At 43.6% G+C, this 288,358-nt stretch overlaps 1 protein-coding gene across 1 annotated transcript; it reads left to right on the top strand.

Annotated features, from left to right (window-relative positions):
• Positions 1–69,760: 69,760 nt before the first annotated feature.
• Positions 69,761–259,050, top strand: LOC132403375 (seizure 6-like protein). Its single transcript, XM_059986792.1, has 18 exons — positions 69,761–69,765; positions 73,717–73,802; positions 75,844–76,614; positions 82,100–82,233; positions 111,054–111,246; positions 118,131–118,316; positions 125,278–125,446; positions 137,816–138,000; positions 140,309–140,503; positions 141,679–141,817; positions 167,984–168,180; positions 184,386–184,580; positions 199,149–199,340; positions 237,514–237,708; positions 250,358–250,390; positions 254,406–254,517; positions 257,353–257,455; positions 258,982–259,050. The coding sequence occupies exons 1-18, from the start codon at positions 69,761–69,763 to the stop codon at positions 259,048–259,050; spliced, it is 3,159 nt and encodes a 1,052-aa protein (XP_059842775.1).
• The last annotated feature ends 29,308 nt before the right edge of the window (positions 259,051–288,358 follow it).

Raw genomic sequence — 288,358 nt, 5'->3', positions numbered from 1 at the left:
ACAGTGTGACTATTATAATCAAAGCAGGAACTTTTGACAGATTCATGGCCCAGGGAAGGACCCAGCAGAAGTTTAAACAATAAGCAGAGGTTTAGAAACCTAGAAAAACTACAGCACAATACCGAACATATACTTTCTTTAGAATTTACCTAGAGTTACCCATAGCCCTCTATTTTTCTAAGCTCCATGTACCAATACAGGAGTCTCTTAAAAGACCCTATTGTATCCGCCTCCACCACCATTGCCGGCAGCCACTCTGACCACTCTCTGAGTAAAAAGCTTACCCCTGACATCTCCTCTGTACCTAGTTCCAAGCACCTTAAAACTGTACCCTCTCATGTTAGCCATTTCAGCCCTGGGAAAAAGCCGGTAGCCCATTCCACACACCCACCACTCTCTGCGTAAAAAACTTACCCCTGATATCTCCTCTGTACCTACTCCCCAACACCTTAAACCTGCGTCCTCTTGTGGCCACCTCTCATTCTCCGTCGCACCAAGAAGAAAAGGTCGAGTTCGCTCAACCCTTATTCTCATAAGGTATGCTCTCCAATCCAGGCAACAGCCTTGTAAATCTCCTCTGCACCCTTTCTATGGCTTCCACATTCTTCCTGTAGTGAGGCGACCAGAACTGAGCACAGTATTTCAAGTGGGGTCTGACCAGGGTCCTATATAGCTGTAATATTACCTCCTGGCTCTTAAATTCAATCCCACAGTTGATGAAGACCAATGTACCGTTTGCCTTTTTAACCACAGAGTCAACCTATGTAGCAATTTTGAGTGTCCAGTGGACATGGACCCCAAGATCCCTCTGATCCTCCACACTGCCAAGTGTCTCACCATTAATACTATACTCTGCCCTCATATTTGACCGACCAAAATGAACCACCTCACACTTATCTGGGTTGAACTCCATCTGCCACTTCTCAGCCCGGTTTTCCATCCAATCAATCTCCCACTGTAACCTCTGACAGCTCTCCACACTATCCACAACACTCCCAACCTTTGTGTCATCAGCAAATTTACTAACCCATCCCTCCACTTCCTCATCCAGGTCATTTATAAAAATCACAAAGAGAGTAGGTCCCAGAATAGATCCCTGAGGTACATTACTGGTCACCGACCTCCATGCAGAGTATGACCCATCTACAACCACGCTTTGCCTTCTGTAGGCAAGCCAGTCCTGGATCCCCTTGGATCCCATGCCTCCTTACTTTCTCAATAAGACTTGCAATGAGGTACCTTATCAAATGCCTTGCTGAAATCCATATACACTCCATCTACTGCTCTGCCTTCATCAATGTTTTGTCACATCCTCAAAAAATTCAATCAGACTCCTAAGGCACAACTTGCCTTTGACAAAGCCATGCTGACAGACAGACAGACAGACATACTTTATTGATCCCGAGGGAAATAGGGTTTCATTACAGCCGCACCAAGAATAGTGAAGAAATATAGCAATATAAAACCATAAATAATTAAATAATAATAAGTTAATCATGCCAAGTGGAAATAAGTCCAGGACCAGCCTATTGGCTCAGGGTGTCTGACACTCCGAGGGAGGAGTTGTAAAGTTTGATGGCCACAGGTAGGAATGACTTCCTATGCCGCTCAGTGTTACATCTCGGTGGAATGAGTCTCTGGCTGAATGTACTCCTGTGCCTAACCAGTACATTATGGAGTGGATGGGAGTCATTGTCCAAGATGGCATGCAACTTGGACAGCATCCTCTTTTCAGCCACCACCATCAGAGAGTCCAGTTCCACCCCCACAACATCACTGGCCTTACGAATGAGTTTGTTGATTCTGTTGGTGTCTGCTACCTTCAGCCTGCTGCCCCATCACGCAATAGCAAACATGATAGCACTGGCCACCACAGACTCATAGAACATCCTCAGCATTGTCCGGCAGATGTTAAAGGACCTCAGTCTCCTCAGGAAATAGAGACGGCTTTGCCCCTTCTTGTAGACAGCCTCACTGTTCTTTGACCAGTCCAGTTTATCATCAATTCATATCCCCAGTTATTTGTAATCCTCCACAATGTCCACACTGACCCCTTGAATGGAAACAGGGGTCACCAGTGCCTTAGCCCTCCTCAGGCCCACCACCAGCTCCTTAGTCTTTTTCACATTAAGCTGCAGATGATTCTTCTCTCACCATGTGACAAAGTTTCCCACCGTAGCCCTGTACTCAGCCTCATCTCCCTTGCTGATGCATCCAACTATGGCAGAGTCATCAGAAAACTTCTGAAGATGCCAAGACTCTGTGCAGTAGTTGGTCTGAGGTGTAGATGTTGAAGAGAAAGGGAGACAGGACAGTCTCCTGTGGAGCCCCAGTGCTGCTGACCACTCTGTCTGACACACAGTGTTGCAAGCACAGGTACTGAGGTCTGCCAGTCAGGTAATCAATAATCCATAACACCAGGGAAGCATCCACCTGCATCACTGTCAGCTTCTCACCCAGCAGAGCAGGGCGGATGGTGTTGAATGCACTGGAGAAGTCAAAAAACATGACCCTCACAGTGCTCGCCAGCTTGTCCAGTTGGGCGTAGACACGGTTCAACAGGTAGACGATGGCATCCTCAACTCCTAGTCGGGGACTATTCCTTATCATATTATGCCTCTCCAAATGTTCATAAATCCTGCCTCTCAGGGTCTTCTCCATAAACTTACCAACCACTGAAGTAAGACTCACTGGTCTATAATTTCCTGGGCTATCTCTACACCCTTTCTTGAATAAAGGAACAACATCCGCAACCCTCCAATCCTCTGGAACCTCTCCCATCCCCCTTGATGATGCAACAATCATTGCCAGAGGATCAGCAATCTCCTCCCTCGCCTCCTACAGTAGCCTGGGGTACATTTCATCCGGTTCTGGTGACTTACTCAAATTGACGCTTTCCAAAAGCTCCAGCATATCATCTTTCTTAATGTCTATATGTTCAAGCTTTTCAGTCCACTGTAAGTCATCCCTACAGTCGCCAAGATCTTTTTCCATAGTGAATAGTGAAGTAAAGTACTTATTAAATACTTCTGCTATCTCCTCCAGTTCCATGCACACTTTTCCACTGTCACACTTGATTGGTCCTATTCTGTCACCTCTTTTGCTCTTCACATACTTGTAGAATGCCTCGGGCTTTTCCTTAATCCTGCTCACCAAGGCCTTCTCACGGCCCTTTCTGGCTCTCCTAATTTCATTCTTAAACTCCTTTCTGCTAGCCTTATAATCTTCTAGATCTCAATCATTACCTTGTTTTTTGAGCCTTTTGTAAGCTTTTCTTTTCTTCTTGACTAGATTTTCAGCAGCCTTTATACATTATAGTTCCTGTACCCTACCAGTCTTTCCCTGTCTCATTGGAACGTACCTATGCAGAACTCCACGCAAATATCCCCTGAACATTTGCCACATTTCTGCCGTACATTTCCCTGAGAACATCTGTTCCCAATTTATGCTTCCAAGTTCCTGCCTGATAGCTTCATATTTCCCCTTACCCTATTTAAATGCTTTCCTAACTTGTCTATTCCTATCCCTCTCCAATGCTATGTGGTTTAAAATCTTAAAGGATCTGATTAATACTGGGTCTATCTTCCAAAGCTTTGTTTCTTTGTATTCTTCTTAAGCTTACACTGAATAGTTTACTCTCTATTATATCAATGATAAATCACTATATAGCTTTCTTCTGTTTGGTAAAGCATATAACTTTTACATTTTATAATTTGAACTATAATGTTTTTATAATCAACTTGCACAACACACTCTGGGGCAGCCAAATCTACAGTAAACTCACACTATGCAAACAAAACAATTACATTTACACTATCAATCATTACCATGTTCAAGGCAATAAAAAAGCAAAGCCAGGCACACAACAGGTGAATCGGACTGTCTTATATCACATGCTCTTATATAAGAGCATATAAGAGCATTTATATCTTTCAGTTCAATTTTCATATGTATTATTTTACATATAACATTAATTTTTAATTGTCACTTGACTCTGACACCTATTTCTGAATTGTCCCAAAACGTAATTAATTCCTCCTTATATCATTAATTATGCATTAGTTTTAGGCTGCAAGGATGTCTATTGACCCCCAGAAATCTTTTCAACTCGAGCCTAATGATGCACAACGTTCTGGATCCCCAAAGCAAGGTCCCCTTGGATCTCATGCCTCTGTGTTATACTGTGCTCTAAATAAAGGCTTATGATAAATTTTAAAAGATGCAGTGTTGTAAAGCAAATTCTTCTCAATAAATCAAATATGTTGCTGGTCCTGGCAGACACTGCCTTTATGTTTCCCCCTGCTTCTTCCTCTAATCACCACCTATCATAAGCTTATCTCTTTTCTCTCAATAAACCTGGAGCAGCAGGTGGCTACTTGACCCCTCAAGCCTCTCCTGTCATTAAATATACCAGCATTTTGCCATCTCTTCATTCTCTTGGCAAGAAAGAGGAGCAGAGTTAGGCCATTCAGCCCATTGTCTTCTCTGTGATGTTAAGGTAGTTACATAGTGGCAGTGCAGATGCAATGGGCCAAATGGCGTAATTCTGCTCCAATATCTTATGGTCTTATTAGTCTTATATAAGAATACATATGTAAGTCTTATATAAGAGCATGTGATATAAGACAGTCCGATTCACCTACTGTGTGCCTGGCTTTGCTTTTATATTGCCTTGAACATGGTAATGATTGATAGTGTAAATGTAATTGTTTTGTTTGCATAGTGTGAGTTTACTGTAGATTTGGCTGCCCCAGAGTGTGTTGTGCAAGTTGGGTCATTAGAAGTGAAGATATATACTTTTTTTTGAAAGATCAGGGGACTGAGTGTTACAGGGGTTGGCACAGATAAGGAGCTGTGGCCTGGGGCAGAACAGCCATGAACATATTGAATGCCAGATGCGCTCGAGGGGCTGAGGGGCTTCCTGTTGTCAATGAGACTTGGGAGATGTATTCTTCTACAGATGTGGTCAGCATTCTAACTGGTTGCATTACTGTCCGTGTGGATAAGCCACTGAACAAGATCTGAAAAAGCTACAGAGCCAGCTCCCTCATGGGCACTAGCTTCCTCAGCATCCATGACACCTTCAAAAGGTGATGCCACAAAAAGGCAGCATGTGAAGAGGACGTTTACCATAGTAGAGGAGGTTATGACTGGAGGGCACAGCCGCTGAATAGAGTAACTGAGATTGGGGAGAATTTATTTAGCCACAGCTTGGTGAATCTATGGAACTCATTGCCAAATATGGCTGTAGAAGCTGAGACATTGGGTAAATTTAAATTGGAGGTTGATAAGCTCTTAATTAATCAGGGTGAAAAAAGGTTACAGGGTGAAGGCAGGAGAAGGGATTAAGAGGGGTAATGAATCAGCCATGATGGAATAGTAGGGCAGGCTCAATAGGCTGAATAGCCTAATCCTGTTGCTATGATTTATGAGCTTATGGAGTGTGGTTATGAGTTTATGAGTGTGCAGTCTGGTGCTCTGACAGCAGAGCAATCCCTCTGCCTTTCTGTAGCCTTGACAGGGGTAGTTTGCTCCACTGGTTATTATAATGAATGTTGACGCAGATAAGTCTGTCAGTGTGATTCAATCAGAAATGAGACAGCACGAAAAACAAACAAGTACATGAAGAGACAGAATGAGGGGGCAGGGAAGAGAGAAGGAAAGAAATGTTGACAGACATGAGAAACAACATCCTGTATATCCAAAGATGTATTTGGTAGTTGATTGACAAGATAGCACATTGACTATTTACACTGAAATTCTTGGTGTAAGCTAAATGTCTGTGAAGTTGCTACGCTTTTTTTTCAAGCAGGTGCACAACTCAATTTTGCTTCATAATATGGGAATCTAAAGGCATGCATTCCTGCAAAGATAACTAACTACATGTCTTGTGCCGAAAGGTACTCAGTAATTATTACAAAAAAAACCTGCCATTTATTTTTGTTTCAGCAATTCAAAATTTTGAATACCTTCCAGAATCATTTTTTCACTACAGAGACAATGAGCCATTTAAACAAGGGAGTTGACACCTGTGTTAAAATAATGAATCACACAATGTCATATCAACATTTTAATTAAACACTCAATATTGGTATCTGCATTAACCATAATATTTAAGCTAAATAGCAGGCAGTGAGAAGGTGCTTTCTAATGAAAGGGTTTCATTTGAAATAAATTGGCTTGTAGCTGAAGAATCCGGATGAAGGAACTGTCAGAACACTTTGACATTATTGAAGAGATACACATATTAATGAATACAAACCATTTTTCACTCATTACTTTGGGACTCTGGATAGTGCCAGTAAGACCAGCATTGATTGCTGGCACTATTGTCCTTAAGAAAGTGGGAGAGAGTCGCCAGTTTGAACTGCTGCACCTTCTGGTGAAGGTGCTCTCACAGTATGGTTGGGAAGGAAGCTCTTGGCTTTAGATTCATTGTTGAAGGATTGGTGATGTATTTCCAAGTCAGGATGGTAGGTGGGTTGGTGGAAAACTGCAGGTCATGGTGTTTGAGAGATGCAGCACCAACATAGAAAAGTAACTGTAGTGCATTTTGTCAAACGTTATCTGTGGGAATTAACGTTTAGCATTGTTGGTGGTGTGCTAATCCAAAAGGTATTGTCCTCGATGCTGCTCTCACTCAGGGAAGTAGAGAGTATTCATTGTACTTATGTTTGGTCTTGTATGTAAAGAGACAAATAAAAATTAGCTTTATTTGTCATATGTACATCAAAATGTATAAAAAAATGCGTTGTTTACATCAATCACCAACATAGTCCGAGATGTGCTGGGGTCAGCTGACAAGTATCGCCATGTTTCCTGTGCCAACATCGCATACCCACAATTTAGCAATCCTAACCCACAATTTGAACCCCACCACTGTTTCCAGCATTTTTTGTTTTGGATTTCTCACATCTGTGGTGTTTTAGTTCACAATCCAAGAAACATCGGAGGGGAGGATAAAGGTTAGTGTTTCCATCCAGAATTTGAACTCACTGCAGAAAGCAGCAGACGCTGGCCCACTCATCACAGCTAAGGCACACTTGGCGTGCCATAATCTTCAGGTTATGGAACAAAAGTTGGCACATGGAATAAGACCGGAGTCCACTTGAACCTGGCTCATGACACATCCAAAAATGAGTTAGTCTGAATGTTATGATGAACTAGAAGCACACATCATATACAAAAGCAGAAGATTAAAGTAGAAGATTTATTTTATTTATCACACGTACATCAAAACATACAGTGCATTGTGTTGTTTGTATCAATGCCCAACGTGGTTCGAGATGTGCTGGCGGCAGCCCACATGTGTCACCACGTTCCCCGTGCCAGCATAGCATGCCCACAACTTACAAACATGAATCTGTACTTCTTTGGAATGTGGGAGAAAACCAGAGCCCCCAGAGGAAACCCACATAGTCACCGGGAGAATGTCCAAACTCAGTACAATCAATGGTGGGAATTGAACCCAGACTACATGATCACAGGGAAAACATACAAACTCCTTATAAGTCACAGTGGGAATTGAACCCTGACTGCTGGAACTGTAAAGCATTATGCTAACCGTTATGCTACAGTCCCGACCTCTAAGACTGAATCATACATATGGGTATCACATAGGAATGCAAATAAGATTAGGAATATTAAAAAATGAAGAATATTAGACTACGTCCACACTACGCCGGATAAATCCGTAACCAAAGCTTTTCCTCTTCATTTTTACCTTCTGTCCACACTAAAACGGCGTTTTCGTCCCCCAAAGCCGGAGCTTTTCAGAAACGCTTTCCAGGGTGGGTATTTTTGAAAACGCTGCTCAGGCAGATCAGTGTGGACGGGGTAACCGGAGACTTCTGAAAACACTATCAGACGGCAGCGCGCCATTTCATTGTTTTCTTGAACACAACCTAACAATTTCAAAACAGACAACAATGAGACTGTAGCCAGAAGTGTTAGAAATGTACTCACCAAATACTTTGACCCATAACTTACTGAATAAATAAGTGTACTGTACTCACTTTACCCTATTTTCCGTCCTTGCTCGTTGAAGGTGGTTTACCTATTTATGCAAGTACTTCTCTGACAATAGATGTGTAACAGCCTACTGTAACATTGTATGGAAATACAAGATAACACTGATGCAGACATGTTTTACACATTTAACAAGGTGCTTTATTAATGCAACAGAATTAGTTAGTTTTTCAATGTTCATCTTCAGTCAGGTCATACTGTCTGTGAACTCCCTGTCCAGTACGCTCCAGTATTTGTTTTTTTTACTTTTAAATCTTCCTGCGCAAGAGCCAACAGCTGCCCATCGTTTAAGTTTTTTCTAGTCTGTAACTGAACAAACACAGTTTGTTTAACTGTCTTTCACAGCGAGATTCAACACCAAACATGTCGCTTGTTTTCGGTAGATGTGTCCTGCGCATGCGCAGTAGGAGGAGATTCAACAAGATCTCTGTTTCAATGTGGACGGAGATATTTTTTAAAACGCATAGTGTGGACGCCTATTGTTTTTATGCGAAATCAGCGTTTTCAAAATTATCCGGTCTAGTGTGGATGTAGCCTTAGTAAATGGACGTCAGGGAAGTAATGTCATGCCAAATTACCACTTGCTTTGGCAGCAAAGAGAACACAGAAAAGGGGGGTTACATCTATACAGGAGAAAACAAATAAAATGCAGCAAGAAAGGTTCACCCTTCCCATCTGTCAACCAGTGACAGTGTGCCTGGCTCTATCATTACTCTCTCCCAGATCAATTAGGGCTGAGGCAATGCTGGTTCTAAACACAACAGATGCTGCAAATCTTGAGCAACACACACAAAATGCTAGAGGAACTCAGCAGGTCAGAAAGCATTAATGGAAATGAACAAACAGTCGATGTTTTGGGCTGAGACCCTTCCTCAGGACTGGAAAGGAAGGGGGAGGAGGCCAGCATAAGGTGGGGGAAAGCGGAGAAGTACAAGCAGGCAAGTATTAGATGAGACCTGGTGATGGGGGAATATGCAGGTAGATTGGGAAAATCTGGTTGGTGCTGGATTACAGGAGGAGGAATTTTTAGAGTGCCTACGAGATTGCTTTTAAGAGCAACTTGTGGTTGAGCCCAGTAGAGGATCAGCTGTTCTGGATTTGGTGTTGTGCAATGAACCAGAATTGATTAGAAAGCTTAAGGTAAAAGAACCCTGAGGGGTAAGTGATCATAATATGATTGAATTCACCTTGCAATTTGAGAAGGAGAAGGCAAACTCAGATGTATCAGTATTACAGTGAAGTAAAAGTAATTAAAGATGCATGAGGAAGGAGCTGGTCAGAATTGATTGGAAAAGAACACTGGCAGGGATGATGGCGGAGCAGCAATGGATAGAATTTCTGGAAGCAATTCGGAAGGTACAGGATATATACATCCCAAAGAGGAAGAAGTATTCTAAAGGGAAGATAACACAACCGTGGCTAATAAGAGAAGTCAAAGCCAACATAAGAGCCAAAGAGAGTGTATATAATTGAGCAAATATTAGAGGGAGGTTAGACGATTAGGAAGTTTTTAAAAACCAACAAGAGGCAACTAAAAAAGTCATTAAGAACATAAAGGTGGAATACAAAAGTAAGCTAGCCAATAATATCAAAGAAGATACTAAAGGTTTCTTCAGATACATAAAGTGTAAAAGAGAGTCAAGACTGGATACTGAATCACTGGAAAATGATGCTGGAGAGGTAGTAATGGAGGACAACAAAATGATGGATAAACTTAAGTGTAAAGAGGGTTTCTTCTTTTTTGTTAACTAGCAGGAATGCTAATTTACTGATAACGAGAATGGTATTCCTTTGTAAACCAAATGGGGATTAATGTTCTTTCTTCTGAGTCTGTAAGCTTTTGTTGACGGGCTTTTGGGCAGATCGGCGCGAGGGGGTCGAGAGAGAGGACGCAATGCTCTAAGCTGGGCGAGGATCGGACCCCAAAGGGGGGTCCGAGGCCGGGAGATTCTCCGGGGGGGGGGGGAATGAAGCTAGATGTGCTTGGTTGACCACTCGGAGGGTCCTGAGCTGTTTGGAGAGTCAAGGAGTTCGGAGGGTCCTGAGCTGCGAGTCGAGGAGTTCGGAGGGGATCGAATGGTGGCCAGAAGACTTCAGTAATTGAGCTCCAATGGTTGTGCACGAAGTGGTTTGGACTTTGATAAATTTGGCGCCTTTTCTTTAATTTTCTCTTCATATATACTGTATCGTTATTAATCACTTAGTTATAGTAACCTTTATAAATTGTACTCATTTAATCGCATATGGTGTACTGTCTGTTTTTGGGCGAGGCGGGGACATCACACAGCATCCACACCAGCTGATTACCCAGTTTGGCGGGGCCGAAGGCTGCTCCCCCTAGACGAGAACGAGCTGAGCGAGCCTGAGGTGACCCAGGGAGTTACATAAGTATTTTGCATCAGTCTTCACAGTGGAAGACATTAGCAGTATGGTGGAAGCTCTAGGTGTCTGGGATCATGAAGGTGGATAATTCTCCTGGACCAGACGGTGTACACCACTGGTTACAGAAAGAGATGGCTGAAGTGACTGTAGAGATTATAGAATTACTCGATTCTGGCATGGTTCTGGAAGACTAGAAAGTTGCTAATGTCACTCCACTCTTCAAGAAGGAGAGAGGCAGAAGAAAGGAAATTCTAGGCCAATTAGTCTGACCTCAGTTGTTGGGAAGACATTGGAGTCAATTGTTAAGGATGTGGTTTTGGGTGCTTGGAGGTACATGATAAAATAGACCATTGTCAGCATGGTTTCTCAAGGGAAAATCTTGCTTGGCAAATCTGTTGGAATTCTTTGAAGAAGTGACAAGCAAGATAGACAAATGAGATTTGGTTGATGTTATGTACTTGGATTTTCAGAAGGCCTTTGACAAGGTGCCACACATGAGACTGTTTAACAACCTACAAGCCTATGGTATTACAAGTAAGGTTCTAGAATGGATAGAGGATTGGCTGATTGGCAGAAGGCAAAAAGTGGGAATAAAGAGAATCTTTTCTGGTTGGCTGTTGATGACTCCTGGCGTTCAACTAGGGTCTGTGTTGGGACCAATTCTTTTGATAGAATCATATGTCAGTGATTTGGATGATGGAATTGATGGCTTTGTTGCAAAGTTTGGAGACAGGATGTATTGTTGAATCTTTATAAAGCAGTGCTGAGGCCTCACTTGGAGGTTTGAGCAGGTTTGGACCCCTTATCGTCGATAGGATATGCTGAAACTGGAGAGGGTTCAAAGGAGGTTCACAAAAATGATTCTAGGATTGAACAGCTTGTCATATGAAGAGCGTCTGATGGTTTTAGGGCTGTATTCATTAGAATTCAGAGGAAAGAGGGATGACCTGGTTGAAATCAATCAAATGGTGAAAGGCCTTGATAGAGTGGATGTGGAGAGGATGTTTCCTATGACGGGAGAGTTAAAGACCAGAGGACACAGACTCAGATTATGGGGATGTCCTTTTAGAAGGGAGATGAGGAGGAATTTCTCTGAGAATACAGATGCATAATTCCCTAAAAGTGGTGTCACAGGTAGATAGGGTCATAAAGAGAGCTTTTGGTACATTGGCCCTTATAAATCAAAGTATTGAGTATAAGAGTTGGAATGTTATGATGAGGTTGTATAAGTGTATTGGTGAGGACAAATTTGGAGTATTATGAGCAGTTTTGGTCACCTAATTACAGGAAGGATATTAATAAGGTTGAAAGAGTGTAGAGAAGGTTTACAAGGATGTTGCCAGGACTTGAGAAACTGAGTTACAGAGAAAGGTTGAATAGGTTAGGACTTTATTCCCTGGAGCATAGAAGAATGAGGGGAAATTTGATAGAGGTATATAAAATTATGATGGGTATAGATAGAGTGAATACAAGTAGGCTTTTTCCACTGAGGCTAGGGGAGAAAAATACCAGAGGACATAGGTTAAGGGTTAAGGGGGAAAAGATTAAAGGGAAACATTAGGCAGGGCTTCTTCACACAGAGAATGGTGGGAGTGTGGAATGAGCTGCCAGATGAAGTGATAAATGCGGGCTCACTTTTGACATTTAAGAAAAACTTGGACAGGTATATGGATGAGAGGGGTTTGGAGGGATATGGGCCAGGTTGAGGTCAGTGGGACTAGGCAGAAAAATGGTTCAGCACAGCCAAGAAGGGCCAAAAGGCCTGCTTCTGTGCTGTAATGTTCTATGGTTCTTGATTGGTCAGGCCATGAAGGGATATGTGTTGAAGGCAGGAGATTGGAGCTGAGAAGAAAATTGGATAAACCATGATGAAATGGTGGAGCAGACTTGATGGGCCAAATGGCTTAATTCTGCTCCTGTATCTTATGATCTTATGGTTTTATGGGAGTAGGTGGGTAGGAGAGAGGAGATGAAGTAAAAGGCACAGGCGAGTTCCCAGTAAGGATACTTGGCTGTGGTAGTGTGTCTGGGTGAGTACTTGGTCAAAGAGTCAGAGGGCAGTGGAAATCAAAGAGAGGGAACAGTGAGAAAGGGTCTCACTGAATTCCCATCAAAGAGTAGATTGAACTTGTTCAGTGCAGAAGAATACTGGTTTTCTGGATGACCCAATTTTTTATTTCTCTCATTCACACACACATCTGTTTATTACACATATCCTGTATAATATACATGCTTGCTCACTACTGTGTAGCAAACGTGCCTTATATGGTCGACACAGCCCTGTGTAAAGTTTGTGGCTGATATCAGAATCAGGTTTATTACCACTGACAGATATTGTAAAATTGGCTGTTTGTGACAGCAGGGCAGTGCAATGTATAAATATATTATGATAAATTGCAATAAGATATGTACAATATTGTGGCAAGCATTCAGTCCACGATGACAGATGAGAGAAACTCATTTAGCTCAACTGCTGGTTTTATCGCAACAAGCACAAAAACAGACCAGGCACTATAACCCAGGGAGAGAACCCAGTCAGTCACATACAGACAGGGGAGGTGATTATTACACACCCCAGTTACAGTCAAGGTGATCCACAAACACACATGCAAGTAACTGTATGTAACGCCCTGGTTAAGGTTTCACTGCTAATAGTGTAGGGTATTTCATTTAATGGCAGTGTGCTTTGCAGATAGTGTTTGAGTTACCATTAAAGATAAGGGGTTTGTGATGAGCAGCTGAGGAATGTCAGGTCAGCCAGCTAGGGTGGTGAAATTGAGAGAAGATTCTAGAGAATGCAGGATGGAGAGATTTTGTGATGGAGACTGGAGTTGGTCACGGGCACTGGGTGAAGACGGGAGGGAAGATGTCTGAGGATGCCATCTTGTTGCAGAAGGTTCAAGGAGAGAGGGTAAATGCTCCCATTGTTCCAGATGGATCTCGAGTGACATTTGGAAGATGCTGCGTGCTGTCATGCAGACCATGGGTCCATCGTGCGAATTGAATTGAATTGACTTTATTACTTACATCCTTCACATTCATGAGGAGTAAAGATCTTTACATTTCGTCTCCATCTAAATGTGCAATTTATAGTAATTTATAATAAATAGTACATACAACAGGACAGTCAATATAACACAGAAATACAATTGTACCAGCATGAATTAATCAGTCTGATGGCCTGGTGGAAGAAGCTGTCTCGGAGCCTGTTGATCCTGGCTTTTATGCTGCGGTACTGTTTCCCAGGTAGTAGCAGCTGGAATAGATTGCAGTTGGGGTGACTTGGGCCCCCAATGATCCTTCAGGCCCTTTTTACACACCCGTCCTTGTAAATGTCTTGAATCATGGTAAGTTCACATCTACAGATGCACTGGGCTGTCCGCACCACTCTTTGCAGAGTTCTGCAATTAAGAGAAATACAGTTCCCATACCAGGAAATGATACAGCCAGTCAGGATGCTGTCAGTTGTGTCCCTGTAGAAAGCTCTTTGGATATGGGGGGCCGTACAAAACTTCTTCAACTGGCTGAGGTGAAAGAGATGCTGTTGTGCCTTTTTCATCACACATCCGGTATGTACAGGACATGTGAGGTCCTCAGTGATGTTTATGCGAAGGATCTTAAAATTGTTCACCCTCTCAACCCTAGATCCATTGATGTTAATAGGGGTTAAAGACAAGTTTAAAATGAGCTTGTCAGGAACAGGGACAGGAATGGACCCAAATGCAGGACACAGGACACTGAAGTACTAGGGGTAGGACAGGATAGGGATGCCATGGCATTTAAGGGGAAATGCAGGCAGGGCTGGATCCCGGAGGTCAAGCAGGCAGGAGGATTCCCCCTGGGACGGGTGCATAATTCCTGGGCAGGGCCACCTCCCAGGCAGGAACACGAAGGCCCGGTCACGACACGGATCACCTGGGCAGGTGTGGGCACAACCCGTAGGGAACAATGGGTGGAAAGGGTCGGAGTCCTCAGGGCAGGCCGCATGGATCCCAGGCAGGGCCACCTCCCAGGCAGAAACACGGAGGCCTGGGCAAGGTGCAGACACCTGGGCAGGTGCAGGGCACAACCCATCAGAGGTGAGGGAATGGAGTCCCTCCGCCAGGCAACAGCGGGCTTCCCCAACGGAGGCAAGGAACAGGAAGGGGCAGAACCACCCGAGGAGTAACAGCAATGGGCTGGCTTACCCGATGGAGGCAAGGGACAGGAAGGGGCAGAATCACCCAAGAGGTAACGGTCACAGCCTGGCTTACCCGACAGATACAAGGGAACCGAAGGGAGCTGGGTCCAGGGTGAGCAGGAGGACAACCGGTAAATAGGGAGAAGCAAGCAGACAGTGACTCAGCACAGGCAAGGTGAATACGGCAGAACAGCAGGACCAGCGCACCTGAGAGAAGCAGGAAAACAAGCCGAACCGGGCAGAACAGGTATAGAGCGGGTTACAGAGCAGAATGCAGAGCCAGTAGCAGAGCAGGATTCAGAGCAAACAAACCAGGTACTGAACCAGATAAACCAGCTTAGGAGCAAAACAACCACCCCAACTAGGCTCAGTCCCCGAGCCCCTTATAAACACCTGCCCCCCAATAGGCGACAGGTGTACCTTCTTAAGCCAAGATGATCCAATGGCTCCGGGTGACAGGAGGGCTGGCTGCAAGGCCCGGAATCCACGGACCGGAGCAAGACCCGGAAGGCGGGCTCCGGACCAGACCTCAGCAGAGCTCAACTTATGTGCACGTTTAGACTGGGTTAACTGGAATGGGCCTTTTTTTCTTTTTTGTACTAACTGTTTAATAAACTTGACGTTTGTAAATATACTTCCTTTATAATTGTATGCAGTGTATGATCTATTTTTTTTACATGGGGTGAGTATTTGCACAGATTGGGGTTTGGGTGGTCGGAACATCCCAACTTTCTGATTTTGGTGGAACCCAGGTCATATCAATTCTAGCCACATGGAGTTTGAGAAAGGTGGGTTTCTCACCACTGAGTCCAGTGGCTGTTAGAGAGGGGCTAGGTACTCATGTTTCTGTTGACCCCATGCCGGTAAAAAGAGGTTTTGTGGCGACCCACTTTCTGCGCAGGCAAACTGGCTCACAAATAGCCAGCACGTGGGGAGAGACTTTGCTAATGCGTCATTTCCGCCCGGAGAGGGCGGGCACTAGGGATTTAAATACCAGCACCAGGAAGTTTGAATAAACTAGTCTCGAAAAGACTTATCAACTGTGTGTAGCACATCGCTACATTGGTGACCCCGACGGTCCAAATGGGATTTGGACCAAAGATTTGGACTCTTCATCTGTTCACGCAGTTTCGCCACAACTGCCGACTTTCTGGACGCTGCGACCACGTGTGTGGTTTAGCCAAGCAGAAGCCCAGTTCCAGATTTGGCAGATATCCTCGGATTCCACGCGTTACTACCATGTGGTGAGCGCCCTTGACCAGGAGACGGCCGCCCAGGTTGCGGATTTCATACAGTCGCCCCTGGAAGAACGCAAATATGAAGCATTCAAGGCGCTGCTCATTGGGACCTTTGGCCTCTCACGGTGTGAGCAGGGTGCCCACCTGCTTCACCTGGGCGATTTGAGAGACAGACTGCCATCAGCATTGATGAACGAGATGCTGTCCCTGGCTGACAGACACAAGCCCTGCCTCATGTTCGAGCAAGCATTCCTAGAGCAACTGGCGGAGGACATACATCTGCTGCTGGCTGACGCAGATTTCAGTGACCCCCCGGAAGGTGGCGGCCCGGGCAGACGTGCTGTGGAAGGCCAAGAGGGAGAGCTCACCGTCAGTCCGTCAGTCAGATTACCAGGCCACACGCCCAACAGCAGACCAGACCAGACCCGGCAGGGGTGCGCACACAACACAGAGGCAAGAGTGAGGAGGCCAGTGGACAGTGGTGCTTCTACCAGCAGCGGTGGGGCACAAAAGCCCGCCATTGTCGCCCGCCCTACCAGGGCCAGGGCCACTGCCGCTAATGACTATGGCGGCTGGCCACCAGGACAGCCTCTTGTACATCTGGGACAAACAGTCGGGATGCCACTTCTTGGTCGACAAATAGCGGAGATCAGCGTCTTGCCCCCGACGGGGCACGACACCCACAACAGGAAGCCAGGACCCACCCTGAGGGCTGCAAACGGAAGCACGATACGGACCTACGGCACCCGCACAGTGTAGCTGCAGTTTGGTGCCAGCCGGTTCACGTGGGACTTCACACTGGCCGCGGTGGCCCAACCACTCCAGGGGGCAGACGTCTTGTGAGCTCACAGCCTGCTGGTCAACTTGCCGAGACTTTCCAGACGTTTTCCCTGGGTGAAGCCAAGTTGCCGGCCCCACAACTGGACTCCATCACGCTGTCGGACAACGAATTCACCAGACTCATGGCGGGCTTCCCATCGATTCTGACACCACAGTTCATGGCAGCCATGCCCAGACACAGGGTACAGCACCACATTCCGACCCAGGGACCACCCGTCCATGCCCGCGCATGAAGGCTCCCCCCAGAAAAGCTCCGCCTGGCGAAGGAGGAATTCAAGCGGATGGAGGAATTGGGGATCGTACGGAGGTCCAACAGCCCATGGGCCTCCCCCCTGCACATGGTGCCCAAAGCAACAGGGGGCTGGAGACCATGCGGCAACTACCGCAGGCTGAACGAGGCTACGACACTGGACTGCTACCCTGTGCCGCACATTCAGGATTTTGCAGCAAACCTGCACGGCGCACGAATCTTCTCCAAGGTGGACCTCATCCGGGGATACCATCAAATCCCGATGCATCCAGACGACGTCCCCAAAACGGCTCTCATCACCCCGTTTGGCCTTTTCGAGTTCCTCCGCATGCCGTTCGGCCTAAAGAATGCCGCACAGACGTTCCAGCGGTTAATGGACGTGGTGGGACGCGACCCAGACTTCGCATTCATCTATTTGGACGACATCCTCATAGCCAGCAGCAGTCATCAGGAGCATCTGTTCCACCTCCGTCAACTCTATGCCCGACTGAGTGAATACGGCCTGACAATCAACCTGGCCAAATGCCAGTTCGGGCTCGACACCATCGACTTCCTGGGCCACAGGATTACTAAAGACGGGGCAACCCCTCTGCCCGCTAAGGTAGACGCGGTCCGCCACGTCCCCGACCCAACACAATCAAAGGCCTGCAGGAATTCGTGGATATGGTAAATTTCTACCACCGTTTCCTCCCTTCAGCTGCCCAAATCATGCCTTGATGTTGGGTAAGGGCAAGGACATTACCTGGGACGAGGAGTCTGCCACCGCTTTCATTAAAATGAAAGAAGTCTCGGCAAACGCCGCGATGCTAGTGCACCCCAGAATGGACGTCCCTACTGCCCTCACAGTGGACACATCTAACACGGCAGTCGGTGGGGTGCTGGAACAACTCATCGAGGGTCGCTGGCAACCCCTGGCGTTTTTCAGCAAGGACCTACGACCACCCGATCTCAAGTACAATGCTTTCGACCGGGAGCTGTTGGCACTGTGTCTGGCAATCCGGCATTTCAGGTACTTCTTAGAAGGCAGGCCGTTCGCTGCGTTCACGGACCACAAACCGTTGACCTTCACGTTCACGAAGGAGTCCGATCCCTGGTCGGCTCACCAGCAGCGACACCTGTCCTACATCTCGGAGTACACGACGGACATCCAGCGTGTCTCGGGAAAGGACAACGTCGTGGCGGACGCACTCTTCAGACCAGCTATCCAGGCCCTGTCCCTGGGGGTGGACTGTGCAGCACTGGCAGAGGCGCAGCAGGCAGACGATGAGATGCCCAGCTACAGGACCACAGTCTCGGGTTTGCAGCTGCAGGACTTTCTCATAGGCCCAGGTGATAGGACCCTCCTGTGCAACGTGGCTACCGGCCAACCTCGCCCCATCGTCCCGGCAGCATGGAGGCAGCGAATTTTCGACTCCATACATGGTTTGGCGCACCCATCTATCAGGACAACAGACCAGCTGGACTCCAGCAAATTCGCATGGCACGGACTTTACAAGCAGGTCAGTGAATGGGCCAGAACGTGCACGCAGTGCCAAACAGCCAAGGTACAGCGGCACACTAAAGCCCCGCCGCAGCAGTTCGAACCCACCCACCGGAGGTTCGACCACATTCATGTGGATATCGTGGGCTTCCTACCAGTGGTCCAAGGAGCGCGGTACCTCCTAACGGTGGTAGACCAGTTCACGAGGTGGCCAGAGGCGGTCCCGCTCACTGACACATCTGCCGATTCCTGCGCCTGAGCACTGATCGCAACCTAGGTAGCACGTTTCGGGGTACCGACCCACATTACCTCCGACAGAGGCGCCCAATTCACCTCCAGCCTGTTGGGAACGCAGCTACACCACACTACTGCCTACCACCCACAGTCAAACGGACTGGTGGAATGCTTCCACTATCACTTGAAGTCGGTTCTCATGGCCCGCCTGAGAGGACCTAACTGGGTGGACGAGCTTCCCTGGGTCCTGCTTGGAATTCGTACAGCGCCCAACGAGGATCTGCACGCTTCGTCGGCCAAGTTGGTGTACGGTGCGCCCCTGGCCAACCCAGGAGAGTTCATACCAGCCCCAAGGGGGCAAGAGGCAGAACCTGCAGCAGTCCTGGACAGGCTACGCGAAAGGCTTGGCAACCTGGCCCCCGTAGCGACTTCACAGCACAGACAGACCCCGACCTATGTACCCAAAGACCTGCAAAACTGTAAGTTTGTGTTCGTACGAAGGGGCAGACACCAGGCGCCGCATGAGGGGCCATTCAGGGTGATCAACAACAATGGGTCCAGGTACGTTCTGGACATTGGGGGGAAAGAGGAGGTTTTCACGGTGGAGCGACTCAAACCAGCCCACGTGGACTTGGCGCAGCCGGTCGAGGTTCAGGCACCGCGGCGCAGAGGCAGACCTCCCAAACAGAGTCCAACCCAGACTGAGGACATTGGGGGGTGTATCGCCGGTTCTGGGGGGGGGGGGGGGGGTTATGTGGCAGTTTCTGCGCAGGCAAACCGGCTCACAAATAGCCAGTGTGCAGGGAGAGACTTTGGTCATGTACCTCTGATGTCATTTCCACCCGGAGAGGGCGGGTGCTGGGGATTTAAATACCAGCACCAGGAAGTTTGAATAAACTAGTCTCGAAACGACTTACCGACTGTGTGTCGTTATTTCAGCGCTGTGTGTAGCACGTCGCTACAGTTTCATGTATAACCCAAGCTAAAATGTAACAGCAAATTAACTGGATCATCCCACCATAATCCCACAAAAGCATTTTAACCAGAACAATAGATCATGAGTTCATTGTTTCTTTAGATCTCCTATTGCAGATGCATTTCCTGAAACACTGAGTCTGTGTTTTCAGGCTCCTGTAACCCCACCCTGATGTTAGCCATGAGAAGAAAGCATATCCTGGGTGGTGAGAGATGTTGCCTTTGTGGGACATTGCCTTTTGAAGATGTCCTCAATGTTGGGGAGGCTGGTGCTCATGATGGAGCTGGCTGAGTTTGTATCTTTCTGCTGCTTTTTCCACTAATATTTTTTTTCAATTCACAGCAAGTAGGCAGCGGAGTAAGTCACCATTTTTCAGGGAAAAAAATTCAGATTTTTTTTAACTACTTGGGGTAAAAGAGGCATGACTGCGCAGACGTGTGACCTCAGAGCGCAGAAGGATTAAAAAGAACACCGCCATACCCAGCGGGCAGTGTCGGAGAGGGTAGCGGATTGAGAGGGTGCAGAGTGATAGGGCTTAGGCAGAAACAGGAAGAGGCTTCCTGCGACTGTTGATTCTTTTAGTAAAGGGGTTACAGGTTTATTTATTTAGTAATAACTGTTGCATTAGGGGTATGCATCTGGGATTAGTGTTGTGTTTGGAGTGCCAGATGTGAGGACCCTGGGAGACTCCCAGCCTCCCCGAGGATTACATCTGCACCAGGTGCATTGAGATGAGGCTCCTTAAGGACTGAGTTCAGGATCTGGAGCTGCAATTTGATGAACTTCAGCTAATTAGGGAAAGTGATTGATAATACCTATAGAGAGATAGTGGACAGTAGCTCTGTGACAGTACCCCTCAGAAATCAATATATTGTTTAAGATACTATTGGAGACGTTGACCTGACAGAGGAAGACCACAACGAACGGTACTCTGGCACTCTGCACAGTGCTGTGATCAAGAGAGCAAGGAGAAATGCCGTCGTTATAGGAGATTCCATAGTGAGGGGAACAGACAAGAGATTCTGCGAGCCAGACAAGGATATCCGGATGGGGTGTTGCATCCCTGGTGCCAGGGTACAGGATGTCTCAGATCAGGTCCAGAGTATTCTGAGGAGAGAGGGCGAGCAGCCAGAATTCTTGGTACATGTTAGTACCAATGATATAGACAGAGAAAGAGAGGAGGTCTTGAAGGAAGATTACTGGGAGCTAGGAAGAAAATTGAAAAACCAGACCTCCAGTGTAATAATCTCAGGATTGCAGCCTGAGCCGCATGCTAATGAAGGTAAGAATAGCAGAATTAAGCAGATGAATGTGTGGCTAAGTAATTGGTGCGGGGGGCAGGGCTTCAAATTTCTGGATCATTGGGATCTATTTTGGGGGAGGTATGACTTGTACAAAAACAATGGGTTACACCTGAACTCAAAGGATACTAATATCCTGGCAGGATTATTTAATATAGCTGTTAGGGAGGGTTTAAACTAAGTTGGCGGGGGAAGGAAACCAGGATGTTAGGGTCAAGGAAGAAGAAAATAGAAGTAAGTCAAAGATACTGTGCAGCAAAGATGGCAAGAAGGACAGGTAGGTGAATAGACAGGATAATTTGCTGTGCGATAGAAATATAGCAAAATCGGTAACAGATACTGATCTAAATGTACAGTATTTAAATGCACGCAGGATTAGAAATAAAGTGGATGCCCTCGTTGTACAGCTACAGGTTAAATATATATGACATTGTGGCCATCACTGAGTCATGGCTAAATGATGGATATGATTGAGAGCTGAATGTCCAGGGATACACAGTGTATAGGAAAGATAGGAAGGTAGGTAAAGGGGGTGGCGTGGCCCTGATGGTAAGCAACAATATCAAATCACTAGAAAGAAGGGACATAGGACCGGTAGAGGTAGAATCCCTATGGGTCAAGTTAAGAAATGGCAAGGGTAAAAAGACACTAATAGCAGTTATATACAGGCCTCAAAATAGCAGCCAGGAGATGGACTACAAGTTACAGCTGGAAATAGAAAAAGCGTGTTAGAGGGAAAATATCAAGATAGTGTAATTATTGGGGATTTTAATATGAAAGTGTATTGGGAAAGTCAGGAAGGTACTGGATCTCAGGAGAAGGAGTTTGTAGAATGCCTACGGGATGGCTTTTAGGAGCAGCTTGTCCATAAGCCCACCAGGGGATCAGCTGTTTTGGATTGGGCGCTGTGTAATGAACCTGAGGCGATTAGGGAGCTAGAGGTAATGGAACCCATTGGAAGTAGTGATCATAATATGATTTTCAGTTTCAAATCTGAAAAGGAGAAGCTGGTATCAGGTGTATTGATATTTCAGTGGAACAAAGGGAATTACAGTGGTATGAGAGAGGAACTGGCCCAAGTTGATTGGAAAAGTAAGCTAGATGGAGGGATGGTAGAGCAGGATTGGATGACATTCCTACAAGAAATAAGGAAAGTGCAGAAAAAATATATTCCAAGAAAAAAGAAAATCATGAATGGAAAAATGGCACAAATGTGGCTAACGAGAGAGGTTAAGGCTAAAATAAAAGCAAAAGAGACAGCGTACAAGGAAGCAAAAATTAATGGGAAAACTGAGGACTGGACGACCTTTTAAAAACTTACAGAAGGAAACTAAGAAAGTCATTAGGAAAGAAAAGAAGAAATTTGAAAGGAAGTTGGCAATTAACATAAAAAAAGAATACTTAGAGTTTTTTTAAATATATGAAGAGTAAAAGAGTGACACAGGTAGATATAGGACCGATTGAAAATTATGCTGGAGAAATTATAATGGGTAACAAAGAGATGGCAGAGGAACTAAATGAGTATGTTGCATCAGTTTTCATAGTGGAAGACATTAGCAACATACCTGATAGCCAGTGGTCTCATGGAGTAGAATTAGGTACAGTGAAGATTATGAGTGAGTAAGTGCTTGGGAAGCTAAATGGACTAAGGATAGATAAGTCTCCCAGACCCGATGAGGTGCACCCATGGGTTTTGAAGGAGGTGGCTTTGGAGATTGTGGAGGAATTGGAAATGATCTTCCAGGAGTCAATAGACTCTGGCATGGTTCTGGAGGACTGGAAGGTCGCAAATGTAGTTCCACTGTTTAAGAAAGGGGGGAGGCAGCAAAAAGAAAATTACAGACCTATTAGTCTGACGTCAGTAGTTGGAAAGCTATTGGAGTTGATCCTCAAGGACAAGGTTACGAAATACCTCGAGATGCATGACAAGATAGGTCCAAGCCAGCATGGTTTCATGAAGGGAAGATCCTGCCTCACCAACCTATTGGAATTTTTTGAGGTAATCTCATATAAGATTGACAAGGGAGAGACTGTGGATGTTGTGTATTTGGGTTTTCAAAAGGCCTTCGATTAGGTGCCACACAAGAGGCTGCTTAATAAGATGAGAGCCCATGGAATTACAGGAAAGATATTGGAATGGGTGGAGCATTGGCTGATAGGTAGAAGCGAAAGGTGGGAATAAAGGATCCTATTCTGGTTAGTTGCTGGTTACTAGTGGTGTTCAGCAGGGGTCGGTGTTGGGGCCGCTTCTTTTTACATTGTGCATCGATAATTTAGATTATGGATTAAATGGTTTTGTGGCTAAGTTTGCGGATGACACCAAGATAGGTGGAGGAGCAGGAAGTGTTGAAGAAACGGAAAGGTTGCAGAGAGACTTGGTCAGTTTAGGAGAGTGGGCAAAGAAATGGCAGATGAAATACAATGTTGAGAAATGTACGGTCATACATTTTGGAAGAAGAAATAATCGGGCAGATTATTATTTAGATGGGGAGAAAATTCAAAAATCGGAAGTGCAAAGAGACTTGGGGGTCCTCGTGGACCCTAAAGGTTAACCACCAGGTTGGATCGGCAGTAAGGAAAGCAAATGCTATGTTGGCATTTATTTCAAGAGGAATAGTGTATAAGAGTAAGGAGGTGTTGATGAGGCTCTATGGGGCACTGGTGAGACCTCATTTGGAATACTGTGTGCAGTTTTAGCCCCCCTATGTATTATGAAGGTATGTACTGATGTTGGAGAGAGTTCAGAAAAGATTTACAAGGATGATTCCTGGAATACAGCGACTAACGTATGAGGAATGTTTGTCAGTCCTTGGACTGTATTCAGTAGAGTATAGAAGAATGAGAGGGGATCTCATAGAAACATTTTGAATATTGAAAGGGTTGGACAGAGTAGATGTGGAAAGGCTGTTTCCCTTGGTGGGTGAGTCCAGGACAAAAGGTCACAGTCTTAGAATTAGAGGGTACCCATTTAAAACAGAGATGAGGAGAATTTTTTTAGCCAGAGCGTCATGGATCTATGGAATTCGTTGCCACATACAGTTGTGGAGGCCCAATCACTGAGGGTGTTTAAGGAGGAGATTGATAGGTATCTAATTAGTCAGGGTATCAAGGGATATGGGGAAAAAGGCAGAAATTCGAACTAGATGGGAGAATAGTTTAGCTCGTGGTGGAGTGGCGGAGCAGACTCAATGGGCCAATCGGCCTACTTCTGCTCCTTTGTCTTGTGATCTTGTGAAGTGATTTGGATGATTGAGCCAGAGATTTTGGGTTCAAATCCCAAAGCAAAATGGGGATTGTAAATTAAGTCTGTTTTAAAGGTCAAATAGGTAAGAAGCTATCAGATGTGCAAGTTTCCTCAGATGTACCGTGGAGAGCATTCTAACTGGCTGCATCACCTTCTGGTATGGAGGAGCTATTACACAGGATCACAAAAAGCTGCATAAAATTGTGAAATCTGTTAGCTCCATCATGGGCACTAGCCTCCCCAGCATCCCAGACATCTTCAATGAGCGATACCTCAAAAAGGTGGCATCCATCATTAAGGACCCCCATCACCCAGGACATGCCCACTTCTCAGTGTTACCATCAAGGAGGAAGTACAGGAGACTAAAGGCACACACTCAATGATTCAGAAACAGCTTCTTCCCCTCTGCCATCAGATTTCAGAATGGGCATTGAACATGAACACTATCTCTCTACTTTTTTTTCTCTTTTTGCACCACTTATTTAATTTAACATTTTAATATTTGTACATTTTAAAAAAAATAATATATATATATATATATATATATATATATTTACAGTTTTTAAAGTTATGTATTGCAATGTACTGCTGCCGTATAACAGCAAATGCCATGGCATATGTTGGTGATATTTAACCTGATTCTGATTCTGATGTACTCATGAGAAACCTACTTCTTGTACCTGTACCTGATCTGATCTACCAGATCCCAGCAATAGTCTGAAATGAATGGGAAGGCCACACAACCTGAGAAAATGGTTTCAAATGCCAAATGCATGAATCAATTATTGAGCAAAGTTCCACTGAGCGATGATCCAGAGAGCAACCTTGGTGCTCCTCAGAGTGCTGCTGTGGAGGAAATTCAATGTCACACAGTGACCAAGCCACGGTGAAAGAAGTCAAGCTGATGTGTGAGCCTGCAGGGGATTTCTCTTGGGTACTGACTACCAATTCTAATAGATATTCACTCTTGGGTTTTTTTTTTGCTAACCTTGCTTTCTAAACACAGCATGTTGTGGTGTGTGATTAAACTAACAGTTTGCTTAACTTTTGGTCATAAATCGAAGTCAAGTCCTCAGTTCTTAAAATATGAATTGAAAGCACTCTTTCTACAACAGCTTTGCAACCTGCCTTACTGCCTTATCATCCAGTAGCACTTGCATCCACAGTGATGAAGTGCTTTGAGAGGTTGTTGATGAAAGGTAGTGACTACTGCCTGAGAAGTGACTTGGATCTGCTCCAACTTGCCTACCAGCACAACTGGTCCACAACAGATGCCATTTCATTGGCTCTTCACTCAACCCTGGAGCATTCAGACAGCAATATAGATGCATCAAGATGCTCTTTATCAATACAGCTTGGCAAACCCTCAAAACAAATCAATAAGCTTCAAGACTTTGGCATCAATATCTCCTTGTGCAATTGGATCCTTAATTTCCTCACTAATAGATCCAGTCAATTAGGATTGGTAACAACATCTCCTTCACAATCTCCATCAGCACAGGTGTATCACAAGGCTGTGTGCTTAATCCAGTGCCCACCACTTTACAGAAATGACTATATGGCTAAGCACAGCTCCAATGCCATATTTATGTTTGCTGATGACACCACTGTCGTAGGCTGAAACAAAGGTGGTGTCAAGTCAGCATGTAGGAGATAGATTGAAAATCTGGTTGAATGGTGCCACAACAACAACCTCTCTCTCAATGTCAGCAAGACCATGGAGCTAATTATTTACTTCAGGATGGAGAAACCAGGGATCCGTGAGTTAGTCCTCATCAGGTTATGAGAAGTGGAGAGGGTCAGAAACTTTAAATTCCTTGGTGTTATCATTTCAGAGGACCTGTTCTGGGCCTAACACGTAAGTGTAATTATGAAGAAATCAAGGCAATGCCTCTTCTTCCTTAGGAGTTTGCAAAATTTCAGCATGACATCTAAAACTTTGTCAAACTACTAAAATGTGTGCTGAAGAGTATATTGACTGGCAACATCACAGCCTGATGTGGAAACATCAATGCTCTTGAATGGAAAGTCATACAAAAAGTAGTGGATATGGCCCAGATCATTAGAGGTAAAGGCCTCCCCACCATTTAGTACATCTACATGAAGTGTAGTCACATGAAAGCAGCATCTATCATGAGGGACCCACACCACCCAGATCATGCTCTCTTCTCGCTGCTACCATCAGGAAGAAGGTACAGGAGCTTCAGGACCCACATCACCAGGTTCAGGAACAGTTATTTTCCCTCAGACATCAGGCTTTTAAATGGAGGGGATTATTTCACTCAGCTTCTCTTGCCCCATCTCTGAACTTTTCCCATGACCTATTGATTCACTTTCATCTCATTCTCAATATTTATTGCTTATTTATTTATTTACTATTATTATTTATTTTATCTTTCTTTTTGTCTTTATTGATACTATTATGCTTATTAGATTTATTGAGTATGCCCACAAGAAAATGAATCTCAGGGTTGTATATGTACTTTGATAATAAATTCACTTTGAACTTTTGAACTTTGAAATAGACTTTATATATCTTAATAGACTGTAAAGAGTTACAGCACCTGCTGTATTATTTCTCAAGGGTGGAATATAAGACAAAGGATTCTTTCAAACAGACAAGCTGACTCTTAGGTTGCTTGGTTCAAGGAAGCTCATAGAACAGTTGGATAATATCATTTAGCAAATCAATAACTGATATATTTATAGTTTGAAAGCTTTATGTATGCAAAGAAGTTAACTTTACAGCATTAATGGTAGCTAGCTGAGATCTACGTTTCTCTCCAAAAATGTTTTTAAACCATTTATGTTAAAAGGATATCTGATGAAATATCATGTTTGTGAAGTTACTCAAGTGCCTGGAAAGGGTATAAGTTTAGAGAATAGTTCAGTCTTATCAGGAATGGGTTAAGTAACTTCAAGAAACATGAAAGAATGAGTGTCCATTTCTCCAGCTTCAGTTTCTATGACAGTCCAATCTTTGATACAAAAGCTTATAGGAATTGTACCTGTGTTTGGGAAATCCTTTATCATTTTTGCTTTCTGTTTTATACTTTGTGCTTAAGAAATGCACAATGCTTCAGGCTTTAGAAATTATTTGTAATTTGTAAATGTTTTATATTGTTTCAAGATTCAATGATACAAGCTCTGCCTGAATTGGGAAATGTTTAAGATAGAAATCCTCTGAGTTTAAAATGCATTTAAAGAATGTAGTTTGGATTCAAATGTGTATCACTGAAAATAAATGTTTTAAACTACTTTGTTAGCTGGATGATCTCCTTGGTAGTGAGAGAGATCCACTTCTTGAATAATGGGTTTTGGCAGCTAAGCTCACGGTGGGGAATAAACAGGGAAGTGAACTAATCTTTGAAGATTGGGTAGTTGGAGTATAATCTCTCTTTAGTTGGGGTACTCATGGCTATTTATATCCAATAGGGTTTAAAGTCTTGATTTGAGTTTAGAACCTTCGTGGTCAGCAAAAACTGGTAAATTTTATGACATATGAGAGTGATGATAAACCTGATTCTGATATGGGTCTCTATTGGGGACTGAGAGTGGAAAGGGGGCAGGGAGAGGGGAATCATGGTTGGGAAAAGCAGAAGGAAGAGGACCACACCAGAGAAACATTCTGTAATGATCAATAAGCCAATTGTTTGGAATCAGATAACCTTTCCTAATGTTTTAGAGCTGTGTGTATCTGCATCTGCGCCAACCATCGCACTTGCCATTCCTTCTCTGCCACCTGTCCCACACTCTACCCACGGCGCTCCACCCTTGCTATTTCAAACATCCTTTTCTCTGCCAGATTTACAAACTCACTCTCCACCCCACATTGACAAATACATGTGTGCCAAATACAGTAATTGTCCAATAACTTCTTAATGATGCTTCTTTTTATATTCTATTTCTTTAAAATTCACCAGTGAAGTGGGATTTGAAATCTAAGTCTCTGACTCATACCTGAATCACTAATCTAGTAATTTACCAATGCTACCATTATGTGAACTGTTGCTACATTCTGCCATTCTCTTGTTCATAATCATTCCTTGCAATTTGGAAAGGAAAATTTTGTCAAAAATTGTGACTGGTGTGAAGATAAGGAGGTTGGTTGTACATGAGGTAACTAGATCTGGAACTGCCAATGGCGGTTCATTCCTTCTACCTGGTATTGTGTTATTATTGGATCATTATAGTTACATATATGAGGTATTCTATCCATAAGCATGCCAACGCCACGCTGTCCGTGGGTACGGCAACCCAGCACTGTCCGCAGGTACACCAATGCCACGCTGTCTGTAGGTGCACCAGCCCCGTGCTGTCCGTGGGTGCTGTCTGCAGGTACAACAAGATAGTAAAAAGAAACCGAACGCTAAATAGTATTGATTTACAGAAAAGGCGTGGCACAGGTGGACAAATAAAATACAGGAACTGAGAGATCAAGATCTCATCTATAGTGTATGAGAAATGAATTGAAATCTTCTAAAGTGAGGAAGCAGCTGTCCTTGAGTCTGGTGGAACTTGCTTTCAGATTTTCTATCTGCTGCCCAATGAGCAGGGGGAGAAGGGAGAATGACTGGGCAGGAAGAGGTTCTTGATTCTGTTGTCTGCTTTCCTGAGGCTGTAGGAAATGTGGATGAAATCAATGAAGGGAAGGCTGAACTGTGTGATGAATTCTACAGACAAACTGAACAGACCATCACATTTTCTCTGTAGTGCACTCCTCATCCTGTCTGTAATGTATCAATGGATATGTTCACTGGCCTTACAAGCATGATAAAGTCAGTTCTTGGAGCAACAGACTCCAAGAACTTGTTCCCCTCTCACCCTCTCTAATTTCTTCCAACCCATCTGGATGTGCCCAACCTATTCTGGCCCCTTGAATTATTCTGGGCTTCATTGCAACACAATGTGTGTTACTCTGGATTTCCAGCATCTGCAGAATCTCTTATTGACAACATTGTCAATTATGCCTTGAACTACCTACCCAAAGCATCAGAACTCCCTTCCTAATCCTTGCTGTCCTCTCCTCTTTCCTAATCCTCTCTGTCTCTGCCTCATCTTTCCTAATCCTCGCTGTCTCTGTCTCCTCCTTTAAGAGCTACACATCTGATCAAAATTTTATCCATCTTTTGTAATAATTCTTCAGATGTTGCTGTGCCAGATTTTGTCTGCAAATGTTACAGTGAACTAATTCAGGTCATGTAATCATTTTGAAGGTGTGCAAATTGCTTTGATGTTGTAGCTGTATTTTTAAATTGCAATTCACAAAGTTCTTGAAATCAAATGGAAATGAACTTCTGAGATGCTAAAGTGAAGCAGTTTCTAGAATTTCTTAAGATACCATGGCAGCAGCCAATTTTGAATCAGTGGTTATCAATAGATTGACAAAATATATTTGGCATCAATTAAAACTTTCACCCTTTGGTGAAGTGGACAGAAATCCTGCATTGCAAGACTGAAGTTCACTTCTTAGAAGTTAGTCAGTAATAGGCTCTGCTCTGAACCACATGTCCATATTTCACAATGAACCTTCTCTCTGTCTGAATTGATTGCAGAGTTGCTTGCAGTCACAATATCTAATGTGTCTTTATCAGGATACATCTTTACTGTCCGACTGGTATACTTGTTGTACTTAGAGTCATCCAAGGCTTCTAAAGAATCAGGTGAAAAGGAGTGTGGGGCAACTCAGCAGGTCAGGCAGCATCTATGAAGAAGAGTAAAGAGACAACATTTCTGCCTGAGGCCCATCATCAGGACAGGGAAGGAAGGGGAAAGAAGCTGTAATAAGAAAGTGGGGTCAATGGGAAGTAGGGCAGGCTGGCAGGTGATAAATGATGGGAAAGGTTGTTGTGTGGGGGAGGGGGGTAAATGAAGGAGCTGAGAGGCGATAGGATGGGGAAGGGGGTGAAGTAAGGAGCTGAGAGGTGATAGGATGGGGAAGGGGGATTAAGGAGCTGAGAGGTGATAGGATGAGGAAGGGGGATTAAGGAGCTGAGAGGTGATAGGATGAGGAAGGGGGATTAAGGAGCTGAGAGGTGATAGGATGGGGAAGGGGGATTAAGGAGCTGAGAAGCGATAGGATGGGGAAGGGGGATTAAGGAGCTGAGAGGTGATAGGATGAGGAAGGGGGATTAAGGATCAGAGGTGATAGGATGGGGAAGGGGGATTAAGGAGCTGAGAGGTGATAGGATGAGGAAGGGGGATTAAGGAGCTGAGTGGTGATAGGATGGGGAAGGAGGGATTAAGGAGCTGAGAGGTGAGGATGGGGAAGGGGGATTAAGGAGCTGAGAGGTGATAGGGTGGGGAAGAGGGATTTAAGGAGCTGAGAGGTGATAGGATGGGGAAGGGGAATTGAGGAGCTGAGAGGATGAGGATGGGGATTAAGGAGCTGAGAGGTGATAGGATGGGGAAGGAGGGATTAAGGAGCTGAGAGGTGATAGGATGGGGAAGGGGGGTGAAGTAAGGAGCTGAGAGGTGATAAGTTCAAAAGGTAAAGGACCAAAGGAGGAATCTGATAGGGGAGGGGATGGACTAAGGGAGAAGGGGCTCCAGAGGGAGGTGATGGGCAGGTGAGCAGTAGAGAATGCTGGAAGAGGAGCTAAAATGGGAATGGAAAAAGAGGGAGGAGAAGGGCGGAGAAATTGCTAGATGTTAGAGAAATCAACATTCATTCCATCAGGGTGGAGGCTACCCAGACAGAATATGAAGTATCGCTCCTCCACACAGAGGGTGGCCTCATCATGCCAATAGAGAAGGGCAGGGACTGACGTGAAGTAAAATTAAAATGGGTGGCCACTGGGAAATTGCACCTTTTGTGGTGGAAGGAGCAAAGGTGCTCAACAAAGCTGTCTTCCAATCTAGAGGAGCACCGGACACAGTAGATAGCCCTGACAGACTTGCAAAGGACCATGAATAGTGGTGAGGGAGGAAGTATAGGGGCAAGTGTAGCACTTGTTCCACTTGCCCTTCAGACTGATGGAGAGCTTCGTCAGTATAATCTATCACCAACGTTCTGCCAACTCAGGCCTTGGCAAATTTTGCATTATTTTTGCAGTATTGTTACTGTAGGCAGAGGCACAAGAGGTTGCAGATGCTGGAATCTGGAGCAGCAGACAATCACAAGGTACTTTGGTAATAAATTTTCTTTGGAGGAACTCAATGAGTTGAGCGGTGTGTGTGGGGAAAGGAATTGGATAATCCCACAGGTGCTGCTCAACCCACTGACTTACTCCAGCAGGTTGCTTGTTGCTTGATGTTACAAGAGCTCTGTGTTCATCAGAAATACTCTCCAAATCATAGATAGTACTATTACCCCATGACACTGACATTCTTGTCTTTCTGTACGTTTCCATCTGTATTTCTCTCTATAAACAAATCTGGCTGCAGCCAGAATGCATCACCTAAATGGATAGCCTTTTGCTAAGACCTCTGATAAAAGGTGCAGGGCAAACAGTTTGTTGAATAGTTATAGTTTGGCCCAGCCTTGGGTCATTTCATCAAACTGTCTGTGATGTATATTTCCAGTTTACTTGTACAGTCTTAAGATTGTAGATACGGGCTCTTGGCACACTGGGCTGCCGATTCTGTGGTTATTTAGCACGATGGCAGAATGTGTGACCATGAAGGATCAATCTGACCCTCTATCCCTAAGTTGTCTCAGCCAGCCTCTTTTCAATGCCTAATGCATTTGACCCAACTTCTCCCAGCAGTAATGAGTTCCACATTCTCACACACATTCTCCACAAGGAAAAGAGATTCTTCTGAAGCCCCTGTTTGGTTTCTTTGCTAACTGACTCGGTGTTCACTTGTTCATCATGAAGGTGTATCTTCCTCCATTTACAATCAAGGTCTTGTGTGATAGTTTATTGGCCCTCAGTCTACCCTGAGACAAGGCTCGTGTCGTCTGTTGTTGGGGTTCAGCTTTGGTTACTCACTCCTTCTGCTATTCAACTCTGATGTTATTCCATTGAATTGTTTGTGAGAGAGAAGTCCAAGAGCTCTCCACTTGGAAGCACAGGAAACTGCAGATGCTGCAGTCTGGAGCAAACCCTTGACACAGGAGACACAGGAGCAGAATTAGGCCATTCGGCCCATCGAGTCTGCTCCGCCATCCATCGTGGCTGATTTATTATCCCTCTCAACCCCATTTTCCTGCCTTCTCCTTATAACCTTTGACATCCTTACTAATCAAGAACCAATCAACCTCTGCTTTAAATGTACTCAGTGACATGGGCTCCACAGCTGTCTGTGGCAATGAATTCCACCGATTCATTACCCCGGCTAAAAAAAAAGAAATATCTTTATTCATTGCATAGTACGACTTGTCATGCACCAATACAGTGAAAATGAGTTTGCAACTCTCGTACTCAATGCTATAATAACAAATAAAATAAATAAACAATAAATAAAATTAAGTAACCAGCCAGTACAAGCAATATCCAGCAGTACAAAAGTGCAACTCAGATGCATAAAATCAGTATTAAAAGTAGCAATATAACAAATTTATGGATGGTGCTTGATTGATTGGTTCAGAGCAATTATAGCTCTGGAGAAAAAGCTATTTTCCTTTTCTTCCTCACCCTATGAAGAAAGCTTCCTCATCTCTGTTCTAAATCAACCTCCCTCTACTTGGTGGCTTTGACCTCTGCTTCTAGACTCATGCTAAACAGGAAACATTCTCTCCACATTTATTCTATCTAGGCCTTTCAATATTCAATAGGTTTCAGTGAGACCCCCCTTCATTCTTGTAAACCTTAGCAAGTCCTGATGCAGGGTTTTGGCCTGAAACATCAAAAATGTCTTTCCTCCCACAAATGCTGCTTGATTGTTAAGTTCCTCCAGTGGGTTGTGTGTGGCTTTTCATTTACTTCCCTGGCATCATCTTAAGGTTGGTATCTTTTCTGGGAGTTCACTCCTATTATGATGAAGGGCTTCACTCCGAAACATCCAATGCTTATTCCCCGCCAGAGATACTGCCTGACTTGCTACCAGCATTTTGTGTGTGCTACCATAAGACACCGGAGCAGAATCAGGCCATTTGGCCCATCGATTCTGCTCCACTATACCTGTGTGAGTCTCGCTTGCTTTGAACTGCACTTTGAGAGAGTGGGAGTGGAAATTGGGAAGTGATAATCAGATGCCAACTCAACTCTTTTCAATTCTGAGGCTGGTAACCATGATTTGTATTTGCTTCTCAGTAGTCTTCATGATATAATGTGACTCTGCCATTTATCAATTGTACTGAGACAAATACGCATGGCTTTCTATCAATACCACAGATAGATCACAACATTAACACCAGTCTCATTCAGGGGGAATGGGTCACCATGATGAATGGTTTAATTGTGTATGAGGAATGGTAAATACTGAAGTCAGATTGTACTTCATCTTGGCTTTTAATTCCCACAGACTGAGTGAGCTTGGGCTTTTCACCCTGGAGAGAAGGAAGATGAGAGGTGATTTGATAGAGGTGTACAAGATGATGGGGTATTGAGAGAGCAGCCAAGGTGGAAATGCCTATACAAGGGGCATAATTCTAAGATGACTGGAGGAAAGTATAGGAGAGATGTCAGCAGTAGATTATTTTACACAGAGAGTGGTGGGTGCGTGGAATGGTTTGCCAAGGGTGATAATAGAGGCTGATACATTAGGAACTCACTATCAAGGACTCTTCATCTCATGTTCTCAATATTTATTGTTTATTTATTTATTATTATTTGTTTCTTTTGTATTTGCCCATTGGTTGTTTGTCCATCCCGTTGAGTGCAGTCTTTCATTGATTCTGTTGTGTTTCTTGTATTTACTGTGAATGTCCACAAGAAAACAGATCTCAGGGTTGTACTGTATATTGTGGCATATATGTAGTTTGATAATAACTTTATTTGAACTCAGAACATTGATCATTTAAGAAACTCTTGGATAGGCACATGGATGATTGAACAATGGAGGCCGTGTAGGAAGGAGTGTTAGATTGATCTTAGAGTAGGCTAAAGTTCAGCACAACATCAGAGGCCAAAGGCACTGGGCTGTACTGTGAAGTAATTTTCTATGTTCTAGATGTCAAAAGTAAAACACAGTTGACTAGTCTTTTCTTAATAACCCTTCTTAAGCTTTCAGAATACTTTTAGATAATTCACCTCACTGGGGAGTGGATCACTCATCACCAGAGATGTAGGTGGAAGCCAGGCTGTTCTCTTCACGTGCCTCAGTTATCTCCTCACCTCCAGCACCCTGCTTCGGTATTAGAGTGTCGGTGACTAGTCATGTCTCCAAGCCAAGGAGGTGGCAGCACTGTGGGACGGATACCAGGCATAACTGAATGGCATTTCAGAGTTAGAGTCATGTTAGGCAGCTGACGAATTACCTGATAGGATGGTTAAAAAAGCTGTAAAGAGCATTGACTTTCATTAGACAGGGGATTGGCTTCAAGAGCTGCAAGGTAACTTTGCAATTCTACAAAACCTTAGTTAGACCACAAATAAAATATTGTGATCAGTTCTCGTCACCTCATTATAGGAAGGATATGGAAGCTTTAGAGAGGGTGCAGGGGAGATTTACCAGGATGCTGCCTGGATTAGAGGCATGTCTTATGAAGAAAGGTTGAGTGAGCTAGGAGGAGGTGAGTTTTTCCAGGCCAGCAATGGCTAATGCCAGAGGATATCAATTTAAGCTAAGAGAAGAAACGTTTAAGGGAGATGTTAGAGATCGCTGGGTACTTGGATCGTACTGCCGGGGGCTGTGCCTAGAGGCTGATGCATCAGGGACTGTGGGCAATGTAAACTGATGAATGTTTAGCCAAGCTTGAAGTGTTTCCAACAGTTTCTGCTTTAATTTCAAATTAATACACATGTGGGTATTATACACAGAAGTAATGTTGCTTTGCAGTAAAATCTGAAGTTAGAGTTTGGCTGCAAAGAGAATTGCAAAGAGAACTATATTCTTGAAGTTACTTTCTGAGGAATTTCACCCAGTAGACTAAACAGTTTAGGAATATAGAACAGAACAGGACAGCACAGTATAGGCCCTTCAGCCCATCGATATAAATCTGTTCCTTGTCAACCTGACCCTTCCCTACTGCACAGCCCATAACCTTCCTATCTACAAGCCTGTCAAAGTGTCTTTTAAATGTCCATATTATATCAACCTCTGCCACCCCCACTCACTCTAGTGTAAGCCAGACACCCCCACCCTCACCAGTGTAATCCGGACGCTCCACCCTCACCAATATATTCCAGACACCCCCACCCCCACCAGTGTAATCGAGGCATTCACCAGCCCCACCAGTGAGAGACGGTATAAGATCTAAGGAACAGAATATTGAATCCAGGAATAGTAACGAGAAAAAAATCACTGGTGGGAGTTGTCTATCGGCCACTGAATAATAACATTACAGTGGCACAGGCAATAAACAGAGAAACATCTGAGGCATGTAAGAATGGAACATCCATTATCATGGGGGACATTAGCTTGCACATAGATTGGGTGAATCAAGTTAGTCGAGGCAGTCTTGAGGACTTCATAGAATGCATCCATGATGGCTTTCTAGGACAACATCTTACTGAACGAACAAGGGAACATGCTATCTTACATCTGGTCCTGTGAGATGAGACGGCTAATATTAGTGATCTTGTAGTTAGTGATCACAGTACAATTGAATTTCTCGTACAAATGGAGGGTGCAATAGTTTAATCTAAAACCAGTGTTTTATGCCTAAACAATGGAGATTACAATGGGATGAGGGAGGATTTGGCTAGTGTAGACTGGAAACACAAGCTATATGGTGGGAAAGTTGAGGAACAGTGGAAGACTTTCAAAGAGATTTTTCACGGTGCTCAGTAAAAATATATTCCGGTTAAAAGCAAGGACAGTAAAGGTGAAGAGATCCAGCCTTGGATAACTAAGGAAGTAAAAGAAGGCATCAAACTAAAAGCTTGTGCGTACAAAGTCACCAAGGGTAGTGGAAAACTGGAAGATTGAGAAAACTTTAAAAAGCAACAAACAGCCACTAAGCGAGCAATAAAGAAAGGGTAGACAGATTATGAAAGTAAACTAGCTCAAAATATAACCACAGATAGTAAAGGTTTTTATAATTATATGAAGTGGAAAAGGGTGGCCAAAGTGAATGTAGGTCATTTGGAGGACAAGAAGGGGAAATTGATATTGGGTAATGAGGAAATGGCCGAGACTTTGAATAACTATTTTGTGTTAATCTTCACAGTGGAGGACACATCTTAACTTGCCAAATGAGATATTATGGATGCAATGGGAGGTGTGGACCTCAGTACAAATGCTATCACTAAAGAGGTAGTGCTAAGCAAACTTGTGGGCCTAAAGATAGACAAGTCCCCTGGTCCTGATAGAATGCATCCCAGGGTACTAAAAGAAATGGCAGAAGTTATAGTGGAGGCTTTGGTGATAATTCACCAAAATTCTCTGGACTCTGGGCAGGTACCGGCAGATTGGAAGATGGCGAATGTCACGCAATTGTTCCAAAAAAGGATGTAACTAAAAAGCAGATAACTATAGGCCAGTTAATATCATTAAAGAAGAAATAGCGAGGCATCTGGAAAGAAATGGATCCATCAGGCAGATGAAGCATGAATTCAACAAAGGTAGGTCCTGTTTGGCAAACTTACTGGAGTTCTTTGATATAACAAGGGCAGTGGATAGAGGGAAACAGATGGATGTTAGTTACTTCAATTTCCAGAAGGCATTCGAAAATGTGCCACGTAAAAGCCTTATCCATAAGAGGAGGATGCATAGACCTAGTGCAGCTCCCTGATCACTTCCAGCCATTTCCAACATCAGTTTTTGGTACTGGAGAGCTCCCTGCTCAGCCTCAGATTAACATACTCCCCACATCTACCTTCGCACTTGCCCCACCCGGGCCTCAGAACAAAACAAAACTTCTCCTCAACTTTATCACTTTCACATTGGAACCAGAAAACAAGGAGCAGGAAAAACCAGGATCCAGAAGGCAAACCTTGTGCCAGAAAGCATAAGCGGAAATAACATCTTTGAAGAAAACTATGAGAGCATGAAGTGTCGATGCACTGAAAGCTCAACTCTGCTGACGACAGCCCAAAAAAGCAAGCACAGCACACACAGGGGCTGTTGCAAGAACGTGGCAGTGGAATGAACCCAAGTGCTGAACACCGGCATGGAGGCCAAGTCAGGAGGCGTCCGGTCGTAGCGAGCGTGGAATGGGTGCCAAGGGAGTCTTTACTCAGAGTCTTGATTTTAGTAGAGAATTCAGGGACGATGCTAGACTTACAACTGATAGTCCTAAGAACCATGGAACAAGGTTACTCTTACACAAGTTGACCAACGAACTGGCAGCTCCTTGTTGTGATCACAGGGTCTTTATCCTGCAGTTTCTAATGGGACGCAGGTGTGTGTAGTTTAGTGGAACCTGAGAATAATTGGAAATTAAATGAGATGATTGAGACCCAATTCCTGAGATAAATAACAAGGTGCCAGAAAGAACCATAACAGTATCCTCCCCCACCACCACCCCCCCCCCCACCAATGGGAGCCTCCCAGCGATCCTCCAGGCCTGTCTGGATGGTCCTGATACAAGTCCTGGATGAGGGAAGGGTTTAAGATGAAGGAGCGGGTCACCCAGGAACACTCTTCTGGACCATACCCTTCCCAGTCTACCAGGTATTGGAGATCCCTACCCCGACAGTGCACATCAAGTAGTCGCTAGATGGTGTATGCCAGATGGTTGTCAATGATATGTGCAGGTGTATTGAAGTAATAAAATGGATTTAACAGTGTCTGGATGGGAGATGCCAGAGAGTAGTGGTGGATAACTGTTTGTCAGGTTGGAGGCCGGTGACTAGTGGTGTGCCTCAGGCATCTGTACTGAGTCCAATGTTGTTTGTCATTTACATTAATGATCTGGATGATGGTAAATTGGATTAATAAGTATGCAGATGATACTAAGACAGGTGGCACTGTGGATAATGAAGTAGGTTTTCAAAGCTTGCAGAGAGATTTAGGCCAGTTAGAAGAGTGGGCTGAACGATGGCAGATGGAGTTTAATGCTGATAAGTGTGAGGTGCTACATTTTGGAAGGAATAATCCACATAGGACATATATGGTAAATGGTAGGGCATTGAAGAATGCAGTAGAACAGAGTGATCTAGGAATAATGGTGCATAGTTCCCTGAAGGTGGAATCTTATGTGGATAGGGTGGTGAAGAAAGCTTTTGGTATGCTGGCCTTTATAAATCAGAGCATTGAGGATAGGAGCTGGAATGTAATGTCAAAATTGTACACGGCATTGGTAAGGCCAAATTTGGAGTATTGTGTACAGTTCTGATCACCGAATTATAGGAAAGATGTCAACCAAATAGACAGAGTACAGAGGAGATTTACTGGAATGTTACCTGGGTTTCAGCACCTAAGTTACAGGGAAAGGTTGAACAAGTTGGGTCTTTATTCTTTGGAGTATAGAAGGTTGAGGGGGGACTTGATAGAGGTATTTAAAATTATGAGGGGGATAGATTGAGTTGACGTGGATAGGCTTTTTCCATTGAGAGTAGGGGAGATTCAAACAAGAGGCCATGAGTTGAGAGTTAGGGGGCAAAAGTTTAAGGGTAACACGAGGGGGAATTTCTTTACTCAGAGAGTGGTAGCTGTGTGGAACAAGCTTCCAGTAGAAGTGGTAGAGGCAGGTTTGGTATTGTCATTTAAAGTAAAATTGGATAGGTATATGGACAGGAAAGGAATGGAGGGTTATGGGCTGAGTGCGGGCCAGTGGGTCTAGGTGAGAGTAAGCTTTCGGCATGGACTAGAAGGGCCGAGATGGCCTGTTTCTGTGCTGTAATTGTTATATGGTTATAAGTGGGGGAGTGTCCGCTGGGGGACACAAGGGACTGACAGAAACTGGCTTTAACTGAGACACATGAAAAGTTGGGTGGATGCGCATGGACCAGGGCAGCTTTAGGCGGACCGTTGTGGGATTGATAACCCTTTCAACCTTGAATGGTCCCAGGAAGCGAGGGGCGAGTTTCCTACATTCATTTTTGAGTGGGATGCCCTTGGGGGAAAGCCACACCATCTGCCCAGATTGGCACTCCGGTGCCGGAGTCCAGTGTTGGTCAGCTGTCTTCTTATTTCGATTTGTTGATCTGAGTAGGGCCGTGTGTGTTTCCTCCCAAATCTTAAGGCACCGATCAATATGATCCCGAACTGACGGTACCTCAATCTCCTCTACTTGCTCGGGGAACAGCGGGGGTTGGTACCCAAGGGAGCACTCGAATGGAGACCTCCCAATGGCAGAGCTGACCAGAGAGTTGTGGGCATACTCAACTCGGGGGAGGTGATCGCTCCAGGTCGACGGGTTGTTTGTTGTTACACAACGTAGCGTCACCTCCAGGACTTGGTTGACCCGTTCCGTCTGCCCACTCGTCTGAGGGTGGAAGCTGGATGACAGGCTGACCGATGCACCTAAGGCTTGACAGAAGGCCTTCCATACCTGTGAGACAAACTGGGGACCACGATCGGAGACGATGTTTGCGGGGATTCTGTGGAGGCGGAAGACGTGGCGGACGAGAAGATCTGCGGTTTCTTGAGAGGAAGGGAGTTTAGGGAGGGCCATCAAGTGCATCGCCTTGGAGAATCGGTCTACCATGGTGAGGGCAGTAGTGTTTCCATGGGAAGAGGGTAGACCGGTGACAAAGACTAGAGCGATGTGTGACCTGGGACGACCAGGGACAGGTAGAGGACGAAGAAGACCCGCAGGTGATCAATGAGAGACCTTTCCCCAGGCACAGATGGAACAAGCCGAGACATAAGAGCGGGTGTCCTCCTCCATGGACGGCCACCAAAAGAGCTTCCTCAGGAGAGCCAGGATCTGATTAATCCTGGGGTGGCAGGCGATCTGGGATGTGTGCCCCCATTGGAGAACCTGAGACCTGACCGAGATGGACACATACAGGCGATCGCCAGGTCCATTGCCAGGGTCGGGGTCGTCCCGCTGGGCTTCCTTTACTTTAGCCTCGATCTCCCAAGTGAGGGTGGCCACCACACAGGATGGAGGGAGGATCGTCTCGGGACTGGAGGTGTCATCCTTGGAGTCATGCTGGCGGGAGAGCGCATCCCGCTTCCCATTCTTGGATCCTGGACGGTACATGAGGGTAAACTTGAACCATCCAAAAATCAATGCCCAACGGGCCTGGCGGGAGTTCAATCGCTTGGTGGTCTGAATATAACCCAGGTTCTTATGATTAGTCCACACCAAAAACAGGTGTTCTGCCCCCTCCAACCAGTGCCTCCATTCTTCCAGCGCTAGTTTGACTGCCAGCAGTTCCCGATTCCCCACGTCGTAATCACAGTCGGCGAGACTAGAATGCGCATGGGTGAAGCTTTTCGTCTGAACTTGCCCGTTGGGTTAGGACTGCTCCTACCCCGGAGTCAGAGGTGTCCACCTCAATGATGAATTGATGGTATGGGTCCGGATGGACCAGGATAAGAGCGGTGGTGAAGTGCCTGTTCATGTCGGTGAACGCTGAGTCCGCTTCAGAGTCCCAGCAAAACTGTGTGGTAGGCGAGGTAAGCCGGGTAAGGGGGGCTGCCACTCGACTGTAGTCCCTGACGAATCTACGGTAGAAGTTTGCAAACACCAGGAATCGGTGAAGTTGTTTGCATGTCGTGGGTCTAGGCCATTCCTCCACTGCCCGGATCTTCTTGGTGTGTGCTTTTACCTGCCTATGATATGGCCTAGGAAGCTGACCGAAGGGACGTGGAACTCACATTTTTCCACCTTTGCAAATATCTGGTTTTCCCACAGTCTCTGGAGACTGTGTTTTTGTGGGCTATGTGTTTTTGGGGGCTGCTAGAAAATATCAGGATATCGTCAAGGTTAACAAATATGAACTGATTGATAAAGTCCCTCAGTATGTCATACAGTGGGTCACACAAGCCAGCAGTTTTTTGTCCAGGGCCCGGGCCTCCAAGGGGGTGGTTAGCAGCTCGTGAGGTATTCTGAACTGGGTGGCTATCTCTTCGTCCAGCAGATTGCCGTCAGCACCGGAATCCACCAAAGTTGATAGGGACAGGGACTGTTGTTGGTAATTCACGGTTGCTGGGATCTGCATCCGAGTCTGGGGTGCTGAAGGGAGCATCATTCCGCTCACCAGAGCTCCCTATCTCACTGGTGAGCCCTCCCTTTTGGCCGTTGAGGGCAGATATCCCGGAAATGTCCTGGCTGGCCACAATAGTAGCAATCCCCAGCTCTCCGAGTTCATTCGGCTGGGGAGAGACGGTTTCTCCCCCAGGGGGGTGGGAACGGTCGTAGCAGGAGCCACACTGAGAGCAGCTGGGGAAGGGGGGCTGGTTGAGACTGGTAAGGTGGACTGTGGGCTTCCCCGAGGAGCAGAGCGACTGGTTCTCTCTGATGCTCCTGAAGTTGATAATCTAATCGAATGACTAGCGAGATCAGAGAGTCCAGACAGTCTGTGTCGTGCCTCACAGCCAACTCATCCTTTATCTTGTCCAAAAGGCCCCATTGAAACACCTCCCAAAGGGCTTCATCATTCCACCCTGTGCCTGCAGCTAAGGTCGGGAATTCAGTGGAATACCTGGCCACACTTCGCGAAGCCTGACGAAGAGTAAGCAGCCATTTCACGGCGTCCTTAATGCGAATGGATTGTTCAAAGACTTTCCTCATTTCAGCGACAAAGGAGTGGGAGGAGGAACAAACCTCTGGTCGGTTATCCCATATCACGGTTGCCCAAGCCAAGGCATCTCCTCGTAGCAGCCCCATGATGTACGCAATCTTCGATTTATCGGAAGTGTAGGTACGTGGCTACAGCTCAAAGACTAGGGAGCATTGTAACAGGAAAACCTGGAACCTACCTAGGTTCCCAGTGTAGGGTTCAGGCTTGAGTACATACTGCTCTCGAGGGGATTGTGTTGCTGATTCCAGGGGCAAAGCCATCCTGAACGGTGCAGTTTGGGTAGCCGAGGTTCTTGGAGGGGAAGGAGAAACAGAAGCAGAGACTCGGTCGGCTTGTTCATTGACCTTCTGCACATTCGTGCTTAGTGTCCGAAGGTTTTCTGTGATCACCCGAAGTAGTTGGTCATGGGCGCCCAATAAGTAACCCTGGCTAGCCAGGGCCTGTTGTACGGGATCCGTGTCTACTGGGTTCGTCATGGCCAGTTCATTCTGTTGCAAGGATGTGGTGGTGGAATGAACCCCAGTGTTGAACACAGGCACGGAGGCCGAGTCGGGAGGCATTACGGTCGTAGCGAGCGTGGAACGGGTGCCAAGGGAGTCTTCGCCCGGAGTCTTGGTTTTAGTAGAGAATTCAGGAATGATGCTAGGCTTAGAACTGATAAACCTAAGAACCATGGAACAAGGTTACTCATACACGAGTCGACCAACGACTGGCAGCTCCGTGTTGTGATCACAGGGTCTTTATCCTGCAGTTTCTAATGGGGAGCAGGTGTGTGTAGTTTAGTGGAACCTGAGAATAATTGGAAATTAAATGGGATGATTGAGACCCAATTCCTGAGGTAAATATCAAGGTGCCAGAAGATCAGGAAGTATCCACTGGCTGTTAAAGAACAAGCTATGTCCAACCTCAAACCAGTACATGGCATTGCAAGCTCATACAGGCACACGACTGGAATTCAGCTCAGTTTGCATAAAATGACTACACTGATTTAACGATTAGTTTTATTTTTATAAATGACCTGGATGAGGAAGTGGAGGGATGGGTTAGTAAATTTGCTGATGACACAAAGGTTGGGGGTGTTGTGGATAGTGTGGAGGGCTGTCAGAGGTTACAGCGGAACATTGATAGGATGCAAAACTGAGATGAAAAGTGGCAGATGGAGTTCAACCCAGATAAGTGTGAGGTGGTTCATTTTGGTATGTCGAATGTGATGACAGAATATAATATTAATGGTAAGACTCTTGTCAGTGTGGAGGATCAGAGGGATCTTGGGGTCCGAGTCTGTAGGATACTCAACACTGCTGCGCAGGTTAACTCTGTGGTTAAGAAGGCATATGGTGTATTGGCCTTCTACAACCATGTGACTGAGTTCAAGAGCGGAGAGGTAATATAGGACCCTGGTCAGACCCCACCTGGAGTACTGTGCTTAGTTCTGGTCGCCTCACTACAGGAAGGATGTGGAAGCCATAGAAAGGGTGCAGAGGAGATTTACAAGGATTTTGCCTGGATTGGAGAGCATGCCTTATGAGAGTAAGTTAAGTAAACTTGGCCTTTTTTCCTTGGAGCAAAAGAGGATGACAGGTGACCTGATAGAGGTATATAAGATGATGAGAGGCATTGATTGTGTGGATAATCAGAGGCTTTTCCCTCTGGCTAGCACAAGAGGGCACAGGTTTAAGGTGCTTGTAAGTAGGTACAGAAGAGATGTCAGGGGTAAGTTTTTTATGCAGAGAGTGATGAGTATATGGAATGGACTGCCGGCAATGGTGGTGGAGGTGGATACAATAAGGTCTTTTAAGAGACCCCTGGACAGGTACATGGAGCTTAGAAAAATAGAGGGCTATGGGTAACCCAAGGTAATTCCTAAGATAAGGACTGTTCGGCACAGCTTTGTGGGCCAAAGGGCCTGTATTGTGCTGTAGGTTTTCTGTGTTTCTATGTCATATGTAACGACATTCACAGAAACACAGAATTAGGCACTTTGCCATCATGATGTAAAACCTGGCTTTTAATCCTGTACCTACATTTTGGTGTGCTTATTTTTCTAATGTGTGTATGTGAATCCCTGAGCACCTTGTACTCTACCTTGTCTGCCTGCACTGCAGTTTCCCTGAACTTCACACTTTATTCTGCATTCTGTTATTGTTTTACCTCAGTGTAACGATCTGATCTGTATGAACATTGTGCCAGACGAACTTTTCACTATATCTTAGTTGATGTGCCAATATTAAATCAATTACAGTTCCCAAAAGATCACCACTCCTGCCACTATTCCTTATGGCAGTTGACTGTTTGTTTATTTTTTGGAAGGTTATAGAGTTTGTGAAAGATTATAAAGTATAATGCGTAAAACTTTGTATACATACAAGCCATTATTTTTCTTTCAAAGCCTTCCATGCTCCGAATCAGAATCAGGTTTGTTATCACTGGCATGTGTCATAAAATTTATTAACTTAGCAGCAGCAGTTCAATGCAATACATAATATAGAAGAAAAAAATAAATAAATAAATCAGTTGGATAAGTATATGGACAGGAAAGGAATGGAGGGTTATGGGCTGAGTGCAGGTCGATGGGACTAGGTGAGAGTAAGCGTTTGGCATGGACTAGAAGGGCTGAGATGGCCTGCTTCCGTGCTGTAATTGTTATATGGTTATAACGTATATTGAATAGATTAAAAATCCTGCAAAAAACAGAAATAATATATATTTAAAAAGTGAGGTAGTGTTCGTGGGATCAATGTCCACTTGGGAATCAGATGGCAGCGGGGAAGAAGATGTTGCTGAATCACTGAGTGTGTGCCTTCACGCTTCTGTACTGGCTACCTTCTCTTTATGATTTTTATAAATGACCCGGATGAGAAAGTGGAGGGATGGGTTAGTAGATTTGCTGATGACACAAAGGTTGGGAGTATTGTGGATAGTGTGAAGGGCTGTCAGAGGGATATTGATAGGATGCAAAACTGGGCTGAGAAGTGGCAGATCGAGTTCAACCTAGATGAGTGTGAAGTCGTTCATTTTGGTAGGTCAAATATGATGGCAGAAAATAAAAACACAAAATGCTGGCAGAACTCAGCAGGCCAGACAGCATCTATGGGAGGAGGTAGAGATGACGCTTCGGGCCGAAACCCTTCATCAGGAGTGTTGAAGGATTTCGGCCTGAAACGTCGTCACTACCTCCTCCCATAGATGCTGTCTGGCCTGCTGAGTTCTGCCAGCATTTTGTGTTTTATTTATTTCCAGCATCTGCAGATTCACGCGTGTTGCCTATGATGGTAGAATATAGTATTAATGGTAAAACTCTTGGCAGTGTGGGGGATCAGAGGGATCTTGGGGTCCGAGTCCACAGGGCACTCAAAGCTGCTACGCACGTTGACTCTGTGGTTAAGAATGCGTACAGTGCATTGGCCTTCATCAATTGTAGGATTGAATTTAGGAGCTGAGAGGTAATGTCGCAACTATATAAGCCCCTGGTCAGACCCCACTTGGAGTACTGTGCTCAGTTCTGGTCACCTCACTACAAGAAGGATGTGGAAACCGTAGAAAGGGTGCAGAGGAGATTTACAAGGATGTTGCCTGGATTGGGGAGCATGTGTTATGAGATTAGATTGAGTGAACTCAGCCTTCTCTCCTTGGAGCAACGGAGGATGAGAGGTGTATAGGATGATGAGAGGCATTGATTGTGTAGATAGTCAGAGGCTTTTTTCCAGGGCTGAAATGGCTAGCACGAGAGGGCACAGGTTTATGTGTTTGGAAGCAGATAAAGAGGCGATGTCGAGGGTAGTTTTTTTTACACAGAGAGTGGTGAGTGTATGGAATGGGCTGCTGGCGACAGTGATGGAGGCAGATACGATAGGGTCTTTAAAGAGACTCCTGGACAGGTATATGGAGCTTAGAAAAACAGAGGGCTATGGATAACCCTAGGTAATTTCTAAGGTAAGGGCATATTTGGCACAGCTTTGTGGGCCGAAGGGCCTGCATTGTGCTGTAGATTTTCTATGCTTTTATGTTTGTACCTGATGAAAACAGTGAGAAAAGGGCATTCCCTGGGTCCTGGAGGTCCTTAATAGTGGGTGCTGCCTTTCTGAGACACCACTCATTAAAGATGGCCTGGGTACTTTGTAGGCTAGTACCCAAGATGGAGCCAATTAAATTTACAACCCTCTGCAGCTTCCTTCAGTGCAGTGCAGTAACCTCTCCATACCAGAGAGTGATGCAGCCTGACAGAATGTTGTCCACAGTACATCTATAGAAGTTTTTGAGTGTATTTGTTGATAATCAAATTTCTTTAACCTCCTAATGAAATATAGTCACTGCCTTGCCTTCTTTATAACTGCATTGAGATGTTGGGACCAGGTTAGATCCTCAGAGATGTTGACACCCGGGAACTTGAAACTGCTCACTCTCTCCACTTCTGATCTCTCTCTGAGGATTTGTACGTGTTCCTTTGTCTTACCCTTCCTGAAGTCCAAAATCAGCTCTTCTGTTTTACTAATGCTGAGTGCCAGTTTGTTGCTATGACACCACTCCACTAGTTGGCATATCTTACTCCTGTACACCCTCTCGTCACCACCTGAGATTCTACCAACAATGGTTGTATCATCAGCAAATTTATAGATGGTATTTGAGCTATGCCTAGTCACACTATCATGTGTATAGAGAGAGTTGAGCAGTGGGCTAAGCACACAACCCTGAGGTGCGCCAGTGTTGATAGTCAGCAAGGAGAACATGTTAAAACCAATCCACACTGATGTGGTCTTCCTGCGCCCCTCTACAGAAAATAGAGACTCGTGTTCCTGTGGCTCTCTGCATAATTTAGGGCCTTGTGTTCCTGCAGCCTTCTGCATGAAGGAGGGCCTCATGTTCCTGTTCTTCAGAATAAACCTCCTACTTCTGGAAACAAACATAGGGAGTAGCTGTGCAAGTAGCTGGTTTATAGTCTGATCGACCTTTCTTTATGATCATGAGTGATCAGTCATTCCAATGCCACGTTCTTATGCTCTCTACGTGATGTCTGTTGTGTCGAAAAGTCTAGTTGTGTCCTTCTTAAATATACTCAGTGGCCAACTTATTAAGTACCCCCATACCTAATGAAGTGGCCACTGAGTGTATGTTCATGGTCTTCTGCTGTTGTAGCCCATCCACTTCAATGTTCAACATGTTGTGCACTCTGAGGTGCTCTTCTGCACACCACTGTTGTAAGGTGTGGTTATTTGAGTTACTGTCGCTTTCCTGTCAGCTTGAACCAGTCCAGCCATTATCCTCTGACCTCTCGCATTAACAAGACCTTTTCACCCACAAAAAGGCCACTCACTAATGTTGGTTTGTTTCTCGCACTATTGTAAATTCAGTGACTTGGTTACCAAAGATAGCTCTGGCCCAGAATTCCACAGGTTCAGCACCTCTGAGTGAAGAAATTCCTCCCTATCTCAGTTTTAACCATACTGCCTATTATCCTAAAATTATACCTTGTGGATCACCTGCCAGGAAAAAAAACATTGTTCCTCGTATCCAACCGGCAGACCTGTTTGAATGTGGTTCATATCAATGACCCTTCTCTTGTTCTAGCTAGTGCTGAAATTAATTAAACTTCAATTAATGAATTAAAGTGATCCACTCTAGTGAAAAGACATACAGTTGCCCCAATTATATAAAGATTCTGGCATCCCAAGAAGCAGTCTCGTGAATCTTGGCTGCAGTCTCTTTGGCAAGCACAATGTTTCTTAGACAAGGAGAGCATTTTGCTGTAGGGATGGACTTATGAAGGCATTTTATAGTTAAAGCAAGAGATACTTTGCTCCTGTAATAAAGACTAATTTACCTTTGTGACACCCACGCTGACTTGTGTATGGTGTCACCCGAGTCCCTCCTGTCAACATTTCCCAATCTTTCACCCTTTAAATAATACCTTGCCTCCCTGATTTTCCTGCCAAAAGGGACCTTTTCACATCCATCCATCCATCGGTCACTCCCTAACCATTGGAAAAAATTTTGAAGATGCTGGAAATGCTCAGCAGGTCAGGCAACATAAATAGAGAGAGAGAAAAAGGTCAATGTTTTAACTTTGACCTTTGATCATAATCAGGAAAATCTAGGAGAGGCCTAATATGTGGTCTCAACCCAAAACATTGGCTCACACTTTGCCTCCACAGAAGCTGTTTGACCTATTTTTCATTCAAGGCATTGTGGATTCTGAAATATGAAATCAGAAATCCTCATTCACTGAGTTCAGTGGGTTAAAATATGTTCAGAAATAGTCTCTTCCTCTCATCTTATGAAAACAAGGCCCAATTTAAAAGGTGTCTAATTCACTATTTAGCTTCATGTCTCAATCCTGACAAAAGGTCTTGGCCCGAAACGTTGACCGCTTGTTTCCATGGATGCTGTCCGACCTGCTGAGTTCATCCAGCTTGTTTGTACGTGTAGTTTTTTGTCTGTCTGGTCAGGCCTATAATGTTTATAACATATTACCTGATCTCTGTTGAAGTCTATAATCATATTATAGTCATTTTTTATCTTTCAGTCTTATTGTTTTACATATTACACCAAACATCAGCGCAGGTGCATCACAAGGCTGTGTGCTTAGCCCCCTGCTCTACTCACTTTGCATCTATGACTCTGTGGCTGAGTACAGTTCCAAGGCCATATTTAATTTTGCTGATGCCACCACTGTCACTAGCCACATCAAAGCTGGTGATGAATCCGCATATATGAGGGAGATTGAAAATCTGGCTGAGTGGTGTGATAACAATAACCTCTCACTCAATGGCAATAAGACCAACAAGCTGAATGTAGATTTCAGGACAGGGAAACCAAAGGTCCAAAATCATCAGAGAATTTAAAGTCAGCAACTATAAATTCCTGGCTGTTAACATTTCAGTGAACCTGTTCTGGACCCAGCACATAAGTGCAATTGCAAAGAAAGCACAGCTGCACCTCTACTTTCTTAGGAGTCTGTGGAGACTTGGCATGACATCTAAAACCTTGACAAACTTCCATAGATGTGTAGTGGAGACTGGCTGCATTGTGGCCTGGTATGGAAACACCAATGCCTTTGAATAGACAATCCAACAAAAGATAGCGGATTTGGCACAGTACATCATAGTAAAGTCTTCCCAACCATTGAGCTTGTTTACATGAAACACTGTCATAGGAAAGAAGCATCTATCATCAGAGATCTCCACCACCCAGGTCAGGCTCTCTTCTAGCTGCTGCCATCAGGTAGAAGATACAAGAGGCTCAGGACTCGTACCACCAGGTTCAAGAACAGTTACTACCTTTAGGCTATTAAACAAAAGGGGGATAACCACACTCATTTGCCCATCTATTGTGATGTTCCCACAACCAATTATCTCAACTTAAGGACTCTATTTATAAATGAATTTGCACAGTTTGTTGCCTTCTGCGCTCTGGTTGATCTTTCAATGATCCTGTTATAGATACTATTCTATAGATATGCTTTAATTCATTAATTATAAGAACATAAAAAATAGGAACAGGTGTAGGCCATCTGGCCCATCGAACCTGCTCTGCCAAACAATAAGATTATGGCTGATCTGGCCATGGACTCATCTCCAACTACCTGGCTTTTCCCCATAACCCTTAATTCCCCTACTAAGCAAAAATCTATCCAACCTTGTCTTAAATATATTTACTGAGGTAGCCTCCATTTCTTCTTTGGGCAGAGAACTCCACAGATCCACCACTCTCTGTAGAAAAACATTTCCTCCTCATCTCCATCCTAAATCTACTCCCCCAAATCTTGAGGCTCTGTCCCCGAGTTCTAGTCTCACCTACCAGTGGAAGTAACTTTCCTGCCTCTATCCTATCTATCCCTTTCTTAATCTTAAATGTTTCTATAAGAACTCCTCTCATTCTTCTGAATTCCAGAGAGTACAGTCCTTTCTCAAGTAAGGAGACCAGAACTGTATGCAGTAATCCAGGGGCATCCTCACCAGTACCCTGTACAATTGCAGCATAACCTCCCTACTCTTAAATTCAATCCCTCTCTCAATGAATGCCAACATTCCATTTGCCTTCTTGATAGCCTGCTGCACCTGCAAACCAACCTTTTGTGATTCATGCACAAGCACTCCCAAGTTTCTACCATTTAAATAACAATCTGATATTCTATTTTCCTTCCAAAGTGGATAACCTCATATTTACCAACATTCTACTCCATCTGCCAGACCCTTGCCCACTCACTTAACCTATCTATATCTCTCTGCAGACTCTCCATATCCTTTGCACAATTTGCTTTTCCACTCAATTTAGTGTCATCAGCAAACTTAGTCCCCTCATGGTCCCCTCTTCCAGATTGTTAATGTATATCGTGAATAGTTGCAGGCCCAGCACTGATCCCTGCAGCACACTGCTCACCACTGATTGCCAACTAAATTAACACCATTTATCCCAACTCTCTGCTTTCCATTAGTTAACCAATCCTCTATCCATGCTAATACATCACCCCTAACTCTGTGCATCCTTATCTTATGGATAACTCTTTTATGTGGCACCTTATCAAACCTCTTCTGGAAATCCAGGTAAAAAAAACCCCATATCTTCCTCTTTATCTTCTGTGCTCATTATATCCTCAAAGAACTCCAGTAAGTTTGTCAAACAGGACCTGCCTTTGCTGAATCCATGCTGCATCTGCCTGATGGATTCATTTCTTTCCAGATGCCTCACTATTTCTTCTCTAATAATAGCTTCAAGTATTTTCCCAACTACAGATGTTAGATTAACTGGCCTATAGTTACTTGCCTTTTGCCCACATCCTTTTTTGAACAGTGGTGTGACATTCACCATCTTCTCATCTGCCGGGACCTACCCAGAGTCCAGAGAATTCTGGTAAATTATCACCAAAGCCTCTACTATAACTTCTGCCATTTCTTTCAGTACCCTGGGATGCATTCCATCAGCGCCAAGGGACTTGTCTATCTTCAGGCCCACACTACCTCTTAACTGATAGCTATTGTGTCAAGGTCCTCACCTCCCATCGCATCCATAACATCTCTCTTTGGCATGTTAGATGTGTCCTCCACCATGAAGACTGACACAAAATAGTCATTCATATCCTCGGCCATTTCCTCATTACCCAATATCAGTTCACCCTTCTTGTTTTCCAGGAGACCTACGTTCACTTTAGCCACCTTTTTATGCTTAATATAGTTATAAAAACTTTTACAATCCATTTTTATATTTTGCACTAGCTTATTTTCATAATCTGTCTACCCTTTCTTTATTGCTCACTTAGTGGTTCTTTGTTGCTTTTTTAAGTTTTCCCTATCTTCCAGTTTCCCACTATTGGCAACTTTATATGCACAAGCTTTTAGTTTGATACCTTCTTTTATTTCCTTAGTTATCCAAGGCTGGCTCTCCCCACTCTTACTGTCCTTGCTTTTTACTGGAATATACTTTTGTTGAGCACCGTGAGAAACCTCTTTGAAAGTCTTCCACTGTTCCTCAACTGTCCCACCATATAGTCTGTGTTCCCAGTTCTACACTAGCCATATCCTCCCTCATCCCATTGTAATCTCCATAGTTTGGGCATAAAACACTGGTTTTAGATTGAACTATTGCACCCTCCATTTGTATGAGAAATGCAACCGTACTATGATCACTCTTTCCAAGAGGATCCCTAACTACAAGGTCACTAATTTTACTTGTCTCATTGCACAGGACCAGATCTAAGATAGCAAATTTCCTTGTAGGTCCAGTAACATGCTGTTTAAGAAAGCCATCATGGATGCATTCTATGAAGTCCTCCTCAAGACTACCTCGACCAACTTGATTCACCCAATCTATGTACAAGTTAAAGTCCCCCGTGGTAACTGCTGTTCCATTCTTACTTGCCTCAGATATTTCTCAGTTTATTGCCTGTGCCACTCTAATGTTATTCTTCATTGGCCGATAGACAACTCCCATCAGTGATTTTTTTTCCCTTTACTATTGCTAACCTCTACCCAAATGGATTCAACATACTACTCCTTAGATCTTGTATTGTCTCTCACTATTGCCCTGATCTCATCTTTAATTAAGGATGCTACCCCACCTCCCTTACCTTCCTGCCTATCCTTGGATATTTAATTCCCAATCCTCTCCACCCTGCAACCACATTCCTGTAGTGGCCACTAAATAATATTGATTTGTGCCATAAGTTCACAGACCTTTATGAGTCTGTCCAGAGGGTTCAGAGGGGGTTAATGAAAATGATCCCAGGAAAGAAAGGTTTCATGTGTGGGAGCATCTGATGGCTCTGGGTCTATACTCACTACAGTTTAGAAGTATAAGCTGTGATCTTATTGAAGCCTATCAAATATTGAAAGTCCTAGTGTCAGGCCTGCTTTCACAGACACCTCCCAGTCTCCACCCAGGTAATAGATTTCACCTGCTGCTCATTCCAGACTCATCACCTGCAGCCCATTTAATCCCAGTTCTCATCTACAGCCTTTGTTCACTCACCTGCGACCTACTTAACCCTAGTTTTCATCTACAGTCTTTGTTCACTCACCTGCAGCCTACCTATTTAACCCCAGTTCTCATCATCAGTCTTTATTCACTTATCGAACAATCTGGCCTCAGCTATTTGCTTCTAGCTTTTGCACTCCCTGCCTAAAGTTTTCCTTGTTGCCTCTGTGATTAGTTTCTATTCTCTCTTGTTCTGTGGCCCCTGTGGCTTGTTATTTTGTGTTCTACAATTGAAGTTATCACTTAATGCTAAATCATCTCCACTGCTCTACTTTTGGGTCAAGCCTTCTTTACGCTTTCTGACAGGATGAGTGAACTACCATTTGACCCAGCAGAGTGTGCTCAATTAAAGGAAGTCATCTACTGCCATGAGCACACAAGTCAGAAGCAGCAGTCCACCACTCTCAACCAACTCCCTGGCCCTGTGCAGCAACTCTGCATTACCCAGCCTTCTCCCTCTGAGCCTCATCACTCTTGCTCTCCATATTGACCAGCATCTTATGGAATCACCCTCCAGATCATAAGCCAGATGCCCATTTCCATTCCAAGAACCATTTCAGAATGCATCACCAATGCCTCCAGAATCCATGCAGTTAGAGAGAGTTCCTTAGCCCCTGTGAGCACAAGCATAGGTGGAGAAACAACTTGTGCATCTACTGCAGAGCAGCTGACCACCATATGCCTACTGCAATCAGGAAACAGATGGCTCCAGGTAGATGAGGGGCCAGTAATCAGACAGAGATGTGTTACATGGAGTGACTGGGGGTGAACCCAAGGGCTGGACACAGACACAGAGAGAGGGTTGAGAGGTACTTGCACAGTCACGACTGTGGAACAAATGACCAGGAGGAATCTTGACACGGAGCTCTGATATGGAGTCTTGACACGGAGATGGGGTTTTCATGCAATGACTTGAAACTAGAGCTGAACTTAGAACTAACGGTTCTAATCGGTTACAAAACGAGTTATCACACGAGAATAGACCAACGAACTGGCGACACAAGTCATTGCAAATTGGGGTCGAAGGAATGTCCAAAGGAATTCCGTAAATGTGGAAGACGTGATGGACGAGAAGGTCTGCGGTCTCCTGAGCAGAAGGGAGTTCAGGGAGGGCAGCAAAGTGCACAATCTTGATAAAAGGGTCCACCACGGTGAGTACAGCGGTGTTCACATGTGAAAGGGGTAATCCCGTGACAAAATCCAGTGTTATGTGAGTCCAAGGACAACTAGGGACAGGTAGGAGATGAAATAATCCAGCAAGTGGCCAGTGGGAGGCGTTTCCATGGGCACAGACGGAACATGCAGAGGCAAAGGAACGGGTATCAGCATCCATGGAAGGCCACCTAAAGTGTCTTTTCAGAAGAGACAGTGTCCGATCACTCCCGGGATGTAAGGCGAAACGAGACATGTGTCCCCACTGGAGAACCTGAGATCGAACGGAATCGGGCACAAAAAGGCAATTGGCAGGTCCGTTGTCAAGGTCAGGTTCAGCCCTTTGGGCCTCTTTTACTGTGGCCTCAATTTCCCAGCTGGTCTCCAGACTGCAAAGGTCTTCCTCGGAACTGTATTGACAGGAGAGCGCGTCAGGTTTCCCATTCTTGGACCCCAGATGATAAGTGAGTGTAAATCTGAACTGACCAAAAAAATGAAGCCCAATGGGCCTGGCAGGAATTCAGGCAGTTTGGATATATGCAAGGTTCTTGTGATCGGTCCAGATGATAAACGGGTGTTCCGCCCCCTCCAATCAGTTCTCCACTTTGTAATTTTGTTCAGCAGGAGACAGCCGGGGAAAAAGAAGGCACAGGGATGAAGTTTCTGATCAAAACTTGAACATTGGGACAGGACCACTCCCACCCCGGAGTCGGAGGCATCAACCTCCACAATGAATTGACAGGAGGGGTCCGGTTGGACCAGGATGGGAGAGGATGTGAAACACCTCTTCAGTTCAGCGAATGCTGAGTCAGCTTTGGAGTCCCAAAGAAAAGGTGTTGAAGGTGAGGTAAGTCAGGTAAGGAGCGCCACCACCCGACTGTAATCCCTGATAAACCAGCGATGGAAGTTTGCAAACCCCAGAAATCGCTGGAGTTGCTTGCGGTTCGTGGGTCTGCGCCATGCCATGATCTTCTTGGGATCCGCTCTCACTTGCCCACTCTTGATGATGTAACCTAAGAAGCTGACCGAGGGGACGTGGAATTCACACTTCTCAGTCTTCACGAATAATTTGTCCTCCCACAGCCTCTGTAGGATTTGACGGACATGATAAATGTGTTTCTGGAGACTGCGAGAGAAGATTAGGATGTCATCCAGATAGACAAACACAAAGCGGTTAATAAAATCTCTCAGCACTAGCCTCTGGTGAGGCCAAATGGCATGACCAAGTATTTGAAGTGGCCTAGAGGGGTATTAAATGCTGACTTCCACTTGTCCCCCTCCCTTATTCTGACCAGATGGTAGGCGCTTCGAAGGTCCAACTTCAAGAAGTGGTTCAATCACCTAATTTATGAGGGGCAGTGGGTACTTGTTTCTAATGGCTATGTTGTTAAGTCCTCAGTAATCGATGCAGGGACATAGTGACCCATCCTTCTTCCCCACAAAGAAGAACCCAGCGCCTACCGTGGAGGATGAGGGCTGAATAATGCCCGTCACGAGAGACTCACTGATGTACTTCTCCATTAACTCTCTCTCAGGCCTGGACAAGTTGTACAACTGACTGGTGGGTGATGAGGCCCCGGAGAGTAGGTCAATTGCACAATCATATGGTCAGTGTGGAGGCAGGGAAAGAGCCAGTTGTTTACCAAATACCTGTCCCAGGTCGTGGTACTCTGCTGGAAACCTGGACAAGTCGGGGGGGGGGGTTTCCACGAAAGGCGAGCTCGTGGTGACCTCCCCATGGGATAGGGCCGACTGAAGACAGGTGGAGTGAATGGGCTCCAGCTGCCTATCCTCCCAGTAGACCAGTCAATGACCAGTCAGGGGATTATGGTGGCTCAACCCGGGGTACCCCAGAACAATAGAGGCTTTAGGAGAATGGATTAGATTAAATTGTACCTGCTGTCAATAGTTTCTAGGCAGAATCAAAGTCAGGGGTGGCGTACAGTGGGTGACCTGGGCCAGAAGTCTCCCATCCAGTGCCCAGGCTTCCAGAGGGGTACTCAACAGTTCCCAAGGAATTCCAGCTTGGGAGGCAATGTCCTCATCCCTCAGCACTGAAGTCCACCAAGGCAGATAGAGACAGGGACTTGTTGGTGATAGTTCACAGTAGCGTGGATCTGCATCTGGGTTTGGGGGACTGAAGGGAGTGTGGTCTGGCTCACCAGCGTCATGGGAACAGTCAGAGCGGGAGCTATGCTAGGAGTGGAAGGGGGAGAGAGGTTAGGGCTGGTCGAAGATGGTAAAATGGGCCGTGGGGTGACCCGAGGAGTTGGGTGGCCGGTTTTCTCTCTCTGATGTTCTTGGAATCGGTTATCTAGCCTGGTGGCTAGAGAGACCAAAGAGTCCAAGCTGTTTGTGTCATCCCTCACTGCCAATTCATCTTTTATCCTGTCACAGAGGCCTTGTCGAAACACTTCCTGGAGTGACTCGTCATTCTACCCCGAGTTGGCCACTATTATCTGGAACTCTAGGGACTGTTCGGCTACACTTCGTGAGCCCTGACGGAGAATCAGTAGGCGCTTAGCGGCGGCCTTACCGCGAATGGGATGTTCAAAAATCTTCCTCATTTCAGAGACAAAGGTGGAAAAGAAGAGCGGGTCTCTGACTGATTATCCCACATCGCTGTGGCCCATGCTAAGGCGTTCCCTCATAATCCCATGATGTACGCTATCTTTGATCTGTTCATGGCGTACGTACATGGCTACTGCTCAAAAACCAAGGAGCATTGCAGTAAGAAAGCCCAACACTTCCCTAGGTCCCCAGCGTAGGATTCCGGTTCAGGTACGTACAGCTCTCTTGGTGATTGTGTGGCCAGCCCTTCGGGCGTTGCCATCCCAGGCTGTGCGGGTTGGTCAGACCGGGTTCTCGGAAGGGACGGAGTAAAATGAGCAGATACTCGGTCGACCTGCTCACAGACCTTTACATTCTCGGACAGGGCTTGGAGATTCTCCATGACGTCTCTGAGTAGTTGATCGTGTAGGCCCAGTAGGGTACCCTGGCTGACGAGGGCCTGTTGCAGGGGGTTCGTGTCCGCTGGGTTCATTCTTGGCCAGTTTGTTCTGTTACATGGAGCGACTGGGGGCAAACCCATGTGCTGGACACAGACACGGAGACAGGGTTGAGAGGTCACAGTCGTGAACATGGAACAAATAACCAGGAGGAATCTTGACATGGAGCTCTGATATAGAGTCTTGACATAGAGATGGGGTTTTCATGGAATAACTTGAAACTAGAGCAGGCGTGAGATGTCAGCCAGTAGAGCGCAAAAGGTTTAAAAAGGCAAGGAATCTTCAACAGTTTTTAATTTGGAGCAAGAAGCTGCGAGTGAATGGCTGATTTTTCGGAGCGAAAGGAGTTTTTTACTACTCGGGTTAAAGAGAGGCAAGACTGCGCTGGTGCGTGATGTCAACCAGTAGAGCGCGAAAGGTTTGAAAAGAAGACCACCGTATCCAGCGGGCAGCGTCGGAGTGGGCAGCAGAGTGATAGGGCTTTGGCTCAACGGGTTTAGGTAGTAACAGGACAAGGTGAGTTAGGAAGTATATGTGTGAGGCCAGTTTTCTGTGCTCAGTGTCAAATGGGAGGAGGGTGTCCTGGAGTCTCCCAGCCTCCTGGACTGCCATATCTGCACCAGGTGTGTCGAGCTGCAGCTCCTGAGGGACTGAGTAAGGGAACTGGAAATGTAGCTCGATGACCTTCGCCTAGTCAGGGAGAGAGAGGAGGGGATAGAGAGGAGTTACAGGCAGGTGGTCACACTGGGGCCACAGGAGGCAGACAAGTGGATCACAGTCAGGAAGGGGAAGAGTCAGGTGCTAGCGAGTACCCCTGTGGCTGTACCCCTTGACAATAAGTACTCCTGTTTGAGTACTGTTGGGGGGGACAGCCTACCTGGGGGAAGCGGCAGTGGCCTCTGGCATAGAGTCTGGCCCTGTGACTCAGAAGGGTAGGGAAGGGAAGAGGAGGGCAGTAGTGATAGGGGACTCTATAGTTAGGGGGTCAGACAGGCGATTCTGTGGACGCAGGAAAGAAACTCGGATGGTAGTTTGCCTCCCAGATGCCAGGGTCCGGGATGTTTTGGAACATGTCCAAGATATCCTGCGGTGGGAGAGAGAACAGCCAAAGGTTGTGATACATATTGGTACGAATGACATAGGTAGGAAAAGGGAAGAGGTCCTGAAAAAAGACAACAGGGACTTAGGAAGGAAGTTGAGAAGCAGGACCGTAAAGGTAGTAATCTCAGGATTACTGCCTGTGCCGCGCAACAGTGAGAATAAGAATAGATTGAGGTGGAGGATAAATGCGTGGCTGAGGGATTAGAGCAGGGGGTAAGGATTCAGATTTCTGGATCTTTGGGACTTCTTTTGGGGCAGGTGTGACCTGTACAAAAAGGACAGGTTGCACTTGAATCCTAGGGGGACCAATATCCTGGTGGGGAGGTTTGCAAAGGCTACTGAGAGTTTAAACTGAACTGGAGACTGGGGAAGAGGAGGTTAGCTCACAAATAGAGAAAGCTTGTAGACAGTGTGAGAGAGATGATAGGCAGGTGATAGAGAAGGGACGCACTCAGACCAAAGACCTGAGATGTGTCTATTTTAATGCAAGGAGTGTTGTGAACAAAGCAGATGTGCTTAGAGCATGGATCATTACTTGGAGCTATGATGTGGTGGCCATTACAGAGGCTTGGATGGTTCAGGGACAGGATTGGTTACTTCAAGTGCCGGGTTTTAGATGTTACAGGAAGAACAGGGAGGGAGGCAAAAGAGGTGGGGTCGTGGCACTGTTGATGAGAGATAGTGTTACAGCTGCAGAAAAGGAGGAAGCCATGCAGGGTTTGTCTATGGAGTCTCTGTGGGTGGAGGTTAGGAAAAGGAAGGGGTCAATACACACACAAAATGCTGGTGGAAACCAGCGGGCCAGGCAGCACCTATAAGGAGAAGCAATGTCAACATTTCGGGCCGAGACCCTTCATCAGGACTAACTGAAAGGAGAGATACTAAGAGATTTGAAAGTAGTGGGGGGAGGAGGAAATACGAAATGATAGGAGAAGACCGGAGGGGGTGGGATGAAGCTAAGAGCTGGAAAGGTGATTGGCGAAAGTGATACAGAGCTGGAGAAGGGAAAGGATCATGGGATGGGAGAAAGAAAGAAAGAAAGAAAGGGAGAGGGGGAGCACCAGAGGGAGATGGAGAACAGGCAGGGTGATGGGCAGAGAGAGAGAAAAAAAACAACACACAACTAAGTATGTCAGGGATGGGGTAAGAAGGGGAGGAGGGGCATTAATTAGAGAAGTCAATGTTCATGCCATCAGGTTGGAGGCTACCCAGCCAGTATATAAGGTGTTCCTCCAACCTGAGTGTGGCTTCATCTTGACAGTAGAGGAGGCCATGGATAGACATATCAGAATTAGAATGGGACGTGGAATTAAAATGCGTGGCCACTGGGAGATCCTGCTTTCTCTGGTGGAACGAGTGTAGGTGTTCAGTAAAACGGTCTCCCAGTCTGTGTTGGGTCTCACCAATATATAAAAGGCCACACCGGGAGCACCGGACGCACACCAGCGGACTCACAGGTGAAGTGTCACCTCACCTGGAATGACTGTCTGGGTCCCTGAATGGTGGTGAGGGAGGAAGTGTAAGGGCAGATGTAGCACTTGTTCCGTTTACAAGGATAAGTGCCAGGAGGGAGATCGGTGGGAAGGGATGGGGGTGGGGGGGAACGAGTGGACAAGGGAGTCACGTAGGGAGCAATCCCTGCAGAAAACAGAAGGAAGGGGGAGGGAAAGATGTGCTTGGTAGTGGGATCCTGTTGGAGGTGGTGGAAGTTACGGAGAATTATACGTTGGACCTGGAGGCTGGTGGGGTGGTAGGTGAGGACAAGGGGAACCCTATCCCGAGTGGGGTGGTGGGCGAATGGGCTGAGGGCAGATGCGCGGAAAATGGAAGAGATGCGTTTGAGAGCAGAGTTAATGGTAGAAGAAGGGAAGCCCCGTTGTTTAAAAAAGGAAGGCATCTCCTTCGTCCTGGAATGAAAAACCTCATCCTGAGAGCAGATGGAGGAATTGTGAGAAGGGGATAGCATTTTTGCAAGAGACAGGGTGGGAAGAGGAATAGTCCAGTTAGCTGTGAGAGTCTGTAGGCTTATTCGGGGTCAATAACTCCACTGGGTGTTTTTTATAGGCCGCCTAATAGTAACAGGGATATCGAGGAGCAGATAGGGAAACAGATCTTGGAAAGGTGTAATAATAACAGAGTTGCCATGATGGGAGATTTTAATTTCCCAAAGATCAATTTGCATCTCCCGAGAGCAAGGGGTTTAGATGGGGTGGAGTTTGTTAGGTGTGTTCAGGAAGGGTTCTTAACATAGTATGTAGATAAGACTACAAGAGGAGAGGCTGTACTTGATTTGGTATTGGGAAATGAACCTGGTCAGGTGTCAGATCTCTCAGTGGGAAAGAATTTTGGAGATAGTGATCATAATTCTATCTGCTTTACAATAGCATTGGAGAGAGATAGGAACAGACAAGTTAGAAAAACATTTAATTGGTGTAAGGGGAAATATGAAGCTATCAGGTAGGAAATTGGAGGCTTAAATTGGAAACATATGTTCGCAGGGAAAAGTACGGAAGAAATATTCAGGGGATATTTGTGTAGAGTTCTGTATAGGTACATTCCAATGAGACAGGGAAGTTGTGGTAGGGTACAGGAACCGTGGTGTACAAAGGCTGTAATAAATCTCGTCAAGAAGAAAAGAAAAGCTTACAAAAGGTTCAGAGAGCTAGGTAATGTTAGAGAGCTAGAACATTATAAGGCTACTAGGAAGAAGCTTAAGAAAGAAATTAGGAGAGCCAGAAGGGGGCATGAGAAGGCCTTGGTGGGCAGAATAAAGGAAAACCCCAAGGCATTCTACAAGTATGTGAAGAGCAAGAGGACAAGACGTGAAAGAATAGGACCTATCAAGTGTGACAGTGGGAAGTGTGTATGGAACCAGAGGAAATAGCAGAGGTACTTAATGAATACTTTACTTCAGTATTTACTATGGAAAAGGATCTTAGTGATTGTAGTGTTGACATGCAGCAGACTGAAAAGCTTGAGCATGTAGATATTAAGAAAGTGGATGTGTTGGAGCTTTTGGAAAGCATCAAGTTGGATAAGTCACCAGGACCGGATGAGATATACCCCAGGCTACTGTGGGAGGTGAGGGAGGAGATTGCTGAGACTCTGGCAATGATCTTTGCATCATCAGTGGGGATGGGAGAGTTTCTGGAGAATTGGAGGGTTGCAGATATTGTTCCCTTTCTCAAGAAAGGAAGTAGAGATAGCCCAGGAAATTATAGACCAGTGAGTCTTAACTCAGTGGTTGGTAAGTTAATGGAGAAGATCCTGAGAGGCAGGATTTATGAACATTTAGAGAGGTATAATGTGATTAGGAGTAGTCAGCATGGCTTTGTTAAGGACAGGGCGAGCCTGATTGAATTTTTTGATGAATACATTGATGAAGGTAGAGCAGTAGATGGGGTGTATATGAATTTCAGCAAGACATTTGATAAGGTACCCTATGCAAGACTTATTGAGAAAGTAAGGAGGCATGGGATCCAAGGGGACATTGCTTTATGGATCCAGAACTGGCTTGCCCACAGAAGGCAAAGAGTGGTTGTAGACAGGTCATACTCTGCATGGAGGTCGGTGACCAGTGGAGTGCCTCAGGGATCTGTTCTGGGACCCTTACTCATTGTGATTTTTATAAATGACCTGGATGAGTAAGTGGAGGGATGGGTTAGTAAGTTTGCTGATGACAGAAAGGTTGGAGGTGTTGTGGATAGTGTGGAGGGCTGTCAGAGGTTACAGTGGGACATTGATAGGATGCAAAACTGGGCTGAGAAGTGGCAGATAGAGTTCAACCCAGGTAAGTGTGAAGTGGTTCATTTTGGTAGATCAAGTGTGATGGCAGAATATAGTATTAATGGTACGACTTTTGGCAGTGTGGAGGATCAGAGGAATCTTGGGGTCCGAGTCCATAGGACGCTCAAAGAAGCTGCACAGGTTGACTCTGTGGTTAAGAAGGCATACGGTGCATTGGCCTTCATCAATCATGGAATTGAATTTAGGAGCCAGGAGATAATGTTGCATCTATATAGGACCCTGATCAGACCCCACTTGGAGTACTGTGCTCAGTTCTGGTCGCCTCACTACAGGAAGGATGTGGAAGCCATAGAAAGGGTGCAGAGGAGACTTACAAGGATGTTGCCTGGATTGGGCAGCATGTCTTTTGAGAATAGGTTGAGTGAGCTTAGCCTTTTCTCCTTGGAGCGAAGGAGGATGAGAGGTGACCTGATAGAGGTGTACAAGATGATGAGAGGCGTTGATCGTGTGGATAGTCAGGGGCTTTTTCCCAGAGCTGAAATGGTTGCCACAAGAGAACACAGGTTTAAGGTGCTGGGGTGTAGGTACAGAGGAGATGTCAGGAGTATATTTTTTACTCTGAGAGTGGTGAGTGCGTGGAATGGGCTGCCGGCAACGGTGGTGGAGTCAGATACGATAGGATCTTATAAGAGACTTTTAGATAGGTACATGGAGCATTGTAAAACAGAGGTCTATAGGTAAGCCTAGTAATTTCTAAGGTAGGGACATGTTTAGCACAACTTTGTGGGCTGAAGGGCCTATATTGTGCTGTAGGTTTTCTATGTTTCTAACTTAGAACTAATGGTTCCAAGTGGTTGGGAAGCGAAGTTATCACACGGGAATAGACCAATGAACTGGCAGCCATTAGTTGTGATGCCAGGGTTCTTATCCTGCAGTCTGATGGAAACCAGGTGTGCTGTAATTAAGTGAACTAGCAGCAATTGGGAATCTAATGACTGGAATTATGCCATAATTAAGGAGTTATGAGCGAGATGGGGGACAGCCAGACGGGACCAGGACAAGATGAGGTGAATAGAAACATGGAAGCAGAGAAAACCTGAGAGGCTGCATCACTGTCTGGTATTGGGGGTAGGGGTGCGCAACTGCACTGGACTGAAGGAAGCTGCAGAGGGTTGTAAGTTTAATTGGCTCCATCTTGGGTACTAGCCTATAAAGTACCCAGGACACCTTTAAGGAGTGATGTCTCAGAAAGGCAGCTTCCATTATTAAGGACCTCCAGCACCCAGGGAATGCCCTTTTCTCATTGTTAACATCAGGTACAAACATAAAAGCATAAAAAACCTACAGCACAATACAAGCCTTTCACGTGTCGAAAAAGCTGTGCCGAACATGTCCGTACCTTAGAAATTACCTAGGGTTTCCCATAGCCCCCTATTTTTCTGAGCTCCATTTAGCTATTCAGGAGTCTCTTAAAAGACCCTATCGTATCCATCTCCACCACCATCGCCAGTAGCCCATTCCACGCATTCACCACTCACTCCATAATAAACTTACCCCTGATATCTCCTCTGTACCTACTTCCAAGCACCTTTAACCTGCGCCCTCTCGTGCTAGCCAGTACAGCCCTGGGAAACAGCCTTTAACTGTCCACACAATCAATGCCTCTCATCATCTTATACACCTTTATTAGGTTACCTTTCATCCTCCATTGCTCCAAGGAGAAGAGGCTGAGTTCACTCAACCTATTCTGATAAGGTCTGCTCCCCAATCCAGGCAACATCCTTGTAAATCTCTGCACCCTTTCTATAGTTTCCACATCATTCCTGTAGTGAGCTGACCAGAGCTGAGCACAGTACTCCAAGTGGGGTCTGTCTTATATAGCTGTAACATTACCTCTTAAATTCAATCCTACAGTTGAAGAAGGCCAATACATCGTGTGCCTTCTTAACCACAGAATCAACCTGTACAGCAGCTTTAAGTGTCTTATGGACTCAGAACCCAAGATCCCTCTGATCCTCCACACTGCCAAGAGTCTTACCATTAACACATTGATGAAGGAAGAGCAGTAGATGTAGTGTATATGGATTTCAGCAAGGCATTTGATAAGGTACCCTATGCACCTTATTGAGGTGCATTTGAGAAATGCTTATTGAGAAAGTAAAGAGGTATGAGATCCAAGGGGACATTGCTTTGTGGATCCAGAACTGGCTTGCCCACAGAAGGCGGTGTGGTTATAGACGGGTCATATTCTGCATGGAAGTTGTTCAACAGTGGAGTGCCTCAGTGATTTGTCCTGGGACCCTGACTCTTCGTGATTTTTATAAATGACCTGGATGAGGAAGTGGAGGGATGGGGCAGTAAGTCTGCTGATGACACAAAGGTTGGAGGTGTTGTGGATAGTGTGGAGGGTTGTTAGAGGTTATAGCGACAGGATGCAAAACTGGGCTGAGAAATGGCAGATGGAGTTCAACCCAGGTAAGTGTGAAATGGTTCATTTTGGTAAGTTAAATATGATGGCAGAATATAGTATTAATGGTAAGACTCTTGGCAGTGTGGAGGATCAGAGGGATCTTGGTGTCTGTGTCCATAGGACGCTCAAAGCAGCTGCACAGGTTGACTCTGTGGTTAAGAAAGTGTATGGTGTATCAGCCTTCATCAATCGTGGAATTGCATTTAAGAGCTGAGAGGTAATGTTGCAGCTATATAGGACCCTGATCAGAAGCAACTTGGAGTACTATGCTCAGTTCTGGTCACCTCACTACAGGAAAGATGTGGAAGCTATAGAAAGGGTGCAAAAGAGATTTACAAGGATGTTGCCTAGATTGGGGAGCATGCCTTATGAGAATAGATTGAGTGAACTCGGCCTTTTCTCCTTGGGTCGAAGGAAGATGAGAGGTGACATGATAGAGGTGTATAAGATGATGAGATGCATTGATCGTGTGGATATTCAGAGGCTTTTTTCCAGAGCTGAAATGGTTGCCACAAAAGGACACAGGTTTAATGTGCTGGAGAGTAGGCACAGAGGAGATGTCAGGGGTAAGTTTTTTACTCAGAGAGTGTTGAGTGTGTGGAATGGGCTGCCGGCAACGGTGATGGAGTCTGATATGATAGGATCATTTAAGATACTTTTAGATAGGTACATGGAGCATAGTAAAACAGAGGGCTATAGGTAAGCCTAGTAATTTCTAAGGTAGGGACATGTTCAGCACAAATTTGTGGGCTGAAGGGCCTATATTGTGCCGTAGGTTTTCTATGTTTCTATTAATACTATATTCTGCCATCATTTTGACCTGCCAAAATAAACCACATCACACTTACCTGGGTTGAGCTCCATTTGCCACTTCTCAGCCTAGTTCTGCATCCTATCAATGTCCTGCTGTAACCTTTGACTGCCCTCCACACCACCCACACCATCCCCAATCTTTGTGTCATCAGCAAACTTACTAACCCATCCCTCCACTTCCTTATCCAGGTCATTTATAAAAATCACGAAGAAAAGGGTCCCAGAACAGATCCTTGAGGCTCTCCACTGGTCACTGGCCTCCATGCAGAATATGACCCGTCTACAACCACACTTTGCCTACTGTGGGCAATCCAGTTCTGGATCCACAAAGCAAGATCCCCTTGGATCCAATGCCTCCTCACTTTCTCAATAAGTCTTGCATGGGGTACCTTATCAAATGCCTAATCAGATGAAGATGAACAGAAGCCTTCTATATGGTAATCAGACAGAGATGAGGTAAATAGGGGCCCTCTATCTGGTCTCAAAGACACTGCAATCAGGAAACAGGTGGCTCCAGGTAGATGAAGGGCCTTCTATCTGGTAATCATCACCCAGCTACTTGCTCCAGTAGCCCGACCGCGTTCTCTGTCCTCCTCTACACCCTGATGCCTCCATGTTCACACAGGAGGCTCTGGTGGATTCTGGTGCAGCAGAAAACTTCCTGGATCAGGCTGTCTATGTACAACCTGGACTCCCTACCAAACCTGCCCCTCACCCCTTCATCATCATGGCCCTTGATGAACCTCCCTTGGGACTGGGACAGCCAGGCTGCACGCAAGGCTTGGGCACATGAGCTTCAGAGAGCATCCAGTTGCTCCGGAAAAAACCCTCAACCTCACTGAACTCTAAGCAGGAATACCACAATTTAGTCGTTGCCTTCAGTAAATGGGAAACCAGCAGCGTGCTGCCTCACCTGACTCTGTGATCGATCTCCTTCGAATCACCACCCCTCCCCGAGGTCCCCTGTTCTCATTCTCCCCTCTCATCGCCAGCTGCCAGTGCCCCTCAGGATCACACCTACCTTTCATATGTCCTGCGTTGTCCATGAACTACTCAGCCCCTGAGCCTGGACATCTGGAACCTCGGGTGGTACAAGGTGACCCAGTCTACTCAGTTCATCATTTGCTGGGTTCAGGTCACCATGGATACCTGGTCGACTGGGTCTGGGGGAGGTCTTGGATGTTGTCCAGCTACAGCTTGGATCCACTGTTTATGGATGAGTTCCACTGGACCGATTCAGATCATCCTTGACATTCAGGAGCTGGCTGTACATACCCAGTCTAGCCTGCTCTCACTGACACCTCAGATTGCACCCAGCTATCAGGATTCACCTGCAGCCTCCTTAGACCCAGTTCTCAGCCACAGTCCTTGTTCAGCAGCCGGCCTCAACTTGCTTTTGTTCTCCCTGCCAACAGTGTACCTCAATGCCTGCTGGGCTTTGTGTTTCTGTTCTCTTTGTTTAGTGGCCCCTTCTTTGTCATCTATAATTAAACTTGTTTGCTGCTAAACTGTCTCTGCTGCTGTGCTTTTAGGTCAACCCTCTGCACTTCCAGACACCTAGATAGAGTGCACATAGAGGGGATGTTTCCTATAGTGGGGGAGGACACAACCTTGGAAAAGAGGGACATCAAATGCTTACTTAGAACAGAAATGAGGAATTTCTTTAGCCAAAGGGTGGTGAATCTGTGGAATTCATTGCCACGAATAGTTGTGGAGGCAAAGCCACTGGGTATATTTAACGCGAAGGCAGTTGATTAGTAAGGATGTGAAAGGCAGGAGAATGGAGTTGAGAGGAATAGTAAATATGCCATGATGAAATGGCTGAGCAGTGTGGATGGGTTGAATGGCTTGATTCTGCTCCTATGTTTAATGGCTGTGTGTTTGTTTTGGGCTGAAATGAAGTCTGTTTGCCCCCAAAAAATAATTGAATTTCCTCTTACCCTTTCGGAACGGTTTGAGCCCCAACTTCTAAATGATTTTCCATCTCTTAACTCTATTCTCTCAATATTCCTCCGATGATCAATGTAAAATCACTTCACCCAATAAACATTGTTACATTAACTACAAACGTTTGTAGTTAGGTCATGCAACACTGAAGAGCAAATCTTTGTTCCCCTAATAATAACAATGTGAGCAAAAACATTTTCAATAAAAGAGTTCATAGCTCAAGATGCTGCTCTTGGGAGAATTATGATGTCAGTAATTTTGGGACCTATCACAAAACCTTTCCTAACATATAAGTAACATTGCTAACATTGCATTTTAAGCTGGAGGAGATGTATAAGTTCTTCATTCTGCAAAAAGTACACTCAGTGGCCACGTTATTCTGTACAGGAGTGGGACCCAGTGTGGTCTTATGTCGCTGTAACCCAATCACTTTAAAATTTAACATGTGTGTCCAGAGGTGCTCTCCTGCTCACCACTGTTGTAATGTGTGAATTACACCTTCCTGTCAGCTTGAACCAGTCTGACCTTTCTCCTCTGACCTCTCTCATTAACAAGATGTTTTTGCTCACAGAATCAGAACTGGAATCTCGTTTATGAACACTGACAGACTGTATGTCATGAAATCTGTTGTTTTCTGGCTTCTGGCAGCAGTACAGTACCATACATAAAAGGTACTAGAAATCACGGCAAGAAATGTATTAGAAATATATAGTGCAAAACGAGATCAAAAATACTGAGGGAGTGTTCATGGGTTCATTGTCTGTTCAGATATGCGTGTGTCTTCAGGCTCCTGTATCTCTTCCCTGATGGTAGTAATGAGAAGAAAGCATGTCCTGGGTGATGAGGGCCCTCATTTCTGGGGCATCACTTTTTGAAGATATCCTCAGTGGAGGGCACAATAGACAGTGCAATACCCTCTCAGGCCTGCCAAATCTGTGCTCAAGTCTCTGGAGTAGAACTTAAAACCCAAATCTTATAACTTAGAGGCTGCAAACAGTGGATGATGGGACATTAGATCAGACACAACCCAGCATCACCTGGCCTGCAGAACATCAGTCCGAGCCGCAAGCAGGCACAGAGTTACTGATGAATGAAAGAAAAATCAAAGACAGATCTTCAAATTAATCTGAACCCTGCCTGTTACCTTGTGGAGTGAAGCTTTAACAACAGGTTAAGTGGAACTGAACAGAAGCAGGTTACATACTCAATGGGAGATAATATGCCTGAGAATTAACCAATGGCAGCTTTAATAGAAAAAGACTTACAGATTTGTTTTGATTATTTCATTTCTATCACGTTAGGAAACTGTGAGATTACAGCATTCTCACAGCAAGGTCTTTTAGAAGCCACACAACTGTTGGCTGTAATTGGAAAAAGGACGATCGAGCCTAATGCCGCAACTTTCTGTCGGTCACCCTGTAGACCAGGTACAGAGTCAGAACCACGTCTAACTTGAATAACATGAAATTTGTGGTATTTTAGAGACATAAAATATAAAATAAATAAATAGTTCAAAACAAAGAAATAAGAAGATAGTGTTCATGGATCATTCAGAAATCTGGTGGTAGAGGGGACGAAGCTGTTCCTGAATAATTAAGTGAGGGTCTTCAGGCTCCTGTACTCCTCCGTGATGAGAGTAGTGAGATGCAGCATAGTGGTTGGTGTGAAACCTTACAGCTCGAGGCGTTTTGGAGTTCAGAGTCCAATTCCGGCACAGTTCCGTAAGGAGTCTCTGTACATGTGAGTTTTCTCTGGGTCCTCTAGTTTCCTCCCACGGCCTAAGGACATACTGGGTAGGTTAATTGGTCATTGTAAATTGTTCCATGATTAGGTTAGGGTTACTCAGATTTGTTGGGGGGCTGCTGGGGGTGGGGAGGTGTTCAAAGTGTCGGAAGGGCCGACTTCATCATTGGGGGTTGACTGGAAGAGCCTACTCCACAATGGGAGGGAGGGGGTGACTGGAAGGGCCTAGCCACAATAAGGGTGGTGACTGGAAGGGCTTACACCACACTGTATCACTCAATAGATATATAGGAGGATATGTTGCGAAAGATGAGAGTCCTTAATGATGGATGCCACCTTCTTGAGGCATCACTTCACAAAGGTCTCTTCAGAGGGGAGAGTTGTGCCCTGGATGGAGCTGGCTGAGTCTACAATTGTCTACAGCCTTTGTTGGTCCATTCCAGTGGTGATGAAACCAGTCAGAATAGTTAATGTCCCCGTGCTTATGGGCTTCTCCCATGCACTCCCTCCAAGGCTTTTTGCTTACCTTTGCACATAGTCTACCAGCCCACGTCCTGGTATGAGTCAGCATGGGTCACATTGGTCTGTTTGTTTAGCTGAGGCTAATCACAGTTCTCATGGATTCTCACACAAAACACTGAAGGACAGAGGGTCGGGCAGATCTATTGGAGGACAGTGGCCTGTCAACACTTCAGTTCGAGACCCTTCACGTGATTAATTTCATCTGGATTGTCCATTCCCCTCAATAGGCCTGCCTGACCTGCTGAGTTCCTCTCATTGCTCAAATCTAGCATTCAGTGTGTGACTGCAAATCCCTACACTGCAGTATCTGGTACCTGCAGCCTTCATGAGTTTAGGCCATACACACCTGGGTGACAGACCAGCAATGACTCAATCCTGCTCCCCGGCATGTAACAGTGACTGAGGCTAGATTGATCCTGTGGATCACTGGCTCAGTATGATGGGCCATAGTCTCAAGCTACTGTAAGGGGGCAGCAAAGATGAGAAGGAATCTCTACAACCACAGGGTAGTCGATCTTTAGGAATCTCTGTCCAAATGGGTTGTGGAGGCTCAGTCAGTGAATATATTAAAGTTAGGTTTGTAAGTAAGGGCATGAAAGATAAAGATTAGCTTTATTTGTCACATGTACATTGGAACATTGAAATATACAGTGAAGTGTGTTGATTGCATCAGGTGAGATCAGGAAGGGTGGTGATTGGGGCAGCCGGCAAGTATCAGCACGCTCCCAGCACCAGCAGAGCATGTACACAGCTCACTAACTGTACACTAGCCGTACATGTTTGGACTCTGGGACGAAACCGAAGCACCCAAAGGAAACCCACACAGTCACAGGGAGAACATGCAAACTCGTTACAGACAGCGATGGGAAATGAACCCGGGTTGGGGACAGCCTCCGCTGCAAAGCATTACACTAACAGCTATGCTAAGGTGATATCGTTATGGTGGACAAATGGGGTGAGTGTCAATCAGTGTTAATGTAAAAGTGGTGTTGGATACGTGATTACAAAAGATTTATTTTAATTTCATTTAGAAATAGTGCACGATAACAAGTCCTTCTGGCCTAATGTGTCCACAACACCCAATTACACCCATTAATCCCTCAATGTGTCCACAACACACAATTACACCCATTAACCCCTCAACGTGTCCACGACACCCACTTACACCCATTAGCCCCTCAATGTGTCCATGACACCCAATTACACCCATTAACCCCTCAATGTCCACAACACCCAATTACACCCATTAACCCCCTCAACGTGTCCACAACACCCAATTACACCCATTAAACCTCTCGATGTGTCCACAACACCCAATTACACCCATTAACCTCCTCAATGTGTCCACAACACCCAATTACACCCATTAACCCCTCAACGTGTCCACAACATCCAATTACACACATTACCCTTTGTATGTCTTTGGAGCATGGGATGAAACTGGAGCACCCAGAGGAAACCCATGTAGTTACAAAGGGATGTACAAACTCTTAACAAACAGTGACATAATTGAACCCAGGTCATTGACACTGTAATAACATTCTACTAACAGCTACATTACAGTGCCACGCAAAGGGGCAAATTTAGACATATGGGTGAGATAAGGGCAAATGGAGCATGTGGAATAGCATGGAGCAAATGGGCTGAAAGGTCTGTTTCTGTGCTGCATGACTCTCTGATAAGTGCAGCAATATAGGATTGAGGTGAACGATCATCTGTCACAGCAAATATAGGGCAATTACATGGCTCTTCCAGTGCATGAGCCACAGATTTCCTTGACTCAAGGGAAGGGATTTGTCTAAGTTAGTCACAGTTAATACTCTGGAGCACATGTTAAACATGATCCTGATCAATAAAGAGCACCCTCACAGGAGCAGATGGCCTTATTCTGCCATTTCTCATGGTCATATGCCTAGATAATACTCTGGCACTGAATTTGGACCTACTCCTCCTTCTACTCCAGATGTACTTAGATGACTATCATGGGAAATTAAATTAACATTCACTGAACCGGTGCAGACTGCAACTAATTTCTCTCTTATTGTGATCAACTGCAGCCTGATGATAGCTATTGTAGACTGCAAGCATGCAGTGACTGTCTGTGGATAATTCCTGCCCAATGACAGAGTTATGACTGTCTATGGAAAATTCCTGCCCGGTGTGCAGAGTTATGACTGTCTGTGAAAAATTCTGCCTGGTGACAGAGTTATGAATGTCCGTGGAAAATTCCTGCCCGGTGTGTAGAGTTCTGACTGTCTATAGAAAATTCCTGGCCAGTGACAGGGTTATGACTGTCCGTGGAAACTTCTTGGCCAGTGACGAGTTATGACTGTCCGTGGAAAATTCCTGCCTGGTGTGCAGAGTTATGACAGGCTCTCACTGGTTGTTAACACTTCCCCATGAAAAGATTCAACCTGGCTTGGAGAGAATGGCTAAAAATATTAATGAAATCTAACCTTAATTTAACCTGTCAGATGTGATCATATGACTCTGAGACCATAAGACATAGGAGCAGAATTGGACCATTTGGCCCATTGTCTGCTTTCCCATTCCATCATGGCTCTATCCCTCTTCCATCCCTCTAAACCCAATTTTCCTGCCTTATTCCCATAACCTTTGACATCCAGACTAATTCAGAACTATTAACCGCCACTCTAAATACATTCAATGACTTTGCCTCCACAAACAAATGTGGCAATGAATTCCACAGATTGACCACCCTCTGACTAGAGAAATTCTTCCTCATCTCTATTCTAATTGGACATCCTTGTATTGTGAGGCTGTGCCTTCTGCTGTTAGAGTCCCCACTATAGGAAGCATCCCCTCCATAAGCCCCTCTCATTCTTTCAAATTCTGGTGTGATGGTCTGGCCTTTACAAGATACCTTTATATTTGAATAAATTCAGATAAAAGCTTTGAGTGGCTACAGAACTAACAAGTTCAAGTTGAAGTTTAATTGTCATTCAAACATACATGAATACTCATAAATACATCAAACAAAACAGTGATACTCCAGGGCCCAGGTGCGAAACACAGTACCAACAGTCACAAACAGCATGAGGTACACAATCCACATATAAGATGACAGTAAACATACAGTCACACAAAAGCATATTTAGCCCAAGTTTCTAAGTGACATGTCCTGTAGGTTGATGGAGCATGAATGTTGTCAGCAAGACAAGCTCTCAGTGGTCCATAGACAAACCTGTGCATGCACGTAATCTAGCTTATTTTCCACTGATCGAACACTAAAGGGTAACACCAACTCTGGCTTCTCCCCTCCTGCGCTTGAGGCCCAGTCTTCACTACAACCCAGGCCACGAGCTCCCCCACTGTTGTTCTCTCCAATAAACACATGAACCAGACTATAGAGTTCAACAGTGCAATATAGATCAAAGCGTATGAAAAGGCAGATGTCAAATTCTTTGAGCCTGCTATATGCTATTGATCAAGATCACACTTATCAATTGCTTTTGAACCATTGGGGATAACTCAAACATCCCTCTTCTGTGGAGTCAAGAATGCCAATGTCCCAGTTGCAGAACTGCAAAGCTGAAACTTGTCTACAGGAATCAGAATCAGGTTTATTCTCACTGGCATGTGATGTGAAATTTGTTAACTTAGCAGCAGCAGTTCAACGTAATACATAATCTAGCAGAAAGTGGAAAAAAAAATAAAATAACACATAATAATAAATAAACAAGTAAATCAATTACATATATTGAATAGATTTTTAAAAATGTGCAAAATACAGAAATACTGTATATTAAAAAATGTGAGGTAATGTCCAAAGCTTCAAAGTTCATTCAGGAATCAGATGGCAGAGGGGAAGAAGCAGTTCCTGAATCGCTGAGTGGGTGCCTTCAGGCTTCTGTATCTCCTACCTAATGGTAACAGTGAGTAAAGGGCCCGCCCTGGGTGCTGGAGGCCCTGAATAATGGACGTTGCCTTTCTGAGACACTGCTCCCTAAAGATACCCTGGGTACTTTGTAAGCTAGTGCCCAAGATGGAGCTGACTAGATTTACAACGTTCTGCAGCTTCTTTCAGTCCTGTGCAGTAGACCCTCCATACCAGACATTGATGCAGCCTGTCAGAATGCTCTCCACGGTACATCCACAGAAGTTTTTGAGTGTATTTGTTGACATGCCAAATCTCTTCAAATTCCTAATAAAGTATAGCCGCTCTCTTGCATTCTTTATGATTACATTAATATGTTGGGACCAGGTTAGTCCTCAGAGATCTTGACACCGAGGAACTTGAAGCTGCTATCTCTCTCCACTTCTGATCCCTCTATGAGGATTGGTGTTTGTTCCTTCCTCATACCCTCCCTGAAGTCTACAATCAGCTCTTTCATCTTACTGACACTGAGTGCCAGGTTGTTGCTGTGGCACCATTCTACTAGTTGGCATATGTCACTCCTGTACGCCCTCTAGTCACCACCTGAAATTCTACCAACAATGGTTGTATCGCCAGCAAATTTATAGATGGTATTTGAACTATGCCTAGCCATACAGTCATGTGTATACAGAGAGTAGAGCAGTGGGCTAAGCACACACCCTTGAGGTGTGCCAGTGTTGATCAACAGCAAGGAGGATATGTTATCACCAATCCGCACAGATTGTGGTCTTCCGGTTAGGAAGTCGAGGATCCAATTGCAGAGAGAGGTACAGAGGCCCAGGTTCTGCAACTTCTGAATCAGGATTGTGGGTATTAAATGTCATTGAGTTATTGTCATATCAAGTTATTGTCAAATTATTGTTAATGGAGTTATTGTCACATCAAGTTATAGTTAATTGGGTTATTGTTGAGATATTGTCAAGTTATTGTTAATCAAGTTATTGCCAAGTTATTGTTAATCAAGTTATTGCCAAGTTATTGTTAATTGAGTTGTTGTTATATCCACAGGTACAAGAATGCCCAGGTACAATGTAAAACCTGCTTACAGAACCAGCGAAGGCTCACTTTAGTACAATATGATCAAAGTGGCCATAGTGAGGTAATGATTAGGGCAGTGCAGGCCGGTTCAGGAAATGAATGGTTGAAGGGAAGTACCTGTTCCTGAACCTGATGGGGTAAGAATTCAAGCTTCTGTAACTGCTCCCTGATGGTAACTGCAAGAAGATGGCATGGTCCAGGTAGTAGGGATGTTGCCTTCTTGAGACAGTGCCTCCTGTAGATATTGCTAATGGTGGGATGGGATTGTGTCCATGATGTATTGGGTGGGATACACTACCAGTGGTAGGAGGGGGTATGCCCATGATGTATTGAGTGGATACACTACCAGTGATGGAAGGGGGGCTGTGCCTATGATGTATTGGGTGGGGTACACTACCAGTGGTGGGAGGGGGGCTGTGCCTGTGATGTATTGGGTGGGGTATACTACCAGTGGTGGGAGGGGGTATGCCCATGATGTATTGGGTGGGGTACACTACCAGTGGTGGGAGGGGGTATGCCCGTGATGTATTGGGTGGGGTACACTACCAGTGGTGGGAGGGGGTATGCCCGTGATGTATTGGGTGGGGTACACTACCAGTGGTGGGAGGGGGTATGCCCATGATGTATTGAGTGGATACACTACCAGTGATGGGAGGGGGGTTGTGCCTATGATGTATTGGGTGGGGTACACTACCAGTGGTGGGAGGGGGGCTGTGCCTGTGATGTATTGGGTGGGGTATACTACCAGTGGTGGGAGGGGGTATGCCCATGATGTATTGGGTGGGGTACACTACCAGTGGTGGGAGGGGGTATGCCCATGATGTATTGGGTGGTGTACACTACCAGTGGTGGGAGGGGGTATGCCCATGATGTATTGGGTGGGGTACACTACCAGTGGTGGGAGAGGGTATGCCCGTGATGTATTGGCTGGGGTACACTTCCAGTGGTGGGAGGGGGTATGCCCGTGATGTATTGGGTGGGGTACACTACCAGTGGTGGGAGGGGGTATGCCCATGATGTATTGAGTGGATACACTACCAGTGATGGGAGGGGGGTTGTGCCTATGATGTATTGGGTGGGGTACACTACCAGTGGTGGGAGGGGGGCTGTGCCTGTGATGTATTGGGTGGGGTATACTACCAGTGGTGGGAGGGGGTATGCCCATGATGTATTGGGTGGGGTACACTACCAGTGGTGGGAGGGGGTATGCCCATGATGTATTGGGTGGGGTACACTACCAGTGGTGGGAGGGGGTATGCCCATGATGTATTGGGTGGGGTACACTACCAGTGGTGGGAGAGGGTATGCCCGTGATGTATTGGGTGGGGTACACTACCAGTAGTGGGAGGGTTGTGTCCATGATGTATTGGGTTGGGTCCACTATTTTCTGCAGTTTCCTATGTTCCTGGGTGTTTGAATTGCCATACCACTCCATAATGCAGCCAGGCTGACACTTTGAAACAGTACATCTACAGGAGATTGGTAGAGCGTTCAGTGACAAAACAAACCTCCTAAGAAGGTTTTTGCACACTTTCCTTATTATTGCATCTGTGTGGTGGGCCCAGGACAGATCATCTGATATGTCACCCAGGAAATTAAATCTGCTGCCTCACTAATTTATATTTAATGTATGTCCATAAGACACAGGAGTAAAGTTGGGCCATTCAGCCCATTGAGTCTGCTCTGCCATTCCATCATGGCTGAGGTATTATCGCTTTCAACCCCATTCTCCTGACTTCCCCTCATAAACTTTGACTCTTACTAATCCAGAATATATCAACCACTTTAAATGTACTCAAACTTGATTTTCACATGCACAGACAGCAATGAATTCCACAGATTCACCACCCCTAGCTAAATGTATCAATGTTTTTACACATAAATGCTATGATGCATCTAACTGCAGTGTTTGAGTTTATCTCAATGTTAAATTTCAGGAGAAACAAGTAAATGTGCCAATTCAGCTTTATTGTACGATGAGGCAGAGATACAGTGAAAATCTTGTTTGATGAAACCTCATAAATTTGTCTAACTTATCTGTTTGTTATGGAGTGGTATGATTCATTTTGACTGTTTCTCTGGTTTGCCTTACCCCAGATGTTGGTCCACGGGAAGGCCTCGACCCCACCACCTTGACCCACCCGCTGGAGCTCGATCGAGCAGCTCAGGACGCTGAGGAGCGTCAGGCAAAGCAGGAGCCCGCAGACCCTGTAAGCGACAGCCCCCCTGAGCGCAGCCTGCAGAAGAAAAGCCAGCTGCGCCACCGGTTCCTGCTCCTTCCTTCTGCTATTCCTGGTGGACTTTCAGTGCAGCCACTCCCGCAGAGGCGGCAGCTGCCTTCCCCAAGGCAGGTGGAGGTCTTCCACAAGCACCTGAGCACCAGGGGCTTGCCGTCAGGAGTGCTCGGTGCTGAGCTGGGAATTCCACTTCCCTCATCACTGAAGGTTCTACCTCCTGATCCGACCCTTCATTCCTCCCCGGGGGCCCTTCAGGCAGTGAAAGGAAGGCCAAGAAGTGAGGGGGTTCTGCCAACCATCACAGAGAGAGCCAGTCACACCTCATCAGCGGTGCCAACTTCACAGACAGGCGAGAGCCAGGTGACCGCCCAACTCAGGCCCCCTACCACGGTTACAACCAAGCCAGACAGCAGTCAGCCTAGGACCCAGGCAAACCCTGGCCCCGGCAAGGACATCCCACTGGAGGACACGGCCACTCCCCTCGCTGACCAGCCGACAGCAACCCCAGCCATGGCTCTTCCTGGGAAGAGCTCCAAAGCAGCTGGGGTGGTGTCGACAATGGAAGGAAGCACAGAAGCAAGTACCAGCACAATGGTCACCACCACCGTGACCACCTCTCTGCCAACCACAGGTATCACCAGCATTTACATAGCATCTTTGATTTGGTAATGTGCACGAGACCTTCACTAGAGCCTATTGCAGGCAAAAAACAATTATAATTCCCAGTGGACATACCATAAGACCACATAAGGTATAGGAGCAGGATTGGGCCATTTGTCCCATTGATTCTGCTCTGCCATTTCATCATGGTTGATCCAATTTTCCTCTCAGCCCCAGTCTCCTGCCTTCTCCACATATCCCTTCATGCCCTGACCAATCAAGAATCTATCAACCTCTGCCTTAAACATACATAAAGACTTGGCCTCCACAGCTGCCTGTGGCAAAGAAATCCACAGATTCACCACTCTCTGGCTAAAGAAATTCCTCCTCATCTCGGTTTAAAAAGGACATTCCTCTATTCTGAGGCTGTGTCCTCTGATCTTAGACTCTCCCTCCCGAGGAATCATCCTCTTCACATCCACTCTATCAAGGCCTTCCGCCATTTTATAGGTTTCAATGAGGTCACACACCACCCCACCCCACACTCTTCTGAATTCCAGTGAATACAGGCCCAGAGCCTTCAAACTCTCTTTATATAACAAGACATTCAATCCTGGAATCACTTCATGAACCTCCTTTGAACCCTGTCCAGTTTCAGCACAAAGGGCCCAAACCTGCTCACAATACAAGTGAGGCCTCACCAATGTTTTATAAAGTTTCAGCGTTACATCCTTGCTTTTATATTTGAAATGAATGTAAACATTGCATTTGCCTTCCTCACCACAGACACAACCTGCCTTTGGGGAAACCTGCACAATAACTTCCAATTCACTTTGCACCCCAGTTTTTTGTATGTTCTCTCCATTTAGAAAATTGTCAACCTTTTTATTTCTCTGACCAAGATGCATGACCATACACTTCCTGACAATATTCCATCTTCCATTTCTTTGCCCAGTGTCCAAGTCTGTCTAAGTCTTTCTATTTCCTCGAAACTACCTGCCCCTCCACCTATCTTCATATTGTTTGCAAACTTTACAACAAAGCCATTAATTCCATCATACAAATCATTAACAAGTAATGTAAAAAGAATTGGTCCCAACACAGACCCCTGTGAAACACCATTAGTCACCAGCAGCCAGTCAGAAAAGGCTCCTGTTATTCCCACTCTTTGCCTCCTGTTAATTAGCCACTGCTTTATCCATGCTAGAATCTTTTCTGTAATACCATGTGCTCATAGTTAGTAGCACCTTGTCAAAGGCCTCTGAAAATCCAAGTACACAACATCAACTGATTCCCCTTTGTCTATCCTGTTTGTTATTTCTTCAAAGAATTCCAACAGATTTGTCAGGCAAGAGTTTTCCTTGAGGAAACCTTGTTAACTCTGGTCTATTTTATCGTATGCCTTCAAGTAACCTGAGTTCTCATCCTTAACAATCGACTCAACATCTTTCCAACCACTGAGGTCAGACTAGTGAATTGAGGACTGTATAAAAGCTAAGGAAAGGGTATATAAGGTAACAAAAGTGAGTGGGAAATTGGATGATTGGGAAGCTTTTAAAATCCAATAAAAGGCAACTAAAAAGCTATAAGAAGGGAAAAGATGAAAAATGAGGGCAAACTACCCAACAATATAAAGCAGGATACTAAAAGCTTTTTCAATTATCTAAAGAGTGACAGGGAGGTGGGAGTTGATATTGGACCACTGGAAAATGATGCTGATGAGGTAGTAATGGGGGACAAAGAAATGGCAGATGAACTTAATGGGTATTTTGCATCTGCCTTTACTGTGGAAGACACTAGTAGTGTGCCAGAGGTCCATGAGTGTTAGGGAGCAGCAGTGAATATCATTGCTATTACAAGATAAAATCTCATGGTGATACAGGAAAGATACTAGCATGGCAGTGAGTGGGAACAAAAGGGGCCTTTTCTGTTGGGATGCCGGTGACTAGTGGTGTCCCTCAGTGGAGAGTATTGGGACTGCTACTTTTCAAATTGTTTGTCAATGATTTGGATAGTAGAATTGATACAAAGATATGTAGAAGGGTAGGTAGTGCTGAGGAAGCAATACGATTGCAGCAGGACTTAAGAGTCGAAGAATGGGCAAAAATGTCAGAGATGGAATACTGTGGTGGAAAATGTATGGTAACTCATTTTGGTAAAAGAAACAATAGTATGGACTATTATGTAAATGGGGAGAAGGGTCAAACATCAAAGGTGCAGAGAGATTTGCGAGACCTCATGCAAGACTCCCATACGGTTAATTTACAGGTTGTCTGTGGTAAAGAAGGCAAATGTAATGCTGATGTTTATTTCAAAGGGGAATAGAATACAACAACATGGAGATAATGATGAGGCTTTATAAGACGCTAGTCAGGCTGCACTTGGAGTATTGTCAACTTCAATATTAAAATTGAAGGAACAAGTTGGTTAAGACTATGTCTTGACAGTATGACAAATACAACAAATGTCTGGTTAAGATTAGTGCATTATAATTTTTTACATCAATTATATGTTACACCACAAAAAGTAAATAAATTAAACCTAAATTTATCTGATCAATGTTTCCGATGTAATCAAGAAATTGGTACTTTTTTACACTCTACTTGGTCTTGTTTTAAAATTCAACCTTTTTCGACAAATTTAAGAATTTTATTGGAACAAATTATTGGAACACAACTTCCACATAATCCAACATTATTTTCACTAGGCGATATTGAAGGGATAAAACCAAAATCCAAACTGAATAAATATCAGAAAGAATTCATAAAAATTGCATTGGCAGTAGCCAAAAAGGCTATTGCAGTTACTTGGAAATCGGATTCATACTTAAGTATAGATCGTTGGAGGAATGAAATTTTTAGCTGCATTCCACTTGAAAAAATTACTTATAATTTAAGAGATAAATATGAAATATTTCTGAAAATTTGGTGCCCTTATTTACAAAAGATAGGATTAAGTATATAGGTGCTCCAAAGATAAAATTATTGGTTATCTGGGGAAAGAAATAAATATATATACTAAAGCTATTATGAACTCCATGGAGCATGTGGGGATCTTCCGATATCCAGGCATTCTTTCTTTCTTTCTTTTTTCTTCTCTCTTTTTTTTCTCTTTCTATAGGGATATGTTAGGGGGGAGGGGTTAAGGGGAGGGGGGAAAGGTTGATAATTTTTTTTTATAATTTTTTTCCTTCTGTAACCTATTTGAAAATTCAATAAAGAAAACTTATGAAAAAAACAGTTTTGGGCCCCATATCTCAGAAAGAATGTATTGTCATTGGAGAGAGTCCAGAGGAGGTTCACAAGGATAATTCTGGGAATGAATGGGGTTAACATATGAAGAGCATTTTGCAGCTGTGGGCCTGTACTGCCTGAAAAGAATTCAGGGGATCTCATTGAAACCTACTGAATGTTGAAAGGACTAGGTAGCGTGGATGTGGAGAGGATGTTTCCTGTGGTGGGGTATTCAGAACTACAGGGCACAGCCTCAGAATTGAGGGGTGACCTTTTAGAACAGAGGTAAGAGGGATTTTTTTTTTGCCAGAGAGTAGTGTATCTGTGGAGCGGTCTGCCACAGACTGCAGTGGAGGCCAAGTCCATGGGTATATTTAAGGCAGAAGTTGAAAGTTTTCTGATTGAAGGATATGGTGAGAAGACAGGTGTATGTGATTGAGTGGGATTCAGGATCAGCCATGATGGAATAGTGTAACAACTCGATGGGCTGAATGGCCTAATTCTGCTCTGATGTCCTGTCATCTTATGAACTAACTGGTCTATAGTTTCCTTTCTTATGCCTCTCTCTCTTCTTGAAGTATGGAGTGACATTTGCAATTTTCCAGTCTTTTGCAACCATTCCAGAATCTAGTGATTCTTGAAAGATCATTACTAATGCCTTCACAATCTCTTCAGTCACCTCTCTCAGAACCCTGGGATGTACACCATAAGACTGCAACATAAAGGACTTATGTCTGTCTTCTTGAAATTCTTCCTAACCTCCATTTTAAAAGGTTGCCCCTCAGTCTTGAGGCTATTCCCTCTAATTCTGGATACCCCCGACATTGAAAACATTCTCTCCATATCCACCCTATCTAGTCCTTTCAACATTCGGTAGGAATACCGTCAGGTCTCAGTGACCTATCTACCTTCAGACCTTTCAGGTTCCCAGGACCATTCTGCCTCACTACATTGCAGCCACTCCTGCAGAGAGAGCGGCTTCCTTCCCCAAGGCAGGTGGATGTCTTCTGCAAGCACCTGATCCCCAGGGGAGTGCTCGGTGACAAGCTGGTTCTCTCATTGCAAAGGGCTCCCCCCTAGACCTGACCCTTCATTCATCCTCAGTGGCTCTTCGGGCCATGAAAGGGAGGCCAGAGCACAATCTATTACAAGAGGTGGCCAAAGTCTAGCCATAGAGGTGGATCTCAATTGTAGCAGATCACACAGATGAGTACAAGGCTACAGTAACCATCCAATACGAACCCTTTGTCAGTCCTATTCTCCACTTTGATTAATAGACGTGCTTTGGGAATTCTATTGATCGAAGCATCGCTCAGATCTATTCCCATCATCAACGTTCTATTGTTCTACATGAGCTGTTAGATGTGACAGGACAGTTTCCAGTTGACTAAAATAAAGCAGACGCTGATGTATTCACTTACAGACCAATCATGGTATAATCTAATCCCAATATATTAATTCAATCAAGTTGATGAATAGCAAAGAAACAAACTGCTGGTGAAACTCCATGGGTCAAACAGCGTCTATGAAGCAAAGTGGAGGGTGGTCAATATTTCAGGTCAGGATACCAAACCAGGACTTGGTGTGATGAATGCAGAGGCTGGTAGGGTAGTAGGTGAGGACCATGAGACCATAAGACTGAGGAGCAGAATTAGGCCTTTTGGCCCACAGGGTACGAGGGGTGACTGATAAGTTCGTGGCCTAAGGTAGAAGGAATCAATTTTAGAAAACCTAGCACATTTAATTTCAACATAGTCCCCTCCTACATTTACACACTTAGTCCAGCGGTTGTGAAGCTTACGGATCTTGGACCTCCAGAAAGTGTCCACAGATGGGTGATTGATAAGTTTGTGGCCTAAGGTAGAAGGAGATGAGTTATACAGCTCTTGTTACATGCACATGCAGTTCAACTCTTTGAGTGATTATGCAGAAAGTTTGAAGTTAATAACTCATCTCCTTCAAACCAGCATCAAGCCGCTTTTAGGGAGGAAGCCCCTGTGGCCACATGGAGAACATGTAAACTCCACACAGATAGTGCTGGAGGAAAGGATTGTGACACTGGAGCAGGGATTCCCAACCTGGGGTCCACAGACACCTTGATTAATGGTAGGGGTCCATGGAATAGAAAAGGTTGGGAACCCCCTGCTCTGGAACTTCGAGGCAGAAGCACTACTCTCTGTGACACGAACCTCATGTTACTGAAAGTAGAAATGCTTTGGTTGTTCAAACTTTTGATCAGAAAGGATTTTGAGATATGCTTATGAAGGAATTTTCCAATTACAGCTCCATGCAGCATAACATTCTCAAGCTCTGAAGGATATATCGATTCCAGTGACTATCTTCCGCTGTCTGCCTACGGCTCTCTGCAGTGTACCGTTAATGTCACTGTCTTCATGGGATATGGAGTGGAACTGCAGGTAAGACTGGCCAGCACCCCTATTCTCTTTTATTTCTGCTGTTTATACACACACTGTGATTACCCTCCACTAGTGTGTGCAGAAACATTCCATAAGATTTGGATTTTCATTCTTTGTATTATAGACGTACAAAATTCAAATTCAGATTCATATATTTGCCAAATGTATATGTAGTCCCCTGGTAAGCTTTAGGCTCGCTCAGTTCGCTTCTGTCTAGGGGGAGCAGCCTTTGGCCCTGCCAAACTGGGTAATCAGCTTGTGTAGATGCTGTGTGATGTCCCCACCACGCCAAATAACAGGCAGTACACCATATGCGATTAAATGATTACTGTTATGAATGTACCACAGCTCTGAGGGGCCGAAGGGTGCGGGGTAGCCCCCTCCTTTGTGAGAATCGCAAGATCACTATTGAGTCAGTCCAGGAGACCCAGGAAATGAGAGAAAGACATGCAGAATTCACAAAGATTGGAATGTGACCTGGCCTCCGAGAGGCGGACCCATTGATACCGGCTATTGTCTCTTGGAGCCGGACTTGTGTATTCTGTATCCTGTACCCTGTAGGACGCATCGAAGCCCCAGGCAATGAACCAAGGGGGAGGTTGGTGGAGAGATTGCATCATCCAAACCTGATTGACATCTGAGACCCTTTGAGTCAGGATAAAAGAGGGTCTGTGGGAACAGCCCCTCAGACGCACCAGAAGAAATGCTAGTGATCCCGTAATAGCAAAAGCCGATGGGAAGGCCATGTGCGTCTGGTTCCATTTGCCCCGGAATCGGTGTGGCTTTACCACGGAAGAACGGTTTTTAGCTAACAACGGGGAAACCAACTCCCAACAACTCTCGAAGGATTGACATCATAAAAGGACTGGGCAAGTTTTAACCCGTCTTTCTCTCAAACCAAAACGCTGCACCTTGAATGACCTAAAGTGACTTTCATATTTCCATCGGACAATCCATTATCCCCTAGACAACGATAGGGCTATTTCTTATTGATTATCATTATACCCGCGCTTTTAGATTTAGTATTGACGACGTATATTATCTGCATGTTTGCATTGATATTATTTTGTGTATTTTTTATCAATAAATACTGTTAAAAATAGTACCATCAGACTTCAACGGACCTCTCTATCTTTGCTGGTAAGTGACCCAGTTACAGGGTACGTAACAACTTGGGATTCTCGTCTCGGGATTTGATACCAAATTGGAGGGCCAGTGAATCGGGCTTGTAAGTCCAAACTTGGATCTAATTATGCGGGTAGCCAGACGGGAAACCAGCAAAGATGGACATGGGTGAATTTATAGAAAACCCGACTCTGGAGGCACTAGAGGCAACCACCAAATCAGACTTGATAAATTTGGCGAAGGGGTTAAAACTCGCAGAGGTGAGGTTGTCAATGAAAAAACGGGAGGTGCGAAGGGCAATAACTCAGTATTATATTGGAAAGAATGTGTTTGCAGCTGAAGTATTGGAAAATATCCCTGAAAAGGTACCAGCTAGTGGGACGGCTCAGTTAGAGTTGGAGAAATTAAGGTTGGAACATGCAATTAAGGTAAAGCAGCTGGAAACAGCTGAGAAGGAGAATGAAAGAGCTGAGAGAGAGAGAGAGCATGCACTCCAGCTAAAGGAGTTAGAGGTGAAATGGGAGCAGGAAAGAGCTGAGAAACAAAGAGAGCATGAAATTCAGTTAAAACAGCTGGAAGCAGCTGAGAAAGAGAAAGAGAGAACCGAGAAGGAGAGAGTATGGGGAGGCAGAGAAACAAAGGAAACATGACTTGGAGATGGAGAAGTTAAGGCAAGGGCGAAGAGATCAAGGGTCAGACCGAGAGGAGTGGTTTAATGTTAGTCGAGAGTTGAGGTTTGTACCTCCGTTCAAGGAGACAGATGTTGATAGTTATTTCTTGCTTTTTGAAAAGGTGGCAGTGAATCAGAAGTGGCCCAGAGATCAGTGGGTGGCGCTGTTACAAAGTGTGTTAAAAGGAAAGGCACAGCGGGCATATATGGCGTTGTCCATGGAGGAGGAAGAGGAGTAGAGTTATGACAAAGTAAAGGCGGCCATTCTCCGGAGTTATGAGTTAGTACCTGAAGCGTATAGACAAAAGTTCAGAAATTTAAAGAAAGGGTGGAATCAGACGTATACTGAGTTTGCCTATGAGAAGGGTGTGCTCTTAGACCGTTGGTGCACAGCAGAGATAGTGGAAGAGGATTATTGGCGTCTCAGGGAGTTAATTCTGATTGAGGAATTTAAAGGTTGTGTTTCGGAGGATATCCGGATGTATTTGAATGAGAAGCCGAATAAGTCCATCTCAGAATTTGCTAGGTTCGCAGATGAATATGCCCTAACCCACAAGTCAAAGTTTTCCTGGAATAAAAGTTCCCAGAGAGACCGTGGGAATGAATGAGAAAGCCCGCCGGCTGAGGCAGAGGTCCCGCCGGGAGCTGGTCGTAAGGTTGAGGGGGAAAGGCCAGACGGCCAGAGATTTCTGGGCTTGACCTGTTTTAATTGTGGAAAGGGGGGGCATATTGCATCTAGGTGCTTTGCTCCGAGGAAAGAGACAGGAAAAGGGAAAGCAGCAGTCCCTATCGGATGTGCCGTGGTAATCAGTAAATTGACAAGAGAGCCCCGGGTAGACAGAGTACGAGAAGGGTCTGAGACTTGTATGTCAAACGGAACCGTGTCTGTGAGGGAGGGAGACACACCAGTTCCAATACGGATCTGGAGAGATACGGGGGCTGAGCTATCGTTGATCAGCAGTAAGGTACTAGATTTTGGTCACAAGACGGGAATGGTAGCTGTGAAAGGAATAGGAAAAGGGACGGAAATGGTGTCCTTGCGTAGGATCATTATGGATTGTGAGCTGGTGTCTGGACCACTTGAAATAGGGGTGTGATCAGAATTCCCGAGAACTGATGCAGACGTCCTTCTTGGCAACGATTTAGCAGGTGGTAAGGTCTGGACAGCAATGACACTGACAAGCCGGTCGGTGAGCGTTGTGGTCCCGCCCCTAGATTCCAAGATCTATCCCACATGCGCGGTCACTCGCAGCATGTCGAGAAAGGCAGCTGAGAAAGGGAGCAGTTTAAATCTGGCCAGTTTCGATTTGGCCGAGACGTTTTTACCGACCCTGTACCACGAGGGTTTAGAGGGTGGTAAAAGGAAGAGTAGTAAAGTGAAAAAGAGTAAGGGAGAGGAGGTAGACCTGCCCTTAGCGAGGAGAAAAGTTCAAGAGGCAGAAAATAAAGATGAGGAACAGACAGAGCTGTTAAAAGGTCCAGAGTTGGACATGGATGATCTGTCTGGTTAGGCAGAACTGTTTGAAGAAGTTGAAACTTCTAAAGGTGTTCCCGATAATGAAATGAGGGCAGCCCTAGCTGAAAGGGGTGCCCTTACCTTGAAGAAGTCTGCTGGGTTGGCAGATGAGGTTGTTTCAGCTCATGGGGTTGAGTTTACTCCGGAAGGGAGTTGCCCAGAGAGTAGCTGGGAGAATCAGGGGGATGTAGAATTTGGACCGGGTACGGGTATTGAAAGCCTGGAAGAGGCAAATATCCCGTTTGAGTGTGTCCAAGATGTGGATGCACGTGGTACTGAACCTAGTAATGGAACTCAGAAAAAGTCTGAGGTGTTTGATTCAGTTGAAAAAGGCCGTCCTTGTGGGTCAGGTAGACTTGGTTCAGTGAAGAAAGGGTTAACCTTGGTAATAGTGGGAAGTGAGAGTTCCCAGGTGATTGTGCTCGAAGGTGTGTTAAAAGTTAATGTGGAGATCAAAAGTGGGGAGATGAATATTATTATTGAAGGAAACGAGAAATATGTAGTTCTCAAATCGAATGAAAAAAATTTAAAGCCTGCGGATCGCTTACAGGTTGAGTTGGAAGATGACGGGGGCCCCCCGTGCTATTGTTATTCCAGAGTGTGGTGTGAAAAGGCAGAATTTGAAATGCTGCTTGAACAAAGAGTTCAAACTGAAAACTAATAGCCTGAAGGGTCCTGAAGAGAAAGTTCGCAACTTACGTAAAATTTAAGAATTGGGTGGAAATTCAGAAGATGGTCTAAGTTTGGGACACAATGTTGATAAAATAACTCCTATGAAAGAAGCGGGCGAAAGCCCATTTCACCAGGGTACCCAAGCTCCCCACATGGGAACTAACCGGAAAAGAGGCGAGGGTTAATGGGGACGCCACTTTTAAATAGCAAAAGCCGGTTTTACGGGATTTCGACAAAGCATGTGAATAATAAAGACAACCCCATGGAAGCCTGCCTGTTTGAAAGGAACAGAAAGATTAGTATGTGCATGAACTTTTGTAGTATACACATAAGCTAAGATCACAACTCCTTGGTTTTTGTTTGCTGAAGGAAAAAAATAAAAATAGGTGGTTATTAAATTGAAGTCTGATGCTACAAGACTTTAGTAAGGTACAAGATGTTAAGATATTAAAGGAAGTGACACTGTAATCGGTAACCATCTAGATACTAAATTGAATGTATAACTGTATTACTCTGTAGTGAAAAGAAAAACTTTTGTATTGTGTTAGATTCTAAAATCCTGTAAGACTCTGTACTACTTTGTTTTCACCGCTGGTGAAAACACTTTGAAGAAAGGGGGTGTTATGAATGTACCACATCTCTGAGGGGCCGAAGGGTGCGGGGTAGCCCCCTCCTTTGTGAGAATCGCAAGATCACTATTGAGTCAGTCCAGGAGACCCAGGAAATGAGAGAAAGACATGCAGAATTCACAAAGATTGGAATGTGACCTGGCCTCCGAGAGGCGGACCCATTGATACCGGCTATTGTCTCTTGGAGCCGGACTTGTGTATTGCATCCTGTACCCTGTAGGACGCATCGAAGCCCCAGGCAATGAACCAAGGGGGAGGTTGGTGGAGAGATTGCATCATCTCAACCTGATTGACATCTGAGACCCTGTGAGTCAGGATAAAAGAGGGTCTGTGGGAACAGCCCCTCAGACACACCAGAAGAAACGCTAGCGATCCCGTAATAGCAAAAGCCGACGGGAAGGCCACGTGCGTCCGTTTCCATTTGCCCCGGGATCGGTGTGTCTTTACCACGGAAGAATGGTTTTTAGCTAACAACGGGAAAACCAACTCCCAACGACTCTCGAAGGATTGACATCGTAAAAGGACTGGGCAAGTTTTAACCCGTCTTTCTCTCAAACCAAAACGCTGCAGCTTGAATGACCTAAAGTGACTTTCATATTTCCATCGGACAATCCATTATCCCCTAGACAATGATAGAGCTATTTCTTATTGATTATCATTATACCTGCACTTTTAGATTTAGTATTGACGACATATATTATCTGTATGTTTGCATTGATATTATTTTGTGTATTTTTATCAATAAATACTGTTAAAAATAGTACCATCAGACTTCAACGGACCTCTCTATCTTTGCTGGTAAGTGACCCAGTTACGGGGTATGTAATATTACACTTTATAGATCTTACTGGAACAATGTACTTAATAGAGATACAATATAAAAGGAAAAGTAAAAGGCGCCAAACTTATCAAAGTCCAACCACTTCGTGCACAAGCGTTGGAGCTCAGTTAACGAAGTTCTCTTGTCACCATTCGATCCCCTCAGACCTCCTCAACCCGCCGCCTGGGACCAACAACGGTGGTTGACGAGACGCTCCACACGAATCTGTCCTCGTCTCCTCTCTTCGTCAAAGACCCTTGGCGTCGGACTCCCGCTCAGGGTCCATTCCGTCGCCCAGCTTACAGCATTGCGTCTCCTCTCTCTATCCCCATCGCGCCTTCTCCCCAAAGCCTGTGAAACAATAGCTTACAGAGCCACAGGAAAGAAAAACATCTATCCCAATTGGTTAACAAATGAATACAATTCTCATTATCAGTAATTATAACCCAAACAAGCTGCAAGAGAAAAGCACTTTCTCAGCAGTTACCATAACAAATAAGCATTTTTATTTTTAACATAACAAAGAAGCCATTTTATTAGTCTTAGCAGTAACATAAAAGAAGAAATCCCTTACACTCTCCCCCCACCAAATTTAGTCTTGTCCTCATGACTTCCAAAGAGCTCCTGCAGACACAAAACCCAATCCAGGTACAAACAGTGACATTGCTCCTCAGCAGTTGACCTCAAGCCCTGTTCCTCAGGCGCTACATAGCCCAACCTATCTGGGAGTTTGCTAACCCTCCAAGACCTCTGTACCCCCTAACCTAAACCCTTCAGGCTCGGACTCAACTGGGGATACCTCGGGTCTGCTTGCCAACTTCTCTCTCATTCTCTCACTTATGCCCTCACTGCAACTGGGAGCCTCCTGTCCCGTGACCAGGGCCCCGCTTCTTTTCCTTCAGGGTCCTGCAGTAACCCAGGTTGTCCACAGCTAGCCCTCCCCACTACACCTGACTCAGTGGGAGAAAGGCCAAAGGTCTCTTCCTCAATCAAGGGGAAATTAACAAAAGGCAGCATGTACTACACATCCAGCACATCATCCTTCAAATCCGTATTCTTCCTCATTTCTGCGATCAGTAGCTGCTGTTTGATTTTCTCCAAACTGAAGCACTTGGTCTGGGCTGCCTCTGCAGCCTCTTCAGCCTCCTGCAATCGAGACGTCAGCTTCTTCTCTGACTCCTCCAACTCTCACCACAATCTCAGCAGTTCTGACTCACGCTTCATGTTCATCTCCATCTGGGACACAGTTACTCCACCAGCTTCTTGCACCCTGACCTGAAAAGCAGCAGTTAAAGATTGGTCAGCCTCCAGTTTAGTGTTCAGTAAACTTATCTCCAGCTTTTTCTTCCTAATGACTTCTTCCAGGTCAACTTTCAGGTTTTCCACTTCATTAATTCTTTGTCACCTGGGCTCCGGCACTCGCCTCACATCATAGTCACCCAAGGCGAATCCAAACCGTAGACGATCATCCACATACGCCAAAACTTCAAACACCTCCACATCCCCCATGGTCTTCCCCATGCCCCACAGGAAGGTTGCAAGGGCTCCAGATATGCCCTGTGGCATCTTCTTGGACCGGAAGAATCCTAGGGGACCTATAACGGCAGCCTTCTCCTTGTCGGCCTCACTCATTGGGATCTGGCAACATCCACTCCTCAGATCCAGCACCTTAAATCACTTTGCACCACTCAGACAGGCCATCACCTCTTCGGCCCTCAGGACCGTATTCTGGTCAATGACAGTGTGCCTGTTCAGAGTCCTATAATCCACACACACGCTGCTTACATCTTCCACGGCTGCAGGGGCCAGTTGCTACGACCTCTCTCTCTCACAGAGGTGTCTTCAGCAGTCAACTTCCCTCACTTGTGGTATTTCGGAGCGTCCACTACGAGGGTCTCACCCTCAGATACTTTGTCCAGGCTGTACCACCACCGGCTCTCGTTTAAATTCGGTACCGGCCCCATGCTACTACACCCGTCCTCACAAGCAGCTCGAAACACTGGGTGAACAGTCAATGCCTCCAAACAGCTCTCACCCGCCTCCTCCTTGCAGGCCCCCATGTGCCTCCTCACCAGTGGGGTGTTAGTCCCCTCCAGAATCAAAACGCTGCCCATCTCAACAGTGTCCGGACACATCAGCATTAACAATTCACGAACCTCAGTCGCCCCCACATTGGCCTCCAAGAATTCCAGTTTCACTGACCAATTACCATTGTCTGGATAATCATCGGCACTAGTACCCCAAATCTCCAGTGCCCTCAACGTTGTCAAGGGTAAATGCTTCAAATACCAGTTGTAAAACAAACTGAACAGCAACTTGGCCAGCTTTAGCGTGGCTTCAATCCATCCGTAACGACACCCGAGCGTGTGGTCCCTCTACGCCTTCAGGAATAGGGTCTGTTCCTTTTGGGAGTTCTGTGGTACATTGCTGGGAACATGCTCCCCCAGAGACCCCAAGCCGTTCCCCCACTGGGCCTCCTCTAATTTTCCTGACACCTCTCGGATCAGCTGAACAACTGAGGGAGGGGCTGATCCCCTTGACTGATCCCCCTGGCACCACAAACAATTTATGTGCCCCCCTAGCCAAAGAAGATACCCTGAAAACTTTCCACCAATCTCCTGCCACAGATATGGTAAGCCCTCCAGCTGTGGCATTTGACTTCCAGTCAAACCAAACGCATTTTCCACCGCTTTCCGATAATGGCAGCTGTCACTTTGAGGTAATTGGACCAGACAGTTCTAACAATGTCACCAACCCGCCTACTCAAACTTCCAACCAATCCCTGTCACTTTCCCTCAGCCAAGCACTGCCACTCACCCAACAACTGAGAGGTCCGCCCCTTTAGGGCTGGACATTATTCCAACAACCGGGCAGAGCCCACTGTAGCTGGAGCATTCCGACCAGTCTTTCCTCTCTCTCCTAACCGTATGGACAGCCCATAGTCCCACCACCATTTCGTCAGCGCTAGTCTAAACTCGAACAACGACCTCCGGGGTACCAACAGCCACCCCACCCAACACGCATGCAGTGATAACCAGCAATCCCACAGAGGCACACCAGCTTTCTGTCCCTGCAGATCTTACTGGAACTATGTACTTAATAGAGATACAATATAAAAGGAAAAGTAAAGGCGCCAAACTTATCAAAGTTCAAATACTTCACGCACAACCGTTGGAGCTCAGTTAACGAAGTCTTCTTGCCACCATTCGATCCCCTCAGACCTCCTCGATCCGCCACCTGGGACCAGCAATGGTGGTCGACCAGACGCTCCACACGATCTGTCCTTGTCTCCTCACCTCGCCAAAGACCCTGGGCCTCGGGGTCTGTTCTGTCATCCAGCTTACAGCATTGCATCTCCTCTCTCTATCCCCATCACGCCTTCTCCCCAAAGTCCATGAAACAATAGCTTACAGACCCACAAGAAAGAATAACATTTATCCCAATTGTTTAACAAATCAATACAATTCTCATTATCAGTAATTATAACCCAAACAAGCTGCGAGAGAAAAGCAAAGAAGCATTTTTTTAATGTAACAAAGAAGCTATTTTATTAGCCTTAGCGGTAACATAAAAGAGGAAACCCCTTACGTGTATTTAAGCAAACAATGAAATGTATTTGAGTTAACAACCAGCCGAATCTAAGGATGTGCTGGGGGCAGCCCACAAGTGTCGCCATACAATCCGACATCAGCACAGCATGTCCACAATCTTCAGCAGGACAATACAAACAAGAAATCAGCAGCAAACTGAACCAAAGGTAGCACAAGATGCCTTCCTCCCTCCCACACACCAGTAACATTTGAAAACCTCCTCACCCAATACCTCCCTCCCTCCCACACAGCAGTAACATTCAAAAGCCTCCTCACCCAATGCCCACAATCTTCGAAGGCAACCTTTCCCAATCCCTCCAATGTACCAATAACCTTCCAAAGCCAAATTTAGTGGGTACTTTGCATTTGCCTTTACTATGGAAGACACTAGCAGTGTGCCAGAGGTCCATGAGTGTCAGGGAGCAGGAGTGAGTGCAATTGCAATTGTTATTGCTATTACAAAGGAAAAGGTACTAGGTAAACTCAAAGGTCTTAAGGTGGATAAGTCACCTGGACCAGATGGACTACATCCCAGAGTTCTGAAGGAGGTTGCTGAATAGATAACTGAAGCATTGGTCATGACCTTTCAAGGGTCACTTGATTCTAGCATGGTCCTGGAGGACTAAAAAAATTGCAAATGTCATTCCACTCTAAGAAGAGAGGAAGGCAAAAGAAAGGAAATTTCAGGTCATTTAGTCAAACCTCAGTAGTTGGTAAAGTGTTTCAGCCAATGATTGAGGATGAGGATTTGAAGTACTTTAGAAGGTTATTGGTGTGTAGGAAGGAGGCAGGGACCGGGTAAGAGGCTTTAGAAGGTTATTGGTGTGTAGGTGTGAGGGAAGGGGTCAGGAGGCTATTGTAGGTTGAAGGTGTTTAGGAGGGAGGGAGAGACTGGGTAACCTGCCCATCATCCATTCCTCTATCCATGCCACTATCTTTCCTGTAATGTCATGTGAATTTATCTTGTTAAAGAGCCAAAATAAGCCAAAATAATGATAAAATAAGTCAAAGTCAGCATAATTTCTGTGACAAATCTTCATGGAAGTAATAGGCAGGGTGGACAAAGTAGAGCAGTGGATGTCATTTATTTAAATTTTCAGAAGGCATTTGATAAGGTGCCACACATGAGGCTCTTTAACAAGATAAATTCACATGACATTACAGGAAAGATAGTGGCATGGATAGAGGAATGGATGACAGGCAGGTTACCCAGTCTCTCCCTCCCTCCTAAACACCTTCAACCTACAATAGCCTCCTGACCCCATCCTTCCCTCACACCTACACACCAATAACCTTCTAAAGCCTCTTACCCAGTCCCTTATCCCTCCTACACAATAACCTTCTTACCCGACGTACCTATCCAAATCTCTTGTAAAAGTTGTCATGCCGTCTGCCTCAAATACTTTCTCTGGCAGCTCATTCCATGTATGTACCAACTTTCGTGTAAAAATAAGTTGCCTCTAAAGTTCCTATTAAATCTTTCTCCTCCCACCTTACACCTAAAACCACCCATTCTTGATTCACCAACTCTTGGAAAGAGAGCATTCATCCTATCTAGCCCCTCCTGATTTTATCCAGCTCTGTATGCAGCCCGGAGCCTGTTACACTCCAAGAAATGAAGTCTTCATCTGTCCAACCTCTCCTTGTAAGTCCTCAAGTCCTGGTAACATCCTTGTAATTCTTTTCTGCCCTCTTTTCAGCTTCATAATGTCTTCCCTATTGTTGTGTGACTAAAACTAACAACAATGCTCCAAGCGAGTCCTTGCCAGTTTCTTGTACAGCCTCAGCATTTACACTGAATGGTCTGACAGTGTGCCAGAAGCTGTCTTCACCAACTTGTCCACCTGTGATTCACATTCAGGGAACCAGTTGCCTGAACTTCAAGGTCCCTCTGTTCTACAACACTCGCAAGGTGCTGCCATTCATATAACCATATAACAATTACAGCATGAAAACAGGCCATTTCGGTCCTTCTAGTCCATGCTGACTGCCTACTCTCACCTAGTCCCACCAACCTGCTCTCAGCCCATAACCTTCCATTCCTTTCCTGTCCATATACCTATCCAAATTTACTTTAAATGACAATACCGAACTTGCCTCTACCACTTCTACTAGAAGCTCATTCCACACAGCTACCACTCTCTGAGTAAATAAATTCCTCCTCATCTTCCTAAACTTTTGCCCCCTAACTCTCAACTCGTGTCCTCCTGTTTGAATCTCCTCTACTCTCAATGGAAAAAGCCTATCCACGTCAATTCAACTGTAATTGAACTGTAACTATATTCACTGTAATTCAACTTTTCAAAATGCAAAGGTATGGTTTAGTTGATTTGAATTAGCGTCAGCGTAATGCTCTTCAGTGCCAGCAATCGGGATTCAATCCCTGCCAGTGAGTCTGTATGATATCTGCATGGGTTTCCTATGTGTGCTCTGGTTTCCTTCCACATTCCCAGATGTGTATGCATCAGTAAAAAGGTTAGTAATTTGTGGGCATACCATAGTGATGTGCTACACACAGCGCTGAAATAACAACACACAGTCAGTAAGTTGTTTCAAGACTAGTTTATTCAAACTTCGCAGCGCTGGCATTTAATCCCTAGCGCCCGCCCTCTCTGGGCGGAAATGACGTCAGAGGTGCATTACCAAAGTCTCCCCCCGCGCGCTGGCTATTTGTGAGCTGGTTCGCTTGTGCAGAAAGTGGGTTGCCACGTAACCCCCCCTCCCCCCCAGAACCGGCGATACACCCCCCAATGTCCACAGTCTGGATCAGCCTCTGTTTGGGAGGTCTGCCTCTGCGCCGCAGTGCCTGAACCTCAACCGGCTGCGCCAAGTCCCCATGGGCTGGTTTGAGTCGGTCCACCATGAAAACTTCCTCTCTCCCCCCAATGTCCAGAATGTACGTGGACCCGTTGTTGCTGATCACCTTGAATGGCCCCTCGTACGGCCGCTGTAGCGGTGCCCGGTGTCCGCCCCTTAGTACAAACACAAACTTACAGTTCTGCAGGTCTTTGGGTACATGGGTCGAGGTCCGTCCGTGCTGTGAAGTCGGGACGGGGGCCAGGTTGCTGAGCCTTTCGCGTAGCCTGTCCAGGACTGCTGCGGGTTCTTCCTCTTGTCCCCTTGGGGCTGGTATGAACTCTCCCGGGACGGCCAGGGTCACACCGTACACTAACTCAGCCGACGAGGCATGCAGATCCTCTTTGGGCGCTGTACGAATTCCAAGCAGGACCCAGGGAAGCTCGTCTACCCAGTTAGGTCCTCTCTGGCGGGCCATGAGAGCCAACTTCAAGTGACAGTGGAAGCGTTCCACTAGTCCATTCGACTGTGGGTGGTAGGTAGTTGTGTGTTGTAGCTGTGTTCCCAACAGGCTGGCCACAGCCGACCACAGGCTGGAGGTGAACTGGGCGCCTCTGCTGGAGGTAATGTGGCCCGGTACCCCGAAACGTGCTATCCAGGTTGCGATCAGTGCTCAGGCGCAGGAATCGGCAGATGTGTCAGTGAGCGGGACCGCCTCTGGCCACCTCGTGAACCAGTCTACCACTGTTAGGAGGTACCGAGCTCCTCGGGACACTGGTAGGAAGCCCACGATATCCACATGAATGTGGTCGAACCTCCGGTGGGTGGGTTCGAACTGCTGCGGCGGGGCTTTAGTGTGCCGCTGCACCTTGGCTGTTTGGCACTGCGCACACGTTCTGGCCCATTCACTGACCTGCTTGCGAAGTCCGTGCCACGCGAACTTGCTGGAGACCAGCCAGACGGTCGTCCTGATAGATGGGTGCGCCAAACCGTGTATGGAGTCAAAAACTCACTGCCTCCAGGCTGCCGGGACGATGGGGCGAGGTTGGCCGGTAGCCACATCGCACAGGAGGGTCCTATCACCTGGGCCTACGAGAAAGTCCTGCAGCTGCAAACCTGAGACTGTGGTCCTGTAGCTGGGCATCTCGTCGTCTGCCTGCTGCACCTCTGCCAGTGCTGCATAGCCCACCCCCAGGGACAGGGCCTGGATAGCTGGTCTGGAGAGTGCGTCCGCCACGACGTTGTCCTTTCCCGAGACATGCTGGATGTCCGTCGTGTACTCGGAGATGTAGGACAGATGTCACTGCTGGCGAGCCGACCAGGGATCGGACACCTTCGTGAACATGAAGGTCAACGGTTTGTGGTCCATGAACGCGGTGAAGTACTTTCTAAGAAGTACCTGAAATGCCGGATTGCCAGGTAGAGCGCCAACAGCTCCCGGTCAAAAGCACTGTACTTGAGTTCGGGTGGTCGTAGGTTCTTGCTGAAGAACGCCAGGGGTTGCCAGCACCCCTCGATGAGCTGCTCCAGCACCCCACCGACTGCTGTGTCGGATGCGTCCACCGTGAGGGTGGTTGGAACGTCCGTTCTGGGGTGCACCAGCATCGCGGCATCTGCCAAGGCTTCCTTGGCTTTAATGAAAGCGGCCGCGGCCTCCTCGTCCCAAGTAATGTCCTTGCCTTTACCCGACATCAGGATGTACAAAGGGCACATGATACGGGCTGCTGACGGGAGGAAACAGTGGTAGAAGTTCACCATACCAACGAACTCCTGCAGGCCTTTGACCGTGTTGGGCCGGGCAAAGAAGCAGATCGCGTCTACCTTGGTGGGCAGAGGTGTTGCCCCATCTTTGGTAATCCTGTGGCCCGGGAAGTTGATGGTATCGAGACCGAACTGGCATTTGGCCGGGTTGATAGTGAGGCCAAAATCATGCAGGCAGGAGTAGAGCTGGCGGAGGTGGGACAGATGTTCCTGGCGACTACTGCTGGCTATAAGGATGTCGTCCAAATAGATGAAAGCAAAGTCCAGGTCGCGTCCCACCGCGTCCATTAGCCGCTGGGACATCTGTGCGGCATTCTTCAGGCCGAACGGCATTCGGAGGAACTCGAACAGGCCGAACGGGGTGATGTGCTGTTTTGGGGATGTCTTCAGGGTGCACTGGGATTTGATGGTATCCCTGGATGAGGTCTACTTTGGAAAAGATTCTTGCCCCGTGCAGGCTTGCTGCAAAGTCCTGTATGTGCGGCACAGGTTAGCGGTCCAGTGTTGTAGCCTCGTTCAGTCTGTGGTAGTCACCGCATGATCTCCAACTCCCGGCTGCTTTGGGCACCGTGTGTAGGGGGGAGGCCCATGGGCTGTCGGACCACTGTACGATCCCCAATTCCTTCATCCTCTTGAACTCCTCCTTCACCAGGCGGAGTTTGTCCAAGGGGAGCCTTCGTGCACGGGCGTGGACGGGTGGTCCCTGGGTCAGAATGTGGTGCTGTACCCCATGTCTGGGCATGGCTGCCGTGAACTGCGGTGATAGAATCGATGGAAAGTCCGCCAGGATTCTGGTGAATTCGTTGTCTGACAGCGTGATGGAGTCCAGGTGTGGGGCTGACAACTTGGCTTCACCCAGGGAGAACGTCTGGAAAGTCTCGGCATGTACCAGTCTTTTCCCTTGCAAGTCGACCAGCAGGCTGTGAGCTCACAAGAAGTCCGCCCCCGGAGTGGTTGGGCCACCGCGGCCAGTGTGAAGTCCCACGTGAACCGGCTGGCGCCAAACTGCAGCTGCACTGTGCGGGTGCCGTAGGTCCGTATCGTGCTGCCGTTTGTGGCCCTCAGGGTGGGTCCTGGCTTCCTGTTGTGGGTGTTGTACCCTGTCAGCAGCAAGACGCTGATTTCCGCTCCGGTGTCGACCAAGAAGTGGCATCCCGACTGTTTGTCCCAGATGTACAAGAGGCTGTCCTGGTGGCCAGCTGCCATAGTCATTAGCGGCAGCTGGCCCTGGCCCTTGCAGGGCGGGCGACAACAGCGGGCTTTTGTGCCCCACCGCTGGCGGTAGAAACACCACTGTTCACTGGCCTCCTCACTCCTGCCTCTGTGTTGTGTGTGACCCCCCCCGCCGGGCTTAGTCTGGTCCGCTATTGGACACGTGGCCCGGTAATCTGACCGACGGACGCCACGCTCTCCCTCTTGGCTTTCCACAGCACGAATGCCCAGGCCGCCACCTTCCGGGGGTTGCTGAAATCTGCGTTGACCAGCAGCAGATGTATATCCTTGGGCAGTTGCTCTAGGAACGCTTGCTCGAACATGAGGCAGGGCTTGTATCCGTCAGCCAGGGACAGCATCTCATTCATCAAAGCTGACGGCAGTCTGTCTCCCAAACCGTCCAGGTGAAGGAGGTGGGCACCTCGCTCATGCCATGAGAGGCCAAAGGTCTCAATGAGCAGCACTTTGAATGCTTCATATTTGCCTTCCTCCGGGGGCGACTGTATGAAATCCACAACCTGGGCGGCCGTCTCCTGGTCAAGGGTGCTCACCACGTGGTAGTAACACGCGGAATCAGAGGATATCTGCCGAATCTGGAACTGGGCTTCTGCTTGGCTAAACCACACGCGTGGTCGCAGCATCCAGAAAGTCAGCAGTTTTGGCGAAACTGCGTGAACAGATGAAGAGTCGTTTGGACCGTCGGGGTCACCAATGTAGCGATGTGCTACACAGAGCGCTGAAATAATTTCACGCAGTCGGTAAGTCGTTTCAAGACTAGTTTATTCAAACTTCGCGGCGCTGGCATTTAATCCCTAGTGCCCACCCTCTCTGGGCGGAAATGACGTCAGAGGTGCATTACCAAAGTCTGCCCCCGCACGCTGGCTATTTGTGAGCTGGTTCACCCACGTAGAAAGTGGGACGCCACAATACTATGTTAGTGCCAGAAGCATAGCTACACTTGTGGGCTGCCCCCATGACAATCTTGGACACATTTCACTGTATGTTTCGATATACTTGTAACAAATAAAGGTAATGTTTAATCTGTCTGTGTTACAAAGCTACTACAGATCCCTATGATGGTATCAAGTGTCCCCTTATATTAAATTGGGGCACCAAGGTAAGGAACCTCATCCTTCATTCCCTCTAACACAAGGGTTCCCAACCTTTTTTATGCCATGGACACCTACCTTTAGCTGAGGGATCTGTTAACCCCAGACTGGAAACCATTGCTTTAACACCTCAGTATTTCTTAAAGCATCTTACAGTAATGCGTTGATCCTGAAGTGCCGCCACTCTTCAAATGTCAGAAATAAGGCATCCTTTTTTCCTGTAAATGCCAGCAAGAAAATCAGCCTCAAGTAGTGTATGGTAACATACAATGTACGTATTTTGATAATAAATTTACTTTGAATTTTGATCTAATTTACACACATCAAACTCCAACTAGCACCCATGTGATAAACAGTGAGGTCCCCTGCCTGACTGAAGCTGACGGATTGATTGAATTCCCTGCTCTTAAAAGCAACATACTGAAAGTAGTGGACATTTGCAATAAGATGGAAGGTTGTTAAAATATCCTACAAATCAGGCAGCATTTATGGAGAGAGAAAAATAAAGAAAGGCATTCATCAGAACTGGGAGAAGCTGGAGATGAAATTTGGGTGCATGTGGGACGGGATGGAGAGTGGTCGGTGATATGATGGAGGTGAGGAGAGACGAAATGAACTATGCTGCAGTGGTGTTTGTGGAATAAGCATTGGCTGGGACACTGACCTTGCCTTTAAAACAATGGATCCAACAGTATGGGAACGGAGACTGATTTTCCCCCTGTTCCAGTCGTTGCAAACAGGCCATCACTGGGCTGATGGAGCTTGTCAGCCCTGCTTGGCAGCTCATCTAGGAGAAGGAAAACTATGATCTCAAATCTCCGCTGCTTTGTAGCTGCACCCACTAATGGGGAAGGCTTCAGGAGTAAACCTCAAGGGAGAATGCTGGAATCAGTCCTGCGTTAGGTTCAGTGCTGAATGGCAGCTCCTGGGAAGTCGCTGGTGCCAAACTGTATCTGTCTCTGTCATTCCTTTGAATTCATCAGCTGCATGGAGAGGGGAGGCCTGCTGCATGGGCAACAGCTTGCTCTCTGTATCGTACTTGGATGCAACTGCCACGGTCAACCCCTGTCAACGGAGGCCTCAAAAGGGTCCATTGACCTTGGTGTGTCCATTACAGCACCTGAATGCACAGTGGCTTTTCAAGTAAAATTTGTTTGTTTATAAAGGAAGTAGGAAGAAAATTGAGAATAAAACCAGCAAAACATTTCCAGTTAGGCACCAAAGATCAGACTGTCCTTGCTAAGATTGTAAGAAGGTTTGACAATAGCTTTCTCCAGCCTGATTTCTGTATTCTTTCTTTGTTGAGGTTGTTTACACTAGAAGATGGATTTATTTGTTTTTTGCGAACACTGGTTGAGTGTTTGTCACTTCCATTGTTTAGTTTTAAACAGTCTAGGATTAGTTTTCATAAGTCAAGATTACTGTGTCAACTTTCATCTGTATCTCAATTAGTGAAAATGCTCTCTATGTGGAAAACGAGTTTGCGATATCCCTCAGCATCCTTTTCTCTGCCACATTAAAGGGATCGACAGTGTGAACAAGCTAGTCACTGCCTGTATTCTGCCTCTGTTAGTCAGACGTGGGGTAGGAATAGACATTTTGAAAACAAAATTCTTATGCCATATCCAGGAGCTAATGCAGTGTGGATAATTTTCAGTGTGTTTGAGAGAATAGTGTTGTGACATATCCTATACAAACAGGTCTTCAGTTGAGCCTAGTATGTTGCTGTTTATAAAATATAAACAGAGACAACAAGGAACAGGAAAAGGTCATTCCACAGATTCACCACACTCTGGCTAAAGAAATTCCTCTAAAGGGATGTTCCTCTGCTCTTCTCTTCTGAGGCTGTTGCTTCAGTTCATAGCCTCTCCCACTGCTGGAAACATCCTCTCCAGATAAACTTTAAGTAGGCCTTTCAATATTCAATGTTTCGATGCGACCCTCCTAGTTCTTCTAAATTCCAGGTAGTACAAGCTCCACAGCCTCAAATAACCTCATATGTTAACCCAGACTCATTCCCATGATCTTCCTGTGGACCAGTTCCAATGCTAGCATATGCACGTGTCCCAAAACTGCACATAGTACTCCAAGAGACCAAATCTGATTCTTTTTCTATTCCCCTTTAACCAGTAGTCTATTCACTTGTCCCACCAACGTGGCTAGCTTCATATTTTCACAAGTAATACTCCATCTGCCATGCATTTGACACTCGCAGTCTTTGGTGACATACTAATTTCCTAAACTCCTAATGAAGTAGAACTACTGCATTGATGTGTTGGGCCAGAATGGATCCTCTGAGATGTGTGAATTGGAAAATGTCTGGAAATACTTCAAACGCAATATCCAAAAGGAATCGAAAGACAAGCAAAGAATGGCAAATACTGTAAACATGAAGTAAAACAACATAGAGCAAGTACCCAGCAGCTGTGGAGAGACACCCTGTTGAATCTGCCTGATTTGCTGAGCATTCCCAATATTTTCTGTTTCCTTATTAAATAAAAATATTGCTCGAAATTCGGTGAGTTAGGTTTCTTCAACATGCATTATCCAAGCGCCTGGTCTGTCAGATTAAGAGGCAATGCCATATAAGCACTGGGAGAATGTATGAAACGATATTGCACACGCTGTCAAGGTGATGAATGGAGAGCAGCTGACTGCCATCTACCCTAGGAGCCAGCCTAGTTAAGTTTCATTCAGGAATGATTTGCCAGGCGTCTCAGTGAGGTGAGGATGCAATAAAATTGCAATATTGAAGCTGTTTCAATTTCAATGCAATATATTTTTGTAACAGAATTACCACCCACAACTAGTCAGGGATTAAATGAATGCTTTTTCTGGTATATTAGTTCATTGTTGTTCAGGCTTGTGCCCATAGATCCAACAGCATCTAACATCAATAAAATAGTTACCTTTCTTCTTATTTCATTCTTTATGTATTTGCAGTTTGTTGTCTTTTGCACACTGATTGGTGTAGTCTTCCATTGATTCCATTATGGATTTACTGAGTATGCCCACAACAAAATGAATCTCAGGGTTGTACGTGGTGACACGTATGTACTTTGATAATATAACCATATAACAATTACAGCATGGAAACAGGCCATCTCGGCCCTTCTAGTCCGTGCCAAAAGCTTACTCTCACCTAGTCCCACCTACCTGCGCTCAGCCCATAACCCTCCATTCCTTTCTTGTCCATATACCTATCCAATTTTACTTTAAATGACAATATCGTACCTGCCTCTACCACTTCTACTGGAAGCTCATTCCACACAGCTACCACTCTCTGAGTAAAGAAATTCCCCCTCATGTTACCCTTAAACTTTTGCCCCCTAACTCTCAACTCATGTCCTCTTGTTTGAATCTCCCCTACTCTCAATGGAAAAAGCCTATCCACGTCAACTCTATCCCCCTCATAATTTTAAATACCCCTATCAAGTCCCCCTCAACTTTCTACATGCCAAAGAATAATTCACTTTGAACCTTCCTCAATGCCCATTGGACTTTATTATTGTGTCTTATCACATACTGTATGCAGAGCAGGAAGAATATTTCAATTATTTTGCGTGACAAAGTAGCGTAGCAGTTGCAGAGTTGCCAGCACTAGTGATCTCAGATTGGGATTTGATTCCCAATGGTGCCTGTCAGGAGTTTGCATGTCCTCCCTGAGTTTCCTATGGATGCTCCAGTTTCCTCCCAAGTTCCAAAGAACTTAGGTTAGGGTTAGTGAGTTGTGCACATGCTAATCTGGTGCTAGAGGTGTGGCAACATTGGGAGGCTGCCCTGCATATTCCTCACTGATTTGTTTTGATCAAATGGAGCATTTCACTGTATGCTTCAATGTACATGTGAAAAAGCAAGCTAATCTTATCTTACCTCATTTTGTGTATCAGAAATAACAAATCAATGACCTGGTCACAAGAGGGCCAGCAGTATTACTCTGAGGCAAATTATTTAGTCAGTGTTGCATTGCGAATCAGAAGTACATTATTACATAGCAGATTTCCAAGAATAAATTTGCCTGAATTTCCAGCATCTGCGGATCTCCTTGTGTTTACAAGAATACAACTGAGCTTTGCAACTGGTATCAGAACTAGCACCAGGCGGTGGTTGTGAATGGTGTAAAGAGAATTTAAAGAGAAGTTAGATAGACCATAAGACCATAAGACATAGAAACAGAATTAGGCGACTTGGTCCATCAAGTTCACTCCGCCATTCCATCATGGCTGATATATTTTCCTGCTCAACCCCTTTCTCCTGCCTGCACCCCATAAATTGTGATGCCCTGACTAAGTGAGAACCTACCCAATGACTTGGCCTCCACAGCCGTCTGTGGAAATGATTTCCACAGATTCACTACTCTCTGGCTAAAGAAATTCCTTCTCATTTCCATTCTAAATGGACGTCTCTATTCTGAGGCTGTGCCCTTTGTTCCTAGATTCTCCCACTGTAGGAAACATCCTCTCCACATCCACTCTGTCTGGACCTTTCAATATTTGACAGATTTTAATGAGATTCCCCTCATCTTTTAAACTCCAGAGATTTCAAGCCCAGGGCTATCAAATGTTCCTTATATGTTAACCCTGGGATTATTCTCATAAACCTCCTCTGGATACTAGCACCTCTTTTCTTGGGGAAGGAGCCAAAAACTACTCAGAATATTCCATATGTGGTCTGACCAATGCCTTATAAAGCCTTAGCATCACATCCTTTCTCTTATATATTAGTCCTCTTGAAATGATTGCTAACATTGCATTTGCCTTCCTCACTGTCAACTCAACCTGCAAGTTAACCTTTAGGGTATCCTGCACAAGAACTCCCAGATCCCTTTGTACATCTGATTTTAGAATGCTCTTTCAGTTTAGAAAATAGTCTTTGCCTTTATTCCTTCTGCCAAATTGCATGATCGTACACTTCCCGACACTATATACCAGCTGCCACTTTTTTGCCCATTCAAGCAATCTGTCTAAGACCTTCTGTAGTCTCCCTGCTTCCTCAACACTACCTGCCCCTCCCAAAAACTTGGCCACAAAGCCATCAATTTCATCATCCAGATCATTAACATATAACGTGTAAAGAAATGGTCCTGATTCTGACCCCTGCAGAACATCACGTCACCAGCAACCAACCAGAATAGGTCCCATTTATTCTCACTCTTTGCTTCCTGCCGGTTAGCCAATCAGAGACCATAAGACCTTCAGACATAGGAGCAGAATTAGGCCATTCAGCCCATCGAGTCTGCTCTGCCATTTCATCATGGCTAATCCCAGACCCCGTTCAACCCCATACACCTGCCCTCTCACCATATCCCTTGATGCCCCAACCAATCAGGAATCTTATCAACTTCCACTTTAAAAATACGCACAGACTTGGCCTCCACCACAGTCTGTGACAGAACATTCCACAGATTCACTACCCTTTGGCTAAAAAGTTTCCTCCTTATCTCTGTTCTAAAAAGTCACCTCTCAATTCTGAGGCTGTGCCCTCTAGTTCTGGATACCCCCACCATAGGAAACATCCCCTCCACATCCACCCTATCTGGACCTTTTAACATTTGGTTGATTTCAATGAGATCCCCTTGCATTCTTTTAAATTCCAGTGAGTACAGGCTCAAAGCTGCCAGATGAAGCTTTATCTTCTATCTTCTTTAGCCAAATATGCTATCCATGAAAGCCAGGGGCTCGAATCTTATTAAGCAGCCTCATGTGGCACCTGGTCAAAGGCCTTCTGAAAATCCAAACGAATAATATCCACTGATTCTCCTTTTTCTATCCTGTCTGTTATTTCCTCAAAAAATTCCAAAAGATCTGTCAGGCAAGATTTTCACTTAAGAAAACCATGCTGACTGTGGCCTATTTTATCATATATCTCCAAGAACCCTGATACCTCATCCTTAACAATTAACTCCAAACTCTTCCCAACCACTGAGGTCAGACTAACTGGCCTATAATTTTCTTTCTTCTGCCTCTCTCCCTTCTTGAAGAGTGGAGTGACATTTGCAATTTTCCAGTCTTCTGAAACCATTCCAGAACCTAGTGATTCTTGAAAGATCATTACTTATGCCTCTACAATCTCTACAGCCACCTCTTTCAGAACCCTGGGGTGTACACCATCTGGGCCAGGTGACTTATCTACCTTCCGACCTTTCAGCTTCACAAGAATCTTGTCTCCAGTTATGGTAACTTCACACACTTCATGACCCCCGACACCTGGAACTTCCACCACTCTACCAGTTTCTTCCACAGTCAAGACTGATGCAAAATACTTATTAAGTTTATCCCCCATTGCTACCTCTCCAGCATCATTTTCCAGCAGTCCAATATCTAGACTCGCCTCTCTTTTACTCTTTATATATCTGAAAAAACTTATGTTATCCTCTTTGATATTATTAGATAGCTTATTTAATCTTTTTCCTTCTTATGATTTTTAGTTGCTTTTGTTAGTTTTTAAAAGTTTACCAATCCTTTACCTTCTCAGTATTTTTCGCTCACTTATATGCTCTTTGTCTTTAATGTTGCCCATTTCAGTCACGATTGCCTCATCCTCTCTTTAGAATATTTCTTCATCCTTGGAATGTATCTTTCCCGTGCCATTGCTCTTCTACTTTTGTGCCTGTTAGTATCCCCTTCCAATCAATTTTGGCCAGCTCCTCTCTCATGCCTCTATAATGCCCTTTACTCCACATAATACTGATACACCTGACTTCAGCTTCTCTTTCTGAAACTTCAGGGTGGATTCTATCATATTATGATCACTGCCTCCCAAGGGTTACTTTACCTGGAGCTCTCTAATTAAATCTGATTTATTGTACAACACCCAATTTGTCATTCCCCTAGTGGGCTCAATCACAAGCTGCTCTAAAAAGCCATTTTATAGGCATTCTTCAAATTCTCATACTTGGGGTCCAGCACCAACCTGATTTTCCCAATCCACTTGCATATTGAAATCTTCCATGTCTATTGTAACATTGCCCTTTTTACATGCTGCATCCATCATCTTGGACCCCACCATCCAGGCCATGCTCTCCTCTCACTGTTGCCATTGGGAAGTAGGTACAGGAGCCTCGGGTCCCACACCAACAAGTTCAGGAACAGTCAATTCCCTATAACAATCAACTCCTGAATTAGCATAGGTAACTTCACTCACCTTAACACTGAAAGGATTCCACAGCCTATGGACTCTACAGTTCATGCTCTCAGTATTTTTTTTAAATACTGAGAGCCATAGAAAGGGTGCAAAGGAGACTTACAAGGATGTTGCCTGGATTGGGCAGCATGTCTTTTGAGAATAGGTCAAGCCTTTTCTCAGAGCGACAAAAGATAAGAGGTGACCTGATAAAGGTGTATAAGATGATGAGAGGCATTGATGGTGTGGATAGTCAGAGGCTTTTTCCTAGGGCTGAAATGGTTGCCACAAGAGGACACAGGTTTAAGGTGCTGGGGAGTAGGTACAGAGGAGATGTTAGGGGCAAGTTTTTTACTCAGAGAGTGGTGAGTACATGGAATGGGCTGCCAGCAACGGTGGTGGAGGCGGATGGGATAGGGTCTTTTAAGAGACTTTTGGATAAGTACATGGAGCTTAGGAAAATAGAGTGCTATGGGTAAGCCTAGTAATTTCTAAGGTAGGGACATGTTCGGCACAGCTTTGTGGGTCGAAGGGCCTGTATTGTGCTGTAGGTTTTCTATGTTTCTATATGTTCTATGGTAAGTTTGTACCCTTATTTCCATAAAGGCTCATCATCATCAGATGCCATGCCCAGCTTGAGCTTTGACTGCCATGGCCCACACACTCCTGTTTCAGGTCAAGTGGATCAATTCATTGGTATTCATTTCCAGTTCTGTGGCTGAGGTCTCCATCATCATTTGTCTTTGCCTTCCACTTGCTTTCTTCCCTTCAAACTTTCCCATAATTACCATGCATTCTAACTCCTCTTTCCTAATCACATGTCCAATGAAGTTACATCGCCTTTTCATGATCACATACATTATTTCTCTTTTTATGCTTGCTCTGTTCATGACATCCTCATTAGATATTTTTTCGTCCATGATATTCTTTGCATCCTCCTCAAAAACCACATTTCTGCTGCTTCAATTCGTTTCCTCATGTTACTAGATATTGTCCAACATTCTGAACCATATAACATAACTGGATAAACGTTTCAGTACTCTGAGGCGGGTTGTCATGCCTAGTTTAGTGTTGGTCAGTATATTCTTCATTCTTGTAAAGGTATTGCCATAAAGGCTATTGAATCCAATTCTGATCATTAGATCTATTTGTCTTTTTAACCACTTTCCTTGCTCTGTCTCCTTTTGCAGGTATGTTATTATAATGTCAATATGAAACCTTGATATGAAACCAATTATTCCCACTTTAACCTCTGACCCAGCCATATAACTCACTGATTTTATCCTCTTCTCCCAGTATTCACATGGTTATGCAGTCATCCAGAGAATATTACCTTTCTGGTCTGCTTTTTTCTGATGTAGTCTTTGGGATGCATTCCTTTCTCAAGTAAACAAAAAAAAATGGCTCCTTTTTTGCCATCCCTTTACTTCCATCTGAACTAACAGTGAGGGTGGGGTACATGATGGCCTCTCCCCGGACATAATGAATTCCCTCTGCTGCCCACACTATCCTGGCGCTCAACGACCAGAGGTCACAGAGGAGATGAAAGTGTGTGATTGGTGGATTGGTGAAGGTGAGCTGGGCTGAGTCATGAGCCTGCGGAAGGGAGTGTATTTCAGTGAATGACAGCGAGCAGACGGGAGGTCGGCATGGAGTGGGAAGGTTGGAACCTGTAGGCTGTTGGGAGAGTGAGGCTGGGGATGGAGGGGGCTTGAGGGAAAGCGCGTTAAAAAAAACTTCATGTAATTAAGTCATCACGGCAGTCCAGCCGCTTAAAGAGAACCCCAAATTCATATCTGCGGTTGTAAATTATGTACGTTTCCTCCCATTACATTTCTCTACAAAGCCCCCTCCCCAGAATTCACTAAAACTGGTGTAGTGAGCCTTTCCAGAGCTCGGACAAGGAGCCCAGATGGATCCTATATTCTATGTGTAGAGGAACTGCGGGGGCCTCTGGCTCCTCCAGAGGTGTGTTGACATGCTCATGGTCATGTCTCCATGCCAGGGGCACGGCAGCAGAATCCTCCAAATCTTGGTGGGTCAGCTTAAGGCAATTCACCAAAATATGGTCAGGTTTACCCCCCACCCCCGCCCCGCCCATCTATAGTAAAAGTCTTTTCTCTCCGTTCTGAGACACGGAATAGGCCATTGTAAGGAAGCTTAAGGAGATTTTGGTGTGTGTCTTGGTGGACGAAAACAAACAAGATGGAATGTCGGTCAATAGGAACCCAAGAGTGCTGTACACCACAATGGGAGGTAGGAATAGGTGAAGAGGAATTGAATTTACTGAGGAGGGTGGAAAGCTCTTAAGAGACCAGCCAGGCAGTTGTGATGTCAGGAATAAAACCACCTGGCATTCATAATGGCTGCCTGTACACCAACTCAGCCACGGATATCACCAATGCTGGCTGGTAACCTCTAGCCATATGGTAGTATGGTCCACCACGGTAAGGAAGTGTGTGAAACCACAGGGGTGGGAGAGGACCAAGTCCATATTGACATGGTCAAACTGTCACTCCGAGAACTCAGAAGTGTCAATGGCACCCGAACATGACAGCTGATTTTCGCTTACTGGCACGCACCACAGGCTGTGCTGCTATTATGCACACCCTTCCTAAGGACTTTAGAAACATAAAAAACCTACAGCACAATACAGGCCCTTTGGCCCAAAAAGCTGTGCTGAGCATGTCCCTACCTTAGAAAGTACTTAAAGTTACCCATAACCCTCTACTTGTCCAAGCTCCTTTTTTCTAAACTATTATTTACTTATTTATTATTATTTTTATCTTTTTTTCTTTTGTATTTGTAGAGTTTGTTTTTTTTGCATATTGGTTGTTTGTCGGTATTTGAGTACAGTTTTTCATTGATTCTATTACATTTCTTTGTTCTACTGTGTATGCCTGCAAGAAAATGAATTTTGTGATAGTCTATTTGGAATGTACTTTGATACTGAACTTACTTTGAACTTTGACTCTGGACATGGAATCCTGATTTCTACAGCAGAGCAAAACTTTGACTCCCCATTAGTAAGAAAGGAGGTAGTAGTCTTACAGCTTTGGGTGAAGCATTTTACACGGTTGAAAAATTGTAGAATAACAGTCGTGGTATTTCTGTTGAAGCTTGTTTCTGGCTCCCTGTCACTTGGAAAGATTGAGTTCCAGGAACCTAAATAATTTTTTTTGTGCAATTAAAATAGTCTGTTTGCTTTGATTGGCCTTGACAATTACTGCAGGAGATAAATGGCACGGTGCAGAATTAAATTAAATTAGATTGCATGGAAATTGAATTTCCCTGCTCTAGGATGACAATTAATGAAATGACTTTTCTTGGATCATTGGGCATGACTTTGAGCTGTTTGCTAGACTATTGTGACTCAGAAGAAGCTCACGAGGTCTAGCAAAAGATTTCAAGGTGCAATGCACCGAGTTCACAGAAATAACTGGCTTCTTTCCTCATTAAACCGAAGTGTGACATTGACAGGGGATGGTTTATTTGTGCTGCCATCCACTGAAACATCAGGTCCTCCCAGTGCAGAAGGGTGGCACTTTAGTTAGTGGTTAACAGTGCCAGGAGTCACCAATTGGGTTTCAATTCTTGCCTCTGTCAATTATTTGCCACATGGGTTTTCTCTTGGTGTTCCAGCTTCCTCCCGCATTCCAATGATGTACAGGTCAGGGTTAGTAAGATGTGGGTACGCATGAAGACACTGCAAGCTGCCCACCACAACCTTCACGGATTTGATCTGACACAAACAACGCATTGCACTGAAGGTGTACTGTACTCTACTGTACATACACATGACAAATTTAATCTTTACAAAACTAACAAGGGAGCAGGATTCCAACAAGTACCTCATGTTATATCAGCAGAGACATTCCAATCTGCTAATTAAATTTGCTGACGATACTACACTGATTGGCGGAATCTCAAACAATAACGAGGCAGCCTACAGAGAAGTCATCACCCTGACACAGTGGTGTCAAGAAAACAACCTCTCCCTCAATGTTGCAAAAACAAAGGAGCTGGTTGTGGATTACAGGAGGAATGGAGATGGACTAACTTCTATAGACAAAAATGCATCTTGGACTGAGAGGGTAAACAGCTTCAAGTTCCTCAGCATAAACATCACCAAGGACCTCATGTGGTCTGTACCTACTAGCTGTGTGGTGAAAAAGGCACAACAGTGCCTCTTTCACCTCAGACTGTTGAAGAAATTTGGTATGGCCCCCACATCCTAAGTACAGGGGCACAGGTGAGAGCATCTTGACAGGCTGCATCACCGTCTGGTATGAGAACTGTATTTAGCTCAATTGCAGGACTCTGCAGAGTGATGCCTAACGCATCTGTAGATGTGAACTTCCCACTATTCAGGACACTTACTAAGACAGGTGTGTCAAAAAGGCCCGAAGGATCATTGGGGACCTGAGTCACCCCAACCACAAACTGTTTCAGCTGTTACCATCCAGGAAACAGTACCACAGCATAAAAGCCAGGACCAACAGGCTCCGAGACAGCTTCTTCCACCAGGCCATCAGGCTGATTAATTCACACTGACACAATTGTATTTCTATGTTATATTTGACTGTCCTGTTGTACATACTATTTATTATAAATTACTATAAATTGCACATTGCAGATTTTTACTTCTCATGTGTATGAAGGATGTAAGTAATAAAGTCAATTCAATTCAGTTCAAAGGTGTATCTTTAGATGTAAACTCCTTTGGGATATCAAGGTAAAGATGATATAACCATGCACATCTTGGCTTCCTTAAAAAAGTGCCCAGATATTCAAGTTCAAAATATTCACCTAACCACTTCTCTCTGTGTAAAAAAAAACTACCTCTGACATCTGCCCTAAATGTTCTTCCATTCACCTTAAAAGGATGACCTGGTTTAAGCCTGGTTCTCAGCACCCTGAGAAAAAGGTGCTGGCTGCCTACTCTATCTAAGCTTCTTAAAATCTTATACACCTATTAAGTCATCGCCCTTTTGTTCTAAAGAGAAAAGCTCCAGAACACTTAAAAGTGTTCTCTAATCCAGGTGTATTACCTAGTTCTAAATCCAGTGTGGCTTCTCCTCTGCTCAGCCTGTCCACACACAGTGCTCTGCAACAGTCTAAGGCACATATACAATACAGTATATAGCTAGGGTGCCTAAGACTCTGCATAGTACTGTATTTATCAATGTGGAGCGGAGAGCCAGTTAGTAAACCTGGAGCAGGATCAGGTGAGGATGAAGTGCCTGTCATGGGAGGGGTGTGGGACGGGTGGCAGAGAAACAGTGCAAGATGCTGGGCAGAGTTGGTTCAGGGGCAGACACACCCAGCCCTGAGAGTGCAAAGTCATTTGTTTTATTGATTAGTGTAGAAAGGACCTCTGGTCCTTGCCGCTCCCTACCCTCCTTCTTCCCCTTTTCCCAACCATGATTCACCTCTCTCTGCCCCCTTCCCATTCTCAGTCTACAACAGTATCAGAATCAGGTTTATCATCACTCACATATGTCATAATTGTTTCTTTTTGTGACAACAGTACAATACAATATATAAAATTACTACAGTGCTGTGCAAAAGTCTTAGGCTCCCTTGTTGTATATATGTGCCTCAGACTCTTGCGCAGTACTGTACGTGTGAGAAATTCTTCCTGGACACACTTAATAAATTCTGCCCCATCTAAACCTTTTGAATTAAGGAGGTGCCAATCAATATTAGGGAATATAAAACATGTTTTCTAACCTTGTATGTTTAATTGCTCCTGTAGGACGATCACTGCTGAGTCGTTGTGCTGTGCTTGATTTCAGGTTAAAACTCTGAACCTGTCTGAAGGAGAGCAGCTCTCCATCCTTGGGCTGGAAGGTGGCAGCTGGATCGTTCTGGCCAACCAGGTGCTGCTAGTTGAAGGTCAGGTGATCCGAAGCCCGACCAATACCATTTCAGTGCATTTCCGTTCATTCCAGTATGGAGGCATTGGATCGTTTCGGCTTCACTATCAGAGTAAGCAGTGGGCATGGCATTGGAAAACTGGGAACAAAGACAGTGGTGTTCATATTTGTAGTTCCTGTGAAGTGACTATAAGAGGGAGACAAGTAGGACTGTATTTTAATTATCAGACACATCAGGGATGCAGGTATCTAACTAGTGCATAAGCACCCTTTAAAAGCTGGATCATATACTGTGTGAGGTGTCTTCACAATCTTACAGCCAAACTAATATCACTCCAGGTTGAATTTCATCTGCCCTCTGACTGCAGAGTTTACTTTGCTACTTCACGTCCCAGCTATTTCTCTCTGAGCTTACTGCATATTAAAGTTCGTGTGATTTGCATACTGTGAAGGTGTATACTTTTTTTTCAATTGTGAGTAGCGAGAATGGACCAAAACCTGTGGTGGGTCCAGACTTGGCACATAACAGCACCTTCTTCTATTCCAAAGTGCAAACATTCAACACAACACTCTGTGCATTGAAAGGAACTTCAATTCCACAAATGAACTGAGGAGCTAAACCCATCGAGAGTCGTGGAGACAGAGACTGCAGCTGCTGCAGTCTGGAGCAACGCTGTCAGGCAGGATCTGTGGAGAGAAATAGGCAGTCAGCATTTCAGGCCAAAACCCTTCAGCATTATGGAAAGCAATGGAGGTGAAATAAATCCAAAGTCCAAAAGGAGAAATATTGAAGATGTTGGAAATCTGAAATAAACTGTAGAATCTGGAATCTGTGGAGAATGGAACTGTGTTAATATTTCAGGCCAATGATAAAGTCAAGAGTGAGAAAAGACGTTCAGGTGCAAAACACATACAAAATGCTGAAGCAGCTCATCAAGTCAGGCAGCATCCATGGAGGGAAATTAACAGGACTGATGAAGGGCCTTAGCTATTTATTCCCCTGCATAGACTCTGCCTGACTTACTGAGTTTCACCAGCATTCTGTCTGTGTGCTGATCAAGATTTCCAGCATCTGCAGAATCTCTTGTAGAGATAAGTAATAATTAAACAATCCACGTGTTGGTGCATGGCCAAGTGGTTAAGGCATTGGTCTAGTGATCTGAAGGTCGCTAGTTCGAGCCTCAGCTAAGGTAGTGTGTTGTGTCCTTGAGCAAGGCACTTAACCACACATTGCTCTGCGATGATACTGGTGCCATGCTGTATTGGCCCTTGCCCTTCCCTTGGACAACATCAGTGGCGTGGAGAGGGGAAACTTGCAGCATGGGCAACTGCTGGTCTCCCATACAACCTTGCCCTGGCCTGCACCCTGGAACCTTTCCAAGGTGCAAATCCGTGGACTCTCAACACTTATGGATGGCTATAAATAATCTGGAGTCAGTTTAGTCGTCTTCTCATCTCTTCGTCCTTTCAAATCTGCCTGCATTCCATGAATAAGTGAGAAAATACAGATGCGAGAAACTTGAAATCCAGTAGTTGTTGGAAAAGCTCAGCAGGTCAGTCAGCAATCGTCGGGGGTGGGGGGTGGGGGGAGATCTGGCCATTGACGCTGCCTGACCTACTGTATATCTGCATCAATTTCTGTTGTTACGTCTGAGTAATCTATTGTCTGAGAGCAGCACTCACAAAATCCTCATGGAATGCAGCAGGTCAGGCAACATCTATGGAGAGGAATAAAAAAGATTTTTTAAATGTTATTATGTTAGAATGCACACCTGTACAGCACGTGTTTAAATATAATTCTGTTGAGCATGGTGGATCGGTTTTGATAAGATGAGTTCTCCTCTACAACACAATAAGGTAACAATGAGTCATAGGAAAATGCAGCAGAAAGAGACAGACCCTTCACCTTACTGACTATCAGTCACACAGGTTGTCTTTGAAATGAACAGTAATTCAATATTCTGGATTGAAAATTGAAAATTTATTGCAGTTCTTAGCCGCTTTTACTTTTATGTCAGACACTAACATTTAAAATAGAAAGGTGCAAATCTGCATCTAGTTCATATGTCTCCATTTTTTTAGGGATCTTTAAAAATAAATTCTCAGAACTTTTGGTTGACTGAATGTACATGACTGCTTAGGGAATGATACATGGATGAACACACTTTCAATCCTATTATAAATTCCATTATCTGCTTACAGCCTCTCACTGCTTTATATACAGAATTCTTGACACAAGTATAATCCTGATGCAGGCTGGATATTTCTTCAGATTCCAGTCATACAAGCTTAGGGTCAATCCTCTGAACCACTCCAAATACTATAGGAATGTATTGAAAATAATATATAGATCAGTTACAGCTATGTGCAGAAAAGGCAGATGGAGTTTAATTCGAGCTCCTGTAAGCTGTTGCACTTAAGGAGGTCTAATGTTAAGACGTTGGTGGAGATATGTCTATCAAAAGAGTTGCAAAGCACTCCTTTCTGCTAGCCTGTAGGTCACCGTTGGGCGAAGTCAGGGTCATATGAAGCCATGGGAGCAGGTGGTGGATGGTCGTATGAGCATATCACAAGTCCAGGTTATATGACCAGTGGCATCAGGCAGACAATCTCTGGAGAGTATTTATAATGGGTGGAGTCACCTATCTTGTAAAGACACTGCCCAAAAGGTGGCAAACCACCTCTGTAGAAAAATTTGCCAAGAAAAATCAAGGCCGTGGAATGATCACCCATGTCATATGACATAGCGCAAAATTATGTCACATAACACAGCACATAATGATGATGTCGTATGACACAGCACAAAATGATGATGTCATATGGCACAGCATAAAGCGATGATATCATATAACAGCACATAATGATGATATCATACGACACAGTACAAAAAGAGTATGTCATACAACATGGCATAAAATAATGATGTCATATGACACAGCACATAATGGTGATGATGAATGTCAGGAGGATATATATAGTTAAAGGCTTGGGACCTTAACAACATTAATGTAAAGAAGGATCTTGTGATCCAAGTCCATAACATTTGAAAGTAACTATGCATGTAGACAGGGTAGTCATGGCCTGCCTGCTTACTTTCATTGATCAACATGATAGTGTCATGTTGACACTATCTAAAACTTTGGTTAAGCTGAACCAGAAGTATCGTATGAAATTCTGGTTGCCCATTACAGGAAGACTGTGGAGGATTTGGAAAAGCTGTATTTGAGGCTTTCCCGTGTGCTCTCTGGATTACAGTATGTGTGTAATAAGAATTGTTTTCTCTGGTGTCTGAGGTTGAGGGGAGACCTGATAGAAATTAATAAAATTATAAGTGGCATCGATAGGGTAGACAGTCTCTGGATAGGAATGTCAGATAGCAGAGTTCATGCATTAAGTTGAGAGAGGGATAGTTTAAAAGAGATGTGCGGGTGAGTGACTGGAACAAACTGCCAGAGTTAGCGGTGGAAGCTGATACGACATGGTGTTTAAGAAGCCACTAGACAGACATGTGAATCTGCGAGGAATGGAGGAATATGCATCATGTACAGGTAGAAGAATTTGGATTGTGGTTAATGCAGACATCATGGGCCAAAGGCCTGCTCCCTGCTGCACTGTTCTGTGTTCTATTTGTAAGGCTTCCAATCATGGAAATAAGGAAGCAAAAGTTGTACTTTGATGTTTTAATCAGTTACCATCTACATCAAACAATGAAAATGGTATGACAGGCATCAAACAGTAAAGAAGGCTCTGAGAACCTTCCATTTAAAGCATGTGGGAAAGTTTAAACCAGGCAAATAAATCTCCCCGGACAATGCAGTAGCTGGAGGATAGTTTATCCATTAATATTGTGTATAAGATAAAGTGATTTTCAGCAGGGTGGTCTCTAAGCTGGACTGACGAGCAAATTACCAAATTGTCCTCATTCTAGCTGGCTATAGTAGTGATAGCACAGTTGTGTAGAGATTAGATGATGCTCCTTCAGTGCCAGTCACTTACACTGTCCTCTGTAAGGAGTTTGTAAGTTCTCCCTGTGACCATGTGCCTTTCCTTCAGTTTCCACCCACATTCCAAAAGCCATACAGGGTTAGTAGGTTAATTGGTCACATGGTGCAACTGGGTCGCACAGGCTCTTGGGTGGAAGGACCCGTTACCGTACTGTATCTCTGTCTTTAAAAAGGTGACTACATTATTCAGACTAATTCTACTTCAATGCAAAAGAAAAACAAAATGCCAGAGGACTCAGTGGTCAGGCAGTGGTGAGAAATGGACAGTTGATGCTCAAGTCAAGACCTTTCATCTAGATTCCTCCAGTGTTTTTCAGCATCTGCAGTCTCTTGTGTCTCTCTCTTAATTCTACTCCAAGCAGACTGAAAGTATTTGAAGGCATATTGGACTATATTATTTTTCACCTGGGTGGTTGGTTGAGTCATGAATTAAGAGAAAATGCCTTTCATAACCTCAGGAAATCCCAAATTGCTCTGCAAATGAAGTGTTGTTCATGTATAGACACTGCTGTAATGCAGACTATACTACTAGCAATTTGCAATCTGTTTACTCCCAGACACTGCAATGTGATCATGAATCATCCTGACAGAAAGACAAATATTAGCTGGGATGTTAAAGGAATTCTCCAGCCCTTCTCTCCTTGGGGTTGTGCCATGGAAACTTTGGCAGCCATCTGGGAGATTAGATCTCACAGTTGCTGTTTGGGAATGTATGGAAAAATGTGCAACCCCTGATTTAGGGAAAATGAGAGACCCGGCTTTCTGGGCAGGGATGTGGCCCACATATGAGGCTTAAACAAAATGAATCATGCAGATGCTGGAAACCATGAGCAATACACACTCAAAATTCAGCAAGTCAGGTGAGTAAACAGTCAATGTTTCGACCCTTCAATAGGACAGCAAAGGAAGGGGGCAGAAGCCAGAATATGAAGGTGAGGGAGGGGAAGGAGTGCAAGCTGGCAAGTGACGGGTGGAACTAGGTGAGAGGGAAGAGGGGTGAGTGGGAAAGGGATGGATGGGTGAAATAAGAAACTGAGAGGGTATAGCTGGAAAATGTAAAGGGCTGAAGAAGAAGAAGGCCTCTGATAGAAGAGAACAGTGGGCCATGGTGCAGGGGGAACTAGATAGAGGTGATGGGCTGGTGCTGGTGATAGAGTAGCCAGAGAGCAAAGAGAAAAAGTAGTGGGGGATGGGGAGAGAATTACCAGAAATTTAAGAAATAGATGTTCCTACCATCAATTTGGAGGCTACTAAGATGGAATATGAGGTGCTGCTCTTTCAGCCTGAGTTTGGCCTTGGACTGACATGTCAGAATGGGAAATTAAATTGAAATACGTAACTATGAGAGATCCTGCCACTTGCCATGAACAGAGTGCAGGCTCTCAATGAAGTGGCTCCCCAAAGGCCAGCTTTGTTTTTTATCTGTATTGAGAAGCCCTTGGGTCCCAACTACAACATCAGGCCGTTGACTGTCAGCAAGATGAGAAAAGGTAACGTTAGTCCATCTGAAGAGGGTAGATCTCTGCAGCTAAAGTTATTGGAGGATTTTTAGAACACTACAGCACTGGAACAGAGAATTTGGTCCACAAGTTTGTGTCAAACTGATTAAATTAGGAATCGGATTAACCGACTGCATGGTAGTACTCCAACACTGCTAGGCAGATTCAATGTGCAGCTGTCACTCTCTATTAATGACAGATGAAATAGTCCCAACTTAGAAAGGCTGAATGCTTCTATCAGGGCTGGGAATGACTGGCTCATTGGCCTTTAGCTATCATCACCATCATCATGTGCTGTATCTATGCCACCATCATTATGTGCCTGTCTATGAGATCATCATCATCTGCAAAGTCTATGACATCATCATTATGTGCCATGTCCATGATGTGAGCAATCATGGTCTTTCCATGACCATGATTGTTTTTGGCAAATTTTCTACAGAGGTAATTTGGCCATTGCCTTCTTCTGGGCAGTGTCTTCACAAGGTAGGTGACCCCAGCCATTATCAATACTCTTCAAATATTGTCTGCCTGGTGTCTCAGTGGTCACATGACCAGAACTTGTGATTTGCACCTGCTTCTCTACGACCATCAGCCATGGCTTCATGTGACCCTGATTGGGGGAGGGGGGTCTACACCTTGCCCACGGTGACCTGCAGGCCAGCGGAGGGAAGGAGCACCTTATACCTACTTTAATAAAGGCATACCTCCACTTCACCACCCAACTTATAAACCAGTAAAATTCTTACTAATAAGGAAGGCTCATTTGGACCAATATTTGGAGCTTTGTTTGAATGTAGCCTTTAACTCTACAGCAGATTCAGCTTGGTCTAAGATGCAGTGTGTAACCCTATATTAAAACATTTCTTTAATGTTCATAATTGACACTTGTTCACCAAGGAAAGCATCCAAACTGGATGCATCATGTCTTGGTAGAGCAATTTCTCTGCACCTGACCCACAGAGAGTTTCAAACCTATCTCAGCACATCACAGAAGTCAGCCTCCCCTCATCTCCAATGACTCTGTCTATACCTCTCACTGCCTCAGTAAAGCAGCCAGCGTAATCAAAGCCCCCATCCATCCCATTCTGCCTTCTCCCCTCTCCCATCCAGCAGAAGATACAAAAGCCTGAAAGCACGTACCACCACGTTGAAGGACAGCTGTTATCAAACTCTTGGATGATAAGATGGACATGGCCTCAGAATCTACCTCATTATGATTTTACACTTTCTTGTCTACCTGCATTGTGCTCTCTCTGTAGCTATTACACTTTATTCTACATTGTTATTGGTTGACCTTGCTCTACCTCAGTGCTCTGTGTAATGATCTGATCTGTATGAACACTATGAAAAGCAAGCTTTTCATTGTATCTTGGCACACGTGACAATGATGAACCAACATCAATACTCTCTGGGCACCAACCTCCTCCTTCGTTTATTCATAGAGAATAGATATAAGATTTTGCTGTAACTCCTATCATTTTCTCCCACAGTTTTCATGCTGAGTTGTAACTTTCCACGGCGACCCAATTATGGAGATGTGTCCGTGTTGGATTTGCATGCCGATGGTACTGCACACTTCCGCTGTAACCCTGGTTACCAGCTCCAGGGGCCAGACACACTGACCTGTATGAATGCGTCACAGCCACACTGGAACACCAAGGAGCCAAGCTGTCAAGGTAAACTTCAGAAAGCAATGCATTTTACCAAAGGGAGAAACTGTATTAAACTATGTCTCCTAGAAACCATAGCAATCTTAAGTACAAGAGATTCTGCAGATGCTGGAAATCCAGAGAGATGCTGTAGGAACACTACAGATCAGTCAGCATCTATGGAGAGGAATAAAGAGTCAATGTTTCAGCCCAAGACCCTGTCCTGCAGATGGGTCTCAGCCCAAAACATTCACCCAATTCCTTCAGCATTTTGGGTGTGACTCACAATCTGAATATCTCATTTACAGCTTCCCATCTAACTTGAGAATCCATAAAATATAGTTCCAAATATTTCAATATATAGACTTCCTAACGATTGGGAGAAACCAATCAAGTGCTTACCAAACTAAGTAATAATGAATGGAGAAAGTGATAACCCATTCTCAGCCTGTGACCAATTATCAAACTGACTACCCGTTCTCGGCCTGTTTCACTGTGACCAACTACCATTTCGCTGAACACCTATGCTCTGTCCACCAGAGAAAGCAGTATCTCCGAGTGGCCACACGTCCCATTCCCATTCTGATATGTCTATCCATGACTTCCTCTACTGTCAAGATGAAGCCACACTCAGATTGGAGGAACAACACCTTATATTCCGTCTGGGTAGCCTCCAACCTGATGGCATGAACATTGATTTCTCTAACTTCCGTTAATGCCCCTCCTCCCCTTCTTACCCCATCCCTTATTTATTTATTCATTCATTCATTTATTTTATTTATTATTTTCCCCCTTTTTTCTTTCTCTCTCTATTCCTCTCACAATCACTCCTTGCCTGCTCACCATCTCCCTCTGGTGCTCCCCTCCCCCTTTCTTTCTCCCTAGGTCTCCCATCCCATGATCCACTCCCTTCTCCAGCTCTGTATCCCTTTTGCCAATCACCTTTCCGGCTCTCAGCTTCATCCCACCTATCATCATCTTCATCTTCTCTTATCATTTTGCATTTCCCCCTCCCCCTCCCCCTCCCACTTTCAAATCTCTTACTATCTCTTCTTTCAGTTGGTCTTGACAAAAGGTCTCAGCCTGAAACGTCGACTGTACTTCTTCCTATAGATGCTGCCTGGCCTGCTGCGTTCCACCAGCGTTTTGTGTGTGTTACCAAACTGTTAGCCCATTCTCAGCCTGTGACCAAGTATCAAACTAACAACCTGTTCTCGGCCTGTTTCACTGTAACCAAGTACCAAGCTGTCAGTCCGTTCTTGGCCTGTTTCACTGTGACCAAGTACCAAACTGTCAGCCTGTTCTTGGTCTGTGCCCAATTAGCAAACTGTCAGCCCGTTCTCGGCCCGTGCCCAATTATCAGACTGTCAGCCCATTCTTGGCCTGTGATGAAGTACAAAACTGACAGCCCGTTCTTGGCCTGTTTCACTGTGACCAGGTATCAAACTGTCAGACCGTTCTTGGCCTGTTTCACTGTGACCAACTACCAAACTGCCAGCCCATTCTCGGCCTGTGACCAAGTGCCAAACTGTCAGCCCATTCTCAGCCTGTGCCCAATTAGCAAACTGTCAGCCCGTTCTCGGCCTGTGCCCAATTATCAGACTGTCAGCCCATTCTCGGCCTGTGCCCAAGTATCAGACTATCAGCCCATTCTCAGCCTTTGAGGAAGTACAAAACTGTCAGACCGTTCTCGGTCTGTTTCACTGTGACCAATTACCAAACTGCCAGCCCATTCTCAGCCTGTGACCAAGTATCAAACTGACAGCCCATTCTCGGCCTGTGACCAAGTATCAAACTGACAGCCCATTCTCGGCCTGTGACCAAGTATCAAACTGACAGCCCGTTCTTGGCCTGTTTCACTGTGACCAATTACCAAACTGCCAGCCCATTCTCGGCTTGTGACCAAGTATCAAACTGACAGCCCATTCTCAGCCTGTTTCACTGTGACTAAGTACCAAACTTTCTGTGATATAGCGCAGAATAAGCAGTTGAGGCCCTATGAGCCGTGTTGACCAGCAACCCCTGATGTAATCCTAATGGAGGCCTTCCCATCCTCCTTTAGCCATGGAATTATTTCATTTACCAAGGAGTCCATGGACCCCAGGTTGAGAAATCCTGCCCTTACCTAATAATAGGACAATTTACAATGACCGATTAACCTACTAACCAGTATATTTTTGGAGTGTGGGGAGCAGTTGGGGAAAACCCATGCAATCCACAGGAAGGTGTACAGACTGCTGACAGATGATGTCAGATTTGAGCTTTGAATTCCACTTTCTGAGCTGTAATGGTGCTGTGCTAACTGCTGTGTTACTTTGGTGCACTGTACTCTGTGAAGGAAGATCACCTTGTTGACAGGAGTGGAGCTCCAAGAGTGAGCTCCTTGGGGACTTCAAGAGAAAACCTTAGATTCTGTGTTACTTTAGGAAAGTGCAGATTTAGGAAAGGAAAGGTACGTTGCATCCGGAATTCTTCCAGTTAGCAGATGACTTACTCCCACGACGCTCGGTCATAGGCAAGTTACATCAGTGGTTTGCCATTGCCTTCTGCCAGATGAGTTTTTCAAAGAGATTACCAGCTCTTAACCCAGCACAGAAAGTGTGCAGGGGAGCCGGCTGGATCCGAACTCCCGCCCCGCAGTCCAGTGCTGATGCCACTACCCCACCAGCTGGGTCTGCAGATTTAGATGAGTGATTGAAAATGTGGATTCAGCTCACCTGAGGCACTAGTGTGAGAGTTCTACTTCTATGGTAGACCATGAGACCAAGGAGCAGAATTAGGCCATTCACCCCATCGAGCCTACTCTGCCATTCCTGGATTCATACTCTGCCATTCATCATGGCTGATCCTGGATCCCACTCACCCCCATACACCTGCCTTCTCACTATATCCTTTGATGCCCTGATTGATCAGGAACCAATCAACTTCCGCTTTAAATATACTCGCAAACTTGGCCTCCACTGCTGTCTGTGGCAGACCATTCCACAGGTTTACTACTCTCTGGCTAAAAAAAATTCATCCTTACCTCTGTTCTAAAGGACCACCCCTCGAGTTTGAGGCTGTGCCCTCTAGGATTGGATACACCCACCATAGGAAACATCCCCTCCACAACCACCCTACTTAGTCCTGTCTACATTCGGCAGTTTTCAATGAGATCCCCACCCCCACATTCTTCTAGATTCCAGTGAGTACAGGCCCAAAGCTGACAAACATTCTTCATATGTTAACCCCTTCATTCCTGGAATCGTCTTTGTGAACCCCCTCTGGACTCTCCCCAATGACAACACATTTTTTCTGAGAGATAGGGCGCCAAACTGTTGACAATGCTCAAGTGCAACCTGACTAGTGTCTTATAAAGCCTCGGCATTATCTCCTTGTTTTTAAATTCTATTCCCCTTGAAGTAAATGCCAACATTGCGTTTGCCTTCTTTACCACAGACTCAACCTGTAAATTAACCTTCTGGGAGTCTTGCATGAGGACCTCTAAGTCCCTCTACACCTCTGATGTTTGAATTTTCTCCCCATTTAATCTGCACTATTGTTCCTTTTACCAAAATGCGTTATCATACATCTCCCAACACTGTATTCCATCTGCCACTTTTTTGCGCATTCTTGCAATTTGTCTGTCCTGCTGCAATCACATTGCTTCCTCAGCACTACCAACCCCTCCACCTATCTTCATATCATCCGCAAACTTTGCCACAAAGCCATCAATTCTATTGACAAACAATGTGAAAAGTAGCGGTCCCAATATGGACCCCTGAGGAACGCCACGAGTCACTGGTAGCCAGCCAGAAAAGGCCCATTTTATTCCCACGTGCTGCCTCCTGTCTGTTAGCCATTCCTCTATCCATGTCAGTATCTTTCCTGTAACGCCATAGGATTTTATCTTGTTAAGCAGCCTCATGTATGGCCTTCTGAAAATCCAGGTGAGTAACATCCACTAATTCTCCTTTGTCCACCCTGCTTGTGATTTCCTTGAAGAACTCCAACAGATTTGTCAGGCATGACTCCCCTTCACAAAAACCATGCTGAGTTTGACTTATTAGTCTCCTTGTACCCTGAAACCTCATCCTTAATAATAGACTCCGACACTTTCCCAACCATTGAGGTTAGGCTAATTGGCCTATAATTTCTTTTTTTTGCCTCCCTCCCTTCTTAAAGAGTAGAGTGACATTTGAAATCTTCCAGTCCTCTAGGACCATGCCAGAATCAAGTGATTCTTGAAAGATCATGACCAATGCATCTTTTATCTCTTCAGCAACCTCTTTCAGGTCTCTGGAATGTAAACCAACTGGTCCACGTGGCTTATCCACCCTGAGATCTTTGAGTTGGCCTAGCACTTTTTCCTTTGTAATAGCAATGGCACTCATTCCTGCTCCCCAACACACACAAACATCTGGCACACTGCTCGTGTCTTCCACAGTGAAGACAGATGTAAGGTAACCATTCAGTTCATATGCCATTTCTCTGTCCCACCAGTATTACTTTCCAGTGGTCCAGTATCAACTCTCACCTCTCTTTTACTCTTTATATAACTGAGAAAACTTATAATATCCTGCTTTAAATTAATGGCTAATCCGCCCTCATATTGGCTAGTTTGCACTGATGTTTCATCTTTTCCCATCTTGTGACTTTTTTAGTTGTGTTTTGTTGCATTTTAAAAGATTCCCATCATCCAATTTCCAAGTGAGCCAGGCAGCATCTAGGAAAATAATGCAGTTTCAGGCTAAAACCCTTCGGCAGGACTGGAGTAGATTTAAAAAGCGGAGGTAGAAGAGGGCAAAACACAAGGTGATAGGTGAAACCTGGAGGGGGAGGGATGAACTAAAGAGTTGGAAAGTTGATTGGTGAAAGAGGCAGAAGGCCATGGAAGAAAGAAAAGCAGGAAGGAGCACTGGGGGAGGCAATGGCAGGCAAGGAGATAAGGTGAGAGAGGGTAAAGGGGATGGGAAATGGTGAAGTGGAGGAGGTGGGGGGCATTACCGGAAATTGATATTTATGCCACTGGGAGATCCGCTTTTTCCAGTGGACAGAGCGCAGGAGCTCGATGAAGCCGTCTCCCAATCTATGTCATTTCTCACCGATATACAGGAGGCCACATCAGGAGCACAGAAAAGTGGCCACCCATTTTAATTCCACTTCCCATTCCCATTCTGATATCCATGACCTCCTCCTCTGTTGGAATGCGGGACGAGGCCATACTTGGGTTGGAGGAACAAGACCTCATATTCCGTTTGGGTAGCCTCTAACCTGATGGCATAAACATTGATTTCTCAAACTTCTGGTAATGCCCCCACCCCAGCCTCTTCACCATTTGCCATCTCCTTATCCTTCTCTCACCTCATCTCCTTGCCCACCGATCACCTCCCTCTGGTGCTCCTTCCCCCTTTTATTTCTTCTATGGCCTTCTGTCTCTTTCACCAATCAGCTTCCCAGCTCTTTACTTCATCCTTCCTCCCCAAGGTTTCATCTATCAGTTTGTGCTTCTCTCTCCCTGCCCCCCACCTTTTAAATCTACTCCCCAGCTTTTTTTCCCCATTCCTGCCAAAGGGTTTCAGCCTGAAATGTCGGCTGTACTTTTTTCCATAGATGCTGCCTGGCCTGCTGAGTTCCTCCAGCACTTTGTTTGTGTTGCTTAAATTTCCAGCATCTGCAGACTTTCCATTATTTGTCATCCATCTTCCCACTTACTTTTGCTACCTTATATGCTCTTTTCTTCGCTTTTATGGAGTCCTTAACTTCCTTTGTTGGCCACAGTTGTCTACCCCTTGCCATTTGAGAATGTATTCTTCTGTGGGACATATCTATCCTGTACATTATGAACTATTCCCAGAAATTTCAGCCATCTCTGGTCTGCCACCATCCCAGCCGGTATCCTCCTCCAATTCACCTGGGCAAGCTCCCCTCTCATACCTCTGTAATTCCCTTTATTCCATTGGGAGCACTTTATTTGGAAGGGTTAATAAATCAGCTCTGGTCACTGGATTGTTTCACCACATTGCAAAATATTATAGGCTGTGAATGTGCAGAAGTAATATTCGCTTTGTTTGATTTTGTAAAATAAGCAATAGAGAACTGGAAGTGCTGTATACTTCCTCCCCATGTTTAAATCTGGCGACTTCAACATCCTGCTCACTGTCACATGCCTTATACCTTCATTAAAAGTGCATCAATCTTTATAGAGTCATAGAGAATTGTGCCCAGAAAGAGGTCCTTTGGCCCATCTCATTCTCGCCAACCCAATCCCATCTGAACGGGCAATTAATCCATTTACACTACTGCACTATCTTTTGCTCTCTTTTCCTCTACTTATTTTACACAAAGACTATACCCCTCCAAGCCCCCATCCATGTCTTATCCAAACTTCTCTTAAATGTTACAAATGAACTATTTCCACTGGCATCTTGTCCACACTCACACCACCCTCCAAGTGAAGGAGTTTCCCCCTCAGATTCCCCTTAAGTATTTCACCTAAACCTATGACCTCTAGGTCTCATCCAACCTAAAGGGAAAAGCCTGCTTGCATTTATCCTCTCTTTAATTGAGATACAGTGTGGATTAGGTGGGGAGGGGAGATGGACAGGGGGGAGGAGAGATGGAGAGTGGAGAGGTGGGAGGAGAGATGGAGAGTGGAGAGGAGGGATGGAGAAGTGGGGAGGAGAGATAGAGAGGTGAGAGGAAAGATGGAGAGGTGGGGAGGGGAAATGGAGAGATGGAAAGGTGAGGAGGAGAGATGGAGAGGTGGGGAGGAAAGGTGGAAAGGTAGGGAGGTGAGATGGAGAAATGGAGAGGTGGCGAGGAGAGATGGAGAGTGGAGAGGAGAGATGGAGAAGTTAGGAGGTGAGATGGAGAAATGGAAAGGTGGGGAGGAGAGATGGAGTAGTGGAGGAAGCTATTGAAGTGAGAAACAAGATGGAGAGGCGGAGGTAGGTGAGAATGTTAACGGACTCCCTAAATAACATGCACTTTCCTGTTCCTTCTTTAGCCCTCTGTGGTGGTACAATATCAAATGCTACCATTGGAAGAGTATTGTCTCCCAATTATCCCGCAAACTACAGCAACAACTTAACCTGCACTTGGATAATCGAAGGCACCAAGGGGCAGAAATTCCATATGCACTTTGAAAAGATCTCCCTTGCTGGAAAAGAAGACAGGTAAGAGTGAGTGTAAGACCATTGTTCATTATCAATCTTGTTCAAGTTGTTGTTGCTGTGATCATTATCAACTTGCACACATTGCCCAACATTCCACTGAGTGTTGACACCATCAGTGGTCAGGCATTTTAAAGGAGACATCCTCTCAAATAGATAAAATTCCCAATATTTACATCAATGCTAAGACCAAGGGTGTGGCCGTTATCTCCTTGCTGTACACAAAGTCCACTCTGTGACCTAGGCCGAGACCCTTCGTCATGAAACATTGATTGTTTATTCCTTTCCGTAGATGCTGCCTAACCTGCTGAATTTCTCCAGCAATCTGTGTTACTCTGGAATTCAGGAAATCTGCATTCCTCTCTTGTCTTTATCATGTTACAAAGGTGCCTACTTATCATGAATGCTAAATGGCCTTGAGAATAATTTTCTTGGAGGCATTAACACAAAAATAAAGAAATACAATAGAATTTATGAAAAACTATTCGTAAATAAAGACAAATAGTGCAAATACTGTAAAAAATTCTGATAACATCAGTGCTGTAAGGGGAATTACAGATGCATGCGAGAGGAGCTGGCCAAAGTTGATTGGAAGGGAACACTAGTAGGGATGACGGCACAGCAGCAACGGCTGGAGTTTCTGGGAGCAATTCGAAAGACTCAGGATGGATACATCCCAAAGAAGAAGAGATATTCTAAAGTCAGGATGACACATCCATGGCTGAAAAGGGAAGTCAAAGCCAACATAAGAGCCAAAGAAAGGGCATATAATAAAGCAAAAATTAGGGGATTGGAATCTTATAAAAACCAACAGAAGGCAACTAAAAATACCATAAGGAGCGAAAAGATGAAATATGAAGTTAAGTTAACCAATAATATCAAATAGGATACTAAGTTTTTTTCCAGATATATTCAGAATAAAAGAGGGGTGAGAATAGATTTTGGACCACTGGAAAATGACGCTGGAGAGGTAGCAATCGGGGACAAGGAAATAGCGGATGTACTGAATAAGTATGTTAGACCGTAAGACATAGGAGCAGAATTGGCCCATCAAGTCTGCTCCACCATTCAATTATGGCTGATTCTTTCTCCCCGCCTTAGCCCCACTCCCCAGCCTTCTCCCCGTAACCTCTGACGCAGTGTCCAATCAGGAACCTATCAAGCTCTGCCTTAAGTACACTCAATGACCTGGCCTCCACAGCTGCTCATGGTAACAAATTCCACAAATTCACCACCCTCTGGCTGAAGAAATTTCTCTGCATCTCTGCTTTAAATGGATACCGCTCTATCCTGAGGCTATGCCCTCTTGACCTAGACTCCCCCACCATGGGAAACATACTTTCTACATCTACACTGTCCAAGCCTATCAACATTCAAAAGATTTCAATGAGATCCCCCCTCATTCTTCTAAATTCCAGCGAGTACAGACCCAGAGCTATCAAATGCTCCTTGTATGATAACCCTTTCATTCCCACAATCATCTTTGTTAACCTCCTCCTTGTGAAAACCAGAATTCTGCATCAGTCTTCATTGTATAAGACACTAGCAATACATTGGAAGTTTGAGAGTGTCAGGAGACAGAAATCAGTGTAGTTGCTATAACTAGGGAGAAGGTGCTTGGGAAACTGAAAGGTCTGAAGGTAGATAAGTCTCCTGGACCAGATGAATTGTGGATGCATTAGTAACAATCTTTCAAGACTCACTAGATTCTGGAATGGTTCCAGAAGACTGGAAAATTGCAAATGTCACTCCAGTCTTCAAGATGGGAGAGAGGCAGAAGAAAGGAAACTATAGGCCAGTTACTCTGACCTCAGTGGTTGGGAAGATGTTGAAGTCAATTGTTAAGGATGATGTTTTGGAGTACCTGCAGGCATATGATAAAATAGCTCAAAGTCAGCATGATTTTCTGAAGGGAAAATCTTGACTGATGAGCCTGTTGGAATTCTTTGAAGAAATAACAAGCAGCATAAACAAAGATATTTGACTTTCTGACTGGGAGACCTCAGTCAGTCCGGATCAGAGGCAGCATCTCCAACACCATCACACTGAACACGGGGGCCTCCCAGGGCTGTGTGCTCAGTTCACTGCAGTTTACTCTGCTGCAATACATCATCAAGTTTGCCGATGATATGACCATGGTGGGTCTCATCAGCAAGAACGACGAGTCAGCATACAGAGAGCAGGTGCAGTGGCTAATGGACTGGTGCAGAGCCAACAACCTGTCTCTGAATGTGAGCAAAACAAAAGAGATGCTTGTTGTCTTCAGGAAGGCACTGAGCGACCACTCCCCGCTGAACATCGATGGCTCCTCGGTAGAGATCGTTAAGAGCACCAAATTTTTTGGTGTTCACCTGGCAGAGAATCTCAGCTAGTCCCTCAACACCAGCTCCATAGCAAAGAAAGCCCAGCAGCATCTCTACTTTCCGCAAAGCCTGAGGAAAGTCCATCTCCCACCCCCCACCCCCCCCACCATTCTCATCACATTCTACAGGGGTTGTATTGAGAGCATCCTTGTTCTTGGATTTTAAGAATGCCTTTGATAAGATGCCACAAACGAAGAAGCTTAACAAGCTAAGAGGCCATGGCATTACAGGAAAGATACTAGCGTGGATAAAGCAGAGGCTGATTGGCAGAATTGGAATGAAGGGAGCCTTTTCTGGTTGGCTACCAGTAACCAGTGGTGTTCAACAGGGATCATTGTTGGGACTGCTTCTTTTTACATTATATGTTAATGCTTTGGATGATGGAACTGATGGCTTTGTTGCAAAGTTTGCAGATGGTACAAAGATGGGTAGAGGGGCAGATAGTTTTGAGGAAGTAGGGATACTGCAGAGGGACTTACACAAATAAGAAGAATAGACAAAGACATGGCAGATGGAATATCGGGTCGGGAAATGCATGTACTTTGGTAGGAGGAATAAAAGTGTAGACTATTTTCTAAATGGAAAGAAAGTTCAAAAATCCAAAGTGCAAGGGGATTTTGGAGTGCTTGTGCAAGATTCCCTGAAGGTTAACTTGCAGGTTGAGTCAGTGGTCAGGAAAGCAAATGCAATGTTAGCAATCATTTTGAGAGGACTAGAATATAAAAGCAAGAATATAATATTGAAGCTTTTTATTGAAGCACTGGTAAGGCCTCATTTGGAATAATGTGAGCTGTTCTGGGCTCCTTATCTAACGTTGCTGACATTGGAGAGAGCTCGGAGGAGGTTCACAAGAATGATTCCAGGAATGACAAAGTAATCATATATTGTTATTGAAGACTCTGGGCCAGTACTCACTGGAATTCAGAAGAATATTCGGGGGTGGGGGTAGGGTGGGATCTCATTGAAACCTATTGAATGTTGAAAGGCCTCAAAAGAGTGGATGTGGAGGAGATGTTTTCTAGGGATGTCTATTTTGAAAGGAGATGAGGAAGAATTACTTTAGCCAGAGAGTGGTGAATCTGTGGAATTTATTGCCACAGCCAGCTGTGGAGACCAAGTCATTGGGTATATTTAAGGCAGAAATTGATAGATTCTTGATTAGTCAAGGCATGAAGGGATAGGGGGAGAAAGCCTGATGGTAGCAGCCCTCTGCCCAATGTTAAACATTTATTGAAATAGCAGAGTTTGATCCTCCTTGTAACAAAGAAGGTTTGGAGGAGAGTTCAAGTCTCGTCATGAATAGTTTAGATCATCTAAGTAGAAAGAAGCTGTTCCCATTGGTTTGAGGACCAAGTTTAAAATGATGACCAAAAGGATACAAGGGGAGCTCACTGCCCATAAGTACTGTGGAAATATTAAGTACACCTCTATCAAATCTCTTCTTCCAGGGAAACCAATCCCAGCTTGTTTAGACTAACTTCCTGGCTGAAATCTCTCATACCCTGAACCACTCTTGCAAATTGCTCCTGCGCCTTCTGCAGTACTCTGACATTGTTCCTAAAGTGTAATGACCAGAACTTGTCCACCTTGGTCCCCATGGTCTTGTCTACGATGCCCCTGATCTTCTAATCTGATCGCAATTACCCAAGAGGTATCTTCACTCAGACAAGGCTTGCTCCTTCCAGCAAACGCTTGTACTGTTATAAATAACAAAACTAAGTAAGCAATGCCTGATTAATAGTCAGTGCAAGTAACCCAATGTCAAAAATTAGTATTCAATTTACTGTACCTCAGTGATTTCCTTGGCTGGTATCTGCCACTAAAGCACATACATACTGTTCTATATGCTAAGAGACAGAGTATGAAGTGTAACAGAGCATAATTACTTGTTAATATACCTACCAGTCAGAGAGATTTTCCTTCTGAAAATCCTTCTATCTAAGTAATATATTGTAGTTAAGTAGTTGTGAAATGATGCATATGACAAATGTAAAATTAGTCAAGGGGATATGAATATTTTATAGCAAAGGGGATTATCTGCCCCACTGTGCATTCCTGTTTCATTCTATACAACTTTCCCTCAGACCAAACTAAATGGGATAACAAACTCTGGATAACAAAAGAAGGCTTTCTCAGAAAAGTAACATTTGTCTACAATCCCAGACATTAAGAAGATGAAATACTTCAAATAATTAAAATAAATTTAAATAATTTTGAAATTATGCATTCATTTAAAATCACACTCAACTTTTCGGAGTTAAGTAAGAACATAATTATGGACTAAAATAAAGTATTAAAAAACACAAACCACCTTCCTTATATGAAATTTGGGAACCCTTTACAAATGAGTAGGGTCATGTAAGATGTTAGTCAAGTCAAGTCACTTTTTATTGTTATTTCGACCATAACTGCTGGTACAGTATACAGTAAAAATGAGACAATGTTTTTCAGGACCATGGTGCTACATGAAACAGTACAAAAACTACACTGAACTATGTAAAAACAACACAGAAAAAAAAACATTACACTAGACTGCAAACCTACCCAGGACTGCATAAAGTGCACAAAAGTGTAGGCATTACAATGAATAATAAACAATAAACAAGACAATAGGCATGGTAGAGGGCAGTAAGTTGGTGTTAGTCCAGTCTCTGGGTATTGAGGAGTCTGGTGGCTTGGGGGAAGAAACTGTTACATAGTCTGGTCATGAGAACCGGAATGCTTCAATGCCTTTTCCCAGATGGCAGGAAGGAGAAGAGTTTGTATGAGGGGTGCGTGGGTCCTTCATAATGCTGTTCGCTTTGCTGATGCAGTGTGTAGTGTAAATGTCTGTAATGGTGGGAAGAGAGACACCAATGATCTTCTCAGCTGACCTCACTATCCGCTGCAGGGTTTTGCGATCCAAAATGGTGCAATTTCCGAACCAGGCAGTGATGCAGCTCTCAATTTAACCCCTGTAGAATGTGATGAGAATGGGGGGTGGGAGATGGACTTTCCTCAGGCTTTGCAAAAAGTAAAGATGCTGCTGGGCTTTCATTGCTATGGAGCTGGTGTTGAGGGACCAGTTCAGAACCTCTGCCAGGTGAACACCAAAAAATTTGGTGCTCTTAACGATTTCTACCGAGGAGCCATCGATGTTCAGCGGGGAGCAGTCACTCTGTGCCTTCCTGAAGACAACAAGCATCTCTTTTGTTTCGTTCACGTTCAGAGACAGGTTGTTGGCTCTGCACCAGTAAATTAGCCTCTGCACCTCCTCTCTGTATGCTGACTTGTTGTTCTTGCTGATGAGACCCACCATGGTCGTGTCATCGGCGAACTTGATGATGTATTGCAGCAGAGTAAATAGCAGTGAACTGAGCACACAGCCCTGGGAGGCCCCCGTGCTCAGTGTGATGGTGTTGAAGATGCTGCCTCTGATCCGGACTGACTGAGGTCTCCCAGTCAGAAAGTCAAGTATCCAGTTGCAGAGGGAGGTGTTCTGGCCCAGTAGGCTCAGCTTTCCAGTCAGTTTCTGAGGTATGATTGTGTTGAACACTGAACTGAAGTCTATGAACAGCATTTGAACGTACGTGTCTTTTTAGTCCAGGTGGGTTAGGGCCAGGTGGAGAGTGTTGGCTATGGCATCGTCTGTTGACTCCGCAAACTGCAAAGGGTCCAGTGAGGTGGGCAGCAGGCTCTTGATGTGCCTCATGACGAGCCTCTCGAAACATTTCATGATGATGGATGTGAGTGCAGCGGGTCGGTAGTCATTGAGGCAGGACACTGAAGACTTCTTCGGCACGGGAACGATGGTGTCAACCTTGAAGGCACGTTGTAATGATGGCACTGCTCAGGGAGATGTTGAAGATGTCAGTGAGAACATCTGCTAGCTGGTCTGCACATCCTCTAGGCACTCTACCAAGAATATTGTCTGTTCCAGACATGTCAGATATGACATGTGTCAGCTTAGTTTTTTATTATTTGATTTATTTATTTGTATTTGGAGATAATGCATGGTAACAGGAGGTTCTAGACTAATGATCCCAGGCCACCCCATTACACCCATGTGACCAACTAACCTGTACATCTTTGGAATATGGAATGCCTCACTAAAGTCTAGAGCTGGAACATAAGGCCAGATGCTGGTATCAGGTCTCCAGTGTGTTCTGTACAACTGTGTTGCCACAGACAGAAGGCAGAGGACAAGACATGTTGCCACAGACAGAAGGCAGAGGACAAAACGTGTTGCCACAGACAGAAGGCAGAGGACAAAACATGTTGCCACACACAGGAGACAGAGGACAAAACGTGTTGCCACAGACAGGAGACAGAGGACAAAACGTGTTGCCACACACAGCAGACAGAGGACAAAACATGTTGCCACAGACAGGAGACAGAGGACAAAACATGTTGCCACAGACAGAAGGCAGAGGACAAAACGTGTTGCCACAGACAGAAGACAGAGGACAAAACATGTTGCCACACACAGGAGACAGAGGACAAAACGTGTTGCCACACACAGCAGACAGAGGACAAAACATGTTGCCACAGACAGAAGGCAGAGGACAAAACGTGTTGCCACAGACAGAAGACAGAGGACAAAACATGTTGCCACACACAGCAGACAGAGGACAAAACATGTTGCCACACACAGGAGACAGAGGACAAAACGTGTTGCCACAGACAGGAGACAGAGGACAAAACATGTTGCCACACACAGCAGACAGAGGACAAAACGTGTTGCCACAGACAGGAGACAGAGGACAAAACATGTTGCCACACACAGGAGACAGAGGACAAAACGTGTTGCCACACACAGCAGACAGAGGACAAAACATGTTGCCACACACAGGAGACAGAGGACAAAACGTGTTGCCACACACAGCAGACAGAGGACAAAACATGTTGCCACAGACAGGAGACAGAGGACAAAACATGTTGCCACACACAGCAGACAGAGGACAAAACGTGTTGCCACAGACAGGAGACAGAGGACAAAACATGTTGCCACACACAGGAGACAGAGGACAAAACGTGTTGCCACAGACAGGAGACAGAGGACAAAACATGTTGCCACACACAGGAGACAGAGGACAAAACGTGTTGCCACACACAGCAGACAGAGGACAAAACATGTTGCCACACACAGCAGACAGAGGACAAAACGTGTTGCCACACACAGCAGACAGAGGACAAAACATGTTGCCACACACAGGAGACAGAGGACAAAACGTGTTGCCACAGACAGGAGACAGAGGACAAAACGTGTTGCCACACACAGCAGACAGAGGACAAAACATGTTGCCACACACAGCAGACAGAGGACAAAACATGTTGCCACACACAGAGGACAAAACGTGTTGCCACAGACAGGAGACAGAGGACAAAACGTGTTGCCACACACAGCAGACAGAGGACAAAACATGTTGCCACACACAGGAGACAGAGGACAAAACGTGTTGCCACACACAGGAGACAGAGGACAAAACGTGTTGCCACACACAGCAGACAGAGGACAAAACGTGTTGCCACAGACAGGAGACAGAGGACAAAACGTGTTGCCACACACAGCAGACAGAGGACAAAACATGTTGCCACACACAGCAGACAGAGGACAAAACATGTTGCCACACACAGGAGACAGAGGACAAAACGTGTTGCCACAGACAGGAGACAGAGGACAAAACATGTTGCCACACACAGCAGAGGACAAAACATGTTGCCACACACAGGAGACAGAGGACAAAACGTGTTGCCACAGACAGGAGACAGAGGACAAAACGTGTTGCCACAGACAGGAGACAGAGGACAAAACATGTTGCCACACACAGGAGACAGAGGACAAAACGTGTTGCCACAGACAGAAGGCAGAGGACAAAACATGTTGCCACACACAGGAGACAGAGGACAAAACGTGTTGCCACAGACAGGAGACAGAGGACAAAACGTGTTGCCACACACAGCAGACAGAGGACAAAACATGTTGCCACAGACAGAAGGCAGAGAACAAAACATGTTGCCACACACAGCAGACAGAGGACAAAACGTGTTGCCACAGACAGAAGACAGAGGACAAAACATGTTGCCACACACAGGAGACAGAGGACAAAACATGTTGCCACACACAGGAGACAGAGGACAAAACGTGTTGCCACAGACAGGAGACAGAGGACCAAATGTGTTGCCACAGACAGAAAACAGAGGACAAAACGTGTTGCCATGCACAGGAAATGGTGAACAAAACAGTTTGCTATAGACAACACTCACCGCAACCCTCACCAGCCACTAGCCTAATTTCACCCAGTAGGAAACGTCAGAAACACGTGTGATTCTCCAGATGCTGGAAATCTGGTGCAATACACACACACAACATAGTGAAGTAACTCAGCAGGTCAGGCAGCTTCTACAGACAGTAATAAACAGTCAATGTTTCAGGCCGAGACCCTTCACCAGAACTGGAATGGAAAGGGTCAGAAGCCAGAATAGGAAGGTGGGGTTGGGCTGGAGGTGAAAGAGTGCAAGTCAGCATGTGAAAGGTGAAAGCAGGTTGATGGGGGATGGGTGGAATTAAGAATGTGGAAGCTGATAGGTGGAAGAGGTAAAAGACTGAAGAAGAAGGAATCTGATAGGAGAGTGCAGTGGATCACCGAAAAAAAGGGTAAGAATCTCAGCAGGAGTTTGCTAGATGGTATCAAAGACATCAATTCCCTGGAAAGGCTGGAGAACCTAGAGAAGAATATTAAATATCTGATATGTTAAATAAGGAGAAATAGTTTCACATTTTATAATCAGAGGACACCAATTTTGGAACCAGGACAGAACAGAATGATTAATATCGGGATCAGTACTTGGAGCTATGATGTGGTGGCCTTTACAGAGACTTGGATGGCTCAGAACAGGAATGGTTACTTCAAGTGCCAGGCTTTAGATGTTTCAGAAAGGACAGGGAGGGAGGCAAAAGAGGTGGGTCTGTGGCACTGTTGATCAGAGATAGTGTCATGGCTGCAGAAAAGGTGGATGTCATGGAGGGATTGTCTGCAGTCTCTGTGGGTAGAGGTTAGGAACAGAAATGGGTCAATAACTCCATTGGGTGTTTTTTATAGGCTACCCAATAGTAACAGGGATATCGAGGAGCAGATAGGGAAACAGATCCTGAAAAAGTGTAATAATAACAGAGTTGTCATGATGAGAAATTTTAATTTCCCAAATATCGATTGACATCTCCTTAGAGCAAGGGGTTTAGATGGGGTGGAGTTTATTAGGTGTGTTCAGGAAGGTTTTTTGACACAATATGTAGATAAGCCTACAAGAGGAGAGGCTGTACTTGATCTGGTATTGGGAAATGAACCTGGTCAGGTGTCAAATCTCTCAGTGCGAGAGCATTTTGGAGATAGTGATCACAATTCTATCTCCTTTACAAGAACATTGGAGAGAGATAGGAACAGACAAGTTAGAAAACGTGTTTAATTGGAGTAAGGGGAATTACGAGGCTGTCAGACAGGGAATTGGAAGCTTAAGTTGGGAACAGATGTTCTCAGGGAAAAGTATGGAGGAAATGTGGCAAATGTTCAGGGGATATTTGTATGGAGTTCTGCATAGGTACATTCCAATGAGAAGGGAAGTTATGGTAGGGTACAGGAACCATGGTGTACAAAAGTTGTAATAAATCTAGTCAAGAAGAAAAGAAAAGCTTACGAAAGGTTCAGAGAGCTAGGTAATGTTAGAGATCTAAAAGATTATAAGGCTAATAGGAAGAAGCTTAAAAAGGAAACTAGGAGAGCTAGTAGGGGCCATGAGAAGGCCTTGGCAGGCAGGATTAAGGAAAACCCCAAGGCATTCTATAAGTATGTGAAGAGCAAGAGGATAAGACGTGAAGGAATAGGACTGATCATGTGTGACAGTGGGAAACCGTGTATGGAACCAAAGGAAGCAGCAGAGGTACTTAATGAATACTTTACTTCAGTATTTACTATGGAAAAGGATCTTAGTGATTGTAGTGATGACTTGCAGCAGATTGAAAAGCTTGAGCATGTAGGTATTAAGAAAGAGGATGTGTTGGAGCTTTTGGAAAGCATCTAGCTGGGTAAATCACCGGGAGTGGACGAGATATACCCCAGGCTACTGTGGGAGGAGAGAGAGGAGATTGCTGAGCCTCTGGTGATGATCTTTACATCATCAATGGAGATGGAAGAGGTTCTGGAGGTTTGGAAGGTTGCAGATGTTGTTCCCTTAGTCAAGAAAGGAAGTAGAGAAAGCCCAGGAAATTATAAACCAGTGAGTCTTACTTCAGTGGTTGGTAAGTTGATGGAGAAGATCCTGAGAGGCAGGATTTATGAACACTTGGAGAGGTATAATACAATTAGGAATAGTCAGTATCACTTTTATCAAAGACAGGTCGAGCCTCATGAGCCTGATTGAATTATTTGAGGATGTGACTAAACACATTGATGAAGGTAGAGCAGTAGATGTAGTGTATATGCATTTCAGCAAGACGTTTGATAAGGTACCCCATGCAAGGCTTATTGAGAAAGTAAGGAGGCATAGGATCCAGAGCGACACTGCTTTATGGATCCAGAACTGGCTTGCCAACAGATGGCAAAGACCGGTTATAGACAGGTCATATTCTGCATGGAGGTCGGTGACCAGTGGTGTGCCTCAGGGATCAGTTCTGGGACCCCTTCTCTTCGTGACTTTTATAAATGATTTGGATGAGGAAGTAGAGGGATGGGTTAGTAAGTTTGCTGATGACACAAAGGTTGGGGGTGTTGTGGATAGTGTGGAGGGCTGTCAGAGGTTACAACGGGATGTCAATAGGATGCAAAGGGCTGAGAAGTGGCAGATGGGGTTCAACCAGATAAGTGTGAAGTCGTTCTTTTTGGTTGGTCAAATATGATGGCAAAATATAGCATTAATGGTAAGACTCTTGGCAGTGTGGAGGATCAGAGGGATCCTGGGGTCCGAGTCTATAGGACACTCAAAGCTGCTACGCAGGTTGACTCTGTGGTTAAGAAGGCATATGGTGCACTGGCCTCCATCAACCATGGGATTGAGTTTAGGAGCCAAGAGGTAATGTTGTAGCTATATAGGACCCTGGTCAGACCCCACTTGGAGTACTGTGCTCAGTTCTGGTCACCTCACTACAGGAAGGATGGGGAAACTATAGAAAGTGTGCAGAGGAGACTTATAGGGATGTTGCCTGGATTGGGGAGCATGCCCTATGAGAATAGGTTGAGTGAATTTGGCGTTTTCTCCTTGGAGTGATGGATGATTAGAGGTGACATGATAGAGGTGTACAAGATGATGAGAGGCGTTGATCGTGTGGATAGTCAGGGGCTTTTTCCCAGAGCTGAAATGGTTGCCACAAGAGAACACAGGTTTAAGGTGCTTGGAAGTAGGTACAGAGGAGATATCAGGGGTAAGTTTTTTACTCAGAGAGTGGTGAGTGTGTGGAATGAGTTGCAGGCGACAGTGGTGTAGGCGAATACGATAGGATCTTTTAAGAGACTTTTAGATAGGTACATGGAGCTTAGAAAAATAGAGGGCTATGGTTAACCCTAGATAATTTCTAAAGTAAGTACATGTTCGGCACAGCATTGTGGACCGAAGGGCCTGTATTGTGCTGTAGTTTTTCCGTGTTTCTAACTTTCTTTATCAGGTAACTTCACTGACCTCAACTCTGAACTGATTCCACAATCTATGAGCTTATTTTCAAGGACTCTACCAATCATGTTCTCAGTATTATTTATTTGTTATTAATTGTGTTTTTTGTATTTGCACAGTTTGTCTTTTGCACGTTGGTTGTTTGTCTGTCTTTGTGTGTAGTTTTTCATTGATTCTATTTTTGCCATTGATTCAACTGTGGATGCCACAAGAAAATGAATCTCAGGGTAGAATATGGTGACATGAGTGTTCTATGATAATAATCTTATGTTCAACTTTGAATTTTGAACTGATCTTTGAAGAATAACTCCAGCTTCTTCTTGATTCCATTTCATTGGACATTTGCTTTGTTTTCTCTGTTTCTGATTAGGCTTGTCATCGCGAGTGGACACAATAGACACAGTGGAGACAGTACCTCCTCAACAGTGTTGTATGATTCCCTAAGGAATGAGTACTTCCCAATCGAAGGTTTGATTACGAATGGCCACCTTGTCCAGGTTGAGTTCACCTCTGATGAAATGCTGACAGCAGGTGGTTTCAACATTCGATACGAAGGTATTTCATAATCTTCCAGTTTAAATCATATGTTAATAGGGTAAGGAAGGAATCCAGCAAATGGGAGAAAAGTTTCTCTCTGCCCTCCACCAACCCTTCATTACTTCTGGGGAGATGGGTGCAAAAGTGGATGGTGTAGTGTAGTGTAAGAGATGGGATTCAGAGTCATCCCAAGGTTTCAATAGGTACATTTAATGTCAGAGAAATGTATACAATATACATCCTGAAATTCTTTTTCCTCACAAACATCCACAAAAATAAAGGAGTGCCCCAAAGAATGAATGCCTGTTAAATGTTAGAACCCCAAAGCCGTCCTCAGCTCCCTCCTCCCACGCACAAGCAGCAGCAAAGCAATGATCCCCCTCCCCCACCAGCAAAAGAAGCATCAGCGCACGCCACCGAGCACTCAAGCGTGCAGCAAAGCACCAGCAAAGACACAGACTTGCAGTTTCTCAAAGACTACTGGTTCTTCTGGTATTCAACATACCACAGGCTCTCTCCCTCCCTAATAAGGGAAAAAGAGGTGTCTCCATTTCACGGCGAGGGGAGATATAACAACTTGCTGATTTACAATGTTAGAAGTCCATTGTGTCACTTTTTCCGAGCTCTGTGCCCAAAGAACTTGGGTCCCTGTGCACACAACCAGCAGCCAGCTCACTACTTACGATCTTCCATCTCCCATGACACACCAATTTCCTGCTTGCCTCCAGAGCCACAAAATCCCAAAACCCTGAAGGCATACTAGTCTTCTGGGTCACATCCTTTCTACATCGAATAGCGGCCAGTCATGAGACCCCGAGAGTGGGTCCCATTCCTGCAAAGAACCAAAGTCAGCATATAACTCCAGGTCAGGGTCTTCAGAAGAACCCTGAAAGGGAAAAAATTGAGATATTAAAGGTAGAAGTAGAGCTGTTTCCAAAGATGCAAGCAAAGGAGTCGCCGTTAGGTGCCATCATCTCCTAAGCTTCACCCCCCTGTTGGAATAACAGTGTGAAAATATGTCCAGATGAAAATATTACTACAATGTCACTAAGTCTTGAAAAATGAAATAAATGTATTTGAAACCATTGTAGTATAACTTGTAGAGGTCCTGATCAAGGGTTTTGGCCCAAAACATTGTCTGTTTATTCCACTCTATAGATGCTTTCTGACTTGCTGAGTTCCTCCAGCATTTCATATGTGTTACTACAGATTTACAGCATCTGCAGAATCTCTTGTGTTCTAAATTAACATACCGCCCAGAGAGGGCAGAAAACTTGGTCTGGAACAAAGGTGACACATCCAACAGTACAGCACTGTGATTCTTTGCTCTTTTAATTTCTTGATCTGCAGAGACCAATACCAGGACCTCTGCCTGACACCATTCCTCATCAGAAGGAATTCTATCAGCATGAAAATTTGGAGCTGATCATGAGGTTCAGATAGGACAAAAGTTTGTTCCCTTTGATATTCCAGCTGACATTTATTCCTCAATCAATTACTTATTCCTTGATTAATATAATTGAAAAGCAGATCATTACACTGCTTCATTTGGAAGCTAACTGTGCATAAATTACCAGGCTCACTTCTTTTGCTGCCGAGGAGACTTCTGTTCTGTGCCACTCAAGTATTCTTGAACATTTTGAATTTGTGCAGGTGCTATTAATGGGCAAGTCATCCTTTTCCTGTGCTTTTTATTTGAGATTCTTGATAGTTGTAACTATTCTTCTCTTAAACTAAGTAAGACACCAAAAACTTTGACAAACTGATATAGATGCACCATGGAGAGAATCGTAATGGGTTGCATCAACTCCAGCAAAAAGTGGTGGATGCAGTCCAGTCCATCACAGGCAAAGCCCTCCCCACCACTGAGTGCACTTACACGAAGCACTGCCACAAGAAAGCAGCATCCATCATCAAAGTTTCCCACCATCCATGCCATGCCCTTGTCTCACTACTTCCATTGGGCATGAGGTACAGGAGCCTTAGGTTCCTCACCATCAGGTTCAGCAACAGTTACTACCCTTCAACCATCAGACTCCTGAACCAGCCTGGATAACTTCACTCATCTCAGCACTGAACCGATTCCACAACCTACAGACTCGCTTTCAAGAGGTCTTTGCAACTCTTATTTTCCATACTGTTTTTATTTGTAGTTTGTTTTCTTTTGCACAATGGTCTTAGTTGGTTTATGTCCTGTATGTAACATTCTATTGTATTTTTCCCTGTATTTGACTGCAAGAAAATGAATCTCATGGTAGTGCATGGTAATAATACTTACTTTGGTAATGAATTTACTTTGAATGTGTCGTGCTTTGCATTTGCTCAGCCTTTGAGCGTGGACACTGCTTTGAGCCATACATGCAGAATGGGAACTTCACAACAACTAATCCCTCGTATAGTGTCGGGGCAGTGGTGGAGTTCTCCTGTGATCCTGGTTACACCATGGAACATGGCTCACCCATCATTGAGTGCATCGACATCAGGGAACCCTACTGGAATGGGACAGAACCACTCTGTAGAGGTAAGTGGAAGCCCCCATGTGTTTACCATCATGCTGCTTCCGCCTATGACATAGTGATTAGACTCACAGCAAGCAAACATAAGCTTGGATTAGCTCGGCTGAAGGTCCTGGTCTCAGATTATATGACTCTACATGTTACTCAACAAATAATTTGTATATGGCGAGGATGAAAACTGGAAAGATGCTAACATGGATAGAAGATGAACTGACTGGCAGGAGGCAAAGCGTATGACTAAAGGGGGTCTATTGGGATTGGCTGCCAATGACTAGTGGCGTTCTGCAGGGTTTGGTATTGAGACTGTTTCTTTTGACGTTGTATGTCAATGATTAAGATGATAGAACAATCTCGGCCCGAAACATAGACAGGCCTGCTAAGTTCCTCCAGCATTCTGTGTGTGTTGCTCGGATGACAGAATTGACAGCTTTGTGGCCAAATTTGATATGAGTTGTGATTGAAGGCTCTGGGCCAGTATTCACTCAAATTCAGAAGAATGAGGGGGATCTCATTGAAACCTATTGAATATTGAAAGGACTAGATAGAGTGGATGGAGTGAGGATGTTTCTTATAGTGGGTGAGTCTAGGACCAGAGGGCACAGCCTCAGAATTGGAGGACATCTATTTAGAACAGAGATAAGAAGGTATTTCTTTAGCCAGGGGGTAGTGAATCTGTGGAATTCATTGGCACAGATGGCTGTGGAGGCCAAGTTGTTGGGTATATTAAATTGCTGATTCTTGGTTAGTCAGGTGTCAAAGGTTACAAGGAGAATGGATTTAAGAGGGATAATAAATCAGCCATGATGGAATGACAGTGTAGACTCTCCAAGTAGCCTAATTCATCTCCTATATCTTATTGACCTATAGTCTTATAATCTTCTTCAGCACATGTGTAAGTCAGAATGAAATGATCCTTGCTTCAGATTCAATGTAATATAAAACACACAACTAATAAAAGAGCAATCCTATAAAACACAATGTTTGAATGTGGTTGTATATACATAAGACTAGCATATATACAAAGAGTCATTCTATGTACATAAAGTGACATTGGGGCAGTATCACTTAGGTGTATTCGACTTTGTAAGCAGCTTTGTATTATCGGGTTGTCTGTGAATTGGTTGGTCGGTGGATGAGTCCATTCTCAGTTCTAGTTCCACTCTCCTCTGCCTTTCTTTAGCTCTGTGTGGTGGAGAACTGAGCACCCAGAGCGGAGTCATTCTCTCACCAAACTGGCCACAGCCATACGATGAAGGGGAAGACTGCATCTGGAGGATTCACGTTGGCGAGGACAAGCGTATACTGCTTGATGTTCAGCTGTGAGTATTTCCTGCAATGAGCTCACCTATCATAAGTAAGGAAGCCCCAAAGCAGTTTGGTGCCATTGGGAGAATTATCCTGTGGCATCACCACTGCATTATGTGGAAATGTGACCGACGTTACAGTGACCATATAAACTTAGTAGTAATATTGACTCTGACCAAGGAACAAATATTATTCCTCCCCAGCTCTTCCTCAAAGTGCTGTAACGACATCTGTTTATAAAGATATGGGATTTAGCATCCATTGGTGGACCCAATGAGGTGTTAAATGTGTCAGAGTTGGAGAAACACAGATATCTGGGAAGGTTTATAAACCATGGGAGATGACAGCAAAACAAAAACAAGACACTGGAGGAATATAGCAGGTCAGCCAGTATCCACAGAGGGAAATAGACAATTCAGATGAAGGGCCTCAGCCTGAAACTTCCACTGTCCACTTCCCTCCACAGATGCTACCTGTCTTACTGAGTTCCTCCAGCAACTTGATTTTTTTACTCCCGATTCCACCATCTGCAGCCCCTAGAGTTTACATTTTTCTACTCAGCGAAGATTACAGAATAATGTCATAATGCATTTGAAAATATGGAATTTCAGGCTCCCTCGGGTAAGAAAGCTGTATTGGAAATTGTTGAAATGAGTTCTTCAGCTATAATTGTTGTGTTAGATGATTGTTGCTTCTGATAATTAAAATGGAAATCAGAAAAATATTGCAGATGCTTGAAATCTGAGGTAAAAAAAAACAGAAAATGCAGGAAAAACTCAGTGGGTCAGGCAGTATCTGTGGAAAGAAACAGAATGAACAAAAGGTCTTTGACTCTGTTGCTGCCTGGCCTGCTGAGTGTTTGCTGTATTTTCAGTTTTTTTTTCTGCCCTGTGTTGTGTTTCACTGACTATTCAGTCTAACAGGAAGCTGGAGCACAGCAATCTATCACTGTTCATGAGGGTTTCCATTCACTCAGAATCTGCAAAGATCACTCCCACTGAAAGATCATACTGAGGCCAGCTGTCACAGTTCCAAATGTATACACAGCATTTTCAAAAGATTTACTCTCATTTTCCTGCAGGTATTTGAAACCAAAGAACAGAGGCAGAAAATTGGAAATAAAAAATAGACTAGCATCAGGGTGTTTGCTGGTGTTTGCCTCCTCAACATCAGTACTCAAAATTGGAAACAAAATATGATGGGTTCCAGAGAAGGACAGACACACAGATTACTGCACACAGAAAGACAGATTTTGACCTGGTTGGTCATTCAGCCTGATGATGAAGAAGCCAGGTTGTTAGGAAGTCACTTCATTCAGCTGAATTCACCTGTCAATCTGTGCCGTATCATCCCAAAATTCATAGAAATATAGAAACATAGAAAACCTACAGCACAATACAGGCCCTTTGGCCAACAAAGCTGTGCCGAACATATCCTTACCTTAGAAATTGCCTAGGGTTACCCAGAGCCTTCTATTTTTCTAAGCTCCATGAGTCTCGTTAAAGACCCTATCTCATCTGCCTCTACCATCATTGCCAGCAGCCCATTCCACACACTCACCACTCTCTGCATAAAAACCTTACCCCTAATATCTCCTCTGTACCTACTTCCAAGCACCTTAAAACTGTGACCTCTCATGCTAGCCATTTCAGCCCTGGGATAAAACCTCTGACTATTCACACAATCAATGCCTCTCATCATCTTATACACCTATAACAGGTCGCCTCTCATCCTCCATCGCTCCAAGGAAAAAACACCAAGTTCACTCAACCTATTCTCATAAAGCATGCTCCCCAATCCAGGCAACATCCTTGGAAATCTCCTTTGCACCTTTTCTAAGGTCTCCACATCCTTCCTGTAGTGAGGCGACCAGTACTGAGCACAGTACTCCAAGTGGGTTCTGACCTGGGTCCTGTATAGCTGCAACATTATCTCTTGGTTCCTAAACTCAAAGCCATGGTCGATAAAGGCTGATGCACCGTATGCCTTCTTAACCACAGAGTCAACCTGCTTTGAGTGTCCTATGGACTCGGACTCCAAGATCCCTCTGATCCTCCACACTGTTGTTAGCTCTTACCTGGAATTAGGGTGTTTTGGGGTGTTATGTGGTAGCCACTTGAAGAAGTGATATTCCTGTGACTGAAACCTGGTGATATTTCGACATGGATTTTGGAAGGATTTGGCAGATAAGATTATTGGCAACTGTTATTCTGTTTATCCAGTGGGGAATTTGTGGAATTCGACATAATCACCTTCACTCTACATTTCACCCTAGATTAAAAATCTCTCGCCTGTCATTTATTTCGTGGATTACTGGACCTTTCTACTTTACCATCTTAAGACTTTAAGAATTATTCTTGAGCTTGACAGTTTGGGAACCACACAAACACTGTTAACTTCTGTTTATTCAGTTTAATCTTTTACATATTGAGTAGACACCAATAAAGATAATGGTTTTAACATCAAAACCTGACTCAGTTTGTGATCCATTGCTGCTGGTGCATTACAAAATCATAACAAGATTGGGGGCTTGTTTGCGACATGAACAAGATCAGAGCTTATTGATTGATTAATTATTGATCTGATTGGGTATTTCCCTTTTGATTGACTTATGTGAGGAAACCAGCAGCAATGGATGTACGGGGATTTCTGGCATCACCAGCCATTGGAGCATTAGAGAATACCAAAACAGTTGACTTGTTGGCCATTGCTAAAGAGCTGGACCTTACTGAGGTAATGCAGTCTTTGAGAATGCCGGAGATTCAGAGAAAAATAGCTGAGCACTATATAGCTAAGGAGGAATTTGAGGAGGAGGTGTTAGAGAGGTTTCCTGAAAGTAAACTTTAAATCCAGTTATGACTGGAACAAATGAAGTTAGAGAGATTTAAATTAGAGGCTGTGAAAAGAGAAAGAGACAAACAAAGACAGTTTGAGATAGAGATAGAGAGGTTCAGGCTCAAGAGGCAAACTTCTGGCTCTAGGGAACTGTTTGTACCATTTGTTGCCAGTCGTGAAGTTAAACTGGTCCCTCCAGTTGATGAGGCTGATGTTGATAAATACTTCCAGCATTTTGAGAAAGTTACTCAGAGTCTACAGTGGTGAAAAAGGGTTGGCCTCTTCTCTTACAAAGTGTAATTAAGGGTAAGGCTCAACAGGCTTTTTCTGCCTTATCAGTTGATGAAGCAGTTAATTATGAGACAGTGAAGCAGGCTGTGCTTAAAGCCTATGAATTGGCTCCAGAAGCCCATAGGCAAAGGTTTAGAAACTTTAAGAAATCTGTGAACCAGACTTGTGGAATTTGCTAATGAGAAATCTGGGTGTTTTGAGCAATGGTGCACATCTAAAAATGTGGATGGTGATTTTAACAACTTGAAAGAATTGGTTTTAATTGAGGAATTTAAAAGGTGCATCCATAATGACATAAAGACATACTTAGATGAGAAGGACGTTGCCACATTGCAAGAATCTGCTAGATCAGCATATGAGTTTGCCCTAACCCACAAGGTTAAGTTTACCCCAAGTAAGACCTTCCAAAAGAGTAGCATGGATAGTCAGGGTAACCAGAAATTAAATCTGGGACTAGTGACAAAAGTAAGGCTGAAGGGAAGCAATTAAAGGAGAAGCATTCTGGTCCTACTTGTCACTATTGCAGGAAACCCGGTCATGTTATGGCTAATTGCTTCCTCCTGAAGAAGGAGGAAAAGGAGGCAGTTCCAGTTGCCTGTAGTCAGCACTTTGATACATCTGTGAACCCACAGGTTTCCGAACATTCTGATGAAGTTCTGTCAAAGGCTGAGACATCTGGCCTGGTTAGAAAATAATTCCTTCTTTTTATGTCAGATGGGTTTGGGTCAGGGAATGAGGGGTCACATCCAGTAACAGTGAAAATTCTTTGAGATACTGGGGCATCTCAGTCACTTTTGTTAGGCAATGTTTTAAGGTCTAGTGATGAGACTGCCACCAGTGAGGTAAATCTTATTAAAGGTATTGGGGATGACATTGTTTCTGTGCCTCTGCACAAGGTAATTTTAAAGTCAGAGTAGTTTCAGGATCTGTTAAAATAGGACTACGACCCAGGTTACCTATGGAAAGTATTTCTTTGTTGTTAGGGAATGACCTAGCAGGTGGCAGAGTTGTCCTTGCAGTGCAGCTGATGACTAAGCCAATCACTGATGATCTAAAGATGGATTCTAAAATGTATCCATCCTGAGCAGTAACTCGAGTTATGGCCAAGAAACTTGCCAATGTGGATGGTTCTGTGCAGCATGGTTCTGCTACCCATGATGGCCCAAGACAGGATTTAGGTTTTGATGATTTGTCAGGGACTTTCCTGCCTTCACTGTTGAGCAGGATCCTTGTATTAGGTCTGACTCTAAAGATTTGTCTTTGTCCAGGAAGGAGTTTATAGCAGAACAGACCAGAGACACTGAAATTGCAACTTTGAGAGAAAAAGCTTTCCCAGGTGATGAGATTGAGAAAGTACCAGTACAGTATTATTTCAAAGATGAAGTGTTAATGAGGAAGTGGAGACCATCTGATACTCCTGCATATGAGGAATGGACAATTGTTCACCAGGTTGTAGTTCCTAAAGTCTACAGGAATGAAATTTTAACTTTGGCCCATAGTATGCCTTTGGGTGGCTATCTAGGTGTTTATGGGGTGTTCAGGGAGAGGTAGTACCTCTGATGGGGAACATGTCATACTCTTCTGAGTAGTTCATCTGTATTGGTCCTCACCTGACACTCAGCTCTCACCAGTGGTTCCTCGTAGCTGTTTGCATGCAACAGTGGCCACACCCCAGGCAACGGATTCAACTGCCTGGTGAGGGTAGTCGATGGGCCTCAAACCCTTGGTGAGTTAGAGCCTGTCTACCTACGCATGCGAAGACTGAATTCGGCAGACTATGTGGAAGAGACCACCACTTGGCGGTCCAACGAGTAGAAAGGCGGACCCAGCAAAGCGTTGTGGAGCGCAATCAGGGCACAGTGAGACACGTAGGACACTGCTGGCCATCCACTGCATCCCGACTTATCTCCAGCCGTCTCAACTCCGTCTTGCAACTGGATACAGATAGGTCGGGATGAGAGAGTGAAGCTGATGATTTGTGCAACTCTCCCTCACTTTAATCCAAGTCAAGCGCAAGTCACGACTCCAAACCCATTCCGCTAAAAAACTTCAAGTCCTGTGGTGATGGGCGAGTGGCAAAGCAGCAGGTGTGGATACACTGGAAGCTGTAGTCACAATCCTGCACACAGGCGGCCCAGGGCATTGGGTCGTTCTCCGCTGGAATGAAGCAGAAGTGGAGCTCGGCAGCCCCCTGGGTGTCTGAGCAGTCCTCTTTAGGATCGCTCTGCTCACCTCCATGGAGGAAGAGGCTAGAAAAGGTGCCTCAAGCATAGCCTTATTCATCTTACCCTGGCCAGCACACCACGGCTGGCGGGGATCCCAGTCAGCGGTCGAACTACAAAGAAGATGAAAGTGCTCACCCTTAGCACATGGAACATGGGAACTCTCCTTGACATCACCAAGGGTGTCAGACCAGAAAGAAGAACAGCACTGGTCGCCAAAGAACTAGCCTGCTATAACGTGGACATTGCAGCGCTCAGCGAAACACGCCTAGCAGATAAGGGCCAGCTTACAGAACGTGGTGGTGGGTACACCTTCTTCTGGAGCGGTCACAGCAGCACTGAACGACGAGAGGCTGGCGTTGGATTTGCCATCCGATCCCACCTCGCTCATAAACTTGCCAAGCTTCCAGAGGGCATCAGCGATCGCCTGATGACGCTTTGGCTCCACTTGGCAATAAGAGGAGTGCAACGCTGATCAGCGCATATGCCCCAACGATGACCAACCTTGATGTCATCAAAGATAAGTTCTATGAAGAACTCGACGTCCTCATAGCAGCAGTCCCACAGTCAGAGAAGCTTATTGTCCTCGGGGACTTTAACTGCAGAGTGGGGACAGATTACCAGACCTGGGAAGGGATTATTGGAAGACATGGTATTGGCAAGTGTAACAGCAATGGCCTGCTGCTCCTCAAGACATGTGCTACACATGACCTTGTCATCACCAACACCCTATTCCACCTCCCTACCCGTAACAAGACATCTTGGATGCATCCACGCTCCAGGGACTGGCATCTGATTGACTATGTCATCACCAGAAAGAGGGACTGGCAAGACGTGAGAGTGACAAAGGCCATGTGTGGTGCCGACTGCTGGATGGATCATCGACTCATAGTGTCCAAGTTTAAACTTTTCATCCTGCCTGTGAGAAGACCCCAAGGTCAGAGGGCTGCAAAGAGGCTCAATGTCTCCAAGCTGAAGAGCAGCATAGTTGCAGAAGAATTTCATAAAGACCTAGATAGCAGGCTGCTTGACACACCCCAGGATGACCACACCAGCAATGAAGAGCAGCTTTCAGAGATGCTGTCCACTCTACCGCTCTCGAACACCTCGGAGCAGCAATCCGCAGACATCAAGACTGGTTCGATGAGAATGACAAGGAGATACAGGCACTGTTGTCAGAGAAACACCAACTGTTCAGAGCGCACCAGAACGATCCCACATCACAAGCAAAGATAGATGCCTTCGCCAGTGCAAGACGGAAAGTGCAGAAGAAAATCCATGGGATCAGGATGTCTGGTTCAGCAATAAGGCCGATAAGATCCAGGGCTACGCAGACAGTCACGACACCAAGTGTTTCTACAACGTTTTGAAGGGTATGTATGGACCTCATTCCTCTGGCTCCTCCCCTCTCCTCAGTGCAGATGGGACTCGGCTGCTGACAGAGAAAAAGCAGATTTTGGAGAGATGGGCTGAACACTTCAACCAGGTCCTCAACCGCCCTGCCGAAATCAATGATGAGGCCATTGTTCACCTACCTCAGGTGGAGATCAACCTGGACCTTGACAACCTCCCCACAGAAGAAGAAGTCAGAAAAGCCATCAGGCAACTTTCTTGGAGCAAAGCACCAGGATCAGATGCAATCCCTGCTGAAGTCTACAAAGCAGGAGGCCCATTCATGATGCAGAACTTGACTGAGCTCTTCCAGTCTATGTGGAACGAAGGAAAGGTCCCGCAACAGTTGAAAGATGCCATTATAGTCCACATCTACAAGAGGAAAGGCAACCGCCAGTCTTTTTTTGTTAACTTTTTTTTATTGTATTTCAAGTAGTTACAAAATAAAAGTATGAAAAAAAATGTATATTACCCATCCCCCCTCCCCTTAACCCCTCCCCCCAGCATCCCTATAGAAAAAAAAGAAAAAAGAAAGAAAGAAAGAAAAAAAAAGAAAGAAAGAGTGCCTGGATATTGGAAGATCCCCACATGCTTCTTGGAGTTTGTAATCACTTTAGTATATATATTTATTTCTTTCCCAAATAACCAGTTATTTCATCTTCAGAGCACCTATATATTTAATCCTGTCTTTTGTAAATATTCAAAAATGTTTCATATTTACCTCTTAAATTATAAGTAATTTTTTCAAGTGGAATACAGCTATAAATTTCTTTCTTCCAACGATCTATACTTAAATATGTATCCGATTTCCAAGTAACTGCAACGGCGTTTTTGGCTACTGCCAATGCAATTTTTATAAATTCTTTCTGATATTTATTCAATTTGGGTATCGGTTTTATCCCTTCAATATCACCTAGTAAAAATAATATTGGATTATGTGGAAGTTGTATTCCAATAATTTGTTCCAATAAAATTCTTAAATTTGTCCAAAAAGGTTGAATTTTAGAACAAGACCAAGTAGAATGTAAAAAAGTACCAATTTCTTGGTTACATCGGAAACATTGATCAGATAAATTTGGGTTTAATTTATTTATTTTTTGTGGTGTAATATATAATTGATGTAAAAAGTTATTTTGCACTAATCTTAACTGGACATTTATTGTATTTGTCATACTCTCAAGACATAGTCTTGACCAATTTTTTTCTTCAATTTTAATATTCAAGTCACTTTCCCATTTTTGTCCTGACTTATGGACTCCTTGTTTAATTGCCTGTTTTTGAATCAAATTACACATACAAGAAATGAATTTTTTAATCTTTCCTTTTTGAATTAAAGTTTCTATTTCATTAGATTTCGGCAATAACATTGTTTGACCTAATTTTTCTCTTAAATAAGCCCTTAGTTGAAAGTAACAAAAAAGAGTGTTGTTTGATACTTTATATTTATTCTTTAATTGATCAAATGACATTAATATACCTCCTTCAAAACAATCACCTATATATCTAATCCCTTTTTGAAACCAATTATATAAAAGTTGATTATCCATTGTAAAAGGAATAAGTCTATTTTGAATTAAAGATCTCTTTGCTAATAAGGATTTCTTTATCTCGTCGTCAACATTTATCTTATTCCATAAGTCAATCAAATGTTTTAATATAGGAGATTCTTTCTTTTCCCGTATCCATTTAGATTCCCATTTATATATAACATCTTCTGGTATATTTTCTCCTATTTTATCTAGTTCTATTCTAATCCATGCCCGTTTGTCTTTCTCAAAAAAAGATGCAATAAATCTAAGTTGATTTGCTTTATAATAATTTTTAAAATTTGGAAGTTGTAACCCTCCTAGATCAAATTTCCATGTCAATTTTTCCAACAATATTCTTGACATCTTACCTTTCCAAAGAAACTTCCTCACATATTTATTTAACTCTTGAGAAAACTTCTGGGGTATTTGTATTGGTAGTGATTGAAATAAGTATTGTAATCTAGGAAATATATTCATTTTTATGGTATTTACTCTACCTACTAATGTTATTGGTTATACCATCCATTTATCAAGATCTTCTTGAATTTTTTTCAATAGTGGTAAGTAATTTAATTTATATAAATTCTTTATATCATTATCAACTCTTATACCTAAATATTTTATACCATTTGCCGGCCATCTAAATTGGGTTATTAATCGACATTGACTATAATCTCCTTTAGTAAGAGGTAAAATTTCACTTTTATCCCAATTTATTTTATAACCTGATATTTTCCCATATTCTTCTAATCTATAGGATAATTTACACAACGAGTGTAATGGGTTTGTTAGATAAAGCAGAACATCATCAGCAAATAAGTTAATCTTGTATTCTTCCTGATTAACTCTAAAACCCTTAATATCTGGGTCCATTCTAATTAATTCAGCTAATGGCTCTATCGCCAACACAAATAAAGCAGGTGATAATGGACAACCTTGCCTAGTTGACCTTGTTAACTGAAATGGTGTTGAAATTTGACCATTTGTCACTACTTTAGCTTTGGGATTAGTATTTAAGGTTTTAATCCATTTTATAAAAGATACTCCTAATCCATATTTTTCCAATAATCCATATTTTTCCAATAAAAAATCCCATTCCAATCTATCAAATGCTTTTTCTGCATCTAAAGCTACTGCCACGCTCATTTCTTCCCTCTTTTGTGCTAAATGAATTATACTAAATAACCGAGTTACATTATCTGCTGATTGTCTGTTTTTAATAAATCCTGTTTGATCCATATGTACTAATTTTGGTAAGTATTTAGATAATCTGTTAGATAAGATTTTTGCTATTATTTTATAATCAGTGTTTAATAAAGAAATAGGTCTATATGATGCTGGCTTTAAAAGATCTCTATCTTTTTTTGGCAATACTATTAGAATAGCTGTCGAAAAAGATTCTGGAAGTTTATGCGTTCTTTCCGCTTGATGTATTAACTCCATAAAAGGAGGAATTAATAAATCTTTAAACTTTTTATAAAATTCAGGCGGAAAACCATCTTCTCCTGGAGATTTATTACTTTGAAGTGATCCTACGGCTTCTTCGACCTCTTTCAATGTAGAAGGCATATCTAATCCCTTCTGTTCTTCCGTATTTAATTTTGGAGGAGTTATTTGTGATAAAAATCTTTCTATCTTGACATTATCATTTTCTGATTCTGATTTATACAACTCAGAATAAAAATTCTTAAAAGTTTCATTAATTTCTAAAGGTTTATAAGTAGTTTTATTTACTCTTGTTCGAATTGCATTTATTGTTTTAGAAGTCTGGTCTGTTTTTAACTGTAATGCAAGGACCTTATGTGATCTTTCACCTAGTTCATAATATCTCTGTTTAGTTCTCATAATTGCTTTTTCTGTTCCATATATCTGGAGTGTATTATATTGTAACTTCTTATTAATAAGATGTCTTTGTTTTTCTTCTGTCATATTTCTTTGAGATTCTTTTTCTAATTTTGTAATCTCTTTTTCCAATTGATCTATTTCTATCATATTTTCCTTCTTAATTTTAGAAGTATAACATTATTTGACCTCTCAAGTATGCCTTCATTGCTTCCCACAATATGAATTTATCAACTGAATGTGAACTTGTATCTAAAAAGAACTGAATCTGCTTTTTCATAAAATCACAAAAATCTTGACGTTTTAGTAACATTGAATTAAATCTCTATCTATAAATTGATTCCTCTTTATCTGTCATTATCATTGTCATTATCAAAGGAGAATGATCTTACAATATTCTCACTTTATATTCCACATTTTTCACTCTATCTTGAATATTCGTTGATAATAGGAAAAAATCTATCCTTGAATATGTTTTATGTCTATTTGAATAAAATGAGTAATCTCTTTTTTTTGGATTAATTCTTCTCCATATATCAATCAAGTTTAAATCTTTCATCAATGATAGAGTTAATTTTACTACTTTTGATTTTGTGACCACCTTTGTTGATCTATCTAAAACTGGAGCTAGACAAAAGTTAAAATCTCCACCTATTAATATTTTGTCATGTGCGTTAGCCAAATTCAAAAAGACCTCTTGTATAAATTTTACATCATTTTCATTTGGTGCATAAATATTCATAAGAGTCCATAGTTCCGAAAAAATTTGACAATGTATAATTATGTATCTCCCCGCCGAATCAATTATTACGTTTTGTATTTTAATTGGTAAATTTTTATTAACCAAAATTGCAACTCCTCTCGCCTTTGAATTAAATGAAGCTGCAATAACATTTCCAACCCAGTCTCTTTTTAATTTCTGATGTTTTTTATCTGTTAAATGTGTTTCTTGTAAAAAAGCTATATCTGTTTTCATTTTTTTTATGTATGTTAGAATTCTTTTTCTTTTTACCGGTCCATTAAGCCCATCAACATTAAAACTTTAAAAATTCAGTAAATTAGTCATTATTTTAAATTATGTTACTCCAAGCTATAATAATACCTAATCTTTCAACTTTCTTGGTATCTTGGGAAATCTTTTTAAAATTCTCCATGTTGCTATGTGTGTCCCCACCAATCATCCAGGCAAAAAGATAGAAGAAAAATAGAATATAAAGAAAAAAACAAAATACCCCCCTACTAATGTTGTGAAAAAAAACACAACATTACCCCCCTCTGTTGTACGGGTCATGGCAATCGCCATGATTACACACGTGAATCCCGCAGAAACCAATCCAAAGCTCCCCAGCCCCCCCGCAACATAAAAAGTATATACATAAGAAGAAAAAAATTCTATTCTCAATTAGTGTTTCTAAAATTTTACTTTTCTTCCCTATATTATCCTTAAATGTCCATCACTTCTGTTCACTATCTCTATCTTCATCTTTAATCCATTACGCTTGGAAGTCTCCATGTATAATTAGCCACGAGATGGAAGTTCTTGTGTGAACACCTCCGCTTCTCGATAATTGGAAAAAAATCTTCTTTTTCCCTCCTTCAAAAAAATTATCAATGTTGCTGGGTGACGCATTATAAATTTATAACCTTTTTCCCATAAGGCTTTTTTCGCTGGGTTAAATTCCTTCCTTCTCTTCAAAAGGTTATAACTTATATCAGGATAAAAAAGAACTGGTTTCCCTGCTATCATCAATGGCCCGTTTCTCTTTTTGGCTCTTTGGGCAGCCGCCTTCAGGATCTTTTCTTTATCTTGGTATCTTAAGCATTTTATCAAAATTGATCATGGATTTTGATCAGGTTGAGGTCTTGACCTTAATGTTCTGTGAGCCCTTTCTATCTCAATTGGAGTTTCTCCTTCCATTTCCAATTTTTCAGGGATCCATTTTTGAAAAAAACTTATTGGATCATCACCTTCTTCATCTTCTTTAAGTCCAAGAATTTTAATATTGTTTCGTCTACTAAAATTTTCAAGCTTATCAATTTTTTCCATAAATTGTTTTCTTTCTGATGTCCAAGCAGTATTCTCATTTTCCATTTTGTTCATTCTTTCAATCATGTTTTCTGTTGTAGTTTCCAAGTCTATAATTCTCTTTTCCATTTTTTCCTGCCTCTTTGTCATTTTATCAAACATAATCTCCATATTTATCATTTTTTCTTTGATTACTTGTAATTACTTTTAATGCTCCTAATTTATGCATTATCTGCCTCAAAGTCTTTTCTATATTTCCAGAAGAACTTTTATCTCCATCTCTGTCTGATCTTTCCAGAGAATCTGACTCTCCCTCAGATTCACGTTCACTTTCGGTTGCAGTCGTAACTGGGCTTTGTAGTTTTGGTTGCTCCCGTTTGCGCATGCTCCTTGCTTCATGCTTGCGTAGTTCTCGTTGGTCTTTTCCTTTCGGAATGTCCGATGTTGCCGCAGTTTCCTGTTCCGTATTGCCGGTGGTATAATGTACCTGAGTCCGCGGTTCTTTGGTAGAAGTGGGCCTTGATTCTGCTCCAAGTTGCGTTGTCTTCCTGGTAGTGGTTTTCTTCATCTTCTGTTTTTGAGGCATAGCTTGAAACAATCCGGAGTAGTTTATAAGTAACTTTTAGAAAGTATTGACTAACTTTTCTTCACTTAAACATTAATCTATTGATTTTTTACGGGAGAGCTGAGTTCCAGCGTCTTGATCCTATGTCATCACGTGACGTCCCCCGCAACCACCAGTCTTGTGATAATCACCGAGGCATCTCCCTCCTGTCCATAGCTGGGAAGATCTTGGCTCGCATCCTGCTTAATCGCCTTCTCCAACACCTTGAGCAAGGTCTCCTCCCAGAAAGCCAATGTGGCTTCCGTGCAGAGCGTGGAACTGTCAACATGATATTTGCTGCACGCCAACTCCAGGAAAAATGTCAAGAGCAGCACAGCGACCTCTTTATGACCTTCGTTGATCTGACCAAGGCATTTGATATGGTCAGCAGAGATGGCTTATGGAAGATAATGGAGAAGTTTGGCTGCCCTAGCAGGTTCATCACAATTGTTCGGCGGTTCCACGATGGCATGATGGTGAAAGTTTTGGATGATGGTGACGAGTCAGAAGACTTCCCAGTGACAAACGGAGTGAAGCAAGGATGCGTTCTCGCCCCTACACTCTTTAGCATTGTCTTCTCTGCTATGCTGAATGATGCCTTCCGCTATTGTCAGGATGGTATACACGTCAGATACAGGACCGGCGGTGGGCTATTCAAACTCTGGCATCTACAGGCTGTTACAAAGGTAAAGGAGACCGTCGTCAGAGACCTCTTATTCGCTGATGATTGTGCCCTCAACGCCAGCACAGAGCAGAAGATGCAGCGAGAAGTGGACTGCTTCTCACGAGCTTGTGACAACTTTGGACTTACAATCAGCACCAAAAAGACCAAAGTTATGTACCAGCCCACATCTGGAAAGCCCTACCAGGAACCACACATCACAGTAAAGGGGCAGAAGCTACTGGCAGTTGACAGCTTTACTTATCTGGGCAGTACTCTATCACGAGCGGTGAACATAGATGCAGAGATCAGCAACAGAATTGCCAAAGCCTTTGGGAGACTCCATGAGAATGTATGGGAGCGGAGAGGACTCAGTCTTACCACCAAGCTGAAGGTCTACCGAGCGGTGGTTCTCACCACCCTCCTCTATGCCAGCGAGACCTGGACTGTCTACAGCAGACACGCTAAACAGCTCAACCACTTCCACTTGAGCTGCCTCCGCAGACTTCTCCACATATGATGGCAGGACAAAGTCCCAGACACGGAGGTCCTGGAGCGGGCTAGAACCCACAGCGTCTACACCCTCCTACAGAAAGCCCAAGCCAGATGGGCTGGCCACGTCGTCAGGCTGTCTGACAGTCAACTACCAAAACAGCTGCTGTATGGAGAGCTGAGCCAGGGCAAGCGCTCAGTTGGAGGGCAGAAGAAACGTTTCAAAGACTGCCTCAAAGTGTCCCTCAAAGACCTCAACATCAATCCCAGTAGCTGGGAATCGCTTGCTTTGGACCACCCGACCTGGTGGAGCAGGACCACTAAAGGAGCGTATGCAGCTACCTCCACTTCCACTGCAGCACCTAACCTCATGTGTCCCACATGTGGGCGAGCTTTCAGGGCCCAGATTGGCCTCACCAGTCACCTCCGGACCCACAGTCACAAACCCTCCACCTGACAGAAGTCGTGGTCGTCTTCGAATCTGAAGGACGAACAACAACAACAACATCATCTAGGTGTGAATAAAACTGTGAATAATATTTTGAAACAACTCTTCTGGCCTGGTTTGAGGAAAGATGTTGCGACATTTTGCAGAACTTGTCAGGTTGTGGGTAAACCTAATCAAGTCACCCCAGTGGCTCCACTGCAGCCTATTCCTTTATTTGATGAACCCTTTTCTAAAGTTATTGTAGATTGTGTTGGCTAACCATTAGTACTTACTAACCATCATGTGTACCACATCTGGATTTCCAGAAGACATACCTCTCAGGAATATAAAGGCTAAAACTGTGTCAAAGCTCTCATGAAATTTTTCACTTTATTTGGTTTGCCTAAAGAAATTCAATCTGATCAAGGAAGTAATTTTATGTCAGGATTATTTCAGCGAGTAGTTTATGAGCTGGGCGCCAAACAGATTATGTCATCTGCGTACCATCCAGAATCACAAGGGGTCTTAGAAAGATTTAATTCTACCCTCAAAACCATAATTAAGACATTCTGTATTGAAAATGAGAAGGATTGGGATGAGGGAATTCACTTGCTTTTATTTGCAATAAGGGAGTCAGTGCAAGTGTCCCTAGGCTTAAGCTCCTTTGAACTTGTGTTTGGACACAATGTCTGAGGACCTTTGGCATCATTAAAGGGACAGTGGAGTAACAATGATATGCATATTAGTTTAATAGACTATGTTCTAAAATTCAAGAACAGATTGCAAAAAGCCTGCAGCTTAGCAAGGGAAAATTTACATTTTGCTCAGAACAGAATGAAGAGTTGGTATGATAAACAAGCTAGAATGAGATCATTCCAGGTGGGTGATAAAGTGGTTGTTTTGTTTCCAATGCAGACAAATCCACTACAAGCTATGGTCCTTATGAGATTGTGTCTAAAGTTAATGATGTGGATTATGTAGTCAAAATACTGGATCGACAAAGATCAACACAGCTTTGTTACATAAACATGTTAAAACCATATTTTGAAAAGCAAACAGCAGTTGTGACCATTGTTGTCAGTAACAATGAGTCTGACCTTACTGGGAATGGAGTAGCTGATTCACCTGAGGTTTATTTTAAACAAAACATTATTTCAACTAGACTGACAAATTCAACTGTTTTGGAAAACCTTGATGCGAAATTGGCTCATTTACAGCCACAGCAGTGGCTGCAGATGAAGCAGTTGATCATTAAATTTAGGGATTTGTTCCCTGATGTCCCAGAAAGAACCACGGTCGCCTCACATGATGTAGATGTCGGTAATGCTAAGTCCATAAAGCAGCATCCATATTGCATGAATATTGAAAAATGTGAACTTGCTGAACAAGAAATTGAGTATATGTTGGAAAATGGTATTATTAAGCATTCTGCTTCAGATTGGAGTTCACCTTGTGTACCTAAACCAGATGGTAGTATCAGGTTTTGCACTGATTGCAGGAAGGTGAATGCTATAACAAAAACAGATGCTTATCCCATCCCCAGAGTGGATGACTGTGTAGACTAGGTTGAAAAAGTTTAGTTTCTTACAAAGATCAATCTGTTAAAAGGATATTCGATTAACAGATAGAGGTAGAAAAGTTTCTGCATTTATAAAACCTTCTGGGTTGTATGAGTACAATGTTTTGTCATTCAGAATGAAAAATGCTCCAGGAACATTCCAGAGAATGAGTAATTCTGTAATTTAAGGATTAAACACACACAGATGCATATTTTGATAATTTAATCACAGGAAATGACACATGGGAAACACATATCTCTGCAGTGGAGAAGCTGTTTGACAGGATCTCAAAGGCCAACCTTACTGTTAACTTGGCTAAAAGTGAATTTGGCCATGCCACTGTGACCTATCTTGGTTATGTAGGTCAAGGCAGGTTGGCTCCTGTTCAGGCAAAATTTCAGGCAATTTCTGAGATTCCCATTCCAACTGGTAGAAAGGCTGTTAGAAGATTCCTGGGAATGGTCAGATATTACCACAAGTTCTGTAAGAACTTTGCTTTTGTTGCTCTCCCATTGACTAACCTCCCGTAGAAGGGAGAAAAATTTGTTTGGACAGAGCCTTGTCAGGAGGTATTTGATCAATTGAAGGCCATCTTATGTCACCAATCTGTGCTCAGGTCAGCTGACTTCACAAAGCCGTTTTCCATAGCTGTGGATGCCAGTGATGAAGCTGCAGGAGCAGTGTTACTACAAAGGGATGATTATGATGGTGTTGAATTCCTGTGCCTTACTATGGGACCCACTCTCGGGCTTTCACAAGTGGCACGCCAAGGGCTCAGCCTAAGAGTTCAGCTTGCCTAGGATCTCGGGGCTCTAGAGATGAGTGGATCGAAGGTCAGTGTCCCTGCAGTGGATGTCATTTACTTGGATTTTCAGAAGGCATTTGATAAGGTGCTGCACTTGAGGCTGCTTAACAAGATAAAATCCTATGGCGTTAAAGGAAAGATACTGGCATGGCTGACAGGCAGGATGCAATGAGTGGGAATAAATGGGGCCTTTTCTGGTCGGCTGCCAATGACTAGTGGTGTTCTTCAGGGGTCAGTATTGTGACTACTGCTTTTCAAATTGAAAATGATTTCGATAATGGAACTGATGGGTTTGTGGCAAAGTTTGCGGATGATACAAAGATAGATGGAGATGTAGGTAGTGCTGAGGAAGCCATGCAATTGCAGCAAGACTTAGACAAATTGGAAGAATGGGCAAAAAAGTGGCAGATGGAATAATGTTGGGAAATGTATGATAATACATTTTGTTAACAGGAACAAAAGTGCAGACTATCATCTAAATGGGGAGAAGGTTCAAACATCAGAGGTGCAGAGGGACTTAGGAGTCCTCGTGCAAGACTCCCAGAAGCCTAATTTACAGGTTGAGGTTGTGGTAAAGAAGGCAAATGCAATATTGGCATTTATTTTAAGGGGAATAGAATATAAAAGCAAGGAAATAATACCGAGCTTTTATAAGTCATTAATCAAGCTGCTTTTGGATTACCGTCAACAGTTTTGGGCCCCATATCTCAGAGAGGAAGTGTTATCATCAGAAAGAGTCCAGAGGAGGTTCACAAGGATGACTCCAGGAATGAATGCGTGGGTATCTCATTGAAACCTACCGAATGTTGAAAGGACGAGATAGGGTGGATGTGGAGAGGATGTTTCCTCTGGTGGGGGTATTTAGAACTAGAGGGCACAGCCTCAAAATTGAGGGGTGACCTTTCAGGACAGAGGCAAGGAGATTTTTTTTTTAGCCAGAGAGTAGTGAGTCTGTGGAATGCTCTGCCACAGACTGCAGAGGAGGCCAAGTCCATGGGTATATTTAAGGTGGAAGTTGATAGTTTCCTGATCAGTCAGGGCATCAAAGGTTATGGCGAGAAGGCAGGTGTCTGGAGCTGAGTGGGATCCGGAATCAGCCACAATAGAACAGCAGAGCAGACTCAATGGGCTGAATGGCCTAATTCTGCTCCTGTATCTTATGGTCAGAATTGAACCACAAGCACTGGAATGCCTCAAGCTGTAACAGCGTCACACCAACCACTGGCTACCATGATACCCTCTGAGATCAAAAGTGAATCACATGCATTCAAACCGACAGGTAATAACTTCAGGGCAAGTAGCAAGGAAATTGTTCTTCCATGTGAGCATTTGGAAAGAATGAGGAACAGAATTAAAGCTCAGGAAACAAGCAAGAGACAATTCAATGAAACTTTACTCCAGCTTGATGAGAAAAAGTGCTTGTCCTCGAAGATAAATACCTTAGAACACGACCAAATGGTAAGCAGAAATAAAGAAATAAATTCTTAATAAAGAGCCAAAGTGTTAGAGACCCAGAGTGAAGGGTACTGGGGCTCAAGACCCAGAGTGAATGGTACCGGAGTGTGAGAGTCAAAGTTCAAAGTAAAATTTATTATCAGTGTACGTACATGTCACCACATACAAGCATGAGATTCTTTTTTCTGCAGGCATACTTAGCAAAGCAGTAAAGCAGTAACTATAAACAGGAGCCGGGGCACCTAGGTGTGACTCGAGTAGCAGCAGTAGTCTCAATAGATACGATTAAATATTCCCTTTTCAGCCTCTTACAGCTAAAAAGCACAACTGCTTCCAAGGTCAGTACAGTCAACAAAGATGTCTTAATGCATTTAAACAAACTATGGCTACTTAAAACCGATGGAAACAACACTGATTGTGGTTGGAAGTGCCTTTGGAGGACACCTTGGTGGAAGCATGGGTGAGGATCAGGATTACTAGTGCATTTAAGGAAACGGGGTTTTAAACTTCCAATACTGACTATCTTGCTGGCGAATGTACAGCCTCTGGTGAATGAAATCGATGATTTCAGAGCCAGGGTGCTGAATCAGAGGGACATTAGGACCACATGTATCCTTTGTTTCACAGAATCCTAGTTAACCCCTTCTGTACTAGATGCAGCGATTCAGATTGATGGGATTGACGGGTGAACAAATATATCAGTGCTGTCCCAATTCTGCTCACCAGACCTGGAATATCTTGTAGTAAAGTGTTGTCCTTTTTACCTACCACGGGAGTTCTCAGGGTCATTCTGGTAGCAGTTTACATTCCACCTCAGGCCAATGCCAATCAGGCTTTAAATGATCTGAGTAATGGGATCAACATGCATGAAACAGCGCACCCTAACATCCTCACCATTGTTTTGGGCAATTTTAACAAGGCCAGTGTGAAAAAAATCACTAAGCAATTACCATCTACAGATTACTTGCAATACCAAAGGAAACAACACACTGGACCATTGTTACAGCCCATCAAGAATGCCTACCGTGCTATTCCACGCCCTCACTTCCAGAAGTCTGAACACCTGGCTGTACTTTACTCCCTGAGTACAGGCAGAGACTGAAGACCGCAGCACCAGTAGTGAGGACCACGGAAGTATGAACCAGGGAGGCACAGGAGCATTTACAGGACTGCTTTGAATCAATAGACTGGACTGTATTCAGGGATTCATCTTCGAAGCTGGATGAGTATGATGCAGTTGTTACCGACTTCATTAAAACCTGTGTAGATGAGTGTGTAGCTACAAAGAATTACTGTACATCCCCAAACCAAAAGACGTGGATGAACCAGGAAGTACGTCATCTGTTGAAGGCTAGACCTGTGACATTCAAGTCTGGCAACCCAGGCCTGTACCAGAAAACCAGGTATGATTTGCAGAGGGCTATTTCAAGTGTGAAGGGACAATTTTGAACAAGGTTGGAGGTGATATCAGATGCACAGCAACTCTGGCAGGGTCTGCAAGACATTAATTCCTACAAAGCAAAACCCAATAGTATGAATGGCAGTGATGCTTCACTACCAGATAAGCTCAACACCTTCTATGCACACCTTGAAAGGGAGAACACAACTACACCTGTGAAGACCCCTGCTGCACCTGATGACCCTGTGATCTCTGTCTCAGAGGCTGATGTTAGGCTGTCTTTGCACCCTCAAAGGTGGAAGGTCCCGATGGAGTACCTGGTAAGGCTCTGAAAACGTGCGAACCAACTAGCTGGAGTATTCAAGGACATTTTCAAGCACTCACTGCTACAGGGCAGAAGTTCCCACTTGCTTCAAAAAGGCAACCATTATACCAGTGCCTAAGAAGAATAATGTGGGCTGCCTTAATGACTCACATCAATGGTGATGAAATGCTTTGAGAGATTGCTTAGGACGAGACTGAACTCCTGCTTCAGCAAGGACCTGAACCCATTGTAATTTGCCTATGACCACAATAGGTCAACGGCAGACGCAATCTCAATGGCTCTCCACACAGCTTTACAAATTTGCTGATGATACAACCATTGTTGGTAGAATCTCAGGTCATGACGAGAGGGTGTACAGGAGTGAGATATGCTAACTAGTCGAATAGTGCTGCAGCAACAACCTGGCACTCAACATCAATGAGACAAAAGAGTTGAGTGTGGACTTTAGGGAAAGTAAGATGAAGGAACACATACCAAATCCTCAGAGGGATCAGAAGTGGAGAGAGTGAGCAACTCGGTGTCAAAATCTGAGGGTCTAACCTGGTCCCATCATATTGATGTAGTCATAAAGAAGGCAAGACAATGGCTATACTTTATTAGGAGTTTGAAGAGATTTGGCATGTCAACAAATACACCCAAAAACTTCTAAAGTTGTACCATGGAGAGCATTCTTACAGGCTGCATCACTGTCTGGTATGGAGGGGTTACTGCGCAGGACCGAAAGAAGTTGCAGAAGGTTGTAAATTTAGTCAGCTCCATCTTGGGCACTAGCCTATGAAGTACCCACGACATTTTTAGGGAGCAGTGTTTCAGAAAGGCAGTGTCCATTATTAAGGCAGCACCCAGGGCGGGCCCTTTTCTCACTGTTAACCATCAGGTAGGAGATACAGAAGTCTGAAGGCACACACTCAGTGATTCAGGAACAGCTTCTTCCCCTCTGCCATCTAATTCCTAAATAGGCATTGAAGCTTTGGACACCTCACTTTTTTAATATACAGTATCTGTTTTTGGCATGTTTTTTAAAAACTATTCAATATACATAATTGATTTACTTATTTATTATGTTTTTTATTATTTTTTCTCTCTCTCTGCTAGATTATGTATTGCATTGAACTGCTGCTGCTAAGTTAACAAGTTTCACGTTACATGCCACAGATAATAAATCTGATTCTGATCAATAAACAAAAACCTGTGCAAATGCAAATATAGATAGATAGCAATAAGCAACAAGTATGGAGTAACAAGCTAAAGGGTGCTTAAAAAGACATCGGTTGTGGGAGCACCAGGCAAAGAATGAGTGTAGTTACCCCCTTTTGTTCAAGAGCCTGATGGTTGAGGGGGTAGTAACTGTTCTTGAACCTGGTTGTGTGAGTCCTGAGGCTCTTGTACCTTCTATCTGATGGGAGCAGTGAGAAGACTGCCTGGCCAGTGGGGATCTCTGATCATGGTTTCAGTTTCACAGTTTCAGTTAGATGTGCTCTACAGTTGGGAGGGCTTTACCCAGGTACTGGTGCAAATCCTTCATTTTTTGTGGGATATTCCATTCAAAGGCATTGGTGTTCCCATACCAAGCCTTAATACAGCCATTTAACACAGTCATGGGGAGAACATATGAGCTCCTTATGTTGACTTTGTTCTTACATCCAATGGATGTAAGGAGTTGTGCATGATCTGTTGAGCAACAGTGCCATCTTTGATAGAGAACTGTGTTGATAAGAAAACTGACAAATACAGAAGTTCTCTCTCCTATCAATCAACACTGCATTCCATTATATTAACACAGTTCGAAACTTTGTCGGCTGAGATGAGAAATGATGCTGAAATTAATTAAAGCAATGTGGGAATTCAGATTTCTATCCTGATTTTTAGTCTGAGTGTATTTAGGAAAGGAATTATGATTGCAGTATTTTCCTTGTGATCCTATCTCATGATGAAGACTGTAAATTTTGCCACATTGTTCATTGCCATGAAATTGGACCACAGAGAGCCACAAATGCAGAGTATCATTAAATTAACTCAATAAAAAAAACAAATGTCAGGACAAATCAGTGATTTCCTTGAACTGGTTCCAAAGTCAATATTTTTTCCTTTTTGATCTTTTGATCAGCCTGCAAGTTAACACAGCCCAAACATACCCAGTGATCAGAAACAGTATCAGGTTTATTAAAGTCATAGAACATTACAGCATAAAAGCAAGCCCTTTGGCTCACCTAGTCTGTGTTGAAATATTAATCTACCTCGTCCCATCGACTTGCACCTGGACCATAGTTCACCATACCTCTCCCTCCATGTACCTGTCAAAATTTCACTAGATGTTGAAATCAATCCTGCTGGCAGCTCATTCCACACTCTCATAACCCTCTGAGTGAAGAAGTTCCTTCTCATGTTCCCCTTAAACATTTCACCTTTCACCCATAACCCTTGAACTCTGATTCTAGTCTCACCCAACCTCAGAGGAAAAAGCCTGCCCACATTTGCCCCATCTATACCTCTCATAATTTTGAATACCTTTATCAAGTTTCCTCTAAATTTTCTACATTCTAAGGAATAAAGTCCTAACTTATTCAACTTTTTCTTATAATTCAGGACCTCAAGTCCAGGCATCATCTTTGTAAATGTTCTTATACTCTTTCAATATTATTTACATCTTTCCTTTAGGTAGGTTACCAAAACTGGACACAATACTCCAAGTTAGTCCTCGCCAATGATTTGTAAACTTTAACATAACATCTGCTCCTGTATTCAGTACATTGATTGTGAAGGCCAATGTGATAAAAACTCTCAGACTCTATGTCCTTCAATCCCTCAGCCACCCAAATGATCTGGAGTACCTCTAGATCTAGCTCTACTTCCTTAATGAGTTCTGTTAGTAAGAAATGCATCCAGCTTCAGTTTTTAACAGAACTCATTAAGGAAATAGAGCTGGAACTAGAGGTACTCCAGATCATTTGGGAAGATGTGGGAAGTCAGGGAGACGTCCAGTGACCTTGACATCTTGCAAGAGGAGAGCTCTAGTATCCTGTCTGGCAGCCCCACTGCCCCAAACATGCAATGAGAAAGAAAGAAAGAAATTAATAATAATCTACCCATGACCTACATCTGTCCTCACGAAGGCCTCAATGAACCAAAACCTTACCTTCCTGCAACAACACTGGCCTACTCACACACATTCTGTACATCATATGCATCAGTCTTGATGTATCTCATGAAACTTGTTTTGTGGTAGCAGTACATTGCAGCACAAAAATGATTAAGTTACAATAAAAACTAAAGTAAATCAATAGTGTAAAGAGGAATATCGAGGTGCTGTTCATGAATTCATGGACTGTTCAGAAATCTGATGTTCGTGAGGAAGATGTGGTTTCTTAAATATTTTGTGTGGGTCTTCCGCCTCCTGTACCTCATTTTTGATGGTAGTTACAGGAAGTAGGCAAGTTCCAGAAAGTGAATGTCCTTAATAACAGATACCTCCTCCCTAAGGCACCATCTTTTGAAGATGTCCTCAATGGTGGAGAGGGTTGTGCCCAATGGTGGAGAGGGTTGTGTCCATGATGGGGAGGACAGAGTCTGTAGCTCTCTGCAGCCTTTTGCTATCCTGTGCTTTAGATCGTTGGGATTTCTGCCTGTACATGTGTAGTGTTGAGATTAACATGGCCTTGTTGACAGACATCTGCCTTCTCAATGTTTCTGCCTCAACATTTCTTCAACAGGTCCCAGACAGCATCTAAGGTCCACCTTAAGGCTTTAAGTAATGTATTTGTCTTGTTCTCACTCTGGCACCCCCCGCCCCCCCCCCCCCGCTGACTCTGGCCCATGAACACTGCCTCAACTCACCACTCCAAATCAATACAAACCTCTAACTGCTGAATGCCAATCCTTCCTCAGCCCAACCACCCCAACACCCACAAATGTCTGATTAGCTATCATCCCTATCCCTGGGCTTGACACCCACTGATTCCCAGCCCCGCTTTTATGCCTCAGGGTTCTCCAGCCAGAGAGCAGTGAATCTGTGGAATTTGTTACCACAGGAAGCTGTGGAGGCAAAGTCTTCATGTATATTAAGGCAGAGGTTGATAGATTCTTGATTGGTCGGGGCATGAAGGGTTACAGGGAGAAGACAGGAGATTGGGGCTGAGAGGAAAGTTGGATCAGCCATGATGAAATGGTGGAGCAGACATGATGGGCCAAATGGCCTAGTTCTGCTCCTGTATCTTATGGTCTTATCTTCCCAAACACCTTTCATATAACCTGGTGTTGGGCCCACTAACTTCCCATTCCAGGCTCCCTATTTGCAAAGCACTGTGTCTCAGCATGCAGAAACACAAGAGATTCTGCAGCTGCTTGAAGGCTCGAGCAACATGCACAGGATGCTGGAGGAACTCCAGCTAAAGTGAGGACATGTTCAGCACAGCATTGTGGGCCAAAGGGCCTGTATTGTACTGTAGGTTTTCTATGTTTCTGACTCAGCAAGTCAGGCAGCGTCAATGAAGGGGAATAAAGAGTCAACATTCAGGCGAGACCTTCATCAGGACTGCAAGGGAAGGGAGCAGAAGCAGAAGGGGTTGGGGGGAGGCAAGGGAACCGATTACAAGCTGACAAGTGATAGGTGAGATCAGGTGGGGGGAATGAGGAAAGAAGCTATAAGTGGATAAGTTAAAGGGGTAAAGGGCTGAAGATGAAGGAATCTGATAGGTTTGGTTACCCCTTTTACCCCTTCTCTCCATCTCTCCTGCCCATTACCTCCCTCTCATTCCCCTCCTCTTTCACTTTCTTCCGTAGCCTCTGTCCGCTCCCATCAGATTCCTCCTCCTTTAGCCATGATGCTTTAATATTATTACTGTCTGCCCAGCTTCTGTACGATAAGACTAGCCTTACGTCTACACAGATACTAAGACAACAAGGGCTCCTTCCAAACAGCATTCCTCTACTTAGTGTGAATCTGTTACAATACCAATGTGTGCTCTTTAAATTGTCAATAAACTGATTTATAGAAACATAGAAATCTACAGCACACTGCAAGCCCTTCGGCCCACAATGTTGTGCTGACCATATAACCTACTCTAGAAACTGTCTAGAATTTCCCTACTGCACAGCCCTCTATTTTTCTAAACTACGTGCACTTATCCATAGTCTCTTCAAAAGCCCTGTTGTATCCGCCTCTGCCACCTTCGCTGGCAGAGCACTCCACGCACCCACCACACTCTGTGAAAAATTTACCTCTGACATCCCCCTTGAACCTACTTCCAAGTAACTTAAAACTATGCCCCATCTTGTTAGCCATCTCAGCCCCAGCAAAAAGCCCCTGGTCATACAAATGATTCATTCAGAACTTATGCTAAATTCACAAATGCTGTATGCTGGTGTTAGGAACAATAATCAAACTAATATTACACCCTCAAGAGTTACACTTTTAGGAGATTTTGTAATACAATATTGCTGTTGTGTCAACACCAAAATACAAACTGCGGCTTAGGATGTGCTACACTGGGCAAAAGGCCTGAGGTCTGGGCAATGGACAACACCCTGGTGAGCTGCAACAATTTCAGGGAAATAATTTACTGGGTTGCCATGATAGCATAGCAGCTAATACAATGAGATTGCAGCAGAGTTTGGAGTTCAGTTCTGGCGCCATCTGTAAGAAATCTTCAAGGTATGTTCTCCCTGTGAACCATGTGGGTTTCCTCCTACATTCCAAAAATGTTCTGGTTGGTAGATTAATTGGTCATTGTAAATTGACCTGTGATTGAATTGAATTAGGCTAGTGTTTAATAGGCGAGTTGCAGGCCGGTGTGGCACGTTGGGCCAGAAAGGTGTGTTCCTGCTGTATGGTGTGGTTTATTAAACCGGAAGGGCCTGTTCCCGCTGGGCGGTGTGGTTTATTGGGCTGGAAGGGCCTGTTCCCGCTGGGCGGTGCGGTTTATTGGGACAGGAAGGGCCTGTTCCCGCTGGGCAGTGCGGTTTATTGGGCCGGAAGGGCCTGTTCCCGCTGGGCGGTGCGGTTTATTGGGCCGGAAGGGCCTGTTCCCGCTGGGCGGTGTGGTTTATTGGGCCGGAAGGGCCTGTTCCTGCTGGGCGGTGCGGTTTATTGGGGCAGGAAGGGCCTGTTCCCACTGGGCGGTGCGGTTTATTGGGCCGGAAGGGCCTGTTCCCGCAGGGCAGTGTGTTTTATTGGGCCGGAAGGGCCTGTTCCTGCTGGGCGGTGCAGTTTATTGGGAAGGCCTGTTCCACAATATCTCAAAAAAAAACACTAAATAAATAATTGATCTAACAGAATGAGGAATATTAATTATTGTTTTCTTTCCATCCCCTTATCCAGCCTGAACCTCACCAACAGTGACATATTATCCCTTTACGATGGAGACGACTTAACCATGAGGATTCTCGGTCAATTCGTCGGTAGCAACGCCCCGTTGAAGGTTTACTCCACCACTTCCGATCTCACCGTCCGATTCCATTCCGATCCAGCTGGCTTGATTTTTGGGAAGGGCCAAGGATTTATCATGAATTACTATGGTGCGTAGAAAGCTGCTTCTGGAGAAACGGAAATAAATTTTGGCACACTAACTGCATTGTAAGTGAGGACTCCAGTTTTGGCTAAATGGCCTATGTTGCTTCATTACAAAATGAACCCAAAGGTCATGCAGGGAATACTAATGGATGAGAAGTGGTACTGTAGGAAGGGTAGACCGCTGATGGTGTATGAAGCAAGATGAGTTATAACAGGAGGCAAAGCCAGGGAAAAAATTGCAGAGAAATTGAGTTCTCGTATCTGAGCTCTATCACACAAAGTGACTGCCTCTGAATTTACTGATTGAAATTAGTGGAATATATTTCAGATGTAGAGAATACAAAACAGTACAGCTTCTTTGGCCCACAATATTGTGTCAGCCTTTTAACCTACTCCAAGATCAATCTAACCCTTCCCCCCCCCCCATGTAACCCTCCATATTTGTTTTATCCACCTATCTATCCAAGAGTCACATAAATGTCCCTAATGTATCTTCCTCTACCATCACCCCTGGGAGGCCGTTCCATGCACACACTGCACTCTGTGTGAAAGATCTACCTCTGCATTCCCTCCTTCACCAATATTTTCCTCCAATCACCTTAAAATTAATGCACCCTAATATTAGCCATCACTGCCCTGGGACAAAAGTCTCTGTTGTCCATTCTATCTATGCCTCTTTTAATCGAATACACTTCTATTGAGTCACCTTTCATCCTTTCACTCCAAATTGAAAAGTCCTAGCTCACTCAACCTTTCCATGATCTCTAATCCAAATCTCCTCTACACCCTCTCTAAAGGTTCCACATCATATAGTAAGGTAACAAGTACCGAACACGATACTCTGAGTGGTCTAACCAGGGTTTTATTGAGCTGCAACATTATCTCATGGATCTTGAACTCAATCCTCTGACTCATGAAGGCCAACACACCATTAACCCTCTTGACCACCTTATCAACTTGCATGGCAACTTTGTGGATCAATGAACATGGACCCCAAGATCACTGTTTCTCCACACTGCCAAGAACCCTACTGTTAACCTTGTACTTTGCCTTCAAGTTCAACCCTCTAAATGATTTTATAAGTCACTTCACATGATGATGTGCGCATTGATTTATTTATTTATTAAGATACAGAAGAAGCACTTCTGGCCCTTTGAGCTGCACCTCCCAGCAATCTCCAATTTAACCGGAGCCTTATCACAGGACTATTTACAATAACCAATTAACCTACCAACTGGTACATCTTTGAACTGTGGAAGGAAACTGGAGCACCCAGAAGAAACCTGTGCTGTCAAAGGGACTTGGGTCATTGATACTGTAAAGCATTGTGCTAACCACTATACTATAGTGTTTAGGACTACTGACTGTAGAGCAATTACAGCATTGCCAAACTACAGTGTTAATTCAGATTATATCAAAAGACTTAGGTACAAAAGGGTGCAACAGTGCATTGTTTATTAATTGTTTGACTAAACTTAGCCAAGTTATTTGAGGAAGGAGAATGGCCAAAGAAATTTTAGTGAATTCAATAGGTCAATCGGTACATTTGATGTCTGAGAAATGTATACAATATACATCTTGAAATTCTTTTTCTTCACAAACATCCACAAAAACAGAGGAGTGCCCCAAAGAATGAATGACAGTTAAATGTTAGAACCCCATAGCCCTTCCAGCTCCCTCCTCCCACACGAGCAGCAGCAAAGCAACAACTCCCCCCACCAGCAAAAATGCATAAATTGCATTATTATTGCAACATATATGATCATAAGATATAAGAGCAGAATTAGGCCATTTGGCCCATCAAGTCTACACCACCATTCAATTATGGCTGATCCTTTTTTCCCCTCCTCAGCCCCACTCCCTGGACTTCTCCCTGTAACGTTTGATGTCACGTCCTATCAACAACCTTTCAATCTCTGCCTTAAATAGACCCAACAACCTGGCCTCCACAGCTGCCAGCGGCAAAAATTCCTCAACATCACCACACTCTGGCTAAAGAAATTTCTCTGCATCTCTGTTGTAAATGAACGCCCCTCCATCCTGAGGCTGTGCACTCTTGTCCTAGAATTTCCCACTAAGGGAATTTCTACATTGACTCCGTCTAAGCCTTTCAACATTCAAAAAGTTTCAATGAAATCCCCCCTTATCCTCCTAAATTCCAGTGAGCACAGCTTCAGAGCCATCAAACGTCCCTCGTATGATACCCTTACATTCACAGAATCATACTTGTGAACCTTGTCTGAACCTTTTCCAATGCCAGTACATCCTTTTTTTAAAATATGGAACCCAAAACTATTCACAATACTCAAGGTGAGGCCTCACCAGTGCCTTATAAAGCCTCAGCATCACATCCCTACTCTTGTAATCTAGACCCCTTGAAATGAATGCTAACATTGCATTAGCCTTCCTCACCACCAACTCAACCTGCAAGTTAACCTTCAATGTGTTCTGCACAAGGACTCCCAAGTCCACTTGCATCTCAGATTTTTGGGTTGTCTCCCAATTTAGAAAATAGTCTGCACATTTATTTCTACAACCAAAGTGCATGACCATGCATTTTCCAACATTATATTCCATTTATCACTTTCTTGCCCATTCTCCTAATCTGTCAAAGTCCTTCTGCAGCTTTCCTATTTCTTCAACACTACCTGCCCCTCCACTAATCTTCGTATCTGCAAACTTGGCAACAAAGCCATCTATTCTATCATCTAGATTATTGATATACAGCATAAAAAGCAGTCCCAACACTGAACCCTGTAGAACACCACTAGTCACTGGCAGCCAACTAGAAAATGATCCTTTTATTCTCACTCATTGCCTCCTAACAATCAGCCAATGTTCTAACCATGTTAGTAACCTTCCTGTAATACTATGGGCTCTTAACTTTGTAAGCAGCCTCATGTGTGGCATCTTGTCAAAGGCCTTTTGAAAGTCCAAATATACAACATCCACTCCATTCCCTTTATCTATACTACTTGTAAACTCCTCAAAGAATTCCAACAGGTTCATCAGACAAAACTTAAGGAAACCATACCGACTTTGTCCTATCTTGTCCTTTGTCACAAAGTACTCCATAACCTTATCCTTAACAAATGGCTCAAACATCTTCCCAGCCACTGAAGTCAGGCTAATTGGTCTATAATTCCCTTTCTGCTGCATTCCTCCTTTCTTAAAGAATGGAATGACCTTTGCAATTTTCCAGTCCTCAAGAACCATGTCAGAGTCCAATAATTCTTGAAAGATCATTACTAATGTCTCCAAAATCTCTACTGCTAACTCTTTTAGAATCCAAAGGTGCAGTTCATTTGGTCCTGTTGACTTAATTACCTTTAGGTCTTTCTGCTTTTTGAGCACCTTCTCCCTTGTAATAGTAACTGGTCTCACTTCTCTTCCCTCACATATTTGCTTGCTTACATATTTCATCTTTTGCCTCCTAATGATTCTTTTAGTTGCTTTCTGTAGGTTTTTAAAAGCTTCTCAATCCTCTATCTTCCCACTAATTTTTGCTTTGTTGTATGCCCTCTCTTTTGCTTTTACATTAGCTTTGACTTTCCTTGTCAGCCATTGTTGTACTATTTCACTACTTGAATATTTCTTTGTTTTTGGAATACATCTATCCTGCACCTTCCTCATTTGTCCCAGAAACTCAAGCCATTGCTGCTCTGTCATCCCTGCCAACATCTCCTTCCAATCTACTTTTGCCAACTCCTCTCTCATGCCACTGTAATTTACTTTACTCCACTGAAATATTGCTGCATCAAACTTTACATCCTAGCCATCAAATTTTAACTTGAGCTCAATCATATTGTGTTCACTGACTCCTAAGGGTTCCATTACCTCAAGTTCCCTAATTGCTTCCAGTTCTTTATCTAACACCCAATTCATTATAGCTGATCCCCTAGTAGGCTCAATGACAAACTGCTCTAAAAAGCCATCTCGTAGGCATTCAACAAACTCACTCTTGAGATCCATTCCAAACCTGATTTTCCCCCCCAATCGGCCTGCATGTTAAAATCTCCCATGACTATCATAACTTTGCCCTTTCAACATGCTTTTTCTATTTCCTGTTGTAATTGGTGGTCCACATCCCAACTATTGTTTTGAGGCCTGTATGTAACTGCCATGAGGGTTCTTTTACCCTTGCCATTTCTTAACTCAACCCACAAGGATTTGACATCTTCCGATCCAATGTCACATCTTTCTACTGATCTGATGCCATTCTTTACCAACAGAGCCACACCTAGTTTTAGGTTTATTGACAGATTCCAATTAGCCCAGTTTGTGAGGAGAATCTGTAGTTGAATGTGCTAACCTTGAAACAATATTTGGTTTTGAAAATAATGCAAGGGGAATAATGATGTGAAGTATTACATTTGTAATAGGATTGGGATAATTTGTTTCATGGGATGGATGTAATAGAGAAATGGATGTCATTTAAAGGTGAAATTTTGAGGGTACAGAATCTTTATGTTCCTGTTAGGTTGAAAGGAAAGGTTAGAAGTTTGAGAGAGCCATGGTTTTCAAGGGATATTGGAAACTTGGCTAGGAAAAAGAGAGACATCTACAATAAATATAGGCAGCATGGAATAAATGAGGTGCTCAAGGAATATAAAGAATGTAAGAAGAATCTTAAGAAATTAGAAAAGCTAAACGATACGAGGTTGCTTTGGCAAGTAAGGTGAAAATAAATCCAAAGGGTTTCTACACTTATACTAATAGCAAAAAGATAGTGAGGGATAAAATTGGTCCCTTAGAATCAGAGTGGACAGCTATGTGTGGAGCCGAAAGAGATGGGGGAAATTTTGAACAATTTCTTTTCTTCTGTATTCACCAAGGAGAAGGATATTGAATTGTGTAAGGTAAGGGAAACAAGTAGGGAAGTTATGGAAACTATGACGATTAAAGAGGAAGTAGTACTGGTGCTTTTAAGGAATATAAAAGTGGATAAATCTCCAGGTCCTGACAGGATATTTCCTAGGACCTTGAGGGAAGTTAGTGTAGAAATAGCAGGGGCTCTGACAGAAATATTTCAAATGTCATTAGAAACAGGGATGGTGCTGGAGGATTGGCATATTGCTCATGTAGTTCCATTGTTTAAAAAGAGTTCTAAGAGTAAACCTAGCAATTATAGGCCTGTCAGTTTGACATCAGTGGTGGGTAAATTAATGGGAAGTATTCTTAGAGATGGCATATATAATTATCTGGATAGACAGGGTCTGATTAGGAACAGTCAGCATGGATTTCTGCGTGGAAGGTCATGTTTGACAAACCTTACTGAATTTTTTTGAAGAGGTTACGAGGAAAGTTGATGAGGGTAAAGCAGTGGATGTTGTCTATATGGACTTCAGTAAGGCTTTTGACAAGGTTCCGCACAGAAGGTTAGTTAGGAAGGTTCAATCATTAGGTATTAATATTGAAGTAGTAAAATGGATTCAACAGTGGCTGGATGGGAGATGCCAGAGAGTAGTGGTGGATAACTGTTTGTCAGGTTGGAGGCCGGTGACTAGTAGTGTGCCTCAGGGATCTGTACTGGGTCCAATGTTGTTTGTCATATACATTAATGATCTGGATGATGGGGTGGTAAATTGGATTAGTAAGTATGCAGATGATACCAAGATAGGTGGTGTTGTTGATAATGAAGTAGGTTTTCAAAGCTTGTAGAGAGATTTAGGCCAGTTAGAAGAGTGGGCTGAACGATGGCAGATGGAGTTCAATGCTGATAAATGTGAGATGCTACATTTTGGTAGGACTAATCAAAATAGGACATACATGGTAAATGGTAGGGCATAGAAGAATGCAGTAGAACAGAGTGATCTAGGAATAATGGTGTATAGTTCCCTGAAGGTGGAATCTCATGTGGATAGGGTGGTGAAGAAAGCTTTTGGTATGTTGGCCTTTATAAATCAGAGCATTGAGTATAGGAGTTCGGATGTAACATTCAAATTGTACAAGGCATTGGTAAGGCTAAATTTGGAGTATTGTGTACAATTTTGGTCACTGAATTACAGGAAAGATGTCAACAAAATAGAGTACAGAGAAGATTTACTAGAATGTTACCTGGGTTTCAGCACCTGAGTTACAGAGAAAGGTTGAACAAGTTAGGTCTTCATTCTTTGGAGCACAGAAGGTTGAGGGAGGACTTGATAGAGGTATTTAAAATTATGAGGGAGATAGACTTGACGTGAATAGGCTTTTTCCACTGAGAGCAGGGGAGGTTCAAACAAGAGGACAAGAGTTGAGAGTTAGGGGGCAAAAGTTTAGGGGTAACACAAGGGGGAACTTCTTTACTCAGAGAGTAGCTGTGTGGAACAAGCTTCCAGTAGAAGTGGTAGAGGCAGGTTCAATATTATCATTTATATTAAAATTGGATAGGTATATGGACAAGAAAAGAATGGAGGGTTATGGGTTGAGTACAGGTTGGTGGGACTAGGTGAAAGTAAGTGTTCGGCACAGACTAGAAAGGTTGAGATAGCCTGTTTCCGTGCTGTAATTGTTATATGGATACGAGGGGACACTAGTGAGGCTGATGGCAGAACAGACATGGCTGAAATTTCTAGGAATTTTTCCACAAGGCACAGGAAATAGTTGTTCTCAAATGGCAGGGCTAGGCAAGTGTGGCTGACAAAGGAAGTAAAGGACTGCATAAAAGCCAAGGAAGCAAAAGTGAGTGGGAAGTTGGATAATTCAGTAGCTTTTAAAATCAAAAAAGAGGCAACTAAAAAAGCTGAAAGATGAAACACCAGGACAAATTAGCCAATAATGTCATACAGGGGTGTTGTATCAGGACCCAAATGCAGGATGCAGACACTACAATACTAGGAACAAGACAGGACTTGGCTAGGGAAGTATGACCAGGACGAGGGACTGGGAGTAAGGAGCCTGGGGTGGACTCCAAGCCCAAGACTGGACAAGGACCCAGAACCTGGGTCTTGCCTCAGGCTCGGACCCCCAAAACCAGGCAAAGACATGACGAGGTTTAGCTAGGGACCTGGGGTTTTGAGGCAGACTAGCAACTGTACACAAATATAAAGCCTTCAACAAGCCAGTACTCATCTTTCACAAGACACTAACATGAGTCTGGACAGAACATAAACAGAGCCAGGAGTTCTCCTTCAACAAGCTGGGACTCAACTTTCACTCCACACCAAGGTGGGGCAGGACAACAGCAGAACAGCCAGACTTAACTAATGGAGGTAAAGACAAGACAGATTCCCCCCACAGGGCAACAGCAGTGCAGTCTGACTTTCCCCACAGAGCAAGGGCAGGAAGAGATAAGCACCAAAGAATGACAGACAGTTTGCATCAGGGCTGCTCCAAGTAACCATTAAAGCCAGCAACCTTGGTTGGCTACAGTCCAAGTCCCTACCTAGTTCAGAGTGACTGATGGCCACCCAGCTGGCACAGGAAATGGCCAAATCCATACCACAACAACTCCAACTACTGACAGCAAGGCTCTCCAACACAGCCTAAAGATGACAAGTAGCTATGCCAGCCATTTGCTCCATAAGAATCTTAGCAGGGAAACTTGACAAGACAACAACCCATCACCACACTCAATTATATTATGGCCACTTATATTCCCAGCCAACAAGATGAGCATCAGGTGTTTATGGTTTAGTCCAACCGAAACAAGGGACAGCCGGAGGACCCGGAGTCCGGGGACCACAAACCGGAACGTGGACCACGACATATAATGTAGAGCATGATACTAAAAGTTTTCCAGTTATATAAAGAATAAAAGAGAGCTGAGAGTTGATATTGGACCACTGGAAAACTATGCTGGTGAGGTAGTAATGTGGGACAAAGGAATAGCAGATGAACTAATAAGTATTTTGATTTAGTCTTTACTGTGGAAGACACTAGCTGTGTGCCAGAGGTCTGTGGGTGTCAGGGAGCGGGAGTGAATCCCATTGCTATTACTAAGGAAAAAGTGCTTGGCAAAATTAAAGGTCCTAAGGTGGATAAGTCACCTGAACCAGATGGACTACATCCCAGAGTCCTGAGAGAGGTTGCTGAAGAAATAGCAGATGCATTGGTCATGATCTTTCAAGAATCATTTGATTCTGACATGGTCCCGGAGGACTGGAAGATTGCAAATGTCACTCCAGTTTTTAAGAAGGGAGAAACAAAAGGAGGGAAATTATAGGCCAAATAGCCTATCCTCAGTGGCTGGGAAAGTGTTGCAGTCCAATATTAAAGATGAGGTTTCAGGGTACTTGGAGACTAATTATAAAATAAGTCAAAGTCAGCATGGTTTCTGTAAAGGGAAATCTTGCCTGACAAATCTGTTAAAGTTCTTCGAGGAAGTAACAAGCAGGGTGGACAAAGGAGGGGCAGTGGATGTCATTTACTTAGATTTTCAGGAGGCATTTAATAAGGTGCCTCACATGAAGCTGCTTAACAAGATAAAATCCTATGACGTTACAGGAAGATACTGACATGGGTAACAGAATGCTGACAGGCAGGAGGCATCGAGTGGGAATATAGGGGGCCTTTTCTGCTTGATTGCCAGTGACTAGTTGTGTTCCTCAGGGGTCAGTACTGGGATCACTACTTTTCACATTGTTTGTCAATGATTTAGATAATGGCGTTGATGGGTTTGTGGCAAAGTTTATGGATGATACAAAGATAGGTGGAGGGATAGGTAAGGCTGAGGAAGCAATGTGATCGCAGCAGGAAGAATGGGCAAAAATGTGGCAGATGGAATACAGTGTGTTATGGTTGGGTCTGGAGCCCGCATTCCATTTCTTGATCCGGTCCATGGACTCCAGGTCTTGTAGCCATCCCTCCTTTCTCCCTTGACCCCAAGTATTCACACCTGTGGATCATCGTGGCTTGTTGGGGCTCAAGGAGGCGCACCTGATGCCCATCGGCTGGCGGTGTATATAGGGGGCTCTGGGACTGAGTGGAGTTGGGGGTTGTGCTGCTTATTGTGTTCCCCTGGTTAAAGATGAGTTCTTTGAGTAAGTCTGGTAGTCATCCTGGACCTAGTTTCCTTCCTATCCCTTGCCTCTGTCAGGCAAGTCTGGCTGGACTGCTGTTGTCTGGTGAGGGACTCTGCCCCTTTCCATCCCTTGCTGGTGATGAGCTGTGCCCTGCAACCTACCCAGGTGCCCTGTGACCTGCTCAGGCCCCTGTGTTCCTGCCTGGAAGGCCTGGACCCTGCCTAGGAGTTATGTGGCCTGCCCAGTGAACTCTGAGATCCTGCCTTGCCTGAACTCTAAGATTCTTCCAGAACCCCAGAATCACCTTAAATATCACATCCCTCATGCACACCATGGTCACCACATCTTGTCTATCATTTAGTTGTTCCTGTCCTGCCCCTAGTGCCTGTGTCCTGCACTTGGGTCCAGCCTCCTGTCCTCCTATGACACAGTGTTGGGATAAATAAAATACATTTGATAAAAGAAACAATAGTGCATATTATTATCTAAATGGGGAGAAAATTCAAACATTAGAGATGCAAAGGGATGAAGGAATCCTCATGCAAGATTCTCAGAAGGTTAATTCATGGGTTGAGTCTGGTAAAGAAGACAAATGCAATGTTGGCATTTATTTCAAGGGGAATAGAATACAACAACAAGGAGATAACTGAAGCTTTATAAAACACTAGTCAGGCTGCACTTGGAGTCTTGTCAACAGTTTTGGGCCCCTTATCTCAGAATGGAGAGAGTCCAGGGGAGGTTCACAAGGATGAGGATTTCTTTCTTCCATTCTCAGGCAGTGTCCTCATGTAACACTCTCCCACCATAGAAAATGTCCTCTCCACATCCACTCTATTGAGGCCTTTCACTATTTGGAATATTTCAAATGAGGTCACCCCTCATTCTTCAGAATTCCAGTTAATACCGGCCCAGGGCCATCAATTGCTCTTCATTCAGACCTGGAATAATTTCTGTGAGCCTCCTTTGACCTTCTCCAGTTTTGGTGCATCCTTTCTAAGATAAGGGGCTCAAAACTACTCACAATACTGCAAGTGAGGCTTCACCAGTCTCAACAATACATCCTTACTTTTACATCCTAGTCCTTTTTGAAAATCACATTTGCCTTCCTCACCACAGACTCAACTTGCAAGTTAACCTTTAGGGAATCCTGCACAAGGACCCTGAATCCCTTTGCACTTCAGTTTTTTGTATTTTCTCTCCATTTAGAAAATAGTCAACCCTTTCATTTCTTCTATCAAAGTGCATGACCATACACTTCTGGACACTACATTCCATCTGCCATTTCTTTGCCCATTCTCCTAATCTGTCCAAGTTCTTCTGTAACCTCTCTGCTTCCTCAAAGCTACCTGCCCCTCGAACTATTTTTCTATCATCTTCAAACTTTGCAACAAACCCATCAATTCCAGCATGCAAATCATAAGCATATAACATGAAAAGAAGCTATCCCAATACAGACCCCTGTGGAACACCACTAGTCACCAGTAGCCAACCAGAAAATGCTCCCTTTGTTTCCACTCTTTGTTTTATCCATGCTAGAATCTTCCCTGTAATATCATGGGCTCATAACTTGTTAAGCATCTCATGCATGGCACCTTGTCAAAGGCCTTCTAAAAAACCAAGTATAGAACATCAGTCAATTGTCCTTTGTCTATCCTGCTTGTTATTTCTTCAAAGAATTCCAACAGATTTGTCAGGCAAGATTCTCCCTTGAGGAAACCATGCTGATTTTATCATGTGCCTCCAAGTACCCCAAAACCACATCCTTAAAAATTGACTCCAATGTCTTCTCAACTACTGAGGTCAGACTAACTGGCCTATGGTGTCCTTTCTTCTGCCTCTCTCCCTTCTTGAAGAGTGGAGTGACATTTGCAATTTTCCGGTCTTTTAGAACCATTCCAGAATCTAGTGATTCTTGAAAGGTCATGACTAATGCCTCCACAATCTCTTCAGTCACCTCTTTTAGATCTTTGGGGTACAGACCATCTCTCCCATATGACTTATCTACCTTCAGACTCTTCAGTTTCCCAAGAACCTGAAATGTTCGGCACAGCTTTGTGGGCTGAAGGACCTGTATTATGCTGTAGGTTTTCTATGTTTCTAACCTTCTTTGTAAAGCAACTTCACAGACTTCATCATCCCTGATACCTTAGAATTCCACCATACTGCCAGTATTTTCCACAGTGAAGACTGATTCAGTTCATCAGCCATTTCCTTCTGACCATATGTCACCTCTTTCTAATGATTTAATTTCATCTTCCATGACTATCATAACTTTGCTCTTTTGACACGCCTTTTCTATTTCCCTCTGTAATCTGTGGTCTACATCCCAGCAACTGTTTCGAGGCCAGTATATAACTGCCATCAGGGTGCTTTTACCCTTGCAGTTTCTTAACTCAAGCCACAAGGATTCAACATCTTCCAATCCGATGTCACATCTTTCTACTGATATGATGACATTCTTTACCAGTAGAGCCACATCATCCCCTCTGCCTACCTTCCTATCCGTCCAATACACTGTGTAACCTTGGACGTTCAGCTACTGACTACAACCATCCTTCAGCCATGTTCCAGTGATGGCCACAACATCATAGCCAATAATCTGTACAAAGTGCAACAAGATCACCCACTTTATTTCTTATACTCTGTGCATTGAGGTATAAAACTTTGAATATTGTTTGCCACCCTTTTTGATTCTGCATCCCTAATGCACTGATGCTCACCCTGTTAGCTGCAATTATTTTCTATCATCTGCCTGCCTTTCCTGACAGTCTGATTGCATGCTATCTTTGTTTTTTTACAATCCGGCCTATCCTGAGTCCCTTCACTCTGGTTCCCATCCCCCTGCCAAATTAGTTTAAACCCTCCCTACAACTCTAACAAACCTGCCCGTGAGAATATTGGTTCTCCTCGAGTTCAGATGCAACCCATCACTTTTGAACAGGTCATACATCCCCCAGAAGAGATCCCAATAATCCAAGAACCTGAAGCCCTGCCCCCTGCACCAGCTTCTCAGCCACACATTTATCTGCCAAATCATCCTGTTGCTACCCTCACTGGCACGTGGCACAGGCAGCAAGCCAGAAATTACTACCCGGAAGGTAGCAGTTTTCTACCTAGCTCTCTAGATTTTCTTTTCGGGCCTCTTTGCTTTTGCTTCCTATTCCATTGGTACCAATCTGTACCAAGACATCTGGCAGTGCTCCCCCCCCCACCAAAATGTTGTGGACATGATCCAAGACATCCCTGACTCTGGCACCTGGAAGGCAACATGCTATCCAGGTGTCCCATTCACATCCACAGAATCTCCTGTGTTAGGGCAGATATAATTATAAACGAGGGACACAGACATTGCTAATGCTGGAATCCAGAGCTAAAAAAATCAAACCGCCGGAAGAACTGAACAAGTTAGGCAGCAGGTTAGATGGGGAGAAAATTCAAAAATCAGAAGTGCAAAGGGACTTGGGGGTCCTCGTGCAGGATACCCTAAAGGTTAACCACCAAGTTGGATCGGCAGTAAGGAAAGCGAATGCTATGTTGGCATTTATTTCAAGAGGAATAGTGTATAAGAGTAAGGAGGTGTTGATGAGGCTCTATGGGGCACTGGTGAGACCCCATTTGGAATACTGTGTGCAGTTTTGGGCCCCCATCTTAGAAAGGATGTGCTGATGTTGGAGAGAGTTCAGAGAAGATTCATGAGGATGATTCCTGGAATGCAGGGATTAACATATGAGGAGCATTTGTTGGCTCTTGGATTGTATTCATAGAAAAATGAGAGGGGATCTAATAGAAACATTTCGAATGTTGAAAGGGTTGGACAGAGTAGATGTGGAAAGGCTGTTTCCCTTGGTGGGTGAGTCCAGGACAAGAGGTCGCAGTCTTAGAATTAGAGGGTACCCATTTAAAATAGAGATGAGGAGTATTTTTTTCAGCCAGAGGGTCATGGATTTATGGAATTCATTGCCACATACAGCTGTGGAGACCCAATCATTGAGGGTTTTTAAGGAGGAGATTGACAGGTATCTAATTAGTCAGGGTATCAAGGGATATGATAAAAAAGCCAGAAATTGGAACTAGATGGGAGAATAGTTTAGCTCATGGTGGAGTGGCGGAGCAGACTCGATGGGCCAAATGGCCTACTTCTGCTCCTTTGTCTTGTTTGTGTGTGTGTGTGTGTGTGTGATCTGAAGATGATCAGAAAGATCATTGACAGATAGGCACGAGCTGACCATTCCTTTGTCTCCATAGTCACAGCCTGACTCACTGAGGTCCCTCAGCTGTTTGTCTTTCCTTCCTCAAGCTATAGAAAGGAATTGAAAGGTATTTGAATATAAGAGTTTTGGTGTGTTAGAGGCAGGAGAGAGTCTTGGAGCCTTTTGGAGAAAATTGAATACCTAGAGGAAAGTGGAGCTGTGGCATAGTGGGTGGCCACAGTAGTGTAGTGGTTAGCATTACACTTTACTATACCAGCAATTGGAATTCAGTTTCCAACTCTGTCTGTAGGAGTTTATACGTTTTCCCTGTGACCATGTGGGTATCCTTCCACATTCCAAAGATGTATAGGTTAAGGTTTGTAAGTTGTGGGCATGCTATGTTGAAGCCTTAAGCATGGCAACATTTGCAGGCTGCCCCCAGCACAATCCTCAGACTGTGTTGGTTGTGGATGCAAACAATGCATTTCACTGTATGTATTGATTTACATGTGACAAATAAGGCTATTTCAAGCTCCAAGCTGAGTCCTGATGAAGGGCTTTGGCCTGAAATGTGAACAAATTATTCCCTTCCATCAACACTACCCGGCCTGCTGAGTCCCTCCAGCATTTGTGTGTGCATTGCCCCAAATTTCCAGCATCTGCCGTGTCTCCTGTGTTCAGAGCAACCTGATGCTGAATTGTGAGGCCAGTTTGATGGGCTGAATGGCCAGACTAGCTTGATGGGCTGAATGTCCTCCTTCCATTACTGCTTGTATTTTCTCTGTACTTCCAAAGATTCCCACACACGGACATTGTCCTCTTCTGTGTTGCTTCTTCCAAAAGACGTCAGGGAGAAGACTGCAGAAAACAAAATCATTTCTTTGTTGAGACTGTCGTTTGTGTATAATATGTGGTTCCCTGAGAGATTTTCCTCATTTAGTAATTGGAACTGTCCATTTTCCTGTCAGCTGAGTATTTTAACACAATCGCAGCAGCAATAACCTAAATACAGTATATAAACACATCTTAGGGCTTCAATTAAATTAAATAATTGATGCAGATTTTTAAACGGGATAATTACAGGACAGTGAATTTGTTGGCAATGATGAGTAAGATTCTAATTTAGCCTTGGCTTCTCTGATATAAACATGTGCAGTGAATTCTGAGTGATGAATGAGAAGGAATGAAGACAGAGAATTAAATTACAGCTTCAGAAACACAGCCATCCACCCAGTGCTTTGCATTCTCCTTCCTATAGCATCCTTGTTTTCTTTCCCTCCTCTCCTGGAGACACTGCTGGAGAAAGATCCAGCAGGCGTGCTGGCTCTCCGCCACTTCCAAGTGTGGCTTGCTTCACTGAACCTCACACAAGACTTGGTACAACCCTTTCCTGACAGAAAATGTTCATCAGCAGGAAAGCACTCTGCCAGTTCTTTATCTCACTCCCTTTCTCTGTCAAGTTGCCTTGCTTTACACGGACTATGTACAAGTTACCCCAGAATGTGACCTTCAATTGTGTTCAATTCTGGTCACCTTATTATAAGAAGGATGTGTAAGCTATGAAGAGGGTGCAGAGGAGATTTACCAGGTTTACTGGTAAACAGGTTGCCTGGTTTGGAGAACAAGTCATATGAAGCAAGGTTAGCAGAGCTTGGACTTTTCTCTTTGGAACGTAGAAGAATGAGAGGGGTCTTGATAGAGGTCTACAAGATTATGAGAGGCACAGATAGAGTGGATAGTCAGTACCTGTTTCCCAGGGCACCAATTCCTAACACCAGAGGGCATATGTACAAAATTAAGGGAAGGAAGTTTAGGGGAGACATCAGGAGCAAGTTTTTTACACAAAGGGTTTAGCACTTTTTTTAAGGATTATATGGGTCAGCACAACATGGAGAGCTGAAGGGCCTGTACTGTGCTGTAGTGTTCTATGGTTCATTTAAAGGACAGCCTTTAAAGTCCTGTGCAGGAAAAGTGTTGAATGTAGCCCAGCCCATTACAGGAAAAGCCCTCCCCAGCACACTGCTCATCTATAAGGGCTGTTGTCACAGGAAAGCAGCATCTATTATCTGGGCGATGCTCTCTTCTTGCTGCTGTCATTAGAAAGGAGGTACAGGAGCCTCAGGACCCACACCACCACATTCAGAAACACCACTTATTACACCTCAACCATCGGGGATCAATCCCTGGTACTGACACAGTGCGGGTACAGAATCAGGCTGCTGATCACTGCGTGCAGTATGTCATAAAATCGGTTGTTCTGTGGCAGCAATATAGGACAAGACATAAAAATGTTGTATGTTACAATGTACATTTGTGGGCTGTAGGGCCTACATTGTGCTGTAGGTTTTCTATGATAAATATAGATTAAAATCAAATTAAATAATCAGTGCAAAAAAGAGAGCAAACGTGGTGAGGTGGTGTTAATGGAATGGTACATAGTCCATCCAAATTCACTCCCAGTACAGAACCTCAGCAACATTGTCGATGGGACAGGCCAGTTGTTTACACAGGAAATTGGCAAAGGGACAAGGAGGGTGGTCTATCTGGACTATGACACCACCCATAGAGCACTGCAGGCTCTATGTTCCAAAGACTAGGTTTGATCCGGGTCCGCCCAGAGTGCAGTTTGCATGCTGTTCTTGTGATGGTGTTTCTTTCCAATGGGTGTTCCAGTCCTCTCCCAGAAAGATGTAGTGGTAAGCTAAATGGCTGCTCTAAGTCACTCCTGAGCATAAGTAGTAACCAAAGAATCAAAGGGGAATTGATGTGTGTGAGAGGGAATATCAATACAAGGCTACAGGCAAAGCAATGAAAGAAAAATGGAGAGCTGTGTGGGGAACAGTTAAATTGATCTTCCAGTAGGTTAAGAGGTCAGCACAACATGATGGGCCAAAGGACTGTATTGTGCTGTAAAGTGCTGTGTTCAAACAATGAGAGGAGGAACAAGAGCAATAGGACTGTTCTGGTCTGAACCAGATGGGCCAAATGTCATCTTACTGTGCTGTATTGTGTAAGGATGGTTTCTTCAATGACTAAACCTTTTCGATTCCAATTCTAATCTTTCCCTTCTTACAGAGGTCTCACGGAATGACACCTGCTCAGACCTTCCTGAGATTCCCAATGGCTGGAAAACCACTTCCCACAGAGAAATGGTGCGAGGAACCTTGATAACTTATCAGTGTGACCCAGGGTATGACATCCTAGGAAGCGACACCCTCACCTGCCAGTGGGATCTCACTTGGAGCAATGATCCTCCGTTCTGTGAGAAAAGTAAGTGATCTATTGTTAAGGTAAAGGTTAGTTAAGGTAATGTAGAAATATAATTTTAGTTGCTTCATTATAGGAAGGGTGTGGAAGATTTAGAGAGGGTGCAGAGGAGATTTACCAGGATACTGTCTGAATTAGAGAGCATGTCTTAATAGGAGAGGTTTAGTGAGGTAGGGTTTTTCTCTTGGGAATGAAGGAGGATGAGAGGTGACGATAGAGATGTACAAGATGACAAGGAGCATAGATCAAGTGAGCAGCCAGTGCATTTTTCCTAGGATGAAAATAGCTAATACAAGAGCAAATAATTATAAGGAATGTACAGGGAGAATGTCATATGTAGGTCCTTTGCACAGAGAGTGCTAGACCATGGAAGATGATGCGGGGGTGAGGTGGTAGAGACAGTTATGTTCAGGACATTTAAGAAACGTGGATGAAAGAAAGTGGAGGACGATGTGGGAGGGAAGGGTTAGATCAGGGGTTCCATTCTTTTTTTTAATGCCAGGGACCAGTACCATTAAGCAAGGTTTCCATGAAGGGTTCCTGGAGTAGGTTAAGAGGCTGGCACAACATTGTGGGCTGAATGGCCTGTACTGTGCATGTTCTGTCTGTGACTGCGTGGGTTTCCTGCTGGGTGCTCTACTTTCCTCCCACATTCCAAAGATGTACAGATTAGAGTTAGTAGGTTGTGAGCCTGCTCTTTTGGAGACAGAAGCACAATGATATGTGCAGATTGCCCCGGTACATATTCAAGCTGAGATGTATCCCATATCCCATCCTGCCCTCTCCTCATATCCCACCCTACCCTCTCCCCGCATCTCTTCCTGCCCTCACCCGTATCTCTTTCAGCCCTCTCCCCATATCCCACCCTGCCCTCTCCCCGTATCTCTTCCTGCCCTGACCAATCAAGATTCATAAACAGCTGGTCTGTAAGGCCCTCCTCTCACCACTCTCCCTCTTCAATGTCATCTGACCCATCAAGCAGTTGTGTGTCTCCAGCAGATCAGATAAAATCATAGAGGAGGAGCAATGGAGAAGGCTCTCAGATCATCTCTCAGTGATATACATGCTGCCCAACTGGAAGTGTTAATGTGAGAGGTGAGAGTGGGATGGCCAGGCCCGTTCAACCTGCCATTAAGGTGACAGCAACACAGATAACCATATGTTACACAGTGCTGTGCAGAAGAGCATCTCCAAATGCACAAGATGTCATACCTTGAAGTGGATAGGCTTCAGAAGCAGACGACCAAAAACATACCTTCAGTGGCCATTTTATTAGGTACAGGATCCAAACTGAGTGCACCTCTTGGTCATGTACAAAAAATTATGAATTGCTTATGGAGTCTAAAGTACAGTTCATTTTGAAAACAAATTAAGTACACTAGAGTCATTCTGAATACAATGTCAGTACAGTACAGTCATTCTGAATACAGTCAGTACACTGCAGTCATTCTGAATACAAAGTCAGTACAGTCCAGTCTTTCTGAATACAATGTCAGTACAATACACTTTCATTCTGAGTACATCAGTACAGTTCACAGCCATTCTGAATACAAAATCAGTACAGTACAGTCATTCTGAATACAATGTCAGTACAGTACACAGTTGGTCTGAATACAGTGTCATTACAGTATACATTCATTCTGAATACAACATCAGAGCAGTATACAGTAATTCTGATTACAATGTCAGGACAGTATACAGTCATTCTGAATACAATGTCAGTACAGTACAGTCATTCTGAATTCAATGTAAATACAGTATACAGTCATTTTGAAAATAATGTCAGTACAGTACACAGTCATTCTGAATATAATGTTAGTGCAGTACAGTCATTCTGAATACTATATCAGAACAGTACACAGTCATTCTGAATGCAACATGAGTATAGTACACAGACATTCTGAATACAATGTCAGGAGAATACAGTCATTCTGAATACCATGTCAGTACTGTATACAATCATTCTGAATACAACATCAGTGCAGTATAGTCATTCTGATTACAATGTCAAGACAGTATACAGTCATTCTGAATACAATGTCAATACAGTATAGTTATTTTAAATATGAAGTCAGTACAGTACACAGTCATTCGAAATACAATGTCAGTACAGTATACAGTCATTCTGAATACAATGTTAGTGCAGTACAATCATTCTGAATACTATATCAGAACAGTACACAGTCATTCTGAATGCAACATGAGTATAGTACACAGACATTCTGAATACAATGTCAGGAGAATACAGTCATTCTGAATACCATGTCAGTACTGTATACAGTCATTCTGAATACATCAGTGCAGTATAGTCATTCTGATTACAATGTCAAGACAGTATACAGTCATTCTGAATACAATGTCAATACAGTATAGTTATTTTAAATATGAAGTCAGTACAGTACACAGTCATTCGAAATACAATGTCAGTACAGTATACAGTCATTCTGAATACAATGTCAGTACGTTACAGTCATTCTGAATATAACATCAATACAGTACACAGTTATGCTGAATACAATGTCAGTACAGTCATTCTGACTACAATGTCGGTACAGTACAGTAATTCTTAATACAATGTCAGTACAGAATACAATCATTCTGATTGTAGTAGCTGTACAGTGCAGTCATTCTGAATACAATATCAGTACAGTAGAGAGTTCATTTTGAATATAAAGTCAGTACAGTACACAGTCATTCCAAATACAATGTCAGTACAGTACAGCCATTCTGAATACAATGTCAGTACAGTACAGTCATTCTGAATACAATGTCAGCACAGTATATAGTTCATTTTAAATAGAATGTCAGTACAGTACACAGTCATTCTGAATAAAACAACAGTACAGTACAGTCATTCAGAATATAATGTCAGTACAGTAAACAGTCATTCTGAAGACAATGTCAGTACAGTAAAGTCATTTTGAATACAATGTCAATACAGTATACAGTCACTTAGAATATAATGTCAGTAAAGTACACAGTTATTCTGAATACAATGTCAGTACAGTACACAGTTATTCTGAATTCAACGTCAGTACAGTTGTTCTGAATACAGTGTCAGTACAGTATACAGTCATTCTGAATACAATGTCAGTACATTACACAGCCATTCTGAGTACAACATCAGTGCAAAACCTCCTGCTTGTGTGGATAATGTGTGATTTGTTACCCTCTTACAAATTTCCTGTTACAAATCAGTACAAGGAAATAACATACAGAACACCACATACAATTAAACAATTTAACTTTATAATTCTTAATTGTCTACTGGGTTAGTGAAGAAAAAGCAAAAAAAAGAAAAGGGTCAATTTTAATGTGACTGTCTAATGTGCACAAGTTGGATCTCACCGTTTCCCCTTCGCCGATCCTCATTCAATCTCTCCGCCCTTCGTCGGATCATGGCTCTGCTCTGGATCGAGTCTTATAATCTCCTCCCCCCAGTATCTTCTCTCTTCCTGTCCTGCCAAAGAAAGGACCCAGATCAACCTAGTGTCAGGCACACAGCATGAAAACACCCTCCTGTCATTGGACAGCTCACATTCCAAAGTACCCGTTATCTCTAACCATAACCCAAATACTGCTTCTACAGAAAGACTATTACGTTAGCAGTGAAACTTTTCCCAGGGTGTTACAAAAGTCATTTTGAATACAATGTCAGCAGAGTATACAGTCATTTTGAATGCAATGTCAGTGAGGTACACTGTTCATTTTGAATATAATGTCAGTAGAGTATTCAATTCATTTTGAATACAATGTCAGTATTATATTCAAAGTGAATTGAATATTCTACTGTCAAGACTGAATACAATCTGCTTGGCATCAGCCATAGATATATTTGTCAGGAAAGGAGAACCAGTAGAGAATATTTGTATTGGGTTCGATTCCTGAGAAAGAGGAGAGTGTTTAGTTCAACGTAAAAGATCCTAAGGCAGCTTGTTAGGACGGATGGTGAGATGTTTCCACTGGTGAGACTAGAGCTAGAGGGCATAGGTTTAGGGTGGAAGGTGAAATATTTAAAGGCAATAAGAGGGGGCAGTTTTTCCATGCAGAAAGTGGACCGAGTGTGGAACTAATTGACAGCAGATGTGCTAGATATTGTAACATTTAAGAGAAACTTGGATAGGTACATGTATGGGAGAGTTTGGAGGGATATAGTCTGGGTAGTAGGTCAGGTCAGCATGGGCTAAATGGGTCTGTTTCATGCTGTAGTGCTCTGTGGCTCGGCTCTGTGTTGGGAGAGTCATGAACAAGAGGACACAGCTGCAAAATAACAAGCCATGAACTGTGGTTTGTTGAAACAATTTCTCTCAGACAGTTGTCAGTCTCGAGAGTTCTCTGCTGGGGTCTTAATGATTTAATGTATTTACGGTAGAGACAGATAAACATCTGAATGCTGGGGAAACTGAGTGTTATGGTGAACTGGTGCTGAAGAGGAGTTGAGACCCAGCAGAGATCAACCATGATTGTATTGAATGACAAGGCAGGCTTGATGGGTTGCTGGCCAACTTGTACTGCTGTTTCCTTATCTAGCATGGGATACTCTATACAAGTCCATTAACAGAACTGTACATTGACATAGTGGTTAAGTTGCTGGAGCACCAGCCAAAGTTTTTAAATGTAGAACAGTACAGCGATGTTAGCACAAGAAGGCATAGTTTGAAGGTACTTGGAAGCAGATACAGAAGTGTCAGGGGTAAGTTTTTTACACAGAGAATGGTGAGTGCATGGAATGGGCTGCTGGCAGAGGTGGTGGTGGCAGAAACAATAGGGTCTTTTAAGAGACTCCTGGATGGCTACACAGAGGTTAGAAAAACAGAGGACTACAGGTAGACTAGGTAGGTCTAAGGTAGGGACATGTTCGGCACAGCTTTGTGGGCCGAAGGGCCTAAATGGTGCTGTATGTTTTCTGTTTCTAAGATCAATCCAACCCTTTCCTCCCACATAGCCTCCATGCATCCACACGCCTTTCTAAGAATCTCTTAAATGTCCCTAATGTATCTGCTTCTAGCACCATCCCTGGCAGCACATTATAAAGTTATCCAATTACTTGAATTTGTTGCCATTGCAAGGATTGGGCTCAAGTCCTGGGATCAGTGGTCCAGATTTCTAATGATCAATAACTCATCCACAGCATTCCCATCTATCTCTATCAATGCACTCCTACAGATTAGGCTTGGCTTGGATCGGATGAACTGGAAAGATAAATTTCCCTCAGCAGGGTGACCCAATAGGAAGCAGAAATAGCCAGGTCACAGAGTTAAATGGGCTGTTGAGGTAAATTGAGTTTTACCTCAATGAATAGTGAGGGCTACAAAACCTCTGTATTGAAAGAGTGTTAGAGGCAGAAGCCCTCTTCACTTCTAGATCAGTAACCTCCTGGGTTATGAACTGAGCAGGGAAGTGGGAAACTGTCTCTTTTAGTCAGTAAGGACACAATGGGCCAAATAGCCTCCTTCAGTGCTATAATATAATCTGATTGTGACGTGGAAAAGTGCACAGATTTGCTACACACTGCAATCTTGACCATATTTTTATTTCCAATGTAGTGACAGTACAGTTAAAGCTCCTGAATAAATAATCACCTTCATGTTCGTTTACACAATCATGGATCAAGGGCAACTTACACGTCTGTATTTTTATCAGAGCGTAGGTGGATGCACATTTTTAAAATAAGGTGTGCAATGCTGCGAACTGTAACCCAGCGTCAGGCTTATGACAAATACTTTACAGATCATTGGGCAGAGATACATTTCAGACCAAAACTGGAAAGGTTTTTGACAGAAGAATCATCACAGATATTATCTCCTGCTCCCTTTTTCTTTCCAAACAAAGCTAATTTCTGTGCCAAGAAGGTATGATTTGAGCCATATCCACACTGAATTATTATTCAGACTCCACAAGCAATCCATCATTCTGACATGGAGACCGTCAATGTAAATGTGATTGATAACACAAGCATATGTTTCAGCAAGATTAATGTGAACTGCTCATACAGTGCGTGGCTTCCAGTTGGTAGACCTGGCAGAACATCCAAGAATGAGAAGGATAGATCTTTTATGAAAAGGGTCAATTCATTATGTGCTGTGTCATATGATGTGTACGATCATGGTCTTTCTTAGCCTTGATTGGTCTTGGAAAATTTTCAACAGAAGTGGTTTGCCATTGCCTTCTTCTGGGCAGTGTCTTTACAAGACAGGTGACGCCAGCCAAGATCGATACTCCTCAGAGATTTTCTGCCGGCATCAGTGGTCGCATAACCAGGACTTGTGATTATTACCAGCCTCTCTATGACATTCCACCACCTGCTCTCATGGATTCACGTGAACCTTTTTGGGGGGAGGGGCTATACAGGTGCTCCACGTTGCCCAAGGGTGATCTGCAGGCTAGCAGAGGGAAGGAACACCTTACATCTCCTTTGGTAGAGACTTATCTCCACCCCACCAGCCTAGTTAGTATGACACAGGCCAGTAAATGGTATTACAACATTTGGGTGACATGGTACCGTAGTGGTTAGCACAACGCTCTGCAGTGGCAGCTGAAAGATCAAGGTTCTATTCCTGCTGCTGATTATTAGGAGTTTGTACATTGTGGGTTTTCTCCAGGTGCCCCTGTTTCTTCCCACATTCCAAAAGATGTAGGGTTCATATTAGTAAGTTATGGGCATGCTATGTTGGCACCAGAAGTGTGGTGACACTCGCAGGCTGCCCAGAACAACTGTGTGATGGAGCTGGTCGATGATGTAAGTGACACATTTCATTGTGTCATTCGAAGTTTCGCTGTGCATGTAACAAACAATGATAATCTTTATATCTTTCCCTTTGGTCACATACCTGAATAGCAAAATGTTATTATAGCAAAATAGCAAAAGATTAAAGATTGGCTTTATTTGTCACATGTACGTCAAGAGATACAGTGAAATGCACCATTTGAGTCAAGTAAAATCAGCGAGAATTGTGCTGGGCAGCCCACAAGGGTGGCTACGCATCCACGCATGTCCACAGTTCACTGACCCTAACCATATGTGTTTCGAAAATGGGAGGAAACCAGAGCCCCCAGAGGAAAGTCACACAATCATGGGGAGAATGTACAATTACCTTACAGATAGCAGCAGGAATCAAACCCTGATCTTAGAGCTGACACTGTAAAGCATTACACTAACCACTATTCTATCAAACACTGGCAGATGGGACTACCTTAGCCAAAATGGAGCATTAGTACTGAAGTGTCTGTTTCCTTGCTGTATGACCCTGTGTCTCTATCTAGAAGGCAAGTCCTGTGCCCATCACAATGGCACACTGGACTGATGAGTCTAGAATGGCTGTGGATGTGTTTACTGGCACTGCCAACAGTCATTTTGAAATATTACATGGTTCAGTATAAATTAATGAAGGCATCATGGTGGTGTTGCAGTTAGTATGATGTCAAAGGCATCATGACGGTGTTGCGGTTACAGTAACGTTGAAAGCAGCATGGCGGCGTCACGGTTAGTGTATCATTAAAGGCATCATGGCCGTGTTGGGGTCAGTATGAAGTTGAAGGCGACATGGCGGTGTCGCCGTTATCATGATGTTGAAGACGACATGGCAGTGTCGCGGTTAGTGTATCGTTGAAGGCATCATGGCTGTATCACAGTTAGTGTGATGCTGAAGGCATCATGGCAGTGTCGGGGTCAGTATGACATTACGGGCATCATGGTGGTTTCACGGTTACCGTGACTTTGGAGGCATCATGGTGGTGTCGCAGTTACCGTAGTGTTGGCGGCATCATGGTGGTGTCACGGTCAGTATGACGTTGAAGGCATCATGGCGGTGTCACGGTTACCATGGCATTGAAGGCATCGTGGCCATGTCGCTGTCAGTATGACATTGAAGGCATCATGACAGTGTCGCGATTAGTCTGATGTTGATGGCATCATGGTGGTGTCACGGTCAGTGTGATGTTGAAGGCATCATGGCAGTGTCATGGTTACTGTGATGTTGAAGGCATCATGGTGGTGTCACAGTCAGTGTGACGTTGAAGACATCATGACGGTGTCATGGTTACCACGACATTGATGGCATCATGGTGGTGTCACGGTCAGTGTGACGTTGAAGACATCATGATGGTGTCATGGTTACCACAACATTTATGGCATCATGGTGGTGTCACGGTCAGTGTGATGTTGGCGGCATCATGGTGGTGTCACGGTCAGTATGACGTTGAAGGCATCATGGCGGTGTCACGGTTACCATGGCATTGAAGGCATCGTGGCCATGTCGCTGTCAGTATGACATTGAAGGCATCATGACAGTGTCGCGATTAGTCTGACGTTGATGGCATCATGGTGGTGTCACGGTCAGTGTGATGTTGAAGGCATCATGGCAGTGTCATGGTTACTGTGATGTTGAAGGCATCATGGTGGTGTCACAGTCAGTGTGACGTTGAAGACATCATGACGGTGTCATGGTTACCACGACATTGATGGCATCATGGTGGTGTCACGGTCAGTGTGACGTTGAAGACATCATGATGGTGTCATGGTTACCACAACATTTATGGCATCATGGTGGTGTCACGGTCAGTGTGATGTTGAAGGCATCATGGTGGTGTCACAGTCAGTGTGACGTTGAAGACATCATGATGGTGTCACGGTTACCGCTTCATTGAAGACATCATGACGGAGTCAGGGTTACCGCAACGCTGAAGGCATCATGGTGGTGTCTCGGTCAGTATGACATTGAAGGCATCATGGCAGTGTTGTGGTTACTGTGACGTTGAAGGTATCATAGCGGTGTCGCGGTTAACATGACATTGAAGGTATTACGGCGTTGTCGTGGTTAGTGCATCATGGAAGGCATTTTGGCGGTGTCACTTTTAGTGTAACGTTGAAGGCATCTTGGCAGTGTTGCGGACTGTGTGACGTTGAAGGGATCATGGTGGTGTCACGGTCAGTGTGACAATTGACAATAGACCATAGACAATAGGTGCAGGAGTAGGCCAGTCGGACCTTTGAATGTGACTACGGCTGATCATCCACAATCAGTACCCCATTCCTGCCTCCTCCCCATATCCCTTGGCTCCGCTATCTTTAAGAGCTCTATCTAACTCTTTCTTGAAAGCATCCAGAGAATTGGCCTACACTGCCTTCTGAGACAGAGCATTCCATAGATCCACAACTCTCTGAGTGAAAAGGTTTTTCCTGAACTCTGTTCTAAATGGCCTACCCTTTATTCTTAAACTGTGGCCTCTGGTTTTGGACTCCCCCAACATCGGGAACATGTTTCCTGCCTCTAGTGTGTTCAATCCCTTAATAATCTTATATGTTTCAATCAGATCCCCTCTCATCCTTCTAAATTCCAGTGTATACAAGCCTAGTCACTCCAATCTTTCAACATACCGTGATGATGGTGGTGTCGCAGTCAGCGTGACGTTGAAGGATTATGGAGCTGGCGCAGTTTGCATGACATTATTATAGCTTGGTGCATCACAGTTCTGAGTTCAGTTCTGACATCAGGAGTTTGTATGTTCTTTCCGTGACTGTGTAGGTTTCCTCTGGTTGCTCAGTTTCCTCCTACAGTACAAAGATGTACCAGTCTTTGGTCATTGTAAATTTCCTGAGATTAGATTAGAGTTAAATAGTTGGGTTGCTAGGCGGTATGGCTTGTTGGGCCATCAGAGGCTGTTCCACAATGTATCTCTAAACGAAAGAAAATGAAAACAGATAATGTCTATGAAAACCATTCCAGCTGGCTTTTCGCATTCACAGACTACAGCCAATCTAGGAAGTCACAAGGAAATTACAATGAATGTTAATAACATGCAGAGATGGGCTTTTACTGAGTGAATTGCCCCCTGCCAGGATGTTTTACCCTTGACTTGCTTGCAAATGGATATATCTCATACTATAATTTGATGGGGAAATTGTCATTTGAGGAAAGATTGAGTTAAATAGTGAGACCTATTTAACCCTGGGATTTAAAGGTGACATGACTGAGACTTGGACAGTAATGAAATGGATTACTGGAGTAGACTCTAAAGAGACTGAAAATGAATAACAATGCTAATGGTGGAAATCTGAAATAAAAGCAGAAAATGTTAAAAACACTCTGCAGGTCAGGAAAGGGAGATACAGGTAGAGAGAGATAGAGACAGAGAGAGGAAGAAAGACAAAGGGAATGAGGGGCACAGAGACAGAGACAAGCAGAGAGAAAGAAAGAGAAAGGGAGTGAGAGGCACAAAGAGACAGACAAACGGAGAGAGATACAGATAAAGAGAGAGAGCGAGAATGAGGGGTACAGAGACAAAAGAAGAAAGAGAGAAAAAGAGAGACAGACACAGAGAAAGAGAGGCACAGAGAGAGAGACATGGAGACACCTAGAGACAGAAAGGGAGACACACACACACACACACACACACACAATGAGACAGAGAGAGAGAGAGACACACACACAGACAAGTAAAAGCTCTGAAATTCATTTTACAGTCATAAATGCTCAACATGTCAGGCAGTACCTGTAGACAGAGATAACTGGGTAAATCTTACAGATGAATAAGTTACAGCAGAGCTGGCCAGTTTGGATACAAACAGAAGCAGTTACCTGAAGTTGTTGAATTCAATATTGAGTCCAGAAAGTGCAAAGTGCTCAGACTGAAGATGTTGGCCCTCAGGGTGACATTGCACCTTGTTGGGAGAGTGCGGGAAGCCATGGATAGGTCTGGGTGGGAGTAGATGAAAGAGTTCAGAGGAGGTTCACGAAATTGATCCTGGGAATGAAGTGGTAAATGTATGAGGAGAGATTTATGTACTTCCTGGAGTTTAGAATAATGAGGGGTTTTCTCATTGCAGCCTATTGAATGTTGAAAGAATGTATATGAAGAGGATGTTTCCAGTAGTGAGGGAGACTAGAACCAGAGGGCATAGCCTCAGAATAAACTAAAATACATTTAGAACAGAGATAAGGAGGACTTTCTTTAGCCAGGGGATGGTTATTCTGTGGTATTCCATAGTGGGGAGAGTCTAGGACCAGAGGGAACAGACTCAAATGAGAAGTACAGAACGACGTCCCTTAGAACAGCGATGAGGAGGGATTTCCTTAGCCAGATGACTGTGAATATCCATAAGTCATTGCCACAGGCAGCTGCAGAGGCCATGTCATTGGGTATATTTAAAGTGGAGATGATAGGTTCTTGAGTAGTTATGGCATCAAAGAATATGGTGAGAAGGGAGGAGAATGGGGTTGAATGGGAAATAAGTTAGCCATGCTGGAATGGGAGAGCAGAGCTGATGGGCCAAATAGACTAATTCTGCTCCTTTGCATATGGTCATATGGTCTAAGCTTAGGGAAAGACAAGCACTACAAAGAGAACTTCATAATTGACTCTGATTTGGGTGGGAAGATAGAATTACACCATGTCTGCAGCTGAGGTCAGGGAGTGATGCAACAAAAAAGGCTCTTCAGCCTAGAATAAGACAAAAGAGCTGTATTAGGCCATTTGGCCCATCCAGTCTGCTTGGCCACTTCATCATGGCTAATCCATTTTCCCTCTCAGCCCCAATCTCCTGCCTTCTCACCATATCCTGTCATGCCTGACCTATCAAGAATCGATCAACTTCTGCCTTAGGCATGCCCAGTTACTTGGCCTCCACAGCAACCCGTAGCAACAAATTCCAGATTCATCATTCTCTGGCTAAAGAAATTCCTCCTCATCTCCATTCTAAATGGACATCCATTTATTCTGAGGCTGTGTTCTCTTGTCTTTGACTCTCCTATCAAAGGAAACATCCTCTCCACATCCACTCTATCAAGGCCTTTCACCGTTCAATAGGTTTCAATGAGGTCATCCTTACATTCTTCTGAATTCCAGTGAATACAGGCCCCGAGCCATCAGACAAGACATTCAATCCTGGAATCTTTTTTGTGAAACTCCTTTGAACCCTCTCCAGTTTTAGGACATCCTTTCTAAAGATGAGGGGCCCAAAGCTGCTCACAGTACTCCAAGTGAGTCCTCACCACTGCTTTATAAGTTCTCAACATTACATCCTTGTTTTTATATTCTAGTCCTCTTGAAATGAATGCTATCATTGCATTTGCCTTCCTCACTACAGACTCAACATGAAAATTAACCTTCAGGGAATCCTACACAAGAACTCCCAAGACCCTTTGCACCTCAGTTTTTTTTGTATTTTGCCTCCATTTAGAAAATAGTCAGCTCTTTCATTTCTCCTACTGAAACGCATGACCATACACTTCCGGACATTGTATTCCATCTGCCACTTCTTTGCCCATTCTCCTAATCTGTCTGTCCTTCTGTAGCTTCTCTACTTCCTCAAAACTACCTCCGCTTATCTTCATATTGTCTGCAAACTTTGCAGCAAAGCCATCAATTCTATCATCCAAATCATTGAGAAATGGTACCAACACAGACCCCTGTGGAACACCACTAGTCACCAGCAGCCAACATGAAAAACCTCCCTTATTTCCCACTCTTTATTCATGCTAGAATCTTACCCATAAAGCCATGGGCTCATAGCTAATTAGGCAGCTTTGTATGACACAGAGTTGTCAGGCAAGATTTTCCCTTGAGGAAACCATTCTGATAATGGCCTACTTTATCATTTTGCAATTTTCCGGTATTCCAGAACCATACCAGAATTAAGCATTACTTGAAAGATTATTACTAATGCCAACACTGTCTCTACAGCCACCTCTTTCAGAACTCTGGGGTGTACACCATCTGGTCCAGGTGACTTATCTACCTTCAGACCTTTCAGTTTCCCAAGAACCATCTCCCTAGAAATGATAACTTCATGATCTCTGACTCCTGTAACTTCCACCATATTGCTAGTGTCTTCCACAGTGAAGACTGACGTAAAATACTTAGTTAGTTCATCCACCATATCCTTGTCCTCCATTATTACTTCTCCAGCATCGTTTTCCAGTGGTCCGATATCTACTCTCGCCTCTCTTTTACACTTCATGTATCTGAAGAAACTTCAGAAATCCTCCTTAATATTATTGGCTAGCTTATTTTCAAATTCCATCTTTACCTTCTTAATGACTCTTTTTAGTTGCCTCCTGCTGTTTTTTAAAAGCTTCCCAATACCCTAACTTCTCACTAATTTTTGCTCTATTATATGCTATTATTTGGCTTTTATGTTGGCTTTGATTTCTCTTGTTAGCCCCCATTATGTAAGCTTTCCTTCAGAGTACTTCTTTCTCTTTGGGATGTATATATCCTGTGCCTACTGAGTTGCTTCCAGAAATTCCAGCCATTGCTGCTCTGCTATCATCCCTGCCAGAGTTGTTGTCCAGTCAATTCTGACCACTCCTCTCTCATGCCTGTGTATTTCTCTTTACTCCACTGTAATAGTGATCACAGTTAAGGGTGAAAGGTGAGAAGTTTAAGGGGAACATGAAGGAAAACTTCTTCATTCAGAGTACTGTGAGAGTGTGGTCCATGGGAGCTCGATTTCAAGGTGTAAGGAAGTTTAGAAAGGTATATGCATAGTAGGGATATGGAGGAATATGTTCCTGGCGCAGGTCGTCAGGAGTAGGTTTTCAGCATGGACTAAATGGGCTGGGCCTGTTTCTGTGCTGTACTTCTCGATGACTCTACATGCCACCATGAACAACAATATGGTGATAGTTAAAGAATCTGAGATCAACTGAGGGATAGCTCTGACCCAGGTCAATGCTGCCCACTCTACACACTGCAACAATGCTGATTCTCCGGGCCTGTATTCACTAGTATTCAGAAGAATGAGGGGTGACCTCATTGAAACCTATCAAATAGTGAAAGACCTTGATGGAGTGGATGTGGAGAAGATGTTTGCTATGGTGGGAGAGTCAAAAACCAGAGAACACAGCTTCAGAATAGTGGGATGTCCTTTCAGAATGGAAATGAGGAGAAATTTATTTAGCCAGAGAGTGGTTAATCTGTGGAATTCAATTGCCACAGGCAACTGTGGAGTTTTATGTATGTTTAAGGCAGAGGTTGATAGATTCTTGATCAGTCAGGGCATGAAGGGATACGGGGAGAAGGCATTAAGTTTGGGCTGAGAGGGAAATTGGATCAGTCATGGGCCAAATAGCCTAATTCTGCTCCGATATCTTATGGTCTTAAGCCCTTCATTTGTTCTGTTTAAATTCGGCTACCATGCTTCCTACAACAAAGATGGTATAAAAACCTGCCTTGTTTATTGTGAAGCACAAAGATCCTTTTGTTCTGAGAGTATGAAGATTGCCATAAAAATGCAAACATTACTGCATGGAATAATATCTTTAACTCTTATCTCTCCTCTATTTTCCTCTCCATTGCGCTCGCTCTCTTTCTCTCTCTCTCTCTCTATTTTTGTCTCACACACTCTCCTTTTCTCCCTCTCCATCACTCTCTCTCCCTCCCTCTTCCTCTCCAATACTTGCCCACTCTGTTTCTCTCACCCTCCCTCTGACACTTGTTTCCACTCTCTCCCCTTCCCTCTCTCGCCTTCCCTCTCTCTCTCTCTCTCCCCTTCTCTCTCTGCTTCTCTCCCCCCCCCCTCTTTCTCCCATGTCTCCATCTCCCTTTCTCCCCTTCTCTCTCTCTCTCTAGTAATGTACTGCACAGACCCTGGAGAAGTGAAACATGCCAGTCGTACGATTTCAGACACCAAGCTGCTGGTGGGGTCCACAATACAGTTCAGCTGTGATCCAGGATATATATTGGATGGAAACGCACTGGTGACCTGCTACAGCCGAGAGACAGGCACCCCGTTATGGACATCAAAACTACCACACTGTGCACGTAAGTCAAAGGAGGTTCTGGAAGACTTTCAGAAGTAGCATCTAACACATGGAATGAAAAAATTTCAAGGTCGAAGTCAAGTCTATTATGATCTGGAAAAGTCCTTGTGTGCAATGAAAACCTTCCAGCTGCATCACAGGCACACAACATCATAGAAGCAACATTCACAATAAGCACAATTTAAACAAAAATCATACTCAAATTTTTACAAGAAAAAACACAATTAGAACAAAACCAGTCAATTTCAGAGCAAAGTGATCAGTGGTAAACTGATGCTAAACTGCACTGGGGTTTAGAGTTTTACCAGCAAGTTCAAGAACCAACTGGTTGAAGGAAAATAGTTGTCCTTAAACCTGGTGGTGTGGGACTTCAGGCTTCTGTACCTCCTGCCCAATGCTAGCAGTGAGCAGTGACATGGTGAGGATCTTTCATGGTAGGTGTCACCTTCCTGAGGCAGTGTCTCCTGTTGATACTGCCAGTAATGGGAATGGACATGTCCATAATGCACTGGGCTGAGTCAACTACTCTCTGCAGCTTCCTGTGGGATAACATCTTTCCAGGCAAGGAAGGTCACTCCGTTTGGCGGGTGAGACTTGCGGCTGTGAAACAATCTCATGGTCTGGGGCCTCCTCCATAGTAAAACCATAAGAAACGGGAGCAGAATTAGGCCATTCAGCCCATCAAGTCTGCTCTGCCATTCCATCATGGCTGATCCCAGATGCCACTCAACCCCTTCTCACCATATCCTTTGATGCCCTGACAGATCGGAAAATGAATAACTTACACCTTAAATATACACATTGACTGGCCTCCATTGCAGTCTGTGGCAGAGTATTCCACAGATTCACTACTCTCTGGCTCAAAATATTCCTCCTTATCTCTGTTCTAAAAGGTCACCACTCAATATTGAGGCTGTGCCCTCTAGTTCTGGATACCCCCACCAGAGGAAACATCCTCTCCACATTCTCTCTATTTAGTCCTTTCAAAATTCAGTAGATTTCAGTGAGATCCTCCCACATTCTTCTAAGTTCCAGTGAGTACAAGCCCAAAGCTGCCAAATGCTCCTCATTGGTTAAACCCTTCATTCCCAGAATCATCCTTGTGAACCTTCTCTGGACTCTCTCCAATGACAACACTTCTTTTCTGAGGTTTGGGGCCTAAAACTGTTCACAATACTCTTAAGTACAAATAAGAGAAAATCTGCAGATGCTGTTAATCCAAGAAACACACAGAAAATGGTGGAGGAACTCAGCAGGCCAGACAGTATCTATGAAAAAGAGTACAGTCAAAGTTTTGGGCTGAGAGCTTCATCAGGACACAATACTCCGAGTGCGGACTGTCTAGCATCTTATGAAGTTTCAACATTATCTCCTTACTTTTATATTCTAATCCCCTTGAAATAAATGGCAACATTGCATTTGCCACAGACTCAATCTGTAAATTAACCTTCTTGGAGTCTTGCACAAGGACTCCTAAGTCCCTCTGCACCTCTGAGGTTTGAACCTTCTCCCCATTTAGATAATACTGTTCCTGTTAACAAAATGCATTATCATACATTTCCGAACACTGTATTCCATCTGCCACTTTTTTGCCCATTCTTCCAATTTGCCTAAGTCCTGCTGCAATCACATTGCTTCCTCAGCACTACCTACCTCTCCACCTATCTTCGTATTGTTACGTACTCCGTAACTGGGTGTCTGACCAACAGAGAAAGAAGAATCCGTTGGAGTCTGGTGGTACCAAACTAAAGGTGTTTATTAATAAACTACACAACACAATATCAAAAATGCAAATATACATATAAAACAAGTTAACAGTAATAAACCTAAAAGTGTAGGAATAATAATAATCAATAATAAACAAGCTCTATCGATGTCTAGGGGAAAATGAATTGTCATAGGAAAGTACAGAGTTCAGTTCAAAAATGCTGAGGTGGTTATGGTTGTTGTGTTGAAATCGTTGGAGAGAGAGAGAGCGAGCGAGATGTAACAGCAATAGCTGCGGCAGGCAAACCTTTTGTGGCTTTCTTAATCTGTCGTGTCATTGTGGCCATTCAGTTATGACCCCTCTGGTCTTCAGCTAGACTGTTCTTCTGTGGTGGACTCGTCACTCTGACATGAGTGGACGCACACACAAATCCCCACTGGCCCTGCTGTAACACTGTGAGCTTTACTGACCGATCTCCTGATTCAGTCTCCGAAGCCACCACCTTTCTGTGGGTTCCCAACACTCAGTCAGTGTCCACTGGTGTGTCTGAAGGTGTCTCTCCAGACCTGTCTTTTTATCCCCACTCATGGGGTCTCAGCTATCCATCAACTCTGAATGACCATGTCCATCAAATCAGGCCACTCCTGCTATCTCCTGAGGAATGTTAACGAGCAAAGTAAAGTCCTTGTAGTGGAAGGTAAATAATCCAGGAAGAGTCAAAATACAGTAAATCAACAGTCTCTCTCCTCCTCTTATCTGTAGCAGATGTTCTTGCCTGTGTTTCATCTCTCTCTCTCTCATGAGCAACATAGCAACAGCAATAGTTCATAGTTCTCAGGAGGGGGGTTGAGAATGGTTAACTCTGCACCCCATTGACCATCAGGTCTGTCCATCACTCATAACACCCCCATCCTTCTGGGAATTTTCACCAGAGTGAAAATTAACTGATAAAGCATATTACTGAATTACAAAGTTTAACAAAATACAGAAGTGGTCTTAACTACAAGAATAATACAGATACACTTTCAAATTAACATCTAGATAAACAATCAGCAATTACATTGTCACTCCCCTTTACATGTTGTATTTTAATATCGAATTCCTGTAACAACAGACTCCAACTTAATAACCTCCTATTTTTATTTTTCATGTTAGCCAAGAATACAAAAGGGTTGTGATCAGTATAAACAATTAATGGTCTCTGTGCTGCACAGATGTAGACCTCAAAATGCTGAATTGCCAAGATAAGTGCCAACAATTCTTTCTCCACAGTGGAGTAATTTCTCTGATGCACATTGAACTTTTGAGAGAAATACGCCACTGGGTGTTCCACTCCATCCCCTGCTTTCTGCAATAGGACTGCCCCTGCAGCCTCATCACTTGCATCAGTCGCCAGGGAGAAAGGTTTCAAGAGATCAGGTGCTTTTAACACAGGGTGGTGGCACAATATGGTTTTCAACTTCTCAAAAGCTTCCTGACAAGGACTGCTCCACTCAAATTTTTCCTCCTTCTGTAGGAGCTTTGTAAGCAGGAGGACAATGTCCACAAAGTTCTTACAAAATTTTCGATAGTACACCACCATGCCCAAAAACCTTCTCAATGCCCTCTTATTTGTTGGGACAGGAACCTCGGAAATAGCCTGTACTTCAGCCTGCACAGGAGCCAATTGCCCCTGTCCTACCACATACCCCAGATACGTGATCGTGGCGTGGCCATACTCACTCTTTGCAAGGTTCACTGTGAGGTGGGCTGCAGACATTCATTTAAACAGTTTCTCCCCAGCTTCAATGTGCTCCTCCCAAGTGTCACTCCAAACTACTACATCGTCAGTATAAGCCTTTGTGTTTGTTAACCCTTTAATCACAGCATCAATCATTCTCTGAAATGTCCCTGGAGCGTTTTTCATTCCAAATGGCAACACATTGTATTCATAGAACCCTGATGGTGCGACAAAGGCAAAAATTTCTTGAGCCCTGTCAGTCAAAGGAACACACCAGTATCCCTTTAGCAGGTCAATCTTTGGGATGTATCTTGCTTTACCCGCTTTATCAATACAATCATCCACCCTGGGGATAGGGTAAGCATCTGATTGTGTGATGGCATTCACCTTTCTGTAATCTGCACAGAATCTTATACTACCGTCCGGCTTCGGTACAACCACGAATGGAGATGCCCATGCAGAGGAAGATTCATGAATAATACCAGCAGCTAGCATATGCTCAATTTCTTTTTCCACTAGCTTGCTCTTTTCCAAATTCATCCGATAAGGGGATTGTTTAATCGGCTGAGCTGAGGTAACAATAACATCATGCTCTGTTACTTTGCACCTCCTGGGAACATCTGGGCATAAACCTGCATGCTGGTTAATTAGCTGTGTCAGCTGCTCTCTTTGTTCAGGCTCCAAGTGACTGACTTTATCAGAAAAGTTGGCCAAAATAACAGAGTTCTCTAGTCTGGTGGGTACTATGCATATCTTTTCAAAACACTCAGACCCCTCCTTATCAATCCTTTCTGCCTCATCGGTCTTCGTGACAGCACCGGCCACTGTGGGGGTCGCGTCATGATAACCTTTGAGCATGTTAACATGAGCCAACTGGCTTGGCTTTCGCTTATCAGGTGTTATGATCACATAATTCAGAGTCTATTTTCTTAATCACTTTGTACGGCCCTTGAAACCTCGCCTGTAGGAGGTTGGTAACTACAGGGAACAGGACCAAAACCTTATCGCCCGCTTGAAATTTTTGCTCTCGGGCTCGTTTATCATACCATTGTTTCATTTTAGTCTGGGAGTCTTCAAGATTTTGCTTCGCAAACTCACAAACTTTATGGAGCCTTTCACGGAACCTCAAAACATAGTCAATCACATTGACTTGCACATTCGGACTAGACCGTTTTTCTTTGAGTAAGGTTAAAGGTCCTCTGGGCCTGTGACCAAAAACGAGCTCAAATGGACTGAACCCCAGAGATTCCTGAACTGTGTCCCTCACTGCAAATAACAGAAGTGGTAATGCATCAACCCAGTCACGAGTGTTCTCCTGACAGTAAGTTTTAATCATAGTCTTTAAAGTTGTGATGAATCTTTCCAATGCTCCTTGAGATTCCGGGTGGTATGCAGAGGCTAGAATTTGTATAACTCCCATCTGAGTCAACATTTGCTGAAATGCATGGGATGTGAAGGTACTCCCCTGATCTGACTGAATCTCTCTAGGTAACCCTACTGTGGTGAAAAATTTAATGAGTGCCTTTACTACCACAGGAGTCCTAATGTTCTCCAGGGGCACAGCCTCTGGAAATCGAGTAGCAGCACACATCAGGGTCATGACGTACAGCCGCCCACTCGCAGTTCTAGGCAAAGGACCCACAAAATCCACTATGATTCGGGAAAAAGGCTCCCCAAAGGCGGGTATCGGTCTGAAAAGTGCCTTAGGGATAACCTGATTTGGCTTTCCTACCACCTGATAAGTATGGCACCTTTTATAATAGTCAACAATATCCTTCCTCATATTTGGCCTATAAAAATCTTTCATAACCCTATCCACCATCTTCCTTACTCCCAAGTGTCCACCTAGAGGTCCCTTGTGAGCCAAGTTCAAAATTTAATCCCGATTATCCTTCAAAACACCACCTGGTGTACCACCGCCCAGTCATCATTGACTGGCACCGTGGTCGGCCTCCACTTCCTCATTAACACTCCCTCCTTCAGATAGTATCCCCCTGGTTCCTTATCAATCTCTACTTCAGAAAGAGCTGATTCTTTCAAAGCCACAAGCTCCTCATCACGACTCTGTTCCTTGCTAATGGTAGATCTACCTCCTCTCCTTTACTCTCCTTAACCCCACTATCCTTTTCCTTCTCCTCCGGTAACCCCTTTTCATACAAGGTCAGCAAAAATGTCTCCGCTAAATCAACCCTGGACTCATTTAAACTGTCTCCTTTCTCAGCCGCCTTTCTAGACATGCTGCGAGTGATTGCGCATGCAGGATAAATCTTGGAATCTATGGGCGAGTCCTCAGCACTTACAGGCTTACTTGTTAATTTCATTGCTGAATACATGTCACCACCTGCCAGATTGTTACCAAGTAGGACGTCCACGCCGTCCATAGGTAGTTTCGACCGCACCCCTATTTCGACTGGTCCAGATACCAGGTCACATTTCAGAAACATCCTGTGCAAAGGTACCTTTTCCGATACCTCTTAACACAACCTCCCCAGTCTCAGTCTCAGGACCGAAGTCTAACACCTTCCTTAGAATCAATGACTGATCAGCCCCAGTATCTCTCCAGATCCGCACTGGAACTGGGGTTTCTCCTTCCTTCAGACACTGTCCTTTCCGAGATAAACTTCTCACGCTCCTCTTGTGCTCTATCTAACTTTGCCTTGATCTGTTGACCGACTCAATACAACCAGTCGGGATTGCTGTTTTCCCTTTTCCTGTCTCCTTCTTTGGAGCAAAACACTTAGATGCTATATGACCAGCTTTCCCACAATTATAACACGTAAAGTTGGGAACCTTCCTGCCTGCCTGCTTTTCTTCCTCCTTACCTTTTCCACTAGCTCCTGGCTTATTCTCTGCCTTAGCCAGTGGGCTTTCTCTGCTATCCCTACTGCCTCTCTGGTAGCTCTTTTTTAGGGAGAACTTTGTTTTGTGGGTTAAGGTATACTCGTCTGCTAATTTGGATTAATAAAGTAATAAAGTCACCGTCTCCTTCTCATCCAAGTACGTCTTCATACTCTCAGGGATACAACCTTTGAACTGCTCCATCAGTACTAACTGTAATAGTTTATCATAATCTCCAACGATCCCTTTTGAGGCGCACCAATGCTCATAATACATTTGCATCTCACGGGCAAACTCTAAATACGTGTGGTTCCACGGCTTTCTCAAGTTCTGGAACTTCTGCCGGTATGCCTCTGGCACCAACTCGTAACTCCTCAATATAGCCCTTTTTACTTCCTCGTAATCCTTAGACTCATCGGCAATGCCGAATACGCTTGCTGAGCCTTCCCCCTAAGTACGCTCTGTAACAGAACAGCCCATTTCCCCTTAGGCCAGTTCTGATTCGCAGCCACTTTCTCAAAATGAAGGAAGAACTTATCGACATCCATCTCCTCGAATGGAGGTACCAACTGGATCTCCAGACCAATCTTGAACCCCTCATTTGGGTTTGCTGCCCGGTCTTCCCTGCGATGCCTTTAACCTCTCCATTTCCAGCTCAAACTGCCTCTCTTTCTTGCTGTCCACCCTCTGCCTATCAGCTTCTTCTCTCTGCCTTGCAGCTTCTATTTCCTTTATCTGGAATATCTGGAGCTCATGCTCCCTTTCCTCCTTCTCCGTAACTAACCTTAATCTTTCTATCTGTATCTGAAGCTCACCCTCGACTGGTTTTTTCCCAGGGAACACCCCGAAGTCGAGTCTTTTAAAAATTTGTCAATTTCCATTTCTGCTGGTTTCCCATCTGGTTATCCACACAACCAGATCAGATAAGGGACTTTTATCCCGATTCACTGGCCCCCCAATTTGGTAATCAAATCCCGGAGACGAGGCCCCAATTTGTTACGTACCCCGTAATTGGGTGTCTGACCAGCAAAGAAAGAAGAATCCGTTGGAGTCTGGTGGTACCAAACTAAAGATGTTTATTAATAAACTACACAATACAATATCAAAAATGCAAATATACATATAAAACAAGTTAGCAGTAATAAACCTAAAAATGTAGGAATAATAATAATCAATAATAAACAAGCTCTATCGATGTCTAGGGGAAAGTGAATTGTCATAGGAAAGTATAGAGTTCAGTTCATAAATGCTGAGGTGGTTATGGTTGTTGTGTTGAAATCGTTGGAGAGAGAGAGAGCGAGCGAGATGTAACAGCAACAGCTGCGGCAGGCAAACCTTTTGTGGCTTTCTTAATCTGTCGTGTCATTGTGGCCATTCAGTTATGACCCCTCTGGTCTTCAGCTAGACTGTTCTTCTGTGGTGGACTCATCACTCTGGCATGAGTGGACACACACACAAGTCCTCACCGGCCCTGCTGTAACACTGTGAGCTTTACTGACCGATCTGCTGATTCAGTCTCCGAAGCCCCCACCTTTCTGTGGGTTCCCAACACTCAATCAGTGTCCACTGGTGTGTCTGAAGGTGTCTCTCCAGACCTGTCTTTTTATCCCCACTCACGGGGTCTCAGCTATCCATCAACTCTGAATGACCGTGTCCATCAAATCAGGCCACTCCTGCTATCTCCTGAGGAATGTTAACAAGCAAAGTACAGTCCTTGTAGTGGAAGGTAAATAACCCAGGAAGAGTCAAAATACAGTAAATCAACAGTATCTCTCCCCCTCTTATCTGTAGCAGATGTTCTTGCCTGTGTTTCATCTCTCTCTCTCATGAGCAACATAGCAACAGCAATAGTTCATAGTTCTCAGGAGGGGAATTAGGAAGGGTTAGCTCTGCACCCCATTGACCATCAGGTCTGTTCATCACTCATAACAGTATCAGCTGAAAACTTTGCCACAAACTCATCAATTCCATTATCTAAATCATTAACAAGCAATGTGAAAAGTAGTGATCCCAATACTGACCCTTGAGGAACACCACATCACTGGCAACCAACCAGAAAAGGCCCTCTTTGCCTGTCAGCCATTCCACTATCCATGCCAGTATCTTTCCTGTAACAACAGACACTTTATCAAATGCCTTCTGAAAATCCAAGTAAATGACAATCACTGCCTCTCCTTTGTCCAACCCTGCTTGTTACTTCCTCGAAGAACTCTAACAGATTTGTCAGGCAAGATTTCCCTTTCCAGAAACCATGCTGACTTTTTCCTTAATAATAGACTCCAACACTTTCCCAACCACTGAGGTTAGGCTTTCTTTTCCCTTCCTCCCTTCTTACAAAGTGAACCATAGAATATTAGAGCATAGAAACAGGCGTCTTGACCCTTCTTGACTGTGCTGAACCATTTGTCTGCCTAGTCCCACTGACCTGCACCTAGCCCATATCCCTCCATACACCTCGCATCCATGTACCTGTCCAAGTGTCTCTTGAATGTTAAAATTGAACCTGCATTTACCAGTTCATCTGGCAGCTCATTCCACACTCCCAACACTCTCTGTGTGAAGAAGCCCCCCCTAATGCTCCCTTTAAACTTTTCCCCCTTCACCCTTAACCCATGACTTCTGGTTTTTTAATCCCCAGCCTCAGTGGAAAAAGACTGCTAACATTCACTCTATCTATACCCATCACAATGTTATATATCTCTATCAAATCTCCCCTCATTCTTCTGCGCTTCAGACAGTAAAGTCCTAACCTATTCAACCTTTCTCTGTAACTCAGTTTCTCAAGTCCCAGCAACATCCTTGTAAACCTTCTCTGCACTTTTTCAACATTATTAATATCCTTCCTGTAATTTGGTGACCAAAACTGCGCACAGTACTCCAAATTCAGCCTCACCAATCCTTTATACAACCTCACCATAACATTCCAACTCTTATACTCAATACTTTGATTTATAAAGGCCAATGTACCAAAAGCTCTCTTTATGACCCTATCTACCTGTGACGCCACTTTTAGGGAATTATGTATCTGTACTCCCAGATCCCTCTGTTCTACTGCACTCCTCAGTGCCCTACCATTTACCTTGTATGTTCTACCTTGGTTTGACCTTCCAAAGGGCAATACCTCACACTTGTCAGCATTAAATTCCATCTGCCATTTGTCAGCCCACTTTTCCAGCTTGTCCAGATCCCTCTGCAAGCTTAGAAAACCTTCCTCACTGTCCACTACACCTCCAATCTTTGTATCAACAGCAAATTTGCTGATCCAATTCACCACATTATCATCCAGATCATTGATATAGATGACAAATAACAAAAGACCCAGCACTGATCACTGTGGCACACCACTAGAACATAGAATAGTACAGCACATTACAGGCCCTTTGGCCCACAATGTTGTGCCGACCCTCAAACCCTGCCTCCCATATAATCCCCCACCTTAAATTCCTCGGTATACCTGTCTAGTGGTCTCTTAAACTTCACTAGTGTATCTGCCTCCACCACTGACTCAGGCAGTGCATTCCATGCACCAACCACTCTCTGAGTGAAAAACCTTCCTTTAATATTCCCCTTGAACTTCCCTCCCCTTACCTTAAAGCCATGTCCTCTTGTATTGAGCAGTGGTGCCCTGGGGAAGAGGTGCTGGCTGTTCACACTATCTATTCCTCTTAATATCTTGTATACCTCTATCATGTCTCCTCTCATCCTCCTTCTCTCCAAAGAGTAAAGCCCTAGCTCCCTTAATCTCTGATGTTAATGCATACTCTCTGAACCAGGCAGCATCCTGGTAAATCTCCTCTGTACCCTTTCCAAAGCTTCCACTTCCTTCCTATAGTGAGGTGACCAGAAATGGACACAGTACTCCAAGTATGGCCTAACTAGAGTTTTAAAGAGCTGCATCATTACATCGCATCTCTTAAACTATCCCTCGACTTATAAAAGCTAACACCCCATAAGCTTTCTTAACTACCCTATCTACCTGTGAGGCAACTTTCAGAGATCTGTGGACATGTACCCCCAGATCCCTCTGCTCCTCCACACTTCCAAGTATCCTGTCATTTACTTTGTACTCTGCTTTGGAGTTTGTCAATAGACAATAGGTGCAGAAGTAGACCATTCGGCCCCTCAAGTCTGCACCGCCATTCTGAGATCATGGCTGATCATTCACTATCAATACCCAGTCCCTGCCTTGTCCCCATATCCCTTGATTCCCCCATCCATCAGATATCTATCTAGCTCCTTCTTGAAAGCATCCAGAGAATTGGCCTCCACCATCTTCCGAGGCAGTACATTCCACACCTCCACAACTCTCTGGGAGAAGAAGCTCTTCCTCAACTCTGTTTTAAATAACTGACCTCTTATTCTCAATCCATGCCCTCTGGTACTGGACTCTCCCAACATCTGGAATATATTTCCTGCCTCAATCCTATCAAATCCTTTAATTATCTTAAACGTTTCAATCAGATCCCCTCTCAATCTCCTCAATTCCAGCGTGTACAAGCCCAATCTCTCCAATCTCTCTGCGTAAGACAGCCCTGCCATCCCAGGAATCAACCTAGTGTATCTACGCTGCACCTCCTCAATTGCCAGAATGTCCTTCCTTAAACCTGGAGACCAAAACTGTACACAATAGTCTCACCAGGTGCCCTATACAAATGCAAAAGGACATCCTTGCTCTTGTACTCAATTCCCCTTGTAATAAAGGCCAACATTCCATTTGCCCTCTTCACTGCCTGTTGCACTTGCTCATTCACCTTCATTGACTGATGAACTAGGACTCCTAGGTCTCTTTGCATTTCTCCCTTACCTAACTCTACACCGTTCAGACAATACTCTGCCCTCTTGTTCCTGCTTCCAAAGTGGATAACTTCACATTTATTCACATTGAATGACATCTGCCAAGTATCTGCCCACTCACCCAGCCTATCCAAGTCTCCCTGTATTCTCCTAACGTCCTCTTCGCATGTCACACTGCCACCCAGTTTAGTATCGTCAGCAAACTTGCTGATATAGTTTTCAATGCCCTAAGCTAAATCGTTGACATAAATCGTAAAGAGCTGTGGTCCCAAGACAGAGCCCTGTGGTACCCCACTGGTCACCTCCAGCCAGTCCGAGAAACACCCATTCACTGCTACCCTTTGCTTTCTATCTGCCAACCAGTTTTCTATCCATGTTGAAACCCTGCCCCCAATGCCATGAGCTCTGATTTTACTCACCAATCTCCTATGTGGCACATTATCGAATGCCTTCTGAAAATCTAGGTACACAACATCCACTGGCTTACCCTCGTCTAACATCCTTGTTACACCCTCAAAAAACTCCAACAGATTAATCAAGCATGATTTGCCCTTGGTAAATCCATGCTGGCTCGGCCTAATCCTATTACTGCCATCAAGATATGCCACTATTTCGTCCTTAATAATGGACTCAAGCATCTTCCCCACGACTGACATTAGGCTAACAGGGCGATAGTTCTCCGTTTTCTCCTTTCCTCCCTTCTTGAAAAGTGGGATAACATTAGCCACTCTCCAATCTTCAGGAACTGATCCTGAATCTAAGGAACATTGGAAAATGATTACCAATGCATCCACAATTTCCTGAGCCACCTCTTTTAGAACCCTCGGATGCAGACCATCTGGACCCGGGGATTTATTAGCCTTCAGTCCTACCAGTCTACTCATCACAGTTTCCTAATGTCAATCTGTCTCAATTCCTCTGATATCTTATGACCCTGGCCCATCCATACATCTGGGAGATTGCTTGTGTCCTCCCTGGTGAAGACAGATCCTAAGTATGCATTAAATTCTGTTGCCATTTCCCTGTTTCCCATAACAATTTCTCCCAATTCATCCTACAAGGGGCCAACATTCTTCTTAACTATCTTCTTTCTCATCACATAGCTAAAAAAGCTTTTGCTATCCCCTTTTATATTCCTGGCTATCTGAGCTCATACCTGATTTTTTCTCTCCGTATTGCTTTTTTAGTTAAGATCTGCTGTTCCTTAAAACTTTCCCAATCATCTGTATTCCCACTCATCTTAGCCCTGTCATACTTCTTTTTCTTTAATGCTATACAATCTCTGACTTCCTTTGTCAACCACTGTGGCACCTTCCCCCTCTTTGAATCCTTCCTTCTCATTGGAATGAACTGCTTTTGCATCTTTTGTATTATCCCCAAGAATATCTGCCACTGCTGATCCACTTTCTTTCCTACCAGGGCATCCGCCCATTTAACTTTGGCCAGCTCTTCCCTCATGGCTCCGTAGTCTCCTTTATTTAATTGCAACACTGACACCTCTGATCTGCCCTTATCCCTCTCAAATTGTAGATAAAAACTTATCATGTTATGATCACTACTTCCTAGTGGCTCCTTTACTTCAAGATCACTTATCAATTCCTGTTCATTACACATCACCAAGTCCAAAATAGCCTCGTTCCTGGTTGGCTCAAGCACAAGCTGTTCCAAAAATACATCCCTTAGACACTCCACAAACTCCCTATCCTGGGGTCCAGCACCTACCTGATTCTCCCAGTTCACCTGCATGTTGAAATCTCCCATAACGACTGCATTACCTCCTTCCAAAATGTACCACCTCACACTTCTCTGGGTTGAACTCCATCTGCCACCTCTCAGCCCACTTCTGCATCCTATCAATGTCTCTCTGCAATCTTTGATAATCCTCTAGACTATCTACAACACCACCAACCTTTGTGCTGTCTACAAACTTGCCAACCCACCCTTCTACCCCCACATCCAGGTCGTTAATAAAAATCACAAAAAGTAGAGGTCCCAGAACAGATCCTTGTGAGACACCACTAGTCACAACCCTCCAATCTGAATGTACTCCCTCCACCATGATCCTCTGCCTTCTGCAGGCAAGCCAATTCTGAATCCACCTGGCCAAACTTCCCTGGATCCCATGCCTTCTGACTTTCTGAATAAGCCTACCGTGTGGAACCTTGTCAAATGCCTTACTAAAATCCATGTAGATCACATCCATTGCACTACCCTCATCTATCTGCCTGGTCACCTCCTCAAAGAATTCTATCAGGCTTGTTAGGCATGATCTGCCCTTCACAAAGCCATGCTGACTGTCCCTAATCAGACCATGATTCTCTAAATGCCCATAGATCCTATCTCTAAGAATCTTTTCCAACAGCTTTCCCACCACAGACGAAAGGCTCAGTCACTAGTCACAGGCCTCCACTCAGACAAGCAATCCTCCACTACCATACTCTGGCTTCTCCCATTGAGCCAATATCTAATCCAATTTACTACCTCACCATAGCGACTGAATCTTCCTAGCTAACCTCCCATGTGGGACCTTGTCAAAGGCCTTACTGAAGTCCGTGTAGACAACATTCACTGCCTTCCTTTCATCCACTTTCCAGGTAACCTCCTCAAAAACCTCTAATAGATTTGTTAAACATGACCTACCACGCACAAAGTCATGTTGACTCTCCCTGTTAAGTCCCTGTCTATCCAAATACTTGTAGATCCTAACTGTTAGTACTCCTTCCAATGATTTACCTACTACTGACATCAAATTTACCATCCTATAATTCCCCAGATTACTTTTAGAGCCTTTTTTAAACAACGGAACAACATGAGCTATCCTCCAATCCTCCGTCACCTCACACATGGATACCGACATTTTAAATATATCTGCCAAGGCCCCTGCAACTTCAACACTAGTCTCCTTCAAGGTCCACAGGAATACCCTGTCAGGTCCTAGGGATTTATCTACTCTGATTTGCCTTAAGATAGCAAGCACCTCCTCCTCTTCAATCTGTATAGGTTCCATGACCTCACTACTTGTTTGCCTTATTTCCATTGACTCCATGCCAGTTTCCTTAGTAAATACAAACACAAAAAAAAACATTTAAGATCTCCTCCATTTCTTTTGGTTCTATACATAGCCGACCACTCTGATCTTCAAGAGGACCGATTTTATCCTTTACTATCTGTAACACTTACCCAAAAGGCTGGTATATGTCTAGGGGAAAAGGAGATCCAGCCACACACCAACCCCAACTCCCGTACACGCAGGTGCTGTGAGAACCAAGTTTATGTCTCGCGCCGCCCACAGTATCAACTTCACACCAAATACCGTTATGAAATACACTTTAAAGAGTTTACTAACATTAACTAAAGAAGGATTAGGCAATACAATATATATATACAAGGAACAAAAAAACAAAAGGCGCCAACTTATCAAAGTTCAGTCAGTGTAGTGCACATCGTAGGAGCTCAATCAACGAACCAACGACCCATCCGACCACTACGCCGTCGCACCTGGGACCACCCCGGTGGTCTTACGAGCAGTCCAGCGCACGTCCACCTTCCTCAGCATCTTCCTCCCGACTCCCCTCACACCAAAAACCCACGAAAATCCCTCCCCCAAGTTCCCAGCCTCACAAGACACAATAACATTCCCCATTGATTAACAAATGAATACAATTACCATATCAGCCATTCTAAAGCGAAGCAACGGCGAGAGAAACACATCAGACAAAGAAGCATTCCTACTCGTAACAAACCAAAGAAGCCATTTTGAGTAACATACAGGACATTGTACATATCCTTTTGCTCTTAATATACCTGTAGAAGCTCTTTGAATTATCCTTTACCTTCACTGCCAAAGCTACCTCATGTCTTCTTTTAGCCCTTCTGATTTCTTTCTTGTATTTTTTTGCACTTTTTATACTACTCAATCACCTTATTTGCTCCCTGTTTCCTATACATATTATACATCTCTCTCTTCTTCTTTGTCACAGTTCCAATATCCCTTGAGAACCAAGGTTCCTTATTCTTATTCACTTTGCCTTTAATCCTGACAGAAACATACAAACTCTGCACTCTCGAAATTTCTCCTTTGAAAGCCTCCCACTTACCAATCACATCCTTGCCAGAGAACAACCCAATCCACGCTTTTTAGATCCTTTCTCATTTCTTCAAATTTGGCCCTTTTCCAGTTTAGTACCTCAACCTAAGGACCAGATCTATCTTTATCCATGATCAAGTTGAAACTAATGGTGTTATGATCACTGGAACCAAAGTGTTCCCCTACACACACTTCTGTCACCTGTCCTAACTCGTTTCCTAATAGGAGATCTAATATTGCATCCTCTCTAGTTGGTCCCTCTATATATTATAGCCATATAACAATTATAGCATGGAAACAGGCCATCTCGGCCCTTCTAGTTCGTGCCGAACGCTTACTTTCACCACTGACCTGCACTCAGCCCATAACCCTCCATTCCTTTCCTGTCCATATACCTATGCTTTCTTCACCACCCTATTCACATGAGATTCCACCTTCAGGGAATATTGATTTAGAAAACTTTCCTGAACACATTTTACAAACTCTAACCCATCTAGACCTGTAACAGTATGGGAGTCCCAAACAATATGTGGAAAATTAAAATTCCCTACTATCACAACTTCATGTTTCCTGCAGTTGTCTGCTATCTCTCTGCAGATTTGCTCCTCCAATTCTCGCTGACTTGGGTGGTCTATAATACAACCCCATTAATGTGGTCATACCTTTCCTGTTTCTCAGCTCCATCCATATGGCCTCGGTAGACAAGCCCTCAAATCTGTCCTGCCTGAGCACTGCTGTAACATTTTCCCTGACTAGCAATGCCACCACCCCCCCAACCCTTCATTCCTCTGCCTCTATCATGTCTGAAACATCGGAACCCTGGAACCTTAAGCTGCCAGTCCTGACCTTCCTATAAACAAATTTCACTAATGGCTATAATGTCGTAATTCCATGTGTCAATCCACACCCTCAGCTCGTCAGCCTTCCCCACAATACTCCTCGCATTAAAATAGACACACCTCAGAAGATTATTACCACCACACACAACGCTTCTATTTGTGACTTTGCATGAACTTTTAATATCATTTATTTTCACCCCTGATCCACTATCTGCTCTGGCACTCTGGTTCCCATCCCCCTGCAAATCTAGCTTAAATAGCACTAACAAACTTCCCTGCAAGGATATTGGTCCCCTTATAGTTCAGGTGTAACCCATCTCTCTTATATAGGTCCCACCTTCCCCAGAAATCTGAAACCCTGCCCCCTGTACCAGTTCCTCAGCCATGTGTTCATCCTCCAGAGCATCCTATTCTTACCCTCACTGGCATGTTGCAGAGGTAGCAATCCTGAGATTACCAACCTTGAGGTCCTGCTTTTTAACTTCCTACCAAGCTCTCTATACTCACTCTTCAGGACCTCTTCACTCTATCTTCCTACATCATTGGTACTGATGTGTACCTTAACATCTGGCTGATCACCCTCCCACTTCTGAATGCAGTGCACGTGATCAGAGACATCCCTGGCCCAGGCACCCGGGAGGCAACAAACCATCTGGGAGTCTCTTTCACAATCACACAACCTCCTGTCTGTACCTTAAACTATTGAGTCCCCTATCACTACTACTCTCCTCTTCTTCCCCCCTCCCTTCTGCACTGCAGAACCAGACTCAGTGCCCAAGTAAGTCATCCCCTCCAACAGTATCCAAATCAGTATACTTGTTGTTGAGGGGAATGGCCACAGGGGAACCCTGCTCTGCCTGCCCTTTCCCCTTCCCTCACCTGATGGTAACTCAATTACCTGTTCCCTGCTCCTTTGGCGTGACCACCTCCCTGAAACTACTGTCTATAAACTCCTCGTTCTTCCGAATGATCTGGAGATCATCCAGCTCCTGCTCCAGTTCCCTAACGTGGCTTGTTAGGAGCTGCAGCTGGATACACTTCTTGCAGGTGTCATTGTCAGGGACACTGGAGGTCTTCCTGACTTTACACATCCTGCAAGAGGAGCATTCCAACATCCTGCCTGGCATTCTCTCTACTCTCGCCTCTGCCTGTTCACTCCGAAGTCGGTTGAGCCAAAGCCATCCCATTCTGCTCCCTCTCACTCCGCTACCCACTGTATATGGTGGTCTTTTTTAAAAACCTTTGGCATTCTATGTCACGCGCCTGTGCAGTCTAGCCTCTTCTCCCCGAGCAGTGTAAAAACAATGACTTCTCTCCAAGATTCCTTTACTCCTTCACTCTCAGCCTCTTGCTTCGAGTAACATTTGCTTGGAGTAATATTTGCAATCTTCCAGTCCTCTGGGACCATGCCAGAGTCAAGTGATTCTTGAAAGATCATGACCAATGACTCTGTTATCTGTTCAACAACCTCTCTCAGAACTCTGGGATGAGTCCATCTGACCCAGGTGACTTAAGACCTTTGTGTTTTCCTCGCACTTCGTCCTTTGTAATAGCAATGGCACTCACTCCTGCTCCCTGACACCTATGGACCTTTGGCACACTGCCATTTCATTGTCCCCCATTACTACTTCACCAGCAGCATTTTCCAGTGGTCCAATATCAACTACAATTACAGTACCTCCCTTTTACTCTTTATATAACAGAAGAAAACTACTAGTATCCTGCTTTATATTATTGACTAGATTGCCCTCATATTGCACCTTTTCCCCTCTTACAGCTTTTTCAATTGCCTTTTGTTGGATTTTAAAAGCTTTCCAATCATTCAATTTCCCACTCACTTTTGCTACCTTATATGTCCTTTCCTTGGCTTTTATGCAGTCCTTAACTTCCCTTGTCAGCCACGGTTGTCTACCCCTGCCATTTGAGAACAACTTCTTCTGTGTCTTATGATGTTATGGTCTGGTCTGGAGCCCACATTCCAGGTCCTGATCCGGTCCGCGGACTCCAGACTTCAGGTCTTGTAGCTGTTCCTCCTTTCGCCCTTAAGCCCAAATAGGACCAACTTGGCTTAAGGAGGTGCACCTGATGCCTATCAGCTGGCAGGTGTATATAAGGGGCTCTGGGACTGAGTCTAGTTGGGGAGGTTGTCCTGTTCCTCTGTCTTGTACCTGCTGTTCTGTCCAGTTTGCCTTGTTTGTGCCATTATGCTGTTCGCCTGGCTATCCTGTTTTGACCCCAGCTTGGAGTACCCACTGTTAATCATCTACTTCTGTAAGTCTGTTCTTGTAGTCACGCTGGACCGATTTCCCTTCCAATCCCTTGCCTCTGTTGGGTAAGCAGGCCGGACTGTTGTTGCCTGGCTATCCTGTTTTGACCCCAGCTTGGAGTACCCACTGTTAATCATCTACTTCTGTAAGTCTGTTCTTGTAGTCACGCTGGACCGATTTCCCTTCCAATCCCTTGCCTCTGTTGGGTAAGCAGGCCGGACTGTTGTTGCCTGGCTATCCTGTTTTGACCCCAGCTTGGAGTACCCACTGTTAATCATCTAGTTCTGTAAGTCTGTTCTTGTAGTCACGCTGGACTGATTTCCCTTCCAATCCCTTGCCTCTGTTGGGTAAGCAGGCCGGACTGTTGTTGCCTGGCTATCCTGTTTTGACCCCAGCTTGGAGTACCCACTGTTAATCATCTACTTCTGTAAGTCTGTTCTTGTAGTCACGCTGGACCGATTTCCCTTCCAATCCCTTGCCTCTGTTGGGTAAGCAGGCCGGACTGTTGTTGCCTGGCGGAGGACTCTGACCCTTTCCTACCCCTTGCTTCTGATGGGTTGTGCCCTGCAACCTGCCCAGGCCTCTGTATTCCTGCCAGGGAGGCTGGGCCCTGCCCAGAAGTAATGCAGCCCACCCAGGGGGCTATCCTCCCAGCATTCCTTGTCCCATAGACCCATCCTTTATCCTAGCCAAGGACCTGCCTTTGCCATGAACTCCTAGGTCCTGCCTTTACAATGAACTCCCGGGTCCTGCTTTTGCCATGAACTCTCTGAACCCCAGGATCACCTTTGCATACCACGGTCTCCCCATCTTGTTCTATCCTTTAGTTTTTTCCTGTCCTGCCCCTAGTACTTCAGTGCCTGCGTCCTGCATTTGGGTCCAGTCTCCACATCCCCTTGTGACATATGAACTATTTCCAGAAACTTTAGCCATTTCTGTTCTGCCATCATCCCTGCCAGCATTCTCCTCCAATCCACCTGGGCAAGCTCCTCTCTTATGCCTCTGTAATTTATTCCCTTTATTCCACTATGATACAAATACATATGAGTTATGCTTCTCCCTCTCAAACTGCAGTATGAATTTAATCATGTTATGATTACAGTCTCCTAAAGTTTCTTTTACATTAAGCTCCATAATAAGGTCTGGGTTACTAGGCAACACCCAATCTAAGATGGCCTTTCCCTGATAGGGTCATGCATAAGCTGCCCTAAATAGCCATCTCATAGGCATGCAATAAATACACTCTCTTGCAATCTGACACCAACCTGAAGTCCCACATCACAATTGTGTCAGTATTATTGTTACATGCCTTTTCCAGCTCCTTTTGCAATCTCAACTCCACATAGTGGCTACTATTTGGAAGCCTATATATGATTCCCATAATGGTTTTTCACCCTTGTAGTTTCGTAACTCCACCCACAAAGATTCAACATTCTTTGACCTTATGTTGTAGAAGTTGACTGTGAGACTGTGTTGACTGGGAACACCTTTCTTCTCCTTTTGTCAGCTTTTCTCTCTGGATCGATATCAATCTTTGCTTCTCTCCCAGTCCTGGCTTTTTTGTCTTGCTTTATTCCACATACAATTCCTTTCTCAGTCTCACTCATGGCTTTGATCCTGCCAACATTCTCGTTCCCACTCTTTTTCTTTCTCATGTTCCTTTTCTCTTTCACACCTTTCTCATTCTCACTCAAGTTCTTTCTCTCTATCTCCTCCTTTTAAAGCTCCGTGTCTTTCTTTTTCTTGCTTTCCACTTTCTTCTTCTTGTTTCTGAATTTGCTTCTTTCTCAGGAAATTGGATGCCGTTAATCCTTTTCCTTTCCTGTGGCACTTATATCATGCTCCTCTTTCTTTTCTCTTTTCCTTCTCTCTAGTTTGTGCATCTTAATCCTGGGAAGGTGCATTTAATTCACTGGGGTATTTTCTTAATGATCCTTCTATTGCCCCCTTTACAATCTAATCTCCCCTCTTGCTTTTCTCATTCTGTTTACATATCCCCATTAGTTCTTTTCTTTTTGGTCTTCCATTCATCCAGCTGGGCATTGATCCTTGCATTCATTTTTACAAGCAGTCTTTTGTTGCTATACCTCACAGCCAATATGATGGTGATTGATGTTACTCCATTCAGGTGCTTCAGGCTACATTAAAGTTATTACATAAATGGAGGAAATGCCATCCATCCTGTTCAACAAAGCATTCTTCACCATTCCTAGCACAAAAGCTTTGAACGTTTTAAAAAACCCCACCCCACTCCGTCTGAAACTGCAGCCACCTCAACAATTTTATCTGAGGTTTCACTGAACCTCTATACTTGCTGCAATTCTTTTCTATAGCACTGATAATCTCTGTCAGATATTCAATGATAATCTGTGTCGGGTAGACGCTGATAATCTGTGTCGGGTAGATACTGCCTCTTTCAACAGGTAGATAAATTTGCAGCAGTGACTACCTGTCTAAAGTATTTAATTAGCTCAAGGAGTTGAGCAAGTCCAGGACTATGACAAGAATCAAGAGCTTTATTTATGCCTTTCAGCATCTCTTTTTACAATGATTCCTATCATTAAGATCTTGTTGATTTCCTGGTGCTCTAGGAAACAAAGAGATTGTATGTTTTGTAACCTGTGCACGTTGATGGACAGACTCATAGCTAGATTGATCTCACACACTGCTTAATGCTCAATAGCACCAAGACCCTAGCTGGAGACTCACAGGAAACTGGTGTACGTTACAGCATCGATACATAAAATCATTTAACACCCCCAGAGAGAGCATTCTTAAAACTTTCATGCTGGATACCTTGAGTAACACACTCAGAGTGCTGGAGGAACCCAGCAGATCACACAGTATCTATGGAAAAGAATAAACAGTCAATGTTTTTGGCCGAGACCCTTCATCAAGATTGGTCTTCTTCAGTCAATTCCTTTGACTGAAATTTGAACTGTTCATTCCTCTCCACAGACGTTACCTGACCTGCTGGGTTCCTCCATACTGTGTGTGTTACTCATGAAGCATTTACTCACATGATGTGGCAAAGATAATACAGAAATTATTGGTGAATTGAAGTGCTGTGAGACAACCAGCATCACGATATATATGGTATCAGAATGTGCAGTGTGAAGTAACTACTGGGCCTCTCACCTTTACTCATTTAAAAGGAAGACCGTTGTACTTTTCACTACTGAGGATGCTCCCAAAGGCAACAGAGCTCTTCTTCAGAAACTTTTGGTAAAAATGTAACTGTCAATGTGCCCGTGGCAAGCTTACAGACAGTTGACTTTCTTTATTTAGAGATTCAGTGCAGAAAAAGCCCCTTCTACCCAACCGCCCACCTATTGAACCCTAGCCACTAGACAATTAACCCACTAACCGGTGCACCTTTGGACTCTGAGAGGAAACCAGAGCACTTGGAGGAAACCCACTTTGTCACGGGAGAGCACACAAACTCTTTATAGACTGAGTCAGATTTGAACTCTGAACTATGGAGCACCTGAGCTGTAACAGTGTCACACTAAACACTAAGCACCCATTTACCAGTGTGCTAATTACATAGCCATTACACTGGGAAAGTCTGGTCTCCAGAAGAATTTATGCTCTGCACAAACTATATCCAATCGTTATTATACTGCTGTTCCATAAATTAAGTCTATAAAGACTGGATAAATAACCTAGCTTCTATGGAAGTTAAATCATAAATTCTTGAAATTCTTGAATTTCTTGAATTCTTGAAGTTAAATTCTTGGAAGATAGGTCATAGGTTATGGGAACATTTCAATGATGGGGCAAGCAAAATTGAGTAAAGTTAACCACTTTTATTCAAGAGCCTGATGGTTAAGGAGTAGTAACTGTTCTTGAACCTGGTGGCGTGAGTCCTGAGGTTCTTGTACCTTCTACCTGATGGCAGCAGTGAGAAGAGAACATGTCCTGAGTGGTGGGGGTCCCGAATGATGGACGCTGTTTTCCAACAACAGTTTTTCATGTTGATATGCTCAGTAGTTGGGATGGATTTCCCTGTGATGATCTGGGCTATATCTACTATCTTTTGAAGGCTTTTCCGTTCAAGGGCATCGGTGTTTCCATACCAGGCTATGATGCAGCCAGTCAGTATACTCTCCACTCCACACCTATAGAAGTTTGTCAGAGTTTTAGACGTCATGCTGAATCTCTGAAAACTCTTAAGGAAGTAGAGGTGCTGCCGTCCTTTCTTCGTAATTGTGCTTGAAACTGAGCCCAACACAAGTCTTCTAAAATAGAAACACTAGGAATTTAAAGTTGCTCGTCCTCTCTACCTCTGATCCTCCAATGAGAAATGGCTCATGGACCTCTGGTTTCCCTCTCCTGAAGTCTATGATCAGTTCCTTGGACTTGCTGACATTGAGTGAGAGATTGTTGTTATGACACCACTCTGCCAGATTTTCAATCACCCACCTCTATGCTGATTCATCACCACCATTGATTCAACCCACAGCAGTGGTATCATCAGCAAACATATATGTCATTAGAGTTGTACTTAGCCACACAGTCACAGGTATAAAACAAGTAGAGTGGGAGGCCATGCACACAGCCTTATGGTGCTCCTGTGCTGTGGAAATCATATAGGAGATGTTTTTGCCAATCTAAACTGACCGGGATCGATAAGAAAGGAAATCGAGGATCCAATTACACAAGGAGGCATTGAGGCCAAGGTCTTAGAGCTTATTGATTAATTTTAAGGGGACGATGATATTGAATACTGAACATCCTGGTGTATGCAGCTTTGCTGTCCAAATGTTCCAGGGTTGAGTGAAGAGCCAAAGAGATGGTAGACCTGTTGCCCTGCTAGGCAAATTGGAGCAGATTGAAATCGCCTCTCAGGCAGGAGCTGATATGTTTCATCAGCTACCTCCCAAACACTTCATCACTGTGGATGTAAGTGCAATTGGACAATAGTCATTGAGGCCGGTAACCATGCTCTTCTTGGGCACCTGAAGTAGGTGGGTACCCCACACTGCCGAAGTGAGAGGGTGAAGATCTCAGTGAACACAGCAACCAGTTGATCAGCACAGGTCTTTAATACTGGCCAAGTACTCCATCCCATCCAGATGCCCTCTATGGATTCTGGAGGCAGCCTGCTCTTTGGCTTCAGAGACTAAAATCATAGAATCATTGGGGAACGTGGGAGTTTGCAATGGTTTCTGGTGGTTAAAGTGACTGTAGAAGGAACTGAAGCAAAGCCCTGCTGTTTCCCACGTCGATTGATTTAACTTTAGAAGAGGTGATGGCATCGAAGTCCTGCCACAACTGTGGAGTGTCTCTCATTGATTCAAGTTTGCTATGGAATTTCCACCTCACCCATGAGGTGGCTTTTTGGAGATCGAACCTGTCCCTTGTGTAATTTTCTTAGTTTCCAGACTTGAATACCTCTGATCTGGTGCTCAGCAGATTTCTGATCTCATGGTTCATCCAGGGTTTCTGATTGGGGAAGATTCTGAGTGACTTAGTGGGGGCAAGCACATCTACAGCTGTTTTAATGAAGTCCATTACAACCCTGGTGTATTCATTCCGATCTCTAGATTAGTGCTTGAACAGTCCGTTGACTCACAGCAATCCTGTAACCACTTCCCTGCCTCCTGCAACCACCTCTTTGTTGTCCTAATGTCTGGAGTTTTGTACTTTAGCCTCTGCCTGTATGCAGATAGGAAAGGACAACCTGGTTTACCAAAAAGTGGTCTGGGAAAGGAATGGTAACAGTGGTCTTAGTGTAACAGTGGTCTAGTGTATTGGGACCTCTGGTGCCACAGGTTATATGCTGGTGGTAATTGTGCTGGGTTTTCTTCAAACAAACCTGATTAAAGACTCAGACTATGATCCGAAATGCATTGGGACGGACTGTTTCTTGTTTGGAGATGGCATCATGCAGAATCGCAAGCGATTGATTATAGTCGCCCACTGGTATGTAAACCAAATGATTTAGGATTACAACTCTAAATCTGTATCGTTAAATTTTTTTAAAGATTCTAAGTCAACTGGTTAGTATTATGCAAACAATGTCACTTTTTGGCCTGAACTTCTGGTGAACTGAGTGTTTAGAGGGCAGGCAGACTAGAGTTGTACCATTTCTCTGACAGCAAGAACGTTTTCAGCCCTGAAAGCTATACTTGTGCAGAACATGAGACCAGAGAGGGGAAGAGATTTGTGGATGGTACAAAGGTAGGTGGAGGAGCAGGGAGTTTGCAGAAGGACTTGAACAGATTAGCAGAATGGGCAAAGAAGTGGCAGATTGAATACAGTGTAGGAAAGTGCATGTCTGTGCACTTCAGTAGAAGGAATAAAGGTGTAGACTATTTCCTAAACAGAAAGTAAATTCAGAAATCAGAAGTGCAAAGGCACTAGTGTAGGATTCCCTAAAGGTTGAGTCTGTGGTAAGGAAGGCAAATACAATTTTAGCATTCATTTCCAGAGGACTAGAATGTAAAAGCAAGAATGTAATGCTGAGGCTTTATAAGGCACTAGACAGATAGCACCTGGAGTAGTGTGAGCAGTTTTGGGCTCCATATCTAGGAAAGGATGTGCTGCCTTTAGAAAGAGTCCAGAAGAGTTAGTGTATGAAGAGATTACAGTAGGGCTCACTGGAGTTTAGAAGAATGAGGGAGAATCTCATTGAAACCTACCTAATATTAAAAGGTCCAGATAGAGTGGATGTGGAGAGGATGTTTCCAATAGTGGGAGAGTCAAGGACCAGAGGGCTGTGAAATTCATTGCCATAGTGGTTGCAGAGGCCAAATCATTAGGTATAATTGAAGCAGAGACAGCTAATTTCTTAATTAGTCAGGGTGTCAAAGGTTACAAGGAGAAGACAGGAGAATAGAGTTGAAAGGGAAAATAAATCGGCAAAGATCGAACAGCAGAGCAGAATTGATGGGCTGAATGGCCTAATTATGTCCCTGTATTTTATGGTCCTATGACAGTACAATAAACAAGACAAGATATTACATTCAGAAGTCTGATATGTTAACTAAATCTTTCTAGACACAAAGGTAGAAGAATGATAGGATACATAAACATACAGTCCGCCCGCTTTATCTGCAAATTCCGCATGCGCGAATTCAACCAACCGCAAATCACGAAAACCCAGAAATGCTCTTCCAGCATTTGTTGTTCGAGCATGTACAGACTTTTTTTTCTTGTCATTCTTTCCTAAACAATGCAGTATAACAACCATTTTACATAGCATTTACATTGAATTAGGTATTATAAGTAATCTAGTGATGACTTAAAGTATACGGGACGATGTGCATGGGTTATCGTGGATCAGGATCAGAATAAGATCGGAAGTTCTCTTACTAAGTAAGTCGGAACAGGTACATCTGGTATTTAGCGTCAGTTAGTCAAACGTTTGCCTTAGTGTATAGTATATATTTTACCTTTCTATGCATATAAAACACTTAAGAACGTATGTTTCAGCGCCAGGCTCGGGAACGGAATTTCTCGGAACTCGGGACAGACCGCTCCCGAGTGCGTTCTCCACCGTGCCGGGTTGATGTGGAGGATCAAAAACCCAAAACCCAATAATTAAACCACTGGATTGCTTTGTGATAATTGTAGCTTTCATCGAGGCAGAGCCTTTCTCACTTTATCCTTTAAAATTGTTCTGATAGTTGACCGACGTAGCCTAACGCTTTTCCAGTGGCCGATGGTGTTTCATCTCTTTCCGATCGCTTTATTATTTCCACTTTATTTTCAATCATGATTATTCTCGCAAACAGAAACACTGCAGATTCAGATCTCTACCGCCAGGTCTTAATGTCCACCGCACTGAGACAGGTCTGGGGTTCCGCTGGGTTCTAAGGTCCAACACATTGAGACAGGTTGAATAAGGGTCTTAAGCATCTGCGAATTTTGGTATCCGCGAGGGGTCCCGGAACCAATCTCCCCCCCCCCCCCCCCGGATAAGGAGGGTCAACTGTACCAGAATCAGAATCAGGTTTATCACCAGCATGTGTTGTGAAATCTGTTAACTTAGCAGCAACAATTCAATGCAATACATAATATAGAAGAGGAAAAAATAACGAAAAATAAGTAAATCATTTACAGTATACGTATATTGAACTGATTAAAACTCATGCAAAAAAACAAAATAATATATATTAAAAAAGTGAGGTAGTGTTCACAGGTTCAATGTCCATTTAGGAATCTGATGGCAGATGGGAAGAAGCAGTTCCTGAATCACTGAGTGTGTGCCTTCAGGCTTCTGTACCTCCTACCTGATGAGAAAAGGGCCCGCCCTGGGTGCTGGAGGTCCTTAATAATGGACACTGCCTTTCTGAGACACCACTCCTTGAAGATGCCCTTGGCACTTTGTAGGCTAGTACCCAAGAAAGAGCCAACTAAATTTACAGCCCTCTTCAGCTTCTTTCGGTCCTGTGCAGTAGACCCCCCCTCCCCACTTACCAGACAGTGATGCAGCCTGTCAGAATGCTCTCCATGGTACATCTATAGGAGTTTTTGAGTGTATTTATTGTCATACCAAATCTCTTCAAACTCCTAATGAAGTATAGTCGCTGTTTTGCCTTCTTTATAACTGCATCGATATGTTGGGACCAGGTTAGATCCTCAGAGATCTTGACACCCATGAACTTGAAACTGCTCCCTCTCTCCACTTCTGATCCCTCTATGAGGATTGGTGTGTGTTCCTTCATCTTACCCTTCCTGAAGTCCACAATCAGTCTTTCATCTTACTGATGTTGAATACAAGGTTGTTTCTGCGGCACCACTCCAGTAGCTGGCATATCTCACTCTTGTACGCCCTCTTGTCACCACCTGAGATTCTACCAACAATGGTTGAATCATCAGCAAATTTATAGATGGTATTTGGGCTATGCCTAGCCGCACTGTCATGGGTATAGGAAAAGTAGAGCAGTGGACTAAGCACATACCCTTGAGGTGCACCAGTGTTGATCCTTAGCAAGGGGGGAGATATTATCATCAATCAGCACAGATTGTGGTCTTCCGGTTAGGAAGTCAAGGATCCTATTGCTGAGGGAGGTATATAGGCCCAGGTTCTGTAACTTCTCAGTCGAGATTGTGGGAATGATGGTTTTAAATGCTGAGCTATAGTCGATGAACAGCATCTTGACATAGATGTTTGTATTGTCCAGGTGATCTAAGGCTGAGAAGTGACATTGAGATTGCATCTACCGTTTACCTATTGTGGTGATAGGCAAATTGCAATGGGTCCAGGTTCTTGCTGAGACAGGAGTTCAGTCTAGTCATGAACAACGTCTCAAAGCATTTCATCACTGTAGGTGTGAGTGCTACTGGGCGATAGTCGTTAAGGCAGCTCACATTACTCTTCTTAAGCACTGGTATAATGGTTGTCTTTTTGAAGCAAGTGGGAACTTCCACCCACAGCAGTGAGAGGTTGAAAATGTCCTTGAATACTCCCGCCAGTTGGTTGGCACTGGTTTTCAGAGCCTTACCAGGTACTCCATTGGGACCTTCTGCCTTGCAAAGGTTCACCCTCTTTAAAGACAGCCCAACATCAGCCTCTGAGTCAGAGACCACAGGGTCATCAGGTGCTTAGGGATCTTTACAGCTGTAGTTGAGTTCTCCCTTTCAAAGTAGGCATAGAAGGCATTGAGTTCATCTGGTAGTGAAACATCATCTCCATTCTTGCTATTGGGTTAATTGGTATTAAGATCATTATTATCATAAACACAAAGGATTTTGCAGATGCTAAATCCTAAGCAACACACACATAGTGCCGGAGAAACTCAGCAGGTCAGACAGCATCAATGGAAATGAGTAAGTACCATAGTTGACATTTTGGTCTGAGACCCTTCATAAGGACTGGAAAAGAAGTGGGAAGAAGCCAGAATGAGAAGGTGGGGGAGGGAATGAGTACAAGCTGGCAGGTAATAGGTGAGACCAGGTGGGGGGAAAGATGGGTGTGTGGGGGAGGGGGTTGAAATGTGAATTCCTTTCCAGTCCTGATGAAGGGGGTTGACCCAGAACATCAACTGTTTATTCCCTCTATATAAACTGCCTGACTTGTTGAGTTCCTTTTGCATGTTGTGTGTGTCATTTTATCATCTTCCCTTCTCCTCTCCATTGGGAAGTGGTATCTGAGGCCAGAACATCAAATGGATATACACTGGATTCAGTCAATAGCGAGGAGATCTGAGCCTGAGTCTGGCAGTCCAATTCCATTGTGAGGGAGTGCTCACTGCTGGAAGGACCCACAGGCAGAGGGGATGTTAAGGGGAGATCGAGTCTCTTGTGTCAAATGGGTACAAAAGATTGGGAGGGGAACAGGGTGCTCTATCCTGTCGGCCAGTCAATACTTTTTAATCATTGAAAATCACCACAAAAAGCAAATTGACAGCTCATTTTCACACCTCTGTTTGGGGACCTGCTGCACATAAACAAGATTCTTATATTACAACACTGTGATGACTTCAAGAAAGAATGTGATCTGTGTTGTGTAACTGCAAGCTTGCCCCTCTGTCTCATACAACTGCCTGTGATGTGTGCCCAGCGCAAAAGAATCCAGCAATAACCAAGGATTAAGCCGCAGCAACTAGAAATAGACAATTATGGAATGAGCAGGAAGTGATGCTTTTGATGCAGTTGCTGTTCGTGAAAAGCTACTTGCTGCCATCTCCTGGCGCCTTAAAAAATTGCATGTTAAAAGGTCATTAGCGGGAGACCTAATACTGTATTGTTCAGACGAATTCAGAAAGCAAGGAAGGCACTTAACCCTGCAAGCGGGGCAACTTGCCCCTTCAGAACCTCCTTCATCACCATTCAGGTCCCCAAACAGTCTGAAACATTTCAGCACCCCAGCTCAAAACATTGACTGTTTATGCCCCTCCATAGATGCAGTCTGACTTGCTGAATTTTTGTGAGTTGCTGAAGATTTCCAGCACCTGCAGAATCTCTCATGTTTTCTGCAATCACCTAAAACAACTGCACCATAAGGGCTAGAAACAGGAGGCCATTCAGCCCTTCTTGAAAATTCTACCATTTTGTTCCACAATCTCCATCAGCTTCTAACATGAATATACTAAGCAACTTAATCCAAGAAAATTTCCCACCCTCTGGACATAGAAATTTCTTCTCATCCCTGAACAACAGACCCCTTTACTTGAGAGTGACGCCTTGATTCCTGACACCCCAGCCAGCCCATTCCATCTGTCAGGGTTGTGAGAATGTTGCATCTTTCAATGAACTCAGTCCTCATTCCTCTAAATTCCAGAGTACTGTATAGATGCCTAGTCTGGTTAACCTTTTTCTCACAGGCCAATCCCCATTGCAGGAATTCACCAATAATGCACACCTGATGATAGGTATATTTTCCTTAGTTAGTGAGATGCAAGTGCAATGTTAGCATTAATTTTGAGAGGACTAGAATATAAAAACAAGGACGTAATGCTGAGGCTTTATGAGGCATTGTTCAGATGGCATTTGGGGCTTTGCAAGCATTTTGGGGCCCCTTATCTAAGAAAGAATGCCCTGGCATCAGAGAGGGTCCAGAGGAGGATCTCAAGTATGATCCTGGGAATGAGGTGCATAACGTATGAGGAGCATTTGATGTTTCTGGGCTTGTACTAGCTGGAGTTTGGAAGAATGAGGGGGCATTTCATTGAAACCTATCGAATATTGAAAGGTCTAGATAGAGTGGACGTGAAGAGAAGGTTGCATATAATGGGGGAGACTAGGACCAGAGGGCACATCCTCAGAATAGAGGGACATCCCTTTAGACCAGCACTTAGAAGGAATTTCTTTAGCCAGAGAGTGGTGAATCTGTGGAATTCATGGCCACAAACAGCTGTGGGGGACAAGTAAACACAAGGAAATTTACAGATGCTGGAAATTCAAACAACACACACAAAATGCTGGTGGAACACAGCAGGCCAGGCAGCATCTATAGGGAGAAGCTGATGGAACACAGCAGGCCAGGCCAGGATGTTTTGGACTGAGACCCGCCTGACAAAGGGTCTCGGCCCAAAACGTCGACAGCGCTTCTCCCTATAGATGCTGCCTGGCCTGCTGTGTTCCACCAGCATTTTGTGTGTGTTGTAGGGGACAAGTAATTGGGTATATTTGAAGTGGACGTTGTTAAGTTCTTGGTTAGTAAGGTTGCCAAAGGTAATGGAGAGAGGGCAGGAGGAAGAGGTTGAGATGAATATATATCATCCATGATGGAATAGTGGAGCAGACTCGATGAGCTGAATGGCCTAATTCTGCTTCTATATCTTATGGTCTAATGGATACCAGACCTACACATAACATAGTGATTAATCCGTAAGATATAGGAGTGTAATGAGGTCAGTCTGTTCCGCCATTCTATCAAGGGTGATCCAAAGTTCCTCTCAGCCCCAGTCTCCTGCCTTCTCCCCATATCCCTTCATGTCCTGAACAATCAAGAATCTATCAGCCTCTGCCTTAAATATGCATAAAGACTTGATCTCCACAGCTGCCTGTGGCAACAAATTCCACAGATTCATCTCTGTCTGGCTAAAGCAATTCCTCCTCATCTCCATTCTAAAAGGATGCCACTCTATTCTCAAGCTGTGTCCTTTGGTCTTACACTGTCCCACCATAGGAAACATTCTCTCCACATCCACATTCTTTCATGATACGATAGGTTTCAATGAGATCACTCCTCATTCTTCTGAATTCCAGTGAGTACAGGCCCAGAGCCATCAAATGTTCTTCATGTGACAAGCCATTCAAACCCGGAATAATTTTCGTGAACCTCCTTTGAACCATCTCCAGTTTCAGCACATCCTTTTTAAGATAAGGAGCCCAAATCTGCTCACAATATTCCAAATGAGGCCTCACCAGTGCTTTATAAAGTCTCAACATTACATCTTTGTTTTTATATCCTAGTCCTCTTGAAATGAATGGTAGCATTGCTGGTAAGTGGCAACCAACCAGAAAAGGCTTCCTTTATTCCCGCATTTTACAAAGAAACATATAAAACCTACAGCACAATACAGGCCTTTCAGCCCACAAAGTTGTGCCAAACATGTCCCTACCCTAGAAATTAATAGGGTTACCCATAGCCCTCTATTTTTCTAAGCTCCATGTACCAATCCAAAAGTCTCTTAAAAGACCCTACCATATCTGCCCCCACCGCCATTGCTGGCAGCCCATTCCACGCACTCACCAATCTCTGCGTAAAAAAAGCTTACCCCTGGCATCTCCTCTGTACCTACCGCCAAGCATCTTAAACCTGTACCCTCTTGTGGCAGCCATTTCAGCCCTGGGAAAAAGCCTCTGACTATCCACATGATCAATGCCTCTCATCATCTTGTACACCTCTATCTCATTCTCCGTTACTCCAAGGAGAAAAGGCTGAGTTCACTCAACCTGTTTTCATAAGGCATGCTCCTCAATCCAGGCAACATCCTTGTAAATCTCCTCTGCACCCTTTCTATGGTTTTCACATCCTTCCTGTAGTGAGGCGACCAGAACTGAGCACAGTACTCCAAGTGGGGTCTGACCAGCTGCAACATTACCTCTCAGATCCTAAATTCAATTCCACGATTAAGAAGGCCGCTACACCATATGTCTTCTTAACCACAGAGTCAACGTGCACAGCTGCTTTGACCTGTGGACTTGGACCCCAAGATCCCTCTGATCCTCCACTCTGCCAAGAGTCTTACCATTAAGACTATATTCTGTCATCATATTTGACCTACCAAAATGAACCACTTCACACTTATCTGGGTTGAACTCCATCTGCCACTTCTCAGCCCAGTTTTGAATCCTATCAATGTGTCGTTGTAAACTCGGACAGCCCTCCACACTATCCACGACACCCCCAACCTTTGGTTCATCAGCAAACTTACTAACCCATCCCTCCACTTCCTCATCCAGGTCATTTATAAAAATCACGAAGAGTAAGGGTCCCAGAACAGATCCCTGAGGCACACCACTGGTCACCAGCCTCCATTCAGAATATGACCTGTCTGCAACCACTCTTTGCCTTCTGTGGGCAAGCCAGTTCTGGATCCACAAAGCAATGTCCCCTTGGATCCCATGCCTCCTTACTTTCTCAATAAGCCTTGCATGGTGTACCTTATCAAATGCCTTGCTGAAATCTATATACACTACATCTACTGCTCTTCCTTCATCAATGTGTTTAGTCACATCCTCAAAAAATTCAATCAGGCTCATAAGGCATGACCTGCCCTTTACAAAGCCATGCTGACTATTATACCTCTTCAAATGCTCATAAATCCTACCTCTCAGAATCTTCTCCATCAACTTACCAACCACTGAAGTAAGACTCACTGGTCTATAATTTCCTGGGCTATCTCTACTCTCTTTCTTGAATAAGAGAACAACATCTGCAACCCTTCAATCCTCGGGAACCTCTCCCATCTCCACTGATGATGCAAAGATCATCGCCAGAGGCTCAGCAATCTCTTCCCTTGCATCCCACTGTAGCCCTGGGTACATCTCATCTGGTCCCGGCGACTTATCCAACTTGATGCTTTCTCAAAGCTCCAGCACATCCTCTTTCTTAATATCTACGTGCCCAAGCTTTTCAGTCTGCTGCAAGTAAGTCATCACTACAATTGTCAAGATCCTTTTTCATAGTGAATACTGAAGCAAAGTATTCATTAAGACCTCTGCTATTTCCTCAAGTTCCATACACATTTCCCCACGGTCACAGTTGAATAGTCCTCCTCCCAATTTTCCCTTGAGGAAACCATTCTAACTACAGACTATTTTACCATGTGCCTCCAAGTACCCTGAAATTACATCCTTAACAATTGACCCCAATATATTCCCAACCACTGAGGTCAGACTAACTAGCCTATAATTTCCTTCCCTCTGCCTCGCTCCCTTCTTGAAAAGTGAGATGCCATTTGCAATTTTCCAGATGTCCAGAACCATTCTCATGCCTCTGTAATTCCCTTTACTCCACTGTAATACTGATACATCTGACTTTAGTTTCTCCTTCTCAAATTTAAGAGTGGAATTGTAAATTGCCCTGTGGTTAGGCTTGGGTTAAATAGATGAGTTGCTGGGTGAAACGACTCATTATCCTGGAAGGGGCTGTTCTGCACTGTATCTAAGGAGTCTTTGATATGGAACACTCACTCAGATTGTGCATTTTTCTACATTGTTCTACCCTGTTCTACAATGTTCTACACAGTTCCACGCTGTTCCACACAGTTCTGTGCTGTTCTGCACTGTTTTACACAGTTCGGTGCTGTTCTGCACTGTTACGCACTGTTCTGCATTCCTCTGCATGGTTCTGTGCTGTTATGCACTGTTCTACACTGTTCTGTGGTGTTCTGCACTCTTCTGCACTGTTCTGCACTCTTCTACACTGTTCTACATTGTTCTGCACTGTTCTGCACTGCTATACACTGTTCTATATTTTTCTGCCCTGTTCAACACTTCTACACAGTTTTGCATTGGTCTGTGTTGTTCTGTGCTGTTATGCACTACTCTGCGCTGCTCAATGCTGTTCTGCATGGTTCTACACTGTTCTATGCTGTTCTACACAGTTCTGCATTTTCTGCACTGTTCTACATTGTTCTGCACTGCTATACACTGATCTACATTTTTCTGCACTGTTCTACACTGTTCTGTGCTGCTCTGCATGGTTCTACACTGTTCTGCATTGTTCTGCACTGTCCTGCACTTTTCTACACTGTTCTACACAGTTCTGCATTGGTCTGTGTTGTTCTGTGCTGTTATGCACTACTCTGCGCTGCTCAATGCTGTTCTGCATGGTTCTACACAGTTCTATGCTGTTCTACACAGTTCTGCATTTTCTGCACTGTTCTACATTGTTCTGTGCTGCTCTGCATTCATGGTTCTACACTGTTCTGCATTGTTCTGAACTGTCCTGCACTGTCCTGCACTTTTCTACACTGTTCTACACAGTTCTGCATTGGTCTGCATTGTTCTGTGCTGTTATGCACTGTTCTACATTGTTCCGCACTGTTCTACGCTGTTCTACACATTTCTGCATATCCTGCATTGTTCTGCATGGTTCTGTGCTGTTCTACACTGTTTTACACAGCTCTACACTGTTCCATACTGTTCTGCACTGTTCTCCATTCTTCTGCATGGTTCTGCACTGTACTACACTGTTCTGTGCTGTTCTACACTATCTTGCACTGTTCTACACTGTTCAACACTATTCTGTGCTGCTCTGCATGGTTCTACACTGTTCTGTATTGTTCTGAACTGTCCTGCATTGTCCTGCACTTTTCTACACTGTTCTACACAGTTCTGCATTGGTCTGCATTGTTCTGTGCTGTTATGCACTGTTCTACATTGTTCCGCACTGTTCTACGCTGTTCTACACAGTTCTGCATATCCTGCATTGTTCTGCATGGTTCTGTGCTGTTCTACACTGTTTTACACAGCTCTACACTGTTCCATACTGTTCTGCACTGTTCTCCATTCTTCTGCATGGTTCTGCACTGTACTACACTGTTTTGTGCTGTTCTACACTATCTTGCACTGTTCTACACTGTTCAACACTATTCTGTGCTGCTCTGCATGGTTCTACACTGTTCTGTATTGTTCTGCACTGTCCCGCACTTTTCTACACTGTTCTGCCCTGTTCTACACTGCTTTGTACTGTTCTGTACTGTTCTACACTGCTCTGTGCTGTTCTGCACTCTTCTACATTGTTCTGCACTGTCCCGAGCTTTTCTACACTGTTCTGCACTCTTCTACACTGTTTTGCACTGTTCTACAATGTTCTGCACTGTTTTACACTGTTCTGTACTGTTCTGTGCTGTTCTACATTGTTATACACTATTCTATGCATTTCTACACTGTTCTACACTGTTCTGCACTGTTCTACACAATTCTACACTGTTCTGCACTGCTCTACACAATTCTACACTGTTCTGCACTGTTCTACACTGCTCTACACAATTCTACACTGTTCTGCACTGTTCTACACTGTTCTGCACAATTCTACACTGTTCTACACAATTCTACACTGTTCTGCACTGTTCTACACAATTCTATACTGTTCTGCACTGTTCTACACAATTCTACACTGTTCTGCACTGTTCTACATTGTTCTATACTGTACTTTGGCAGCCACTCCTCTGCACATCAGATAGCAAAAGAACCTTAAGCCCTAATGGAAGTAAAAGTTAGACACAGCTGGACATCTCTCAATACTTTAGACTGTTCATTACCAAAACCCCTTCTCACAATCGTCAGCCTTTTCCTCTACATCTTTACTGAAACTCATTTACGCAATCATGAAACAAAAATGAAAAATGAGTGCAAAGATCACTACTCTGACCCCTGTACACAACAGATTCAGCTCTCAATCAGACAGAGCAGCAGGGAGGTAGCTTTTACCACCAGGTGGCATCGTGCTCTCAGTGCTGAGGCTCAGCCCCGTTATTCAGATTTCACACCCGTAGTTGTGATGGGAGTGTCCAGGTGGCAGGGCAGATTGTGGTGAGTGAAGGAGACGAGGGTCTTGTTATTCCCTGTCATTCCTGATAGCTAATGTTGTGAAGCCTTTTGATTCGAGGGGCCATGGAATGACTCGCTTCACCTCAAATTTGGATAGTAGACCAGGAGGTTGCTGGATCAGAGATCTAAACATATTCCTTTCTAAATGAGTTAAGGTCTTTGAAACTGAAAGGGTGTAAGTTTTCGCAGTGATTGATGGATCATCCACAATAACCAGTGAGGTGTGAAGCAAATCAATAGAACATAGAACAGGCCCTTTGGCCCACAATGTTATGCCAACCTCTTACATAGAAACATAGAAAACCTACAGCACAATACAGGCCCTACAGCCCACAAAGTTGTGCTGAACATGTCCTTACCTTAGAAATTACTAGGCTTACCTATAGCCGTCGATTTTACTAAGCTCCATGTACCTATCTTAAAAGCCTCTATCGTATCCACCTCCACCTCTGTTGCTGACAGCCCATTCCATGCACTCACCACTCTCTGAGTAAAAAAACTTACCCCTGACATCTCCTCTGTACCTACTCCCCAGCACCTTAAACCTGTGTCCTCCTGTGGCAACTATTTCAGCCCTGGGAAAAAGCCTCTGACTAACCACACGATCAATGCCTCTCATCATCTTATACACCTTTATCAGGTCACCTCTCATCCTCCTTCACTCCAAGGAGAAAAGGCCGAGTTCACTCAACCTATTCTCATAAGGCATGCTCCCCAATCCAGGCAACATACTTGTAAATTTCCTCTGCACCCTTTCTATGGCTTCCACATCCTTCCTGTAGTAAGGTGACCAGAAATGAGCACTGTACTCCAACTGTGGTCTGACCAGGGTCCTACATCATTACCTCTCAGCTCCTAAATTCAATTCCACGATCAATGAAGGCCGATACACCATACGCCCTCTTAACCACAGAGTCAACCTGTACAGCTGCTTTGAGCGTCCTATGGACTGGGACCTCTTAACATACTCCAAGATCTATCTAACCTTTCCCTCTCAAATAGCCCTTCATTTTTCTTTCATCCATGTGACTATCTGAGACTGTCTTAACTTTCCCTAATGTATCTGCCTCTACTATCCCCCCTATAGTTTCCTTCAATCATCTTATATTAACTATTTCCACCCTGGGAAAATGTCCCTGGCTGTCAGTTCTCATGCTCCTTCATTCCAAAGAGAAAAGCTCTAGCTACTCAACCTATCCCATAAGACATGCTCTCTAATCCAGGTGCATCCTGGTAAATCTCCTCTGCATTCTCTCGTAAGCTTTCACATTCTTCCTATAAAGAGGTGACCAGAATTGAACACAATATTCCAAGTGTGGTCTAAGCAGGATTTTATGGAGCTGCAAAATGACCTTACAGCTCTTGAACTCAATCCCCTGATGTACAAAAGCCAACACACCACACATCTACTTAACCACCATATCAACTTGCATGGCAATTTTGAGGGGGGTATGGACATGGTCCTCAAGATTCCTTTGTTCATTTGTACATATAAATTTCCATAATGTCACAAAAGAACAAGGTCCACAGATGCAAGGAAACAACACCTTCAGGAATAATCCTAGTACAGCATGGCACAGGAATAACCCTAGTACAGCAAACTCCAGTGACCCAGTTCAATCCTGACCCTGGGTACTGCGTGCGTGGCCTATGCACACTTTCCCTGTGACTGCCCTCCCACATCCCAAAGACGTAGGATAAGTGGCCAAGGTGACTTAGTCTTTTCTTGTGGGAGTTGAAAGTATTAGGGCATAAGGTAAGCAAGTTGGGAAATTGGTTAATAGCTCTCTTCTGAGAACCAGTAGGGACTCAATGGGCTGAATAGCCTCCTTCTACAATGTAATGAAATAAGTTGCACACCGTTCTGACTTCCATTGTTCCTTCATTGTTGTTAGGCTTATATTCGGAGCTCCCTCTCTAACGTCTCTGTGGGGGCATCTTCCCCAGAGGGAATGCTACAAGTCAAAAAGGGAGCTTCCTGAGAACGATTAAGGGGAGGAAATAATTGATGGTTTTGCCAGTGACACACAAATCCCAAACAAGAAATGAATAATCTTCAGACATACATTCTGAGAGGTAGCAGAGTAGTGTAGCACTACTGCAGCACCCAGAGATTGGCGATTTTGAAGAGGTAGGAGTAAAGTGTGGAGGGGATGCCAGAAGTAAGTTTTTTTCACATAGATGATGGTGGGTGCGTGGAACACACTGCCAGGAATGGTGGTAGAGATAGATACTGTAGATTAGGGATATTTAAGAGACTCTTAGGCACATGGAGGGAAGTGTTAGATTGATCTTAGGGCAGGTGAAAAGGTCAGCACAACATCGTGGACTGCGCTGTACTGGTATCTGTTCCAGAACATCAGATCATTTTTGAGCTTAATAGTGTTGACCTGAAAACTGCTGTCTAAATACAGATTAATATTCTCCTTTCCTGTAATGTCTGATTTCTGATTTCTTTCAGCTGAGGAGTCAGTAGCATGTGAAAACCCAGGACTACCACAAAATGGCTACCAGATTCTATATAAGCGTCTGTATCTGCCAGGCGAGACGTTGACCTTCATGTGTTACGAAGGCTTTGAGCTGGTTGGAGAGGTTACTATCAGGTGCATCATTGCCCACCCATCCCACTGGAGTGGGCCACTGCCTTCATGTAAAGGTAAGGTCCAAATTTTGAACCACCCTCTGAGCAATGCTGAGAAGTTCCAGCATATTCCCAGCTGGCTGTGGATGCCAGCCTTTGCACCACAAGAAGTGAGACCAGCAGATTTGCCCCACAGCTCCGAGAGTCTGCACAGAAATCAGGCACTATACGCAGCGTACAAACTGGTGCTTCACTGTATGTGGGTGGAAAGGAGGTGAGTATTCATTCTGAGCATGAGTCTATTTATTTCCTGTAGAGATACAGCACAGTAACAGGCCCTTCAGGCCCAAACGAGCCCAGGTGACCAGTTAAGCCATGTCTTTGGAATGTGGGAGGAAACCAGTGCAGCCATGAGGATACTCGTGTAATTACAGTGAGAATATACAAACTCCTTACACAGGTCACTGGTGCTGTAATAGTGTTACGCCAACTACTACACGCCTTTGATCTGTGCCAGTGGAAGGAAGCTGGCATGCTGTTCATGGTGACAACTCAATGTTAATTCATGCAGAAGCCAGTGTGAACTGTGCTCCTTCTAAACCAGGGGTCAGCAACCTTTACCACTGAAAGAGCAACTTGGACCCGTTTCCCACAGAAAAGAAAACACTGGGAGCCGCAAAACCCGCTTGACATTTAAAATGAAATAACACTGCATACAACGTTTTGTTTTGCCTTTATGCTATGTATAAACAAACTATAATGTGTTGCATTTATGAAATTGATGAACTCCTGCAGAGAAAATGAAATTACATTTCTGCATGCAACAAAAACATTTTGAACTCCGAAAAAAAGACGTTGGGTTGAAGGTTACTTTTAAGTAAAATACTCAACGTCTATTTGAGTCCTTCTTGTATTTATGAAAAACGCCAAACTTAAATTTGCCGCCAGCAGCAAACCAAAAATAACGTCAGCCAGCTGTCAACCTGAAAAATAAAAGGACTATTTCACTGAACAATGAAAACATATGAATATACGTAAAATAATAGGCAATTAAAATATTTATCATACTTTTTCAGGTTGACTCACACCTGACAATGCAGTCGTATTCAGTAGGGATGGATCGATGCTTAGGGGAGTGACCGGGAAGGATAATGTGTTTTTTTCCTCTCTGAACTCACAGAAGCGTTTCCCAAACGATGTTTGCATTGCGATGATTGCAGAATGTAAATACTCCGAATTTATCATGTCGTGACCTTGTTTGAACTCTCTCAAATTGGGGAAGTGAGACAATGTGCCTTTCTGTAAATCTCTGGCAAGCAACGTCAACTTGCGCTCGAATGCCAAAACATCCTCCAACATGTGCAGGGCTGTACGTCCTTACCCCGTTGAAGAGCTGTGTTCAGCATGTTCAGGTGCGCTGTCATGTCTACCATGAAGTGTAGCTTTTCCAGCCACTCTGGCTGTTCCAGCTCAGGAAAGTTGAGCCCTTTGCTGCCCAGGAAAGTTTTCACTTCTTCCAGACACGCGACAAAGCGTTTCAGCACCTCCCCTTTGGACAGCCACCGGACTTTGTTGTGCAGCAGGAGATCAGAATATGCGCTTTCCAGCTCGTCCAGTAACAAACGGAATTGACGGTGATTTAAACTTTTTGCCATTATTTTATTGACAATCTGAATGACAACATCCATTACTTCTGTGCATTCCGGAGGAAATGTTTGAGCGCACAGTGCCTCTTGGTGCAAGATGCAGTGAAAAATCAGCAGCTTTCTGTCCAGCGACTTCTGCAGTAAAGCCACAATTCCCTTGTGCGTTCCCATCATATTCGGTGCCCCATCAGTAGCTACTGACACCAGATGGGTGGTCTTTATTCCTTTGGCTCTTAAACAATTCAAGACAGCCTCACAGATGTCGTCCCCCCATGTTTGGTCTTTTAGAGGTATCAACTCAATCAGTTCTTCCTGTGGCCCGGCAGAGTTTACATACCGGCAGACAACGCTATTTGTTCAATATCACCTTTGTCTTTAGACTCGTCACAGGCAATCGAGTAGGCCACAGCTGAATTGATGTCTTTAATTTGCTGTCTTGTGATGTCTTCTGCCATTTTTATGGTTCTGTCTTTGACAGTCTTTGCAGAGAGGGGCATATCCCTGATTTTCTGCACAATTTCACTCTTGTTTTTAAAGTCCGTGAATAGATGTTCTGAAATCTTAATGAAAGATTCTTTTATATATTCACCATCTGTAAACTGCTTCCCGTGCCTGACTATTTCCTGAGTGGCAATATAACTGGCGTATGTCGTTGATTTTCCAGACTTCATCCATTTCTGGAAATGATTTTTGCTCAGATCAACCTTCCGCATCAGTTCCGAAACGGCTTTTTTTCTCTCATCTCCATCCGGATATTTTTGAGCAAAGGCTGCGTGTTTATTCTGGAAATGCCTTGCGACATTTGACTTTTTGTTGTTTGCTAGTTTCTCATTGCATATTAAGCATACCGGTAAACCAGTCTCGTCAACAGTGAAAGCAAATGAATCTGTCCACGTATCATTAAACGTTCTGTTTTCTTCAGTCACTTTTCTTTTTTTAGAATTTTCCATAGTTGGCTTACCTTGGATCGAAAAATTAAAGAAATCGCGCACTGGCGGGTGTCAGGTATTGGCAGTGGTGACGTATATTAATAGCGATAAAAACACGTTGCAGCGGTGTGCTCACGCAGTCAGTAAACTGCAGTCGAATAACTTTATTCGAACTAAACAGCCTTGCTTTTAAGCCTCCCTCAACCCAGCCCCCATGGACGCAGATGCTGCAAAAGACGCGTACTCACAAACCCCCGTAGGCTATCTCCCTTAGCCTGAATGCTGGCTAATTGAGAGCCGTTTCGGATGTGCCAGGAAATGCGTCGCCACACTTAGATTGTACAAGATCACCATAATCTTCAAATTTAGAATTACATTTCAAAAGCTAACAAACTAACATAAAATACATTTTAATTAAATACTGACCAATTATTTCCCAAAGCCACAGGGAGCCGCAGCACAGAGGTGAAAGAGCCACAAATGGCTCGGGAGCCGCAGGTTGCCAACCCCCGTTCTAAACCAACCCACCAAGCTGAAGGGTGTGTAATACACCCCAGCAGCCAACTCTGAAGAGCCTGCAGCTTAGGGAAATGGATGAGAGCCTTTAAACCTTACAAACAGTTGGCTCTATCCAGGTACCCCACTGTTGGAGGGGGGAGGGGTTGACCCAAAAGAGAAAGTCACAGTAGCCAGGTTTCTGGCACCGAGTCTGTCTCTGCAACTCAGAAGGGAAGGGGGGGAGAAGAGGCACATCGTAGTGAGAGGCAATTTGTTAGTTAGGGGAGTGAACAGGAGGTTCTGTAGGCAAGAATGAGATTCCTGGATGGTATGCTGCCTCTTGGGTGCCAGGGTCTGGGATATCTCAGACTGTGTCCTCGGCATTCTTATGTGGGAGGATGAACAGCCAGAAGTCATGGTCCATGTCGGTACCAATGACATGGGTAGGATGAGTGACAAGGTTCTGCATAGAAAGTTCAAGGAATTAGGTTCTAAGTTAAATGGCAGGACCTCCAGCATCCTGTGATCTCAGGATTGCTACCCATGCCACGTGCCAGTCAGGCCAGAACTAGGAAGATTATGCAGTTTAACGTGTGGCTAAGGAGTTGGTGGAGGAGAGAGGGCATAAGATTTTTAGATCATTAGGCTCTCTTCCAGGGAAGGTGGCCCTGTACAGAAGGGACGGTTTGCACCTGAACTGGAGGGGGGACTAATATCCTAGTGGGAAAATTTGTTAATGCTGAGCAGTTGGGTTTAAACTAAAGTTGAAGGGGTAGTCGAACCAGAGTACCAGAACAGTTAGTGGAGAGGTTGTGGAGGCAGATGTTGGTAAGACCTCAGACAAAGATATGAAACAAAAGGTGTGACTAGTGTCCTGAGGTGCATACATTTCAATGCAAGAAATATCGTAGGAAAGGTGGATAATAGTGCTGAAGATGAGGTAGCTGGTTTACAAACAGGCAATGTGTAGTGAGGAGAAGTTGTTGACAGGGCAAAATTGCAGTCAACAGGATGAGTTGCAACATAAAAGATGAACAAAATTGAAAAGGGAGAACACAGGACTGAAAGTGTGATATATGAATGCACACAGTATAAGGAATAATGTAGATGAACATGGTTACAGATTGGCAGGTATGATGTTGTAGACATCACTGAAAGAAGATTATAGCTGGGAGCTTAATGTCCAAGTTTCTCCTTACACATTGTATCGAAAGAAGAGGCAGGAAGGCAGAGGGAGTGACATTGCTCTGTTGGTAAAAAATTATATCAAATTATTAGAAACAGGTGACATGGTTGGAAGGAGTTGGATCATTGTGGATAGAGCTAAGGAACTGCAAGGGTAACAGTAGTAAGGATGAGGTCTACAAATTACAATGGGAGATAGAAAGTGCATGACAAAAGGGCAAAGTTACAATAGTCAAGAGGGATTTTGATATGCAGGTAGATTTGGGAAAATCGGGTCGGTGCTGGATTCCGGGGGGGCGGGGGGAGGGGGCGCAGATTTCTGGAGTGCCTACAAGATGGGTTTTTAGAGCAGCTCGTGATTGAGCCCACTACAGGATCAACTATTCTGGATTGGGTGTTTTGCAATGAACCAAAATTGATTAGAGTGCTTAAGGTAAAAGAACCCTCAGGGAAAAGTGATCATAATATGATAGAATTCACGCAGAAATTTGAGAAGAAGAAACTAAGCTCAGATGTATCGGTATTATAGTAGGATAAAGGGGATTTCAGAGGCATGAGAGAGGAGCTGGCCAGAATTGATTGGAAAAGGACACTAGCAGGGATGACAGCAGAGCAGCAATGACTGAAATTTCTGAAAGGAATTCACAAGGCACAGGATATATACATCCCAGAGAAGAAGGTATATTCTAAAAGCAAGATGACACAGCCATGGCTAACAAGAGAAGTCAAAGCCAACATAAAAGCCAAAGAAAGTGCATAAATAGAGCAAAAATAATGGGAAGCTGGAAGACTGGGAAGCTTTTAAATATGAACAGAAGGCAACTAAAAAGTCATTAAGAAGGTAAAGCTGGAATACAAAAGTAAATTAGCCAATAATATTAAAGAGGATACTAGAAGTTTCTTCAGACACATAAAGTGTAAAAGAGCCAAGGGTTGATATTGGACCACTGGAAAACGATGCTGGAGAGGTAGTAATGGGGGAACAAGAAAATAGCTGATGAACTGAAAAAGCATTTTACATCAGTCTTCACTGTGGAAGACACAAGCACTATGGTGGAAGCTCCAGGTGACAGAGGTCAGGAAGTGTGTGGAGTTGCCATTATGTACTAGGGAGAAGGTTCTTGTGAAATGAAAAGATCTGAAAGTAGATAAGTCACCTGGACCAGATGGACTAAACCCCAGGGTTCTGAAAGAGGTGGCTGAAAAGATTGGAGACATAGAAACATAGAAAACCTACAGCACAATAGAGGCACTTTGGCCCACAAAGTTGTGCTGAACATGTCACTACCTTAGAAATTACTAAGCTTACCTATAGCCCTCTATTTTACTAAGCTCCATGTACCTATCCAAAAGCCTGTTAAAAGATCCTATCATATCTGACTCCACCACCATTGCCAACAGCTCATTCCACGCATTCACCACTCTCTGAGTAAAAAACTTACCCCTGACATCTCCTCTGTACCTACTCCCCAGCACATTAAACCTGGGTCCTCTTGTGACAATCATTTCAGCCTTGGGGAAAAGCCTCTGACTATCCACACGATCAATGTCTTTCATCATCTTATACACCTCTATCAGATCATCTCTCATCCTCCTTCACTCCAAGGAGAAAAGGCTGTTTGTCTGTTCTTATCTCTTTCTAATTCTATTGTAAAGGAGACAGAATAATGATCACTATCTCCAAAATGTTTTCCCACTGAGAAATCTGACACCTGACCAGGTTCATTTCCCAATACCAAATCAAGTACAGCCTGTCCTCTTGTAGACTTATCTACATATTGTGACAAGAACCCTTCCTGAACACACCTAACAAACTCCACCCCATCCAAACCCCTTGCTCTAGGGAGATGCCAATCGATATTTGGGAAATTAAAATCTCCCATCACAACAACTCTGTTATTATTACACCTTTCTAGGATCTGTTTTCCTATCTGCTCCTTGATATCCCAGTTACTATTGGGTGGCCTATAAAAAGCACCCAGTGGAGTTATGATTAACTCATTAATCATTAATGATTACGCATTAGTAATGATCTTTCAAAAATAACTAGATTCTAAAACAGTTCTGGAAGACTGGAAAATTGCAAATATCTCTCCACTCTTCAAGAAGGGTGAAAGGCAGAAGAAAGGAAATTATAGGCCAGATTGTCTGATCTCAGTGGCTGGGAAGATATTGGAGTCAATTATAAAGGATGAGGTCTCATAAAATAAGCCCCAGTCAGCGTGGTCTCCTCAAGGGAAAATCTTGCCTGACAAATCCGTTGGAATTCTTTGAAGAAATAAAAAGCAGGATAGACAAAGGAGAATCAGTTGATGTTGTGCACTTGCATCAACCATATCTGAGGCTGCTTAACAAGTTTTGAGCCCATGGTATTACAGGGAAGATTCCAGCTTGGATAAAGCATGGCAGGAGGCAAAGAGTGAGAATAAAGTGAGACTTTTCTGGTTGGACACCAGTGACTAGTGGTGTTCCACAGGGGTCTGTGTTGGGACCGATTCTTTTTCTATCATATGCCAATGATTTGGATGCTGGAATTGATGGCTTTGTTACAAAATTTGCAGACAATATAAAGATAGGCATGGGGGCATTTAATTCTGAGGAAGTAGAGAGGCTACAGAAGGAATTATACAGATTCTCCTGAATGGGCAAAGAAATGGCAGATGGAATTCAGTATCAAAAAGTGTATGACCATGCACTTTGGTAGAAGAAATGAAATGGTTGAATATTTTAGCTCTGGTCACCTCACTATAGGAAGGATGTGGAAACCATAGAAAGGGTGCAAAGGAGATTTACAAGGATGTTGCCTGGATTGGGGAGCATGCCTTATGAGAATAGGTTGAGCAAACTCGACCTTTTTTCCTTGGAGTGACGAAGGTTGAGAGATGGCCTGATAGAGATGTACAAGATGATGAGAGGCATTTATTGTGTGGGTAGTCAGAGGCTTTTTCCCAGGGCTGAAATGGCTAACACGAGAGGGCACAGTTTTAAGATGCTTGGAATTAGGTACAGAGGAGATGTCAGGGGCAAGTTTTTTTACGCAAAAAATGGTGAGTGCGTGGAATAGGCTGCCAGGAATGGTGGTGGAGGCAGATACAATAGGATCTTTTAAGAGACTCCTGGACAGGTACATGGAGCTCAGAAAAAGAGGGCTATGGTTAATCCTAGGTAATTTCTCAGCACATGTTCAGCACAGCTTTGTGGGCCAAAGGACTTGTATTGTTCTGTAGGTTTTCTATGTTTCTATTTTCTAAATGGAGAGAAAATTCAAAAACCTGAGGCACAAAGGGCCTTGGTGTCCTTGTGTAGGATTCCCTAAAGGTTTATTTGCAGGTTGAGTCTGTGGTGAGGCAGGCAAATGCTTTCATTTCAAGATAACCAGAATATGAAAGCAAGGATGTAATGTTGAGACTTTAAAAAGCACTATTGAGGCCTCATTTGGAGTATTGTGAGCAGTTTTGGGCTCCTCATCTTGACACTGGAGAGGGTTCAAAGGAGGTTCACAAAAATGATTCCAGGATTGAATGGCTTGTCAAATGAAGATTGTTTGATAGCTCTGGGCCTGTATTCACTGGAATTCAGAAGAATGAGACGGTGACCTCATTCAAACCTATTGAACAGTGAAATTCCTTGATAGAGTGGATGTGGAGAGGATGTTTCCTATGGTGGGAGAGTCTAAGACCAGAGGACAGAGCCATAGAATAGAGGGACATCCTTTTAGAATGGAGATGAGGAAAAAATTCTTTAGCCAGAGAATGGTGAATCTGTGGAATTCATTGCCACAGGTGGCTGTGGAGGACAAATCTTTATCAAGGCAGAGGTTGATAAATTCTTGATTGGTCAGGGCACAAAAGGATACTGGGAGAAAGCAGGAGATTGGGGCTGAGAGAAAAACTGGATCAGCCATGATGAAATGGCAGAGCAGACTTGATGGGCCAATTGGCCTAGTTCTGCTCCTATATCTTATGGTCTAAAAGAATGTTTTCTTAAAAACATCTTTAAACAGTATAAGAAGTTATTACACTGGAAATACCTGAGATTGCAATTCACTGCTTAGGTGCAGATAATGTCCCTAACATTACACTGCAGACAATAAAACCATACAAGTATGTGGGCAGACCATCTAGTTCACTATATACTGCAGGTGTAATTCACTGCCAGAGGCACAATCTTACAGTCAAGACATTAAACTTGGACTCTTTGTCTTCTCTCAGATGTAAAACTTTATCCAAGAAAAGCCTGGAAGTTCTTTCTGATATCCTGACCAATTTTTATCCCCCAAGTAGCATAGCATTACTGGAATTGGGATGGAAAATAAACCAGCCGTGATCAAATGGCAGAGCCAGCTCAATGAGCTGAATAACCTAATTCTGCTCCTATGTCTGATGTTCATCTTAAAGGGGTAAATTTCCTTAACATTTTTCAAGTTAGTGAAGCTGTAGGACCTCTTGCTGGCAAAGATGGTTCTTTCCCAGGTAAATGCAGTGATCCATGTTCCCCAGAGATTTTGGAGTGGTGGGAGGTGTGGCTGTGTGAGATTCCAGGAATGGGATGTCTAGATCAGTCTGGGACTGTGCAGAGCCTGGAGAACTATATGAATATCACATTTAGATTAGTTTCTTATCTTATCCACTAGTGATGCAAAGAAATTCCTTACTGGCCTGAAGCCCACAGAGTAACGGGGTGCAGATAACATGCCAATAAACAAATTCAACGTTTTTTGATTATCACAATTGATTTGAGAGTCAGCGATAATCACAAAACAAAGGAACAGAGCAAAGTGAGGCAGTATAAAATAGAGAGCAACCAAGAGAGATAGAATTAAAGGTTTGGAATGTTACAGTGCTAGCAGGAAGGGGAGGTCAAAGAGGTGACAGATTCACAAGCCTGATAGCAGTGGGGATGAAGCTGTTCTTAAACTAGAATATAGAACTTTACAGCACAGTACAGGCCCTTCAGCCTATGATGTTGTGCCAAACTTATACCTACTCTAAGATCAATCTCACTCTTCCCTACTACATAGCTCTCCATTTTGCGATCATCATATGCCTAAGAATTTCTTAAATGTACCTAATGTATCTGCCTCTTCCGCACACCCACATTTCTGTGAAAAAAACTACCTCTGACGGTTCCCTCCCCCTATACTTTCCTCCATTCACCTTAAAATTATGCCCTCGTATTATCCATGTCTGTCCTGGGAAAATGTCTCTGACTGTCCATTCTATCTTCTTGTACAACTTGTGCACTGCTATCAAGTCTCCTTTCATCCTTCTTCATTCCAGTTCTTGAGTTTGATCATCCAGGATTTCAAGTCCTACAACCTTTACATTGTAAAGCTTGAACTTACCTCCTTCTTACCTTATTTATGTGTTCATTTTACTGAGATACAGCATGGTAACAGGCTCTTCCGGTCCCACCAACCCCCGCTGCCCAATTATACTCATGCCTTTGGAATGTGGGAGGAAATGGAGCATGCGGAGAAACCCATATAGTCATGGGGAGAATGTATAAATCCTTTACAGGGAATTGAACCCAGGTCACTGGCACTAACCGCTACACTACCCCCTCTATCCTACAATTCCTCCTCAGGTTTTTAATGTTAATTGTGGCATTGCTTTTTTAGTAGTAAAGGTTTTAGCTCTTTCTGAGCTCAGTCTGTTTAGCCACGCTTTATATGTCCTGGTTCTGCATTCACTGGGAACCTCACTGGTGCTCAATAACATTTTATATGCATAACCAGTTTTTCAAAAACTGCTCCCTTGAGTACCTGCCAGCAACACTACATTAGCTGAGAACGTTTCAGCACGAGTGCCTTATGAAAGGATTGAAAGGCCCTACATCAGCAGCTGTATGCCAGTGAATTCCAAGTGCTCATCATCCTTCACTTAAAGAGGCTTAAAGATTTTCTGTTTATTTCATTACAAGGTTAGCTTACATTTTGCTTTGCCATTATTACTGGCAAACTGCAAGATAACCATGAAAGGAAATAAACAGAATATTTTTGTGTGGAAATATGATTTTTTTGTTTTGTATTGACATTGAACGGTCCATTCTCTTGTATACACACACAGCACAGAGAATGGACGCTAGGGAGAAAGGGGGAAGATTTGATAGAGGTATCTGAAATTATGAGGGTTATAGAGAGGGTAAATGCAAGCAGGCTACACCTAGAGGTCATGGGTTGTGGATGAGAAGTGAAATGTTTAAAGGCAACACAAGGGGTCTTCTTCACTCTGAGGTGGGTTCCATTTTAACATTTAAGAGAAGTTTGGATAAGTACATGGATGGAAGGGGTATGGAAGGCTACAGTCCAGATGTAGGTCAATGGGAGAAGGCAGAATAACAATCCGGCATGGACCAGATGGGCCAAAGGGCCTGTTCTGTGCTGCAGTGTTCTGTAACTCTGTGACTCCATAACACATTTGTGCTATTGAATTCCTTCGTAACTCTGAAGTGTTCTTGGGCAAATACAAACTTCTTGGCTTTAGTGAGAGATGAGCCCACGTCCATTCATAATTCAAGTTGCACCTTTACTGTTGCCTCGATAACTTCCATTTACTGTTCCTCAAAGCTACACAATAATACCAAAATCATACTTTATATTCTACACCTCTTGCAAGAGCTTTCCAACCTTTAATTAGAGATATTTCTAGCCAGTACATTTTTCACTTCATTTGTTTTTAAACTCTAGTTAGGCTGCATCTGGAGTATTGCATGCATTTCTGGTCACCCCAGTATAGGTGTTCACTCCATTATGGGAAGGATGTTGAGGCTTCCGAGAGAGAGAGGTTTACCAGGATATTAACTGGATTAGAGGGCATGTGCTATAAAGAAAGGTTGAAAAAGCTTGGGTTGTTTCCTCCGGAATGGCAGAAGCCGAGGGGGAGATCTGATAGAGGTTTATAAGAGGCATAGATCAAGGAGACAGGCAGTATCTTTTTCCCAGGGTAGTAATGTGTTAATAGCAGAGGGCATGCATTTAAGGTGAGATGGGTCATTTTGAAGGAGATGTGAGGGGCAAGGTTTTTACGCAGAGAATGGCAGGTGCCTGGGGTGATAGTAAAGGCAAGTATACCCGGGACTTTATTTATTTATGTAGTGATAGAACACAGAGTAGGCCTATTTGGTCCTTCGATCCACGCTGCCTCAGCAACCCCAGGACCCCAAATTAACCCTAATCTAATCACGGGACAATCTACAATGACCAATCAACCTACCAGGTATGTCTTTGGACTGTGGGATGAGGCCAGAGCAGCCAGAGAAAACCCATGCATTCCACAGGGTGGACTTGTCGAGAATGGTGCTGGAATTGAACTCTGAACTCTAATGCCCCAAGCTGTAATGGTGTTGCACTAACTGCTACATAAGAGATGCTTAGATAGGCACATGAATGCAAGGAAAATGGATACCGAGCAGACAGAGGGAATTAGTTTAGCTGGCCACTTGATCACCAATTTATTTGGTGCAGCACAATATTGTTGCCAAAAGGCCTGTTCCTGTGCTGTGCTGTACTTTAAGTGTTCTTAAAGTGTTAACAGTTTCATTTCCTGGCCCCATTCTTTCTTCTACAATGTCCTGCATTGCACTGTCCATTCTCTTGCCTGGCACAAATTATATATAACATCAGTGCCCTGCATTATAATGTATATAATCTGTGATGTTGTTTATTCTCATCGTAAGTTCCCTACACTAATATGTCCACAATAAATCAAAAGCTAAGTGGCTTTTGACAAGGTACTGCATTTCAATTTCTAAAGTGGCTGGAAAGTTAATGACTAGTGGGACTGGAGAACTACTGTAGGCTCCAAGAAAATCCAGGTATGGTTCCACTACACTTAGGGTGCAAAGGGACTTGGGAATCTTTGTGCAGGATTCCCTGAAAGCTAATTTGCAGGTTGAGTAGTTAGTAAGGAAGGCAAATGCACTGTTAGCATTCAGTTTGAAAGAACTAGAAAGCAAAAGCAAGGATGTGATGCTGAGGCTTTATAAGACATTGGTCGAACCACATTGGTGTATTGTGAGCAATTTTGAGTCCCATGTTTAAGAAAGGATTTATTGGCATTGGAAAGGATCCAGAGGAGGTTCTTGAGAATGATCCGAAGGATGAAAGGGTTAATATAAACAAGGCTTGAAGGCTCTGGGCCTGTAATCACTGGAGTTTAGAAGAATAAGGGAGGAGGGTCTCATTGAAACCTACTGAATATTGAAAAGCCTCGATAGATTTTAGGTCGATAGGAATAGGCAGAAGGCCAACACTAGATGGACTGAAGGGCCTGTTTCTGAGCTATAGTGCTGTATGATTCTATCACTATACTGGATCCTCAGGTAAAACTGGAGAATTGTATATGACCACAATCTTGTCTAATTCCGCAATATTACATTTACATGATTATTCTGATGAGTACTAATTTGTACAACTACTTCAAGAACATTCATTTGCAAAAGAAAACTCTTTTTCTTTATTTTCAGCTGCTCAGTACGGCTTCGAGCACTCTTTGGAAGGTGAGTTGATGGCAGTGTTTAAACTGCAAATGTTGGATGACAATGAGAAGGTTCAACAACAGATTAAGGCCAACAATCTAGGAATGGTTGTGAGGAAATACAAAATGGTTTGGATGGAGATTGGAGCTTTCTAAGATGGCACCAGGATCATACACTTCAGTTACTGGACTCAGAGTAAAGGCTCTCGGTACTGCTCTAGAACTACTTCTAGATCAGACAATTGACCAGCAGAACTTACCTTCCTTGTGATAGAGTCTAGAATCAGAGCTACTTAATGATGATGAGTCAATACAGAGAGGAGTTGATTTTTTAATCTCTCAGTGGATTGTGAGTCTATGGAATGCTCTTCCTCAAAGGGTGCTGGAACTTGATTCTTTTAATATATCTGAGAGAGGCAGAGATAGAGAGCAGGCAAGGGTAGAGAGAAATGCAGAGTTGATCTCCCAGGATCGGACTGAAAGGCAGATCAGGCTTAGAAGTCCAATTGCCCTACTCCTGTTCTCAACCAATGGAAATCTGGTGCTCATATCAAGGTCTCTCAAGACTGGTACAACATGACAATCAAGAGGAAAAACTGCAGATGCTGGAAATCATGTGTTTTGGCCCAAAACATCAACTGTTTACTCTTTTCCACAGTTGCTGGCTGGCCTGCTGAGTTCCTCCTGCATTTTCTTTTTGGTGCGTGTATGTGTTGATCAAAAAGTTGTGGATGAAAGAAATATTTTATTTCATTTAGAGGTTCAGCACAGTAACTGGCCCGTCCAGCCCATTGAGACTGCACCACCCAATTACACACAATTCATCCACTAGGTTCCCTCCCTTCAGGAAACCATGCTGACTTTGGACTATTTTATCATCTTCTTCCAAGTACCCTGAAACCTCATCCTTAATAATGGACTCCAACATCTACTCAACCACTGACGTTTGCTAATTGGCCAAAAATTTCCTTTATTTTGTCCCCTCCCTTCTTAAAGAGTAAAGTGACATCTGCAATTTTCCAGTCCTCCAGAACCATTCCAGAATCTAGTGATTCTTGAAAAAATCACTCCAAATGCTTCCACAATCTTCAACTGCCTCTTTTGGAACCATGGGAAGAAGCATGACTTGAGGGCTTGTTTGCTAGAGCTGTTGAGGAGAGTTTAAACTAACGACAAGGGGATGGAAACCGAATTGATAGGGCTGAGGATGGAACACTTGATATACAAGTAGATGCAATGTGTCTTGAGACTGTGAGGAAGAACAGGCAGATGACAGGAAACATTACAGTCAGTGGGATGATTTGAAGTGAAACAGGGGGGCAAAGTCAAAAGGGTGGTGAATACAGGACTGAACAAGTTATATTTGCAGTAACACAGTATACAGAACAAGGCAAATTATTTTCTAAATGGAGAGAACATTCAAAAACCTAAGGTGCAAAAGGACTTGGGAGTTCTCATGCAGCTTTCCATGAAGGTTAATTTGCAGGTTGAATTGGTAGTAAGGAAGGCAAATGCAATGTTAGCATTCACTTTGAGAGGAGTAGAATAGGAGAGCAAGGATGTGATACTGAGGTTTTATAAAGCACTGGTCAGACTGCACTTGGAGTATTGTGAGCAGTTTTAAGCCCTTTATCTAAGAAAAATGTGCTGGCATTGGAGAGGGTCCAATGGAAGATCACGAAAATGATTCCAGGTTGAAACATTTATCATTTGAGAAGTGTTTGATGGTTCTCACTGCAGTTTAGAAGAATAAGAGGGAATCTCATTGAAATCTATTGAATATTGAAAAGTCTAGACAGAGTGAATGTGGGGAGGACATTTCCTGTAGTCAGGGAGTCTAGGACCAGAGCGCACAGCTTCAGAATAGAGCGACGTCCATGTAGAACAGTGATGAGGAGGAATTTCTTTGGTCAGAGGATGGTGAATCTGTGGAATTTTTTGCAACAGATAGCTATGGAGGCCATCATTGTGTGTATATAAAGTGGAGATTGATAGTCAGGGTGTCAAAGTTTACAGGAAGAAGGCAAGACAACGGGGTTGAGAGGGATAATAAATCGGACATGTTCCAATGGTGGAGCAAAATCAATGGGCCAGATTGCTTAATTCTGCTGCTGTGCCCTGTGGTCTTATGGACTTCAGACGTTTCAGCTTCTCAAGAACCTTCTCCTTAGTAGTGTCTTCCACAATGAAAACTGACACAAAAAATCTAATTAAGTCCATCTGCTCTTTCATTGTCCCCCATTATTGCCACTCTAGTGTCATTTTCCAGTGGTCCAATATCCACTCTCAACCCTCTTCTACTCTTGATATATCTAAAAAATCTTTTTGTATCCTTGTTTATATTATTGACTAGTTTACCTTTATGTTTAAACTTTTTTCTCCTTATTGTTTTTTCTAGTTGGCTTCTGTTGGTTTCTAAAAGCTTCTCAATCCTCTAAATTCCCTTTTTTTTTGCTATGTTATATGTCCTCTTTTAGGCTTTTATGTTGGCTTTGACTTCTCTTGTTAGCTACGGTTACTTCATCTTCCCTTTAGAATACTTCATCTTTGGGATGTAACTATCCTGCGCCTTCCAGATTACTCCCAGAAACTCCAGCCATTGCTTTTGTGACATCATCCCTTCTAGTGTCCCCTTCCAATCAACTTTGGTCAGTTCCTCTCTTATGCCTCTGTAATTCCCCTTACTCCACTGTAATACTGATACATCTAATTTTAGCTTCTCCTTCTCAAACTACAGGTGAATTTTATCATATTATGACCACTTTCTCTTAAGAGTTCCTTTATCTTAAGCTCTCTAATTAAATTTGGTTATTTACATAACGTCCAATCCAGAATTGTCTTTCCCCTAGTGAACTCAACCACAAGCTGCTCTAAAAAGCATCTTGTTGGCATTCTAAAAATTACCTCCAACCTCATTTTTCCAATCTGCCTGCATATTGAAATCCCCGGTGATGATTGCAAAATTGTCCTTGTTCACTTGCCTTGTAATTTGTACCCCACATCTTGGCTATTGTTTGGAGATCTGTATATAACTCCCATTATGGTCTTCTTTCCTTTGCAGTTTCTTAACTCTACCCACAAGGATTCTACATCTTTCGATCCTATGTCACCTCTTCATAAGGATATGATTTAATTTTTTACTAACATCCATCCCAACCTGTCTGTCCTATCAACGAAATGTGTATCCTTGGATGTTAAGCTCCCAACTATGATCTTCTTTCACACAACTCAGTGATTCTCACATAATACTTTACAATCTCCTAACTGTGCTACAAGATCATCTACCTTATTCAGTATATCGTGTTTATTCGAATATAGTACCTTCAATCCTGTATGTATCACCCCATTTTCTTTTTACCCCCATGTTGCACTTGAACTCAGTGGTAACATGGTTGAGTTGGAAAGGAGCTAATGGTTTACTGGGTATTTAGCTAAGCGCAGACAAGACCTCGTTTTGATATACTTTCTGTGCGGAGTTGGGAAAACTGCTTGGCCATATGTGGTGCTTTTGTCCAACCAAATTGACAGAATAGAAAACCGGACAGTACATATATTGGTCAATATCTCCATTGGCTGATACTAGCAGAAAATAATATTAGTTAAATTCATTAAGGTTCAAGCATCTGCAGGATCTTGTGTTTATGTATCTTAAACAATTTTTTCTGTGAAAAGGGAAATAAAATAGCAAAGGACACTTAGAGAAAAACAGTCCTGAAGAAAGGTCCTGGCCCAAAATGTCCATTTCTGACCTGATGCTACCTGACCAGTCGAGTTCTTCCGGCATTTTGTGTGCATTGCAAAGGAGATGTGTACTTAAAGTCACACTGAGATCATCTTCCTTCAAAGTGAGAAGTGTCATATTCAGAGCTTGTTCATTAAAAAAGGCAATTTGACTGACAAAGAGGGGACTCAGCATCTTCAGGAAAAGAGGGAAGGAAAATCAGGGAGTTGGCAGGGCCATCACTGCATAGGCGTCGGGCTGAGGGAGCTTTAAGATAAAAAATTATTTTCCTGTTACCTCTTCCCACTCTCAGCAGCAGAGGCAGCTGCAGAAAGACCAATGGATGGTGGAAACATGGCTCTGGCAATATTCATCCCAATCCTCATCATCTCCATTTTGTTGGGAAGCACCTACATTTACGTCACCAGGTAAGCAACTGTAATCCTTTGGAACTCTCTAGAAAACGCAAACATGAATCCTTCTTGATCTTTTGAGAAACTGGCAAGGCCGAGGAGGACTGGAAAATTGCAAATGTCGCTCTGCTCTTAGAAGGGAGGAAGGCAAAAGAGAGGAAATTATAGGCCAGTTAGAGGTTGGGAAAGTATTAAGGATGAGGAAACTGTTAGAGTTCTTCAAGGAGGTAACAAGCAGGGTGGACAAAGGAGACACTGTGTATGTCACTTACTTAGATTTTCAGAAGGCATTTGGATAAAATGCCTCACATGAGACTACTTAATTAGATAAAATCCTATGGTGTTACAGGAAAGATACTGGCATGGATAGAGCAATGCCTGGCAGGTAGGAGGCAGTGACTACAAATAAAAGGGGCCTTTTTTGGTTGGTTGCCAGTGATCAGTGCTCAGGGGTCAGTATTGGGACCACTACTTTTCACATTATGTGTCACTGATTTAAATAGTAGAATCAGTGGCTTTGTGGCAAAGTTTATGGACGATACAAAGATAGGTGGAGGTGTAGGTACTGCGGAGGAAGCAATGTGTTTGTATCAGGATTTAGACAAATTGGAAGAATGGGCAGAAAAGTGGCAGATGGAATACAGTGTTAGGAAATGTACAATAATGCATTTTGGTAAAGAGAACAATAGTGCAGACTATTATCTAAATGGGAAGAAAATTCAAACATCAGAGGTGCAGAAGGACTTAGAAGTCTTTATGCAAGACTCTCAGAAAGTTAATTTACAGGTTGAGTCTGTGCTAAAGATGGCAAATGCAATGTGGGCATTTATTTCAAGGGGAATTGAATATAAAAACAGGGAGATAATGCTGAGACTTTATAGGACACTAGTCAGGCCATACTTGGCGTATTGGAGACAGTTTTGTGGTCCATATCTCAGAAGGAATGTGTTGACATTGGAGAGAGTCCAGAGGAGGTTCACAAGGATTATTCTGGGAATGAAGGGGTTAACATATGAGGAGCATTTGGCAGCTTTGGGCCTGTACTCACTGGAACTTAGAAGAATGCAGGGCGATCTCATTAAAACCTAATGAATATTGAAAAGACTAGGTAGGGTGGATGTGGAGAGGATGTTTCCTGTGTTGGAGGTATCCAGAACTAGAAGGCACTGCCTCAAATCTGAGAAGTGACCTTTTAAAACAGAGTTAAGGAAGGGTTTTTTTTCAGCCAGAGTAGTGAATCTGTGAAATGCTCTGCCACAGACTATGGTGGAGGCCAAGTCCATGGGTATATTTAAGGCGGAAGTTGATCGTTTCCTGGTTGGTCAGGGCATCAGATAAAGTGAGAAGGAAGGTGTATGGCAGTTTAGTGGGATCCAGGATCAGCCAAGATGGAAAGGTGGAGCAGACTCGATGGGCTGAATGGCCTAATTCTGCTCCTGTGTTTTATGGTCTAATGCATCCATTATTTCTTCAGCAACCTCTCTCAGGACTCTTGGATGTTGCCCATCTGATCCATGTGACTTATCAACCTTAAGACATTTGAGTTTGCCTAGTACTTTTTTCCTTTATAAAAGCAATGGCACTCACTCCTGCTCCCTGACACTCATGGACCTCTGGCACACTGTTAGTATCTTCCACAGTAAAGACAGATGCAAAGTACCTATTAAGTTCATATGCCATTTCCTTGTCCCCCATTACTACCTCACAAGCATCATTTTCCAGTGGTCCAATATCAATTCCCACCTCCCTTTTAGTCTTTATATAACTGAAAAAACCTTTGTTATCCTGCTCTATATTATTGGCTAGTCTGCCCTCATATTTCATCTTTTCCCTTCTTATAGTTTCTTTAGTTGCCTATGTTATATTTTAAAAGCTTCCCAATCATCCATTTTCCCACTCTTATATGCCCTTTCCTTGTCAGCCATGGTTGTCTCCCCCTGCCATTTGAGAATGAATTCTTCTGTGGGACATATCTATCCTGCATCTTGTGAGCTATTCTCAGAAACTTCACCAATCTCTACTCTGCCAGCATCCCCTCTCGGTATCCCCCTCCAATTCACCTACATGTGACTTATGCTTCTCCCTCTCAAATGCAGAGAGGGAGAACACTCAAACACTGCCTCTGAGGGGTTTCTTTACATTCAGCTCCTTATAGACATCCATTAATCTCTGGATCTGCACCTTGTAAAGTTTCCAGGGCGCAGGCCTGACAGGGTTGTATGGGAGACCGGCAGTTGCCCATGCTGCAAGTCTCCCCTCTCCATGCTACCGATGTTGTCCAAGGGAAGGGCAAGGACCGATACAGCTTAGCACTGGTATCGTCACAGAGCAATGTGTAGTTAAGTGCCTTCCTCAAGGACACAACACTCTGCCTTAGCTAAGGGTCGAATTAGCGACCTACAGATCACCAGATCACCAATGCCTTAACCACTTGGCCACACGCCAACACCTAATTAGATGTGCCTTATTCCACAACACCAAGGCTAAGATAACCTTTCCCCAAGTAGGCTCAAGCTGCTCTAAAAAGCCATCTCATAGGCACTCAGCAAATTCCTTCCCTTGAAATCTGATACCAACCTGATTTTTCTAATCCCATAATCAATTCATGAAGGATGAATGAATCATAATTGTTGTGAGATTGAGCATAAATCTGTCATAATGTTTACTGTAAAGACTGATGAGTACAGAATCATTTTTTTTTCATGCAGTCTGTGGTAACTTGTTCTCTGGAGAATGAAACTGCAAACAATGGTGCTCTCTCATACTGCTCTACACATCACCAAAGACCAGGCATATAGTTGCATTTACAACTATCATCATTCAACTTTTCTTTCTCTCACTCTATTCTAGGTGCAGATATCACTCGAACCTGCGTCTGCCTCTGATGTCCTCTCACCCCTACAGTCAAATTACTGTGGAAACGGCCTTTGACAATCCCATCTATGAGACAGGAGTATGTAACCTGTTTCTACCACTTACGTGGGGGAGGGGTTGGTTCAAGAATTGTTTGAGTCTATATTCTAAATGGGGAATGTGGAAGAAGATTTGGAGATGGAAAAGTTTGGTAGGCTGGCAATGGGCAAGTCAAGTGGCCAGATGTTGTATGTGTAGCATCCGTTTGTCTGGGGTGAACCGCCATCGCTCCGCCAATAGTGCAATACTTTGATGTAAATACAATGTAATGCCCCCCAGTACACGCTCGCAACACAAATATCAGACAATACACCAAAGGTGAGTAAACAATTGCAACTTTACAGTTATTCCTTAGTTATGTCTTAGTGATGGGTTAGTAGAAACAGATAACCTAACGGTGGCAAATCATTAAGTTTATCAGTTTGTGCACATAGTATTTTAATACGCTCATGCCTCCGGTTCCATCCACAACAACCTTCTGAGCCTTCAGCCACCATCCGAACCACTAAAATCCAGCATCTGCCACCCTGGAACCGCTGTCCGCTCCTCACACATCCGTCCTCCTTGCTCGCCTCCCGAAAAGGACCACAAACTCCCACTCAACTCACACATACAAGATAGCATAACAATTCTCCATCGGTTAGTTCCCCCCTTATCTGCAGTTATAACCCAAACATTCCAGATACAGAAACCCATTACAACATTAAGTAACGTTACAGAGATGCCATTTCATTATAACAATACAGAGAAGCCATTTTGTTAGCCTGAACAGTTAATACTACAGTTACTGGTACTGAGAAACCTACAAATGCAATTAAAGAAATTAAAACAATTATCTTAATAAAACAACAGGAATGGCCCAAATCGATTGCTTTTATGATGGACAGTTTCATAACAACATGTACAAATAAGTTAAGAAGTTTTTCCAAGAAAATAAGAGCCAGAAAAGTGGAGCAGTAAATCATAAACACAAGAAATTCTGCAGATGCTGGAAATGCAGCGTAACAAACACAAAATTCTGTCAGATCTCAGCACATCATGCAGTATCTTTAGTTGGAAATCTAGAGTAACACACACAAAATTCTGGACAATCTCAGCTCATTAGATAGTATCTATATAGCTGGAAATTCAGAGCAACAAATGCAAAGTACTGGAAGAACTCAGAAGGTCGGACAGTATCTATGTCACTGGAAATCCAGAGCAACACACATAAAATGCTGGAGGAACTCAGCAGGTCAGGCAGTATCTATGAAGAGGAACAAACAGTGAACATTTCAGGCTAGTCCTGATGAAGGACCTTGGCACAAAATGTCAACTGTATATTCCTGTAATAACAGTGGAGGCTCTGATTCATTCAAGAATGAACATGAACCAGTTGGTCAGTTGTCTACCAGTATTTCACAAGAAACGACAGCAGGAGATTATGGAGAGTAATTTATCTTTGGTCATTTTGCTGATGGATGCAGGATTATTCACCATCAGTTGCATTCAATGCCTCGTTTGATTTCACTGAAGTCCACAGAAATGAATATGACCATTGGCCAAAACTCTTGTGCCCATTTACAGCCAGCAGGCAAAGGTAAATCTTTCCACACAATTAATCAATGTCACTTTGATGCCAATGCCCAGGCATGAAAAAGTCAAGAGAAAGTGGTTGTTAGGGCCCAGTCCATCAAAGGCAAAGCCCTCCCTTCCAGTGTGCAAATCTACAAGGAACGCTGCCACAAGGAAGCAGCATCCATCATCAAGGAGCCCACAATTTAGGCCACGCTGTCTTCTCACTATACCATCAAGCAAGAGCCTTGGGTCACACAGCAATAGTTACAGGAGCAGAAATTACCCGTCAGCCTTCAGGCTCCTGAACTTCACTCACCTCAACAGATTCCAGAACCAATGGACTTTTTCAAGAATTCATGTTCTCAGTATTATTTATTTATTTTTGCATAATATCTTCTTTTCCATGTTGGCTGTTTGTCAGTCTTTGTTTACGTAGGTTTCCATTTGATTAAGGTGTCATCTCAAAGATATTGACCATAGTATTTAGTCTGCAGTCAGCAAGATATCCATCCCTTTACAAATCTGCGTAATGATAAATGGGTTATACGTACTTACACTGAGGTTAATTTCATTTGACTCTCTGTTTCCCAAAAAAGGGTTTGACCAAGTGCAGTGAGATGGTACTTTTCAATCCCATTCACTATCTACTGCTAATGACAAAGTTTTTTTTTGGTAATCAAATAATTGCAGCTTGGGAATAAACCTGTTGGAACATTGGCCATAACCCCTACTGTGTATTAGTACAAATAACAATTTGTGTGTGATCTTATGAATCAAATGATGAATTTTAAATGCAACTAGGATAAAATGGCATCCTTCTATAGTAGGGCTTCCCAACCCTTTCTATGTCTTGGACCAATACATTAACCAAAGGGTCTGTAAACCCCAGGATGGGAACCCCTGTCCTATAGCCAGGACCATGATTAGCAAGCCACATGTACAACTTTGTGTCTCGCTGTCTCCCAGTATTTGAGCCCAGAAGATTGATCAATCTCCTCTGTTTCCCTGTTCATTAATAGTAAAGATGCCCCTGTTGAAATTAGCCCTTTAAACCAATTTGATGCTTCAGAGAAAAGATAGAGTATAAAGAGATGTCTTTGTGTTTGAAAGCTGGTGATAAAGTCCATTCTGCACCGCTGCTGGCATTGTGGGACCAAAATTTTAAGGTGATTGTAAGAAAGTATAAAGAGGTGACAGAGATAAGCCTTTTTCACACAGAGTGGTGAACACATGGAACATACTGCCAGGAGTGGTGCTGGAAGCAGTTACATTAGGAGCATTTCAGAAACGCAGGCAGACACATGGATGATAAAGAAATGGGAGACTGTGTAGGAGGAAAGGCTTGATTGACCTTAGAGTAGGCTAAAAGATTGGCACAACATTATGGGCCAAAGGGCATGTGCTGTTCTATGTGTGGAGAGTTGATTGAACATTTAACATGAGGGTTAATTCCCAGGATCACTGAGTTAGTAATACTTTGTGATTATAAACAAACTGTTCTCTTGCCCACCTTCACTTAGTTTAGAGATGCAAGAGCCTGCAGATGCTGGATTCTGAAGCAATATCCAGGATGCTGGAGGAACTCAACAGGTCAGGCAGAATCTATGGAGTGAAAGGTGCAGTTGATAATTCAGGTCAGGATTGAAGGATGGACAGGGAGATAGCTCATATACAAATGCGAAAGAAAGGGGTGGAGCAAGATGAAATGAGTGATAGGGTGAACCCAGGTGAGAAGTAGTGACAGGCAGATGGAAAAAGAAAGAGTGGAAATGTCACCTCAAGTTGGGAGGTGATAGGGATTGGTGCCCATTACAAGCACCACAAGTCACTCGTGTATACAGATTCCTTTCCTTTAATTGACCATGGCAAGGTCAAGACTGGGCTCATTCCTATCTTAAGGGGAGGGGCTAAGCAGAGAGGCCAGCTTTCCCCCATTTTATTTAATATTGCATTGGACATTCTATGATGATCATTAGATAGGGATGGGTATGTTGTCTGCAGCATTTGCCTTTGACATCGTTGTGGTCCATGTGAGTGATTCTCATAAGGGCTTATCCCAGAAAGCTCAAGATCTTAAAACACTTTTGTAAGAAAAGTGGTCTTGGGGGAAGAAACATACTGATGGGGCTGGAGAGAGTGTAGGAAGAACTGGGTGGAACGGGAGGAGAAAGAAAAGGGTCAGGGGACAGCAGTCGTGTAACCCAACTGGGACATTAAAATGTTCCCACATAACATCATCAGCGGATACTTTGACTACACTTCTAACCCGTAATGTTGCAATGCCTTTGCAATATCTTTTGGTTGGCCAGATGATTTAAAACAGAGAAAAACATATTACTTCATGTAAAGATTAAAGATTAATATTGTTTGTCACATTTACATCGAACCCTACAGTAAAATGCATTGTTTCTGTCAGAAATGAGCTGGGGGCAGCCTGTAAGTACTACTATGCTTCTGGCTCCAAAATAGAATGCCCACAACTTATTAACACTACCCCTAACCCATGTCTTTTGGAACGTGGGAGGAAACCAGAGCACTGGATGGAACCCATGCAGTCATGCAGAGAATGTACAAAATCCTGGCAGACAGCGGCAGGAATTATACCCTGATTGCTGATGACTGGGACTTCCAAAGAATTGCACTAATTGCGATGGTGTCGGTCATATATTGCAGATAAAATAAGTTGACAATGCAATAAATTATAGTGGCACTGATTCTAAAGTGAGTCATCTTTGTCATTCAAACTCGTGGACTGCATGTGCCCAAACACTTCATAGGAAGTTGCTTCGGTAATCCTGCTGGTATCCATCTCAAATTATTTAATCAAGCACATTATGCGATTTTTTAAATCACAGCAAGAGGCGGAGAGGGAAGAGGTAAAAGAAGCTCGGAGAGAAGCTGTTTTCGGCAAAGAGGCTAGACTGTGCAGGCACGTGATGTAGCACGCCAAAGGTTTTTTAAAAAAGACCACCATATACAGCAGCCATCGTCGTAGTGGCCATTGTTGGAGTGGACTGAGGTAGAGTGGGACAGTTTTGGCTCGATCAGGCTTCGGTGAGAACAGGCAGAGGCGAGGTTTGAACAGGGCACGACTGCGCAAGCGTGTGAAAGTCGGCCTCTGAGATCAGCAGGGGAATTTAAAAAGCAAGCAGAGGCTGAGTACAAGCTTCACTCCAGGTGAGGTAAGGCCAGGTAAGCTCCTTTAATTAATTGAATTAGATTAGGAGTAGGTAATGGAGGCAGCAGTTAGGGCAGTTGAGTGCTCCGTTTGCAGTATGTGGGAAGTCAGGGCGAGCACAGCTGTCCCTGATGACTACACCTGCGAAAGGTGCATCCAGCTGCAGCTCCTGACAAATTGTGTTAGGGAACTGGAGCTGGATGAACTTCGGATCATTCGGGAGGCAAAGGCAGAAATAGACAGGAGTTTCAGGGAGATAGTCACCCCTAGGAGTCAGGAGACAGGTAGTTGGGTGACTGTCAGGAGAGGGAAGGGGAATAGACAGGAAGAGCAGAGCCGTTACCATCAACAATAAGTATACCGTTTTGGATACTGTTGGTGGGGACGACCTACCAGGGACAAGTTGCAGTGGTTGCGTCTCTGGCACCAAGACTGGACCCTCAGCTCAGAAGGGAAGGAGGGAAAAGAGGAGAGCAGTAGTGATAGGGGATTCGATAGTTAGGGGGACAGATAGGAGGTTCTGTGGAAGAGATCGAGAATCCCGGATGGTCTGTTGCCTCCCTGGTGCCAGGGTCCGCGATATCTCGGATCGAGTTCTCAATATTCTCAAGAGGGAGGGTGAGCAGCCGGATGTCGTGGTCCAATGACGTGGGTAAGAAGAGTGAGGAGGTCCTGAAAGGTGAGTTTAGGGAGCTAGGTGCCAAGTTAAAGGACAGAACCTCCAAGATAGCAATCTCAGGAATACTACCAGTGCCACGTGCAGGTGGGTTTAGAAATAGTAAGATAGTGCAGATCAACACGTGGCTGAAGACATGGTGCAGGAGGGAGGGCTTCAGATTTAAAGATAATTGGGCAGTTTTCTAGGGAAGGTGGGACCTGTTCCAGTGGGACAGTTTACATCTGAACTGGAGGGGGACAAATATTCTTGCAGGTAGATTTGCTAGAGAGGCTCCAGTGGATTTAAACTAGATACGAGTGGGGAGGGGAACCAGAGTGTAGGAACTGATGCATGGGAGAAGGAAGAAAAAGAAGACAGTAAAGTTCTTTGTACTCTTAGAGATAAACAGAGAGGAAGAGGTGGAGAATTTCTTAAATGCATTTATTTTAATGCTAGGAGCATTGTAAGAAAGGTGGATGAGCTTAGAGCATGGATTGATCCATGGAAATATGATGTTGTAGCTATTAGTGAAACATGGTTGCAAGAGGGGTGTGGTTGGCAACTAAATATTCCTGGATTTCATTGCTTCAGGTGTGATAGAATCAGAGGGACAAGAGGGGGAGGTGTTGCATTGCTTGAAAGAGAAAATATTACAGCGGTGCTCTGACAGGATAGATTAGAGGGCTCGTCTGAGAGACTATTTGGATGGAATTGAGGAATGGGAAATGTGTAGTAACACTTATAGGGGTGTATTATAGACCACCTAATGGGGAGCGAGAATTGGAGGGGCAAATTTGCAAGGAGATAGCAGATATTTGTAGTAAGCACAGGGTTGTGATTGTGGGAGATATTAATTTTCCACACGTAGGCTGGGAAACCCATACTGTACAAGGGATGGATGGTTTGGAGTTTGTAAAATGTGTGCAGGATAGTTTTTTTGCAGCAATACATAGAGGAACCAACTAGAGAAGGGGCAGTGTTGGATCTTCTGTTAGGGAATGAAATAGGTCAAGTGACGGAGGTATGGGTTGGGGAGTACTTCGGGTCCAGTGATCACAATGCCATTAGTTTCAATATAATTATGGAGAAGGATAGGACTGGACCCAGGGTTGAGATTTTTGATTGGAGAGAGGCTACCTCCGAGGAGATGCGAAAGGATTTAGAAGGAGTGGATTGGGACAATTTGTTTTATGGGAAGGATGTCATAGAAAAATGGCAGTCATTTAAAGGTGAAATTTTGAGGGTACAGAATCTTTATGTCCCGTTAGGTTGAAAGGAAAGGTTAAAAGTTTGAGAGAGCCATGGTTTTCAAGGGATATTGGAAACTTGGTTAGGAAAAAGAGAGATATCTACAATAAATATAGGCAGCATGGAGTAAACGAGGTGCTCAAGGAATATAAAGAATGTAAGAGGAATCTTAAGAAAGAATTTAGAAAAGCTAAAAGAAGATACGAGGTTGCTTTGGCAAGTAAGATGAAAATAAACCCGAAGGGTTTCTACAGTTATATTAATAGCAAAAGGATAGTGAGGGATAAAATTGGTCACTTTGAGAATCAGAGTGAACAGCTATGTGTGGAGCCGAAAGAGATGGGGGAGATTTTGAACAATTTCTTTTGTAAGGAGAAGGATATTGAATTGTGTAAGGTAAGGGAAACGAGTCAGGAAGTTATGGAAACTATGACGATTAAAGAGGAGGAAGTACTGGTGCTTTTAAGAAATATAAAAGTGGATAAATATCTGGATCATGACAGGATATTCCCCAGGACCTTGAGGGAAGTTAGTGTAGAAATAGCAGGGGCTCTGACAGAAATATTTCAAATGTCATTAGAAACGGGGATTGTGCCGGCGGATTGGTGTATTGCTCATGTGGTTCCATTGTTTAAAAAGGGTTCTAAGAGTAAACCTAGCAATTATAGGCCTGTCACTTTGACGTCAGTGGTGAGTAAATTATTGGAAAGTATTCTTAGAGATGGTATATATAATTATCTGGATAGACAGGGTCTGATTAGGAACAGTCAACATGGATTTGTGCGTGGAAGGTCATGTTTGACAAATCTTACTGAATTTTTTGAAGAGTTTGCGAGAAAAGTTGACGAGGGTAAAGCAGTGGATGTTGTCTATATGGACTTCAGTAAGGCCTTTGACAAGGTTCCGCATGGAAGGTTAGTTAGGAAGGTTCAATCATTAGGTATTAATATTGAAGTAGTAAAATGGATTCAACAGTGGCTGGATGGGAGATGCCAGAGAGTAGTGGTGGATAACTGTTTGTCAGGTTGGAGGCCGGTGACTAATGGTGTGCCTCAGGGATCTGTACTGGGTCCAATGTTGTTTGTCATATACATTAATGATCTGGATGATGGGGTGGTAAATTGGATTAGTGAGTATGCAGATGATATTAAGGTAGGTGGCGTTGTGGATAATGAAGTAGGTTTTCAAAGTTTGCAGAGAGATTTAGGCCAGTTAGAAGAGTGGGCTGAATGATGGCAGATGGAGTTTAATGCTGATAAGTATGTGGTGCTACATTTTGGTAGGAATAATCCAAATAGGACATACATGGGAAATGGTAGGGCATTGAAGAATGCAGTAGAACAGAGTGATCTAGGAGTAATGGTGCATAGTTCCCTGAAGGCGGAATCTCATATGGATAGCGTGGTGAAGAAAGCTTTTGTTATGTTGGCCTTTATAAATCAGAGTATCGGAGTTGGGATGTAATGTTAAAATTGTACAAGGCATTGATAAGGCCGAATTTGGAGTATTGTTTACAGTTCTGATCACCAAATTATAGGAAAGATATCAACAAAATAGAGAGAGTACAGAGAAGATTTACTATAATGTTACCTGGGTTTCAGCACCTAAATTACAGGGAAAGACTGAACAAGTTAAGTCTTGATTCTTTGGAGCGTAGATGGTTGAGGGGGGACTTGATAGAGGTATTTAAAATTATGAGGGAGATAGATAGAGTTGACGTGGATAGGCTTTTTCCATTGAGAGTAGGGGAGATTCAAACAAGAGGACATGAGTTGAGAGTTAGGGGGCAAAAATTTAAGGGTAACAGGAGGGGGAATTTCTTTACTCAGAGAGTGGTAGCTGTGTGGAACGAGCTTCCAGTAGAAGTGGTGGAGACAGGTTCGGTATTGTCATTTAAAGTAAAATTGTACAGCTATATGGACAGGAAAGGAATGGAGGGTTATGGGCTGAGTGCGGGTCAGTGGGACTAGGTGAGAGTAAGAGTTTGGCACAGACTAGAAGGGCCGAGATGGCCTGCTTCCATGCTGTAATTGTTATTTGGTTATATGACAGAGCTCCAGAAATTAATGTAGTGCAAAGCCACCTTTCTTTATCAGTATAATTTTTTTCATTATTTATTATCTCCAAGCAAGCTGTGGAAATTTTAACTCTTTCTATGAATGCTAGACATCATCAATTCCTCACTACAGGAAAGAGTATTTATGAGTGATTTTTACAGAGGTTAAGGGTGCTGACTATGGCAGATTTCACTGCCGAGACCATTGTCTATTCCCATCGACTATGGTGGACTTCACAGCAGAGACCACTGTCAATTCATGTGGATTATGGTGGATTTACTGCTGACTTTGTGGGATTTCACTGCCAAGACCATTCTCTATTCCTATTCACTATGGCAGATTTCATGCTGAGACAATTGTCTATTTTCTTTTACTATGGTGAATTTCACTGCTGAGACCATTGTCTATTCCCATTGACTATGGTGGATTTCATTGCTGAGAACATTGTGCATTCCAATTAACCATGGCAATTTTCTCTGCCAAAACCGTTGTCTATTCCCATTGATTATGGTGGATTTCACTGCCGAGACCATTGTCTACTCCTATTGACTGTGGTGGATTTCTGCCAAGGCCATTGTCTGTTCCCATTGACTTTGGCAGATTTCACTGCTGAGACCACTATCTATTCGTGTTGACTTTGGGGGAATTCACTACCGACACCATTCTCTATTCCTATTGATTATGGTGCATTTCACTGGTGAGACCATTGTCTCTTCCTTTTGACTATGGCAGATTTCACTGCAGACAGCACTGCCTTTTCATGTTGACTTTGTGGGATTTTACTGCTGAGACCATTGTCTATTCCTACTGACTATAGCGGATTTCAATGCCAAGACCATTGTCTATTCCTATTGACCGTGGCGGATTTCGCCGCTGAGACCATTCCATTTCTCAGGATCACATAGAGTAACAAAGAACAGAATTCCCCTCTCTGTTCTTGTTGGCTACACATCTCTGAACATCATGATCAGTTTGAGGGCAAATTTATGGCAAGTTACTTTAACAACACCCAAAAAGACATCTACGATTGTTAGGTTTTCATTCACCAACAAATCTGGGTCACAGGTCAGTCATGATCTCATCGCTACAATCTGCTTGAGGAACTCAGCAGGTTGAGTGGCAGATGTTGGAGGATGTGGGAACTATTGATATTTTGGATCGAGATCCTGTAGTTGGGACTGCAGACTGCAGCATCTGCCTGGATTCCCCTTTTCACCTGTCCATTACTCTGCTGGTATTTCGGACAGCAATGAAGGTCCTCTATCTCTGCCAATGCACACGTCTTCCTTCCTTATGTTTGTAGTTCCGTCTTGGTTTTCATCATTGTCAGTCATGCAAGTTCTGGATGATGGCTCATCGCCCTCAGAGGTTGAAGGATTTTTCATTGTTTTCTCCATAACTATTTTATTTTATGAGATGTGACTGATAGAGATGTATAAGATTATGAGAAGCATTGATCATGTTGATATTCAGAAGCTTTGTCCCAGGGCTGGAATGGTTAACATGAGGGGGCATAGTTTTAAGATGCTTGGAAGCAGGTACAGAGGAGATGTCAGAAGTATGTTTTTCACACAGAGTGGTAGGTGCGTGGAATGCACTTCCAGCGAAGGTGGTAGAGGCAGATACAATAGGGTCTTTTATGAGACTCTTAGATAAGTACATGGAGCTTAGAAAAATTGAGGCCTATGTGGTAGGGAAATTCCAGGTAGTTTCTAGAGTAGTTTACATGGTTAGTACAACATTGTGGGCTGAAGGGCCTGTAAAGTTCTGTAGGTTTCTATGCTCTGTGTTCTATGTTCAAAGATTCTGAACTGAAGCCTCTAAACATCCAACTAAGAACACAGAACATAGAATAGTACAGCACAGTACAGGCCCTTTGGCCCACAGTGTTATACTGGAGAAAAGATAACTGCTGTGGGAATGCCTTTTGTAACAATGAGATACAACAACTGACAAGACACATTAGGCTTGTATGTGGTAAAAAGAGGAGGGCCAGCTTTGTAGGATCATGATTGGCTGACAACTTGATTGGAGATCCATCATCATTTGCGTGCCACATCCTCTGCAATAGAGTCTATTGAAAGCAAATTAAGAAAGGTACTGGATAATGCCACAGTAGTGTTCAGGAATGACATTGGAAAACTCAAACATATCCAGGATAAAATTGCGTTAAATGAAAATGCTGCACCTAAGTTTCGCATTAAGTGATAAAGTAGCCAGTGAACTGGATTGCACAGAGGCTGAAAGAATTCTTTCCAAGGTTGAGTGGAGCCCATGGGCAATTACAGTGATCCCAGTAGCAAAGAAGAATGTGTCTGTCAGGATTTTAATGTCACCATCAACCCAGTACTGAAAGTAAAGCAACAACCTCTGCCCAGGATAGAGGATGTCTTTGGACACCTTTCTGGGCTGAATAATGGCAGATGGAGTTTAATGCTGATAAGTATGTGGTGCTACATTTTGGTAGGAATAATCCAAATAGGACATACATGGGAAATGGTAGGGCATTGAAGAATGCAGTAGAACAGAGTGATCTAGGAGTAATGGCGCATAGTTCCCTGAAGGCGGAATCTCATATGGATAGCGTGGTGAAGAAAGCTTTTGTTATGTTGGCCTTTATAAATCAAAGCATTGAGTATCGGAGTTGGGATGTAATGTTAAAATTGTACAAGGCATTGATAAGGCCAAATTTGGAGTATTGTTTACAGTTCTGATCACCAAATTGTGGGAAAGATATCAACAAAATAGAGAGAGTACAGAGAAGATTTACTATAATGTTACCTGGGTTTCAGCACCTAAATTACAGGGAAAGATTGAACAAGTTAGGTCTTGATTCTTTGGAGCATAGAAGGTTGAGGGGGGACGATAGAGGTATTTAAAATTATGAGGGAGATAGATAGAGTTGACGTGGATAGGCTTTTTCCATTGAGAGTAGGGGAGATTCAAACAAGAGGACATGAGTTGAGAGTTAGGGGGCAAAAATTTAAGGGTAACAGGAGGGGGAATTTCTTTACTCAGAGAGTGGTAGCTGTGTGGAACGAGCTTTCAGTAAAAGTGGTAGAGGTAGGTTTGATTTTGTCATTTAAAAAAAAAAATTGGATAGATATTTGGACAAGAAAGGAATGGAGCGTATGGGCTAAGTGCAGGTAGGTGGGACTAGGTGAGAGTAAACGTTCAGCATGGACTAGGCCAGGATGGCCTGTTTCCATGCTGTAATTGTTATATGGTTTTATATTCTATTGTATTTCTTTATTTTCCTGTAAATGTCTGTAAGAGAATTAATCTTAAAGTAGTATGTGGTGACATCTACATACTTTGACTTTGACAATGTTGCAAATTCATTTCATAAGGATCCTTTTCTTTCTTTTTCAATCTTTTTATTATTATTTTTATTATCAACAAAATAAAATTGATACATAGATAATGGGATTACAAACATACACATTTCAACTGAACATGAAAGAATACATAAGCAATGGTTACAGTATAAATGTGTTCCCAAATCATGGACCATACAATTTACAAATAAACAAGGCAAACCTAGGTATATCATAATATATATATATTTAAAAAAACAGGAAAAAAAAGAAAAAAATTATGCAAAAAAACTAATCTAATAACTAATAAGGAAAAAAACAAAAAAGAAAAAAGAGAAAAAGAACAAATGGAAAAAAAGGGCTGTTTATAATATCTCACAAAAATACAAAATCATCAGTGTCGTCAACTTCGATCCTCTCAACATATATAAAATCGAAACTGGAAAAACAAATAGGCTTGGAACAGGGTCATATTACATCATATGAAAATATTGAATAAATGGTCTCCATATCTTTTCAAATTTAATAGAAGTATCAAATACAACACTTCTAATTTTTTCTAAATTTAGACATAACATAGTTTGAGAAAACCAACAAAATACGGTAGGAGGATTAATTTATTTCCAATTCAACAAAATAGATCTTCTAGCCATTAATGTAAGAAATGCAATCATTCGACAAGCAGAAGATGATAAATGGATTGACTCCATCATTGGTAAATCAAAACTTGCAGTAATAGGATGAGGTTGTAAATCAATGTTCAGTACCGTAGAAATAATATCAAAAATGTCTTTCCAATATTTTTTCAAAAGCGGACACGACCAGAACATATGAGTTAAAGACGCTATCTCAGAATGACATCTGTCACAAATAGGATTTATATAGGAATAAAAATGAGCCAATTTATCCTTGGACATATGAACCCTATGCACAACCTTAAACTGTATTAATGAATGCTTAGCACATATAGATGATGTATAACTAATTGAAGAATTTTCCCCCAATTCTCAATAGGGATAGTAAGGTTAAGTTCTCTTTCCCAATCATTTTTAATCTTATAGAAGGGCTCTGAACATATCTTCATAATTATATTGTAAGGTTTTGATATTAGCCCTTTCTGAGAAGGATTCAGTTCAAACAAATTCATCAAAATACCTGAAGACACAAAATTTGGAAAAGTACAGTATTTAAGAAATTCCTAATCTGTAAATATCTAAAAAAAATGAAATCTAGGGAAATGATATTTATTAGATGATTGTTCAAAAGACATAAAACAATTATCCAACAATAAATCGGAAAATCATAGTAATCCTTTAGTCTTCCAAGCTGAATAAGCTTGGTCTATAACAGAAGAATAAAAAAAGCAATTGGATACAATAGGAATATTTAAAACAAACTGAGTCAACCCAAAAAATTTCCGAAATTGAAACCATATACATAAAGTATGTTTAACTATCGGGTTGTCAATTCGTTTCAGCAATTTAGAAAGAGAAAAGGGAAGAGAAGTCCCTAAAATAGAACCCAATGCAAATCCTTGTACAGATTTAATTTCCAGGTTCACCCAATGAGGGCTAAAAGATATATCCCAATCCTTTAACCAACATATCAAATATCGGATATTAACTGCCCAATAATAAAATCTAAAATTAGGCAATGCCAATCCACCTTCCTTCCTTCTGTAAATATTTTTTTACCTAATCTAGGATTTTTATTCTGCCATATATATGAGGAAATTTTTGAATCAACATTAGCAAAAAAGGATTTTGGAATAAAAATTGGTACTGCTTGAAATATATATAAAAACTTGGGTAAAATAACCATCTTAATAGCATTAATCAGACCTATCAGAGATAAAGATACTGGTGACCACTTCGTAAACAAACATTTAATCTGATCGATTAAGGGTAAAAAATTAACCTTAAATAAGTCCTTATAGTTTTTTGTGATTTTAATCCCTAAGTAAATAAAAGAGTCATTAACTAATTTAAAAGGTAAATTTCCATAAATTGGAACATGTCTATTTAAAGGAAACAATTCATTCTTATTAAGATTTAATTTATACCCGGAAAAATCACTAAATTGAGTCAACAATGATGTAACTGCAGGAATGGATTTCTCAGGATCAGAAATAAATTATAATAAATCAACTGCATATAATGATAGCTTATGTATATCTGTCCCGCGAGTAATGCCAAAAATGTTCTATGATTCTCTGATAGCAATTGCCAAAGGTTCTAAAGCAATATCAAATAATAATGGACTAAGAGGACAGCCTTGTTTAGTACCCCGAAATAAACGAAAAAAGGGAGATCTTTGATTGTTAGTAAGCACCGAGGCAACTGGAGAATGATCCAGTTTAATCCAGGAAATGACTGTTGGACTAAAATTAAACTTCTCAAGCACATTAAATAAGTATGGCCATTCAACTCTATCAAATGCTTTCTCCGCATCTAATGAAATGACACATTCTGAAGTGCTATGTGAAGGAGTATAAACAATATTCAATAATCTCCTAACATTGAAAAAAGAATAGCGATTTTTAATAAAACCAGTTTGATCTTTCGAAATAATTTGGGGTAATACCTTCTCCAGCCTGGATGCCGTTTTACTTGGAAAAGATCTTGGAATCTACATTCAATAAAGATATTGGTCTATAGGATGCACAGTCAGTAGGGTCTTTATCTTTCTTCAATATTAAAGAAATGGAAGCTCTATAAAAAGGTTCTGGCAGATTGCCCAATCTAATTGCTTCTTCAAAAACCCTGCAGAACCAAGGAGAAAGAGTAGCAGAAAACATTTTTAAAATTCTACTGTATACCCGTCTGGACCTGGTGCTTTCCCAGAATTCATAGAGGAAATAACCCCTTTAATTTCTGCATCCGTAATAGGAGTTTCTAATATTAAAAGAGCATCTGATGATAATTTTGGAAAATTCAATTTCCCAAGAAAATTACACATGGTATTATGCTCATGAGGGAATTCGGAATGATACAGGGAGGTATAAAAATCTTGAAATGATTTATTTATCTCATCATGGTTAACTGTCAGATCCCCATTCTGCTGACAGATCTTAGTAATTTGACGTTTAACCAAAGCATTCTTCAATTGACTAGCTAACAGTTTACCCAATTTATCACTATGTATATAAAAATCAGATCTGGTTTTCATTAACTGATTTTCAATCGAAGATGTAAGTAATAAACTATGTTCCGTTTGAAGTTCAACCCTTTGTTTGTAAAGCTCCTTACTAGGAGTAATCGAATATTTCTTGTCAATCTCTTTAATTTTATGAACCAATAAAAGAGTTTCCTTCTTAATGCGTTTTCTCAGACCAACAGAGTAGGAGATAATCTGTCCACGTATATATGCTTTGAAAATGTCCCAAAGTGTTCCGCAAGAAATATCATCCGTGGAATTAGTTGAAAAGAAGAAATCAATCTGTTCCTTCATAAATTTAATAAAATCCGGATCTTGCAGTAAGGTAGAATCAAATCGCCATTGTCTAGCACTAGAAGTTGTATCTGTAAATTTAATAGAAAGTTTTAATGGAGCAAGGTCAGAGATGGCTATAATATCATAATTACAACCAATTACTGTTGGAATAAAAGAAGAGTCAATAAAAAAATGATCAATTCTCGAGTAGGAATGATAAACATGTGAGAAAAATGAAAACTCTTTGTCCTTAGAATGCTGAAATCTCCAAATATCAAAAATTCCATTATCAGTCAAAAAAGAGTTAATACAAGTGGCAGACTTATTAGGTAAAGTCTGAGTAGATATAGATTTGTCCAACAAAGGATTTAAACAACAATTAAAGTCACCACCCATTATTAACTTATATTCATTTAGATTAGGCAGAGAAGTAAATAAGGACTTAAAAAAATCAGGACAATCCACATTTGGAGCATAAATATTAACCATAGCAACCTTTTTGTTAAAAAGTAAGCCAGTAATTAACAAAAATCTACCATTTGGATCCGAAAAGATATCGTGTTGGACAAATGCAATAGAGGAGTCAATAAAAATTGAAACTCCCTTTACTTTAGCATTTGAATTCGAATGGTACTGTTGACCCCACCAAAACCTAAAAAAATGATAATTGTCCTCTTTCCTCACATGAGTTTCTTGTACAAAATTATTATGAGCATTAAGTCTTTGGAATACTTTGAAAATCTTTTTCCGTTTAACCGGATGGTTTAAGCCATTAGTATTCCAAGAGACAAAATTAATGGTCTGAGCCATATTACTGAAATTAACCCTTTGATATATAAAGGGTTAACCAAATTATGAACTCATGCACCTGGAAGAGGAACAAAAATAAGGGGCGGACCCGGAAGTGATGACATCACGGACATTTTAGTAGTTTAAAATCAGCCCAAATGGAGAAACTAAAACAAAATGATATAAGGAACAAAAGATTTAGAAAAAAAAAACCACCCCCCATCAATGAGGAAAAAAGACCACCCCAGCCAGGAAACAGCTAGGAAAAAGGACAGATGAAACTAAATCTACCCCCATATCAGCAGAAGACAACTCCGTATATAAAGGATAAAAAAAGATCCACCCAAACTCTAAAGAAATAATAATCACTATACTAAAACCAAACCTCTTAATATAATTGATAGTAAGAAAAACAAAAAGAATATAAGCACTAGTAACTTATAAATCGGGTTAAAACCTAAACAAACCAAAAAAATTTAAACTGTGATAAGAAATGCATTATAGGAGGAAGACAAGAGAAATAAAAGTCAAAATCGAAAAAAAAGCCAAAAATATTTTAGAGAAGAAACCGCCATCTTAGTAAAAAAAATTCACCTTCGAAGGATTAATAATAATGACCAAAGATAAAATACAGTAGTTGAAGTAAGTAAAATAAAAAGACTAGTATGTTGAAAAAAAAACTTTAATTAGAGTATAAAATATAGAGTAAACCTACACCAATAGCCAGAAACAAAATCTGGTTTTGGAAACAAAAACCATCTTGCACGATCAAAATCACTCATTTATTAGAGATGAGAATCCGTAGCAGTAGGGAAGTTCTCATTCAGAAAGCTTCTCGCTTCAGATGTCGAAAGGAAAACACACCAAGGTGCATTGGGAGGCAAGATTCTGAGCTTCGCAGGGTATAAGAGCGCAGGTTTTAGATTTTTCCCATAGCATTCAGACATCAGAGGTTTAAAAAGAAGCCTTGCCTTCATTACTTCTGGACTAAAATCCTCCACTAATCGAAAATTGTGATCTTGAAATTTGACCATCCCAACACGCCGAGCCACACGAATAAGTTGCTCTTTAACATGCACATAATAAAATCGGACAATAACAACCGGTGGTTTAGCTGAAGCACTTGGTGATCGACTCATAATTCTGTGAGCGCAATCGAGTAACGGAGGACTGTCTGGGAATACAGAAGGGAACACATCCTTTAAAAGTTGAGCAAAGTTCTTCAAGTTGTTCAATACCTTCCGGGAGACCAAGTATGCGTAAGTTCTGTCTTCTGGACCGATTCTCAAAGTCGACACTCTTGGCTTTAAGTGTTTCCACCTGTTTAATAGTCGAAGGTAATTTCTGCTCCAGTTTTTCAATTATCAAGTCTCATTGCCGAGCGTCCTCTTGCAAAGTTGTGATTAAAACTTGCTGCTGGTTAACTACTGAATCCGTCTTATCCATATAATCTTTAAAAGCCTTTATATCTTGTTTGAAATTTTGTCATTGTTCTTCAAATTTTTGATTTAAAACCTCCAATAATATTTCATAAGTCAATTCAGTGCACTTAGGATCAGTCTTTTTCTTCTTCCCATTCCCGTTAGGATCCTTCCCAGGTTCTCACCCTTTAGATCTAAGAGCCATTTCTGTATTAATTTCTTCAAAAATTCACAATAAACTCTTAAAGATAAATCCAGAAAAGTAGCAGGAATCTTTTGGTGTAGATAAAAGTAAGTTAAATAAGGGTGATCATAGGTTAAGAAAAGTAAAGGTTATGGAGCAAATCTGAAACAGTGCTCACTCCATGAGCGTTTCCTGCTGACCTCATTTCATAAGGATCCTTGAATGGCTTAGTGGTTAAATACAATTCCAAGGCCATTATCAATTATAAGGCTTGGAGAAAGTCCCCGTTCCAGCATCTGCTCTGAGCTAAGTGAAACAAGAAGATGATTTAGGGTCATCTATCATGATACTCTTAGCTAGAGAAAGAAAACACATTGCACCTGACTAGACTATGAGAACATGTACATTCTTCAACACTTTGAGAATGGGATTGTAGTCAGTCATGATAGACTTCAGCTTGAGAAGTGTCAGGATCAAAAGAGTCTCAAAATCGTGGGATACCTATGTAGGACTGGGCTAAGGAGGCATTGCTTGACACCAAGAGTTGGGGATGCTCAATCACTGAGTATTGGATGGTCTTGGGCATAATACAAAAGATGCAAAAGCAGTTCATTCCAATGAGAAAGAAGGATTCAAAGAGGGGGAAGGGGCCACAGTAGTTGACAAAGGAAGTCAGAGCTTGTATAGCATTAAAGAAAAAGAAGTATGACAGGGCTAAGATGAGTGGGAATACAGATGATTGGGAAAGTTTTAAGGAACAGCAGATCTTAACTAAAAAAGCAATATAGAGAGAAAAAATTAGGTATGAGCTCAGTCTAGCCAGGAATATAAAAGGGGATAGCAAAAGCTTTTTTAGCTATGTGAAGAGAAAGAAGATAGTTAAGAACAATGTTGGCCCCTTGAAGAATGAATTGGGAGAAATTGTTATGGGAAACAGGGAAATGGCAACAGAATTTAATGCATACTTTGGATCTGTCTTCACCAGGGAGGACACAAGCAATCTCCCAGATGTATGGATGGGTCAGGGTCATAAGATATCAGAGACAGATTGACATTAGGAAAGAAACTGTGATGAGTAGACTGGTAGGACTGAAGGCTAATAAATCCCCGGGTCCAGATGGTCTGCATCCGAGGGTTCTAAAAGAGGTGGCTCAGGAAATTGCGGATGCATTGGTAATCATTTTCCAATGTTCCTTAGATTCAGGATCAGTTCCTGAAGATTGGAGAGTGGCTAATGTTATCCCACTTTTCAAGAAGGGAGGGAAGGAGAAAACGGAGAACTATCGCCCTGTTAGCCTAACGTCAGTCGTGGGGAAGATGCTTGAGTCCATAATTAAGGATGAAATAGTGGCACATCTAGATGGCAGAAATAGGATTAGGCCGAGCCAGCATGGATTTACCAAGGGCAAATCATGCTTGACTAATCTATTGGAGTTTTTTGAGGGTGTAACAAGGATGTTAGACGAGGGTAAGCCAGTGGATGTTGTATACCTAGATTTTCAGAAGGCATTCGATAAGGTGCCACATAGGAGATTGGTGAGTAAAATCAGAGCTCTTGGCATTGGGGGCAGGGTTTCAACATGGATAGAAAACTGGTTGGCAGATAGAAAGCAAAGGGTAGCAATGAATGGGTGTTTCTCGGACTGGCTGGAGGTGACTAGTGGGGTACCACAGGGCTCTGTATTGGGACCACAGCTCTTTACGATTTATGTCAATGATTTAGATGAGGGCATTGAAAACTATATCAGCAAGTTTGCTGACGATACTAAACTGGGTGGCAGTGTGATATGCGAAGAGGACGTTAGGAGAATACAGGGAGACTTGGATAGGCTGGGTGAGTGGGCAGATACTTGGCAGATGTCATTCAATGTGAATAAATGTGAAGTTATCCACTTTGGAAGCAGAAACAAGAGGGCAGAGTATTGTCTGAACGGTGTAGAGTTAGGTAAGGGAGAAATGCAAAGAGACCTAGGAGTCCTAGTTCACCAGTCAATGAAGGTGAATGAGCAAGTGCAACAGGCAGTGAAGAGGGCAAATGGAATGTTGGCCTTTGTTACAAGGGGAATTGAATACAAGAGCAAGGATGTCCTTTTGCATTTGTACAGGGCCCTGGTGAGACTATTGTGTACAGTTTTGGTCTCCAGGTTTAAGGAAGGACATTCTGGCAATTGAGGAAGTGCAGCGTAGATTCACTAGGTTGATTCCTGGGATGGCAGGGCTGTCTTACACAGAGAGATTTAAGAGATTGGGCTTGTACACGCTGGAATTGAGGAGATTGAGAGGGGATCTGATTGAAATGTTTAAGATAATTAAAGGATTTGATAGGATTGAGGCAGGAAATATGTTCTAGATGTTGGGAGAGTCCAGTACCAGAGAGCATGGATTGAGAATAAGAGGTCAGTTATTTAAAACAGAGTTGAGGAAGAGCTTCTTCTCCCAGAGAGTTGTGGAGGTGTGGAATGCACTGCCTCGGAAGACGGTGGAGGCCAATTCTCTGGATGCTTTCAAGAAGGAGCTAGATAGATATCTGATGGATAGGGGAATCAAGGGATATGGGGACAAGGCAGGGACTGGGTATTGATAGTGAATGATCAGAATGGCGGTGCATACTCGAGGGGCCGAATGGTCTACTTCTGCATCTATTGTCTATTGTCTATATTTAAGACAGAGATTGACAGGATTTTGGATATTCAGGTAAATAGAAGATGTGATCTGACTGAATAATGAAACAGGTTCCAAACATTACTGCCAATGTTGTGCTCATAGATTCCCCAGGTTCTCATCAAACAATTTCAAACATGGAAGATTCCACCTGGACAAGCACCTTGATTAACCATTCTAAAAGGATGCCCACCTTCTACAATGTTACACATAGTACACGTAAAGGCACAGTAAGTTCCATTTCATTAATAACTCTGAATAACACTGGATACAGCACAGGAGCAAGTCATTTGGCTAATATGTCTGTGTCAGCTCTGTGTTGTAGCTACCCAATGATTTCCCCTGTTCCTTCCTCAGAGGTTAGAGAATCTCCCCACTTCATCCAGCTTGCTTTTGCCATACAGTGTTGAGCTGGATAGCACAGGAAAAGGCCTTTCAGCCCATCATTCCATGGTGCATCCTTTTCACCAATCTCCATTGATCCAATTTGCCTATATTAGATATGTATCCTTCCTTGTCCAAGTCCCACTCAATATGCCTCTTAAACACAGTGGTTGTATCTGACTTGAGCATATCCTCCAACATCAGCCACTGTGTAAAAAGTAAACTTCAAAAATTCCTTCCTCTCACTTTAAATCTTTGCACTCTTATTTTTAGTACCTCCACCATGGGAAAAAGACTCTGACTATCTATGCTTCACAATTTTTATAGATCTCAGTTAGATCACCCCTCAGCCTCCTTTGCTTCTCAAGTTCTTCAAATTTACCAGATGTTACTGAGAAAATCAAGTTTACTCTGTCACATCTCTTCATCTGACTAAAGTCCACTAATCCAGACAATATTATGGTAAATTTCATCTGCACAGTATACTTTCAAATCATTTTAAGGTCTGTTACCAACATTCATCTAACTAAAGTCCACTAATCCAGACAATATTTTGGTAAATTTCATCTGCACAGTATACTTTCAAATCATTTTAAGGTCTGTTACCAACATTCATCTAACTAAAGTTCACTAATCCAGACAATATTCTAGTAAATTTTCTCTGCACAGTATACTTTGAAATCATTTTAGAGTCTATTACCAAAACTCTTGTTCAGTGTATTCTAGATCAAAACAACTTGCCATGTAAAGTAAGATCTCTTTATTTCACCTCTGTTTTTCTTTGGCCATTGCCTTAACGGTAGTTACATCAATAGTTTGAGATTGGTATAACATTCTCTCAGGTGTGCTTGTATGGCTATCACTGGAAGAGAGAGTACCAGGGTGGACTTAAGCCAGATTAAACCAGGCTTTGTGCGTGGTAGCTCAGGTTTAACCAATCTATTAGAGTTTTTCAAGGAAGTTACCAGGAAAGTGGATGAAGAGAAGACAGTGGAAGTTGTATACATGGACTTCAGTAAGGCCTTTGACAAAGTCCCACATGGGAGGTTAGTTAGGAAGATTCATTCGCTAGGTATACAGGGAGAGGTAGTAAATTGGATTAGACATTGGCTGAATGGAAGAAGCCAGAGAGTGGTAGTGGAGTATTGCTACTCTGAGTGGAGGCCTGTGACTACTGGTGTGCCACAGGGATCAGTGCTGGGTCCATTGTTATTTGTCATCTATATCAATGATCTGGATGATAATGTGGCAAATTTGATCAGCAAATGTGCTGATGATACAAAGATTGGAGGTGAAGTGGACAGTGAGGAAGGTTTTCAAAGCTTGCAGAGGGATTTGGACCAGTTGGAGAAATGGGCTGAAAAATGGCAGATGGAGTTTAATGTGGACAAGTGTAAGGTATTGCACTTCGGAAGGTCAAACCAAGATAGAACATACAAGGTAAATGGTAGGACACTGAGGAGTGCAGTAGAACAGAGGGATCTGGGAGTACAGATACATAATTCCCTAAAAGTGGCTTCACAAGTAAAGAGAGCTTTTGGTACATTGGCCTTTATAAATCAAAGTATTGAGTATAAGAGTTGGAATATAATGGTGAGGTTGTATAAGACACTGGTGAGACCGAATTTGGAGTATAGTGTGCAGTTTTGGTCACCTAATTACTGAAAGGATATTAATAAGGTTGAGAGAGTGCAGAGAAGGTTTACAAGGATGTTGCCGGGGCTTGAAAAACTGAGTTACAGACAAAGGTTGAATAGGTTAAGACTTTATTCCCTGGAGCATAGGAGAATAAGGGGTGATTTGATAGAGGTGTATAAAATTATGATGGGTATAGATAGAGTGAATAGGCTTTTTCCATTGAGGCCAGGGGAGAAAAAAACCAGAGGTCATGGGTTAAGGGTGAAGGGGGAAAAATTTAAAGGGAACATTGGGGGGACTTCTTCACACAGAGAGTGGTGGCAGTGTGGAATGAGCTGCCAGATGAAGTAGTGAATGCGGGCTCACTTTTGACATTTAAGAAAAACTTGGACAGGTATATGGATGAGAGCGGTTTGGAGGGATATGGCCCAGGTGCAGGTCAGTGGGACTAGGCAGAAAAATGGTTTGGCACAGCCAAAAAGGGCCAAAAGGCTGTAATGTGCTGTAATGTTCTATGGTTCTAAAGTATCAAGGCCTGAGAGCAGAAAATAAACCAGTGCTCAGACCATTACTCCATGCCAGGCAAGATCATCCACCTGAGCTCATCCTGTCTGCCTGCATTTGACCCGTCTCCCTTTCATCTCACTACAACTGTCAGGAGAGAGCTCTTGGGTCCCCTGGCACCAGGTTCAGGAACAGTTGTGCCCTGCAACCATCAGGCTCCTGGACATGTGTAGGTGGCTTCTCTTGCCTCAGCACTGAACTGACTGTAGACTCACTGTCAGGGACTCTGCATTTGTCATGTATGCTTTTTCATAGATTCCAGTGTACTTCTTTACTTTCCTGTGGTGCCTGCAAGAAAATGAATCTCAATGTTGTATGTGGTACACATACTTTGACAACCTTGTTTACTTTGAACTTTGAACCTTTGAACCTTTGACAACTTTTGTCATTGTGGCTGAGAAAGATGAAAAAAGCACCATTCTCATTGTCCTATCCTTGTTCCTTCTTCTCATTCCAGGACACTAGAGAATATGAAGTTTCCATATGAACCAGAACGGGAGGCCAGAAGATGAGATTCTACAAAACTGCCAGAGCCTCACCAGTACTGACCCAGAGAATGGCACTTCTCCATGCTTTCCAATCCAGAGTAGCAATCATTGACCTTCTCGACCAGGATGCTCCCCTAAGCGTAATGTATCCATCTGTAAATAAGCCTTGCATCTCAGCGTGGGACAACTCCTCAAATTATTCAGAATCAAACCAGACTAGACCAAAATAATGTACAGCAATTTATTTTTGGACAAAGCAATTCCCTCCACGTCCACTTAAAATATCAGTTTCATTGATTTTGGTGTCTATTTGGTTGCAGTAAGCGCACTGTATAAGTAGCTTGGTATTCAGAACAGCACTGTAGCATTACGCCTTACAGTGCCGGTGACCCAGGTTCAATTCAGCTGCTGTCTGTAAGGAGTTTGTATGTCCTCCTCGTGACTGTCTGAGTCACATTCTAAGTCATATAGAGCACTAGGTTAATTGGTCCCATGGGTACAACTGGACACTGCGGGCTCATTGGTCCAAAAGGGCCAGTTACTGTGCTAAACCTCAACATAAATAAATAGCATTAATGCATTATACCTTGCCACTGAAGTTCATTACATTGACTTTAATTTTGGAAGCACAGTTCAACATATTGACACTTACTATATAACAAGGTTAGTGCTACCAAACGGCCACAGGTAATTTGTAAAAATACTGTGTGTGGCTCCTGTAGCTTTACTCTGTTGTGGAGAAGTTCTGTTGAGTTTAATAGCAATGATTGGAGATGTTGGAATCGAGATGGGGGTTGGGTGTGATGTGGAATGAATCTATACCAGGAGTTCCCAACCTTCTTTAAGCCATGGACCAATGCCATTAAGCAAAGGGTCCGTGGACCCAGTTTGGGAATCCTTGATCTATACAAACCAGCCTTTGGGTAATATGACACTCCAGACACATGGAAGCTGCACTTAATGTCAAAAGAGTGGCTTTGAATGGAGATGTAATGGTTCACCATTACAAAGGAAACTAGGAAATTTTAATCCATTTATTTCTTCCATGAATATTTTGATAACATATTCTGTTTCAGGTACTGGATGCGAACATTTGTCTCTATTAATGTTCAAATTGAGAACAGACATCTATTTGACTTTATTCAACACACACAAACGCTGGAGGAACTCAATAGGTCAGGCAGCATCTATAAACATTCAATCTTTCAGGCCAAGATCATTCATCAAGACCAAACCTTTGATTGCTAATTTCCTCTCCACAGATGCTGCCCAACTTGCTGTGTTCTTCCAGCACTGTGTGCATGTTGTACAAGGTTTCCAGCATCACAAAATCCCTTGTGCTTCCATTTGTCTTTGTTGATTGAATTGTTAAATCTGTGATTAAAGGCATTTTGCAAACCAAAGGCATTCAAGGAAAGGGGTTGGGGAAGACTGGTGTTATAGAGTTAGGTCACAGATCACGCATGATCAGATTAAATGACAAAAATAGGGGAACTGACTGAGGTATGTCAGCCCCTACATTGCTACATGGTCTTTCTAATGGGAGAATTGCTTGACAAATACTTTCCAGATGTCTCCTTTATGCCTAACTGTACACCATTGGTGTACGTAGTTTCCCTGTATATATATTTATGTATGTACAGGCACATACATGTGTACACATGCATGTACTGTATATCTGTGTATGTTTATTAATGAAAAGGCATCTGATGTGATGTGATGTGATGTGCATCTGTGCATGTATATTCTTGCTGTACATGCCCGTAGCGTTGCCATCTCTGTTTTCATACATTCTCCAAACATAAGCAACTCACATACCACCAGCAGACCTAAACAGGGAAAGATTTTTCAAACTTGCCTCCACTATTTGCTGTGGAAGAGTTTTATTCTGCATATAAAGTTTCACCTTGGAGAATTCTGCTCTGATAAAGTATTGTGGTCTGTTACAAAATGCATTGATAGTTCTTGTAATAAGATATAGAAGCAGAATTAAGCCATTCAGCCCATCGAGTCTACTCTGCCATTCCATCATGGCTGATTTATTTTCCAACTTAACCCTATTCTCCTGCCTTCTCCCCATAACCACTGATACCCTGAGTCGTCAAGAATCTATCAATCTCTGCATTAAATATACTCAATTACTTGGCCTCCAAAACCATCTGAGGCAATGAATTCCACTCAGCATCCTTTCACAAAAGAAATTTCTCCTCATATTGAGTGGTATTGGTATTAAAGCAATGCAGTTTGACATGCATTGTCGAGGAAGCAAGTTTATGCTGTAAGAGGAACGCACAGTTGAGAAACGGGTTTGATTTGGATCCAGGTTCAAATGAGCTGAGAGTAGGCATGAGTTAGGGTCTCTACACTGGGGAGGTGGAGTGGCATCAGCCCCATTCTCACTTGCAGACTGTGCCCATAAAGGTAGGTAGCTGAGGACTGGAACAGGCACAGCAGTATTGTCCAATTCATCCTGCTGACTAACACTTACAGGTTTTATTGTGAGATTAGACCTCTAGATGTTGTAACATGGCATGTAAGACTCCTCAAGAAATGTATAGTTAAAGAAGAATCAGAGAGCTCTGCTTAGAAAGATGGATTAACCTTCCACAACTGAATAAAACACCGGGATCAATATTGTTAAAATAATTACCTGTTAGAACCATAAAACCACAGAACATTACAGCACAGAAACAGGCGTTTTGGCCCTTCTTGGCTGTGGCAGACCATTTTTCTGCCTAGTCCCACAGACCTGCACCTAGACCATATCCATCCATACCCCTCTCATCCATGTACCTGCCCAAGTTTTACTTAAATGTTAAAAGTGAGCCTGCGTTCACCACTTCAACTGGCAGCTCATTCCACACTCCCACCACTCTCTGTGTGAAGAAGCTCCCCCAATGTTCCCTTTAAACTTTTCCCTTTTCACCCTTAACCCATGTCCTCTGTTTTTTTTCTCCTCTAGACTCAGTGGAAAAAGCCTGCATGCTTTATCTATACTGATCATAATTTTATACATCTCTATCAAATCTCCCCTCATTCTTCTACGCTAATAAAATCCTAACCTATTCAACCTTTCTCTGTATCTCAGTTTCTCAAGTCCCGGCAACATCCTTGTAAACCTCCTCTGCACTCGTTCAACCTTATTAATATCCTTCCTGTAACTAGGTGACCAAAACTGCACACAATACTCCAAATTCAGTCTCACCAATGTCGTATACAACCTCACCATTACATTCCAACTCTTATACTCAGTACTTTGATTTATAAAGGCCAATGTGCCAAAAGCTCTCTTTACAACTCTATCTACCTGTGACACCACTTTTAGGGAATTATATATTTGTACTCCCAGATCCCTCTGTTCTACTGCACTCCTCAGTGCCCTACCATTTACCTTGTATGTTCTACCTTGGTTTTTCCTTCCAAAGTGCAATACCTCACACTTGTCTGTATTAAACTCCATCTGCCATTTTTCAGCCTATTTTTCCAGCTGGTCCAGATCCCTCTGCAAGCTTTGAAAACCTTCCTCACTGTCCATTACACCTCCAACCTTTGTATCATCAGCAAATTTGCTGATCCAATTTACCACATTATCATCCAGATCATTCATGTAGATGACCAATAACAATGAACCCAGCACTGATCCCTGTGGCACACCACTAGTCACAGGCCTCCACTCAGAGAAGCAATCCTCCACTACCATTCTCTGACTTCTCCCATTGAGCCAGTGTCTAATCCAATTTACTACCTCTCCATGTATACCTAGCGACTGAATAACCTCCCATGCGGACTGAACTAACCTCCCATGCGGGACCTTGTCAAAGGCCTGACTGAAGTCCATGTAGACAACATCCACTGCCTTCCCTTCATCCACTTTCCAGGTAACCTCCTCGAAAAACTCTAATAGATTTGTTAAACATGACCAATCACGCACAAAGCCATGTTGACTTTCCCTAATAAGTCCCTGTCTATCCAAGTACTTGTGGATCCTATCTCGTAGTACTCCTTCCAATAATTTACCTACTACCGACGTCAAACTTAGTGGCCTTTAATTTCCCGGCTTACTTTTTGAGCCTTTTTTAAACAATGGAACAACATGAGCTATCCACCAATCCTCTGGCACTTCACCCATGGATACCGACAATTTAAATATATCTGCCAAGGCTGCAACACTACTCTCTTTCAAGGTCCGAGGGAATACTCTGTCAGGTCCTGGGGATTTATCTACTCTGATTTTCCTCAAGGCATCAAGCACCTCCTCCTCTTTAATCAGTATAGGTTCCATGACCTCACTACTTGTTTGCCTTATTTCCATAAACTCCTTGACAGTTTCCTTCGTAAATTCAGATGCAAAAAACCCATTTAAGATCTGCCCCATTTCTTTTGGTTCCATACGTAGCCTACCACTCTGATCTTCAAGAAGACCAATTTTATCCCTTACTATCCTTTTGCTCTTAATATACCTGTAGAAGCTCTTAGGCTTCACCTTGACTGCCAAAGCAACCTCATGTCTTCTTTTAGCCCTCCTGATTTCTTTCTTAAGTATTTTCTTGAACTTTTTATACTCCTCAAGCACCTTATTTGCTCCTTGTTGCCTATACCTGTCATACATATCTCTCTTCTTCTATATCAGATTTCCAATATCCCTCAAAAACCAAGGTTCCTTATTCTTATTCACTTTGCCTTTAATCCTGACAGGAACATACAAACTCTGCACTCTCAAAATTTCTCCTTTGAAGGCCTCCCACTTACCAATCACATCCTCGCCAGAGAACAACCCAATCCACGCTTTTTAGATCCTTTCTCATTTCTTCAAATTTGGCCTTTTTCCAGTTTAGTTCCTCAACCCAAGGACCAGATCTATCTTTATCCATGATCAAGTTGAAACTAATGGTGTTATGATCACCTACACACACTTCCATCACTTGTCCTAACCCATTCATTCTACAAGAATCACCTGGTATTACTTGGATCATCTGCAACATTATATTTCCTTATGATCAAATGCCTTAGGTGTGATTGGCCTGACTGAGGAGGGAAATTGAATAAACTTACTGAGCTGTGGTATTTCCCATGATCCAACATGTTCCAAGGGCAACTCTCCAGATGTATTTCATTGACTAAAGCATCATGGATCAATATATACTCAACAACGCAGGCTGAGTGTGTGGAAGTGAAAAAAAACCTGAGATCTATGTGGAACACTGCCTCGCCTTTCCACAGATGCTGCCTGACCTACTGAGTAGTTCTAGAATTTGCTGCTTTTATTTCAGATTTTTTTTTTGTTTAATTCTTGTGCTGAAGCAGATTTGCTGTTGCTTTGTTTAATTCCAAAACCAGAGTGACTGGTCTGCCTGAGCCTAATCCTGGAAGACTTCAACAGGTAGCCTCCAACTTGCTGGTAACTAATTTATACTTCTCAACATGGCCTTCTTTTATCTCCATCGATCACAATGGGCACCATTTCCACGGGCCACCAGGAACAGCAACAGAACAGTCAGATATGGCTTTTTCCCAGGACTGAAATGGCTAACACAAGAGAGCACAGGTTTAAGGTGCTTGGAAGTACATACAGAGGAGATGTCAGGGGTAAGTTTTTTACTCAGAGTAGTGAGTGTATGGAATGGGTTACCGGCAACAGTGGTTGAGGCGGATACAATAGGGTCTTTTAAGAGACTCCTGGACAGGTATATGGATCTCAGAAAAATAGAGGGCTGTGGGTAACCCTAGGTAATTTCTAAGGTATCAACATGTTCAACACAGCTTTGCGGGCTGAAGGGCCTGTATTGTGCTATAGGTTTTCTATGTTTCCATGTGGGCTCACCAGAAATGTTGACAGTTTAAACTGTCCTCAGTAGACTTTTTTGATTGGTCAGTTCTCTACTCTGAACTTTACCCCTTTCACTTTAAATGGCCTTTATTATTGGCCATTTCAACCATGGGAAAAAAAGATACTGCTTGTCTTAAAAAAGATATGCCTCCCATAATTGAATAACTTCACCACTCCAGATGAAACATCATAGTTTGTCCAATCCTAGCTCATTCCATTCGCCCTCTAATCCAGGTAGTGTCTTGCTGAACCTTTTCTGCATTCTCTCCAGAGCCCTCAAATCTTTCCTAAATAGGAAGACCAGAACTGAATGAATATTCCAAATGCAACCTAAACAGAGTTTTCACCTGCCTGGTCCTTAGTCCTTTAAAGAGTTAAAGAATCCTTTAAATGTGTATATTAACTTCTCAAGGAGTCATTAAGACCTAATCTCCATATTAACCATCAACAGAGTTGAGAAGTATTCCAAAATAGTTGCCATCAAGTTGGAGGGTATCTGATGAAGGCTTCCTGCTGAAGGGTTTTGGCCCGAAACATAAACTGCACTTTTTTCCATCGATATTGCCTGGCCTACTGAGTTACTGCAGCATTTTGTGTGTGTTGCCCAAAATAGTTTTCATTCCAGGACGAAGGAGATGTCTTCCTTTTTTAAACAAAGGGGCTTCCCTTCTTCCACCATCAACTTTGATCTCGAATGCATCTCTCCCCACACACATCTGCTCTCACCCCATCCACCCGCCCCCCCCACTCGGGATAGGAGTCACCTTGTCCTCACCTACCACCCCACCAGCCTCTGAGTCCAACATATAATTTTCCGTAACTTCCACCACCTCCAACGGGATCCCACTCCCAAGCACATCTTTCCCTTCCCCCCCTTCCTGCTTTCCACAGGGAAAGCTCCCTATGCGACCCCCTTGTCCATACGTCCCCCCCATCCCTTCCCACTGATCTTCCTCCTGGCACTTATCCTTGTAAGCAGAACAAGTGCTACACCTGCCCGTACACTTCCTCCCTCACCACCATTCAGGGCCCCAGACAGACCTTCCAGGTGAGGCGACATTTCACCTGTGAGTCGGCTGGTGTGGTATACTGCGTCCGGGGCTCCTAGTGTGGCCGTTTATATATTGGTGAGACCCGACGCAGACTGGGAGACCATTTCACTGAACACCTACACTCTGTCCACCAGAGAAAGCAGGATCTCCCGGTGGCCACACATTTTAATCCCACATCCTATTCCCATTCTGATATGTCTATCCATGGCCTCCTCTACCGTTAAGATGAAGCCACATTCAGGTTGGAGGAATAAAACCTTATATTCCGTCTGGGTAGCCTCCAACCTGATGGCATGAACATTGATTTCTCTAGCTTCTATTACTGCCCCTCCTTTCTTCTTATCCCATTCCTTATTTGCCCCCACCTCCTTTTTTCCCTCTCTCTGTTCGCCATCTCCCTCTGGTACTCCCCTCCCCCTTGCTTTCTCCCTAGGCCTCCCATCCCATGATCCTTTCCCTTCTCCAGCTCTGTATCCCTTTTGCCAATC

Source organism: Hypanus sabinus, chromosome 13 (genome assembly GCF_030144855.1).
Source record: "Hypanus sabinus isolate sHypSab1 chromosome 13, sHypSab1.hap1, whole genome shotgun sequence".
Lineage (NCBI taxonomy): Eukaryota > Metazoa > Chordata > Chondrichthyes > Myliobatiformes > Dasyatidae > Hypanus > Hypanus sabinus.
This window is presented reverse-complemented; position numbering and strand designations above follow the sequence as displayed.

What these genes read in the sequence shown, in the direction of transcription:
- LOC132403375 (XM_059986792.1), top strand. An exon ending in ATATGATCAAAGTGGCCATA is followed by an intron (nt 73,803 to 75,843) that starts GTGAGGTAATGA and finishes GCCTTACCCCAG; the next exon opens with ATGTTGGTCCACGGGAAGGC. An exon ending in CAAGGAGCCAAGCTGTCAAG is followed by an intron (nt 118,317 to 125,277) that starts GTAAACTTCAGA and finishes TTCCTTCTTTAG; the next exon opens with CCCTCTGTGGTGGTACAATA.